This window comes from Elgaria multicarinata, chromosome 22, assembly GCF_023053635.1.
Source record: "Elgaria multicarinata webbii isolate HBS135686 ecotype San Diego chromosome 22, rElgMul1.1.pri, whole genome shotgun sequence".
In the NCBI taxonomy this organism is placed as follows: Eukaryota; Metazoa; Chordata; class Lepidosauria; order Squamata; family Anguidae; genus Elgaria; species Elgaria multicarinata.
In genome coordinates this window covers 5,286,562-5,570,304 of record NC_086192.1, presented here as the reverse complement: position 1 = coordinate 5,570,304, position 283,743 = coordinate 5,286,562, and the positions used below count along the sequence as shown (strand labels likewise).

Sequence of the window (283,743 nt, the reverse complement as noted above, 5' to 3'; positions counted from 1 at the left end):
AAGTCCAGGTTTTTTTCCTGAAAATTGCAGAGGGTTGGACCGGATGATCCTTGAGGTCCCTTCCAACTCCACAATTCAATGAATTCCATGGTGTGTATATAGGATTGTAGCCTTAGTGTTATCCTAAGGCAGGTGTGGGAAACGTCTGAGGGTCAAGGGGTCTTACCCTGGCCCCACGTCAGTGTTGAATTTGCCGCTGAAATTTGGTTGTGTTGCAGTGGCATAAAAGTGCCGCTTTTGCAGGAAGCATTTGCCTTGCTTAGAAACAAGATCCAGACAGTTCCAGTTTGTGCTTCCTGCGAAATTGTTGCCTTTTTTTTTTTTTGCTCACCACTGCAACAGCAAATTCACCAACATGGGTGTGTGGGGTGTGCGTGCAGTTTTTCGGTAAGAAACTGGAAGTAAACAGATGTCACGCTTAATCTAGCACAATGTTAGTCTGCAAAGCCCTACCTTATGGCAAAGATCTTTCAATCACATCTACTCACAAGTCCATCTAACTTAGCAAGGCCCCCCTACCACTTGAATTGCTAGCTTCCTAATGCAAATTCTGCCCCTTTTATTGCTTCCTCCTTTATGAGCATAGCTAGGAAGGATCAGTGATGAATTGCCCATTAATTAGCCAGCTTCTATCTCCTTCCCCTCCAGCCTTCCCTTTAATAAGTAGTTTCCTTTCATATATATATATATATATTTAAAGGTTTGTAGTGAAAAGGAAAATAATTCAAGGAAATGAGTAATTAAAGCCACCCAGAGAACAGTGCGGTAAACTGGCTAGGTTTTTGGATAACGATTGGGGTCACAGGGTCATAATCAGTCAAAAAGAAAAAAGGGTTCAGCTAAAGATAAATTCATTTAATCCCTACAGATTTAAATGCGAAAGGATTTCATTGCAATCCTAAACACATTTGTAAGGGAGGGAGCCCCATTGAACAGAGAGCGGCTGGCATCCAGGTAAACCTGCAGCCAAGGTTTCTTAATCATTCTTAAAATATTTTAATTACACATCAAAAAAAGATTCATGTCATCTGAAAATCATTCACTCAATGCCCACCACAACAAAAACAAATTTGACTTACTGCAACGACATAATTAGGATGTCGTTAATTAGGATTAGGATTAAACAACACGCTTAAACTCTTCTACTGTAATTAGTGGGAGTTTATTTCTGTGGTTCTCCAAGAAATAACGTTGAAACTGAGCATTTAATTTGGTAAAGTTTCAGAAAGATTGCTCTTGACAAAAGAGTGAGGGGGACATAAAGAATTAAAGATTTGGGCATTTTAGAACATATATGTAAAAGACCTAATTATTTTTAAACATCTGGAATAAAATGCTATTCTAAAACATCACGTTTCCACATATGATCCCTATTCACTGTAATCCCTCTCTCTCTCTCTCTCTCTCTCTCTCTCTCTCTCTCTCTCTCACACACACACACACACACACACACACACACACACACACAAGTTCCAGCTATAACTGTGCAATCGAGCACACAGTTACACTTATTTATTTATTTATTTATTTATTTATACATTTATATACTGCCCCACAGCCGAAGCTCTCTGGGCAGTTCACAAAAGTTAAAACAGTAAACATTAAAAAGTATACCAAATTGAAAAACCATCAGAGACATATAAACAGCAGTATAAAAACATCGGTATGTCAGCATTTGCAGTTTCAAGAGAACGAAGTCCGATCCTTGGACAAGACCCGATCAAAATAAGCCGGCAACCCTACGCAGACTTACCTGAGAGTAAGTCCCACTGAACTCAGTGGGAGTTACTTCTGAGTAGATACTCATAGGATTGTGCCGTTAAGGACTTTTAAGACCCTATTGATTTCGACAGACACGTTAAAGCTTTTGATTCCATCCTCCCTCCTGGGGGGGGGGAGTTTAACCTCTGTCGTACTGTGGCCTTTTTATTTGAAATTTCCACAGAATCACCTGTGTGTCAGCATCTGGCATCTGTCTGTCTTAGAGTTGAGAGATCCTTCCGGAGTTACCTGCGCCACAACCCCACCAGATAAGCTGCCAGATGTTGCGTGTTCTATAACCGTCCGTTTAGCATCCTTAATTTCCTCTCTCGGGTCCTCGCTGGCTTTCTTGAAACCCACACGGATACCAAATCCTCCCAGACCAGACTGAGAGGTCAGACTCTCTCAGCTATTTTTCTCGAGACTGCCAGAGCTGGCCTGAAGCCGTCCTTTTGCCCCATCTGGCAGGACGCAGACATCATCTTACCTTGAGTGAATTTTCAACAGCCCCGCAAGAGAAGGTCTTTGCAACCAAAGCGACGTTCTTTCCAGCTCTGAAGTTTGGGCCATCTTCGAAGCGAAGGCATTTTGTACCTTTTTCTTCATATGCAAATCGATGGGGGTGGGTGGGTGGTGGGGTCAGAATATGAATTTTGAAAACCAACTGGGAAAAACCCAGGGTTTGTTGTTGTAGTAGTATTTCAGGCAGATGAGTTGTTACTACTGCATGACTTCCTAATGGGACATGTACCACACCCATTCTCCAAGTGAAGAACACACCTCCCCCTGGAACCTCCACACATCCTGGAGAAAGTAGCCAGGGAATGCTGTCACTGTTTTGGAACTCGTGGCCCTGTGAAATGATGCTCAGTGCTGTGCAGGGCCGGTGCTACCATAGAGGCCACTCAGGCGGCCGCCTAGAGCGCCAATGTAAGGGGGGCGCCGAACGCCGCACCCAGAAGCCGCTCTCCCACAGCGGCTCTGAGAGGGTGGCTTCCGGGCATGCCGTTCCAAAGCCGCCTGCCAGCCCCAGCGTCCTGGATTCTCTTCGGCTGGGTGCCCACCCAGCTGAAGTGAAGCCACGCCCCCCCCCAGCATCCTGGCTTCGCTTTGGCTGGGCACCCACCCAGCCGAAGCGGAGCCAGGACACTGGGGTGGGTGGAGGGCAGCCGAAGCAAAGACAGAACACTGGGGTGGGGGGACGGGCAGGCAGCTTTGGAACGGCGCGCCTGGAAGTCGCACTCCCAGAGCGGCTTCCGGATGGGCGCGCCATTCCAAAGCCCCCACCCCTACCCCAGTGTCCTGGCTTTTCTTCGGCTGGGCGGATGAGATGGCACTCCACGCCCAGGTACGCTGGGGTGGGGGTGGGTGAGTGAAAGCAGCTCACCTGCCTAGGGCGCAAAATAGTCTGGCACCGGCCCTGGCGCTGTGGACGCTTTCTCTCCTTCTAAGAGCGAACCCATGTGGTGAGTGCCGATGGCAGTGGAGCCGGACTGCTAAGAAACAAGAGTGAGATATTCACATGCTTCAGGGAATGGCAGAAATAAAACGACAACACCTTTTTATAAAAGCTTAAGGGACTCGCTGGACCTTTGAACAGAAGCATCCCTGTTAAGGGGGGGGCGAGGTTACACTGCAACATTTTGTTGCAGTACTAAATTGCACTCATCTCCTCCCCAAAAGCCTATCCGGGTTCTGAAATTGGGCATTTGACGAACTGGTTGAAACAGCGCCCGTTGCTGGAAACAGGATACTCGTCCGAATAGCGCTTTACACTGCTTTGGAAAGACAAGCCCCCTTGGTGACTCTCGGCCTTATTTAGACTGTAGTATGTCTATTTTTGGGTGTCTGGGCTTGGGTTGATCCTGCAACGTCTTTCCAACAATAATTGGGAGAGAAGCCAGTTGGCAGAGGGACCAATTTGGACACGCACAAGAAAGGGCCCAGTGATCCACCTCCTAGCCCAAAAGGGGCACAGCAGCTTTCCTCAACCTGGTGCCCTCTAGCTGTGTTGGACTGCAACTCCCATGATCCCCTGGCCAGCATAATGGGAGTTGCAGTCCAACTCACCTGGAGGGTCTTAAGCTAGAGTGGAGCAAGGCTGCAGAACTTCAGGCCAAATCCACCTCTTCAGGGTCCCTCAAACGCCCATGCTCCTCCCCTTCCCCCCAAAACGCCGCTCATTTGGTGTTTCCTGGCTTTTCCCCATTCTCAAAGGCTTAGGATTGAAAGATTTCAGCTACAAGAGGCTGGCATTTGGGGGGGGGGCATCACACCCCTTTTGCCTTTGCCCACCACTGGAATCTGGCCTCCCAAAGCGCCTCCATAATGGAATTGAGCCCTAGGAGTGAAAGAGGTTCCCCACTCCTGGGGTAGAAGGGTACACGAGACGGCTCCGGGCAGCTGCAGCTGGAATCGCCTGAATCAGTTTATATAGGAGATGGAGGCTCCATCCTCCTACCTGACCTTCACTCACACCCTGATCCAGGCAAGCACTTCCATGGCCTTTGCCCTCCTCTGACGTAGTCCCATGCACATCCAACTGGGCTCTTTGCCAGCAGCCTTGGTGCCCCTCCTTTGCTCCCATGACCCGGGGGGGGGATGTTGATGGGGGGGGGTCTGGGAGGCATCCAGGAGCTCACGCCACTGGTATGGAGTCCTCTAGTACCACAGCTGGAATGTGGGGGTCTGAATGCTGATTGTGGGGGCCCTCGGGATTGCTGGCACTGCTGGTCTTTGCTGGTGGGGGTCCAGCTCCCCCTCCTCAGAGGAGACCTCTGGGTATGGCTAGAACTGGGCATGTGAATTTCCCCAGATATTTCGGGGGGGGGGTGTTGTTTGACTTACCTTGCATTATCGATGAGATGGCCAAGAGCTATTTTCCCACCTTTTCTTCCACGGTTTTTTAAAAAGGGCTCACTGGCTACTGACTGCATGGCATAGTGAGTCTCCGCAGCCTCCCAGGTCCCCATGATGGAAACGCTGCACCGTTTTTTCCGAGCTACGGTGCCGCGAAACCTAATCTGGTCTAACCCAGGAATGGCGAAATGATGGTCCTCCAAATGTTGGACTACAGCTCCCATCGGCTTTGACTATTGGGCTTACTGGCTGGAGCAAATGGAAGTTAGAATCCAAGAACACCTGGGGTTAGGGGATTGCAGATCCCCCGCCTCTGGTCTAATTCTAGCCCCAAATGCGTTCCTGAATTCATTGTGGCCTCTCCGTTTTCTCTCTTCTCAGGCTCCCACCAGAGCTGCGCTGTGCTGCAACCTCTTCTCCCCAGGGCAGCGGCGCTGAACTGCACAGACGTTCTGTTAGACTGGTCGCGATCCAAGTAGTCTGATGAAAGATTCCACAATAAGATTGGCAGATATGTCAGTAAGTTAAATAAAAGAGGTAGTGGCGGGGGGGGGGGGGAAATAAACCCAGTTACTAAATTAGAACTAGATCCAAGAGTTTAAAAGGTCAGTTTCAGGGCAAGCCAGAGAAACTGGTCTCACAATGTTCATGTGGTTCTATCCCGTTGTCTGTAGCTGGCTTGGCAATAAATAGCTCTTCACCTAGTCACCTATGGCAAATAAGAACCGGCTCCAGGTGAACAGGAAGAGATGCTTTCTTGTTGCTTCTTTTCTCTAGCGTCCTATTTGGATGTACAGCATCCACAGGAAAGGCGCGTAGGAAGCTTGGCACCCTTCCTGCGCCTGGTGAGACAGATATGGGCAAATCCAATGGAACACACCCAGATTCAGCTGTCGGCACGTGCCATTGGCATTTGCACATGACGTGACATTTATGACCTTTCTGTTCTCTCAGGCATTTAACAGCATTTAACAACATATGCTCAGTTTGTTTGGTTTTTAATGAATCCCAGAGCTGTTGTTGTTTAAATGGATACTGTTTTATACCGTTGTTTTTATATTTTTGATGGTTTTAAATTTTGTATACTTTTTAATGTTCACTGTTTTTAACTTTAGTAAACCACTCAGAGAGCTTCAGCTATGGGGCGGTATATAAATGTAATAAATAAATAAATAAATAAAAATAAGGCACTTGGAGGAAGGCCCCAGATCTTGATCATATTTTCAGGTCCAGAGAGGCAATCCATCAGGTATTGCCGTCCCAAGCCATGTTAGGCTGTACAGGTTAAAATCAGCACTTTGAATCGGGCTTGGAAATGTACAGGCAGCCAATGCAAATGGGCCAGAATTGGTCTTATTTTGCGGTTGCAGGCCTTACTTCAAATGAATGTTCTGGAAATAAATCCCAAATTATACATTATCTATTCATCATCATCATCATCATCATCATCATCATCATCATCAATAATATTTATATGTTGGAAAGGAAACCCCATTGAAATCAACCATATCCCTGAATGTTTAGCATGTTTAGCCTGGAGAAGAGAAGATTGAGGGGAGACATGATAGCACTCTTAAAATACTTAAAAGGTTGTCACACAGAGGAGAACCAGGATGTCTTCTCGATCCTCCCAGACTGCAGGACATGGAATAACGGGCTCAAGATAAAGGAAGCCAGATTCCAGCTGGACATCAGGAAAAACGTCCTGACTGTTAGAGCAGTACGACAATGGAACCACTTCCCTAGGGAGGTTGTGGGCTCTCCCACACTAGAGGCCTTCAAGAGGCAGCTGGACAACCCTCTGTCAGGAATGCTTTAGGGTGGATTCCTGCATTGAGCAGGGGGTTGGACTCGATGGCCTTGTAGGCCCCTTCCAACTCTGCTATTCTATGATTCTATGATTCTATGAATAAAGATCTAGCTTCCTTTGTGATAAGACAGAACATATTTCTAGATGCATCTTTTGATCTCTTTCCTTCTAAACCCAGTAAGGGCAATTTTGTTTGGTTTTCTTTTTCATTTTGTTCCTGAAGACACAAGAAGAGCTTGGCCGGCCGGCCGGCGGTGATTCTGCACTGCTTCCAATTGCGAATGGTTTGCATTCTTTATGAACCAATATCACGGAGAGACAAAACAAAGGGAGTTTTATAAACTGGCTGCATGGGGTCGCCCTACTGAGTGGGCAACCTTGAGATAAAAGTCTGCAGAGATGCCCTTTCCCCCCTGTAAGACAGCTGATGACATGAAATTAAGGACATGTTTGTAACACATCTACTGGCACACCAAGGATTACTGCTTGAATATTTTTGATACTACATTGCTTTCTTCCTTTCAGCCCTTCCTCAAAACACCTCTCCTTTCTTGATGGTGGAACTGCTAGGGATTAAGATGACAATATTTTGGAAACCAAAAAGGAGGATAACTTGACCGGCCCTCGAGGAGGCGTGCCTACTCCAACATGCCCAGCCCCCAAGGCGGGGCCAATCTGACATGACCGGCCCACAATTATTTATTTATTTATTTATTTATTTATTTATTTATTTATCATATTTATACCCCGCTCTTCAGCCAAAAAAGGCTCTCAGAGCGGCTTACACTTAGCAAAAAAGACAGTCCCTGCCCTCAGGCTTACAGTCTAATAAAGACATGACACACAAGGAACAGGAGTTCAGGAGGGAGGGAGGGGGGAGGAGAGAGAGAGAGTCCAACAGGAGCAGGCCATGATGTTTCTTCTGCCTGCTCCTGTCCCCTTGTTCTTTCTTCTTCCCCACAGGGCCAAGATGACTGTTTTCCCTGTGGGGGTGGGGGAAGACTCCAACAGGAGCAGGCCATGATGTTTCTTCTGCCTGCTCCTGTCCCCTTGTTCTTTCTTCTTCCCCACAGGGCCAAGATGACAGTTTACCCTGTGGGGGTGGGGAAAGACTCCAAGGCTGTGTGGCCTTGGTCACATGTCTGATTCTCACATTAAAAATAAATCTGTTCTGCATAATATGTTGATCCCCTGCATCAATCTAGGGATGAAATAGCCTCTTAATGAAAGCGTTAGGAGGCCCGTTCATGATGGGGTTGTCTTTCCCAGATATTTTGAGATAAATTGAAAATCCCCCTGGAACCCCCCTGAGGGTTCAGAAACCTGGAGATATCCAGGCAAAACTGGTCAGTTGGTCACCCTACTTAGGGATGTCGTAAAACCTCACTCAATTCACACACACACACACACACACACACACACACATACACTTCAGTTATTCAATTAAATTTGCACGTCTCTGGATTTTTCAGAGTGTGTTCCAATCAAAATTGCATGTAAAGTGAGTGTTTGGGTGAAAAATAATGTTAAAATGTATTATATTTTTTTAAAAAATTGCTTGCCAAAAGTAATAATATGCATATCGGGTGAAATTGTGTACCCTCCCCCAAAATACACTAAATTAAAGGGTGGGGGTGTCTGCAAAGTTCTGCTTTTCCTGGGCTGGTGTGCTGCCACTCAGAGAACCCGATTTCGCCATTCGTGGTGCCGTGGGAGATTGCAGAGTGATCTGGGCCTCTTTCTGTCTGGCCCTTGCAGTCACCCACTGTTTCCCCTCTGCCTGCTGTGTGATGCTTCTGGAGCACGTGGGGGAAGGAAATGGGCAAAAGTCACAGCAGAGACCCAGGCTGTGTCCTTTTAACGCTAAGAGTTACAACATGGCAACTAAAAATACACAGAGTCTTGTGGCACTTTCAAGACTAATGATTATACAATGTAGAAGGCAGCCGTGGAAATAAACAACGTAAATTGTAGCACCAATTTATGTTACTTTAAAGACTAAGCCATTTGTTTTGGAAGAAGCTTTCATGGGCTTGAGTCCACTTCATCAGATGCAGTGGACAGTGTCCACAAAAGCTTCGGCTGGAATAAATTCCTTTGCCTTTAATAGCCTTTGTTGTTTTCACTGCACCAGATGGACACGGCCAGAAACGTGTCAACTCTATTCCCCTCGCCTGCTGCTGCCTTTTGTCCATGAGCTTATTTGAGGGACTGGTTAGAATGTCAAACTAGGATTGGAGAGGCTTGGGTTCAAATCCCTATTCAGCCTTGAAGCTCTCTGGGTGACTTGGAGGCAGCCAAACCTACCTCACAGGGTTGTTGTTTGTGAGGATAAAAATAGACTTCCATGAGCTCTTGGGAGGAAAGGCAGGATATAAATGTGGATGTCAGAGAAATTCGTAATGGATTCAAATGAATTCGTATTTCTATGAATCCGACCTGTGGATTCTGCGGCTTTTTCCAAGTTGCGTGGACTTGCAGACCAGTTATAAAAAAAATCTGATTCTGTCAACGCGGGGATGACAGACAAAAACGCCTGACGATTTGTGAAACATACGCGGAATGGATTAAACAAAACCCTTATGTCCCTAGATAGAAATCCTGCTGCTGTAGTGCTTTTAAGGGGCAGAGTTAAGGGGGTTCCCTGTACTATTAAATTTGTCACTGAAAACTCACCAAAGGGGAGAGGAAAAGAGGTTCACTTATCAGCCTGGTACAAAACAGCAACCTGCTATTGCATGTCTGCGTTTGTCCTCATGGTCAGACAGCCTTTTTAACTGAGTTCTTCTACATGGTGCCAGTAAAGGCCAGAACTGCTTTTACTCGTATAAGTCATAAATTGGGAACTCAGAACAAGATGCTGAGTGCCAAAGCTCTTGGCACATCAGCTGGGGAAAATGAATTGCTGCGACACCACCCCAAACCTCAAGAAGATGACAGATGCCCAACAGAGTCCAGAAGGCTTTTTTTTTTTAAAGTCAAGCTTTCGTTTTCGCTTTTCAGGTGGCTTTTTATGCTTACTCAGATGCTGCACGTCCTACTTTATGGGTTTCCAGAAAACTGTCAGGGTGGAGTGATGAATCAGCATACTTCCTGCCCAATAAATAAATAAACCCTAGAAATATCATTTCTGTCAAGAAGACTTAGAGGACGAGCATTATGTAAATGTTGGAGAAGGAAGAAAACTCAAAAAGGAAAGTACAGATGTAGAATGGGAATTTCCTTCACAGAGCGGTTGGCTCATCCTTATTGTTAAGTTCCTGGGAGTAAGGGTGGTCTTTACCTGGCACCGAAAAGATGCTAGTGTCGGCGCCAGCCGGGCCTCAGTGGGGAGCTCATTCCAGAGTCAGGGGGCCACCACTGAGAAGGCCCTCTCCCTTGTTGCCACCTTCTGAGCCCCCTTGGAGGTGGCACTGGGAGAGTGGGGGCAGGTGTTGACCTTATTGTCCAGGTATGTTCAGGCAAGGATAGGCAATCTGTCAGGTATTGTGGTCCAGAACCGTTTCAGTCTTTTAGCTCTGTTGTGTTAAATCTGCGATTGTATTTTAAATATCTGCATTGTGGCTAGATTTGATTGCGGTTGGTGCTTTTATACTGTAGTTTTAAACTTTTACATTTTAGATTGCATTTGATGATGTGTTTTATGGTTTCAGTGGTTGTCAACCGCCCAGAAAACTCTGGCTATTCTATGGTAAAGAATCATAGAATCATAGAATAGTAGAGTTGGAAGGGGCCTATAAGGCCATCGAGTCCAACCCCCTGCTCAATGCAGGAATCCACCCTAAAGCATCCCTGACAGATGCTTGTCCAGCTGCCTCTTGAAGGCCTCTAGTGTGGGAGAGCCCACCACCTCCCTAGGTCACTGGTTCCATTGTCATACTGCTCTAACAGTCAGGAAGTTTTTCCAGATGTCCACCAGCCAGCCAAAATCAGAAATCATCTATTGCTGTAATTTTTACTTCATGTTGGTAAACTGCAGAGGAAAAAGTGGTATATCCCTTTAAAGTAAAGACATGTATGAATCTCTGAGGTCACAATCAGGCCTACCCAACAATGCTCTGAATTTCAGCTGAATTGTCAGTTGCTCCTTTTCATTTCAAAATGCTCTCAGTTGGGGAGTGGAGTGGACTACAGAGATCATTGTTAGCTGTCACATATTAACGTTATTCAGGGACCTGGGTAACACCAGGTATATCAGCTACTAGTATATTGATATATTCATCATAGAATCATAGAATAGCAGAGTTGGAAGGGGCCTACAGGCAGCTCTCCGGGACCCCAGGCAAATGTCCTTCCAAATCACTGGCTAGCTGAGATCCCTTTAATTCACTTCATAGAATAGTAGAGTTAGAAGGGGCCTATAAGGCCATCGAGTCCAACCCCCTGCTCAATGCAGGAATCCACCCTAAAGCATCCCTGACTGATGGCTGTCCAGCTGCCTCTTGAAGGCCTCTAGTGTCGGAGAGCCCACCACCTCCCTAGGTGACTGGTTCCATTGTTGTACTGCTCTAACAGTCAGGAAGTGTTTTATTTATTAGAAATCTAATAAATAAATAAATAAGGATCAGGGTGGGAGGAGCCATATCAACAAAGCAGTTCTGGCACTTAACACTTCGGTAAAGCTAATGGGTCAACTGCCCACCTCAAAACATGTTTGTAACACCTCTACTGGCACACCATATATATGTACTATAGTTTATTGTTTTATTTGTTTGTTTCTTTACATTTGTAATCCTCCTAATAGCTGATGTTTTCTGGGCAGATGACAAACAGTGAAAATACTAAATATAAGCGTTAAAAGTATTAAGTACAATGCAAACGTTTGAAAGGAGAAAATATACTACCATGCAAAAACGATAGCACGGGAATTGATAAAACAGCTGAATTTGCATTGTAAAAATTAAAATAGATAATTTAAGTAGAGCTCCAGGACATTTCACCATAGTGTGGAAGGCTGTGGCCAGGTTAGCTGTTGTCATGTCTAACCCTACTGCCCCTGTTTTGGGAGAAGATGTTTCAGGTAATCAATCAGATTCAGAACTAGAAGACGCAGCACCGGACACCAGCCAGCCTGTACCAGTGGGGGAGGAAGCTCTCATGGGCGATTCCCCAGCTGGGAGTCAGCCCTCTCCAGAGCTTATCTCTTCAAGGCCAAATCCTACACACTCAGTGGGAAGTGAGGTTTCTTCCAGAGGTGAGCGTCCCGACAAGCTAGCTGATGCTAGGGTCCGCCGGAAGCTAAAACGCATGGAGTGGAAGGAAGGTGTGAGAAAGTCAGTTCATTTATGCCAGAACCTGCCTCCACACCAGGCTCTCTGAAGTTACGGGCATTTGGGAAGTAGTTTCCTATTCTTCTTGAACAGACAATTGTCTTGCTTAGTTAGGGTGACTCTATGAAAAGAAGGACAGAGCTCCTGTATCTTTAACAATTGTATTGAAAAAGGAATTTCAGCGGGTGTCATTTGTATATATGGAGAACCTGGTGAAATTTCCTCTTCGTCACAACAGTTAAAGCTGCAGGAGCTATACTAGAGTGACCAGATTTAAAAGAGGGCAGGGCACCTGCAGCTTTAACTGTTGTGATAAAGAGGGAATTTCACCAGGTTCCCCAGATATACAAATGACACCTGCAGAAATTCCCTTTTCAATGAAACTGTTAAAGATACAGGAGCCCTGTCTTTCTTTTCATAGGGTCACCCTAGCTGATTTTGCATAGTTTTGCCTAGGGGGATGTTTCCAAGAGGTTAGACTCTCTTCAGGTAGAAGGGATGTTTGTTACTTAATAAAAGCTTTGTGGATGACTTAGCAAGCCTCGCCATTTGCCTCCCATAGAAAGCAGGAGTGTTCTGAGAAAGACGACAGCTGTGGGCCTTGCTCAGTTCACTGTCCAGGTGCTGCTGCTGAGCATGTCTAAAGTCCAGCTCCCCCTTCTGATGGCTCTTTATCTTAAAACAGTCTTTGATGGACAATGTTTCAAACAGAGGACGGTCCCTCTGGAAATCCTTCAAACTGCGGACTGTCATCTGGAAAAGAGAACACATCACCACCCTACTAGAGGGCCCTTGGGACACCCTGCAGTGCAGTTCTGAGGTCTTTTCCAGTTCCACAACTCAAGAGCAGTCTCAGCAGGCGTCACAGCAACCAACATGGGGCCTCATACTGTCAGGATCAGTCTTGTTTCCCTAGTGTGGGGGAAGGGGTTTCAGGAGGTCAACCAGACTCAGAATTAGAATTAGAATTAGAATTAGAATTAGAATTAGAATTAGAATTAGAATAGGAGGAGGAGGAGGAGGAGGAGGAGGACGACGACGACGACGACGACAACGACTAGAAATTTACCAGAAAGGAGAGGAGATCCTCTAAGGCCTTAGCTAGACCTAAGGTTTATCCTGGGGTCATCCCTGCCTGCTCCCGGGATATCCTGTGTGTCATTTACATGAACAGAGATGACCCTGGGATGATCCCAGGATAAACCTTAGCTCTAGCTAAGACTCTTCGGGAGTCAAGGAGGAATCTCCTCAGGAGCTTATCAGAGAGAATGCTAATGACTCAGAGCCCATCCTCCTCCGGTCGGTCGCTGGGAACCCAGCCTCTGTCAGAGGGGGAGGGAACTTTGGACTTGACAGATCCCAGAGTCCACCGCAGGGTCAAGCAGGCGGAGTTGAGAGCAGCTGAGAGGCGATCTACCAGGCTAGCCACTTGCCGACGTCTTCTCCAAAGAGACCCTCCCTGAGCTAAAGTGGCTCTTGGACTGTGTGGGAAACTCTCCCTTTAGTTGAAAGGGCAACTGCCTGGCTTAGCCCGCCTAATTAAGCTTAGAGGGGAGCTCCTCGCATTCTCACTGCCTTCGGGTGTGAAGAGGTGTTTCTTTGCAGAACAAAGCTTTGTGGACTGCACGGCAGACCTCTTTATTGACTCGCATCTCGGCAGGAGGGCTTGGAATCAGGACACATACAGCCAAAGGCAGTCTTTCTTCCCCCCACCCCACCCCACCCACCCATCCCTCCCCAGTGAATGAATTCCAATCTTGAAGGTGGTGAAAACTCTGCCTGGCCTGCTGGCCTCGCATCGCCCGCTTCCTTCTTGACACAGTTTCATCACCACGTTTGGCCAGTCAAAGGAATGTCAGATCCCTCCTCTCTGGAATGCCGAGATGTCTTCGTCTGCCAGGTCAGCTGCTTCCCTTGTGCTCCTTTTCCGGCATTTTGACCGCCAGTGCGGTGTAGCAGCCGGAGTGACTGTGGTTTTCAAGGCAGCAGGCCCCAGGAGGTTTTTAAAATGTTTCTAGGAGGTTTTTTAGGAGGTTTTTAACACTGTTTATTACATTTTAATTGAGTATTATCTATTTTATCATTTATTGTTGTTCCCTGCCTCAATCAAAATGGAGAGGCAGGCAAGAAATACATTTATTATTATTATTATTATTATTATTATTATTATCATCCCCACTGCAAAGACGCTCAGAGCCAAGGCAAAATTGAACTTTACAAGCAGAAGAGACCAGGTCAAGTGTCCCCATCCCCCAGTCAACTGTGTCTGAGACCGTAGCCAGTTTCCTCCGTCAGCACAAAAAAGAAACATAAATGCAACTCCCAAAAAGAACTAAAACAAATAGAAAAAGCAGCATGACGAATGATAAAACTGAGATTCTAAACAAAGCCTGCTCAAATGAAGTCATCTTCATCACGTACCCAAAAGCAGGCAGCGAAGAGCCCAGGTACACAGGAAGCCATTCCACATCCTGGGGCCACCACTAAAAAGCCGCTCTCTTGGGCCATAGCTAGACCTAAGGTTTATCCCTGGATCGTCCAGGGGTCAAACCTGTTCATCTAGGTGACACACAAGGGATCCAGGGCTCAGGCAGGAGCGAACCCGGGATGATCCCAGGATAAAACTTCGGTCTAGCTGTGGCCTAAGTTAAATAGCAACATGCTTGATATCGAGACAGGTCAGTGAACCTCAGGGTTCGAATGAAATGCAAAGTAGATCCTGCAAGACTAAAGTAGGGTTCAAGGCCAACCCAAGATATTTTGCAGCCTGAGGCAAAGAACAAGATGGCGCCCCTTCCCATTTCCTGCACAACAGCTGACTAGGCTGACCATTAAAGCTTAATTCAACACTGGTGATGGGACAGCATCCTCTGCCACACCTGAAGGCACCAGACTAGCTTAGGGGGCACAAGGCAGGCTGCGGGGCATTCAGCTCTCTCCTCCAACCCTTTCCCGCCACCTCCCAGCATCTGCCCTATTATTATTATTATTATTATTATTATTATTATTATTATTATTATTATTTATTTATTTATTTATTTATATAGCACCATCAATGTACATGGTGCTGTACAGAGTAAAACAGTAAATAGCAAGATCCTGCCGCATAGGCTTACAATCTAATAAAATCATAGTAAAACAATAAGGAGGGGAAGAGAATGCAAACAGGTACAGGGTAGGGTAAGCAGGCACAGGGTAGGGAAAAACTAACAGTATAAAGTCTGCACAACATCAAGTTTTAAAAGCTTTAGGAAAAAGAAAAGTTTTTAGTTGAACTTGTAGTTCAAAAGCTGTGATTGAACTTGTAGTTCTCAAATGTTCTGGAAGAGCGTTCCAGGCGTAAGGGGCAGCAGAAGAAAATGGACGAAGCCAAGCAAGGGAAGTAGAGGCCCTTGGGCAGGCGAGAAAGATGGCATCAGAGGAGCGAAGAGCACGAGCGGGGCAATAGTGTGAGATGAGAGAGGAGAGATAGGAAGGAGCTAGACCGTGAAAAGCTTTGAAGGTTAACAGGAGAAGTTTATAGTGGATTCTGAAGTGAATCGGAAGCCAATGAAGAGATTTCAGAAGCGGAGTAACATGGTCAGAGCGGCGAGCCAAGAAGATGATCTTTGCGGCAGAGTGGTGAACAGAAACCAATGGACTGATGTGAGACGAGGGAAGGCCAGAGAGAAGAAGGTTGCAGTAGTCCAACCGTGAAATAACCAGCGCATGAACAAGCGTCTTGGCGGAAGAGACAGACAAAAATGAACGAATCCTGGCAATATTATACAGGAAAAATCGACAAGATTTAGCTACTGCCTCAATATGAGGAATAAAGGAGAGCGAGGAATCAAATATAAAGCCAAGGCTACAAGCTTCCTTGACCGGAGTAAGCGTAACATCATTGACAGTAAGAGAGAATGAGAGATGAGGAGAAGGTTTAGGAGGAAAAACGAGCAATTCAGTCTTTGCCATATTGAGTTTCAAACGACAATGAAGCAGCCAAGCTGAGATATCTGAAAGACATGCCGAGATACGCCGAGATACGACCCTCTGAGTCCACTGCTTCACTCTGCTTAATGGTAGGGCCAGTCCTTCCAAGGTCTCAGCCCCAACTAGAAATACTGCGGATTGAACTTGGGACCTTCTGCATACAAAGTAGGGATGTGCAGAGACCCCCCGATCCACCTCGGAGGCTGATCTGGAGCCCCTGAAGTAGACCCGATCTGCCTCGGGGGTTCCCGACCTGCCTCGGCACCGAAGCCGAGGTGAAATTCAGCCCCTCTGAGGCGACTTAGAGTTTTCCGGGTGCCAGCTGCGCGGCACAGCTGGCACCCAGAAAACTCTCCCCACTTACCTGGTGCTGCCACTGATGGCGGGGGCACCAGGTAAGCCCCCCTCCCCTTCGCCACTTACCTGTGTCTGCCACTGGCTTGCGTCCAGCAGCTTCCTCTGCCGACGACACTGAAGCCTGGAAGTAGTCCGTCTTGGTAAACAAGCTTTCTGCTCATGCTCAGGTTGCTTCTGCCAAACTAGCTAATAAAACCGCTGACAAACGCAGCGAGCCTGAGAGAAGGGTATTCCTTGGCAGAGGTTGATCTTCTCTCCATTGCAATATGAATTCCTTTCTATCAATAAACATGTGTTGGACCATAGGAAGCGTCTTTGTAATGTCTGGGCCACAACATAAGTAAGTGTAAAGGGATGCATGTTGGGGCAAAGAATGATGGTATCTGAGCTAGCAGTGACTGAGAAGATTGAGGGGAGACATGATAACACTCTTTAAATACTTAAAAGGTTGTCCCACAGAGGAGGGCCAGGATCTCTTCTCGATCCTCCCAGAGTGCAGGACACGGAATAACGGGCTCAAGTTAAAGGAAGCCAGATTCCGTCTGGACATCAGGAAAAACTTCCTGACTGTTAGAGCAGGGCGACGGTGGAACCAGGGAGGTTGTGGGCTCTCCCACACTACAGGCCTTCAAGAGGCAGCTGGACAACCATCTGTCAGGTATGCTTTAGGGTGGGTTCCTGTAATGAGCAGGGGGTTGGACTCGATGGCCTTGGAGGCCCCTTCTAACTCTACTATTCTATGAAGTGAATTAAAGGGATCTCAGCTAGCCAGTGATTTGGAAGGACATTTGCCTGGGGTCCTGGAGAGCTGCCTGTCCCAGGCCCTCAGCTAGATGACCCAATAGTTTGACTCAGTATAAGTCAGTTTCCTAGAAGTGAAAGAAAAGGGGAGCCAGGCCCAGCCTAGGACTGGGAAGGAGGACAGCCACACAGCAGTGTAGTCATCAGATCTGAAAGCTCCCCTTGTTCATAGAAAGTGACTTATTCACAACGTTTTATGTAAGAGGTGGAAAATTCCAAGGTGTCTGCTTCAAGAAACAGCAGGTGGTGTTTCTAGCACTTCAGTAGTGCTGTTGGGTAATTTTACACTCTCTGGGCATCATGATGTTATGGGCACCCCGGTCTTTAGATGATAATGTGCAGTAGAGGATGCTTGTGGGCTTCCCGTGGGCAGCTGGTCGGCCTCTGTGTGAACAGAATGCTGGACTAGATGGTTTCTTGGACTGATCCAGCAGGGCTCTTCTGATGTTCTTAAGTTGCCTACAACTGTTGTAGAGGAAAACACCCAAAATGCACATTGATTTATCACCAGAAGTAATACCTAGGATCAGCTGGCTAAAAAGCTGTTTTTCCCCTCCAGTTGCCCATGTTTTCGCAACGATGACTTGTCCTGAGTCCTCTAAGCCCAGGCTTCCTCTTGGGTTTAAAAACGGGCATTTCCCAGTACTCGCAGACGTGAATTAATTCGTGTTATTTGCAGAAGAGTGAGCTAGCCTCCAAGCCTACGCTGACTTGGGGAAAACAAAACTCACTTTCGTCTTGCAATAGCCAGGACAGTACCAAGAGGGGTTTATTATGTTCACTGATGTTGAAGGTTTTTTTTTTTTTAAGGTGACACTGAATGCAGGCCCATAGCTAGGGTGACCCCATGGAAAGGAGGACAGGGCTCCTGTATCTTTAACTGTTGTATAGAAAAGGGATTTTCAGCAAGTGCCATTTGAATGCATGCACCCCCTGGTGAAATTCCCTCTTCATCACAACAGTGAAAGCTGCAGGAGCTCTGCCCTCTTGACCAGATACAAAAGAGGGCAGGGCTCCTGAAGCTTAAACAGTTGTGATGAATTGTTGAATTTTTGTGTTGAATTTTTGTGAACCGCCCAGAGAGCTTCGGCTATTGGGCGGTATAAAAATGTAATAAATAAATAAATAAATTGGGAATTTCACCAGATGCTACACGCATGCGAATAACACCTGCTGAAATTCCCTTTTCTGTACAACTGTTAAAGATACAGGAGCCCAGTCCTCCTTTCCATAGGGTCACCCTATGCCATACCCAGCCTAAACGTTTGGGTGGGTGGGTGGACTAAAAAAAAAGAAAAGTAGGACGGGGTTTATTTGGTCTGCATGCCTTTTTAAGACAAAATTGTAAACCTAGTTGCTGGGGAACATGGGCGGGAGAGTGCTGTTGCACCATATCCTGCTTTTGGGTTCCTGGTCGACAGCTGGTTGGCCACTGTGTGAACAGAGGGCAGGACTAGATGGACCTCTTGTCTGATCCAGGCAGGGCCGGTGCCAGACTATTTTGCGCCCTAGGCAAGGTGAGCTACTTTCACACACACCCGCAAAAAAAATGCCAACTTTGATTTTTAAGAACAGATGTTTCCTGGAAAAAATAAGAAGCACAAAACTTGAAACTGCTAAATTTATTTTAAAGTGCAAGAACTACGTCATGCCAATTAGAGCAAACAAATTGGAAAGGAACGCCTATGGGTCTAAAATGCATTATTTAATAGGAATATCACCTCCAAATCATCCCCCCCCAACTCACACACACACACACTCAGCATCGCTCACTCCAAACAAACACACGCATGAACACATGCATTCACTCAAAGACCCCATGCACCCCATTCACCATCTCTCTCTCTCTCTCTCTCTTCCGGGCGCGTTCTGGAAGTCCGAATGTGGAGCCGCCCCACCCCCACCCCAGCGTCCCTGGCTTTGCTTCGTCTGGACGGGCCCGGGGCGCCATCTTGCCTGCCCAGGCCCAGCTGAATCCTTGGGCCGGCCTTGCTCACAGCCAACGCGCGTGAGTGCTGCGCTGTGCCCGGCGCCCCTCTTAGCTTGGCGCTCTAGGCAGCCGCCTGAGTGGCCTCTATGGTAGCACCAGCCCTAGATCCAGCAGGGCTCTTCTGATATTCTTATATTTCCTTCCTGTTGGGTTTTCCTGCCATAGAATCCTACTTATCAGTGCCCTGAGTGGATTAAAATCACCTTTCCTGAAGTCCAAGGAAGTTTATGAAGACGTCTTGATTCTGCCCCATGGTCAGATAACCCTATTTGCTTGGCTGCTTCAAAACTGTTGTTGAGAACAGTGTCATTCTGCATTTCTTGCAACTGCCTCCCAACACAATCCATTATGTTTCAATTCTGCCCCGATATCCAGATTCTTTTGTGACTGCAGTGGTGTTACAGTTCTGAGCTATCCCAGTGCTTTTAGCATAATTTCGGTAAGAAAGGCAAAAGAAAGACCACTACTTTGATTGAGCCATCCAATTACATGTACCCTTAAGAACCTGTGGGCAAATTCCACTATGGCACCGCCCCAAAACAATAGCATCTGCATCTTTAAGAAGAAGAAAAACATTGGTTGTTGGTTTTCTAAAATGTCCATAATAAATTGAATTATTTGCCTGTGATTATTTGTCTATGAGCCTAATTATCTGCCATGTTGACTCAGCTTGGAAAGCCATGAATGGGGTCATAGCGCCGTCACAGAGCTCCTCCTTTGCATGCAAAAGGTCCCTGAGATCTCCGGTTAAAAAGATCAGGTTATAGCATGTGACTTGGAAGATATTTTCTGGGGAAAAACTGGGCAGGCCCTGACAGCCAGATGGGAGAATACAGGGCTAGAATGAGGCCACCATTACCACAGAACCCACATGCCAGAATTTTGAGCAGTACAGCTAGGTTTGCTTAGGGTGACCCTATGAAAAGGAGGGCAGGGCTCCTGTATCTTTAACAGTTACATAGAAAAGGGAATTTCAGCAGGTGTCATTTGTATGTATGGAGAACCTGGTGAAATCCCCTCTTCGTCACCACAGTTAAAGCTGCAGGAGCTATACTAGAGGGACCAGATTTAAAAGAGGGCAGGGCACCTGCAGCTTTAACTGCTGTGATGAAGAGGAAATTTCACCAGGTTCCCCATATATACAAATGACACCTGCTGAAATTCCCGTTTCAAAACATCTGCTAAAGATACAGGAGTCCTGTCCTCTTTTTCATATGGTCACCCTAGGTTTGCTCACATCTCATCAGCCTTAAAAGAACTGCTAACTATTCGCTTCTGGGTCCAACTGAAGGTGCTGGTACTTTCTTTCATATCCCTACATGGCTTGGGACACAAGTATTTAAAGAACCAGCTTGCTCATGCCGAGGGGGTTGGACTTGATGGCCTTATAGACCCCTTGCAACTCTACTGTTCTAGGATCCTATGGTTATTTATTACATTTATATCCTGCTTTTTCCCCTCCAACAAACTCAAGGCAGCATGCCTAATCTTCCTCCTCTCCATTTTATCCTCACAGCAAGAACCCTGTGAGGTAGGGCAGGCTGAGAGTCTGTGACTGGCTCAAATTCACCACTTCCATGGCCGAGTGGGGACTAGAACCCAGATCTTCCGACACTCTAACCACTACACAACACTGTCTTAATATCTTCTGTCACCAACAAAGAAAAACAGATTTGTGAAACGAAGGTGCGATTTATTTATTTATTACATTTTTTATACCGCCCAATAGCCGAAGCCCTCTGGGCGGTTCACAGAAATAAGCAGACAAACGCCGCAAGAATCACGTAATATCAATAAGAATCTCCCTCATTTCTAGACTGATACAGATCATGATGTTCTGCCTAGTAGAAGAAAACAGAAATCTTCTTACATAAGAATACGGCAGTGTAAGGTATTATTTCGAGATCTACCAGACCGATTTTGCTCATTGTTGTTTTAAATTAAAGCTTGAGCTCTGCTGACATGCAGAACATGTTGAAACGTTGAAAAAGTTCAGAGCTCGAGCTTTGTGCAGTTCAGGAAAGGCAAAGAGGGAGGTTAATAATTGCCTAGGTCTCATGCTGTGCAGGTAATGTAACATGAGACACAGTGTGTGTCTGCACGTGTCATAATGCTTACTCCTGTGAGCTCTTAGAGCACTGGGACAAATTGAAGGACAAGCACAGAAGGTTGTGAAAGGGACTGAAGGAGAGTCAGTTGGTGACAGTTAGAGGAGGAGGAAGAGAAGCGGAAGCGGAAGAGCTGGACAGACACCAGAGGGAGAAGAGAGAGAGAAATTTTACATCACATGTTTTCAACCTCAAACTTCAAGAAATGGTAAACTATCTTTTTAAAAAGAGCATCATTTTTTTCAGCCTGGTAGCAACACAGGATTTGCACTACTCCGTAAAATAGTACTACAAGGAAAGGGAAGGAACCTCTCGTGTTAGCACTTGAGTCATTGCTTTCGCTGACGTTTTCTTGGCAGACTTTGTAGCGGGGTGGTTTGCCATGGCCTTCCCCAGTCGCGGTTACCTTTCCCTCAGCTAGCTGGGGACTCATTTTACCGACCTCGGAAGGATGAGGTCGACCTGAGCCGGCTGCCTGAGAACCAGCTTCCGCTGGGATCGAACTCAGGCCGTGGGGAGAGTTTCGGCTGCAGTGACTGCCGCTTACCACTCTGCACCACACAAACAGCGCCATAAACACTCCAGTGATTTAAGAAGACCAGTAGGTATCCAGACCTGTTTCAAATTATGTTTGCCAACACGTTTTGTCAGAATCACACTAATAGTTTCAGGAGCAATATCCAACTCTCAGAAGGATATTTAGAAAGTGTGTGTGGGGGGGGGGGGACTGCACAAAAGCTGAGAAACTCAGGGGAAAATGGATGTGGCTGTTTGAGGACACACCCACCCTGTGCCTAAGGTTCTACAGCAGCCTTCCTCAACCTGGGGCGCTCCAGATGTGTTGGACTACAACTCCCAGAATGCCCCATTCTGGGAGTTGCAGTCCAACACATCTGGAGCGCCCTAGGTTGAGGAAGGCTGTACAGTGTTATGGTATAGATAAAATTCATTATTTATGCTTTGCTGTACACTCTCCTGAAATCTAAAGTGGAGGAAGGGCATTATAGAAATATTTTAAATTCATGAATTAATTGAATGAGCAGCTTCCTAAAATCGGCTCCATCCAATGGGGCTGGAAACACTTCTGATTGTTTGGACAATGTAATGCGTAAACCAGCCCATTCTTAGATACTGCGATAGGGTAGTCATTTTTTTAATACTCACGACCGGCTATTCATCAGTATTTCTGCTTCTGTACACAACAGGAAGCAATAAAAAGGGTGGAAGCTGCCAAGAGCAAGCTTTTAATTAACAGTGCAAAAGGGTCTCGGTCCCACTACCATGGGAATTCAGAACAGGGTGTTCTTAGTGGGTGCTCCCAGGCTACGGAACTCTCTGCTATGGGTGGGTGGGGGGCTAGGTAGGCCTCTGCATTTTTGTCCTGCTGGCAGGCAAAGACATTTTTTATTGAGACAGGCCTTTGGCACATAAGCTGGCCTGCTAAAGGGGCTAGAATGGATTGGCTGCCATTTATATCTTTTATAGCTGTGACTTTAATTCATTTGCTTTTGTGTTATATTTTTGTTGTTGTTTATTTTGTTTTAACCTCGAACTTGTTTTGCCAGCCACCTTGAGCATCATTTTTGACGGAAAGGTGGGATATAAATTTAATACCTAAAATAAAATAAAATGAAATGAAATGAATTGAATAAATAAACAAATAGGCTGAATGGGATTTTCGTATGAGTCCGCAACACAGAAAGCTGTCGGCCAGAGGGGGGTCAGGCTTTGCCGGATAATCTGTGTGCTATACTAAGTGCTGCTAGGGTGGCCTTGCAACCCCTTTTATAAAGGACAGTCCTCTGCTTGAAGAGTTGCTTGGAAACTATCCTTCCTTTGAAGGGCAACGTGATATAAAAATTGCACAACTCGTCCGGACATGAAGCAGTCACCGTCTCCTTGAAAACGAAATTTGCCTTCTGGGTGAGGAGCTGGGAGGAATTCCCAAGACCCAGACTGGCGTTTAACTCACATTTTCTGGGCAGCAACTCAATAGCCATCTGGCACTGGATCTGCCTCACTTCTCAAAAGTTTCACAATGTGGTTTTTCCATTTAAAAGTGAAAGCAGCGTTCTGGCCAGGGTGGGCCCTGCCATGCCCACAAGCAGTGGTGCGGTGGCGGATTCTGATGGGCGGGCACCAGGGGAGCCTGGTGGCTCTGAGTTCAGTGGGGCTGCGATTCCGTTCTGGGCTTTAGTCAGGACCAACTCTAAACCCCTGTGATGACCCCTGTGGCCCATACAGCACCATGTACATTGATGGTGCTATATAAATAAATAATAATAATAAATAATAATAATAATAATACAGAGGAAAGCCAGGTGACTTTTCATGGCCTTTACGGGATGCTGGCTTTGACATTTTGTCCTCTCCAGTGCGATAGTGTTTTGAGTGTCTGAGGAGTACATCAAGTCCCCCTCAGACAAATGCTATTTTGGGCTGCATTAATAGAAGTACAGTTTCCAAAACGCGTGAGGTACTGGTTCCTCTCTATTCGGCCCTGGTTAGGCCTCATCTAGAGTACCCCCTGCTCAATGCAGGAATCCACCCTAAAGCATCCCTGACAGATGGTTGTCCAGCTGCCTCTAGTGTGGGAGAGCCCACAACCTCCCCAGGTAACTGATTCCATTTTTATACTGCTCTAACAGTCAGGAAGTTTTTCCTGATGTCCAGCTGGAATCAGGCTTCTTCTAACTTGAGCCCGTTATTCCTGTCCTGCACTTTGGGAGGATCAAGAAGAGATCCTGGCCCTCTTCTGTGTGACAACCTTTTAAGTATTTGAAGAGTGCTCTCATGTCTCCCCTCAATCTTCTCTTCTCCAGGCTAAACAGGCCCAGTTCTTTCAGTCTCTCTTCATAGGGCTTTGTTTCCAGACCCCTGATCATCCTGGTTGCCCTCCTCTGAACACGCTTCAGCTTGTCTGCGTCCTTCTTGAATTGTGGAGCCCAGAACTGGACGCAATACTCTAGATGAGGCCTAACCAGGGCCGAATAGAGAGGAACCAGTACCTCACGTGATTTGGAAGCTATACTTCTATTAATGCAGCCCAAAATAGCATTTGCCTTTCTTGCAGCCATATCGCACTGTTGGCTCATATTCAGCTTACAATCTACAAGAACTCCGAGATCCTTCTCTTTTGTAGTATTGCTGTGCCAAGTATCCCCCATTTTGTAACTGTGCATTTGGTTTCTATTTCCTAAATGTAGAATTTGGCATTTATCCCTATTAAATTTCATTCTGACTTCAAAGAGTCAGGCACTTTGGTGCCAGGAAAGGTGCACCATGTTGCCCCCCCCCTTTGGAGTAAATAAAGCAACATGGCAAAGAACGCAGCATTTTGAGTCTTCTGCTGACCTTTCCCAAGCACACAGGGCGCCCTGACACCCTCCCGTTCCTGTTTTAATAAGACGCGGCTCAAAACCAGCGACCTTTAGTGACATCAACCAATGTGTCTCCACCACCCCTGGCTAATTTGCCTGCTGGCGCTCTATTGGCCAGACTGGACAAAGCGGGACACGATGACTCAGGCATCCAAGAATTTTCATTGGCTGATTCGAAACAGGAACATTCCGTGACACGGCGCGATGTGGCAGCTTTAATCCCTGCATTAGTCACACAAGACGGGCGCATCAAACAGTTGCGTTCCAGCGGCACGCGAGAGGGCACTTCAGTCTTTCATGGGCTTTCCCCCCACCCCCACCCCCCCGGGTTTTGCATCAGAAAGCTTTTCAGCTTTCTGGCTGGATTAAATGTTTATCTTACCTGTCCATCGCACAGGTTTTTTTTTAAATGAAACAGCGTTGAGTGATGTGCACCTTGAGTCATCAAAAGCATCCATGAGCTGGTAACTCATCACCACGGACCAAAAGAAATCGACATAAAAATAACCCCCAAACACGGACATACCAATTCTCTCACCCTTCCTTGCACTTTGAGTAAACGGGGTTGTTTTCTTCATGAAGTAGGCTTGTCTTGACAAGCAGAAAGCCCCAGGGTGGATCCACAGCGGTGCTAGGTCATTTATATGACGCAGCGGCCATTGCGGTGCTCAGGGCCGGTGCTACCATAGAGGCCACTCAGGCGGCCACCAAGAGTGCCAAGGTAAGGGGGACGCTGAACGCTGCACCTGGAAGCCGCTGTCCCACAGTGGCTCTGAGAGGGCGGCTTCCGGGTGCGCCGTTCCGAAGCTGCCCGCCCGCCCCGTCCTGGCTTCTCTTCGGCCGGGTGGGTGAGATGGAACCCTGTGCCCAGGTACGCTGGGGGGGGAGGTAGGTGGGTGAAAGCAGTTCACCTGCCTAGGGCCCAAAATAGTCTGGCACCGGCCCTGGCGGTGCTGTCCCAGGGCTTTCCTCTGATGCTCTGGATTTAAAAAGCCGGGGACTTACCCCGACTTTTTTCTCTTGCAGCGAGGCGACGACGGCATCTACCGTCTGTCGCCTTGTGCCAGTGTTGCATTGTAGCCGTGTCCCGACCCTGATTGGTCGCCATCGCCGGGAGGGGAGGAGGGGCGGGCCAGCGAACCGAATGGCCACTGGAATGCCTCCATGCTTCTCCAGCGTGGGCAGAAGGACGCCCATGATGGAGAAGCACGTAAAGGTTTTAAAAAAAAGAGTTAAAAGAAATATATATTTTTAACAATCAAGGGGGACACCCTGCAGCACCCGTACAGTGATTTGCGGTTGTGCGGCGGTGCACGGGCATGGTGGCATGGGGGTGGGGGGGTGGCCGTGGCTCCTTCAGAGGTAAACCCTGTGCTCGCTCCTTGCCATGGAGACAACCGTGGGTGGGATAGCTAATACCCTGGAAAACAGAAACAAACTTCAAAGTGATCTTGATAGGCTGGAGTGCTGGGCTGAAAACAACAGAATGGAATTTAATAGGGATCAATGCCAAGTTCTACACCTAGGAAAAAGAAACCAAAGGCACAGTTACAAGATGGGGGATACTTGGCTCAGTAATACTACAAACGAGAAGAATCTTGGAGTTGTTGTAGATCACAAGCTGAATATGAGCCAACAGTGCGATATGGCTGCAAGAAAGGCAAATGCTATTTTGGGCTGCATTAATAGAAGTATAGCTTCCAAATGGCGTGAGGTCCTGGTTCCCCTCTATTCGGCACTGGTTAGGCCTCATCTAGAGCATTGCGTCCAGTTCTGGGCTCCACAATTCAAGAAGGACGCAGACAAGCTGGAGCGTGTTCAGAGGAGGGAAACCAGGATGATCAGGGGTCTGGAAACAAAGCCCTATGAAGACAGACTGAAAGAACTGGGCCTGTTTAGCCTGGAGAAGAGAAGATTGAGGGGAGACAGGATAGCACTCTTCAAATACTTCAAAGGTTGTCACACAGAGGAGGGCCAGGATCTCTTCTCGATTCTCCCAGAGTGCAGGACACGGAATAACGGGCTCAAGTTAAAGGAAACCAGATTCCAGCTGGACATCAGGAAAAACTTCCTGACTGTTAGAGCAGTACAACAATGGAATCAGTTACCTAGGGAGGTTGTGGGCTCTCCCACACTAGAGGCATTCAAGAGGCAGGTGGACAAGCATCTGTCAGGGATGCTTTAGGGTGGATTCCTGCATTGAGCAGGGGGTTGGACTCGATGGCCTTATAGGCCCCTTCCAACTCTACGATTCTATGATTCTAACTGGCAGGAGCACAACTGTGGGATAGTGGTGGCTCGGGATGCCAATGCAACCTTGTTTAGATACCTCCTCTGTCTCGTGCTTTGATCAAGATGTTCTTAGAGCCGGTAGTAAAAAAGACAACAGAAAAAGGTCCAAATAGCATTTCTGCATTCCACCAACTAATCAACCCAGAGTAAAATCCATCATTATTTCAATTGGGGTTTGAACAGAACCCCATAGATCGAGCTCCGAGAACCCGGGCCCTCCCTTACCCCCTCTGCTTCCCTTATGGCACAATCCTATATATTCAATATTTTCACAGTACATTAAAAATATATATCAATGTATCTTGAAAAAACTGGAACACCCATTGTTTGATGGGCATTCGGCAAAATGATGGGCATTGGGCAAAAGGTGGAATAATAAAATAATAATAATAATAATAATAATAATAATAATAATAATAATAATAATGTACAATATCATGCCGGCTTTGGGTCACAGAAAATGGAGTGCCCACTCCCATATTTTTATTTATTTATTACATTTTTATACTGCCCAATAGCTGGAGCTCTCTGGGCGGTTCACAAAAATTAAAACCATTCAAAGTATAAAACAACAATATAAAACCATAATATAAAATACAATATAAAAGCTCAACCAGATAAAAACAGCAGCAATGCAAAATTACAAATTTAAAACACCAAGTTAAAATGTATTTATAGACTGTTAAAATGCTGGGAGAATAAAAAGGTCTTCACCTGGTGTCTAAAGGCATATAATGTAGGTGCCAAGCGGACCTCCTTAGGGAGCTCGTTCCACAGCCGGGGTGCCACAGCCGAGAACGCCCTGCTCCTGGTAGCCACCTGCCTCACTTCCTTTGGCATCGGCTCACGGAGAAGGGCCCCTGTAGATGACCTTAGGGTCTGGGCAGGTACATTTGGGAGGAGGCGTGAAGCTCATCCGAAGCTTGGCCAAGGGCACTGTTTCTCGGTCTGACCTACCTCACAGGGTTGCTGTGAGCAGGAGCAGGAGGGAGGCCCCACACAGACCGTCCTGAGCACCTAAACGGAAGGGGTGGGCCGCAAACAGGCATACAGGGTTGGAAAAGAATTTGGGGCAAAGTAGAAGGGTAGAAGGCAACGGCCAGCTCTGGGGAAGGCTTTGGCCACGTCTCTCGGCAAGACGTTCCGACGAAGGCCTTCTCCCGCTCCCAAAGAATCCGCGCCAGGTGGGCCAATTTGGAGACGGTCCCTATCGCCTTCGATCTTCGAACGGCTTCTCTCTTTTCCAGTTCCAAGTAACCTGGGGCTGTGCCAAGCTGCCAGCCTCATGCCATTTCCCGTTGCAAAGAGAAATTAAAAGGGAAAACCCATCTGACCTACAGCGCCTTCAGCGGGGTGAGCAAGCGTTCCTCCAGATCAACAAAATCGAACTTGCGGGTGCAGGATGCTTTGAACATAAAAGCAGGAGAGGCGGGAAGGCTCCCACGTCAGTGGGCCACTGAATCTGCTCCACTTTTCAGTCAAAACCTTGAAGGGCCTTTTCAGTGGTGGCCCCCCTCCTGTGGAACTCCCTGCCTCTGGAGGTCAGGCAGGCGCCAACCTTGTACTCCTTTCGGCGCCTCCTGAAAACGTCTTTATTCCAAGAAGCCTTTCTCTAACATGCAGCCTTGGATTACTGTTATTGCTTCTTTAAAAAGTTGTTTTAACTGCTTTTATTCTGTTTTTATTTTCATTTTACCTTGTACACCGCTCCGAAATTTTTCAATGGGGAGCGGAATATAAATATTCTAAATAAATAAATAAATAAATAAATAAATAAATAAATAAATAATACCAGACAGAACTCCAAAGAAGCTATCCCATTGAGTTCAGTACCTTGGACAGCTCTTTTAGAGCTCAGACTGGTTCAGACTGAAACTCTTGTGAACCGCCCAGAGAGCTTCTGCTATTGGGCGGTATAAAAATGTAATAAATAAATAATAAATAAATAAAAATAAACAAATATACAAAATTTAAAACCATAAAAAGCATAAATAAGACAACATTCCAACTATCTAGGGGTCAGTTTAAAAACGCAACATATGCTGTTAAACATCTGGGAGAAGAGAAAAGTCTTGACCTGGCGCCGAAAAGATAGCAATGTTGGCACCAGGTGAGCCTCGTTGGGGGATCGTTCCAGTTGGGGGGCCACCACTGAAAAGGCCCTCTCCCTTGTGCCATAAGCGTCTGCTCTTCGCCCTGCTGTGTGCCGCTTCCTGGCCTTACAAACCTGCAGGGAGTTCCAAGGTCTCCATCAACCTGAGAGTTCCCCAACTGATCTTTCCCCGTTCGGCACACTAGTTATTTTGGTTTGTTTATTTCTTGATTTGACTCCTCCTTTACAGAGAGATTTAAAAAAATGTTTTGTGGGGAGACAGTGTCCAAGAGAGCAATTTAAAACAAGAGAGCTTCGGCTATGGGGCGGCATATAAATGTAACAAATAAATAAATAAAACAAACGAAACAAAATTATTCTTGCAGATTCATACTCAACACATGAAACTGCAACAAAACATTGCAGTACCTCCTTACCTCCTAGCCAATAGTTTTCCTGCTTACGGTTCCAGATAGCTATGCTTTCCTCCAGGATATGCCATTCCAGACATCCCTTTCCTATTTGTCTTCCCCGACTGACAATAAACATCCTGGAGCTACTGAGAAACCTCATCGGGCTGTTTTCTGTTAGTTTTTGCCCCTACACATGCATGCACACGCACACACACACACGTAGTCTCTGTGTCTCTCTGTGTATGTTTTTATACAAATGCTTTTTTTGTACTTTGTGCAATATATTTCAATGTTTGTTTGTTTTTGAACCAGCCAGAGAGCCTCGGCTATGGGAATGTATAGAAATATAATAAATGAAGTAAAAATGAGAAAGAGCTGGAAGGACACCTGAGGGAGAAGAGAAAGAAAAATCTTACATCACCTATTTTCGACCTCAAATTTCAAGAAATGGTAAATGATCTTTCTAGAAAGAACACCCTTTTTTTTTCACCTTTGCCGGTTTATTTGTAGTACATTTATTTTAAAAGTGTAAAGTTGTTCCAGTCACAATGGAAACGGGCAAACATATTTTTATCCAATCATTCTACTAGCCCTCAAGGGAACATGGGATTTGCATTAGCACAGACAGACAGACACACCCACACACACATATAGTACTTCCACAAACCTCAGGTTTTCCCTGAACAGCCCAATATCTTGTTTATCAGTGGCCCTGTTTTGGCTACATAACCATTGGCCCTCACTGCCTGGGGTCGCTATTAGAGGGGGACTGATGAAACTCAAAGGTAAGAGGAGCATGATCATGATTTACCAGTTTACCAAGTGACAAGGAGAACCTTTCCGCTTGCCAACTTCTAATGTGTGGAATGGTCATCTAACTAACTTACATACATACATACATACATACACATACACACACACACACACACACACACACACACACACACACACACACACACACACACAGTGTTTTTGGTGGCTTTAATTCCGATTTCATCCCCACAATTTGAGTTTTGCCCTTGGAAGTGGATTCCGTCATTCATCTGTCAGTGAACTCATCCAGCCACACACCAAAATCGAGAGTTCAAAGCTCACATTTCAAAACTTGACCTGATTTCTCTCTCGTTCAAGCCATGCTGTTGGCAGAGAAGCCTCACATTTCTGAGTGGGGAGGAGGGTTCGCACAAAAACTGGATGCCCCCTCCCTTCGTGCAACCATGAGGGTCACCAATTTATTTTATTTATTATTACATTTATATCCATCCTTTTTTCCTCTCAAAAGGAACCCAATGGTCCTCCTCTCCTCCATTTTATCTTCACAACAACCCTGTGAGGTAGGTGAGGGCGAGAGTCAGTGACTGGCCCAAAGTCACCCAGTGAGCTTCCATGCCCATAGTGGGAGCTAGAACCCAGATCTCCCGAGTCCCAACACTCTAACCACTACACCATACTATTTCTCAACTAGCATCTCAGTGACCTTACCTGAGGGAACTTTTCACACCACCAGGATTTTGCACAACAACCGCTCCCCTGCGGAGTGTGATGTGAGCATTTAGGGCGTCAGTAACTGAAACATGAAGACCTCTTTTCAACCAAGCTGACTGCAATGTGTAATAACCTGACACGCAGGTCCCGAGTTTTAATTTAGCCCATGCATCCCCCTTGGGTAGAGAGAAATGAGAGGAGTCATCTGAGGGTTCCATGATTCAACTGAACAAGGACAACAGAAAGGTAGGATAAATCCATGAGATTATCAGGGTGCAACTGATGCCCAAAGGCATCACTAGGTGACAACTCATTATTCAAAGATGTAGAATTAGGATAGCTGGATTCTTTCCCAGGAGGCAATTTTGGGTGCATAATATTCGGGTTTACCATGGAGCTATTTACTCTCATAGGGAAGACTCCTGTTTTTTTTAAAAAAAACAAGAAGAGATTGTTTTATGATAGTAGGCGGCTGTTTTTGCACCCGTCTTGGGTATTTTAACATCAATTCCTTTTATTGTAAGTTTTAACAAAACAAAACAATCATACCAAAACCAAAAATGCAAGTGTAACTGCATACTTTAAAGGCCTCGGTTGCAAATACTAAATTTTAAAAAACTGAAAAAGCAGTAAATTGGGGAGAAGTCATCAGCCGCATAAACTTTGTGTTGGAAAGCATTTTCATATTTTCTGAGGTCCATATTGTCTTAAATTACGCACCTGCTTCTTGGATGTAAACACATGGTCAGCGTAAAAGGATTTTTCGCATCTTCTTGACTGCTGCAAGATGGATACTACATCATTGGAAAAATAATAGAATAGTAGAGTTGGAAGGGGGCTATAAGGCCATTGAGTCCAAAGCCCTGCTCATTGCAGGAATCGACCTTAAAGCATCCCTGACAGATGGTTGTCCAGCGGCCTCTTGAAGGCCTCTAATGTGGGAAAGCCCACAACCTCCCTAGGTCATTGGTTCCATTGTCGTACTGCTCTGACAGTCAGGAAGTTTTTCCTGATGTCCAGCTGGAATCTGGCTTCCTGTAACTTGAGCCCGTTATTCCGTGTCCTGCACTCTGGGAGGATCGAGAAGAGATCCTGGTCCTCCTCTGTGTGGCAACCTTTTAAGTATTTGAAGAGTGCTATCCTGTCTCCCCTCAATCTTCTCTTCTCCAGGCTAAACATGTCCAGTTCTTTCAGTCTCTCCTCATAGGCCTTTGTTTCCAGACCCCTGATCATCCTGGTTTACCTCCTCTGAACACTCACACAGGCTATAACGCAATGGATTGAAGACCTAGCAACACTTGCAACATTGGTATATGGGCAGTATTCACAAAGGGTCTTATATTTGGTGGCTTTGCTGAACTTTATGTATAATTTACTCCAACTTGAGAATATTAAGTAAAAAATTGGCCATCAGCTACCTGTGACCTTCGCTAGGCCATTCTTGATTCCCACGGGTTGCTCACAAACATTCTACCTGCTGAAAGGGTCAGTCACAGGACATTAAAAATCAATGCTCCTGTTGTGAAAGAAAGGGAAGGTTGAGCTGCCTGGGAGGAAAAGTCTCATACGGAAGGATGGAAGAGTAATGTCAAGTCAGAGCCTATAACATTTCACTGATGAAAATCTCTCTTCTCACACCAGGGCCTGAGCACACCCACCCAAACATCACGTTTTGCTGAAGGACTGCTGTGTCCATTTATTCTGCAACATCAGGTCTGCCATTGATTTAAAACCCACCAGGGTGCTGGTTTTTATTTTAATTGCAGATATGCCAGAAAGAGATGGCCATTGCTGGGAATTCCAGTCCTTTTTTGATTCGATGGGAGTTCTGTTGTGTACACAATTTGCTTTGTGACTTGAGCTGTGGGCTTTTTCCTGAACTCTGAGAACTTTTTTTTTGGGGGGGGGGGCATTTTTTCCCCTGCAGGCTCTGCAACTTGTTCAAATTTCTGAGAAATCTGTGCAAATTTGGCCATAAACTGCGCAAACTGCTCAGACACCTGCACAAATTGCTAAGCACTTCTGCAGTTTGTCAATGTCTTTCTTCAATCCATCAATCTTCATTTGTTTAAAACGAAAGCACATCACAAAATATCCTTCCTAAAATGTGGCTCCTCGGACAAGATGTCTTGTTCCAGGTGCAGCCTGAGCCGTATGCAGTAATTGCTTCGTGTGATCTGCTTCAGCCTAGGATCACATTAGCTTTTTTCGCAGCTGCATCACAGTGTTGGCTAGGGTGACCAACTGTCAGGATTTCCCCGGATTTGTCCTGGTTTTTGTTCTTTCCATGGTGTCAGGGGGGATTTTCTATAATTTTCAATAATGTCCTGGAATGACACACCTTCCCCTTTAAGGCTGCCATTAGCATGGCAGGAGGGAATGACATGCTTTCTTGAGGCACATCATTCCCCCACCCCGAGCTCCAATTGAGGTCTTAAAGGGGAAAGTGGGTCATTCGTGGACATTATAGAAAAGGCCCCAATTGGAGTGGATGGTGGTGGTGCAGAATGAAATCCTTTCCCCTCCTCCACTCCAATCGGGTTCGTTAAGGTGGCGGGGGAATAACGTACTTTCTGCAGGACTCAGAAAGCTGCTTCCCCCCACACACACTAGGTGTCCTCTTTTTTGGTTTCCCAAATATGGTCACCCTAGTGTTGGCTCACATCCAGCTTTTAATACACTCAGGGCGCAATCCCATATTCAAACGGAAAAACGTCCTACAACTCCAACTTTCCGCAGCCAACGTGTCCAAACACCTAGATTTGTTTCTTATTTACTGCTGCTAGGCCAAGTTTCCCTTTTGATCTTATTTTATACCTAAATGCAGGACCTTACATTCATTTCTGATGAATTTCATCTTAAGTTTCGACCCAGTGTTCTATCAATTGGTGGACATTTCCTATTGGAGGAATAAAGTTATCCATCGTACATAGGATTAGACTTGCTTCTATGTCTGTATGCCCATTTTTGCATATTTTCCAAAAGTATACATTTTTTCAGGCCCATTTTTTACAAAATGTGCCCATACTGTTGAACGTGCACCAGATTTTTCTTTCTTTCTTTGGCCCGCGAATCACATTGCAAGTTCGGAAATGCGTCTGAATCCGTGTTTCATCCAGAAGGTAAAACCTGGATAAATTCTGATCAAAAGTGAACCCAAATTCACAAATGAATTCCTTGTACATCCCTAAAGAGGGGACATTGGTGAGAGTGTGCTCTGCTGCCCTCTAAGGGCAGATGGACGCTACTGCACTTAGAACACAGCATTGTATTTCCAAACAACCTTTAAGATTTATTATTTAAATGTTATTTGACACTCTTGTCTGTTGTAACTGGGATGGGTTTGTAAGCCCAGCCTACTCTGAAATAAACATTTAGAATACAGCTGCCAGATTTAAAATGCTAACTTTGTAAACTTCCCAGAGTTTACACTTGCAGAGGGTTTTTGAAATTCGGTCAAAGCCTGCAGTATGGCCACACTGAACTAAACCCCAGTTGTCTATTTCTGGAAGCTACTGAGGTTGTGGAGTGTTATTCCAATAAGAAAGTGGGAAAAGAGCAGAAAAAAGATACGCCTTCAATATTCTAAGAAAGTGCCGTTCCATTTCTTCACACAATCATATACAGCGGTAGCCAAAATTGTGGACATGTTTTGCGACTTTGCAGGCTTATAGAAAATGTTCTGTTTCATGAAATTCAAATGTTTATATATCAATTGAAAGAGAATTTAATGCTGAATTCAATACAAAAAACAGAATGCAAATATCTGCAGTGCAAAAAAGTTATGCTTACTTTAGTCTAAAAGCAAACATGGGTGTGATTGAGAGAAGAAATGGATTGGAATCGCAAACCCTACTGGCCAATCACAGTCCTTGTTCTGGGGACCAATCACGTGGCAGTAGCTGCGATACATCATGATTCAAGGTGGGGAAACTCAGTTTTGCTGTTTGTTCTGTGACTGAAGCGCAATTGGAGATTGTGTGAATATTTGAAGTATTTTTCAAATTAAAAGTGAACGTACATACATCCTAAATAGAGCCATGGCACCAAAGAAAAGAGTTGATTGGACACCCAGGAAAAGAAGCAGGCTGGTTGTCTTTCAATTGATATGTAAACACTTGAATTTCGTGAAACAGAACATTTTCTATAAGCATGTAAAGTTGCAAAACATGAAAATTTCAAAAAGTGTCCATAATTTTGGCCACCACTGTAGACTGCAATTGATTCTAAACTATGTGGTGCATTTCATAGAAAGGCAGAGTATAGATGTTTAAAAATCACAACTTCTGAGAGTGAACTTGGGCGTTGAGTGCCGACAAAGATAGAGTCAAAACGGGGCCACTGAAAAGGGGGAGTCACCATCTTTGAGACACCTCAATGCTTGCAGAAGAATTCCCCCCACCCTAAAAAACAACGCCTAAAGGAATAACCCAATGAAGACTGAGCATGCTCAGTAGCTATGGAAGGTGGCACATCAAATGGAAAAGAGAAATGGAGGGAGTGGAATGGGGGTGGGAAAATTTTCAGGATATATATGCTTCTTTTCTTTCTATTCTAGTCTTAAGTAAAGTATAGGTTCCTTTTCTTCAATTTACTTCTTTGGTTTTCTTGTTAGTCTTGCTGATATCATGATGTTCTCCGAATTCGTTTTATTCTTATTTCTCACTTGAAAAAAAAATTGTATGCGTTTTTCAAACCAAACCTTTGGCATATGGTAATCTGAATTGAAGTGGGGTGGGGTCAGCTGTATTTCGGAGTACATCCCAAAGCAACGGACTCCAAGGCAGGGCTGAAAAGGTGCCAATACACTCCCATCTATGCTGTCCAAGATTCTCCGTGGAAAGGTATGTACATATGCGATAAATAACGAATATATAATAATCTTCCCAGATTTTATTTCCACGGCATGCAGAAGGATGGATCCCTCAACCATGTCAACTATTAATGCAATCCGACAAAATATAATTTGGCACACGTTTCAGAAAATAGCACACGTCTCGTTTGTACAGCTTCAGTTTAAACCAGGAATGGATCCTTGAATCTATGACATGTGGAAGACCCCCCTGATGTCTTCATTGTGGCAGCTAGACAACTGTTTTAAACAAGTCTTCAGCAGCCTCCAACCCAAGGCTTAGCCGTTTCCCCAAAATTCTAGCAAAGACACAGCTACATTCTTTATTAGTTTGAAAGCCAAGTCCTGTAAGTACAACTTGCTGAACTGCAATCTCATAACAATTTCTGAACAAGTACAGAACACTGACTTCTATTCTCATGGAGTTCAACATTCAAATTTGAAGTCGAAGTTGGGTTGCTCTTGGTAACGTAACCACGTGTCCACTAATGGATGTTTGATAATGCTAAAGAACTTCTTAAAACGCAACCTGGTCTCATCAAGGTAAAGTGGATTGCTTTGCATTTTACGATCAGTGAAACAAAGTCATGGGTTCTGGTAACAGTTTGTTGTTCCAAACCGGTTTTCTCAATCCAGTCAAGAAAGAAGGTGTCTCCCCTCCGTCCACATTTCCTCCTCTTACTTCTGTTTCTTATACTAAAAGGGTCAGGGAGAGAAAAACCAAAGCAGTGGATTAACAAAACGAATTATACCATGGATTCAACCCTTATTTTTCATTTATTTTAAAGATTTATATACCGTGCCTTCATTCCAAAGAGGATTGCAGGAGGACTGTACATAAAACTTTCTATACAACAACACAACCAAACGTCTAAATATAAAACAGTAACATCGAGAGGCATTAAAATTATTTCAACCTCCTTTAAAGTTACAAATTCTAAGTGTGGAATTCCTTTTCTTTCTCTTTTAATGCCTGTGCAAATAAAAAAGGATTTAACCCAGCCCTGAAAAGAACACAGTGGCAGCACCAGACATACCTCCAAAGTTGCTCAAAACCTTGTCCTCTCATCCACCGTGTTACAGTTTGCACAAACTAAAGTTCAAAAAGCCACATCCTGAGCAGAGAAAGCGCGCTGTGTAACACAGCAGAACCATCCCAGGTTTTTACTTATAATATTTTTTTGATTCGTAGCAGTTCTTATCTTTTGGTAAGCGCTTTTTATTTTAGAACAGCCATTATTTCTCTTTAAAAAAACGATAAAGAAAAGGTATAAATTAAAAAAAAAAAGGTATCCAGCTGACCTCTTGCAACTTATGGCTTTATGTTATAATTAATTAATATTTATTAATTTATACAGTGCTTATCATGTTTGCGAGCCTCGTGTGGCGCAGAGCGGTAAAGCAGCAGTTTCTGCAGCTGACACTCTCCCCACGGCCTGAGTTCGATCCCAGCGGAAGCTGGTTCGCAGGCAGCCGGCTCGGGTCGACTCAGCCTTCCATCCTCCCGAGGTCGGTAAAATGAGTCCCCAGTTAGCTGGGGGAAAGGTAATCACGGCCGGGGAAGGCAACGGCAAACCACCCCGCTATAAGGCCTGCCAAGAAAACGTCAGCGAAAGCTGGCGTCCCTCCAAGAGTCAGTAATGACTCAGTGCTTGCACGAGAGGTTCCTTTGCTTCCTAAGATCATAAGGACTAAGGGTTGTCACTACCAATATTCTTAAGAATAGGCAGGACTGGAATAGAATTTGAAGGAACTAAGAACTGTAAACAACAATAAACATTCTCTTTATTTCGCTACCATAAAACCACGTGTCAGTTTGGCTGTGTCTCCTGCTCTATTAGTTCATAAATAAACACATTCCATTAAACCTTCAGCCTGTTATATTCACAGAAAAGCCTTTTACAAATCCCCTTACCTTTTCCCTCTGCTATAAGGGAAAGGTTATACTTTTTTTTTCATCCTTTCCTCAGGTATTTAAGTGGTGGTGCTTAGCCTGAGGGAGGTGTGCGCGTCAAAGCCTTGTGTGTGAGGTGGTGGCATTGCACAGACACTTGCTTTTCGCCACGCTAGCGCATTGCAGATGGCACGTTCAAAAAACCTGCCCCTCAGCTAAGCACCCTGAGCGACCGTCCAACCTAAAGCTGACCCTGATGGGACACCATCTGATAGCCGCGCCTGCTGTCAGCATCTTGTGAAGTTTGGGCAAACGTGGCTGCCTGCTGTTACCTTGTTATCCTGTTATGTTGTTGTCCTATAAAGCCCTAAACAACTTGGGACCAGGATACCTTGCAGACCGCCTTCCCTTATATACACCCAGACGACATTTAAGATCTTCAGAGGAGGTCCTGCTAGTCCTTTTGCAACGAACGAAATGTCACCCTGAAGAACCTCGACGGCGGGCCTTCTCTGTAGCGGAAAACTCTTTGGAAAACCCTCCCTCGTACAGTTTGGGAGGCAGAAAATGCAAAATCCTTTAAACGCCCCCAGAAAACATACATACCTTTCACACAGGCTTCCGCTGGGCTGTCATTGATCTTTTCATGTTCTGAATTGATCTCCTAACGTTTTGAATTTATTGAATTCTTATTGTGTTTTATGGTTTTAACGGTGCACCGCCCAGAGAGCCTTGGTTATTGGGCAGTATAAAAATGCAGTAAAATAAATAAATAAGGAACAGTACTCAAGAGAAAGTGAGGGAATACTCACTTTCTCCATCACCCAGTCGGCGTCTTCAATGGCCCTCTTGATAATCTGCTGGATCCTCTCTGGACTGTCTTCGTCCGCATGGACTTGGAAGCTCTGCAAATCGATTGGCCGCCAAAGCAACCCATCCAGTTAGCGCCAACGGCTTGTTCTGATAACCGCGGCAGTAGTCTATTTATTTATTTATTTATTTAGTTAGTTAGTTATTACATTTATATTCCGCCCCATAGCCGAAGCGTTCTGGGCGGTTCACAAAAGTTAAAAACAGTGAACGTTAAAAACAAATATACAAAAATGTAAAAGCATATGAACAGCAATATCGATTAAAACAACTCTTCTGGGGTCTAGAGGCCTGGTACAGGCCTCTAGACCCCAGAAGAGTTGTTTTAAACGACTCTTCGTTTAAAATGGAGTTAAGAGGTGGAGTTAAGAGCCTGGAGTTAAGAGCCTGGACTTAGAGGTGGAGTTAAGAGCCTGGACCAGACCACCTCTTAACTCCGTGGCCTGGTCCAGACATAAAGGTCTTGGTCCGATAAACCAGGTGCCTTTGGATCAAGGACAAGGGTTGTGTGCTCACCTCTTTCCACCTCACACCGTAACGCAAGGGTTCCGTGGTTTTGTTCCGCCAAAATTCCCTCTTAGGTTTGAAATGGGAAACTGGGCTTTAAGCTCAGACAACGATCCTGGCTTCCAAACCAGAATCAAATTGTGATTTGCAATCTGGACTTATAGTCAGAACTGAAACCACGGTTTCCCAGTTCAGACGTAACAGGAAGCTGTGTTTTAACAAAGTCTGGAAGTCTCGTGTGAAGGCACGAGGGAGAAGAGGAGGGGAAAGCGTGTGGGCAGAACCACAATACCTGACGGAACACCTCTCCCGACGTGAATATACCCGGTCACTACGTTCAACATCTAAGGTCCTCCTCTGGGTGCCTACACCGAGAGAGGCTCGGAGTGTGGCAACGAGGGACAGGGCCTTTTCGGTGGTGGCCCCCAGACTGTGGAATGCTCTCTCTGATGAGGCTCGCCTGGCGCCAACGCTGCTATCCTTTTGGCGCCAGGTTAAGACTTTCCTCTTTGCCCAGGCATATGGCGGCACATCCTAATTGCCCACATGTTTAGTTTTTAAATCGGTTTTTAATGTTTTATGTGTGTATGTTCTGTGTTTTAGAGTTTTAAATTTTGTACACTTGTTTTTACCTCAATTTTAGAATTTCTGTAAACTGCCCAGAGAGCCCTGGCTATGGGAGCGGTATATAAGTTTAATAAATAAATAAATAGTTCTTGGTCCAATAAATCATGGTTTATTGGATCAACGTAGTTACACCTGAACTGGGCCAGTGAGGCTAAATTCCAAGTAAATGTGCATAGAATCAGAGCAGGGGTCCCCAAACTTTTGAGGCAGGTGGGCAGATTCAGAATTTTTAGGGAGTGCCGTGGGTGCTCTCACAAAATGGTTGCCATGTGGTATGGCCATCTGGGGAACCCCAGAGGGACAGATTGAGTTTCTGCACCTGTTTCTGAACCCCTGCACTAGCAAAGAGCAGGAACGGCATTACCATCACTTGTTTTCTTGCTTGATCTCTAGCTCTAGCCCAAGGGAGCGGAGGACAAATGGGGGGGGGGGGGGGGCAGCAGCGACAAGTGGTCATTTTGTCCAACCAACCACCCCCCCAAATAAAAACCTGGAATCAGCACCAATCTCAGCTTGCCTGTAAGTTTCCCAACCCCATCTGGCTGTCCATCATTGGGAACAGAACACTGGGCATACGGCGAGTTTGGTCCTGATTCCGCACAGCCCTCTGCATGCAGCGGCTGTCTCCGTACCTGCCGGATCGTGTGCTTGTAGTGGTCTCGGACGTTCTTCCCCGGCAGTTTCTTGCAGCAACGGAGCAAGTAGCGGTAGAGCTGCAACGGCCTCCTCACCAATTCTGCCCCGGGGAGGGGACCCATCGTCCACAATCAACTAGACAGAGAAATAAAGGTGGTGTGATAAAGCACAAGCATGTTTGCGGCCAACCAGACTGCACAAGCAACCCCAACAATGCCTGCATCCTTGAAAATAAAACCATAATATAAAATACAATATAAAAGCTCAACCAGATGAAAACAGCAGCAATGCAAAATTACAAATTTAAAACGCCAAGTTAAAGTTTATTTATAGACTGTTAAAATGCTGGGAGAATAAAAAGGTCTTCACCCGGCGTCTAAAAGCATATAATGTAGGTGCCAAGCGAACCTCCTTAGGGAGCTCATTCCACAGCCGGGGTGCCACAGCCGAGAAGGCCCTCCAGGACTAGCTTTGGCCTGGCTGAGAGTTTAAAATCGTTTTAAACGTTAGCCATTTTTATGTTTTTAAATTTTGTATATTGATTTTTAATATTCAGTCTTTAATCTTTGAAAACCGCCCAGAGAGTTTCGGATATGGGGCGGTATATAAATGTAATAAATAATAATGAAATAATAATGCTTCCCCTTTAAGCCTCTGAAATGGCTTACTGCTGAATTTCAGCAGCAACGCACTCAATGCACCACAACGTTTCAGTGGTGAAGCAGCAGAAACGTGGCCCGCAGGGGTATAAAGTGGCCCATGGAAACCGGCACCCCCCCAAATTGCCCATCCCTGGTCTAGGACCTGGGAAGGTCCAGGTTCAAAGCCCCAGTTGGCCATACATGAAGCACACTGCTTGTTCTATGCCAAGTTCTACATCTAGGAAATAGAAACCAAATGCACAGTTACAAGATGGGGGATACTAGGCTCAGCAATACTACAAACGAGAAGGATCTTGGATCTGTTGTAGATCACAAGTAGAATATGAGCCAACAGTGCGAGATGGCTGCAAGAAAGGCAAATGCTATTTTGGGCTGCATTAGGAGAAGTATAGCTTCCAAATCACATGAAGTACTGCTTCCTCTCTATTCGGCCCTGGTTAGGCCTCATCTAGAGTATTGCGTCCAGTTCTGGGCTCCACAATTCAAGGATACAGACAAGCTGGAGCGTGTTCAGAGGAGGGCAACCAGGATGATCAGGGGTCTGGAAACAAAGCCCTATGAAGGGAGACTGAAAGAACTGGGCATGTTTAGCCGGGAGAAGAGAAGGTTGAAGGGAGACATGATAGCACTCTTCAAATACTTAAAAGGTTGTCACACAGAGGGCCAGGATCTCTTCTCGATCCTCCCAGAGTGCAGGACACGGAATAACAGGCTCAAGTTAAAGGAAGCCAGATTCCAGCTGGACATCAGGAAAAACTTCCTGACTGTTAGAGCAGTACGACAATGGAAGCAGTGACCTAGGGAGGTGGTGGGCTCTCCCACACTAGAGGCCTTCAAGAGGCAGCTGGACAACCACCTGTCAGGGATGCTTTAGGGTGGATTCCTGCATTGAGCAGGGGGTTGGACTCGATGGCCTTGTAGGTCCCTTCCAACTCTGCTATTCTATGATTCTATGACCTTGGGTCTGGTCAATAGGTCTCTCTCGGGCTAACCAACACCACAGGGATGTTGTGGGGCTAAAATGGAGGGCAAAGGGCCATGTATGCTGACCCGAGCCGCTTGGAAGGTGTCTGGGATTAAAATGTAATAAATAAAAGTGGATCGTATGAATGCTGGAAAACAAGACCTCGTTCTGGAGCTCAGCACCAGTCGAAAACAAATTGTGTAAGACGTATCAACTTTTGCTCCCACCTGTAGAAAGCAAACCGAAAGGCATGCCAAGACTTGGGAGGGATTTACCGTCATCTAATCAAGATGTCAATTTAGCACCGATTTCACAGTTGGTTTGCCATCTGTGAAATATCTAAAAATTAACAACCTAGCACGGTTATTACATTTAAGAGTCACTCCACAAAGAAAGCACGGGAGGAAAGGTTTGCCACTGTTAGCACACCTACGCCACAGGCTGACTTATACCTACGCTCTGTCCCGGTTGTTTACTGAGCATTGGTGCGATTCCATGTGCTTTAATGCCCAATTGACTTTCTGTGGTCTCTCTACCGCACGAGGTTTAATCTGTCATGCTAGCTTTAGACAGTTTCACACCTTGAAATCACCTGTTCAAGTGACATGTGCCCCCCCCTCCAGCTCATTTTAATTAATGACTCATAGGGAGTGTAGAAAGGGGGTTTCTGCACTCCAAGGACCCTTGAGAAGCATTGCACGCAACGCACCACAGTAACAGTAAGAAGCAGGAACTTTTTTTGTAGCTGACCTTGCAAGTTTGCTCAGAAATGCTCTGCTAAGTTCAAAGGGGAATGCTTCCAAATAAGTACGTATAGAGCCACGCTGGATCAGACTAAGGGTTCATCTAATACCAGCTGTCAACCAGGGACCCACAAGCAGGACACTGGTGCAACCATACTCTCCCACCAGCAACTGGTGTATACAGGCTTTCTGCCGCCAATACTGGAGGTAGTACGTAGCCATGAGGACTAGTAGCCCTTGAAAGCCTTCTCCTCCAAATAAGTGCACACAGGATTGCCACCTATGCATGCTTACTCAGAAGAGAGTCCCACAGGGTGCAGTTCAGTGGCAGGACATACGCTTTGCACAGAAAAGATCGCAGGTTCAATTCCCGGTGTTTCCAGGTAATGCTGCGTTCTAATGGAACTTTCCTCCAGGTAAGTAGGAAATGACCTTACTAGCTGGAAGCAGCACCATGTACATTGATGGTGCTATATAAATAAATAAATAAATAAATAAATAAATAATAATAATAATAATAATAGACCACAAAGCTACTCTGGCTACCTTTTTGACCTCTTCAAGCCACCATACCGTTGTAGCCACCCGAAGCTGTGCAGTCCTACGGGCAATCTAAGTCATAGCCCTCGAATTCAGGGGTGCAGAACCTCTTCCACGCAACAGCCAAATTCAGTTTCGGAGACGCCGTTGGGGACATTGTTCCAGTGATGGGCTGAAGGAAAGCGGCAGGCTCATAGCGCAGAGGACAGGACAAAGTACCAAAAATATCACATATCTTAGCTTAAAGCTTCTTACCGGAGAGGTATTTCATTCTTTTAGGAAGGGGGGGGGGGAATTGCACAAAAGCCAGAAAACATACTAAATGATAAGTGGTCGCAGAGGGCTAAATTTGGCCCTCGGCCCTGACGCTCCGCTCTAATGGGTCGGTAGGAATTCCGACATGCTCGTTGGCCTATCAGGAGCGCCGTGCATTTCAACGCCCACTGCGCACAGGTATTGCGCACGCTCAGCCATTCCTGCTAGAAGAAGGGGCTCATTCTACTATGGACAAAAGGCAGGCCACATCCTCACCGCATCAGTGTTCAAGTGAAGCCCTTCCAAACGCGACTCACGGGCAGCATCAGGGGGGCGTGGGCCGCCTTCACTCCTGCGAGGCGGCCCTCAAAAGTGACACCAGCAACAGAACGTTGCAGTGCGGATGGCATGTTTGCACAATCCTCCCCATTGTACCCTCATTTTTCCCACTGCAAGGAACCCGGGGGTGCCCCCACTCTCCGTCGTATACTCCCAACAACCCTGTGAGGTTTGGCTAAGAGTTCCAGTGACTGGCCCAAATTCACCCAGCGAGCTTCAAGGATGAGTGAGGACTAGAACACGGATCTCTCGAGGCCCAGTACTGTAACCACTATGCCACACTACACACAGCACCGACAAATTCACGGAGGAGGAGAAGCCTATCAACGGTTAATAGACATGATAACGAAACAGACCTCTGAAAACTACTTGCTTGTCTGCTTTGCAGATGCGTTTGGGACATTAAACAACCTGATGCCCTCCAGATGTGCTAGGGGATTCTGGGAGTTGTAATCCAACACATCTGGAGAGCGTCAGGTTGGGGGAGGCAGCACCAGACGGGCCTTAGGTCTGACCCATCAGGGATTGCACGGTCACATCCATTCTACTGGGCAGCCTACCTTAAACACCACCATTGTCTCAACAGTGAGGCTGTTACCACGACTTTAAATAAAACATTTCTAGAATTGTCACATCGTCAACTCATTTTTAAAAAACGGGAGCGTCACGGCCATTCTTTGAGTGACCAGCCGTAGTTTATCGAAACTCAGTTTGATCAGAACTCTTTTCGGTTTTTGTTTTTAAATCGATTATTTTCACGTGGACGTATTTATTCTGCTGTTCACCGCTCCGAAATCTTTGGCTGTGGAGTATTTTATTCAAATACTGTGAATAAAAATTAAATAAATAAACCACCCGGCATGCAGCTTGCAGAAGCCGGAGTTAAAGCAGGGATTTCCCCAGATGAGGCAGCGCAGGAAAATAAGCTCCCCGCAAAAAAAGACTTCGCAGGGTCATTGTGAGGATAAAATGGGGCCGGGGGGGGGGGGGGAGAGAAACATGCTCCCCACATGAAATTCCTTGGAGGAACAGTGGTAGGGTGACCCTAAGAAAAAGAGGACAGGGCTCCTGTTTCTTTAACAGTTGTATTGAAAAGGGAATTTCAGCAGGTGTCATTTGTATATGTGGAGAACCTGGTGAAATTCCCTCTTCATCACAACAGTTAAAGCTGCAGGAGCTATACTAGAGTGACCAGATACAAAAGAGGGCAGGGCTCCTGCAGCTTTAACTGCTGTGATGAAAAGGGAATTTCAGCAGGTGTCATTTGTATATATGGAGAACGTGGTGACATTTCCTCTTCATCACACCAGTTAAAGCTGCAGGAGACCTGCCCTCTTTTAAATCTGGTCACTCTAGTATAGCTCCTGCAGCTTTAACTGTGGTGATGAAGAGGGGATTTCACCAGGTGCTCCATGCCTACTAATGACACCTGCTGAAATCTCCTTTTCTACGCAACTGTTAAAGAACTGATGGCCCTTAAACACTATCGTGTCTGCTGTAATACAGGAGCCCTGTCCTCCTTTTCATAGGGTCACCCTAAACAGTGGCATATTACTGTACCAAATTATACGCCTTACAGACACTCAATAGCCTCGTTGGCACCCATAGCTTTACCCAGTGCCCCTCACTGCCTTGCAGAGCTCCCTGTACATTCCTGCGTCCACAGCATACAGCCTCCTCCATCTGCATTGCACCCCAAAACTACATACAGCCCACTTCTCCTAATCTCTGCCTTCAAGCCTCTCCCCAATATTCAGCTTCCAACGGACCCGAGTGCACTGCAGTGCATTGAACCACGTTCTACTGTACTGCAGTGCATCCAACCCCACACACGCCCCCCCGCTCTCTCCCGATAGATGCCTGCTAGGCAATCCCCCCTTACCAAGGCACCAGCTTCCTTGTGGCGCATGCGCAGCCAGGCGCTTGCAGGACACCTTGCCAAAGCCTCCGCGGTTGGCTAACTCAGGGAAACTCAGAGCTAGGAAATATAGAGTAACGCTTTACCTTGCCTGGTTAGGTCGTTCCCGGGTTCGCATTTATTTATTTTTTTACGAGTCTGTGCAGAAGTGATGCCATTGATTTCATTGGGGATTACGCACAGAGAAGTGGGTCTAAGAATTTAGCCTCAATCTATGGAAATCAATTTAAAAATCTAGGATTCTGCCATAATTGTTAAGTAATTGGTCGCTTCCTTTCTCCCCCAAAAAGACATCAGCAAAGAGAGGCGCTTTCTAGCTCAGGTTCAATCTCATATGGATTTATTTTCCTTCCCCCTTGGTTTGGTTTTAAGAATTTTAAATATAGTCTCACCAATGCAACTTTGCAATGCAAATACAGTCCATTATCAGTAATACTACAAACGAGAAGGATTTTGGAATTGTTGTAGATCACAAGCTGAATATGAGCCAACAGTGCGATATGGCTGCAAGAAAGGCAAATGCTATTATAGGCTGTATTAATAGAAGTATAGCTTCCAAATGGCGTGAGGTACTGGTTCCCCTCTATTCGGCCCTGGTTAGGCCTCATCTAGAGTATTGCGTCCAGTTCTGGGCTCCACAATTCAACAAGGACGCAGACAAGCTGGAGCGTGTTCAGAGGAGGGCAACCAGGATGATCAGGGGTCTGGAAACAAAGCCCTATGAAGAGAGACTGAAAGAACTGGGCATGTTTAGCCTGGAGAAGAGAAGATTGAGGGGAGACATGAGAGCACTCTTCAAATACTTAAAAGGTTGTCACTCAAAGGAGGGCCAGGATCTCTTCTCGATCCTCCCAGAGTGCAGGATACAGAATAACGGGCTCAAGTTAAAGGAAGCCAGATTCCAGCTGGACATCAGGAAAAACTTCCTGACTGTTAGAGCAGTACGACGATGCAATCCGTTACCTAGGGAGGTTGTGGGCTCTCCCACACTAGAGGCCTTCAAGAGGCAGCTGGACGACCATCTGTCAGGGATGCTTCAGGGTGGATTCCTGCATTGAGGAAGGGGTTGGACTCGATGGCCTTATAGCCCCCTTCCAACTCTATTATTCTATTAACCTACCTGGTGTTGCCCAGGTCCTTGAATAGCAATGATCTCTGTAGTCCACTCTACGCCCCAACTGACCCAAGAGCATTTTGAAATGAAAAGGAGCAACTGGCAATTCAGCTGGAATTCAAAGCATTGTTGTGTAAGCCTGATTGTGACCTCAGAGATTCATACAAGTCTTTATTTTAAAGGGATACACCATTTCCCCCCCTCTGCAGTTTACGAACATGAAATAAAAATCTGTCAGGGATGCTTTAGGGTGGATCCCTGCACTGAGCAGGGGGTTGGACTGGATGGCCTTGGAGACCCCTTCGAACTCTGCTATTCTATGATTCTATCCCCCCATATCGCAGGGTGGGTGCGCTGTGACGGAGAGAAACCGGCTTGCAACAACCCTGCAATGTAGTCCATTTAATATTGCAGGTTGGGGTGGGGGTTCAGGTTGAGCCTGGTTTGAATTCCCCCCTCGGATCCGCTTCCCAGCCCAAATCCGGCACTCAGTTGCATGCAGAAGGAATTCACTTCAGCGACTTGCATGCAGTCTCACAGCAGTTTTAAATGCTGACCCACCATCATCATCTACACTATTCACTTCAAATGAGATCCCAGTTAGAAAAGAGGACAATCTCTCTCTCTCTCTCTCTCTCTTTGTTGCTATCTTTTGTGCTTGTTTTTCCACACCTGCTACCTGATCACTCCTAAAGCAAAACCAGAGATTTCTCAATTGTTTTATACGGGCATTGTTTTACATTCGCCTGGCAGAGGGGAATAGCGATTGCGCCCAGAAGTTTTGACTGTCTGAACTTTTTCTATCTCTACGTTGTGGATAATCAGCCACCGGGAGTCACTCCGACGCAAGCAGCCTTCAGGCGGTGAAAGGGCGCCCCCTGGCGAGCAAATTGCGAAACACAACTCCAAACTTCCCGGGACTGCTATCGCCAGAGAGGAGGCGAATCGGCGTTGCCTCCTGTTGGATCGCTACGGTTTTCTTCCCAGCACCGCTATGTGCCACGCAGAAATTCAACAGGTGTCGATTTTATGGAGAAAGCTTTGCTTGTTGAACTTCTGCCTGCCACACCATTGTGAGAAGGCACAGAGGGAACTTGGTTAAGAAAAAAAAGATGGGTGGTCTTAATCCTAGATGTGCGAGGGTCAGCTGGCACTTTGCACATGCTTGCTTGCAGGCTTCTCTTGGTTCCAGGAGAAAGACTTTGAGATCTGTCATTGGAAGCTGATTCCACTTTACAGGATACATTTTGAAATCTGGGCCTGACTACATAACATATTTTAAACGCCTCCTGAAGACATACCTTTTTACACAGATTTTCCCAGGTTTTTTAAAGATGTAGCTGGTTTTATATTGCCTTTTTAACGTTTTAAATTTATACTTGTTATATTTTATGGTTTTTAATTCTGCACTGCCCAGAGAGCTTCCGCTGATGAGCAGTATAAAAATGTAATAAACAAATAAATAAATTAGGGCAGAGGTGGGCAAGCTGTAGCCCCCCCAGATGTTGTGGGACTACAGTTCCCATCACTCTCAACCATTGGTCATGCGGGTTGGGACTGATGGGAGAGTCATAGGTTCTCCATCCCTGTATTAGAGCTTCTCTGCATGAGCAATTTATTGCACACTCGTAATTGGTCATTCACAGAAGTTTGCAGATCCTTTACATGCAGCTGCCAACCTCCAGGATGTCTCCTGTGCTTTCCCCCAGTAATCTTGCTTTAAAAAAAAGAAGTGGAGATAATGCAGTATTTAAAATAATTGTGAGAGTAATTCCACCATTAGATGGTGCTGTTTCATTTAACGTTATAGAGCATTGCCCAGAGGGGAAGTTTTCAATTACAAACCACATTAGTCACTGTCTAAAGGAGCCCATAGTGAACATGGAAAGACCTAAGGCAAAAAACTAGTAAAAATGTTTCCCACCCAGCCAGATAATAATAATAATAATAATAATAATAATAATAATAATAATAATAATAATAATAATAATAATATTTCTTACCCGCCTCTCTGATTGGATCGAGGCGGGGAAGAACAGCAAGCATAAAATACGTAAAATACTGATTAAAAACATAGTCTACACTGTTAAAAAAAATCCTAAAAACATCCTAAAAGCATCCTAAAATTCCACTGGACAGGCCTGCCAGAAGAGATCAGTCTTGATAGAGATGCCCTTAAGATAATGTATGCATGAACTGGGCCTCCTGTTCTTTTCATGATCAATTTCACTACTGAAATTAAATGTCTTTCCCTGCTCCCCTTCCCTTTCTCCTCCTCCACCTTCGCTGCAACAAAATGCTGCAGTGTATCCTCGCCTCCTAGCAGAAGCGCTCTTGTTCAGGATTACAGCCAGCTATATCCTTCCAAGAAGGCGTTCCCCCCAGCCTTCCACTTTTCTGTCCACGTTTCTTGCCCAATGGATACTGAACATACTGAGTCTTTACTGGGCTGGTTTCATGTGCTTCTACACACTCTGGAGTTCTCCTTACATGTCTGTGTCCCTCTGAAGGAAACTGGGACCCAATCCAGAAAATGACCCTTGTTGGAAGACCTTTTCCTCTCATACATCATAACTCCACAATTAAAGAAGGCATGTTCCAAGTAGGACTCTATCAGATCAGGCCCTGCTCTGGTTGCCACTTGCAGGGCCTTTATAGCAAGGGCTCCCAGGGTGTGAAAGAAGATTGAGGATGCACCCATACCTCCCGGGAAGAACCACATTAGCAAGAGAAGGAACAGTTTCCAGAAAGGCGCTCTGCTCCAACTATCGGTGGTCCTGCAGAGTAGAAATGGGGGATACTCAGGCCCCATGCATGGGCCACAGGACTAAAGGCGTGTGTGCATGTGTCACTTGTGTGTGGCGGGCGTGTTGTTTGTAAACTGCCTTGGGAATCATTTGCTTGAACGGTGGGGAATAAATCTTCAAAATAAATAAAAGTAGCGTGGTGCACTAGAGTGTTGAACTGGGAGCCAGGAGATCCGGGTTCTAGTCCCCACTCTGCCATGGAAGCTCACTGGGTGACTTTGGGCCAGTGACTGACTCTCAGCCCAACCTACCTCACAGGGTTGTTGTTGTGAAGTTAAAATGGAGAGGAGGAGGATTATGTACGCTGCCTTGGGATCCTTAAGGAGGAAAAAAGGCGGGATATAAATGCAATAAATAAACAAACAAACTAATAAATAGAGTTCTGGCTGGGATCTGACTGAAACCCAGAAGGGATCCATCACCGGAATCAGAATCTCCAGCTTCCACTGTCCCTGCCTGATCCTTTCCTACAACTGCTGCCTTCACGTCACCTTGACCCAGGGGTGGGCCACTAGTGTCCTTCCAAATGTTTTGGCCTACAACTCCGATTGGACTTAGCAGGCATAGCCAGTGGTGATGAAGTGTAGGGATTGGGCCCAGCACCTCAGCAGAGGCACCCCTAAAAGAAGTGGGGCCTGATTTGGATTCAGAGTGGGAGAAGGTGGAATCATAGAAACATGAGTTGGAAGGGGCCTATAAGGCATCGAGTCCAACCCCCTGAAGCACCTTGCAGAGCTCCTTTAGAGTTCTGACTGAAACCCAGAGCAGATTCACCACCTCGACACCGGAGCCACCAGCCTCCACTGGGTTGTTGCCAGCTGTGTTCTGAAGGAGTCGCCATTTTAATTTCCCAGAATGCCTCAGAGCAGGCTACAGAGAGCGTTGACTATTGGGCGGTATAGGAATGGAATACATATAGCAGGGTGATCCTATGAAAAGGAGGACAGGGCTCCTGTACCTTTAACAGTTGCATTGAAAAGGGAATTTCAGCAGATCTCAATTGTATATATGGAGAACATGGTGAAATTCCCTCTTCATCACAACAGTTAAAGCTGCAGGTGCCCTGCCCTCTTTTAAATCTGGTCACAGTATAGCTGCAGTATAGCTCCTGCAGCTTTAACTGTAGTGATGAAGAGGATATTTCACCAGGTGTGACATGCATACAAATGACACCTGCTGAAACTCCCTTTTCTATGCAACTGTTAAAGATACAGCAGCCCTGTCCTCCTTTCCATAGGGTCACCCTAGAGTAGTAGCTTTTGGCAAGCCCTAGTGCACCTCCATTATATGTTCCTTTAAATTCAATTTCTTACTAGATGATAGGGTGACCATATGAAAAGGAGGACAGGGCTCCCATATCTTTAACAGTTGCATAGAAAAGGGAATTTCAGCAGGTGTCATTAGTATGCATGCAGCACCTGGTGAAATCCCCTCTTCATCACAACAGTTAAAGCTGCAGGTGCCCTGCCCTCTTTTAAAACTGCTCACTCTAGTATAGCTCCTGCAGCTTTAACTGTGGTGATGAAGAGGGAATTTCACCAGGTTCTCCATATCTACAAATGACACCTGCTGAAATTCTTTTTTCTACACAACTGTTAAAGATACAGGAGCCCTGTCCTCCTTTTCATAGGGTCACCCTAACATACAGACATACATCAGGGAAACTGTGGGAAAATAAAACCACAGCTCTGCAACAGTGCAGCCTAGAACTTCAATGTGAGAAACAGTTAAAGCTCCCCCCGGCTCCCAAGACAGGAATGGGCTTCGCAAAGGCACAAGAATACCACATGTTGACTCTGGAGCCATATGTGCTGTCCGTCAGCTATACCTTGCAATCTAAACATGTGAGGTTGTCTTATAAGGCCCTGGTCCATCTATCTCAGTGCTGTCTGCTGGAATACTTTTAGATAAAGATACCCGGGACTGAACATAAGATTTTCTAATTCAGGCTTTCCCAACCTGGTGCCCTTCATATGTTTGGGACTACAAATCCCAGCATCCCCCAGCCACGCTGGAGAACACCAGAAGGGGAAAGGCAGCCCTAATTATCGCTTTAAAGACTCACTTGGATATAACAGCAGCAAGTTAATAGAGAACCTGCTGCTACAGTTAATATAAACCTAGTGAGTTAATGATCAACAAGGCCTTAGCCGTGCTGGATTCTAAGATTAAAGAGAAATAACTGTTTAATTGAAATAGGACTTCTTAAAAAAAAAATGGAGCAAACCGCCCAGATCTGTTGTGCTTTGCCCAAGACTGGAAATGACTGTTTGATCTCAGAAATCAGAAGAGAACTGTGGTGTGCATGGGAGAGGACTGCCCCAAGGATTGGCATCAGTTTCAGGAGATACCATGGAAAGCGCTTCTTCAAACAACCCATCGGTTGATTCACTGCTACAAAAAGACAAGAGTTCTCACATAACACCAAACCGTAGTTTAGTGTTACGAGGATGAACCACAGTAAACCTTGGGCTCTTGTGTTCCCTCTCCGCTATCTTCTTCTGGCGTGAAGGAAATTAGAAGTTTCCTCTTCTGTTTTAGATTAACCACAGCTTAGCGTTACGCCTGAACCCTAAACTGTGGTTTGTTGAAACAACGACTAGCCAGCTTCATAAATGATGGTTTGAAAATTGCTTGTTGCAACAAACATAGTTAAGTATAACCACAGTTTTAGACCACACAACAAGCTGTGGTTAATCTAAAATAGAAGTGAAAACTTCTGAACATCTCACAGCTGTGGGCTTGTTCTTGTAATGCTAAACTGTGGTCCAAACTATCTCAAGGTGTAGCGATGGCCACCGGCTTTAATGGCATTAAAATTTGACTCATTTAGACCAGCAGCTTTTAGTCATGACAGTGAAATAGATCCCCCCTGTTCAACGGCAGGATATCTCTGAATTCTGGGGACAAATATTGAGATTTAGAGGGGTCTTTTCTTTAATCTATCAAGATTTCCTCGTTTTCAAACGCTACATTAAAAAACGCCGTTCTCTGGAAAGATATAATCTGCCTGCACGCCACGTTCCAGAGGCGCAAGCCTCTTCCCTCCGACTGAAATAGCATTCACAGAGAGCCAACAGAACTTCTTAAACAACGTTCAGCCGACTCAGTAGAAATAAAGAAGAAGGAGGAATCTGCTAATTGTGCCGCTTCTGGAACAGATGACTGTATAATGATGCCTTCATCAGAGAGCTGAGCTCACATTTGCATTTAGATAAAGGGCTTGTGATACTCTCTTTACAGAGGCGAGCATAAAGGAAGCCACACTGTGGCCGCTGTGACATTCCCCGGCCGTCTACAATCGTGCGCGTCCCTGATAAGGAGACGGAGGCGGCGACGCCAGGGCCGGCCGCGTCCAATTAATCTCTGCCCTCGAGTTGGTCAATCGGCCGATTCAGCCCGGGGCAAAACCGATGAGGCTGAGAGATGGCACCGCATGACACCTCGGCTGCCCGAAGCTCTCGGGATCCGTCCTCCCTTGCAGCTGTGTCTGCTTTTGCTGTCAAAGCCACTGCTTCTGAATCCCCTTCAAAACTCCTCTGTCAAAGCGTTTATTTTATTACTAGCTTGACTCACGCAGACCATCTGCGCACTAGTACTTGATTGCTCAGCGTCATAGTTTTCCGGCCTTTCCACGGGTGCCTGGAAAAGCCTGGCGTGAGGCTGACCGGGAATCCATTGAACTGCCCCCCCCGCCCCCGCCCCCGCCATTCCCCCTGCTCTCTCCCAGCCACTCTCCCTCACTCACCTGCCTGCCGACTTACCTGAGGCCTCTGTATGAGCTGCCCAGCTGCCTCTTTGGACTCCGTCCTGCTCCTCACCTGCCTGCTGACCCACAGGACTTACTTGAGGCCTCTGCGTGTGCCAGCGAGCCACCCAGCCTCCTCTCTGGGCTGCCCATTCCCACCTGCTCCACACACCCCAGCTGTGTTTTTATATCCTGTTGCTTAGTAACACAAAGTTCTTGTCATAGCACAAAACCTCCAGTGTACAAAGTTCTTCTCATAGCTTGGAACCTCCAGCATGTCATAGCTCCGAGCCATGCATTGCCACGCATCACCTTAGCGTTTTATATACACATAGTTATTCATTCATTTCTTTAAGAGTATTTTTTATCCTGCTCCTCAGCCAAGCAGGCTCCTGGGACTGCTGACACATCATCCATAAAAGAAGACTCTCCCTGCCTGCAGGGTTACAATCTGAAAAGATGCGACACACAAGGAAAAAGGAATGGGGAGGGAAGAAGAACCAAGGGTTGAAGTTGCAAGGAAGCAGATTTATAGGTCAATGCGGAGGAATTTCCTAATGGTACAAGCTGTTGAGCAGTGGAACAGACTGGTGCAGGATGGGTTGTCCAGAATTCAGTAGTTGCATCCTGCGTTGTGGTTTCTGCATTGAACAGGGGGTTGGAGTAGATGACCTCCAGGCACCTTCCAGTTCTGTGTTCCTGTGGTTGAAATTCTTCCAGAACTCAGGCCCTTCCATTTCACTTGAGATGAAATTTTGGTGACAACTCTTCAAGAAAAAGAGAGGTTGGGTTGCAATTAAAAAAAAAAAATCCATCGGAAATTTCCCTGTACATCTGTGTCACTCAAAGGAAACTGGGAACCCATCCAGCGAATTATCATTGTTGGCAGACCTTCTTTTCTTATAAATCATAATTCCACATTTAAATGTGGCAGGTTCCAAGTAGGGCTTCAAGTCAGCTGAAGTTGACCAAGAAGGAGGAGGAGGAGGAGAAGGAGAAGGAGATCATTTTTGTGCAGGTTCTCGAGGGTTTCAGAATGGCTGGGATAGAATCACCTCTTGCAAAGGTGCCCTGTAAATGAGCCATGCTGGATTTCCTTCGAGACGCAAAAAATGTGGCACGCTTGAAATGTCTTGAAGTCATTTTGGTTTACGCAGACTTTCCCTGGCTTGTAATGGATTATGACACTGCTCCATTGTTTGACTGCCTTGTTGCATTGTTTTAAAGTATTTAACACTGTTTCTTGATATCGGTTTTATACTGTGTGTTTTTATAGATATGTATATTGTGAACCATTTTAGGATATTAAAAGCACAATCCTATGCATGTTTAGATGGGGGGGGGGGAAATCCCATAACTCCCAGCAAATAATGCCCTAAGTAGTATAAAGGTAGTATGTATAAAATAATGAATAGATATTATTTTCACATTGCATGTCCTGTCTCTTCAAGGATGGCGAAGGCACTGAAGGTGATGTACCCCAAGACACCCCAACCTGCAAAACTTCAAGCCCGTGCCATGCCAGTGAATAGAGACGTCTATTGATGCAGCAGACACACCCAACCTTGCCCTTTCTTCGGCCAGATCTACACCAAGCGAGATATTGCACTATGAAAGCAGCATGAAAGCAGTATATAAGAGGCAGGAGCCACACTACTGCTTTATAGCGGTATTGAAGTGCACTGCAGGATCTACACTACTGCCTTATAGCGGTACCGAAGTGCACTGACAACTGTTGGGGCCCAGGACACATCTACACCAAGCAGGATATAACACTTTGAAAGTGGTATGAAAGCGGTATATGGTCTGTGTCAATGGGCCCCAACAGTTGTCAGTGCACTTCGATACCGCTATAAAGCAGCAGTGTGGCTCCTGCCTTTTATATACTGCTTTCATTGCTGGTATTGACATTTAAAGCCCTAAACGGTTTGGGGCCAGGTTATTTGAAGGAACGCCTCCTCCCATATGTACCTACCCGGACCTTAAGATCATCTACAGGGGCCCTTCTCCGTGAGCCCCTGCCAAAGGAAGTGAGGCAGGTGGCTACTAGGAGGAGGGCTTTCTCCGCTGTGGCACCCCGGTTGTGGAATGAGCTCCCCAGAGAGGTCCGCCTGGCGCCTACACTGTACTCCTTTCGTCGCCAGCTGAAGACCTTTTTATTCACTCAGTATTTTAACACTTAATTTTAACTTAAATTTAAATTATACTGTTTTAACTCTGTATTTTAACCTTATATCAATTTTGCTGCGTGGTTTTATCCTGGTTGTGCTTTTTATATTGTATTTTGTATTTGTATTTTTAACTTGTTGGTTGTTTTATGATGATTTTAATTTTTGTGAACTGCCCAGAGAGCTTCGGCTATTGGGCGGTATAAAAATGTAATAAATAAATAAATAAATAAATAAATAATTCATACTACTTTCATAGTGGAATATCTGCTTGGTGTAGATGAACCCACCATCTGGTCAACACAGCGCAACTTCCCCAGGGGTATCTATACAGTCGGTTTCCCGCGTCGTAGCTGCGCAGTTGTTCATATGACACAGCCGCCCACTTTCAGCCATGTTGGGCTTTTGCCGCCAAACTGCACTTTTTCGCAGTGTGGCTTTGCGGCGATATTTTTGGGTAGCTCCGAAATCACATTGTTTCGCCGTCTGAAGGTGGCGGCCTCGGTTCGCGTTGAGCCTAGTGGGAGTTGCTGGGGGTGGATCCAAGCCCAACTGTGAATTCCCCCCAGCGTAAATGCGGGAATGCAGGGCGGAGAGCGGGCTTGATGACCTGAACGGCCGTGGTATTCCGGCCAGATAACCCGCGCTCCCTTCCGCCATCTATATTTATCAGCTCCGCTTTGCAGCAGCGATGCTGCTCTTTTTAAGGGAATCAGCCACAAAGCTGCATCGTAGAGACACGGGGCATGTCTATACGTCTTCTTTATCCCAACATAAACGCGCAGATTTGCATTTCAGGACACATGACGCAGCTGCCCTTTCGCCGCAGCGCCGGGTTTTTAACGTGATAATGCGCATATTCGTAGTTGCGATTTACCGCAACTTTTGGATCAACGTTCGAGTTTGCACCGTATTAGAGTTATGTCTCCTTGCAGGAGTTAAATCGCATTTTGACATGTGGGCGTAACTTTGAGGGCAGGACAATGTGATTGGCTGATTTCCTGCCTTCCCTCCTCTGGCTGCCTCGTTCCTTCCTGTCGTTTCATGTTGATGGAGCTTTAAAATTAAAACAAAGAGGGGGGAACGGGCAGCGAGAGAGAAGAGACGTGTTCAGTTCCCCCTCTGCTGCCTCGTTCCTTTCTGCCCTCGGTTTTCCTCTTCTACGAATCTGTGGAGCTCCGCATATAAAATGTATAGCTTCGCTCGTCTCTACTCCGCGTATGTGCGCATGTGCGCATTAATAACTGCACTACAAAAAAATTCCGGAGATAAATCGCTGTTGCTGCTGCAGTGAGATGCCCTTTGCGTAGATTCGAATCTACGAAAATTTGAGTTTATATTCAGTGAGGAGCAATCCGGTTGTCATATAGATGGGGACATGGTCCAGGTCTTTTGCGCTCTGAGAATCAATTCCAGCCCTCTGCCTTTCACCCTCAATTACCCTTCCCCAACCTGGTGCTTTCCAGGTGTGTTAGACCACAACTACAACATGGCTGGCTGAAGAAGCCTGGGAGTTTTTAGTCCAGCACACCTTTCCAGGTTGGGGAAAGCTGTCCTAGATCCAAGTGGTCCCACCATCACCTGGGAGATCAATTGCAGCGGCTATAGCTGAAAGCCAGAACCAACATCTGCAGGCATCCCAGGGATGACCCAAGACTCGACATGCTCTGAAATATTTTGGGACGGCCCTAATTGCTGAGCAACAGATGGAACTATTTTTTTCCTTTAGGTCTCGGGATGAACGGCCAAGAACGAGAGCAGGTTTTTATGAAACAAGTGGGCCTCCGGCGTTGGCAATATTTAACCATCAATGACTCTCTGCCATTGAGTCTGCTTTGCTCCAGTTTGAAATCCACCATTTAATTCACACCTGCCGTAGCCCCAAGAGACAGGAGAAGCTTTCCAAGCCTTGGCTGCGTTTTCAGTCTCCTCAAGGAAGAGGCAGGCTACTGCCAATCAGAATGGAAGGATGGCTTGAGCTTCTTGTAGGGTGACCCTATGGAAAGGAGGACCGGGCTCCTGTCTCTTTAACAGTTCCATAGAAAAGAGAGTTTCAGCAGGTGTCATTTGTATGCATGCAGCACCTGGTGAAATTCCCTCTTCATCACCACAGTTAGAGCTGCAGGAGCCCTGCCCTTTTGACCAGATAGATACAAAACAGCACCCTGCGAGCGGGTGCATGAGCCCTGCCTAGCGTGACAAGATACAAAAGATGACAGGGCTTGATACAAAAGATGGTTGGGGCCAGGGAGCTCTTTCCCCTCAGCCCTGTAGCCACAGGGTAGGGTGACCATATGGAAAGGAGGACAGTGCTAACGTATCTTTAACAGTAGGGTAGAAAAAGGAATTTCGGCAGGTGTCATTGGTATGCATACAGCCCCTGGTGGAATTCCCTCTTCGTTGCAACAGTTAAAGCTGCAGGAGCCCTGCCCTCTTGGACAGATACAAAAGAAGGCAGGGCTCCTGCAGTTTTAACTGTCCTGATGAAGAGGGAATTTCACCAGGGGCTGCATGCCTACAAATGACACCTGCCGAAATTCCCTTTTCTGTACAACTGTTAAAGATACAGGAGCCCAGTCCTCCTTTCCATAGGGTCACTCTAGCCACAGGGCAACTGAGCATCTGGCGCTACCAGGGCTAGAACCATGACCCCACTGATCTGAAAATGGCTAGGCACTTAAAAGATCTTGGGCCCAGTCCCGTGGAATATAAATCTGCCTAATAAATCTTTAACAGTTGTATTGAAAGAGGAATTTCTGCATGTGTCATTGGTGTGCATGCAGCCCCTAGTGAAATTCCCTCTTCAGCAGGACAGTTAAAGCTGCAGGAGCCCTGCCTTCTTTTGTATCTGGCCAAAAGCAATAAACGTCTCTTCTACCTGAAGAGAGTCTAACCTCTTGGAAACGTCCCCCTAGGCAAAACTATGCAAACTGAGTAAGACAATTGTCCGTTCAAGCAGAATAGGAAGCCACTTCTCAAATGCCCATAACTTCAGAGAGCCTGGTGCGGAGGCAGGTTCTGGCATAATTGAACCGACTTTCTCACGCCTTCCTTCCGCCCTATGTGTTTGAGCTTCCGGCAGACCCTAGCATCAGCTAGCTTGTCGGGATGCTCACCTCTGGAAGAAACCTCACTTCCCACCGAGGGTGTAGGATTTGGCCTTGAGGTGATACGCTCTGGAGAGGGCTGACTCCCAGCTGGGGAATCGCCCGTGAGAGCTTCCTCCCCCACTGGTACAGGCTGGCTGGTGTCTGGAGCTGCGTCTTCTCGTTTGATTCTGATTGATTACCTGAAACATCTTCTCCCAAAACAGGGGCAGTAGGGTTAGACATGACACCTGGAAACAGTACAGTACAGTTGTGGGACGAAAGTAAGGAGAGTACATATGTATAACGCAAAGACTCAGTGAACTGTAGCTGTGTAGGTGCGCAGATTCGTGCTTTCAACGCTCCAAAGTTGTGCAGAGTTGTCAAAGAGATTACTTAGACAGTTCCACTATCGCTTGAACTTTGCGACCCATTAACGCCATTTGACAACGGTGCTGCGAATTTTCCAGGCAGGATAATCCGCATTCAATCCTGCCAAGTATCTTTGTGGTTGCTGCTTCACAGCTGTGATGCTGCAGGTTTGGGGGGTTAGGGCACCGTATAGACGGCCCCCTAGAAATGAGGGCACAATCTCTTCTAGCTTGGTTTCAGGCTTGATGTATAACATTCTCTCCAAATTTAGATTTCTATAACTGCAAAGGGATCCCCAAAACAGTTAATCCGGAGAACTCAGAAGAAAGCTAATCAACTTCAGTAGGATTGAACTAAACGGTATGTCCCTGAACTCTGGTATGGATGGACCAAAACTTCATTCCCTTTGGAAGGTGCACAATTCAGCTGTTAATAGGATGCCTCGTTTGCTTTTGATGGAAGGGGCCTAAACAGGCACAATTGAAAAATAGATCAGAAAGAGAGACAGCCAAGCCTCAGAGAGCAGACGTTCTAATTTCACAGCCAGATATGCAAACACGATGCATAACATTGACTTTACGACTGCAGCAATGTCACCGTACTGCTTCCTTAGAGAGTATTTAAATGAGGAACGCTCCTTCGCACATTCTCCCCTGTTCCTAAGTCACATTTTTACACACGGTGAAGTTAAATGTTATTATAGACAGATATATCATCTTTCTACATTATAAACTCTTTTGCAGAAACGGGAAGTGAAAGAAGATGGTTCTTTGTATAACTTCTAATGGCTCTCAAAGGAAAGAGAAACTATTCCCCCCCCTTTTTTTTTAAACCCTGACATTGCCATGCAGTTTAATTAATTGGAGTTCTCATGGAGCAGCGAACCCCAAAGGAGAACAAAGTGTTGAAATAGGATGGAGATGAAACATCAATGGAGTCTTCCTAGTTTGCAAAGTGGGTGTGAGGAGGGGGCATCTAAGGAGATAAATGACATTGTTTGGGAAGGCACAAACTTCTTTTTGTGCGGCTCCTTTTTTAGGGTGCCCTATATGGGTTTTGATCAGGCCAAGAGGGTGTTAGTGGTGGATTCTTGCATTGAGCAGGTGGTTGGACTCAATGGCCTTATAGGCCCCTTCCAACTCTACTATTCTATGATTCTATGATTCTATGAAATGTGTCCTTTGCCAACTAGGTCATAAAAACATCCATCCCTGCTGGATCAGGCCAAAAGTCAGGGGTGCATAAGCTCAGCTTCCGAGGGCCAAAACTGGCTCTTCTGCGCTTTCTAAATGGCCCCGCCCCTTTCCCCTGGCCCCACCTCTTTCCCTTCACCACCAATCATGTGGTGGCTGCCTGGCTTTTATGAAGATTCTCCTCATTCTAAAGCTTGACAGCTGCTTTGGACACATCTACGTGGGAAAGCGGCGTAAAAGTTCTAATGGTAATGATGAACTAGAACAAGGTGCTGAAACTCTTTCAGCCAATGGGCGAAATCGCATTTCAGATATGTTCCCAGTCGTGTGGGGAGCAAAATACCAAAAATGCCCATGGACACCTCTCTTTGCACCGGCCAGGCCCCCCTGGTTTTATTATTCTATTTAACAATTATATATTAATCAGACGAAAATTGACAATAGCTCTAACTGTCTGATGTTTCATGTTTGATTCATGTTTTTTTCATGGATCTATGGATCGCAATAAAGATGTATGGTATGGTATATTAATTTATATATTATATCATATCACAGCCTAGTCTACAACAAGCAGGATATTGCACTATGAAAGCGGTATGAAATCAGTATATGGTCTGTGTCAATGGGCCCCAACAGTTGTCAGTGCACTTCAATACCACCGTAGGACGCAGACAAGCTGGAGCGTGTTCAGAGGAGGGCAACCAGGATGATCAGGGCTCTGGAAACAAAGCCCTATGAAGAGAGACTGAAAGAACTGGGCCTGTTTAGCCTGGAGAAGAGAAGATTGAGGGGAGACATGATAGCACTCTTCAAATACTTAAAAGGTTGTCACCCAGAGGATCCTCTCAGAGTGCAGGACATGGAATAACGGGCTCAAATTACAGGAAGCCAGATTCCAGCTGAACATCAGGAAAAACTTCCTGACTGTTAGAGCAGTACGACAATGGAATCAGTTACCTATGGAGGTTGTGGGCTCTCCCACACTAGAGGCCTTCAAGAAACAGCTGGACAAGCATCTGTCAGGGACGCTTTAGGGTGGATTCCTGCATTGAGCAGGGGGTTGGACTTGATGGCCTTGTGGACCCCTTCCAACTCTGCTATTCTATGATTCTATGATAAAGCAGCGGTATGGCTCCTGTCTTTTATATACCACTTTCATAGTGAAATATCTTGCTTGGTGTAGGTTAGGCCCCAGCTACTGACAAGGGTGGAAGCTGAAACATTTAGCTCAATGTATATGTATTTTTAAATACTCTATTTTTAAAAAATACTCTGACCCCACGTCTTTCTTGAACACAGTACCTTGGTGAAGTAATGTATCCCTTTGCGTTCTATGGGTGCTGGAGCAGAAAACTGGGTTTGAAGGAGTGGTTTGGGGTAATTAAGTTCTTTTCTTCTAGTCTCACCACTTTGCCTTCTGGGAAATGAGTGCTTTGTCCCTGGCCATGCCCACCATGGCAGCTATTTTATGAATGGGCAAGGCATCCTCATGGCAGCCATTTTGTGAGAGCACCCAGGGCACTCTGTCATCATTCCAATGTGCCCACTGACCCAAAAAGGTCAGGGATGCCTGGTCAGTTCCCTTTTAATGTCGTCATAGCTAGTGGCCATTCTCACATTTTGTGGCAACAAAAGAAGAGGAAGACTAGACCTCACTGATGTCAACTTGGGTCTGGACTGTACCATGTCGAAAAATGTTGCATTTCTATTTAAATGATAGTGATTATCTCTAAATTTGCATCTGAGAGCCATTGTGGTGTAGTGGCTAGAGTGTTTGGTCCAGTGACTGACTCTCAGACCAACCCACCTCACAGGGTTGTTGTTGTGAGGATAAAGTGAAGAGGAGGAGGATTTAATCCCTCAAACTGAAGCACCACAGGCGTAAGGCTAGGGTGTTTTTTTTATTATTATTAAATTCTTTAAAAATATTTAAAATCTTCAAATTTGCATTTTTAGATTTTTCTGGTACATTGTACAGTCAGACCTATCAGCCTGCCAAATTTTAAGTTTCTAACTCATCTGGAAGTGGGTAAACATTTCTGGACATACATCCCACACACATACTTTTAGCTTGGTAGGTAGAAGTGGGCGCCATTTGCATGCCGCCCCGTTACAGAACGTGCTCTGGGTGACTTGCATTAAATAACTTCCACTCAAGAGGTGACGAACAGGTCATTTCATATGAGAATACACAATATTCCTCACGCATAACTCAGCTAAACCATCCAGGTCTTCGGCTGCATGCTTTTGGTTTATATGGATTACTGTATAAATTACAAAGCCAAGAGAGGTCAATTACATCGTCATAATCACTTTATTGTATACATTGTCAGGGGCACCCTGCATTCCACACTACAACATTTTATTGCAGATCCTACTGGCTAGAGCATAAATACAACCTTAGATCTACATAAGCTATATCTGGCTTTGGGCCAGTGGAAATGAATGGCTTAATAGGAATTAACAAATTTGGAGTCTGGCTCTGGGAGCCTGCACATGGCATTGCACGGTTGCCCCAGGTAAACAGGTGCTAGTTGATGCTTTATGACCCATAGAGCAAAAAAATCAGATGTCGCCCGTTCTCACAAAGGAAACTGCTCTGTAACTTACTTGATGAAGGGACATTTGCATGCTTGTTGCAATATCTTGCGATGACTTTTTGTTTCAATCAGTGTTGACTGTATGGAAATCAGTGGCGTTTTTTTAAAAAATAAATAAATCATTATTTATTAATTTGTTTTATACCCTGCCGTTCTACCAAAAAAAATGTTCTTTGAATAACGCTCTTTGAAGAACTTTCTTTAAATCGGAATTACTCTTTTTTCTGACCAAGATCAAAGGACCTATCTGTTTTATGACTGCCTCATTATGGCCTAAACTTCCATGATTTATTAACAAAGTAGTGTGTTTCTACAATATCTCCTACTCTTCTTTTTATATGCTTTCATGTGTAGTTTTTTTAAAAAAACTTCTTTTTGAAAAAGGTATTGTGGAGATAAATGATAGAGATTTCCCATCCTTTATACTCAAAAGAGTGCTTGATCATTTCCCTGATTTGCTGCCTTCCTATATGCTGTTCTGCCACAAACTTGAAAGCCTTGTTATTCCCTCATCCCCTCGCAGGAGTAAGAAAGGACCATCCGTTCCCCTGATGCTCTGGTAGATGACAATTGCTCCTGCTCTTTAAAACATCCCAGATCCACGCTCGCCTTTACTCCCCGTGCGCTGTACCACTGTGTGCTAACGTGGCCGTTCTCTCCATGCATGGTACAGGATTTACAGGGCTCATCTTCTTTGCAGTGTACCACTTCAAAATAAAGTGTTTTTATCTTATGTGAACCGCCCAGAGAGCTTCAGCTATGGGACGTTATACAAATGCAAATAATAATAATAATAATAATAATAATAATAATAATAATAATAATAATAATGTTTCCCTTTATTAAGCTTTCCATGCATATAGAAAAGTAGCTTATCAAGGAGAGTTTGCAATCCTGCCTTTCTTCCTATCCCCGCAGGCCACAATGATCAGCCAAGACCAGAGCTCTGTAGTCCCCTCTCTAGAAAGAGTTAATTTTCATGACCCAAATATGGAGGCCCATTTAAAACTTGCTGGAAATTGCTTTTTAATCCTAGCTCTTGAGGATTGCCTGTGAAACCATCTGCCACGCACCACCGGTAGCGGTGGCAGGATTGTTGTTATTATGGAAGACTATCTGTTGCCCAGCGTAATGTTCTTTAGGACTTTCCTGCAATAAACAAAGACATCAAAGCAAAATTGAAAACCGTAAACTGGTCTGTGGTTTTGTCCATGGCACAAACGGGCACAAACACACAAATAAATAATGGGGGAGATCAACCCAATGTTTTTGCAATCATGGCCAAGGAGCCATCATTTCTTCCTTTCTATCTTCTTAAAAGCGCTGTAAAATTGATGCCAGCCTGTTTCAATTGACAGTTGCCACCTTTTTCCCCCCCTGCTCCCGCGCTTTTTAACAGCGAAAATGCAGAAATAAAAAGAGCGGAAGCTTTCCCGGTCATTTTAGCTCTAGGCTTTCTCCCTTTAACTCTGGTCACTTAGCTTGATCTGGGGTGTGTGTGCGTGTGTAGAAGAAAAGTGGCAACCCTCCATCTGAAAAATTTCTGAACTCGTGACACATCCAAGCAGGCTCCCAGACAAGGGAAGTGCCACACAAGATTCTGCAGGAGCCTTCCCTGAATGTCAAGGGGTGGGGCATTCCCACGCCATTGTCCCCCCTGCCCAAATGTTTCTGCAGAGTGCTCTGCCCATTGCAAGTAGCAGTGTCAGAAAAATCTGCAAAAGAATCAGATGAGTTCCAATTTCTAAGAATCTGATCCATGAATTCTGCAGCAGACCATTCCCCCCCACCCTGAATCTCATGGATTCTGCAGACTTGGGGACTAGTATTTTAATTTTCTGGATTTTTATGCAAATTTAGTTGTAGACAAATGCTTTAAAAAAAAAAAACTGGCCCAAAATGAGCATTTCCCTCATAGGCTAAAGCATGAAAATGTGTGTTTTGAGGACGATTTGCGCATTTGGGGTGTGTGTGTTATGATTTTTGCAAGTGCAAATTTGCGCAAATGCGAATTTTTATAAATGTGGGGAATTGGGTAAAAATCCAATTCCACCAATGGGCACACAATTGGACGAAAGGCAGCTGACAACCCATCAAATGCAGATGGAATGGATTGTAGAAAATCCACACATCCCTAAATTAACAATTAGGTTTATTTATTTATTTATTTATTGCATTTATATCCCACCTTTTTTCCTCCAAGGAAGCCAAGGCGGTCTACATAGTCGTCCTCCTCCTCCTCTCCACTTTATCCTCACAACATCAACCCTGTGAGGTGGGTTGGGCTGAGAGTCTGTGACTGGCCCAAAGTCACCCGGTGGGTTTCCATGGCCGAGCGGGGACTAGAACCCGGATCTCCTGACTCCCAGTCCAACACTTTAGCCACTACACCGCACTGCCACTTCCCCCCACTTCTCCACTCATAACACTCTCAAACTTCCAAATGTGCCCACCGCATGGAAATGGAAGAAAAGCACATTTTCCAACGGTGGGGTTTTTTAAACGTATTTTTCTATGACTAAATTTGCATAAAGTTCCGGAAAGTAAAAGAAACAGTCCACAAGGCTGCAGAATCCATGTAGCTCAGGAAAACTCTGTGAAATCTGTGGGTGGGACCCGTAGAAATCCAAATTCATTTCATTCTGTTGCGGATTTCTCCGGCATTGGACAATTGCTGTGGTGCCTCCTTAGACTATCCCAGCCTTCCTCAACCTGGGGCGCTCCAGATGTGTTGAACTACAACTCCCAGAATGCCCAGCTGGGGCATTCTGGGAAGTGCAGTCCAACACATCTGGAGCGCCCCAGATTGAGGAAGGCTGGACTATCCATTAAAGGTTCAGTCTGTCCATTAAGGAGATTTGATCTTCTACTACCTGGATCTTCTCGTCTCAGAAGGGACTTGATCTATGCAGGAGTCCTTCATCGGTTCATCCCCAGAGAGGGCTTCAAGTCCTCCATGCCACACACCCCCAAGGGCCCTCTCACCCCAAGTCTTTCACATCAATATCTGGGAACTAGAACTTGCTTAGAAAAAAGGCGAATGTGGAGAGAGCTGACAGAGGTGTACAAAGTGATGCCTAGTGTGGAGAAAGCAGATAGGGAGACATTATTCTCCCTCTCTCTTAATACTAGAACCCAGTGGGGTCATCCCATGAAGCTGATGGGTGGGACAGAGAAAAGGAAGGGCTTTTTAACACAGTGTGTGGTTGAAGCTATGGAATTTGCTACCACAAATGTGGAGAATGTGGATAGGGAGACACATCTCGCTGTCTCTCTCTGTCTCTCTGTCTCTCAGAAGACTAGAACCCAGGGGGGGTCATCCGATGAAATAGTGGGAGATTGAGGACAGATAAAAGGAAGGAAGATACCTTTGAAAGGGAATTGGATACATTCCTGGAGGAGAAGGAATCTATTAATGGCTACTAGTCCTGCTTACTACCTCCAGTATCAGAGGCAGTATGCCTATGTTCACCAGTTGCTGGGGAACATGGGTAGGAGGGTGCATGCAGGGCCAGTGCTACCATTAGGCCAACTAGGCAGCTGCCTAGGGTGCAGACCTCAGAGGGGCACACTACTGCCCTTTAAAGGTCACAGTTTTATACAAATTAGCTGTTTTAAGGGGGAAAAACATAATAAAAGGAAAATATAATAGTTCAGAAACTCTTCTTGAACAGCTGAATCGGTTGGCAGGTTTTTTGGTGTGTGTGTGTGTGCAAGTAGCTCACCTTGCCTAGGGCGCAAAATAGTCTGGCCCCGGCCCCGGGTGCACTCATGTCATGCTTGTGGTTTTCCCATGTGCCGCGGATGCAGGGCCACTGTGTGAACACAATGGTGTACTGGATGGGCCCTGAGTCTGATTCAGCATGTGTTCTTTGTTCGGATCACAGCGGTGGCGTAGCGAGGTAATTTTAGACTCTGGCCTTAGCTAGACCTACCGGTTAGCCCGTGACGGAGGGGGGGAAATCTCGCAATGTGTTTATCGCGAGATCTCTCCTCTGTTTACATGCGACTCAGGACAACCTCAGAAGGAGAGGCGTCGCGCCCACCATTTTTTTTAACTTAAAGGGGCAGCAGCGCACGAACGCTCGTGCGCAAACAGTAAGTAATTTTTTCAATTTAAATTACTTTCCCCTCTCCCCCACCCACCCCCGATGGGCGCAGCGCTCCTGAGGAGTGCTGTGCCCCGTGCGCGGTTCCCGGCTCCTTGTGAGGAATCGCACAGAGCCGGGTCAACTCGCGGTGCCCAGCCACACGTTCCGCGGTCTCGGGCTCAGCCCGGGACAGTGGAAAAACCAGGGCCAAAGAATAGGGCTGTATCCTGGAGCAAGGGAGGGATGATCCTCCCCTGATCCTGGGATCCCCTGTGCGGCATGTGGATGCACAGGGAAAATCCCGGGGATCACCCTGGGATAAAGCCCTGTCTAGCTATGGCCACTGTTCTTACGCCCTCTCCACTCTTTTAGACAGCAGTTTCTTCAAAATGTGATAAGCCAGCCCTGCTGTGTTTGAGGGCCCTCCTGTTCATTCTGCTGAGAGGCACCCTGGCCTCCTGCCCTAAAGTCCTGTCCTGATAGCACCAGTGATGCTGACCCCTACCGTATGTCTAAATACAGGCCTGTACTGATTAGGGATTGCTGAGGATTTCCCCTCAGTCCAGTTCTGATTAGATTTACCAAAGTTCGCAAAGTTCGTCGTATTCCAGAGAGAAAGAACTTAAGATTTTAAAGATCTGAACGTGGGGGAAAAAGAAACACAAATTCGTGCATCTTTGGTGCTGATACATAAGCATTGACACCAACGGCTTTTGGTTCCCTGCCAGATGTAACGTTCTAGTGGGGTGGGTGTATGGGAGGGGGTGGGATTGAAACCCAGAAACAGGCATCTCGTAATATGAGAAAGGGCCCGCATTAAAAAAACAAAACTGCTGATTCTTTTCTGCTAATGGTGAAAACAAAACACATGCAAGACGATTATGGAACGACGGAACTGGTATAAAAGCAAAATGATACAGTAGCCTCATTTGGGATGAAAGCTGAAAGGAGTGGTAATTTGCCATTGATTTCCTAGCACATACTTCCTAATGCCTTTTGTGTGTGTGTGTGTGTGTGTGTGTGTGTGTGTGCGTGCTTGCGCACACACATTAAAAAGCAACACATCTGCCGGCAGCTCTCCCCACCCGCATCTGTTATTTGTTGAAACAAAATAATTTGCTTGTAAATTCATCCTGCATTCTCCCAACATCTGCATGGACACGTTTTACATCTCTCTCTCTCTCTCTCTCTCTCTCTCTCTCTCTCTCTCTCTCTCTCTCTCCGTGGGGGTCATTATTTTTCCAGTGCTGATTGCTTTGTGCACTTCTGTGTGGGGGTGCGGGTGAATTCTTTTTTTTAAAAAAAAAAAGCATCGGGGATGTAATTTAGGGCTGCCATTTATTTTGGTAGTTTGATTTAGGCTTCAGCAGGGGAAATGGTGATCTTGCTTCTGTATGGGGCACTGGTGAAACCATTGCTTAATTATCGCGGCTGACCTGAAAGCTCATCTGTCAAAATCTTTCCATCGCAAATCATGGCGCTTAGCCCTAGCACCACTCTTCCAAGTGTTCAAAGCACATTACATACTCGTCGTCCAAACAACAGCCTTGTAAGATAGCCTTTTCCAACCATGGGTCCCAGATGTTTCTTGGACTACAGCTCCCAACATGTGCAACCAGCATGGCCAATGGTCAGGGGTGATGGAAACTGTTGTCTAACAACATCTGAGGACCTTGGTCTAAGGCTCATCTACACCAAGCAGGATATTCCACTATGAAGACAGAAACAAACTTTCAAAGTGATCTTGATAGGCTGGAGTGCTGGGCTGAAAACAACAGGATGAAATTTAATAGGGATAAATGCCAAGTTCTACGTCTAGGAAATAGAAACCAAAGGCACAGTTACAAGATGGGGGATACTTGGCTCAGCAATACTACAAACGAGAAGGATCTTGGAATTGTTGTAGAACACAAGCTGAATGTGAGCCAACAGTGTGATATGGCTGCAAGAAAGGCCAATGCTATTTGGGGCTGCATTAATAGAAGTATAGCTTCCAAATCACATGAGGTACTGGTTCCTCTCTATTCGGCCCTGGTTAGGCCTCATCTAGAGTATTGCGTCCAGTTCTGGGCTCCACAATTCAAGAAGGATGCAGACAAGCTGGAGCGTGTTCAGAGGAGGGCAACCAGGATGATCAGGGGTCTGGAAACAAAGCCCTATGAAGAGAGACTGAAAGAACTGGGCAGGTTTAGCCTGGAGAAGATAAGATGGAGGGGAGACATAATAGCACTCTTCAAATACTTCAAAGGTTGTCACACAGAGGAGGGTCAGGATCTCTTCTCGATCCTCCCAAAGTGCAGGACACGGAATAACGGGCTCAAGTTACAGGAAGATTCCGGCTGGACATCAGGAAAAGCTTCCTCACTGTTAGAGCAGTACGACAATGGAACCAGTTGCCTAGGGAGGTTGTGGGCTCTCCCACACTAGAGTCATTCAAGAGGCAGCTGGACAACCATCTGTCAGGGATGCTTTAAGGTGGATTCCTGCATTGAGCGGGGGGTTGGACTTGATGGCTTTGTGGGCCCCTTCCAACTCTGCTATTCTGTGATTCTGTGTGATTCTGTGAAGTGCAGTGACAACTGTTGGGGCCCATGACACATCTATACTAAGCAAGATATAACACTATGAAAGTGGTATGAAAGTGGTATATGGTACGTGTCAATGGGCCCCAACAGTTGTCAGTGCACGTCAATACCACTATAAAGCAGTCGTGCGGCTCCTGCCTTTTATATACCGCTTTCATAGTGGAATATCCTGCTTGGTGTAGATGAGCCCCTAGAGAATTCATGCACAGCAGAGGCGAGATTCGAACTGGGGACTTTCTGATTCATAGATCAGCCTCTTCGCTTCTATGCTACACCAGTTCGATATCTTTTGACAAAAGAGCCCTTTCTGACCTGCGGCAACCCACGCCAAAGTGATGGTGTCTCCTTAGGAACATGTATTGAGCCATTTGATCCATCTAACCCAGGGGTGTTGAACCTCTGGCCCACGGATCAATCTGGCCCTCCAGCATTCATTCCTCAGACGCAGTGGAGGCTGGTGGCTCCGATGTCAGCGGGGCGCTAAATCTGCTCCGGGTTTCTTTCAGAACCCTAAAGGAGCTATCCAAAGATCCACGGCCCCACTGCAATCGGAGCCACTAGCCTCCACGCTCTAAAATTCTAGGATCTATGATCATAACACTTTGCATTTATACAAAGCGTTCAAAGCGCTTTTACATCCCTTACGGGGCTACCCTCAAAGGCGATCTGGAAGCTGCATATAGCACAGAATGAGAAAGCAAGTTTATTGATTGGAATATAATCACCGGTGTGATAAAGGGTGAAAAGGAATAACCTTTAAAATTTCGGTGACTTCTCAGGTTATTTTCTTTATTGCACTGTGGGCTTCTTGGTTGCTGTTGTTTTAATATTAGTTTCCGGGCAAAATATAAAGGTGTTGTTTATCACCTTTTAAAGCCCTACATGGTTTGGATCCAGGCTACCTGCGGGATCGCCTTCTCCCATACAATCCCCCCCCCCACACACACATACACTTACACACACATTCAGGTCCTCCGGGAAGAATTTACTCCAGCCAACAAAAACAAGGCTGACAACTATTACCCAGAGGATCTTTTCTTCTGCCGCTTCCAGTTTGTGGAATGGCTTGCCCTGGAGAGATTCGTCAACTTAACAGTCTTCCGGGATTTAAGAAAGCCATAAAGACGGATCTCTTCCGGCAGGCCTACCCAGTGGAATTTTAAATTTGCCTTTTAATAATGTGCTGCTTTTAATAATGTATTAGTTTTAAATGTTTTAATTAGTTATATGATGTTTGCATTTGTGTTGTACCCCGCCTCAATCCAGAGGGAGAGGCGGTTAACAAATAAAACTATTATTATTATTATTATTATTATTATTATTATTATTATTATTATATCATTGACATAGCTCTGTGGTGTCAGCCCTTGCTATGCATGCAGAAAGTCCCAGGTTCGATACCCGGCATCTCCTAGTAGGACAGGAAAAAGTCCTGCCTGACACCCTGGAGAGCTATTGCTGCCAGTCAGTAAGCTTCTCTAAGCGAGTTATTTATTGCACACTCATGAATGACCATTCATGGATGTTTACAGGTCCATTACACGACGTTGTCACCAGCCAGGACGTCTCCCGCTCTATCCCTTGGAAATCCCACATTTTAAAAAACCACAGATAATGTGGTATTATCTGGATGTCATGGGATCTCTCTGCCACTAGGTGGCTCTGTCTCATTAAAACACAATGGGACCTTTCCAAAATGGGAACAAATCACATATTCATGTGTAAAGAGGAGCATCACAATGGTGGGAATACTGTGAGAACGAAAGCCCCGGTAAGGCACGGGATATTTCCTGTGTATAGAGAAACTCATAATACTGGGCTTAGAAGGACCGAAAGTCTGACTCACTAGAAAGCAGGTTCCTATCTTTTGAAAGATTAAATTTTCTTTGACTGTAAAATCACTTGAAGTGCTTTTGATATCACAGGAAAATTACCAATCAATCGAGTTCTAAATCGTATAGCTAAAATAAATAGCCTCGTTAATTCTTACAAGAACCCTGTGAGGTAGGTGAATCTGATTTCTGAAAGAGGTTGCATGGTGGTAATTCAGGTGGTCGTGTGTAGCATCTAAGGTAGAAAGAACGTTTCTATTGTGAAAAGTGTTGACAGTGAAATCTTATACATGTCTACTCAGAATCATAGAATAATAGAATAGCAGAGTTGGAAGGGACCTACAAGGCCATCCTGTCCAACCCCCTGCTCAATGCAGGAATCCACCCTAAAGCATCCCTGACAGATGGTGGTCCAGCTGCCTCTTGAAGGCCTCTAGTGTGGGAGAGCCCACAACCTCCCCTAGGTAACTGGTTCCATTGTCGTACTGCTCTAACAGTCAGGAGGTTTTTCCTGATGTCCAGCTGGAATCTAGCTTCCTTTAACTTGAGCCCACTATTTCGTTTCCTGCACTCTGGGAGGATCGAGAAGAGATCCTGGCCCTCCTCTGTGGGACAACCTTTTAAGTATTTGAAGAGTGCTCTCATGTCTCCCCTCCATCTTCTCTTCTCCAGGCTCAACATGCCCAGTTCTTTCAGTCTCTCTTCATAGGGTTTTGTTTCCAGACCCCTGATCACCATCGTTGCCCTCCTCTGAACACGCTCCAGCTTGTCTGCATCCTTCTTGAATTGTGGAGCCCAGAACTGGACGCAATACTCTAGATGAGGCCTAACCAGAGCCGAATAGAAAGGAACCAGTACCTCACGTGACTTGGAAGCTATACTTCCAAATCACATGAAGTAAGTCCCAAGAGAGCAGACACAGCATTGCAGCCTAAAGTTTAATGGGTTTGGTGTTGTTGTGTTTTGCTAAATATGGGGGGGGGGAGTTTTCTCTCTCTGGTTTCCACCTTGAAAACTGCACGCATAAGTTTATCCTGGCTGACTTTGGCATCAGAACTAATATATCAGTGAACTGGTACCACAATAACAGGTGCCGCAAAACCCAGTGCAGTTTTAAAACCTACTTTTCCGGCAGGTGTCTTTTGTTTAGGCCAATTCTTTCCTGTGTACAAAAACAAATCGGAACACAAATGCAAATGAACTGGTTATTTTTGTCGGTCGCTAAAACGACGGCCTCTTCTAAGACGTCGTGTTGATCACTGCTGGATGCAGCTTTCCTTCTGCTCCTCCTTCCAACATCTCCTTTGTCAATTCCATTCAATTCATAAATTTTAAGTAATGTCTGTTTGTTTTTCATGGTTATGTGATTTTTTTGAAATGGTCAGAAGACTTATTCAATAACGGCATTCATTCATTCATTCTGTCGTTCACACGGTTGGAAGTTACCAGAGGCCATCTAGTCCAACCCTTGTGCTAACTCCAGCATTCACTGTTCCCTGGCGCAGTTATGAAATTTTAGATTCTGAACATCATGGTCTGACCAGGGGATGGGGGTGGGGGCTCTTTAGATTATTATGTGTATTATTTCATGAATTTCAAAACATTGTAAGCAAGACTTTCTGCTGTATTTGGGCCGGTTCTGTTGACTTGGAGTCAACAGTAGATTGCAAGCTGAATATGAGCCAACAGTGCGATATGGCTGCAAGAAAGGCAAATGCTATTTTGGGCTGCATTAATAGAAGTATAGCTTCCAAATCACGTGAGGTACTGGTTCCCCTCTATTCGGCACTGGTAAGGCCTCATCTAGAGTATTGCGTCCAGTTCTGGGCTCCACAATTCAAGAAGGACGCAGACAAGCTGGAGTGTGTTCAGAGGACGGCAACCAGGATGATCAGGGGTCTGGAAACAAAGCCCTATGAAGAGAGACTGAAAGAACTGGGCCTGTTTAGCCTGGAGAAGAGAAGATTGAGGGGAGACATGATAGCACTCTTCAAATACTTCAAAGGTTGTCCCACAGAGGAGGGCCACAATCTCTTTTCGATCCTCCCAGAGTGCAGGCCTGAATAACGGGCTCAAGTTACAGGAAGCCAGATTCCAGCTGGACATCAGGAAAAGCTTCCTCACTGTTAGAGCAGTACGACAATGAAACCAGTTACCTAGGGAGGTTGTGGGCTCTCCCACACTAGAGGCCTTCAAGAGGCAGCTGGACAACCATCTGTCAGGGATGCTTTAAGGTGGATTCCTGCATTGAGCGGGGGGTTGGACTTGATGGCCTTGTGGGCCCCTTCCAACTCTACTATTCTGTGATTCTATGACTTCTACCCTAAAGTCCTGCCAATAGAGGCTGGTAGCTCTAGTTTCGGTGCCGCTCTGAATCTCTTCTGGGTTTCATTCCAAACCAGCCAGAACTCTAAAGGAGCTGTCCCAAGGTGCTGAACCTATTTTGGGGTTGGGGTTCCTGCACCTTAGACAATCCCTTTAGTGTCCTGGCTTGTTCTGACTAAAACCCAGAATGGATTCAGAGCCCTGCGGAAATCAGAGACCGCCCTCCACTGAAGCTTTGAAAAGGAAGCTCAAGATAGCTTCAGGAAGAAGCTATCTTGGCTAGAATATGGTCAATTAGAGCAATGGAATAAAAAGTGGATTAAAGATAATAGAATGTGCAGAAAGATGACGAGGTTTGAAGAATTAGTAGTAAGTAAGGAGAAAGGAAAAGGAAGTAGTATAGTTTCAAAAGGATTAATGAGTGAAATATATAAAATATTGTTAGAGAAGGAGTTTAGAGAGAATACAGAGAAAATGGTTTGGGAATCAGATTTGAAGATACAAATAGGGCGACAGAGCTGGGAGGGACTATGGAAACAAAGAGTGTTGAGAAGTTTATCAGTAAGAATAAAGGAGAATTATTTTAAAATCCTATGGAGGTGGTACCTAACCCCGGTTAGATTGAATAAGATAAGTGATCAACATTCAGCAAATTGTTGGAGAGGATGTGGGGAAAAAGGAACGTATTTACATATGTGGTGGCAATGCAAATATGTACAAAGATTATGGAAGATGGTGTTTTCAGAAATTGAAGAAATAGTGGGAATGAAAATAGAACAAACACCAAAAATAGCATTGCTGTCACTATTTGAAGATATAAAGTGTGGAAAAGGAACTATAGAGCTGATATCGAGTTTGTTGGTTGCAGCACGATTGATGATAGCTAGGAACTGGAAGATCCAAGGGGAATATTCTATTGAGGAATGGTATAAAGTAGTATGGGACATAGCCATTAATGATAAACTGACATGCAATATTAAGTGGAGAAAAGGCGTAACTAAAATAAATGAGTTCGAAGGAATCTGGAAACAGTTCCTAGTGTTCGTGTTTACTAAGGGAAGTGGGAAACCACCAGCAGAAGAAATGATTAGATTTTGGACTCAAGAATGATCCCGAGGTGGGGGGTGCACTTTTATGTTAAGAATGAAGATGTTGTAGTGTGATAAGGCATATGTAATAGTTTTTGATATTTGTACTCAACAATTATTCAATATGTATGCAGCAGATATTTGATGTATTTTTTTTCTTATTGTGTTTGTTTCAGTTATATTTTGGAAATGTTTATCTATGTTTATATAGTGTTGAAAATGAATAAAAATTATTATAAAAAAAGAAAAGAAAAGGAAGCTCAAGAACTCTGGGGCCCAGATGGTTTTCTCATCCATCCTCCCAGCCCTAGAAGACACAGATTGAGTTAATCCCATCAAATCGGCACAGACTGTGATTTCCATGGCTGGCACAGTGGGTGGGGGGAGGATTTGAACCTGGGTCTTTCCTGTCCTGCTGTGATACTCTGACCCAGCCTTCCCTAAACTGGTGTTCCCTGAGACGGTTGGCTTCTGTACGCTAATTTATGAACGTCCGCCATTTTATCTTTCGCCTCAGGCGGCAAAGTGTCTTGGGTCGGCTCTAGCTAAGACAGTGGTTCCCAAACTTTTTCAGGTAACCGCCCCCTTGGTTCCACAAACTCATGCCCAGCGCCCCCTACCCTACCCTATAAAAATCATTATTCAGAATAGCTGTTTTCAGTGACCCACTAAGGAAGATAATAACAATAAAATTCAAAACAGTAACAATCAATTGAATATTTATTCAAAATCTGAAGCACCCGCCCCAGGCTTGCCGAGGGAGGGAGGGAGGGAAAAGAGAGCGAACGCCTCTGTTTTGCAGCCGGCGTGGCGGGGCACACCAAGCAGGTATGTCTCTTCATTAGCATTTTTGTGCTTTTGAAACATTTCAATTCACTGTTAAAAGGACTCTTCTTAAACGGTATTAATACATGTGTAGATTCTTCCCCTATATGGCTTGGGACCAAACTACCTTCTCCCCTAAAAATGTCCCTGGGTTTTAAGACCTTCTGGAGAGGCACTTCTCGGAAAAGACCACCTCGAGTGCCCCCCTGCCGCTCCCTTGCCTCTTAACGCCCCCCTATGCAATTCCACAGCCCCCAAGGGGGCAGTACCGCCCACTTTGGGAACCCATAAGCTCAGAGGTTGTTTGGGAGCAGGAGGCTTTGGGGATTCCAGGGAGGCTACTATTGCCTTGGCTACGACTACCAGCGGCTTAGGCCAAGAAGCAAATTGAAAAAAGATGAGGCTTATTCATGGCTGGGGCCCGGTCTCTCAACACTGCCTTTGTGACATTTACAACAGCCTCAGTAGCATTTATGAATAAAATATAAATGAGCGTTTGAATGCCTAAGTGATGCGCTGTTTGAAAAGGGCTGCCTGTTCCCGGGGGTGGGTGGGGGGTGGAAAGTGGGCATCAAAACAGGCATGTGATCCCCCCGCCACCCCCTCTTTCCATCAGCCTTGCTCAGAGCCTCCTTGATGGGTGGCATTCTTGTGTCTCTGCTCCTTCCACAAGGATGTTTTGTTTGCTTGGTGTACGTAGGTTAGACTTTCAGTCACGGGTCAGAAAGAGTTAATCGGCTACGTCAGCAAGTAGCAACCCTAAAAGACGTTTTCTCCTGCGCTGGCCAGAGAAGTCAGCCAACCAGTCCTTTGCTCTGGTGACCAGTTCATCTTGCGGTAAATGCTTTCCTGTGTGCAGGACCGCCCCAGTCGCCTGTTGCTGATGGTTAAAAAGAAAGAAGCCAAAACAAAGAGAGCCAGTGTGGTGTAGAGCTGACAGTGTTGGACTGGGATTCGGGAGACCCGGGTTCAAATTGCCACTTGGCCGTTATGAAGCACACATGGGCCACAGCTAGACCTAAGGTTTATCCTGGGATCATCCCGGGTTCGCCCCGGTCTGAGCACTGGATCCCCTGTGTGGCACTTAGATGAACAGGTTTGACCCCAGGACAATCCTGGGATAAACCTTAGGTCTAGCTACGGCCTTGGTGACTCTCAGCCTAACCTACAACACAGGGTTGTTGTGAGGATAAAATGGAGAGGAGGAGGTTCCTTGCGAGAGGAAGAAAGGCGGGAGATAAATGTCATAAATAAAATTAAAATATAGGCAAATAAGAACATAACAAGAGCTTCAAAGTGATCTTGATAGGCTGGAGTGCTCGTCTGGAAACAACAGGATGAAATTTAATAGGGATAAATGCCAAGTTCTACATTTAGGAAATAGAAACCAAAGGCACAGTTACAAGATGGGGGATACTTGGCTCAGCAATACTACAAACGAGAAGGATCTTGGAATTGTTGTAGATCGCAAGCTGAATATGAGCCAACAGTGCGATATGGCTGCAAGAAAGGCAAATGCTATTTGGGGCTGCATTAATAGAAGTATAGCTTCCAAATCACGTGAGGTACTGGTTCCTCTCTATTCGGACATGGTTAGGCCTCATTTAGAGTATTGCGTCCAGTTCTGGGCTCCACAATTCAAGAAGGACGCAGAAAAGCTGGAGCGTGTTCAGAGGAGGGCAACCAGGATGATCAGGGGTCTGGAAACAAAGCCCTATGAAGAGAGACTGAAAGAACTGGGCATGTTTAGCCTGGAGAAGAGAAGATTGAGGGGAGACATGATAGCACTCTTCAAATACTTAAAAGGTTGTCACACAGAGGAGGGCCAGGATCTTTTCTCGATCCTCCCAGAGTGCAGGACACGGAATAACGGGCTCAAGTTAAAGGAAGCCAGATTCCAGCTGAACATCAGGAAAAACTTCCTGACTGTTAGAGTTGTATGACAATGGAACCAGTTACCTAGGGAGGTGGTGGGCTCTCCCACACTAGAGGCCTTCAAGAGGCAGGTGGACAAGCATCTGTCAGGGATGCTTTAGGGTGGATTCCTGCATTGAGCAGGGGGTTGGACTCGATGGCCTTGTAGGCCCCTTCCAACTCTGCTATTCTATGATTCTATGATTCTATGCTGGACCAGACTTAAGGGTCCATCTAGTCCAGCACACTGTTCACACCGTGGCCGACCCACTGTTGATCAGGACACCGTGCAACAGGACACCGTGCAACAGCACCCTCCCACCCATGTTCCCCAGCAACTGGTGTATATTCGCTTACTGCCTCTGAGGCTGGAGGTAGTACAGAGCCATCAGGACTAGTAGCCATTGATAACCTTCTCCTCCAGGAATTTATCCAACCCCCTTTTAAAGCCATCCAAATTGGTGGCCATCACTACGTCTTGCCGTAGCAAAGCCCATACGTTAACTATGCACTGTGTAATATTTGCCTTCAGTGCAAACGGCAGAGCAGGAGAGGTGCTATTTGTGCTCCCCCCCCCCCATTTTCGCATCATGGTCTTTATTCAACAATATAACTGAATTACGTTTCTAATCTCACCTTTCTTCTGTGGTGGCACCCATGGAAGGACCGTAACACAGTGGTAGAGGCCATGTGGCTGCGGAAAGTCTGACATCTCCATTTAAAAGTGTCAGACAAAAGTTCAGGACTTTCTCTGCTCGAGTCCCCAGAAAGTTGCTGTCAGTCAAAGCAAAGCAGACTGGACTAGATGGACAAATTGTCTGACCTGCTGTACCCAGTGGAAGCTGGTGGCTCCGATGTCAGTGGGGCAGTGAATCGGCTCCGGGTTTCAGTCAGGACTCTAAAGGAGCTATCCACACCTTGGATAGCTCCTTTAGAGTCCTGACTGAAACCCGGAGCTGATTCACCGCCCCAGTGACATCGGAGGCACCAGCCTCCACTGGGTATTACGCAACAACCAGTGTTCTTAGCTGGCGGATCAGGGTTCTGCATCACAGTCCACATGGACTGGCAGCGGTTCTGCAGGATTTCAGCGTAGGTCTTCCCAAGCCTTAGCTGGAGATGTTGGAGACTGAACCTGTGACCATCTGCATTCAAAGCTCATGTGCTCTACCACTGAGCGACAGCCCTTCCCTTAAAGTGAACTTCCAGTCCTCACGGCTCTAAATAAAGGATTGACTTCAACAGCAATGTAGGAAGCTGCCTTTTACCAGGTCAGAACATTGGTCCATGGAGTTCAGTGTCTACACTGATTGGCCGTGGCTTTCATGGGGTTCAGGTAGTGGCTGGTTTGCGGTGTGTGTGTGTGTGTTATCTTCATGGCACTGAATTGGCACTGCTCCGCTGCCAAACCCCGCAGTATCGCTGGTGCGGGCAGGGCCGGTGCCGGACTATTTTGCCCCCTACGCAAGGTGAGCTACTTTCACACACACACACACACACACACACACACACACACACACACCAAAAAATGCCAACTTTGATTTTTAAGAACAGATGTTTCCTGGAAAAAATAAGAAGCACAAAACTTGAAACTGCTAAATTTATTTTAAAGTGCAAGAAATACGTCATGCCAATTAGAGCAAACAAAAGAAACGTCTATGGGTCTAAAATGCATTATTTAATAGGAATATCATCTCCAAATCATTCCCCCAACTCATACGTGTGCACACACTCACTCCAAACAAACACACGCATGAACACATGCATTCACTCAAAGACCCCGTGCACCCCATTTACCCATACATTCTCTCTCTCTCTCTTTCTCTCTCTCTTCTGGGCGCGTTCCAGAAATCCGAATGTGGAGCCGCCCCACCCCCACCCCAGCGTCCCTGGCTTCGCTTTGGCTGGGCGGGCGCAGGGCGCAGTCTCGCCCGCCCAGGCCCAGCTGAATCCTCGGGCCAGGACGGCTCACAGCCAACGCGCGTGAGTGCTGCACTGTGCCTGGCGCCCCTCTTAGCTTGGCGCTCTAGGCAGCCGCCTGAGTGGCCTCTATGGTAGCACCGGCCCTGGGTGCGGGTTGGCAGCAGGTAATACAGATGAACGGAGGCAGCTTTCCAGTGGCTGTTTGGCTCACTGGGCAGCCCTCTGCCCTGGTGGGTGGCGACCCATTAGTGGCCACGCCCCTGCTGCGATTCCAGAGCGAGGCTAGATAGCGGGCGTGCCATACTCGCCTCACTCCAGAGAAAAAAGTCATGGTAAGTCCCCGACTTTTTTCCTCCGCAGCTTCGCCAGAAAGCCCCCGGTTAGGTGTGCGGTGGGTGCTGTCTCGTACATCGACGCAGCGCCACCGCGCAGCGCCACCCCGGGGCTTTCCGTGCATTTAGACTGTGCCCTAGAAAGGTTGGGGACTGAACCCACAACTGTCTGCATTCAAAGCCCACATCTGCTACCCCTGAGCTATGGCCACTTCCCCTGGAATAGAAATGGGAGCATAATCAAGGAAAAGGAAAGGAACCTCTCGTGCAAGCACTGAGTCATTTCCGACTCCTAGAGGGACGCCTGCTTTCGCTGACGTTTTCTTGGCAGACTTTGTAGCGGCGTGGTTTGCCATTGCCTTCCCCAGTCGCGTTTACCTTTCCTCCAGCTAGCTGGGTACTCATTTTACCGACCTCGGAAGGATGGAAGGCTGAGTCGACCTGAGCCGGCTCACTGAAACCAGCTTCCGCTGGGATTGAACTCAGGCCGTGGGGAGAGTTTTGGTTGCAGAAACTGCTGCTTTACCATAATCAAAGGTACATGCAAATACATCATGCTTTCCCCCGGCCCAAGCATCTGTAGATGTGGCTACTAGTGTGGGCAGGAAGGAAGCCACGTTTATTCTCCTGACCGTGCCACTGATTTACTACCTGGCCTTTGCCAAGAGAACGCAGCAATCCCCTTTGCTCAGCTGTGGGATGGAGATAAGGGTGTTTATGGCTCAGAGGGCCTATTTGTGAGCTTGGAGGCTGACGGATAAAAAAAAGCGCAACTGAAAAGCGGGCCATTATCTGCAGGGAATGGAATTTTGTCTTGTAAGCCCTTCATGCTCTCTTTGTGTGGTTATTAGATGCTGTTCTAAATCATACCTCAATGGAGTGAATGGGAAGCCGTTTTGCTGCATTTATCTATGTTGTCCAACAAGGTTGTAACAAGGGCTGACGTGGAAGATGTACACTCTGCTTTATTTTAAAGAATAAACAAAACCTCTTTTGAGCAGATACGTTTTCACCGAATCCCGTCTGTGAAAGATCTTTCCGGATCATTTCCCGCTACAAAAGTTGCCAACTGACCAAAACCGTCTAGTCTGCTTTTCTGCCTTTAACAGTCGCTTGATTTACAGGAATTGGAAGAAGTCCGTAATCCACAGTAGGACGATACTTCAGCTATCGAGCTTCGACTATTGAGCAATATAAGAATGAAATATGCCAACCAAACTGGCAAAAAAAAGCGAACCAGCTTTCGTGTTCTCCAGAACTCTTAATCTAGCTTGATGAAGCGTTCTGGAAAACTCAAAAGCTTGCTCACTAATTTCTGACATTTTGGTTGGCCTGATTAAGGCCACTCTATGAATTTTAGTAATGTCACCATTCTTTGGGTTTCCTTTGAAGCAGTAATTAGAGGTTTGTTAATCTTGGTATCTTCATATGAATATAAAAACTGAAGAGAAATTAGAGAATATATATTATGGAGAATAAATGAAGCAGACAGAGAACATATAAGAAATCAAGCAGAGGACACATGGGGAGATTAATCCTATGGTCCATAGACAGCACCTGGGAGTTGGGGCATAGGATTGTTTGCATTCTTGATCTGAGGTCAGAGACAGCACTCCGATTTCGGATTCAGGAATCCACGCTACCTGCCCCCGCAGAGCCAACACAGAGAGAACTACATCTGCTGCCTCTCAGAGGTCACAAAGGCTTACAAAAAGTTCTCCCACCTACCCACCCTCCTTCTTTCCGCTCTGCAGATCCCCAGCTAGATGGGCGAAAAAGCCCATCTAGCGAAAATCCAGAACGAGAAGTACGCAGACATGAAATTCACTTCTGCACTTCTGCTCTGCATTGGATGCCCGTCGACCTCCAAGTAGACAGGCTGATGGGCATCCATTGGGATTGCCCCCTAACAGCACAATCCTATGCAGGTTAACTCAGAAGTAAGTTCCATTGTATTCAATAGGGCTTACTTCCAGAAAGGTGTAAATAGGTTTACAGCCTAAAGTTGCATAGTTTACACAACTAGCTGGGGATAAATCCAACTGAAGTCAATGGGGTTTACTTCTGAGTGGACACACATTGGATTGCAGTGCAAATCAGTTACTGATTTTCTAAAATCCATTCTGTCTGCATTTCACAGGTGCCTTTTATCCCATCATCCACTCACTGATGGAACTGGGTTTTCTTCCAATCTTCCAAATTTGCACAAATTACCTCTTGCACATATTTGCACTAGCAAAAAAATGCGCAAATCCCCCCAAATGTGCAAATCCCTCAAAATGTGCATTTTCGTATTTTAGCCTGTAGGGGAAATGTGCATTTTTGGCCACTGTTTTTTTGTATTTTATGCTTTTCTTTTACAACTAAATTTGTGTAAAATTCCAGAAAGTAAAAAAAAAGAAAAGAAAAGTTCCATAAGTCCATGGAATCCATGTGACTCAGGAAAAGCCGGTCCACTCCAGAATCCGTGGGTTGGAGTCATAGAAATCCAAACTCATTTGATTCCATTGCAGATTTCTTTGACATCCCTCTGAGAAATGGATACAGGTAAAATAGAGAATTTTAATATGATTTTTATACAATTTTAATATCAATGGAATTTTAATATAAAGGCAGGAAAACTGCTTGTATCTCGGTTGAACAGCAAAGAAATGTAGTATTGGTTGTTGTTGTTTTTTAAAAAAAGGAAAATGAGGAGCTAACAAAATAATGAAGAAATGAAAAAGGGAAATGCCAGTTGTTATTTATTTATTTATTTATTACATTTCTATACCGCCCAATAGCCGGAGCTCTCTGGCCGGTTCAAAAAAATTAAAACCATTCAAGGTATAAAACAACAGTATAAAACCATCATATAAAATACAATATAAAAGCTCAACCAGATGAAAACAGCAGCAATTCAAAATTACAACTTTAAAACACCAAGTTAAAATTTATTTATAACCTGTTAAAATGCTGGGAGAATAAAAAAGTCTTCACCTGGCGTCTAAAGGCATATAATGTAGGTGCCAGGCGAACCTCCTTAGGGAGCTCGTTCCACAGCCGGGGTGCCACAGCAGAGAAGGCCCTGCTCCTGGTAGCCACCTGCCTCACTTCCTTTGGCAGGGGCTCGCGGAGCAGGACCCCTGAGGATGACCTTAGGGTCCGGGCAGGTACATCATTATTATTATTATTATTATTATTATTATTATTATTATTATTATTATTATTATTATTATCGTTTATATACTGCCCCATAGCCGAAGCTCTCTGGGCGGTTTACAAAGAAAACTTTATCAAAATAAGAATCCAGAGGTGCAGGATGTCCAAACCTTTTGAGGGAAAATTAAAGCACCTCACTTTTTGGAGGAAAATAATCTTAAATTCAGAAAAAATGTATCAGGAAGTTGAGAAACAGAGGATTTAAAGCAAAATAAGGCTTCTGAATCACATGGATTGGCAGAGTTTTGTAAACATTATGACTGGATTATTGCAATGTGAGGCTGTCCTTAAGGCTGCTTTGGAAGCTGTGGCGCAGTGGCTAAAGTGTTGGACTGGGAGATCTGGGTTCTAGTCCCCACTCGGCCATGGAAACTCACTGGGTGACTTTGGGCCAGTCGCAGACTCTCAGCCCAACCTACCTCGCAGGGTTGTTACTGTGAGGATAAAATGGAGAGGAGGAGGATTATGTACGCTACCTTGGGTTTCTTGGAGGAAAAAAGGGATATAAATGCAATAAGTAAATAAACAGAATACAGCAGCTTGGCTGGTGTGGGGAGCTGCACCTTTTCAACAAGAAATGCCTTTGCAGAGGGAACTACACTGGTTGCTACTGGGCCAGATTTAAGGTTTATTTATTTATTTATTACATTTATATACCGCCCCACAGCCGAAGCTCTCTGGGCGGTTTACAGTACTAGTATGGTTCTAGTACTAGTGTAGAAAGCCCTAACAATTTGGGACCAGGACACCTGAGAGCGTGCCTTCTCCTTCACCAACCTGCCAGCCTCTGAGATCATGTGAGGTCATGCTCCAGGTGGTTCCACACGGACCTGTGGTCCAATTGGAGTCCACCAGGAGAAGAGCCTTCAGTGTGGTGGCCCCCTTCATCTGGAATGCCCTGCCTTTGGAGGCCAGGCAGGCGGCAATGTTGTATTGCTTCCACGCCTCTTGAAAATATTGTTATTTCAGGAATCCTTCCTTTTATTCCTTTCGGCCATAGTTTTATCAGAATTCAGTTGTATCAGAACTCTGTTTCTTTTTAAAGTAATGATTTTAATATCTTTTTATTCCTTTCTGCTGTTAAGTGAGTTTAGGATTCCATTATAAGGCAGTTAACATATTTTGGAAAAAAATATTTCACCAGAAGCTGAGTTTAAAAGGACAACCCCCCCCCCCACAAATCTTTATCAAATTATCAGATCTTTGAATAAAGCAAATTAATTTTTATTAAATTATGGAAATGAGATGCTAGACTGGACTGGAAATAAATAAAACAGCTGAAATGGCTGAACTGGAAATAAATAAAACGGATAGACAGTTTTCAGTCAGTACATCACTGAAGAAAGCACAATTTATTTATTTATTGCATTTATATACCGCCCCGTAGCCGAAGCTCTCTGGGCGGTTTACAAAAGTTAAATTTAAAATTATATAGAGGGCACATGGCCAGTGAAGAATGAATCAGTTTTCCTGCTTGTTTTTTTCATGACTTGGGTTGATTTTAATTAGTTCTGTATACTGCCCTGTGATTTAAAAATAATTTTCATAAATAAATAAATTTCATAATCTTAAATAAAGTATTATCTTGTAAAGCAAATAGATTTGGGGTTGGAAATGTAGTGGACTAGATGCCAATTGGAACCCTATGTTACGGGATTACCCCAATGTACAAACATTTCGGGATAATCCCCTCAATAAATCTCTCCTCACTGAGGACTTGCACCTCCCAAAACGATTTATGAGGTAACAGGAATTGGTCTGATAAAAATTTCGTTTGAGGGACATTAAAAAAAATAATGTGCATAAAACAATAAATAAACCTGAACAAATAAGATATTATCATTAATAATAATCTTATTTATTCTCCTTAGGTCCCTCAGAGAGGACCCACACGTCCATTTATTGCTTCTCCTCACTGAGGTCCAGCGCCTCCCAAGTTTTGCCCTAGTTCACAGCCTAAGCTCCGCGCATGCGCGTGAAAGAAGCCCTGGAATTGACCCCCGACCCCGCCTTTCCCTCCCTGGCGGCTATGTCCTCGCCTCACCCCGCCTTCCGTCAGTGTGATTGGGTTTCTTCTCTGTTCATCAGAACATAGCCCCGCCCCCACTTGGTCTTCTACCCGAACCCTGATCCCTGCGGAAGGATGTTTCTCTGTGGAACCGCCTTCGCTTTGGAGATTCCCTTCCCATTCGGCGGCACGGCTGTCAATCTTCACGTAGGACTCAATTACTATCGCCCCGCCTTATTTAAACGGCGTAATTAAAAAACACACAACTTCAATGATTGGCTAGTCTCAATTCGGAGAGGAATGACTAACTGATCTTAATTTTATATATATGTTTTAAAAAACCAGAAGTCCTTATCGCGCTCCCCTGCGCGGTCTGATTGGCTAGAAATCTTTAAATCGAGGCGATACCAACCAATCCGTAGCGGCCCGCCCCTTTCGGCGAACTAAATATTTAGGTGAAGGTTGCGTGAGGTGAGAGAGTCTCGCGGGGTCTCATTGGCAAAAAGGACGCGGAAGGCGGAGCCGTGGGAGGGACTTTGATTGGCTGGCGGTTTCCCCACCCGCCCCGTTTGATCTTTTTCCAGAGAGTGAAAGAAGCCAAAGCCGAGTCCCGCTTTTGTGGGCGGGGCCCTTCTCCGCGATTGGGTAGGACACCTCCGGCGTAGTCGTCGAGGAGGCGGATCCTATTGGTTGGAAAGTCAGGAGGCGGAGCGACGGAGAGGAGGAGGTGGCTGCGCGCGCGCGAAAGTGAGTGAGAGAGGGGGGCGCGCGCGCTCTCGCTCTCTCTCTCTGGTGTCTTAGATGTGTGCCTGATTGAGCGCGAGCAGCGATGGCGCGCGCGCCGCCTGACTCTGGGGAGGCGGGGGGAAAAAAGAGCGAAGCGAAGGCAGGCCGGGGAGCGCGCATGCGCGCCTCCGGCCGCTCTTTCGCTCTACGCTCCGCTCTGGGGCTCCCGTGAGGAGAAGAAGGAGGCGGCGGCGGCCGGTCCGGCGGCCTGAGGGGACGACGGCGGAAGGCGAGGCGGCGGCCACGGCTGCCGGTGGAGGAGGAGGAGTGGGGGGGGCACCTCCGCCTTCGACGACGTGGAGCGGCGCTGCGGGGCCTGAGTGACCCCCCCACCCGACCTCTCCCCTCATCCCTCCCGCCCCCCCTCAGGGAGGACCCAGCTGAGGCGCCCCCGCCCCACACCGCCCCCGCCCCACACCCCTCGTCGCCCGCTCCATCCCGCCTGTGGCTTCTCCACAGAGGGGGCCCGGAGCCGGTGGCGGAGGCAAGGCGCCCGAGTGCCGCTGCTGCCGCTACTGCTGCTGCTTCCACCCGCCGCCGCGTCTCTTCGGCTCTCCTCCTCACCGCCCCCCCCCCCCGCCGCCGCCAAGCCCCCCCAAGCTCGCCTCGCCTCGCCTCGCTCCCCGCCAGCGCTGGGTCAGGCTGTCAGGCAGGCGAGGGCGCCCACCTCAGACCCACCCAGGAAGGCAGCCAGGATTTAGAGAAGGCGGGGGGTGGCCGGCCGGCCGGCTGGCTGGCTTGGCTGACGGGACTCATTAGGCTCACTCGCTCTCCTGGGTGCTTCATCCTCCCCACTGCCGCTTCCACGTCCCCGTCTTCTCCTCCCTTCCACCACGTTTGCTTTTCTCCTTTGCCACCTTCCTCAGCCTCTCTTTTTCTTTATTGCCCTTCCGCATTCCCCCTTCCTCTCTCTCCTTTCTGCCAGTTTCCTTAGTGTCTTTTTCTTTATTGCTTTCCACATTCCCCCTTTCGCTCTCTCTCTAGTTTCCTTAGTGTCTTTTTCTTTATTGCTTTCCACATTCCCCCTTTCGCTCTCTCTCCTTTCTACCAGTTTCCTTAGTGTCTTTTTCTTTATTGCCTTCCACATTCCCCCTTTCGCTCTCTCTCCTTTCTACCAGTTTCCTTAGTGTCTTTTTCTTTATTGCCTTCCACATTCCCCCTTTCGCTCTCTCTCTCTCTCTCCTTTCCGCCAGTTTCCTTAGTGTCTTTTTCTTTATTGCCTTCCACATTCCCCCTTTCTCTCTCTCTCTCTCTCCTTTCCGCCAGTTTCCTTAGTGTCTTTTTCTTTATTTCCTTCCACATTCCCCTTTTCTTTCTCTCTCTCTCCTTTCCGCCAGTTTCCTTAGTGTCTTTTTCTTTATTGCCTTCCACATTCCCCCTTTCTCTCTCTCCTTTCTGTCACCTTGCACATTCTCTTATTCTGACCTCTTACCGCCTTCCGTTTTTTCTTCTCATTCCTTCTCTCAATCTTTCCCACTCATTTTTTGTTTTTAGCTTTTACACTCCTCCCCCAACTGTTCAATTATCTCTTAAAAATATAAACTATAACAGTTTTTCCTCCTCTGCTCACTTTCTTTAGCTTCTCAACACCCTTTGCCTTTTTTCTTGCTCCAGGAAAACCCACCTTTTCTTCTACATTCTCTCACTTTGGAACTCTGTCATTCTTAATCTCATCCCCCCTATAACCTATTCATTTGAGGGGTTTCCCTCTTTCCTCCACAGTTATTCTTTATTTAGCTAGTTTTATTCAGTGTCTATTTTTACATATACCCACACATAGACATTTCATTCTCCTTTAAAAAAAACCAAAACTCTTTTTCTTTGCGTACACATACGTACTTCCTTCATCTTTCTAGTGCTCTTCCTACATTTATACTTCTTTTGCTTCCCAAAGTCTGCCTTTTCTTCCCTTGAAGAAATAGTCTGCTTAGATTATCTTCCCTCTTCTCACATTTTTAATGCTTTCTCTTCTTTAAATTTTCCTTTTTCTTAGCTTTCACATTCTACTTCTCCTGTTTGTACTTATTCTTGTCTGTTTTTGCATCTTCCTTGTATTTCCCTACTCACATCCTTTTTTAAAAAAAAGTTGTTCTCATCTTCTGTGGTATTTGGCTTCTTTTATTCCTTCCTTGCTGCTTGATCATATTTTTATTTTTCCTATATTTAAATTAAATTTCTTTCAGTCCTCTCTCTCCTCCATGCTCTTCTTCTTCCTTTCCTTATTCTGTTCTTTTCCCTTACCTGTCTGATTTTTTTTAGGCTTACCTGATTGCTTCTTTTCCAGATTCCCTTTTCCTACCTCATTCTTCTTTTCACAGTACCCGATTTTCTTGTTCCTTCCCCCTTAACACTTCTCCATTCTTTTCTGCACCACCTGATTTCTCATTCACTCCTCTTTATTTATTTTCTCCCTTCTAAAAAAACCTTGCAACTTAGTATTCCTTGTCCTTGATAACTTCTGCTGCTTGACTTCTCACTTCCTACACGTTTGTTAAAAAGTATCTTCTGTCAGCTTTGTTTGTTTTGTTTTACTTCTCCCTCCCTGCTTCATTTTGGTTAATACACCTTTCCATCCATCCATTCCTCCCTCGCTTCCTTTTTTTCATCTCACTTATTAATTCTGGGGCACATACATTTCCCCCTTACTTAATGTTCCTTGATTTATTCAACCACTTTCCCTTCCAGAGGAAGTTGCTCATATCCATCCAGTTTTAATATTAAAGGTGGATGGATGTATACACAGAACAGAGAGTAGAGTTGTAGTAGGCCTTGAAAGGTTTTACGCATTTTGAAGAGATAAATGAAAAGGATGTGGGAATGGAAGGGCTGGGCTTGTCAGTACTCCTAACATTTTCTAGGGGGGTGAATTCACATCCTTTTTCTGGGGGGGAGGGGGACTGACTTAAATTTCTAGACTGGCACTGAAGCAGCAGCGGAAGGATGGCATTCTAGTACCAACTACACCAGCCATCTTGGGGGGGAAGGGAATTTATTGCATGCTCACGCGTACACACAGAAGCCTCCATTTTTCTCGACTTGATGAAGACGTAAAGGCCTGTTGAGCTCCATGTTTTTGAAGGTGGGCAACCTGCTTGTGAAGGTATAGCAAGCTTCATTTTTGTGGCCAAATGACAGATTGAACCAGTTGTTTCCCAACCAGAGGGCATCATCTTGAATGTCTCTTTGTAGTGCCACAGCCAGCGCAAAAATGATGGCGGCTTACAATGGCGGTACATCTGCAGCAGCAGCAGGTCACCACCACCACCACCATCACCACCTTCCTCACCTCCCCCCTCCTCATCTCCATCACCACCACCATCCTCAGCACCACTTGCACCCAGGCTCTGCAGCCGCGGTACATCCTGTACAGCAGCATGCTTCTTCGGCAGCGGCTGCTGCAGCGGCTGCTGCAGCCGCTGCAGCCATGTTAAACCCAGGGCAGCAGCAGCCATATTTTCCATCACCGGCCCCAGGTCAAGCTCCTGGACCAGCAGCAGCAGCCCCAGCTCAGGTACAAGCCGCAGCAGCTGCTGCAGTTAAAGCGCACCATCATCAACACTCGCATCACCCACAACAGCAACTGGATATTGAACCAGACCGGCCTATTGGATATGGAGCCTTTGGTGTTGTCTGGTGAGTATACAGAGCAGGTGGCTTTGGTGGCTTTCAAGCTGCATTGTGGTCTTACTTCCATTTGGGCTGGAGTGCTAGCAGGCTACTTTTCAACAGGTTCCTGTGCAGATCTGTAACAAGTAGCATGCAAGGTGTTTTGTAAAGAGGGCTATGGTAGGAGCGTGTTGTGATCTGGAAGGCTTCAGCTAACGTATGTTTTTAGTGTTGCATAATTAACACAAATGAAGCATTGCCATTTATGTAGCAGATATCAAAAAGCTGGCATTTCTTTTGTAGTATACTTACATTCAGACTGTCATTTGTGTTCCCAAGCCAGTCCCAGAGGAAATGTTAACGTGGACTTAGAAATTCTCAGTTGGCAGCCTTAATGAATTAGATTTGTTGTTTGGCTCTTTGTTTTCAATTCTTTAGGGGTTTTGCATACCTATCTCCAAACTTTTTTGTCCAATTTGGTGGCTGGAAACTTCATAAGAAGTGAACACTGATTTTCTACCTGTCCTTTAGGAAGTTGTGTTGGCTTACTCAAACTTTCTCAGTAACCGCAGACTAACAGTGTAATCCTTTGCATTTCTATTGCGAAGTAAGTCTCACTAAATTCTGAGACTTACTCCTAAGTGTGTATAGGATTCCAGCCTAAAAGGGTTGAATTATGTCTGATGTCATTAACTTGAGACAAATGCAGAATACTCATAGCCTCTCAAAACATTCTGCTGTTCTGTGTTTTTTGTCATCTCTTTAGAGGTTAGCAGCCTGGCTTTACATCAAAAGTTCAATTCTTTGGCTATAATAAATTTTCACCCATGTGTGTCTTAATTGCAAATGAAAAAAGTTGAAGTGATTTCTGAATTTAGTGGCTGGCTCGAGTTGGAAGCAATTTCTTCTGGACTCTGGTTTTGGCAGGTGACTTAGAGTCTGCATTTCCTCTGCAATAGCACATAATGTATTTCCTCAAACAGTGATCTCAGTACTTTACACCTCAAATGGATTTTTCCATTTTGCTTTGGTATGGCATGTTCCTGTCACAAATGAATGACACAAACCTACTAGCCTTGTATAAAAAAAACCTGTTTTAACAACTCCCTGGTTGACCTTTTTAAAGTATGGCTATATGCTTTAAAAAGGGAAGTCATTCTCCATTGTTTTCTCCGTCTCCCAAATACTGGGTTTAAAGCAGAATATTAACCAAAAATCCATTTAGACTTCTATAAAATATGTTTGCAATTTGTCTTTTATAGTCCAAACATTGTAATTTGCTTTCCTGCATTGAGATGTGAAGCCAAATGTGCACAAATAGTTTGGCCCATTGAATGTAAGAGTCACAAAATGAGTAAGAGCTTTTCAGTGGTCCAGGAAATTGATCTAATAAAAAGCTATCCCCTATTGTATAGTATTCTTTGGTGCTACCAGGATAACTATTCTTGATTCAGCAAAAATTCTCTTTTGTCCTTTAAGGATTGCTTTGCTTGCTTCATCTGTCATGTTGTAGTTTTCACTGTGCTGAATTAAAACCATTTTATTATCTGCTATAAATCACTGGATTAATATGTACTGTAATTTAATGCTTTGGAGTAGAGTGCTTTGGAGTAGAATGCTTTGGAGTAGAGTGGTTTTGACAGCTAAGGCACAGTTGGGCTTAGATTGGTAATTGAAAGTATCATGCAAATATGTTGCTTAAACAGGTTTCAGCATAAAAGCATTATTTAATCTGGGAAGAGCCAGGATCCTAGATGAACACTTTGTTTTGTAATTTGTGAATGCTTCCAAGATGTCAAATAGAAAAACAAAGCTGCTGTTCTGGTCGGTGAGAACACCTCCACGCCCCCTCCCCAACCCACAGTTTCTTTATTTGGGCCAACCAAAATGCCAGAAAATAGTGTGCAAGCTTTCAAGTTCTCTAGACCTCTTCATCAGGTTAGATGGTACCAAAAGAGAGGGGGCGGCTCAATCAAAACAGTACCTGGATGAGGCCCGATGTCGTGGCAATAAAGTCTGCATTTTAGACTTATTCACAAGATAGAGTTGGTAGACTGGATGAACTAGTCACTGGTAGGAGATGCAGGCATCAGATTACATTTTGTCAAATGTATTTTTATGCTTGTACCACTCCTGCACTTAAGGGTAGGATTTTAAATTAAGGTTTACAGCTACCCATCCTCTTTCCAGTCAGTAGTTTACAGTCTATTTAATAAATGTTGTCAATGGAACTCTTATTACTTTATGTTTTGGCTTTCCAACCATTTTGTGGCTTCTATCAGTTGAAAGAGATGATTGCATTATTTTTAATGCAGGTGGTTTTGGCAAGACAAAATGTTAGGATAGCTGGCAAGGGATGTGTTCAGAATGACAGCAGCAGAAAGTAAAACGTTTTCTTAAGTCACAAATTGAGCAGCATTTTTTAACAAGGTGGATACAGCCATGTACAAATGACAGCTATTCATTTACAGCGCAATCCTAAGCATGTTTATTCAAGTACTGATTTTTAATAGGACTTTAGATTCCTAGTTAGTTTGCTTGGGGATGCAGCCTTGGTTAAATATTTCAAACAGAGTAGGGTGTCTTCTGCCCCATTTAAGTTTCAAGTTAACTTGGTGGTACTTACTTTCTCAATACAGCCTATGCTGGGAAATAGTTATTTTCTAGGCTTGGTTTGTTACTAAGGTGTTAGGCTTTACTACATCAGATGGGCTGTCATGCTGGAATACATTAGTTCTACACATAAAAAGTAGCATATTGGGGAAAAGGGTATGCTAGAACCCTTCTCCCTGACATTTACATTCAAGTGGTAAAGGCTAGGCACAATTTACCACCTCAGTGAGAACTGAGCTTTGTACTCAGGCTTGGTTTGGAGCAAGTTTTATGTTTCTCATAAGGATGTGTGATGTAACTTTGAAGTAATCCATAGGGGATTGAAAGCTCATAAAATATGTCTGAGTTGCTTTTTTCAAATGTAGCAGATTTTCTTAAACCAAATGTAGATATTGCAAATAAATGAGTTTCCATTTTCACTCTATTAGGCAAGTTATAAAAGTTGCCTATTACTTCACTGAGCATTTGTACAGAGGCACACACATTGGCTATATCTACTTGATGAAGGTGTATATGTGTTGCTGGAAACCTGTGGATAATTGTGATTGAAATACTGCGTAGGTGACTATGCTGAACTCTATTGAGATTTATCATTTAAATTAGATCTGCTGCAGATCTGACTTGGAGAATTTTGTAAAGTTGACTTGTGCATGGAAGTATACCATTTTTACGCTTTTGATGCTGGATATTTTTTTCCCTAGTTGTGGCCTAGCCATGTGGAATGTCTGTAGCTTCTATAAAGAAAGAAAAAAGAAGAAGGGGGGATAGGGAAGGCAGACTTCACTGTAAAACTTATGTTGTAAATTGCCATTTAGAAAAGTAGTTGTTCTAGCCCAGATAAAAGGGCAGATGCCTGATTCCCTTGAAGTCCAGATTTTTTTATTATGCTGAATGCTGATTGTGTTATTAAGGTAGCTCAAAACCACCACTCAGTGATGCAAATTGCATTCTTCCCCCCCCCCTTCTGCTACCTATTGGGTGAAGTGAAGATTGGAAAAAAAATACAATAAACTGGAGACTTGAAATCAACTTTTTTCCGATGCCCAGAATGTTGGGGGGGGGGGGGAATGTATGTAGGAAAATGTTTATTTTGATGAACAGTAAGGAATTTTAGGATAATGTTGAATCCTACTATAGGCTCCCTGGTTAGGAAAGTGTTCTGAGTAGCCTTTGGGGTTGTAATTAAATGGCTGGTGTTTGTAGGATCTTTTGATTCAAGCTGACCTCTATTTTTCCTGTTCACTGAGGTATTTCATCAGTCATAAGCTGTTAAAGCATTTTGTCTTGGCGGATTTTCATACAGAGTCTGCTGCTGTTGGTTGATTGTTCATATGTCCCGGTTGTTCTTTTGCTCTTTCTACTTCATTTTGCAGGATAAGTTCATTATCATTGACAAATATTTCCTCCCTTTTGGCTACATGCTATTTTTGAGGCAGTGGTGATAATTCAGCTGTGTAGTCAGTAAGAGATTCCAATGGAATAATAGTAATATAGTCACTTCTATTTTGTATATTCAGACTAAACTAGCAATCAGGTGCCATAGTAAGATTCCAGTCTTTGTTTTATTAAAGCTTGGTGAAAAATGATGAACTTCCTTAATGTAACAGCAAGAGTTGAACAATACTGTAACTAAAGTCTTCAACAGTTTACCTGACTAGGGCTTTCGTTTAATTGGCTGGAAATTCTAAATCTGAGCCTGTTGCTTAAAATGAAGCAGGGAATTCATGCTTGTGTCTTCAAGTATCACTGGTAACTTTCACTGAATGTTGTGTTCCTATACTTCCTGATATTAAAGCAAGATACCTTGGTGTTGATGACCCTTGGCTTGCGGAGAGTTTTTGAAAAGAAAACATGATTGCCAAAGTGCTCCTATTTACAAAGGTATCCTTAAGAGTTTGGTACAGGAGAAATTCTACCAAGAAACCAGCAAAGAGGAGTTTGTTCTCTGGATTGTTGAAGAACTAGTGTACTTAGGGAGTTTGCAGTAGTGTTTGGAAATGAGCTGTTTCTCTTGAACGAAAAATAGGTTGTAAGCATTGTGTACTAGACAGCGAGTTGTATTGAGAAGCAGACATTCCTTCCCCCTTCTCCCCATGACACTCCATCCAGGCACCTGAAAATACTACCCAGAAGGTCAGGGAACCCTAATGGCTATGGTGAGGAAAGGATGAGGATCCCCCAAAATTGACAGAGGCACTGTCAGCAGGATCTTTCTATCCATGGAAAGCAGATCCTGGATTCAACTCAGCATTCCATGGTGGGTAACAGTAACATATTCTTGGTCAGAGATGCTGCTGCTTACAATACTTGACATTCCACTCGATAATTGCTGTCTGATTTGATTTTAGGGAACATGGGACCCTGCTTTATACTAGATCAGACTATTTGCCTATTGAGCCTAATATTGTATGCTCCTGCTTGCAGCACCTCTCCAAAGTCTTGAGCAGAGGTTCCCATCACCTACTGACTGGAAATGCCAGGGATTGAGCCTTGGACCTTCTGCCTGGAAAGCATGTACTCTATTATTGAGTTAAAAGCCTGGTTTGCACTTAACACTAACCCATGATTTATTTATCCCATGGGGGACCTGTGGTTTGTTACCCTACCCAGGTTTAGTTTTCTCAATACCTGGGTTGTTTTACACCCTCCTTTGCCCTTACCTGTATCCTAGATACCTTGGCAACACTGTAGTACTACAGAGTGGCTGGGTATTGGTGTTTTTTTTAACACCCTTCCCTGCTGCCTTTGTAACGTGATGAAACAGTCATGGTCATGAGTTCAGACATGATAACAATGCATGATTTAAACAACCCATAGTTCACAGCACAACAACAACCATAGGTTTTCTTTCTGGTCTGTTCATAGTTAACAATGATTTTTTTTAGTGCAGCTGGTTTTGCACATCATGACAAACCAGAATTCAACAACCCATGGCTTATTTAACCCATGTGAGTGTTACATGAGAACCAGGTCATTATGTCTCCTGCACTTTTATTTACAAGAAACATGCATGTGCAAAGACAGATAATCAAATATAAGCCTGCATCAGTTGATATGTAAATAGTCTTTGAAAGAAAAACAATTGAAATGTTGCTGCTCTAGTTAAACATAAAGCTAGAGTTAATTTCATTTAAGCACATAATTCCTGTCTCCTGACTGATAACACAGAATTCTTATGTGGTGCCAGTTTGGTGACCCTTAATGGGTACTTGCCTCCTAAAAGTTTGCATTATAAGATTGATTTATGGTTAGCTTTAAAATGTCAGGTAATGTTGACAGTAAAAAGGGGAATATAAAAACCCAGTAACTGAAGTATCCCTACACTGTTTGGCTTTTAAGCTCTACTTTTTATTATTATACTTGTATATTTCCATGTATTTTGCCTTTTATTGTTGTGTGTCTTTCATTATTTCTATGGCCTGTGGGTGGGACACTGACAATAAATTACTGTTCTGCTGAAGATTGCTTAGGTCTGTCACACATCTCAAAAGGGAAGAAAGTCCGAATATTAGGTATTTTCAATTTGGTTGGGATTGCACGCATGGCATGGCGAAGAGAATGTGTGGCTATTACCATCATGCAAAGTGTCATGCAAGTTTGTACGGTTCTAGATGTTGGTTGGTCATGTTTTTCAGTATAGGAAAGCAACTGTTAAAATGGAAGAGGAATTTAAGACGAGATATTTGAGTTAAATCTCACTTTTGACTATTATATAGGCCCCTTCCAACTCTGCTATTCTATGATTCTGTGATTCACACCCCTCCCCGCAAACTTCCATTTTGCTCACCAAGATTAATATTCAGGCTTTAGTAAAGGCAGACAAAGTGTGGCATTTGCCCTTTACGTGTTATGCTACTACAAAGGCAAGCATTCATTGGGTTCTTGCGGGCAGGTTACACAACACAACATGCCTTATTTTTTATTTATTGCTGGCCTGGACTTGATGCTCAAAGCTATAAACCTTGCCTTACTTCTGTGCAAGTGTGGAACATGGGTTCTGGTCCTGCACAGAACATGATTCAGAACATCCTACACCTTAAGCCAACAGATATTTTGGTTGCAGAGTGTGACCCCTGAGCACGCATCCATTGATTGAAGATTCAGTTTGTTGATCCTATTTTGCTCAGCAGTCAGAGCAGAAACATATAGTACAAATATGTTTTGGAAAATGTCGCACTAATCACTTGAGCTGGGATGTTTGAAATAAGCTAATTCTAGCTTAGTAAACTATGGGAACTCAACAGATACTTGAATAGTTAGAGGGACTGTTCATATAAAGTGTTAATAGTAGGTTTGCCAGGCGTGTAATTTTTTTTTTTTTTTTGGCCTAACATTGAGCAATTTTAGATGATGTAATTTTCTACTAGGAATGAGGTGGTAAGTAGAAATAGAGCCGGTCCTAGGATGTTGGTGGCAGCAGTAAAAGTATAGGCAAACCAAGTGTGTGTGAGAGTCTGATTAAAATCCTCCCTTGGAGATTTTAGTGGGGAAAATACTGCCGGCTACTGTGAGCTGAACAATGAGGTGATAGCTCAGTTTGAAGGACCAGGAAGTCCACATGGCATTGGAAAGAGCAACTACTTAAAAGTGTCTGTGTTGCAAAGATCACATTATTTTTACTCAAATGGATTGTGTTTGTTGCAAACACAGAAACAAATCTAAAAGCATCAAAGTTGTTGTTGTTTTTAAATGGTAACAATTCTTCATTCGCTGGCAGGATCTCTCAACCCCAAAAATCTAGCTAGGAGTTAGTGATGCTCCCTATGGATCGTAACATCTATAACATTGTTGAGACGGGGTGAAGAACAGGATGTCAGACTAGTTTTTGCTTGTGTTTAGCTTGTGTCCCTTTTCTGTTTCCATTGACGAAAAATATCGCACATCAGCTGAAACAGATCTCTCTCTCTTTCCTTTCTACTTAGGAGCAGAGTTTCTTAGAAATGTTTTGTGTCATTTTGTATTGGGTGTTGGGAAATATTTTCTATTTTAAATAGCTAATCAGTAGCATATTTTTGTTTATTTCTTGATAAATGAAGATGACAAAACAATGGCCAGAATTAGAGCAAAATTACTTGTTTGCTATTTTGTCTCAAGTTTGACCTGTTTCAGTAAAATAGTTTGAAATAAAATGACAAACTCATAATTAAGTTTATAGTCCTCACATTGCTAGGAGAAAATCATTTGATAGGGTAATGTGTGTTCTATCTTGGTGGTAAAATTAAATTCTGTGCCAGTGGAATCCACATTATTTTGACCTCTACTAATCAAGCAAATTGCTTACTTTGTATAACTCTCCTACAAGCCATGGGAAGGGACAAACACCTATAAACTTCAAGAACATATAAACCACACTGAAGTCCTCCATAGCCCCTGTTTTGGCTGGAAAGGCCACTTACCTGTGTTTGAAGACATACGAGCTGGAAGTTCTATTTAAATCTATCTCTGCCTGAAGAATTCTGTACTTGCATAATGGCAACTGCAGAATATGCATAGTTCAATTTGAAATGTGGCGCACACACAGGCCTGTGTTCCAGCAGAGGGAAATGCCCAAGAGGAGGAATGTAGGAGGGTGTTGCCAAGGTAGGAGTTATGTTATGGATGACATGTGGGGGTGGGAGAAAGCTATTTACATTGCCTTGAGTACCTTGGAGGAAAGATGGGCTATAAGTGTAATAAGTAGCTATAAAAAATTATAGATAGCCACCTGGTGCAGAGATCTCAGTTTGTCTTCCTTGAGTTACATCAACCTGCTTTCTTAATCTCAGAAGGAAAGCTTTCAGCGAAGACGAATCATATAAAGTCAGGAATCATAAAAAATACAGCAAATTTTACTCAACATGTTATATGTAATGTATTTAAAAAACATGAAATTCAAAAACTTTTCAAAAATCAAATACTTATTGTAATGTAGTGGGATGTGCCGAGTGACCCATAGTTTAAATGAACAACTTTCACTTGTCTGGATCTCTTTCTCTGGGCATCACAGATTCCGTAATGCTGTTAAGGAGCAAGGAAGTATTTGTATATACAACCTTGAAGAAAAGATATTTAGAACTTTCACTAGATTCACTGAAGGGAACTAGGTGCAAGTTTGGCAATTCTGGTGAGTCAATTGGGTGGGTGGGTGGAGGCTGTTAACATTTCTCCCTATATCAGTCTTCCTAACCTGGTGCTCTCCAGATGTTAGGACTACAGTTCTTATCATCCTTGACCATTTGCTATTCTGGGCTTGATCGGAGTGGGTTGGTGGTAGATTACCTTCTTTGCATGCAGAAGGTTCGGGGTTCAATCCTTAGCATCTCCAAGTAAAGCAGGAACAACTTGCCTGAAACCCCAAATAGCTGGTTCCTGTTAGGGTGGACAATACTGGCCTAAATTGACCAATTGTCTAAGTTGGCTGACTCAGTATAAGGCAGCTTCCTATGTTGTAGTCCAAAATATCTGGAGGGCACCAAGTTGGAAAAGGCTGCCCTATATCATCATGAGACATTAGATTAGTTTTACAGAAGATTCTATAATAGGCTGGATGAGATTCTGATGGAGAATAAAAACTCTGGCATTTAAAGCTTCCAAATGCTTTTCTCTTATATCATCATTGCTTGACCTGGTGCCATCCAGGTGTGTCAGGATTACAATTTCAAGCATCCCCTCCACACTTGGAGGTCACCAGGTTGGGAAAGTGTGATGGCCTTATAGGCCCCTTCCAACTCTACTATTCTATGATTCTATATTATGAGTTCATTTTGGGGATTTTTTTAAAATGTCATATGGGTACTTGATTCTGTTTGCTTATATCCTTCACACCACGAATTCCTGGAATATTTCCTGTAGCTTGGGATTTCAAAGAATCGTAAATCTTATTGCTGAGTTTCCTGGTGCCAGTAAAAACTAATTTTGAATTCTCATGCCGCTTCAAATATTGGACCTCTGATTTATGTGTTCTAACAGTTTGAGACAAAATAGTGTTATATGTGGAATGTTTTTTGGAATCATCTTTTATAATTTTGGCTACAATCCTACACATAGTTGCATCTGAATAAGTCTCATAAAAATCAGTGAGGTGGACCTCTGAGTTAAATGTACATTAGATTGTTTTGTAAGTATATTTCTTTCTCCTCCATTGACTCATTTATTGTCAAGTTCAAGATAATGGATAAAACTTGATTATTTTATAATCTGATAGCTTATTAAGATGTTTCATTATCTATAACAAATGATACAATGCCATTATAATAATATGTGATAGAAATGAAGAAGAAAAATTAATTTAAATTAGAACAAACCAAAAGTTTTGAAAAACAGCTGTATCATCCCTTTGGGTGCTATTAAAACTATTGGGGGTGGGGGAAAGAAGCGTCTAATAATGAAATTTTGGCCCTCTTACAGTTTTGGGTCTCTGTGGAATTATTTAAAAAATTATCCTTCTGCTTTCGGTCAGATTAGTAGGAAGGTAACAAATGGGATAAAAGTTGAAAAGGAAACAAGAATGGGGAAGGGTGTGTTTGGGTGTACCTTTTTGTGAGTTAGTTAGGCAAGGAATCAGAGTACCAGGACACCGCAGATGCTGTTTTGCAGAAATATTTATTCTGTAATCATTTGTTATAGTTATATTTACACCTTTTCTTGCATAAAAAGCAGTGCCAATACTTTCTAAAAAGAAATATTTTATCTGACAGCCCTATCAAGAACTTTTAGACCTCTTCAGGATGGTACAGATTGAAGACAAATCTTGCAGTGATGCCTCCGCAAGTTCATGTGTTTAGTATAGATGCTACTAAACTTCAAGTCGACACAGGTAACTGTTATTGAAATGCATGCAGACCAGCCCATGGAGTACTACTTCAAAACTAAACGGCTGTGTTGAATATCTGTACGTAGAGCATCCCTGTGTTTGTATGATAATGTAGCGAGCTGTTGTTGTCTGGCACATTTAGTGCCGATGAACAGTGATTTTCTGACTAACTGAGTATGTCAGCTTGATATCTCTGTTGCTTTAAAGGAAACCACCAGCATGCCTGAGGCAAATTGTGCAGCGTCTCAATGAGCACGTGACAAAGCAGTTCATATATTGAACCTAATTCTGAGGGTTACACTTTTTCATGTCACATTCTTATGAGGCTCTTCTGGCATTCCAAAAGGAATGCCCCATTTAAATTCCTTGGGGGTTGTGACTTTCATCAGTATCATGTACAAGGATAGATCAGAAGTCCGTCGACCATAAATGTGACCTAATTGAGATGCAGTAACCCATGTGCAAGGTTTTACGTAATGAAAATTGGAAGCCTAGTTCTAGTACAGCAATTCAGTATGGCCTTCCCCCCTCCCCCAACCTTTGCAGAATAAATCAGGTATTTAATGTCTTCCAGCGTTTAATGAAACAGTTTTGCCAGCAAATTGGGAAGGTTTTCAATGTATGTCTTAATTCTGCATCTTCTTAGGAGTTATCAATTGTTTGGAAGCCAATTTTTAGGCACCAGCCCTGCAGAGACCATAATTTCTAGGGACTTTGACAGCCAGATCCCTAGTACTTTTATTGCATTGATTTGCCATGGAGATCCAGAATGTTCAGTTTGTTTTATATGATCTGGATTTGTCTCAATTTTATTTATGATAACATGTTTTTATATAGAGCAGTGTTCAATGGGGTGTTTTCACCCTGCCATTCTCTTACGCCCTGTGATTTAGCTCTTCTGGGGGCAACCTGAAATGAGGGAACTCCGCTGACCTGCCTCCTTCCAGAAACGAGTGTTTCCACTTTGTTTTGGGGCTTCCCCTACGAAACACTAAATCTCCCTTGCTTAAATGGTGGATCCTCCTTGCACAACGGAATTGGTGGGACCCACCATTTGCAGAAGGGAATTGGTGAGGATGTAAATGCCCCCTTAAATTCTGCCCATAGATATGGAGTTTCCTTTGTCAGGTTCTTTTAAGCCACATACATATAAGCAAATCTAAACCCATCTTGATTAATTGCAAAAGGGGCTTAAGTGCTTAGACAGCCAATATGAAAGTATTTGGATGTTCATGGGAAAAGGCTGTCAGATTAAATGAAGTAACATAACTTGAAGAAATGTCTTCCCCCAATTTTAATGTTATTAACTTTTTCAGTCTAATTATATAGTGAGAAGTTGTTTTAAGAACGGTAATGGTTTTTTGCAAACATTTGCCTCTAGTTGCAAACCTTTAAGAATTAAGAAACATGAACCACATAAAAGATCTCATCTCTTGGTTCAGCTCTCACCTCCCCCCTCCACCCCCAGGCCTGATTTCTTTTCAGGGGTTGTAGGCAAATCTTCTCAGATGAGTCAGTGTTTGGAAATTTTTGTACAGGTCAGTCTCATGACTAACCTGATTGTTTTGTTCTAGTACAGCATTTTCAGGTCTTGATACTGTTTGTGTTTGTGTAATTGCATGTTGGCGGTACACACCGAAGTAAGATAGAATCCAATATTTGTTTCAGCTCTTCTCTGCAAATGTTATAGCTGAACAGCTTGTAACTATATTGGGAACCAAAATTAGCTTTTCAGAGGGTATTTTTATTTCAAATGTGATCCCCCCTCTTTTGAGTTCATACTTGTGCAATCTTTCCCCTCTCTCCTTCCCTCACGCTGAGTGCATTTTCTGATGAAACTGTTTACATTAGCCTCCTTCGTCCATATTTGGGAAAATGTAGATACAGGTAATGTTTTGGAACCCTTGTCAGTAACTGGTTTTAAGAGTCTTTGGGGAGAGATAATAAGAGAATAGTGGGTAAGCACCTCATGAGGCAGTGAATAATCCCAAAATACATTGATAGCAAGTCACATTGCCCACACCACTACTTCTGCCACAAACCTTTTTTGGCTGGGTATTGGCTGGGGCTGATCCCTGTGTTAGTACTTCACGATATAGTGCTGCATCAGAAACATATCAAGTGGCACAGCTGAAATGTTCTAATCCTCAGGCTTGAGGTATGATGACGTCTTTTGAATACAAGAAGAATTTCAAACTGTAACAGCTTCTCTAAGAACCCCTCCCCTCCACCAAACGGCACTGTACCCCAGAAATATAGCCCTGAATATAAAAGGACAGATGGTAACTGCCAGAGGCTTCAATGGGAGCTTCAATATTGGGGTTATTAGGGTGTGCCCAGGAGTAGGAATGTCGTTAGATAGAACATCTGGAGTACTTACATGATATCTCTTCCTTTTTTAAACAAAATCAGTACATTAATTGTTCTTCCATTTTTGCTCAGAATAGGTAAGGAAGTATGTGAAAGTAACTTCAGTGAGATTGGGATGGGGTTATGGGGGGACGGACCCAAGGCACGTTTCTACTAAATTTTCCTTAATGGTGTAGATTTTTTTTTACCTATATTATTAAGAATTCTTGCTTAAATGGTTTGATCTTGATCCATGTTATTTTAAATGAATGCTCTGGGCAAAGTAATTTAGCCCGAAAAGCCAGTCTATTTTAGGGTGTTTTACTACAAAATTGCCTTATAAAATGAAATGGTCAAATAAATTAAACTGTAGCTTTAGAATTAGATATTTATAACTAATAGTGAAGATAGTGTAGGGGATTTAGTTTTGCAATACTCCAGTAGATTTTCTTTTCCCTGCCTAACCTATCTCTCAGGCTGAAAATGTGAGTTAGAGTTTGCTCTGCGGATTAGCCTAAATACACATAAGACAAGAAAATCAATTGGAAGAACACTAGTTCCTAATTTAAAAACTCCACAGTACATGGAAGAGCAAATATAGTAAATATCAGGCTGTGGCATGAGTAAGTCACTTTAAGCTAGCGGGGTTGGGGTTATGTATCACCTAGTACACAGTAATTTCATTGTTAAGCTCATTTTCCATAAATAATCCATTGTTCTAAGCATACACATCACTCGAATCTTTATTACTCAAGACAATGTATCATCCAAAGATATGAATGCCACTTCATTTCAAAATTAGAAACTTTGCATTATTTAAAACTGCTTATTAGGCTACAAATTCACTTTGCAAATTATGACTTAGGGCTTGTGTCATTAACATTTCTGCTGAAATTTATTGGGAAAGTGTTTAGTTGGTTGTAGAAAACATCAATAATTGCAGCTCTCCACAGTATTTTAGACTGTAAGCCACATATTTTGGCCAGCCAGCCAGCCAGGTGCTTTGAAAAGCCTGCTCTTTGGTGAACCCTGGCAGCAAAAACTGGATGTTTCGTGTTCTGGATTTGTTGTAAATAATAATATTGTGTTAGACTAGAACACATGGCTGTTGTGCTGCATCTGACTTGAGTCACAAGTTCCATAGGCCTAAGAAACCATTTGAGTGATGCAGACACTGTTGTTGGAATGGAGATGGCCCGGAAGGAAAAGTGGTGTTGGGGAAAGCTCTTAGAACTACTGTAAATTAGTTCTTGACACTTCTTGTAACAAGGTAGTTTAGAGTCATCTTAATGCAAGTGTGCTATCAATAATTGTTAGGTTCAGTGGGGGAACGTCTTGGCCTGTTTTAACCATTAGTCATCATGGCTGAATTCCGTTCTAGTCTGTTGGCTTAGTTGTGGCAGTATGTATTGGGTCCTGCCATATGCACTACTTACTTATTTATTTAAAATATTTATATCCCACCCTATATCACTAAGATCTCAGGGCGGCGTACACATAAAAACATACAGTATAAAACAATAAATATACACAGATAAAAACAAATTAAACCATAATCCAAGTTAAAACAATATATAATTTAAAAGCAATAGATGCAGTTAAAACAATGTGCCAGTGAGTTTAACCATCAAAGGCATTGTTAAAAAGCCATGTTTTTACTTGGCGTCAAAATGCAATCAATGTTGGCACCAATCGGGCCTCCAAGGGGAGGGCATTCCACTTACCTTGTCCTCAGTATAGAATAGTGCTTAAAATATAGGTAATGCATATTAGCTAGACCGTGCAGTGCTTATTTTTGCATACATATGCTTATTTTTGCATACCAGGCCACTGTTTCATATATTTATATAATCTGATTGTTTCAGGTCTCCCCTTCTGAAAATGTTGTAGTTCACTGCTTTGGATTGACCATAAGTCCTTTGTGTTTTCTGAAGTGGCAATTAGATTCAATTTTGTCAAGTTGGTCCCCTGAGCTTGTACTATAAACACAAGCTGTTTATGTCAAGCAGGTTGAATGCACACAAAGAGTAGACATCTACGGCTATTCATAGAAATATATTATTATTATTATTATTATTATTATTATTATTATTTATTTATTTATTTATATAGCACCATCAATGTACATGGTGCTGTACAGAGTAAAACAGTAAATAGCAAGACCCTGCCGCATAGGCTTACATTCTAATAAAACCATAATAAAACAATAAAGAGGGGAAGAGAAAGCAAACAGGCACAGGGTAGGGTAAACAAGCACTGGGTAGGGTAAAACTAACAGTATAAAGTCAGAACAAAATCAAGTTTTAAAAGCTTTAGGAAAAAGAAAAGTTTTTAGCTGAGCTTTAAAAGCTGCGGTTGAACTTGTAGTTCTCAAATGTTCTGGAAGAGCGTTCCAGGCTTAAGGGGCAGCAGAAGAAAATGGACGAAGCCGAGCAAGGGAAGTAGAGACCCTTGGGCAGGCGAGAAACATGGCATCAGAGGAGCGAAGAGGACGAGCGGGGCAATAGTGTGAGATGAGAGAGGAGAGATAGGAAGGAGCTAGACAGTGAAAAGCTTTGTAGGTCAACAGGAGAAGTTTATATTGGATTCTGAAGTGGATTGGAAGCCAATGAAGAGATTTCAGAAGTGGAGTGACATGGTCAGAGCGGCGAGCCAAGAAGATGATCTTAGCGGCAGAGTGGTGAACAGAGACCAACGGACTGATGTGAGAAGAAGGAAGGCCAGTGAGAAGAAGGTTGCAGTAGTCCAACCGAGTCCAACCGATAACTTCAGCTTATCAAGCAAACAAGAATTAATTAACAGAACAAGTTGTAAAAGTCTGAATAATGTGGATGACCCTCTGTTGCTTTCTGATGGGTCAATGGCAGAAATTTGTGAACTATGCTCTTAAAAAGGGAGAAATAACTAACACTGGTAAGAGTGAAATCAAACTTTGACAAGGGTGGCTCCAGAGAAATGCATGCATCAATTTGCTAACTGCAACTACTTTGTCAGGTGTATATATAATGTATTGCATTTGTTCCAGTGAAATCAGTAACAGTTGACTGACGGAGCTGGTGTGATGCACTCGGAATGTTGAAAGACCAAAGCAATTTCTACTCTATCCTCTCTGAAAGGAAAAGTTGTCAGTTTAGTTGGTATTCTCATAGAGGAACACTGAAGTCTGGGAGAGGTTCCAGAAGGAAGGGAACCTGGCAGAGTAGAGGTAAGAGGGCTGAAGGAACCATACAAAGTAGTTAATGGGGTATATTTGAGTGGGGGGCGCAGGGGGGGGAAGAGAAGGATCAGTGGAGACTTAAGTTCGAGGAAAAGGATTAAGAGAACAGAATGGCATAAAGAGAGGGTCCTTTGGAGAAAAAAAACAGTGTTCAAAAATCTGGAGGAGGGCTTGCTAGAGAGGTTGGTCATGTGACACATTGGCTAAAGGAAGTGGGACAAAGTAGGCTGTACCTTTAAAAACAGAAAACTAAGAAAATAATGGGTATTGGAAACATGATGTTGAAGAAAGGAGGATTCAATGGGAAAGGAGGATGGGATAGAAATAGGAGGGCCTCTGCACTAGTGTCAGGATGCAAGTAGGCAAATAGACATTTGGAGGACTGGACCAAGAAGACAGTGGGGTGGAGGATTACCTAGGGTCTCTAGGGCTGGGTTCAGACATCATGATAACCCACACGCAAGTGTGGCTTGTTTTTGAACCAAGAATTCTTGTTGAAACATAGGTTATCTTGTCTGAACAAGCTGTGATAACAAACCATAATGAACAACCCATGGCTCAAAACCCAGCAACGAACCATGAGTTCTCTTCATGGGTTGTTTGTGGTTATCAAATCATGGCTGGGTTCAGACAATACTGTAATCCACATTTCAACAGGAACCCACAGTTCAACAACCACCCATACTCAACCCTTCACTGTGGCTTATTGAATTATCTGAACCCCTTCTACAACCTGACAGGGGCAATTCTGTCAGTTGTAGTTTCTGTTGATACTGCAGCGTTGTGACCTAGCAACCCTAAGGTTGTAAATTTGTAAATGCAACAGAGTCTTGAAGTTGCCACAAGACTAACAGATTTATTGTGACATAAAATTTCATGTACTAGAGCCCAAACCCTTTCTTTTGACATAATGGAACAGTGTTACTTTTGTCATCTGTGAATCTAAATAAACTTCTCATTATTGGAGAAAACAGGGTGATGTGTTGTTCTGCTTCTAAAGAATAGTGAATTGGTGTAATTTAGTTATCTAACCATTTTATATTTTGATCACAGGAGTTGATTTTACATTTCTCTGTTCCTAGTCCAATATTCTTAAAGGTTAGACTCTAACCACTACACAACACAATGTCATTAGTTTGTCATCATAAATCCCTTCTCTGCCTCTATTTCAGACTTGGGTGTAAATCCTTCATTTTAAATTTAGACACTCTATGATAAAGCTGGCCTGGCCATGACACACCTGAAATTATAATAAGTTCTTCAGTTTCATTTTTACTAACAGTATTGCCTAGCATATATTCCGCACGTTGAGTAGCCTGCCCACACATATCTGTTGATGATTTGTAACTTAAAAGGGAGATAGACAACCAATTTTGTAAAGTTTCGCTTTCTAGTGGTCTTAAGGTGGTTCATAGCCACATGGGTGCTATGTGAATGGCTTTTGAACAATTTGCAGATCAATGGAAAGGCTTATGGTATTGGCGTCTTTATGAATAGTTAGCCCTTAAGCTCCTTCTGCCCTCTTCTCTGGGACAGGAGAGCCAGGAACATGGACTGTTATCATCAATTGCTAGACTCCAGAAGTGTCTGCCTACACATTTCCATGTGTTGGTAATATCTTGTGATAGATTTTAATTTTTCATAACCTGCTTTGGAAGCCAATCTTGACTGAAAGGTGGGGTGTAAAAAGGCTTGTACATGAAACTCATCTGAACTTGATCTCCATGGTTACTGGTCTTAGAGGATCTTGAAATTAAATGCTTCCAGTGTACAGCTAAGGTCTCATATAAGTAGCTGAATGTTGTCACTGGTAAGAGAATAACGTGCAATTCATTTCAGAAGAATGAAGTCAGGGAAGTTACTACTCTGCAAGCACACAGTAGTAACATTGTAATGTTTGTTATACCAATGATAACTGGAGATGCTGGCTGCAGACCTTAAGGAGAGAAACCTAGGGGGTCGTGCAGTTAATAGATGTAGATATTATGCAACAGTTCTTCTACTGCATCACAAGTGGTTTATTGAATAACAGTTGGTTGTAGAGATATTATCCCATGCGTAACAGAAGTTAAAACCACGACTGCTTCTGTATACACTTCAGGGAGGATTCCAAAAAAATTGGTGGTATGCCACCTGTGTTTTAAACCTAATAAAAATATGCATATTGGAGCTATGGCACACAACTGTTGGAGATGGCATTATGGTTTACCTTGGCAAGCTGGATTTATGGGAAGTGTTCTAGTCTATGTTTAATACAGAGATGTTCTTACCTTTTTGCTGTTGGTGTATCAACAGTGACAACTTGGAGCATTTTCATGTCCAATAACCAGTGTGTTTGTCAAATATACAAACCTTGTAGGGCCTTGTGTTGTTCTAAGGTTTTTGCTCTTACTTCATGCAGCCTGCAAAAATCTCTTCATTCCCTTCCTGTTTTTACTTTGACCATTTTTGCTTAAAGAATATGCCAGTAGTCTTGCTGAGTTTAGTCTTAAAATATAATAGCAGCTGCTACCTTGCCCCCAGCCACCCCACATGCACGATGCACATATGGAGCCCCAAGAAATTACTTAGCTGATGACTAAACTGTGTCAGTTTGATACAACTCACTGCTTAGAATAAAGTTGTGACTGTGATTCATGATATCATTTCTCTGTAATGTGGGCAGAACTTCGTTCACAGTGATAGTATGGCTCACCTCACAGCCTCTTCCAGACACAGCTAAAAACATATTAAACCATTAATCAAGCTAAAACCAGTAGAAAATTTAAAAGCAATAAACCAATTAAAACTAGTTTTAAGTAGATTTAGCCCTCAAACACTTCAATAAAAAGCCACATTTTAACTTGGCACCAAACGAAGCCAGTATCAGCGCCAGTAAGGTCTCCAAGGAGAGGGCATTCCACAACCGGGATGCCACCCCAACAAAGCATGTCCTCTCCCATGTCCCAGCATAATGTGCATCTCACGTTGGTGGGACGCAGAGGAGGGCTCCTCCAACAGATCTCAAAAGTCAGGCAGGCATATATAGGGAGAGGCACTCCCTCAAGTATCTAGGTCCCAAGCCATTCAGGGCTTTAATGTCATTGCCAACATCTTGAATTCTGACCGGAAGCATATAGTCAGCTAGTGCAGTTCCTTTAAGATTATTATTATTATTATTATTTATTTATATAGCACCATCAATGTACATGGTGCTGTACAGAGTAAAACAGTAAATAGCAAGACCCTGCCGCATAGGCTTACATTCTAATAAAATCATAATAAAACAATAAGGAGGGGAAGAGAATGCAAACAGGCACAGGGTAGGGTAAACAGGCACTGGGTAGGGTAAAGACTGGTGTTATATGGTCTTAATGTGATGTTCCAGTCAGCAATCTAGCTGCTCCATTTTGCACTAGCTGCAACTTGTGAGTTGTCTTCAAGGGCAGTCCTACATAGAGTGTATTGCAGTAGTTTAATCGAAAAGTTATCAGTGAATACACTACTGTGACTAGGTTGTCCCTGTCCAGGAAAGGCCATAGCTGGTGGATCAGCCAAAGTTGTCCCCAAGTACTCCAGACCACGGAGTCCACCTGGACCTCCAGTAACAAGGTTGGATTTAGGAGTACTCCCAAGCTATGCACCTGCTCCTTCAAAGGCAGTGCAACCCCATCCAGGACAGGTTGCTTACCCAATTCTCATACTCAGGAACCACCAATCCATAGCGCTTTCTTCTTATCAGGATTCAGCTTCAGTTGATTGGCCCTCATCCAGCCCATTACAGCCTCCAGGCACTGGTCAGGCACCTTCACTGCCCCTGGTGATGGCCCCAGGAGGAGAGTCTAGATGCCATGTTATCTTTCTGACAAAAATTACTATTGGCAACAGATATTCCAGTTTAAGAACTTGAAAAATGCATATCTGCCAGATTGCTTGAATGAAATATCCATTCTATAAGAACAACATTATAAACAGCTCCAGAAATGCATAATGCTTAAACATTTAGCAAAGCAGGTCACGTTAATCTGTTAACATGGGAGTCACTTACAGGAATGAGCCGGTGAGTGGAAAACTTCAATGAGGTAAACTGGCTATTGGAATTGCCCTTCGAAAAGCCTCTTACAATAGATAAGGTATATGCATTGCTATGTATACTCTGTGCTAGGAGAAGCTGGATTTTAACCGCTGGGTGTGTGCATATTTGCTTGATTTTGTATAATTTTGCCAATCACTGGTAAGAACAAGGCACTAATCAAAGCTTTGAAGCCTCATACCAGATTACTGGACAGCATATTCAGACTACCATCGTGACTGATTAAGTTTTTTTCTGGCATTGATTATAGTTCAAGCCAACTGTTGATCCATAAGATCTAGAAACTTGCTTTCTCTTTGTTTAAATGAAAACTGCTATTATTCGAAATGCCAAACTTGTACTGCATTTGCATGATATGCTCGCTCTAAGGTCTTTTGCCAAGGACTTCCAACAGGTGCCTCCATTATTGGCGGTAGATAAAAGTGTTTTCTGCAGTGGTGCAGAGAACCAGCATGGTTCCATGATTATGGAATTCCCTCTCTAAAGAGGCTTGCTGGGTACCTGTGTTGCAGCCTTTTTGGAGCCAGGCAAAAACTTAACTTATTTGCCCAGGCATCTAAATTTGTTGTACGCTTTTAAATTCTTAATTGTTGTTAAGGGTTTTTGGTGTTTCTTAAGGTTTTATTTGTGTTTTAAATGTAATTGTTTTGTAATATCATTGTGCACTACCCTGAAATCCTGATAGAATAAAGGGTAGTGTATAAATGTGTTTAAGAAAAAATATAGCCCTGGCATATGGCAAAAAGGCAGAAAGTCTTGTTCGGTTGTTTCGCATAACCTGTTCTGCTGCTCCAATATACTAGAACTCAATATTGTTACAGCATCTCTTTTTGAGTTGGAATGTAGAATCTACTGTCCTTTTTGTTATATCTATTCAAGAACATCACTGGAATGTTTTTCCATTAAGGAAAAACTGTTCCAAATATTGTTTTGCCTTCCAGTGTTCTTGCATTGTGGGTAAAAGGGCTCCCACCTGGTAAAAGTATTATGACTGACATATGAAATGTTGAACAACAGATCACAGCATCCCTCAATTTATTATAGGGGGCTGTGTCTCTGAAGGATTTGAATAATGCGTCATGGGGTTCTAATATGAATTGTAACTCTCCCACTGTTTCCAGGAAGGAAGTTAGGATCTAAGAGCCATAGCTTCAGGTCTTCACTACTGAATTTCTATGCACTTACTTGTAGACTTACAATTCAGTGGATCCCCAACTGTGTCCTCGGAACTGTTTATCGGGAAAGTAGAGCACCATATTTCTGTTTTGCCTTCACAATAACATCTGGCCATTTTATGAGGCACTGTGCTTTAATCTCTTGAATATTGCTGGTGGGCTCGCAGTTGGATTAAATCCCCTGTTTCAATTGTTGGCCATTGTGCTGAAATTGTAAGTAATTGACTGCTTAATTTAATCATGTGCCCTAAAATGTCTGTAAGTCTCAAATTCCTTTCCCAAATAGCATTAAGTTTAAAATTCTGTAACCAAAGCTTAGAAGTACAGAATTTGTTCCATTTTTAATGAGTTAATGTTAATAAGATTTGTTTTATTAGTGAGGTGGTATTGTATTTTACTATTTTAAATTGAATTAAACATAACAAATTTGCTGTTCTGCAACTGAATTGGCAGTTTTTAACGATTGGATTTAATAAGCTGCAAAAAGCCTTGCTGAAACAATCCATCTTGTGGATAGCACAAAACAAGTTGTGTACTGAATCCAACTTGGAAAAAGCTCTACCTATACTTTAATAGTAACTCTGTGATTTTTCCTATCCTGCTCAGTTATAGTTCTTCCATTCTTTTCCCCCCTCCATGCAAAGAACAAAGAAACCTTAGGGCTGTGTGTCTCTGGAGAGGGAAACTTCCTTTCTGGAAGCATTCCTAGTAATTGTAAGGAAAACTAATAAAACTTGGAGTGGGGAAGAGGTGAACCCATGCATCAATATTTACTGTGTATCAGTTTATGCATGCAGCAAAATCAAGCAGTCAAGCTTTTCCTACATCCTACTTTTGGGTTCCCACAGGTGTGAACAGAATGCTGGACTAGATGGACCACTTGATCTGATCCAGCATGACTCTTCTTAGGTTACTGACCTGTCCCACATCAGGACTTGCCCTTGAATATGTGACTGCTCAAAGAAGAAAAGCCTTTTTTCACATACTGTCTTCAGTCTCATGCCTGAATTACCCCCCCCCCCCCAAAATCTTTCTCCTGCTGTATCTAACTATGCTTAATTCCAGTACAGAGATAACATGTAATCATGGTTAAGGCTGGCAAAGGGAGGGCCTGTTCTTGATCCCTCAGTTATAGTCTCTTTATTTAATTCAATGGTTCCCAACTTTGGGTCTCCAATTTTTTGACTACAACTCCCATCATCACCAATAGTCAGGGATGATAGATGTCATAGTCCAAAAACATCTGGGGGATGCAAGGTGGGGAATCACTGTTTTAAGTAATTTATTGACCACCCTAAGAGTGGCTTACAAAATAGAACAAGAGTTAAGTGTACAACCTACTTCATCAGATGCTGTAAGTGGAACTGGAACCTTTGAGTCTAAAAAGATAATTCATCGGGTAGATCTGCAGCAGAGCCTACAGTTCCACTTACAGCATCTGAGGAAGTGTGTTATAGCTCACAAAAGCTTGTGCTAATTTATTGAACTACCTAAACAATAAAAAGTCACTATTTGTGCTACATTTAACCCTTGAATTTGTAAGAGAAGGCTAACATTTTTATACTATTATAAAACAAAACAAGTCAATAAAAGTGCACAGTAAATTCAGTGATACCATTGATGATATGAGGTATTTGATACTAGGATAGACTGTCTAGAAAGGTGATGGGCCCTTCTTCATTAGAGATTTTTAAGCAGTGGCTGGTTGGCTACCTATCAGGGATGCTGTAGCAGCAAATTTCCTGTATTACTAGAGGATTGGACTAGATGATTTCTAAGGTCTCTTGCAATTGATATCCATGCTCTGATAACCTCTCGTCTGGATTACTGCAATGTGTTATATGTGGGGCTGCCTTTGGAAATGGTCCGGAAACTTCAGCTGGTACAAAACAGGGCAGCACGTTTACTAACAGGGACTGGCCAACAATACCACATCACACCAGTCCTTTTCCAGCTTCATTGGCTGCCAGTCCAGGTCCGGGCCCGATTCAAAGTGCTGGTGTTAACATTCAAAGCCCTAAACGGCTTGGGCCCAGGCTATCTGAAGGAATGCCTCCTCCCATATGTGCCTGCCCAAACCCTAAGGTCATCCTCAGGGGTCCTTCTCTGTGAGCCACTGCCAAAGGAAGTGAGGCAGGTGGCTACCAGGAGGAGAGCCTTCTCGGCTGTGGCACCCTGGCTGTGGAATGAGCTCCCTAAAGAGATTCGCCTGGCACCTACACTGTACTTTTTTAGATGCCAGGTGAAGACCTTTTTATTTTCTCAGCATTTTAACAGTCTAGCAACTTGATTTTAACTTTGCTGTTTTAAATTTGTATTTTAAATCTGTATTAATTTCTGCATTGCTGCTTGATTTTATCCTGGCTGTGTTTTTATATTGTATTTTATATTGTGCTTTTATACTGTTTGTTTTATATTTTGAATGGTTTTTATGGTTTTAATTTTTGTAAACCGCCCAGAGAGCTTCGGCTATTGGGCGGTATAAAAAACGCAATAAATAAATAAACTTGAACAATTCTATATTGCAACAGAGTAGAATAAAATGACAGCATAATAAGGCAATACATATACACTTAAAAACAACAATACTAGGAAGGCCGTGGGGTCTCCTACCCTAGAGGCCTACAAGATGCAGCTGGACAGCCATCTGTCAGGGATGCTTCAAGGTGATTCCTGCACTGAGCAGGGGGTTGGACTTGATGACCTTAGAGGCCCCTGCTAACTCGAGTATTCTGTGGTTTTACCCTGGTCAAATAAAAAGATTTCTACTAGGTTAAGGGGCTGATAGTATTACCAGGGGTCATAAACGTGTTAGTGACTGGCAATCACATATTTTTTTAAAATTCTGGTGCTCTTCTTCAGCCCTTTCTCTGAGGCTCAGTATGACAGAGGATAAGCCCCAGCTCCGTTGAGGAGAGCAGGGGAAGCAGATAAGCATGAAAGCCGGGACTCCACCCCTTCCTGACGGAGGTGAAGGGTCAGTGGCAAGCACAAGCTTTGTCTGGCTATCAAGGCCAAAGGCATTATGTTTGCTTTGGCCCTCCGAGACTATTTTAGCAGTCCAAAATACTGGATTAAGGCTGCTTTGTTTGTTGTTCTCCATGTCAGAAAAAAACATGTAACATTATAGTAACATAAGAACATAAGAGCCCTGCTGGATCAAACCAAAAGGCCTATCTAATCTAGCATCCTGTTTCTCACAGTTGCCAGCCACTGTGGGAAACCCACAACCCACAAAGAGTGCAAATGGATGCATGGATCTAAAAGCTAGCTGATGTATATACAAGTGGCAGAACACATTTAGTCTGCATTAATTACTCTATTTATCCCACATGGTGACTTTCGTGTGGGGCAGAATAACTATGAAACAGCCCTGTATGGAAGCCTGCCAAAGGCTTTAAAAAACTCCCAATTTTTGTTACTTGCCTAGAGCTGCAGAAATGGGTCTTTCAAGCATCTGGCAGATAACCGTACATGATGGGCTGGGTTTGGCTTGCTGGATCAAGTTGTGCAGGTCTGCTCTCATGGGTCATTGCAGATAGGTTCCTTTCATTGTCTTGAGTACCTGGAAGATTTTCACAAATCTGATGCTGCTTCTTACCTTGGAAGTGTTTGGTTTGTAATGCTGCATTACATCCACCCTGGAAAACGACACACTCTCCTTTCAGGCTGTTCTGAGCATGAAAAGTGATAGTGTCAAGTCTGAGACATTGTCCTGGTCTTTCAGGCTTTTGACATAATTAATAGGCAGTACCTTTACCCTAGCTATCGGTGCTCATTAGTACTGTGCAGTGTTTGGAAGGTTTGTTCTAAATACAATATACATCTTCTGAAGCTTCTAATAAAGAGATGAAAAGGGATGAAATCTGTTTGCTTGAAGATTAATGCATTTGCTGACCAGTTGTCTCCAACATACTATATCCACAGTTCATCTTTCTTTATCCTAGCAAGCATGCCAGGTAGCTGCTGTCTTTGGTCACTCAGACAGCTCTGTTTTATACAAGAACAAATCTTGAGGTATTTTAAGCTCAAAAGTAGACATTCCAGAGCTTTCTTTGACTGTAGCTGCCAGATCGAGATAGCTTTTGAAAAAACCCACCATGAGAAAAAAGAATGGAAGTGGAAATGGCTGACAAGTGTGCAGTGTTGTTGTTTTTAAAAATCAAATCGCCTTGGTGTCTTGTGCAAAGATAAAATGAGCTACAATTAGACTTATCAACAGGCGAGGGGAGAAGATGATTGGAGCTGTTCATTTAAACTGTTGAAATGGATATGTTCGTTGCCTTGAATTTGCAGCTGGCACCAATAAGTACTGCCGTTCTGCCAACTTTTGGGGTAGTAAGGATGGTAAGGATACAGGTGTCAGGAATTGTAGGTGAGAATTCTTGGATCCTTAAAACTGCTTTGCTTAACAGACAGGATTCATTTCAACAGAGCTTCAAGCAGTCAAATTACATATGGAACGTAGCCTATATCTGGAAAAAGATTAACGTCATGGTTACATTCAAAACTGCTTACCACTTAGGAATTTAAGAAAATAAGGGCTTTGGTCAGAGTAAATTGTGCAGATAAAATATAATCTAGAGCAAGTCAGTCTTCACTGGCTCCATCCGTATTATAGGATATCCCTCCTAAGGTGGTTTTGCCCGTGATACTTCTTTCAAAACTAATAGTGATGTTTATATATTATACTTGCAAACATTTTGTTTGTGCTTTGTTTTATTTATAACTAGCTGATATACCTGCCATTGCTCAGCCCCCCTAAGATATATGTCTGTGAGGTAATCATCTCAAAGTAGTAGGGCAGTGCTAAGCCTGTGAGTTAACTTTTAAATGAATTAAATCCGTTTCTTTTTTTCTCTTTCTCACCCCTGACGCAGGCTGCAGCTTTCCATGTTAGAGTTGGGCTTCTTGTAGGGCGACCCTTTGGAAAGGAGGACAGGGCTCCTGTATCTTTAACAGTTGTATTGAAAAGGGAATTTCAGCAGGTGTCATTTGTATGCATGTAGCACCTGATGAAACTCTCTCTTCATCACAACTGTTAAAGCTGCAGGCGCCCTGCCCTCTTAACCAGATACAAAGAGGGCAGGGCTTCTGCAGCTTTAACCATTGTGATGAAGAGGGAATTTTACCAGGTGCTACGTGCACACAAATGACACCTGCTGAAATTCCCTTGTCTATACAACTGTTAAAGATACAGGAGCCCTGTCCTCCTTCCCATATGGTCACCCTATCCATGGCTCACTTGACCATCTTTTGCTTGAGGCTCTTGGCGGGTGCCTGGGTCAAAGACCTGCGCCTTCCTCGGCCTGTACTTCTCGCCATCCAAGTGCTCCAGCAGGAGGCTGTACCAAAGCAGTGGGGCCTGCCTAGGTACTTGCTCCTCCCCCCTTTGTCGGGCCTACTTAGGCCTGAGGAAGAAGCCACTGTCAAGATTTTCCTTGTCCCCACAGGAAAAACAAACAAACTACAACTCCCAGCATGCTTTTTGTCACTGTGCCCAACGGAACTCCTGCCACCAAGGCTCACGGGAAGTGAAGTCTGGCCGAGCTGGTCCATGCTGCACTGTGCAAGCTGTGTCTGTAGGTAGGCCATAAGAGAGCCTGGCTGTCATTAGCTCAGTTGTTGCTGTTGACGACAAGCCTGGAGCTGCACCCTCCTGCTCCTGATCATGCCTAGCAACCGAGGCAGGCAGCCCCAGGCACTCTCCCTTCACGCACAGGATGGTGAGCCACTTCCACATGATGGCTGCCAAAGCCCAATAAATCTTCCCTCCTGCCCAAGGCATGCTGGGAGTTGTAGGCTTAAGCCTAGGTCCCTGAATAACACGTTAAACTTTGAACACCGTCTGAGGTGTGGTGGAAGACAACTGGAGAGCAGGCCTTCTTAGTTGTGGCACCCTGCTTATGGATTTCTTTTTCCCAGGCAGGCTTGCCTAGTGACTGCATTAATGACTTTCCAGTGCCAAGTGAATTTATTTTAAAATTTATTTTCCAAGGCCTTTTAACTTGATGAGATTTTTTATGCTGCGTTTTCCCCCTTGTTATCACTAAATCACAACTTTCCAAGACAGATGCAAGAATTACTGAATAAAGTTTATGATTTTTATGTAAAAGCCTGACTTTACTATTGAAAAAGAAGAGTGAATGGAGGAATGACTGATAGCTGAGGCTAGAATGGAATGGTGGGCAGGGTTAGTGGCAGTTGGGCAAAGTCAGGTAGAAGGAGAACAAAGACAGCGAGAGGTCAGGAAAGTGGGGGACTGAGTTAGGACTGAGAGATAGTGACGTGGTTTGCACATTCTGACCTGTTTTGCTAACCCATGCTTTATTTAAAGTCAGCTACTCTACATGCCAGTGCTACACCTCCCAGCATGCCTTTGGCAGCCCGCAAGTGCCCACATCCTCTGAGAGGTGCTTCCCTGCTCTCATTGCTGAAGCTGCTCTTTGATAGAGGATTGAGTAGTAGTTTTGCGAAGGAGGGGGAGTAAGTGGCTGTCAGTGGACAGGCCAGCTCTAGCCAAGTCCAGCCAGAACTGCCTTGGCCTGCATTTCTTGCCCACCAAGTGCTCAATCAGGAGCCTGTACTGAAGGGTCAGGGCCTGCCCTACTTGCCCCCCTTTGTTGGGCCTATTTCTGAGCATGCACAGCGTGCTTCCCCTTCCTCACTCCCTCTTAAGGTTGACGGCTGCGTATGCACTAACCCCAGTTTCTGAACTCTGCAGAGCTGCGATGTGAACAAAACCATCCATGTTCATTTCTCATTACAGACTTGATGTCCGAGCCATGCAGGTTGCTTACCTGTAACTGTAGTTCTTTGAGTGATCATCTGTGAATTCATGCAACACACCCACTGTTCCCGCTTCAGTGTTGGCATCTTGATGCTGACATTGGGCATCTTCCTCCTTCAGCTCCGAAGACACATTCAGTGATCTCCGGAACTGAAGGAGAGGTGAGAACCCCAGCCAGACATGCACAGTAGATGGTGGGTGGGTGTGGCTCCCGCCAAAACGATTCTTAGCTTTTGAAGATTCCCGAATCAAGGCTCCGCGCAGATGCAGAACCCAGCCATCTGGAAATTTTCTTTCAAAAATCCAAGACAGCTATGTTGGTCCAACACATGCAGGAATCCCTGCCTTCCCCAGTCCTCTAATCTAAAAATCAGGTGTTGGCTCGTAACAGTTTGACATATAAAATTCCAGCTCTGTATCAGGCTGTAGATACTACAATTCAAACAGCCATCTCCTAAATTTTAGGAGACTGCTTCCTATTTTATTGCTTTTACTTGCAGCATTGCACCTGCGCACTGCTTATATATTTGACGGTAAATCTCAGCATTGTGCCTTCTTGCAAATTATGTGATGTGTTTCGATGCACCACTGCAGAAACTGGTACATCTTACTCTTAACAAGTCCTTATTGGCTTAATAAGCACATTAGGTTCATTATTAAGCTCTCAAAACTGAAATATAGTTGAAAAGATGGTTTCTGTGTATATGTGTTAAAAATGAACTGTTAAGAGAGCAAGTTACTGTGATTTATATATTCTGAGATATTGGGAAGTATCCCATGCTGCCCCTGCGCTAGCAGAACGGACTGCTAGTGGAATAGGAACTAATGGTTCCTGAAACAATGTTTCACAGAAGGGAACTCCACTGATCTGTCCCCTTCCTGAAACAAGAGTTTCTGCTAATTTTGGAGGTTGTTTCACAAATTGCTAGTTTTGTTGTGCTAGCAGTCAATTCCACAACAGAATTAGCAGAAGCGAAGTGGCGGTGTAGGATACTGCCCATTGTGATATGGATATATATATATCAACAAAAATGTGCTCTCAAGACTTCTTGCTTCTTAAAAGATGGAATAATCACTATTCTGTGATTTAAAAAGTTAAAGGATGAAAATTAAAAGAGCTTCCTGAAAGGAGAAATAGAATCTTGATTTAGAAAATTACTTCCCAGAATAAGAGAGAATGAAACATTTAAAGAAGATGCTAGCCACAAGAGTATCATTTTAGTGTCATTGGCTTTCCTTCCAAAAGTCTGGCTGATCCCAATTTGTGGTAGTAATCATTTTTGCTTTTAGCACTGATTTTTAAAAAGAGAGTAACTGGTAATGATGCACGTACTTGAGGGGGTGATTAGAGCACATGCTAAAAAGCTTTTTAATTCTGTCTGCAGTTGAAAAGAAGCTCTGGAGATGTCTGCAGTTGGCAGATGAGTGAGATATGAATGAAGGTTACCTTTGAAGTATGGTGTGCAGTGCAAGTTGCTTAATCCATTTGTATGAGAATGTGTGTTTCCTATTAATGCAGACTTAATACAGGGGGATGTTTTTAAAAATAATAATAATATTCGCATTCATTAGACTCCTTTCAAGCCTGTCAGTCCCAGCAGATTCTGCTCCATGAATGAAATACTGTCAGTAGCGTGCATTCAAAGTAATACCAAGTTTCAGAGGTTTGAGAGCTTGTCAGGTACATGGATATTGTTCAGTTTGGTATTTATAGACAATTTTAAATTTTGTTCTAGAGGCAACATTTAAAATTGTAATGTAATGTTTGTGGTGTATTAATTAGGTCTATTTTCTTTTGGTAAGCATCTTTTAAGGGGGAAAAGGCTTTCTGTAGCTGTTTGTATAGCCACTCTGGTAGTGATCAAACAGAAATCCCTAGATTATAAAATTCACTTCAGCTGCCTCAATGGCAAGGGGAAAAAATATTTAGCTGGGGAAATGGCAGCTTACAGGTCCCAGATGTCTAATTATAACTGTAAGACATGTTTTTGCCTTTGTCTGATAATATATTCATCCAATTTCCAGTCTGCAGGCAGGATATATAAAGAATGTATAAGGACAATTTCATTGTGAACAACCAGCAGCTGCAGTTGAAATTAAGTTGGTCATCTCAGTGACTGAGGTACTTTGATTCAGCATGCTAATAGTGGACAGGGTTAGCTTGGCCATGGTGGTACAGGCATTGGTAACCTCAAGATTGGATTACTGCAGTGCGCTCTATGTGGGGCTGCCCTTAAAGCTGCTCCGGAAGCTGGAGCTAGTGCAGAATGCTGCAGCTCGGCTGTTCAGAGTCTAGCTCCTTCCTATCTTTCCTCTCTCATCTCACACTATTGCCCCGCTCGTGCTCTTCGCTCCTCTGATGCCATGTTTCTCACCTGCCCAAGGGTCTCTCCTTCCCTTGCTCGGCTTTGTCCATTTTCTTCCACTGCCCCTTACGCCTGGAACGCTCTTCCAGAACATTTGAGAACTACAAGTTCAATCGCAGTTTTTAAAGCTCAGCTAAAACCTTTTCTTTTTTCTAAAGCTTTTAAAACTTGATTTTGATCTTACTTTATACTGTTAGTTTACTCTACCCAGTGCCTGTTTGGTGCATTCTCTTCCCCTTCTTATTGTTTTATTATGTTTCGATTAGAATGTAAGCCTATGCGGCAGGGTTTTGCTATTTTATTGTTTTACTCTGTACAGCACCATGTACACTGATGGTGCTATATAAATTATTATTATTATTAATAATAATAATAATTGTCTGGAGCTGCCCCTTTCCAGCATGGAACTCCTCTGCTGAGGGAACTGCACTGGCTGCCTATTCATTATTGGGTCAGGTTCAAGGTTCTTGTACTTGGGACTAGGATACCTGAGAGAGTGCCTTCTCCCCTACCAACCTGTTCAGTCACTGAGATCATCAGAGGGCATGCTCCTGGTGGTTCCACATAGACCCATCCTCCGATTGAAGTCCACCAGGGGAAGAACCTTCAGTGTGGTGGCTCCCCTCCTATGGAATTCCCCGCCTCTGGAGGTCAGGCAGACGCCAACTTTGTATTCCTTTCAGTGCAACCTGATAGTGTCATTGTTCAAAGAAACCTTTCCTTAATGACCAGCCACGGTTCACAGTTCACCTTTCATTTTGTTTTTTAAAATCTATTTTAAGGTGTTTTATTCTGTTTTTATTGAATTTTGTCTTGTACACCACTCCGAAGTTTTGAATGGGGAGCAGTATGTAAATATTGTAAATAAATAAAAAATAATAGTGCTGAATCCAGAGTGCTATGTGTGCCTGTCCCTTTTAAATCAATGCAAGGTAAGCACTTATCTCTGTGTCTGACTGCTTATCTTCCATTGACTTAAAAATGTAACTCAAACACGCTCAATGCCTTCTGGATTGTGCCTACTGCTAAACTTTTACTTTAAACAGTGCCACATGTGGTGTATAGATATTGGAAGGCACTGAAAATGGTCAATAAATTTTAGTATGCCTGAAGTGGTGTCCACATAAATATGTGCACAACCTGGAGGTAATCACCTGGAAAAATAGCCTTGATTTGGCTAGTATTGTATCTATTCCTGTTCCCCAATTTAAATGACTTATGTTCTTTTTTTATTAAATTTATTAAATGCTGCATAAAATACATTTCTCTAGCCATTTTATCATTTATTTTTAAATAGTGCATTTCTAAATATGGAAAAAAATGCTAGAAAAATATAGCAACAGACAATTTTCTATTCCACATTACTGGGCAAGGAAGTGTTGGCTCAATTTCCTCTGCAGCAGGGATGTATTTAGTCTTCCCCTACAGAAATCATACAATTTTGTAAAGGAGCATGAAAAACTGCCAAAAAGGAATGAACAGTTTGCAGTAGATGTAATTGTTTGCCAAACTTTGCCCCCCTTCAGCCCAGCCCTAAATTTTAAAAGCCAAACCAAGCTTGAGTTTCACTTGGTGATCAAAGATGCTAGCTGCATTTTGCTCTCTTTCTAATTATCTCAGTAAGACTTTCATTGCACTTTTTTTAAAATAAATAAATAAAGCACCATTGTTCCCTGCTGGCTTCTGAAATTATCCTTTGACAGCCCCCTTTGTGTCCTCTCCAGGGATCCATTTTATCCAGACTTCTGCTCGGCTGTAAAGAAGTAGAAATTATTATAACTAATAATCTAGTATGTTTCCTTAAGTATTACTTAAAGGGCACAGCCCCTCTGTGGTATCGCTTTGTGTCTTTTAATGATGTAGTTGTTCACTCTTTAAGCCAATCTATAAGGTTGCACCTACCTAGTGTTATTTATTTTCTTTTAAGCAGGATTTGGGAGACGGATTGTTACAACCACCTGAATCTTTCTTTTGAAACAATGTGATGGTCTCTGGGTTTCCACATTAGAATAGCTAGCCATTTTCTTTTTAAAAAAGTGAAACTATGCTCTGAGCCATGGAAAAATAGATTGATAGGCATGACCATAAAAGCATTATATAAGATAGCTGTTGTTTGCATCGCAAAATGAGTGAGAATGAGTGGGTGTGTGTGTGTTTTTTACAGATGTTAAAATGTGCATATTCCATCTTGCCACAAAACATGTAGGAAATTATTTGCAGCGGGAGGGGACAAGGAAGTTTTCATTCAGCTGAGAAGCACTTGTTGTATGGTTGCTTCCAGTCTTGTTCCCAGATGTCAAAAAAGCACATGATGCAAGAAAGACGGAGTGCAAATTGGCTGTCTGTGTCTAGCCAGTGCATCACAAGGAGTCATATGAAAAATCTCTTTCCTTGGCTGTGGCATCCATCTAAAGAGCTTTTACAGAACAAGCAAATTTTATTAAGATAAGAAGGTTGACGTAAAGTGCCGGCTGCTTAACTTTGGGACAAGATTTTCATCGCCTCTTGTCTGCCATAAGATGAGAACTTAGTTTCACAACTCTTAAGAGACCTGTGTCCAAAAGTCTTGATACGCCTTCTGATGTGTACTGTAAGCAAAGTCTCTTACCTGGTTTGCCCATCATGGCAGCATTCCGTTTTGGAAATTTGGGAATTGTCTGCACAACTTTCATGTCCAACACCTGTTCATTTTGCACAATTTCCCCATTCACGCAAAATGAATAGTGATTGCAAACACAAGCACAACTTGAAGAGTGATGGACAGTAAGCTGATGTTCAGAATATCTGGGCTAGCACGAGCGTTTCTCGTTCACCCACCTCTAATCCAAACTAACCTAGTTGCACTGAGCTCCCGTCGAAATCAGTATAGAAAGTTAGTGATAGCTTAAGTCCCATCGATTTCAGTAGTACATAAGTGCAATTGACAGGCTGCAGTCCTATATACAGCTGAGAGTAAATCCCATTGAATTCAAAGGGACTGATTTCTGAGTAACAGCCACCAACTTCCCCTGTTTCACACATGCTGGTTATCTTCTTTAAAGCCCTTAAATGGCTCGAGGCATCCCCATTTATGCTTCTACTTGTCTGCTAAGACAATCCAGCAAGGCATTTCTCCATTTCTTAACACTTTTTGAGGCATGGTTGGCAGGGGTATGGAAAGAGGACTTTTTTTCTGTCAGCATGGAACTTCTTGCCCCAGGAAATTCCTTTGGTCCCTCTTTACCAGAGTTCTATCATCAACTACAGATCCTGCTCTTTCAGCAAGCCTTTGGTCTGTCTGCTGCTTGATCACTTCTTTTATTTGCTCTGCAGCCTCTCTGTTATTAATAACAATGTTTGTTTAAACTCTGTTTGAAGTTTGATGTCTTTGGTTGTGTCAGCAGCAGTGATCATTACTTGTAGTGGAGAGATGGAAAGTTTATTTAGGGCTTCCAGAATTCGTTCACTTTTGGTTAACTGCAGTTTTATACTGTTGTTTTATACTTTGAATAGTTTTAATTTTTGTGAACTGCCCATTGGGCGGTATAAAATGCAATAAATAAATAAATAAATTTGTATCGTCTGGTGCAACTTTTCTGAAGCTGACTTGTAGTTCGTGTTGATCACAATTCCTAGTTCAGTTTACAGAGGAAGCTGCAGTTAACTAAAAGTGAAAGCTTCTGAAATCCTTCTTGCCACGCAGGAGGTGAGGGGAGTGTGTGAGGGGATTCATGGCTCCTTCCTGCTTGTACACTTCCTAGTAAACCATAATTTAGCATGATGTGCAAACACAGCCAATATCTTGAATCAGCCTGCCTGAGCCTGGTGCCCTCCAGTTTTATTTATTTATTTATTTATTATTACATTTTTATACCGCCCAATAGCTGAAGCTCTCTGGGCGGTTCACAAAAATTAAAACCACAATAAAACAACCAACAGTTTAAAAGCACAATTACAAAATACAGTATAAAAAGCACAACCAGGATAAAACCACACAGCAAAGATTAAAATACAGAGTTAAAACAGTAAGATTTAAATTTAAGTTAAAATTAAGTGTTAAAATATTGAGAGAATAAAAAGGTCTTCAGCTGGCGACGAAAGCAGTACAGTGTAGGCGCCAGGCGGACCTCTCTGGGGAGCTCATTCCACAACCGGGGTGCCACAGCAGAGAAAGCCCTCCTTCTAGTAGCCACCTGCCTCACTTCCTTTGGCAGGGGCTCACGGAGAAGGGCTCCTGTAGATGATCTTAAGGTCTGGGCAGGTACATATGGGAGGAGGCGTTCCTTCAAATAACCTGGCCCCAAACCGTTTAGGGCTTTAAATGTCAATGCCAGCACTTTGAATCAGGCCTGCACCCAGTTGTTCTTGGACTACAATTCCTGGCTGGGGCTAGTGGGAGTTAAAGTCCAAAACATCTGGAGAGTGCCAGGTTAGGGAAGACAGTTGTAAATGGACACTGAAGTTTCTGGTATTGGTAGAGCAGCAATAAATGCAGCAAGTTCACATTTTTGCTGAAAGTTAGTTTGCCTACCTCAAGCAAATCATAGCCTGACTTAGCTGCTAGGTGATTCTTCAAGCAAAAGAGCTGCTGCCTGTAACTGCTTTTGTAATTGCTTTTGTATTTTCACAATAGGGTCTCAAGTGGTATGAATGTTCATGGCTCTCACCCCCAGTGGTTGATTAATCTTTTTCTAAACTGCTTGTTGTAGTGATTACACGTTTATCCTTCTGCGTTTCTATCACAAGGACAGACTGGCTATGATGCCTTGCTTCTTGTTTTGTAAAAATTCACATACACACATTTTTTTTAAAAAAAAAAAGAAGTAGGCCAATTCTTGTTTTCAGCTACGTTTCTGACATCTTGTCTTTATCATTTTCCTTATGTTAACTTTGTTTCGCTTGGCTTCTATTTAAAAAAGAGAAAATTAAAAATCTTCTCCTTTATGTTTTTCTCATTATGTGATAAAAAAGAAGGCGGGGTGGCTTTAAAGCTGTACTGTGTCACTAGACACTGCTTCACACATTACAGCTCTGAGACTGTAAGTATGCACCTAAAATGTAAAGTGTAAATGAGGGACCTGTATCTTATCACTACTATCATCAGAGAGCCAAGATTGGCTACACCTCCAAGTTCAGGGGCAAATCAGTTGCTGCCATTGTAATGTGTGAATGGCCCTAAATTGAGTCTTCACCAAACCTGTTTAAAGGTGGAGCCCAGAGAATAGTCTGGGGACACCAGATGCTACAGCGTTATTTGTAACTAAGCAGATGTCAGCCAGATCAGCTGTCTAAATGAGAGACCTTTGGGATCCCTATGAAAGAGCAGGATATGCTTAAAATATTTTAAACTGTTTGATGCTGATTAGAATCAACTTCATCTTGCCTGCGCCCCCCCCCCGCCCTATGGCCACATGCCAAAGGGAAGTGTCTTGCCAGCTGCTGCTGGCCTTACCTTTTGGTACCTAAATCTGTCCACATTTATTTACCATATAACCGGTTCACTAATAAGGGAGTTACACAGCCAAATGGTGTGCACTGGCTCTGGTAGTGACTTTTGTGATTATTTGCATCATATGAGTAATGCTTTTTAAAGGACTGAACTAAAGAACGAGGGGAAATGTATAAAAATAAGTGGATGGTTCCTCTTTATTAGTGGTGCACTGTCAGGTCAAATGGGCTCTCAAGCCCCATGTAGCTCCTAAGGAGTTCAGGAACACAGAAATGTAACTTGAAAAGCACTTTGCTGCTAATTTAGAACAAGGGTGATTTTTTGTTAACATCTGTGGCTAGTTTAGTAAACTCACCAATGAGGATGCTGTTTCATATAACTTCATTGCAACCCAGCAGTACATCCCCTCCCATTGCATATTTGGGTGGCTCATTGAGCAGGTCAGTATGTGAGATCACATCAGATATCATAGTCATGCCTGTCAGTTCCAATAAATGTTGCCCATACTCTGATATAAATGACTTTGGCAGAGCTCTGCACTGTGTAATGGAACAAGCCCTTGCTAAAGGCCTACTGAACTCTGCCCAAGAACTGTCCCAATGCAGACTGATTGGCCTAACACTTGAAACAGGAGCAGAATTTTCAGCCATTGCATAAAGTACTTAAAAGACCACACTCCTGAAAGGCACTGGAATCAAGACAGCAACTTGGATCATGGGATAGCACTGCTGAGCATTGTGGCTGAATTATGTGGAGACTGCAGTCTTTCAGGTAGCCTGGCCCCAAGTTGTATAAGGCTTTATAAGTCATAACCAGCACTTTGAATTGTGACCAGAAATAGACCGTAGCCAGTGAAGCTGCTGTAACAAGGGAATCACATGCTCCCTGTAACTAACCCAGGTCAACACTCTGGCTGCAGCATTCTGGACCAGCTGAAGTTTTGAAACAGTTTTCAGAGCCTTGTAAATGATCACTTCCCTACTAACCGGTAGCTAGTAATAATCTCCTCCAAGCAGAGAAGCTTTCGTAAATGGGAAACAGTTTTTCTTTCAGACCAACGACATACCGGAAATCAGTAACATAGCTATGCTGGTGGTAGCCAGGGCCGGTGCTACCATAGAGGCCACTCAGGCGGCCGCCTAGAGCGCCAAGCTAAGAGGGGCACCGGGCACAGCGCAGCACTCACGCGCATTGGTTGTGAGCCGGCCCGGCCCGAGGATTCAGCTGGGCCTGGGCGGGTGAGATGGTACCCCGTGCCCACCCAACCGAAGCGAAGCCAGGGACACTAGGGTGGAGGTGGGGCGGCTCCACGTTCGGACTTCCGGTACATGCCCGGAAGAGAGAGAGAGAATGTATGGGTGTATGGGGTCTTTGAGTGAATGTACGTGTTCATGTGTGTGTTTGTTTGGAGTGAGTGATGCTGAGTGTATGTGTGAGTTGGGGATGATTTGGAGGTGATATTCCTATTAAATAATGCATTTTAGACCCATCGACGTTCCTTTCCAATTTGTTTGCTATAATTGGCATGACTTATTTCTTGCACTTTAAAATAAATTTAGCAGTTTCAAGTTTTGTGCTTCTTACTTTTTCCAGGAAACATATGTTCTTAAAAATCAAAGTTGGGATTTTTTTGGGGGTGTGTGTGTGTGAAAGTAGCTCACCTTTATTTATTTATTTTATTTAATTACATTTATATACCGCCCCACAGCCGAAGCTCTCTGGGCGGTTTACAACCTAGGGCGCAAAATAGTCTGGCCCTGGTGGTAGGTAGGCTAATTATTACTTTGTGGGCTAGTAAGTTTATTATAGTAGCAAGTAAAAGAAAGCCACTATTATCTTATTGGTGAAGGCTTTTAGGGGGCAAATGTATACAGCAACCTTTGATTAATTTCATGCGACTTTTAACTCTGGGAATTAATTAGAGAAATAATTATAATGTATGCGCAAGGTTCTGTTAAGAACTTTAACCCTATAATCCCTAGTATTTCCTGAGGCAGTGTAGAATATTAGTACTACACACTTGAAGTAGTGGTTAAAGAAAATAATATAAATTTGTTGAGGGTTCAAAAAGCCTTGAAAGCAGTAGAGAATAGGGCCCATTGTCACCTTTCATATACAAGAAAAGTATTTGAGATGATAGCTGAACTACCAGTCTATAAAATATGGAATGGGAGGTTTGTTCTGGCCCTGGCTTATAATTATTTATTTATTTATTACATTTTTATCCTGCCCAATAGCCGAAGCTCTCTGGGCGGTTCACAAAAATTAAAACCCTAATAAAACAACCAACAGTCTAAAAACACAAATACAAAATACAGTATAAAAAGCACAACCAGGATAAAACCACGTAGCAGAAATTGATATAAGATTAAAATACAGAATTAAAACAGCAAAATTTAAATTTAAGTTAAAATTAAGTGTTAAAATACTGAGAGAAAGGTGTTCAGCTGGCGACGAAAGGAGTATAATTATTGCCTATCCCTGATTTAAGGATTGGGAGGTAGGGTGAGAGATGCAGAAAGAATGTTTGATATCAAATTAGCATTTTAAGAGGATCTGGGCTGTGTAACCGGTTAACTATGTTTGTTGTTTGCCAGGCTTGTTTAAGTATGTTTTCGGTATTCTGGTTTCTCAATATTAAATGAATAGGTGTTGCCTATTAAAAAAAACATGAAGGGGCAGGCACTCAATCAAGTTTCCCCCCCTTTTCCACACTCTGAGAACATTCTTCCACTTGTTACACTAATTGCAATGGGGTGGTCGCAAACTTGTTTTTCTACTAATAGGTCAGTGTTTTAAAGTATTAAATGAAGTGGATTAAAAAGGGGGAGGGAAGGAGAACAGCAGTGGCACAGCACTGCGGGGTATAATCACTGGCTTGACATTTTCTCGTCAGCATGGCAGTCACTTGAGCCTCCTGGGAGCCAAATCCCCAATTGTCACCGAAAATAAACATGAGCTCTGAGGGCAGTAGAAGTCTTGGTTAAACCACTGACCCTGTTTTATTCAGCCACACAGTTTTCAATGCAGTTATACATCTCTGAGAAGAATAGCAGTAGATATTTTAAAACAGTAGAATCATAGAATAGTAGAGTCGGAAGGGGCCTATAAGGTCATCAACATCCCCGTCCCCCGCCTGCCCTTTCGGCCAAGTTCAGTCTTGCTTTGCTCTGGACATATTCCTTAGGATAGGACAGGTAGCTAATTTTTGTCAATGTCTGGCCCTTGGATGACAGAACTGTTGGGCAAAGGCAACATAACGCTTTTGTAAAAGGCTTCTAATTCATCCTACAGTGATACTGTTGGGTTACAACAGAGGTGACCCATATTCAAATCCCTGCTCAGCCCTGGAATTCACTTGGCAGTCTTATCCTAATCACGTTCTATATTATTTATTTTATTACAAACATTTGCATATTGCCTCTATGGCAGATTATAATTTAAACAATAATAAAAATTATTCCAATAAAAATCAAGCATCAAAAACACCAGTAAAATTTAGGAAGAGTTCATAATATTCAGGTAAGAACTTAGAAAAATAAATTAGTCTCCACCTGGCACCTAAAAATATAAAAGCATGGATCCCAGGAAGAATTCACTGGGAAGGATTTATTACCCGATGTCTTAATTTGAATGGACATGTGATTCGCATGTATACATGTATAATGACTGGAGCAGGTCTTAGGGAGACTTTAACCTGTGGTGTGGTGTGTATGCACAGTAGATTTGTGCATGATTATTTTACTAAATGGGGAATATCTATTACTCAAATGGGGAAGTTAGTTCAAACATTTGGAGTCCCAAAACATGAATTTAGTTTTACAGCTTTTTGTTCTAAAGACATGCACATGCAGTACAGAAAAAGAGAAAAAATTGCTCGGTTATTATATCCACCCCGTAGCACAGTGATAGGGAACATGTGACCTTCCAGATACTGATGGACTGCAACTCCCAGCTGCCACGACACAGGCTCTGAACAACAGACCTGGCCGCAGCTACTCCCTGCTCAAGCCAAGCACCACCGCTTGATACGCCTGAAGCAAGGGATAAAAACCACCTTCCTCCAAACTATGTGGAGAAACGGGTTTAAATGGAGAAGGATTTTAATATATAAAATAAAACACTGTGAGTTATATGTGCTGAGGTGAATGATTGTCAGAGTGGGTGTTAAATGAGTAAACTTTAGATGATAAATGCCAAACAGACACGTGGGATTTTTGTGGTAGTTTAAAAACAAAACAATCAAAATTTATTTTCAAAAGTACACAAGCTTTGTTTCAAATAAACCGTTTAAAAACCTTTTTGAAACCTTTCATACAATCCTTTCACTCATTCACATACACGCTTTCCTTTTTCTCACACAATCAATCTTGAACTTTCTTTATTATCAGTATTGATTAATATACATCAACTACGTGCACACCACACTCCAAAGACACCAGTCTCTACACTGACCCTCAAATTTCCCAGAACTTAAGTACTCTAAACACAGAGAGCACTAAAGACTCTAAGGGCCTTGCTAGACGAGGCGTTAGCGCGCTTTGAGGCCCGGTTTCCCTGCTGTGCGTCCACATGACGCACAGGGGAATCCGGGCCCAGGCTGCACTAAAGCCTCCCCTAACGCGCCATAAGCGAAGTCACTTATGGCGCGCCTTTTCCGCAGCCCCGGCCTAGCAAGGTCCGTGGCAAGGAACGTCTAGCAAGGTCCGTGGCTTTTTGCGGCTACTCGCTTACTCGCGAGTAGCCGGGAAAAGCCACGGACTGGGCACAGCGCTCAGCGTTGTGCCCATCGGGCCGGGGGGGACATAGGGGGGGGAAGGCCGGACCGGCAGTGGGATGGCGAAGGGCGACACAGGACAGTGAGGGATGGTGAAGGGCGACACGGGACAGGGAGGGATGGCGAAGAGCGACACGGGACAGGGAGGGAGATGGCGAACGGCGACACAGGGGACAGGACAGGGAGGGAGGGCGGGGAAAGAGTGGGCAGGGGGCTTAATTTAAAAAAGGGTGGGGGGCTTAATTTTTTAAAAAAGGCTCCTACCTTGTCCGCAGTCTTCGGGGCGCACGTGGCCCCTTTAACAAAACAAAACAAAATGGCCGACACTGCAGGGCTTCCGTAGTCCCTGCGCGTCGGCTGTCTAGGAGGCGGGGCGGCGCGCGCTAACGTTAGCGCGCCGTTGCCCCGCCTCCCTGCCAGGTCTAGCAAGGCCCTAAGAGTACCTAACAAGTCTCCCACAATCCCCTCAGTCCTTCCCTTATATATCACTCCTCCCCCCTCCCAAGACTTTCTAACTCCGCCCACTCAGGCCAACATTCTAAAAACCGCAGACTTACAAACTGCAGACATACATTTGGGAACTGACTTGTGGGGTGTAACACCTCACCAGCATCCTTCACCAATGGCTATGCTGGCTAGGGCTGATGGGAGTTACAATCCGCTAGCATCAGGAGGGCCAAGTGTTCCCCATGCCTGCCCTACCACATGGATATACCAGTTCTAATGGAGCAAGCTTAGAAGATAGAAAAATAAGAATATTGGGTAAATTTAGAATTTACGAAATAAGGGAATGGTATGGAAATGGGCTGAGCATACAATGTAAATGGGAAATTGGAAGGGCACATGACCCAAAAACTCAAGTGCTGGACATGGAGGTGGAAATAAAAAGGTTTAGAAGAAAAGGAATGGAAATAGACCAGAAGGGGAATCCAAAGGACATCATATCCTGGTTGTTTGCCAAAAATTAGAAAAATGCAGACTGCCTTCAGGGTTCTCAGATTAGTTCCAAATTACAACAGTGTGGCAATACTTTCAATATGCTCTGTACATGTTGACAACAAACTACACCATGTTGTTCACAGACATCCAAAGTAAAGGTTTTTAGTGAGTGAAGATGGGAAGACCAAACAGAAATGTAGCTGTTATTAAGGACCTCAGAGGTACCACAATTTTTGTTAAAATAAGATTTCGGTGGAAAGTTTTGGCACCTAAAAAGTTTTACTACTTCCATTTAAATTCAGGAGTTCAACTTGAGACTTTTTGTTCTTACCCAACCAACCTCTAAAGGTGGGGGGCATCCAAGGTACAGAACATCTGATGAATGATTTAAGTGAATCGTCAGGTTCAGATGGGACAGGGCAGACTTTAAGATACTTTGGCCTGATCCTGGACTCTTTAGAGCTTTTATAAGTCAAAGCCAGAACTTTTAATTGTGCCTGAAAATGTACTGAAAGCCAATATAGATGAAATATTTTCATTGTGGTAGTGGGTCAGGTTAAATGTTTCAGCACTGCATTCTGAACCACTTGAAGTTTGTGAATGTGCTAGTGCAAATCCCATGTCTCCACGGGAGCTAGTAGTCTGAGATTGATTGGATAAAAATGTTTGCCTGTTTGCCTTGCAACTGGGACAATTTTAGACTTTTAAAATGTACTTACAAATAAACCTGCAAATGTGGGGGTGGGAGAGAAAGATGCTCTTTTTAAAAAAGATAGTTTACCATTTCTTGAAGTTTGAGGTCAAAACATGTGATATAAGATTCTTCTCTGTCTTCTCTCTCTGGTGCTCTTTTAGCAGTTTCTCCTCTGCTTCTCTCCTTCCTTCTGTAACCCTCACCAACTGACTCTTCTTCAGTCCCTTTCACAACATTCTGTGCCTGTCGTTTCATTGTCCCAGCACTCTAAGAGCTCACAGGAGTAAGCATTATGACACGTGCAGACACACACTGTGTCTCATGTTACATTACATGCGCAGCGTGAGGCATAAGCAATTAACCTCCCCTTTGCCTCATCCCTGTCCCTTCCCAAGCTGCCTGAAGCTCGAGATCCCAACTTTTTGAAATATCACAATTTTCTGCATGTCTATACTGCTCAAACAAAAATGAGCAAAATTGCTCTAGTAGATTTCTAGTAATAAGCCTTTTACAAAGGTACTCTTATTTAAGATGAGAGTTCAAAGGCATCCCCATGTACATTGCATTATAATAATCTAACCTAGTCTCCATCTAAGCCATCTAGCATGGTTTACTGAAGTAAGGTTATAGCCTGCTTTGTGCCCCTTAGCTGTCGTCAGAAGCACATTTTAAATTAAGCAGTCTGTATTCCCTGTGCTGTTGAATGCACAAGGGCGGTGTGTGTGTGTGTGTGTGTGTCCGTCCTGTGTAGCTTTGTCACTTCCTCTTGGTCTCTTTTTTTCCACATTGTGGAAGCTACTGCTGAATAGGAGGTAAAATTCTGGCCATAGCTGGTATAGGTGGGAGAGACAATAAAGAGCTAGGTGGTACTGTTCTTTGGACTTCAATACACATATGCCCATTTTCCTTGATGTTTCCTTTCTGGCAATAGTGAGTGAGTGATTGGCTTCAGAATAAAGATGTGTGAGACTGAGCTGATTGGTAACTACTTTGCACTGCTTGTGGCCTCTGTGTAGAGGGATCTTGCACTTTTTAAGAGCAAAACAAAAGTGCTTGCGTTTTTAAAGGGCTTCTTCTCATTGCTGTTCCATCTGATTCAGGGAGAATGTGGACCAATGGCAGAGCACACGCTTTAACCTTGGTATGAAATCACCCAGTGTTTAAAGCAGGGAGATTCACATGGGGTTAAATTCCACAAGCTGTGCAAAGTAGTTATCAAAACAACACAATCTCTCACACCCTTATTCTGAAGTCAGCTGTTCGTCAAGTCAAAATGATTCATGTTCACTCTGGGTGAGCTTTGCCCTTGATGCTCATAAGACCTCAACTTTCTGTTAGTTTGCTCAGGAAAAAGCACAGAGGTGTGTTTGTGTGTATGTTTTGTGGCATTCAGAAACAGTGATTGGCAAGCAATTTGAAGGACAGATAAATGGTGGTAGATGCAATATCTATCCTTTAAAAACTTGTGTGCTTTGAGTTTGTATTCTGATGGCCATTGGCTATAAACAATAAAAACTTGACAGAGAGAATATCCTTTAAAATCTTAGCCAATGCATGTTTCTAGGAAGACTTGTTAAAGTACTCTTGTGACCTATGATGCACTGGAGCTAGAATGACAGCAATCCCTGATCTGATAAGAAAAATCCTCATTTGCTCTCAAGGTGAACATACTTCAAATTGGATTGACTATGTGACCATATGTTAACCTGATAGGCCTGGTAAATGTCCTGCAATCTTGAATAGTCTTCTGTCTTGATGCTAACTTTTTGAAAGGTAAACATAATGTTCCTTTCAGTTGTACAAACAAATTGCACCTCACTTTTAGTACAATAGATGGAAGACAAAATCAAATCTAGGACTGGTATCTATATTGCTGAAAATAAATTGATGAACATCAGAACTGTTGGCAAACACTTACATTCGCAGTAATAGTGTTTATCCTTAATGTGTATTTTTAGTTTATTCAGTGTAGTGAAGTGTTTGAAAAGCTGAGAATCAAACCATTCAACATTCTGCTTTGACTCTGATTGAAATTCTTCCAGTTCAGGTCAAAATAGATGCAGTGTACCTGACCTACATCAGTTCCAGTACTCCAGTGGAGCAAGAGAGCAATTCAGTATTTGGAATATCCTCTCTTTCTAGTCAGGAGGCAGGGCCAACTCTTAATTGACTCCTCCATGCTAAAGGTCCCTCCAACTGCCCCAGACCGGCTCTGTCTACCAGTCAGGTGGTAGGGCAAGAGCTTGCTGATCCTAATTAGTTAAATTCGTTCTTTTATTTTATTTTTAAAATGTTTTGCTAAACCTTCTCTGTTCTACAGAGGGATGAGCTATTTCATGGGTTAAGGAAGATTGGCTGGGGTCCTAGTCAGTGATGTGGGTTTTCTGAAAGAAAAAATGAATTGGAAATTTTTCCAATGCAAATTAGGTTAATTTGCATAGAGTCATTTGCATTGGAATATTTTCAGTTTGCATTGCAAAATGTACTGATGCCCTAGAGACTTATCTAATTTAGCATGTTTATTTTACTTGTATTTAGTAAACAGCAAACCTAAAATACTACCCTATTTTAATTTCACAGGAATTGACTTGAAGTATTTGAGGGGGGAAATTAAAGCATACTTACTATGATTTAATTGTTATATTTATTATGTTAAAATATTTATTGGAAAACTTGTAAAATATTTAAATTTATTTATTTATAGCATGTAGCAGATTCTTGAAAAGATAAAAAGAATAAAACACCATATTATTTTGTTTTGTTTTTAAAACAGAGTACCAATAAAAGCCACCAAGGGCATGTCATCTGATAACCTCAGTGACTGGGCAGGTTGATAAGGGAGAAGGAGCTCTCTGGTATCCTGGTCCCAAGTTATTTAGGGCTTTATGTACTAGTAACGTGGCCCAGTAGTGAAGAGGCAGTCAGCGTAGTTTCCTCCCCAAAGGAGTTGAATGCTGAAAAAGGGCAGCTCCTGTCAACAGCCGAATTGCTGCCTTCTGCACTAGCTCCAGCTTCCGGGGCAGCCTTAAGGGCAGCCCCACTTACAGTACATTGCAGTAATCCAGCCTTGACATTACTAGCACCTGCACCACTGTGGCCAAGCTATCCCTGTCCAGGAGAGGCTGTAGCTGGTTAACCAGCCAAAGGTGATAAAAGGCACTCCAAGGCCTTAGCTAGACCTAAGGTTTATCCCGGGGTCATCCCTGTTCATATAAATGACACACAGGATATCCCGGGAGCAGGCAGGGACGACCCCGGGATAAACCTTAGGTCTAGCTAAGGCCCAAGCCACCATGGCCACTTGGGCCTCCAGGAACAGTGATGGATCTAGGAGTACTTCGTGACTTATTTTGGAAACATTGCTTTCTACTCTCTAGTAAGTGAATTACACTGGAAAAGGATGACATAAACACATGTTTTTAAAAATATATATGGTAAACTGTATATAAATGTAACAGCAACAATAACAACAACACTAAACACGAAGAGAGGACTTTGCTTCATAGAGACATTTGTTTTCCTGCTAATTCTAATTCGTCTTTCTTCTGAGGACACAGCAGGAGGTGCAATAGTTTTTGAAGCTGACCGGTTGAATGTGACTTGAAATTTCAGGAGGAAATGTAAATCTGGATGGTGTCTTTCTCCCCCTCCCCTATTCAATAACATATCCTGGTGTAATGGGTTTCCTTGGAAGACCCTTTGCACCAGCATATGCTAGTTGCATTGTGCTAGAGATTGCTTATCCTAATGCTCCATCAATGTGTTGGATGCATATATACGGTTGTTCTTTGTTGTGTGAGTATTTTGTAACATAATGGAATTTCAGTTCTTTTGATCATAGCTGTTGATTTAAGATTAGTGTATTACAAATGTTTGAATTCATCGTTTTTCCTAGGTGGACAAAGTGTTTTCATGGACAGAGAATATTTCTCTTGAGTGGGAGTGATGTGCAGTGTGTTTAATGTGGCATTTAAGGACCTGATACAGTTAGCATTTTTGCAAGCTGTGTATATCTGTTCAAGTGGGATAAATCAGACATGATGTGGCAGTGGTGTGTCTAAAAGGGTGGTGAATCTACTTTTTAAGAACAAAAGGTGAATGTAAGAGAAGGAGGTTTAATGTTTTCTCTCTCCAAATTAAGTCTGTACACCATGTTAGGTAAAGCACTTTTTTCGCTGCCCTTCTCATTCCCAGTATCTGAACTGGGCTGGGAAAAAGGTGCCCAGAGAAGTAGATTCCCCACCACCACCATTTTATATGTTCATGTAAGGAAGGCCACATGAAGAACAAACATGTTTGCTCCACCACACCTAGTTTGGCTTCAAGTTTGCGATGCATGGCAGTAGTGCGGAAGATGATATCAAGACAAGGGGTTCTTGATTTCCTTATCCTTTTGGAAGTTGGGTTCTTTGTGTGAATGTTTTTATAGGAAAACATCCACATTTGTTTGCCTTAGTAGAATATGTTTTAGGGATCTGTTTTACTGATGGGATTCTCATGTTCTCCAGTATTAACAAGGTAAACTTTAAAAGAAGTTCCGTGAGCAAACCCTCCTTCCTTTGCTGTTTGCACATTTCTGTGACAACAATAGCGCTTTGGTTACCATGAAAAGGCCATTACATTTTCAGTTTGCACTGGAATACTTCCCAATGAAAATTAAGTTAATTTGCATTGGATCATTTGCATAGGAAAATTTTCATTGTGCATTAGGATTTTTTTCTGATGCCCTAAAGAGATCTAATTTAGCATGTTTCTTTTACTTGCATTTAGTAAGCAACAAAGTTTTTGTTTTTTAGTTTTACCCTACCCTGTGCCTGCTTACCCTACCCTACCCTGTACCTGTTTGCATTCTCTTCCCCTCCTTATTGTTTTACTATGATTTTATTAGATTGTAAGCCTATGCGGCAGGGTCTTGCTATTTACTGTTTTACTCTGTACAGCACCATGTACACTGATGGTGCTATATAAATAAATAAATAATAATAATAATAATAATAATAACTTTTGTCTCAATACACCACAAGTATTTAACCTGAAAGGTTTGAGGAAAATACATGCAAAAATTTAGGGGAAATCCATAGGATATTTCATTTGTCTGGATCCCAGGTCTGAGCTCTATGACCCTTCCCCTGCCTCTTCAGACCTAGCAGGAAAAGAACTGTGCTGCTTGCCTCTATGAGTTCACAATGCAACATCGTAGGGTAAAAGAGGGCGTGCTGATGGGTGGGGAGGCAAAGAGACTGGGGATACCAGCTATCCCCAGGCATCCCCAGTCTCCTTCCCACTCCCCAAAGCCTCTGCTAGATGGGTGAAAACCCCACCTAGCTAAAATGTAAAGCATTGGATACTTGTAAGCCTCTAAATTCAGAGGCTTACGAGTACCTAGGGCAGATGGAATAGAATTGTTCCCTTAAAGAAGGAAACAAAGGTACTGAAAACCAATGACAGATTAATTAATTTTAGCAACCCAAAAAAGTGTGAAACTTATGCTTACTGCCACTCATCGATTTGAACAAACTCTCTGCTTATTCGTTCCATTTCAACTGAGATATATATTTCAGTGACATCTATGTATTCTCCCACATACTTGCTAGCAATAATCACCTGAAAGACATTAATTACAACTTTGAAACTGCCAAGCCAGCATAATATTCTATTTGCAATTGGCATACATTCTTTTTTCTCTTTTTTTTTTTACAAATGAAATGAACCTTTTCCACAGAAAAATTAAGCACTGGAGATTTTTCTGGAAAATTTCCCATTTTGGAAAATTTCCCCACATCACTGGCAATAGTCTGAAGATAAAATTAGTGGATCTCTGGTGTTATATGTTTTCTCTAGCCAGCACTGCTGAACTGTCTATTTTGGGCAAAAGAGCACATTGATCTCTCTTAATCTTTGTTTAGCAGGCACAAGGCATGTCATCCCGGACCCTGCCGTGCTCTTTGATAAGCACATTTCTGAGGTCTCTAGGGGAGCTTTCTGTCGACTACATCAGCTGGGCAGGCCATGTCCTCTCTTGGAGGACAAGGATCCAGCCACACTGATAATATGCTTTACATGGGGCTGCCCTTGAAGATGACTTGGAAGCTTCAGCCAGTGCAAAATGCTGCAGCCCATTTCCTGTGGAATGTCAGGTGATGGGTGCACACATAGCCATTGCTGTGTCAACAGCACTAGCTGTCGGTGTCCTTCAAGACCTCATTCAAAGCGCTGCTTTTAACATATAAGCCTCGATCATAATATAGAGTTTTTCTCCTTACATTAATCCTCGTGTCATCTTTGGTGTGTCAAGTCAAGCTCTGTTGCAGTTCATATAACATGAACATCTGCTATGGCCCAAGGCTGTGGAATGACTTGCCTCTGGAATTGAAGAGTCGTTTGTTTCATTCTGGAAAGGATTTCTCCTTTGATCGACATATCTGATAGCTAACTTTGCTAATTTATTATATGTTTATTGTGATTTTATATTTCTTTTATTATCTTCTTTCTTTCCCCCCTCCCCCCCACCCCGTAAGCTGCTTTGAATTCATGCTGGAAAAGCACAATACATATATATGAAATAAAATAAATAATACATCTGGGGGGGAAAAGATATGAATAACAGAACATTGTCTTATGTTCTGTTCAGTGTGCCTCTTGTCGCCTTTGTTAGTGTTTCTCCCTTCCACGACCTTCCTAGATGACTGTCAAATATGACAGACTAATGGGATCATTATGCCAATTGATTTACTGTGTGTTTGAGTAGCTGCGGAAGACTGACTTCATTATTTTTCAGCTTTTGCATAGCCCAGAGTAAGAGGTTGAGCGTAGGAACTGGTTCTATACGATTGATTCCCTCATTTTTGAGGACTACGGTGATCACTTTGCTGTTAATATGTTAGACCTGGACTAGGCAACCTGTTTTAGACTACAACTGCCATCAGCCTCAGCCAGGTGTGCAAATGGACAGGATTTATAGGAGCTGTAGACCAAAATATGGAAGACACCAGGTTACCTGTCTCTTATGTTAGGTTGAGCATGTGCTTTTCTTATATTCTTTCTGATGTAAAGGACTAGTGGCCCTTAAGAAAGAAGCCTGACATCTGACCACTTTATATTTGCACTTCAGCTGCACAAGTATTGGAGCATGATCAAGATTTAATCCTGGTTGGTTTAACTAACCACAGTTCCCCATATTTGGATATGAGATGGAACTATGGCCTTAGCTAGACGGGGCTTTATCACGGGGCGAACCCCAGGATTTATTTATTTATTTATTACATTTTTATACTGCCCAATAGCCGAAGCTCTCTGGGCGGTTCACAAAAATTGTGAACATGACGCACAGGGTATCCCGGGGTCAGGGAGGGATCATCCCTCCCTTGCCCCGGGATAGAGCCCTCCACTTTGGGCCCGGTTTTTCTGCGGTCTCAGGCTGAGCCCCAGACCATGGAACGTGTGGCCCATTGCCGTGGCTTGACCCGGCTCCGCGCGATTACTCATGTGGAGCCGGGAGCCACGCACGGGGTACAGCGTTCCTTAGTGCTGCGCCCATCGGGGGTAGGGTGGGGGGAGCAGAAAAATTAATTTAAATTTAAAAAAAGCACGTACCTTTGCGCACGACCGTTCATGCACTCCTGTTTCTTTAAAAATAATATGGCAGGCGTGATGCCTAACTTCCTGAGATTGTCAAGCCTCACATGTAAATGGAGGAGAGATTTATTCCCTTTTCCCATTTTCATGCCTTCCTTGGTACTCCTTCCTGGACCTAGAAGAGGGACTGGATCCCCTGAGTGCAATTATTAATTACCACAAACTACCATGCAGATACTTATTTTCACCCTGCCTGTTCGTCCCTTACCTCCTTGCCCAAACAGTATTTGCTAAAAGGCTTTGAAATACGGTCTTTATAGTCCTGCTGTTGTTTCCTGTCTCCTTTCTCCTGTCTTAACTCTCAAGGAACTCTGGAGAAGGTCTATGATTACTCCTGCATATTGTGCAGTACCTAGCACTCTCTTGTCATTAATCATGTCATAATAGCAATAATCTTGGTGTCTGCTCTCATGCCCTGGAACTCTTTGCCAAGGGCAGCCAGGCTAACTCCATCTTAGATATCCTTCTGCCAGCAGGCAAGGACATTCCTATTTAGACAGGTTTTTTGGCCTTTGAGCTGATGTTTTAGTCACTGAAATAGGTTTCAAGTGGTGGGGGCACTTTATTGCTGTGTTTTTGTTTGGTTTTTAGGCTTCGACTATCATTTTGTATTTCGCCTTGCATGTTATTGTTAGTCACCTTGAGCACCATTTGTAGTGGAAAGGCATGCTATTAATTTAATAAATAAACAAACAAACAAACAAATCAATATATTAGAAGAAATCTAAATGGATGCACATTTCTCAATAAATAAATAAATAATGTGAGGGCTTAGACTGCAGGCTCACATGTGCCAGTTGCACCTACTTTTAAATTCCAGCTCCTACAGAAGCTTCTGAAGATGTCAATGGCAGATTCTAGAGCACGCATAGAGACTGTGTGTTTCTCTCACTTGTTGGATCGCAATCCTCATGATTTATAAATAGGGTCTTACAAAAATTCTTTTTGCGACTATGGATATATTTTAATTTTTATCTCGTGTCTCTTTACAAAGCTTTTTTTTTAAAAAAAAAACCCTCTTAGTTTCTTATCTGTTATCCGCAGCTACAATTGATACTTAATAAATGAAAACCTTTTTCAGGTTTCTGTAGTGGCTTAAAAGAGCATCCCATTGACTCTGAGCTGAGTGATTGATGGGTTCCTTGTTAGCTGCTCACTTTGCTGTCAAAGTCAGCTAGGGTGCAACATAATTCTATGATCCTAACAAAGCTGGGCAGGGAATTGGAGTGCATTTTCCTGAGAACAGCAGTAAGTAAAGTTGCCCCCTGTCAGTTAACTTCCAGGAGACATCCATACTTTCACAAGTTTCTTTTGCTATTTGTGACCTGATAACATAATCATAGAATCATAGAATAGCAGAGTTGGAAGGGGCCTACAAGGCCATCAAGTCCAACCCCCTGCTCAATGCAGGAATCCACCCTAAAGCATCCCTGACAGATGCTTGTCCAGCTGCATCTTGAATGCATCTAGTGTGGGAGAGCCCACAACCTCCCTAGGTCACTGATTCCATTGTCGTACTGCTCTAACAGTCAGGAAGTTTTTCCTGATGTCCAGCTGGAATCTGGCTTCCTTTAACTTGAGCCCGTTATTCCGTGTCCTGCACTGTGGGAGGATCGAGAAGAGATCCTGGCCCTCCTCTGTGTGACAACCTTTTAAGTATTTGAAGAGTGCTATCATGTCTCCCCTCAATCTTCTCTTCTCCAGGCTAAACATGCCCAGTTCTTTCAGTCTCTCTTCATAGGGCTTTGTTTCCAGACCCCTGATCATCCTGGTTGCCCTCCTCTGAACACGCTCCAGCTTATCTGCGTCCTTCTTGAATTGTGGAGCCCAGAACTGCACGCAGTACTCTAGATGAGGCCTAACCAGGGCTGAATAGAGAGGAACCAGTACCTCACGTGATTTAGAAGCTATACTTCTATTAATGCAGCCCAAAATAGCATTTGCCTTTCTTGCAGCCATATCGCACTGTTGGCTCATATTCATCTTGCAGTCTACAACAATTCCAAGAACCTTCCTTCTCTTTTGTAGTATTGCTGAGCCAAGTATCCCCCATCTTGTAACTGTGCATTTGGTTTCTATTTCCTAAATGTAGAACTTGGCATTTATCCCTATTAAATTTCATCCTGTTGTTTTCAGCCCAGCACTCCAGCCTATCAAGATCACTTTGAAGTTTGTTTCTGTCTTCCAGGGTATTAGCTATCCCACCCAATTTTGTGTCAGCTGCAAATTTGATCAGCGTTCCCTGCACCTCCTCATCCAAATCATTAATAAAAATGTTGAAGAGCACTGGGCCCAGGACTGAGCCCTGCGGTACCCCACTCGTTGCCTCTCCCCAGTTTGAGAAGGTTCCATTGATAGGTACTCTTTGAGTCCGATTCTGTAGCCAACCGTGAATCCACCTAATAGTTGTTCCATCTATTCCATTTTTAGCTAGTTTGTTAATCAGAATGTCATGTGGTACTTTGTCAAAAGCTTTGCTGAAGTCAAGATGTATGACGTCCACAGCATTCCCACGGTCCACAAGGGATCAAAAAATGAGATCAAATTTGTCTGACAGGACTTGTTCTTGACAAATCCATGTTGGCTTCTAGTGATCACCGCATTGATTTCAAGGTGTTTACAGATTGACTTCTTTATAATCTGCTCCAGAATTTTCCCAGGGATGGATGTCAGACTGACTGGTCTGTAATGTAATATAATACATTATTTTAATGATATGTATTAATTACAGTCATTACAATAAAGTATGTACTCTATAAAAGGCAAATGTTATCTTCCCCGATCAGAGAACTTAAAAATAGTGGTGCTGGCTTTTTTCTTTTTTAAAGGCAGGTCACCTCCTTTGGACTTCCAAAGTTGAAAACTGTTGGTTCTGACAACCCTCAATCTTTCCAAGTGATGGCAAAGGTGTTGCTTCATTTGCTCACCTATTTTATGTGTATTCTGAACTGTATGTATACCGCTTTGGGGGGCTTTGCCCCAAAATCAGTATAAAATACATTCTAACTAATATGAAACGTCTTTTGGGAATCAGATAATCTTCATGAAGTCCTTTTGACTCTTTTGTCATCCAATCTTTCCCTGTATCAGCAGAAAGCCACCCCGGGTTCTTTCCTTGTATTTACTGTACAAATATAGATACACTATTGATTTTTTCATTAGGCTTTTGTGCAAGTAGTACAATTTTAGTTGCTTCTGTGTTTGTTATAACCGGCACAGTGTCATCTTAAATTTAATAGTATAAATGCATATGTAATTGTGAAACAGAATAACCTCTTAATCTAGGACCCAGTCTGTCAAGTTTTTAATTGGCCAATGACATAGTAGTACAAATGTAGTACTATACATAACAAGAATTTGCATTCTCATGAGCCCTGCACATTGCCATGCACGTGTTCGCCTGTAAGTCTGCCTTCTGTTCATCAGCTTCAGATAAACTAGGATCTGCAAGTTAAGTTTAAAAGGGGAGAGTTTCCCACATGGCGTGTAAACCTCCTGAAAGTCCTGTGGTCCCAGATCTTACTTTTTGAGCCTCATACCTGGCTGATGGTTCCTATGGCTATGGGGTAGGCTGATATCAGAGAGCCAACCGGAGATTGCAAAGGGCCAGATGGAGGGGGCAGTGTACTGAATCTGAAGTCCAAGACTCCTCCCTCCCTGAATTATTCTATCCTTCTGGAAAGTATCATTATCTTTATGGCAATGGCTGTCCACCTGTTCTAGCATGGTTCATTGTATGTGAAGTTTCACAGAGACACACATAAGCGCTCTTGCTCTGTTTTATTGGGGGTGGGGGCAACGTATCTCTTGCCATGGTGGATGGTAAAGCATGCTATGGTGCAGGCAGTATTGTGTATTTCCTTAAGCATGCAGCTTGGCAGCACAGAGACAGAGGACATGCTTTGAAAAAGGACATGAGTCATTAGATATGGGATATGCATCCTTTTGACATATGCAACCTTTTGGTGCCCTTTAGCATATTTGACAATTTGACAAAACAACCTGGGCACCACAACAAAATGGCTGTAATGAGTATTGTAGCTAGTCACCAAGACAGGTAACCTACCCAAAAGACTTGAGTACAAGGCAGAGGTAGATTCTGATCCCCAATGCACAAAACAACACCTTTGAACCCACAGTTTTCTCTGCCCACAGGAACCTATTTCTTAGAAGGCAAGTTCCTTCTCTTTCTCTCGCCCCACCCACACCACTGCCAGCCAACTCATTCTACCATCTCTTTTCCTCTCTCATCTTGGGTCACCATCCTTATGCGCACACGCATGAACTTTCTCCCTCTCACATGGAAGTACCCCATGTGAATACACAGATACACACTGCAAGCACATAAATAACCACTGTCTTTCAGGACCCCTCAAAAAGAAAAAGAAAAACCCTTTCTCTTTCACAAACACACAGTAATGCAGTCCCCATCCATTCAGACATATAAGCGCTCAAACCCCCAAGATGGCTCTCAGTTTGCATAACGGCAGGGGTTAGGTAGAGACCGTGTGCAGGTCATATCTGGTGAGGTTCCCCATCCGTGGTCTACACTTAGTGGCATGATAATGTTTCAGACAGCAGTCTTTCTCAGAAGCCAGGAATTGAACTTGGGACCATATGCATGTGCTCTTATCACAGAGCTATGGCATTTTCCCAACAAGCATGCCTGATGTTTATAGCTGGGAAATGCTGGCCCTGCCCCCATTATATGTGAAGATTTCCACCCAAAGTTGTTGGATCTATGCCTATGACTGGAATCCAAAATCCACAGCCCATATCTGATTGTTTCATTGCACTAATGGTGCATTCTTGACCACAACTTTTGCCAACTCCTTCTCCAGTGCTACATGCCCTTCCCTTGTATCACTTCTTTACTGTTTGTAACTATTTTAGTATGCTGCACTTTTCATGAGTAGCCAGCTGCTTCAGCTGCCCCAAGGCTACTAATGCAGTATGTTGAATTCAGCTTTCCAGGACTAAGGGGAGTATTTTTGATCTTACAGATGGCTTTAAAATGGAATTAGACAGATTCATGGAAGAGGATAGGTCTATCAGTGAGTATTAGCCAAGATGGCTAAATGTTCAGAGGCAGGTCAGATATGTCTGATCTGATCTCATTTTTTGATCAGGTAACCTCCCTTGTGGACTGTGGGAATGCTGTGGGCGTCATATAGCTTGACTTTTGCAAAGCTTTTGACAAAGTGCCCCATGATATTCTGTTTAAAAAACTAGCTAAAAGTGGGCTAGATGGAACAACTATTAGGTACATCCACAGGGCTCCAGAATTGGACTCAGAGAGTGCTTATCAACGTTACCTTCTCAAACTAGGGGGAGGAAATGAGTGGGGTATCACAAGGCTCAGTACTGGGCCCAGTGCTCTTCAGCATTTTTATTAATGATTTGGACAAGGAGGGGCAGGGAACGCTTATCAAATTTACAGATAACACAAAATTGGGTGGGATAGCTAATGCCCTGGAAGACAGAAACAAACTTCAAAGTGATCTTGATAGGCTCAAGCGCTAGGCTGAAAACAACAGAATGAAATTTAATAGGGATAAATGCCAAGTTCTACATCTAGGAAAAAGAAACAAATTGCATGGTTACAAGATGGGGGATTCTTGGTCAACAATACTACGAACGAGAAGGATCTTGGAATTATTGTAGATCACAAGCTGAATATGAGCCAACAGTGTGATGTGGCTGCAATGCTATTTGGGGCTGCATTAATAGAAGTATAGCTTACTGGTTCCCCTCTATTCGGTACTGGTTAGGCCTCATCTTGAGTATTGTGTCCAGTTCTGGGCACCACACTTCAAGAATAATGCAGACAAGCTGGAGCAGGTTCAGAGGAGGGCAACGAGGATGATTAGGGGTCTGGAAACAAAGCCCTATGAGAAGAGACTGAAAGAACTGGGCATGTTTAGTCTAGAGAAGAGAAGAGTGAGGGGAGGCATGATAGCACTCTTCAAATACTTGTAAGGTTGTCACATAGAGGAGGGCCAGGATTTCTTGTTGATCCTCCCAGACTGCAGGCCACAGAATAATAGACCCAAGTTACAGGAAGCCAGATTTCAGCTGGACATCAGGAAAAACTTCCTGACTGTTAGAGCAGTACGACAATGGAACCAATTGCCTAGGGAGGTCATGGGCTCTCCCACACTAGAGGCATTGAAGAGGCAGCTGGACAGCCATCTGTCAGGTATGCTTTAAGTTGGATTCTTGCAATGAGCAGGGGGTTGGACTCGATGGCCTTATAGTACTATTCTATGATCTCAGACATGAAATTGTTGATCTATGTAAAATACGTAACATGTCCCAAGGATCAGCTTCTGTACCAGAGGACTGGAGAATGGCCAATTTTAAAAAAGGGATCCAGCTGGGATCCAGGACATTTCTGGCCGGTTAGTTTAATGTCTGTTCCAGGTAAAGTGGTTGAAACGTTATTAAAGATAAAATTAGTAAGCATATAGAAGGACAACCCCTGCTGAAAAATAATCAATATGGCTAATGCAAAGTTAAACCATACCTCGCTTAACCTTTTAGAGTCCTTTGAGAGTGTCAATAAACATGTGGACAGGAGTGATCCAATAGATATTGTTTACTTGGGCTTTCAAAAGGTTCCTCACCAAAAGCTCCTGAGCAGACTTAGCAGTCATGGAATAAGAGGAGAGGTCCTCTTATGAATCAGTAATTGCTTAAAGCAGTGGTTCCCAACTGGTGGTCCGCGGACCCCCCACCCAGGGGGTCCGTGGCACCATTCACATATTCACCATTCATTTCTGGAGTCCACTGACAACGAATTCCTACCAGAAGTAAAATATAACATCACTGAGCACCTGCATGATTTAGTGACTAGCTTCAGAGATTTATTCCCTGCACCTAATCCTGAAAACCCATGGATAAGGAATCCTTTTGAATGTGGCGATGTACAACTAACAACTCCATCTGTGGAAGAGCAAGATGCACTTGTTGACGTGACTTGTGATGGTTCATTGAAATCATTTTTCAAACAATATAGACTGGATCAATTCTGGGTGAAGGTTTTTCCTGATTATAAGAAGATAGGTGAAAAAGCTTTGAAACATCTAGTTCCCTTTTGTTCCACATATCTTTGTGAACAAACGTTTTTGACATTTTGTTATATGAGGAACAAGTATAGAAATCAGCTCGACGTTGATCCAAATTTGAGATTAAAAGTAGGAAATATTGAACCGGATGTGGAAGAGATTGTTGGGGACAAAAAGAGGCATGATTTCTCCCATCACATTTAGGTTTAGTAGCTGTTAGAAAAGTCATGATTTGGTCAATTGTAAACTAGACATTAGTAAAATTAAATTCGTCTTTATATTCCTAACTAAATCATTGTCATTTTTGTGTGGTAATATCACAAACATCACAAATTTTATGGTCTTTTTTTTAGTATACCTAAAATTCTTTGCTTATTAGGGGTACCCCTTATTTTCTCTAAAAAAAATCCTTTGCACAGGTAACTACCATAGAGATAACAATTTTTTCAAAAGTAGGGGGTCCATGGCTTGGCATTTGAAAAACAAGGGGTCCGCAGTACTTAGCTAATTGGGAACCACTGGCTTAAAGAACAGAGAGTAGGAATAAATGTTAACTTCTCCCAATGGAGGGATGTAAACAGTGGGGTCCCACAGGGATCTGTGTTGGGACCACTGCTTTTCAACTTGGTCATAAATGGTCTGGAATTGCGAGTGAGCACTCAGGTGGCCAAGTTTGCGGATGACATGAAATTATTTAGGGTGGTTAAAACAAAAAAGGATTGCAAATAGCTCCAAAAGGATCTTTCAAAATTGGGAGAATGGGCATCAAAATGGCATATGTGGTTTATTGTAAACAAGTGTAAAGTGATTCATGTTAGGGCAAAAAATCCCAACTTCACATATACTTTGATGGAATCTGAGCTAGTGGTGACTGACCAAAAAAAGAGATCTCAGGGTTGTGGTGGACAGCTCGATGAAAATGTTGACCCGATGTGTAACTGCTGTGAAAAAGGGCAATTTCATGTTAAAATAAAACTGCCAAGATTATGCTCCCATTATACAAATCTGTGGTGCAATTACACCTGAAATACCTGGCCACTGCACCTAAAAAAGGATATTGTAGAGTTAGGGAAAGTACCGAAAAGAGCAACTGAAATGATCAAGGCGCTGAAGGAACTCATTTATGAGGAAAGGTTACCAAATTTGGGACTGTTTAGCTTAAAGAAAAGACGAGTGAGGGGAGACATGATAGAGGTGTACAAAATTATGCATAGTGTGGAGAAAGATGAGAGGGGGACATTTGTCTCTCCCCCTGCCCCACCTCTCTCCGGTTCATTCCATGAAGCTAGTTGGTAGATATTCAGGACAGATCAGGAAAAACTTCCTGACTGTTAGAGCAGTGCGACAATGGAACCAGTTACCTAGGGAGGTCATGTGCTCTCCCATGCTAGAGGCATTCAAGAGGCAGCTGGACAGCCATCTGTCAGGGATGCTTTAGGGTAGATTCTGGCCTTATAGGCCCCTTCCAACTCTACTATTCTATGATTCTATGAAATAAAGTACTTCTTTACCCAGAGGGTAGTTAAAACTATGGAATCTGCTAGCACAAGATGCAGTGAGGGCCACCAATTTGGATGGCTTTAAAAGGGGATTGGACAAATTCACAGAGGAGAAGGCTGTCAATGGCTACCAGTCCTTATGGTTATATATGTTACCTCCAGTATCAGAGGCAGCATGAGTATGTACACCACTTGCAGGGGGACATGGGTGGGAGGGTGTTGTTGCACTCATTTTCTGCTTGTGGGTTTCCTCTGAGCACTTGGTTGGTCACTGTGTCAACAAAATGCTGGACTAGCTGTACCTTGGCCAGCAGTTCTTATAAGTGTGTTCCAGGATAAAGGAGTGTGGAGTGTGATATAAAACCATTTCTACCAGCCCAGTGGACTATTTAGGTGCATATAGCTGTACTCGCATAGGTTCTCTGTAGGCATGGCCCCCTCCAGACATATAATATAGATATCAAGGCTTATGAATAAACAGCCTTTAAATCATTTCACTTCACACAACTCACTAACCCATCATGGGTTAGTGTGTTGTCTGAACGCATATTGTCTGAAGGCAGTGCATTTACTGCAGGGTGGATTATCGTGTTATCTGTAAGCATGTTTTTCCCTTGTTAACTTACAGCGTGGTTTATTTTTCTCAAACAAGCCACCTTGAGAACCCATTGGCTTGTTGTTGGTTTGTTCAAAGCTGTTGACAAGCCACACTGCATGGTTAACAAACAACCCTGTGAAAACTGTGCTGCGTTCAGACAACACGATCACCTACCCTGCAGAAAGCATACTGCATAAAACGACACAGTAATCCACGATTAATTCAGCAATAACCTACACATTAGCATGTTGGGTGAACCCAGCTTTAGAGAAATCTTGCCTAACATTGCTAAAAGTTATAATACATTTTCCATTACATTTAAAAAGTTTTCATTGTTTCGAGGTACCAATTAACTAATCTGTTCTTTGTAATGGTGTGCCTATCAAATCGACAATTAAGGTATCTCTCTGATCAAATCTAATAAAATTATTTATTAAATTCACGATCCTCCCAGAGTGCAGGACACGGAATAATGGGCTCAAGTTACAGGAAGCCAGATTCCAGCTGGACATCAGGAAAAACTTCCTGACTGTTAGAGCAGTGCGACAATGGAACCAGTTGCCTATGGAGGTGGTGGGCTATCCCACACTAGAGGCATTCAAGAGGCAGCTGGACAACCATCTGTCAGAGATGCATTGAGCAGGGGGTTGGACTCAATGGCCTTATAGGCCCCTTCCAACTCTACTGTTCTATGATTCTATGATTTAAATTTTTAAAATGCTTTAAAAATGCTGGTCAAATATTGTCAAATAATGTCTGATATTTGACTAGTTAGTTGAATAAAACTCTTTGGGCCAGACTAGTACTAAAGTCCATATACATCTTGGTTGTGCCCCTTCTTTTATGATTTTCTGAGGCAAATTCCTTATGCATTTTTATGTATACATAAAATATTTTTCTGGATAATTGCACAATTTGCTGTGAACTTGAACCGAGCTGTCATTCCAGTGCACACGGTCAGAAAATCACAATTGATGCTGTTAAAATATTTTTGTTGTGCAGTAGCTACTAAATGTCTCAATAGGAAGGCTTTTTAAAAGCCTCCCAAGTGTACCAGCATGGGAACAGTATGTAAATACTTTCCTCAAATACATTAATGCTTGCAAAACTAGAGATAAAATCTCTATGCTCCAGGCAGAACATAATAGATAGATTGTTCTTGGGACTGGTAATTTTATCAGGCTTTCGTAACTGCATTTCTCCCTGGTTCATATCCAGTAAAAACCCTCCCCTCTTGCAGTCATGTATGCATACATGTGCATGTGCACATGGACCTCAGGCTCATGTTATTTCTGCTAACCCTTATTAAGGCGAGCCAGAGCAAGCACCTAAACCCACTTTGAAAATCTGATTGTAATCAGGGATATTGTACATTGGTCTGTAACTCAACTATGGGCATGTCTAGACGGGACAGGATCCTGGGGATCTCCCAGGGATCATCCCTGTGCATCCACATGACACCCCAGGGATCCCAGAAGCAGGGGACATGTGGACAGCCATCCCGGTTTCGTCCCGGCTCCCCATTGGAGGTGGAGTGGGGGGAGCGGGAGGTTTTTTTTAGAAAAACAAAAACAAAACACCAACCTTTTCGCTGGAGCACTTGAGTGTTCATCTTCAAAAAATAAATAAATGGCAGGCACGACATCCTCCATCCTCCCGGGACGTCGCGCGACGTGTGTAGACTGAAGGGGGGGATCTTGCGATCATCATATCACAAGATCCTCCCCCCTCCGTCAGTAGGTCTAGCCATGCCCTATGAGTAAACCATCTGGTGAAATCAGTCAGTTGTGAGTGCCTACCAATATATATTGCCAATATATATATATATATATTACAAAGGCTTAATTAGTCCCTGTGCCTCACAAGAACTGGGTTCTCTGGCGTATAGAGGGCCTGATAGTTTTGGCTGAATCATTAGGAATCAGGGAGAGCAAATGGGGGAGTTTTGCATGGTCTAAGAGCAGAGAGAAGGACCAAATTTGTGGGGTTTGAACTGAATTTGTGGCTTGCTGTCCCCCAACTTCAAGAAGAGGAAAAAGATGAATTCTAGAATAGATTAAGTGATTGGTCTGTGAGCATCTAGAACAGGGGTGCAGAACATCTTTGAGCCTGAAGGCCAAATTCCATTTTGGAGAAACTCTCTGGGGCCAGATTCCAGTGGTGGGTGGGGCTGAAGGTGTGGCCAAAACTTAAATTTATTAGTGTGCTTTAGGACCCCCGGAGGATAGTATTTGGCCCTTGGGCCTGAGATTTTGCTCTCCCGATCTAGAAAATTATGCATTTTTTTCACTAGGAACCAACACGGGTTGGTCAGGAATAAGTCATTCCAGACCAAACTTACCTATGTTTTTGATAGAGTTACTTATTTGGTGGTTTGTGGGAATGGCATGGATATAGCGTTCTTGTTTTCAGCAAAGCATTTCACAAGGTTTCCTTTGATATTTTTCTTGACAAGATGGTTAAGTGTGAGTTGGAAACTATTACTGTTAGATGGATCTACAGCTGGTTGAGCAACTGTACTCAGTGACCTGGTTCACACGTAATGACAAGCCACCGGGGGATAATTTCCCCACAGGGCTTGTCATGCAGTGCTGGCCACCATGTTTAAAATGCAAGCCATGGCAGGGCTATGCTGCAGCTTGTTGTGACGTGCCAACCAAGTGTGCTATTTTAGAGTTGTGGGTGGTTTCTTAATCACCCCAGCAACTCACCACACCTTGGATTTTAAAAATGTCAGGAAGCGTACAATGACAAGTCCCATGGGGAAATTAACCCACGTTGGTATGTCATTACATACAAACCAGCTCATTAAGTGCTCATTAATGGTTCAACATTCTTCTGGAGGGAGGTCTCTTGGAAGTGCCACAGGGCTCAGCCCTTCGCTGTTCAACATTTTTATAGATGAACTTTGGAGGTTGTAGAGGGGTTGCTTATCAAATTTACAGAAGTCACACAGCTAGGAGGAATAGCTAACCATAGAATTATTATTATTATTATTATTTTAGAAATAGAAGTCAGGATTTATTTAAAAAGATCTTAAGAGGCTGGAATTCTGGGCTGAAATAAACAAGGTGAAGTTCAGCAGAGATAAATGTAAAGTTTTGCATTTAGATACAAAAAAAATGCATGGGTATAGGATGGGGGAGACCTGGCCTTGCATCAGTATATGTGAAAAGTATCTAGATCAGCGGTTCTCAACCTGTGGGGGTCGAATGACCCTTTCACAGGGGTCGCCTAAGACCATCGGAAAACACATATTTCCGATGGTCTTAGGAAACTGTATTGACTGAACTATGTCATGTATCATCTTTTGTATTATTAAAGCTATTGTTATGTATTATTTTCATTAGCAAACCATCCCATGACAATGGATCGTGTAGAGAAGAACGAAAATAATTTTATGGTTGGGGGTCACCACAACATGAGGAACTGTATTAAAGGGCCGCGGCATTAGGAAGGTTGAGAACCACTGATCTAGATGTCTGAGCCAGCAGCGCTCGGTGCTGCTAAAATATATATATTCAATCTTAGGTTGCACTAAAAGAAGCGTAGTGTCCAGATTACAGAAAGTAATTGTGGAAAGTGGAACTTTCCTCTGTGTTGGTCAAGGTCACATTGGGAGTACTGTGTCTACTTCTGGGTGCAACATTTTAAGAAGGACATTGACAAACCAGAAAAGAATGACCAAGATGGTGAAGGGTCTGAACACCAAGTTTTATGAAAGAGCTTCATTTATTATTTAAGCAGCAGCTGGACAGCTGTCAGGGATGCTGTAGTTGCATCCTGCATTGAGCAGGGGGTTGGACTACATGTTCTCCAAGAACCCTTCCTTCTATGATACTATGATTTTAGTGTCATCTGAAACTTGGCGCCTGTGAGCTATTCCTGGGAGTTTACTACTTACTTTGAGTCATTGGCTGTTAAACTACTAAGAAATAAGATAAATTGTTACTCCCAAACGCATGTGCTTATCTCCTGCAAGAAACTTGAACTTTGTACAGTAATTAGACCACACTAACTCTCTTCAACCTTGTATATCTTAGTGAAAGTGAATAGTTTTGTGTGTATTGAAATATGTTAATAGTTTATGGCTAAAGCTTAGAACGGGGATAGCAGTTTTCCCATGAATGATGCTAAATTTCCTGGCCTTGTTCTGAATATTACTTAAAATGAATTATAGTATTTAGGAGTTAAAGAAACACTTTTTAAATATGGTAGTAGGAATGGTTACAGAGATAAAGACCATTAACATTTTTTTTCACTCTTCCAATACTTGTTTTGCTGGTGGCACATGATTGTAAAGGTGGTAGCTTAGTGCATAAGAAAATAAGGAGACCAACCAGAAAAAAGGGTGTGTGTTCTTGTGTTCTAGAACGAGGCAGGCCTGGTTTCATTTCTGTGCTCTCAAAATTTACATTTTATTTATTTATTTATTACATTTTTATACCGCCCAATAGCCGAAGCTCTCTGGGTGGTTCACAAAAATTAAAACCATGAAGCACATAATAAAACAACCAACAATCTAAAAACACAAATACAAAACACAGTATAAAAAGCACAACCAGGATATATGGTGTTTTTATCCTGGTTGTGCTTTTTATACTGTATTTTGTATTTGTGCTTTTAACCTCTTGGTTGTTTTATTATGGTTTTAATTTTTGTGAACCGCCCAGAGAGCTTCTGCTATTGGGCGGCATAAAAATGTAATAAATAAATAAATAAATAAATAAATGTTCTTATATTCAAAGATTGGTCTCAGACTGCAAACGTAATCTTTGAAGTTGCAGTTAAGAACTCCTTGTTCAGTTCTCTCAACCACTGTGTTCCAGCAGCTAGACTGAAAACACTCTGTGTTTCTCACACTGCTTTAGCTTTTCGTATTTGTGTGTCCCTGTTTGGAAGTAACGGCAGCATCTGGTGGTCACTGTGGGGTATGCGCATTGCACGTGAGCTGCTTCTAGTTTCCCGGAACAACGTATGAATGCCTACGTTGTACTGGTAACCTCAGAATTAGATGGCATTTAAGATCTTCAGAGGAGGTCTTGCTGGCCATTCCAAAATGAACAGAATGTCGCCATGAAGAACCTTGGTGGCAGGCCTTCTCTGTAGCGGCACCCAACCTCTGGAAAACCCTCCTGGAACATCCTTTAAACGCCTTCTGAAAGCATACCTTCTCACACAGGCTTTCCCTGGACTGTAATTTATCTGATTTTATATTACATTCCTAAACTTTTAACCTTTTGAATTTATTGCATACTTATTGTATTTTACGGTTCTGATTTTGCATTGCCCAGAGAGCCTCAGCTATTGGGCAGTATAAACATTTAATAAATAAATAAAATATTAAATAAATAAAAACAATAATTTCTTTCCACCCCTTAGAAACCATTTTTTCCACAGTGTTGTAGGCCAAGAGGCAACCTGACTTGGTGATGGGCCAAATATTAAGGAATGGGAGGAATTAAAGATACAGACTTGATTAACAGATGGATGGTGGTGCTGTGATTGGGATTTAGCTTAAAGTGCCACAGCACCTTGCTTTTTCACTATTGCAGACCATTATATTGGTCTTCTGAGATGTGTTTTCAAACTCTCAATGATCCAGGAAGCTTTTGACAACAAAATCCAAGTAACACGAAATTGAACTTGGCATACATACTTGTGCTTGTCCCTTACATACATACTTGTCCCTTTTGTTGTTGTCTTGTCCTCTGTCATAATTAGACACCTCTGAGAAGGACCCTGGGTTTTTGCTTCCGTTACTTTGTAAAATGCTAATTGATGATGTTGCATAAATAGCCATGTAGCCTGAGCTTCCATATGCATTGGTGTGTTATGACAGATATATAAAACATCTGATGCAGCCTCTTGCTTACAAAAGCACATGCCACTGTAAACCAATTAGCCTTTCAGGTGTCATGTTGCTTTTTTGTCCCTTGAGCACTGAGCAAATTAATTTTCCATGCTCATATGTACTATAAAAAGTTAGCACTCATTCTTGTCTCGTTCGCCCATCCCCAAAACTGTAATAAGGATCTCACTCAGGTATTATGAACCTTCTTAGTCCTATTTATGCTGTAGATCTCTTTTAAAAAATCACCCTGTTCAGACTCATTAGAATGGCCTCCTTTAAAACTGAGGCATTGGAAGGTACTGTCTGTTGGCTGTTATCTTTACCGCCTGCAACTCATTAGCCCATACAGACCGGATAACGGGCAGAAGAGCCCAGCACAGCAAGCCTTTTCAGCAACAAAGAAAATAAAAGCATTCCTGTGTAACAGGCTTCAGCACTTATCTCTGTTTTCTGGTACTATTTGTGCTGAACCAAAGCAGCTGCTACCCCGAGTTAAGAGAGAACAAACTCAACATGGCGTGAAATTACCACACCGCCATTCACATTCATTAGGGTTATATTGCTACCAGCTACAAGCATGGCTAGTCTTTGTATGAATAATTAAATGAAATATTGCTTTGTGATTTCGTTTTAAACTGACAATATTGACAAACCACAGCCCAATACTTGGGTGTGTTTGAACAGCAGTCCCATAAAATGCCAGACTTTTATGTCTCTTCAAGACTCAAAAGAAAAAGTAAAACTTTTTTTTAAAAAGAATATATTTTAAATTATTGCAATTAATATTAAACAGCTTGGGAGAAGGGTATGTTTGGTCAGTGTTACATATAGAAATAGTATAGCAAAATATACAGGCATTGGCAGATAAGTTTCTCATAAACATAAATCATCCCAATTTGAGTAGTCTTCATTCTTCCCTGTCTGAAACATCACCTTTTTGTTGTGAAACTTCATTTCCCCCCAAAAAACTGCTTGGTGACCATTTGAAAAGTAGGACAGGACCCCTGTATTTTTAACAGTTGAATAGAAAAGAGAATTTCAGCAGGTGTTATTTGTATACATGCAGCACCTGGTGAAATTCCCTCTTCATCACAACAGTTGAAGCTGCAGGAGCCCTGCCCACTTTGGTATGTGGTCAGTCTAACTATACTCCTGCAGCTTTTAACTGTGGTGATGAAGAGGGAATTTCGCCAGGTGCTGCATGCATACAAATGACACCTGCTGAAATTCCCTTTTCTATACAACTGTTAAAGATATAGGAGCCCTGCCCTACTTTTTGTATGATCACCCTGGTTTAATACGCTGCTTCTACACAGGTGGAGATCTTCAATTGTTTTGGGAAGCTAGCACTCAGTTTTTCAAGAGAAAATTATTTCAAATGTTTAAGAATTAGCATCCAGATGCTTGGATGAACAGGCAACAGAGGTGTTTCTCACCTTGCTTTTGAAACCATTCCCACTACAAAATACATGGACACAGATTCGGTTATGAAGGGTGTCTGGTGCTTGCTGACAAAAGTTGTGTGTGTGTGATGGCTCAGTCTTATTCTTGCTTTATGAATGATGACATATGAGTAAGTTGCTACTGTTCTCAATACTTGTATGTGTACTACTTTTAGATAATGCTATTCTTGTGTACACAGTGCTATTCTTGAGTACAAAACATATCACAGGAAGTCTCTAAGAGTTGTGTTCTTTAGGGGGAAGGACCATAGCTCAGTGGTTGAGCATCTGCTTACATGTAGAAGGTCCCCGGTTCAATCCCCAGCATCTCCAGGTAGGGCTGGGAAATATCCAGGTCCGAAACTTTGGAGAGCTGCTGGCATTGAGTGTAGACGATACTGAGCTAGACAGACAAATGGACTGGCTCTCAGTATAAGGGAGCTTCTTACGTTCCAGTAGTTAGTCAGTGCTTGGTGACAATTTGTATGTGTCTTGGCCACTTGAACAATAAACCAAGATCTGCTGCCATTTTGCTGGATTTTTTTTGTCATTGTTAATAATAAAATAATAATATATTTATTTCTTACCCGCCTCTCCCTTTAGATTGAGGCGGGGAACAACATTAGAACAGGAATCAATACATCTTAAAAAATCATGATTTAACGTTGATCTGGATAGGCCTGCCGGAAAAGGCTAGTTTTTAAAGCTGCCTTAAAATCACACAGAAAGTTAATTTTACGAATATCCTCCAGCAGGCCATTCCACAATCTGGGGGCGACAGAAGAAAAATCCCACCTTTTTCACAGAGGGGGGATAGCTTCCAAGAAGGATTAAGGCGCAGGGACTGGGTTCACAAGATCATGGAGGAAATAAGCCATGATGGTTTATTCCCTGCCCCCTGCAAGATTTCCCTGCTGTGATCATACAAACCGGGCCAGTTTTTTTCCTTCGTCTTCCCCCACGCTACCCCTTCAGTGTAATCCTGAAACCGCATTCAGCACATCCCACCAGAAGATATGCATTATGGTCTAATCTGTTGCAAAAAGAGTAACTTCTTTCAATAGTTCCATACAAAATTAATCTTGTTTTCAAGCAATGTACTCTAGCCATTTAATACTGCCAAGCACAGTTTCGCCTACACTCAGTGGCTTGTAATGGTGAAGGTGTCCTAGAACTAATAGAGTAATTAAAGAGAAGAAAATGAAAATGTAAGTAAACAGATACTTCCATTTATTGATTGCACATCAAATTGCACTGTACTGTTAAAGTGAACAGTTTTACTAATGCATGACCCAAGGTTCTGAGTGCACAGAAATCTCATAGCCAAGTAACATACAGGCTTGTAATGGGCCTGGAATTCACTTAATATTCAGAATGAAATGCAGCAAGACTTGTTCAGGAATTTTGCTTGCCTCTCTAGATTTGCTGCTTTGACTATCCATCTCCAAAATACTTAACCTAGTGGTTCTTTGGAGTGGGAGGATGGAACGTTTAAAACCAGATTCGATACTTAATCTTCTCCTTTTTCTTCTCCAGGTCAGTAACAGATCCGCGAGATGGAAAGAGAGTTGCACTCAAAAAGATGCCCAACGTCTTCCAAAATCTGGTCTCTTGCAAAAGGGTCTTCCGTGAATTGAAGATGTTGTGTTTTTTTAAGCATGACAATGTAAGTGGCCTCCATCTTAATATTGATAAATCCCGCTCTCATTCTGATATAAATAGGGCCAAAGTATTTTTAAGGACTATGGTCATGTTGAATCAGACTTGCATGTTACAACTCATGGATGACAGGTAGTAAATAGCCTTAGGGCAATGTGCAAATGGTAAATTATACTTGAACTTTCCCCTTCCATTTCTAGGAGAGGAATAAAGGCAATGGTCAGAGTGAGCCTCCAGATCGTGTTGTGGTGTAAAATTTCTGGAAATTTTGAAGCCATGGAAAATACTAGGATTTTTTCAGGAAAAAATGGTGTGGGGAGGGGAATAAAAGATATGCAATGCTTATTTTTTTTAGCACTCTTTGTAGTTCTTAAAGTAACAAAGTGACTTTATATATTGTGTATAACTTGGTTTTCTCATAAAATAATCATTAAAATTAGTAATGTTTAAAAGTAAATTCAGTAAATTTGTAATTATTATCTGAATAAACTGTACTTTAATATAGCAAACATGATCATTTTATGAGCCACCCAAGTTATACATAATACATTTTCAGTTCTTATTTTATATCTGACTAGAGGGAACGTCAGCAAGTAGTCAGTCCCTGAAACATCTGAATCATCCTAAAAGCCAGAAGAAACAGGAAGAGCTGGAGGCAGAGGAAGGCTGGTGTACAGCATATGTTCGTTTTTGCAAGGAATTGGTTGCGGTAGAGTTTAGGGAATTCTGGCCTGAAGGAAAAAACTGTTGAGAGGGTTTTTTTTTTTAGCTGGGAAGACTCTCTTACCTATTTGGAATGGTAACCAAGCATATTTAATTTAAGGACCTTTAAGCAATCTCAACCTGTCTTGGGATTCTAGCAAAAAACAAATTAAAACCTGCAAGCCTGACATGTGCCCTCCGCTGATCTAGAGGCATAGCCAGATCTTCTTAAAGCAAACACACAGAAAGATTATGAGGAACTTAGATACATTGTGGGGAGAGCTGTGGTGTGATAGAGTGTCATCTGATAAAGTGGGTTCCAGTCCATGAAAGCTTAAGCCATAGTAAATCTGTTTGTCTTAAAGGTTTACATCCATTAGGTCTGGATTGATTTGTGTTGTGCTTTTAACCAGAATGTTAGTGTACTGCATTAACGTGTTCTGTTTTATCTGAAAGTTACAAATGTTAGCAAAGTTTTTGCTATATTTGAGAAACATTTGCTGGATTCAAAAGCTGAAAATACAAACGGGGTCCACAACGGTGGTAAAAATAAAAGTGACAATTTTCTGATCTTTTAACAGTACTAACTCATCTTACTGAGATAGTAGGACTGGCTTTATATTTTCCCCACACTGACTTCCCTTTTATTCATTTATTTTTTAACCTTCCCCTCCTCGCTCACGTCTATCTCTGATTCTGTTAAAAGATGGTGTCTGAGCTGACATGGATATGAATGATTTTATCTTCAAAATGTCCAGCAAATTGGCCACAGTGGGCTTTTTGAGAACTCAAGCTGTTGCTTTCTAGCACCTACTACAAAAAAGGCCCTTCATCTTGCAATAGAGCCCCTTTGGATGAACCTGAGTGGGCGCAATGGTGCCAGCGAAGTAAGATGTCTTTGCTTCTATCACTGGCACAGAATATGATTGACGAGGGATTCATAACTGTTCAGTCATACTCGTAGCCTTTCCCCATTTGCACTCTAAATTATCGATGCTATAATTTCCTTGTTTTAGGCTCCCCAGAATACCAGGGGGGTCATTTAGCTCAACAGGTGTGTGGAAGAAGTTTGAGAGCCAGCTATGTCTGCAGGAAAATCCCCAAGAGATCTCAGAGAACTGTCCAGCATTCATCAGCAGCACCTGCAGACCAGAGGGGACTGCAGGCAAGCCCCCAGAGTTAGCCTTCAGAGTCTCTGTGCATCACTTACATGGGCTAGCTAAGGATTTTCCATGGGAACCTTCCACCAGCCTCCCAACGCACTTGTCTGTAGCGGGTTCCTGTCTATTTTCTCCGTTCTCTTTTGACTGCCATTTTGGCAGTCTCAGAGAGAATCTTTTCTGTTGGCTTGCTTCTTCCTCAGGGAAATTAGAACTTGCTGAGGTTTAATTATTAGTTTCTTTCTCTCACATCTATATGATAGTTGTTTTTCACACTATCTCATTTGGTTTTGCGTTTTTATTTTCGCTGTTCTTTCTGTCAAGCCTTCACAAAGTGAGCAAGGTGCAATCGAAATCTCAATCACGTTCTCCACCATTGTTGCCTCTCACTACCATAGCACCCTTTAAATTACTTTAAGCTCATACTGAGTAGGGTACCAAACCATCTCGTCACACTTTAGCAGTGGCGATGGTTCCACTAAATATTAAAGCAATGAGGGGAACTTTTCCCCCTAAACACATAGACAAAATGCACCACCTGTTAGTGAAAATAAGCCTCATTTATTAGTGAAAAGGGCACAGGGAACTTAACCTAATGAAAATTCAGTTCACTTAATTTGTCTCAAATAGGAACACTCAACTTAGGCTAGATCTACACCAAGCAGGATATAGCACTATGAAAGTGGTATGGAAGCAGTATATAATTTATTTTATTTTATTTTATTTTATTACATTTATATACCGCCCCACAGCCAAAGCTCTCTGGGCAGTTTACAACATTTAAAAACAGTAAACATTAAAAGTATACAATTTAAAAAAACACACACACACACACACATAAAAACAGTATAAAAACAACAGTATCCATTTAAAAACAACAATTGTGGGGTCCATTAAAAACAAACTTAACGTTGTTAAATGCTGTTAAAATGCTGTTAAAAATGCCTGGGAGAAGAGAAAAGTCTTGACCTGGCGCCGAAAAGATAACAATATAAGAGGTAGGAGCCACACTACTCCTTTGTAGTGGTATTGAAGTGCGCTGACAAATGTTGGGGCCCATTGACACATACCTTATACCGCTTTCATACTGCTATATGCTGCTTGGTGTAGATCTGGCCTTAGAGACTGCTACGGATGTAGTGCTGGCTCCCTGTGAAAAACACTTGACAAATCAAGAGTCAGCCCTAGAAACAAGCACACACACCCATTAACCAGGGCCAACAGCTTGTTGCGTTAGTCGTGACTGGTTACACTCAAACCAGATTCTGAAACCATGGTTTGGTTGTCAATAGACTGCTTAAAGAGAGGGAATTTGCTATTCTGCATAGGTAAATGTATTGTATTTTGCCTGGTTTATTAAAATGGGGGCGTATAGCTTGAAATAGCTTTTTGCAGGCCATCTAAAAGGGGAATCTGGGAATCCCAAACAAATCTCAGAGGCAGTAATGTTAATATATGGATCAACAAACTTCACCATAATAACCATTACCTTCAACTATTACCCCTTTTTCTTTCCCAAACAGAATAACTGCTTCTAGTTTGACAGCTGTCAACATAGAAACAGTTACAGAAAAAGGGGGTGGCATTTTAGGCGCCCTTAAAAGCAATTGCTGGGGACTCATGAACTAGGGGTTGCTAGGAGGGCACCCCCAGGGTTCAGGGCAACGCATTGAACCCTGGGGATACACTTGCTAAGCAGAGATCTCCACCCAGTTTCCCACCTATCAACTGTGCAAGGCTGTCAAAACAGCCTTGCTACAGCGTAGTCTTGACTATTACTTTTTATGTGTGACTTACAAGAGAGAAGCCAGAGGAAGCCCCAGTATTTTGGATACCCGCAGGTCATTTGCACATATAAAAGGGGGTGGGAAAATGCAAAAAAAAAAGAAGAAGAAAAGAAAATCCAGTCCTGATTTTGCACAAAACAAAAAATAAACTGCAGCAGTTGGGATGGTGGTGGGAGTGGGGACTGTGGTCTTGGCAGGAGCTGGGGAGGGCAGCGGCTGCTCTTCTGAAGTGTTACTTAGGCACTTTGGAGGGGCTGCTGCTGGCAGCAGATTGGCCATGATTGTGAAAAGCCATTGTGGCTGTGCTCTTGCCAAGCGGTTCGTTGCCCAATGCCCTTTACCCACAATGGGTTGGCATGTCCAGGTTTGGACAACACTATCATGGGTAAAACAGCCCCTAGTACAGACCGTGGGTTATCGGAGTGTCTCTTTCAAGAAAAAACAACCCACCCTCATAAAACTGGTCTAGGTTCACACAACACGCTAACCTACAATGGGTTGGCCAAGCAAACAGCCCATCACAATTATAGCAATGATGATCCTGAAGGAGACTGAATGATTTTCAGTCAGCCAAATTGATGGCTGATTCCTGCTTGCTGCTGTCTTAGTTGGGTCAGCTGTTCTTTACTGATCAGAAGAGGCAAACCCTAGTGGACATGAAGCATGAATGAGGTCCAGTGAACCAACCTGACACAAGTTGCCTTTGAGGATTCTCCCTTCTGGGAAATGGGCCTGTTTTGGAAGGAGTTGGCTTGGCAAATGTTGCCTCATGTTGGCCAAGTCTATGCTATCAGATGTTTGCAGGGTTCAGTTTAACCAGAAGCTTGCTTTGCTGCACTTCAAGGCATTAAGCGTGGAAGCATTCCGGCATGGCAGTGTGTGCTAATTGCTAGCCGTTGTATTTTTTAATTGCCCATTGAAGTCCAAACCAGAAGCCTCCTTTAATTGATTCTGATTAGGTATCAGTAGTACCCTTTCTTTTTGCAAGTCCCCCCCTCAATTTTGCATCTGCCACCGCCAATAAAGAAGAATGGCTTGGGACATGGCTTGGGACCACAATACCTGAAGGAACGCCTCTCCCGACATGAACCTACCCGTACACTGCGCTCAACATCTAAGGTCCTCCTCCGAGTGCCTACTCCAAGGGAAGCTCGGAGGATGGCAACAAGGGAGAGGGCCTTTTCAGTGGTGGCCCCCCGACTGTGGAATGATCTCCCCGATGAGGCTCGCCTGGCGCCAACATTGTTATCTTTTCGGCGCCAGGTCAAGACTTTTCTCTTCTCCCAGGCATTTTTAACAGCATTTTAACAGCATTTAACAACGTTAAGTTTGTTTTTAATGGACCCCACAATTGTTGTTTTTAAATGGATACTGTTGTTTTTATACTGTTTTTATGTGTGTGTGTGTGTGTGTGTGTGTGTGTGTGTGTGTGTGTTAAATTGTATACTTTTAATGTTTACTATTTTTAAATGTTGTAAACCGCCCAGAGAGCTTCGGCTGTGGGGCGGTATATAAATGTAATTAAATAAATAAAAATAAATAAATAAATAAATAAGAAGAAAAGTCGAAAAGCATAGTTGGGAGTTCAAAAGATCTTTGTTTTTACAGCTGTCTGTGTAACATGAAGATTTTTAGTGTGTTTCAAATAATCTAATCCATCTCCCTCTTATTTCTTAGGTACTCTCTGCTCTCGACATACTCCAGCCACCACACATTGACTACTTTGAAGAAATGTATCCTAAATATTAAATAAACAATCTTAATTAAGGTAGGTGTGATTGACTCAAGCGTATAAGAATGCCTGCTGGGTTGAATCTTTGAGCACTCTGGCATCTGGAAAGGCGGCAGGTAGGCTAGCTGTTATATGTCCATATGGCAGACTGGTTGCTCATCACAGAGGTGTAGAAAGGAAGAGGAGGTGGCACTTGAAGGCGTAGTTTTGTTAGAAAAGATGAGTAAATGAATTCTGTTTCACGAGTAAGGCTTGAGATAACTTTTCATGCTTATATTTTGAAAAAGAGTAGGAAAATGTCCAGAAAACAACTGCAGATAAATTTTGGCTTTGTAATATGGAAATGAGATTTGCATAGTTTGAAACACGTGAATGGTGGATAAGTTTACCAAACGTGCCTCGGCATACATGCACAGGTTCGCTTAATGTGTATTTATTTACCTCTTCATGCGCTTTACAGATCCTATTCTGCTCATTGCAAGGAAAGCAAAAGTGTTACAGATATATATATATATATATATATATATATATATATATATATATATAAATTTATATTTATATCCCGCCTATTTTCCTCCTTAAGGAACTCAAGGCGGAATATACTTAATCTGGCCCAGAGTCACCCAGTGAGCTTCCATGGACCAAGTGGGGACTAGAACCCAGATCTTCCAAGTCTAAGACCAACATTCTAACCACTCTGCCACAACATAATTGATGAACCTGTTCATGTTAGACTCTTTCTGTGTTGTTATTTTGTGGAAATACTTTACACATAGAAATTAAATATTACTAGATTTTTTCTTTGCCCTGCTAATGTTTGTATTTTTTCAGTAAGTTCGATCTTGCTAAGGCAGCCTTCCTCAATCTGGGGCGCTCCAGATGTGTTGGACTACAACTCCCAGAATGCCCCAGCCCTGGCTGGGGCATTCTGGGAGATGCAGTCCAACACATCTGGAGCGCCCCAGGTTGAGAAAGGCTGTGCTAAGGGAACTTTGGGAATTGGGAGTTTTAGAAATGTGATAAATAAATAAATATAATTCCTTTTGGGACTTCAAGGCAGATGTAGGTGGAATCTACTGAGCCAAGGGCACTGATTTTAAATAAGAATTGTTTTCTTCTTCTTGGTTAGGGAGTTTACCAGCTTAAAGATCTTAATGGCAACAGTCTGCCTAGACTCATCCCGCTAATCTATTGCTATATTTAGAGCTAACTTAAAACATTAGAGCAGATAAAAAGATAATTGCAGCAAAACGTTTGGGGTGGGGGAGAGGCTTTGCAAAGTGTGTCTTGAAAAACACACAGCAGTAGGTCGATAGACGATTTTTTAGATAAGAGCACAAATTATATTTCAGACCCAATTTCGAACAAAATGGACAGATTACAAATATTTGAAGCATTAATAACACCAGGTCAGTGACGAAATGCCTCATGTGTGGACTTTAAAGGAGGTGTATTTGAAGCCCCATAGCTTCAGAAGGAACCCTGCTCAAGATGGACTTCCATAAGGTCCAATGCTAGTCAAGCGTGTTGGTGTTCCTGCTCTCCTGAAGCCCTCCAGAGATCAAGGATCTGCCACTTACCACTCTGCGCCACATGAGACTTTTAGAGACCACAAAGGGGAGGTTAAATTACCCAAATGGTTTTTAAGTGCCCCTGCCTCAGCCTAGGAAGGTGGGGTTACTGCAGCCGAAACTCTCCCCACGGCCTGAGTTCGATCCCAGCGGAAGCTGGTTCTCAGGCAGCCGGCTCAGGTCGACTCAGCCTTCCATCCTCCCGAGGCCAGTAAAGTGAGTGCCCAGCTAGCTGGGGGAAAGGTAGCCGCGACTGGGGAAGGCAACAGCAAACCACCCCGCTACAAAGTCTGCCAAGAAAACGTCAGCGAAAGCAGGCGTCCCTCTAGGAGTCAGCAGTGATTCAAGTGCTTGAACGAGAAGTTCCTTTCCTTTTCCTTTTCCTTGTAGTCTCTACTGGTCCCAGCACATGAGCATGATTCGCAGTTTCTCTGTAGCATGAAATGATGAGGAAGGTGCAATCCAGTGGGTCCAAATTAAAGGAGGGGATTAATTTATTAATCTAGTTTGAGGTTACAAAGAGAATTAGGTGAAGCAGACAAACAGCATAACAAATTAAACAGCCATTTAGCATTCTATACGGCATCTTCCGCCCCATCAGGTACATGAGGTGAAGAAAAAAATGTCATTTTTTTCATAGCACACTATTGGACTTAAGAATTCTGTCGGTGGGGTCAGGAGGGTGCTCACCCACCAATCAGGACTGACCACGTGGGCTTGGACACATCTCTGGAGGCAGAGCCTGGTAACTCAGTTGAGCTTTAAAAGCTGCGGTTGAACTTGTAGTTCTCAAATGTTCTGGAAGAGTGTTCCAGGCATAAGGGGCAGCAGAAGAGAATGGACGAAGCCGAGCAAGGGAAGTAGAGGCCCTTGGGCAGGCGAGAAACATGGCATCAGAGGAGCGAAGAGCACGAGCGGGGCAATAGTGTGAGATGAGAGAGGAGAGATAGGAAGGAGCTAGACCGTGAAAAGCTTTGAAGGTTAAACAGGAGAAGTTTATATTGGATTCTGAAGTGAATTGGAAGCCAATGAAGAGATTTCAGAAGCGGAGTAACATGGTCAGAGCGGCGAGCCAAGAAGATGATCTTAGCGGCAGAGTGGTGGACAGAAACCAACGGACTGATGTGAGAAGAAGGAAGGCCAGAGAGAAGAAGGTTGCAGTAGTCTAACCGAGAAATAACCAGTGCATGAACAAGCATTTTGGCAGAAGAGACAGACAAAAATGATCGAATCCTGGCAATATTATAAAGGAAAAAACGACAGGATTTAGCTGCTGTCTCAATATGAGGAATAAAGGAAAGCGAGGAATCAAATATAAAGCCAAGACTACGAGCTTCCTTGACCGGAGTAAGCGTAACATCATTGACAGTAAGAGAGAATGAGAGATGAGGAGAAGGTTTAGGAGGAAAAACAAGCAATTCAGTCTTTGCCATGTTAAGTTTCAAGCGACGATGAAGCAACCAAGCTGAGATATCTGAAAGACATGCCGAGATACGATCGTGGACATCAGGAGAAAGTTCCGGTTCACTCACAATTGAAAGACTGGCTTGGCTCATAATGCCGTCATGATGACAGACAAGTCTCGCAGCATTCAGTAATGGAAAAATTAACCCACCTAGTGAAAAATTTGGCATCTTTTTATGAAATCAATATATTGGTTGTCTCCGTCTGTAGAACCACTCACAGCTAACCTTCTGTTTTGTATTGATGCACAAAAATCATTTTTATATTTGCCATGTGGAGTCACAGCTGGCTTGTTCATAATCCTTTCTTTACCTAGCTTTTTTTATATATAACTGTTTTTATGTATTAATATACCAATACATCCTCTGTGCTGTATTGTTGAAAAGGCCAAAATAAGAATTTGCCCAGAGATCATAGCAGGGCCAATAAATAAATAAAGTACTGCAAGCAGCGGTGGCACCGTTATACACCTTTCAAGTCAATTTGTACATAGCCTCAGTCTCCCTTCTTATTGAGTCTTTAAAGCCACATGCATTTGCGGCTCGAAAATGGATGTGATTAGATTAAGTATTGGCAGGCCTGTCACTTTTTAACATCTTTTGTGTGATAAAACTTTAATTGAGGCAAGTGTAGGTGACTTTGGATATTATGAGAAATACCTGAAAGAGCACGAGTGCATGCTTTTGTCCGTCTACTTTTTGTACTTCCGTTGTAAAGGTGAACTAAAGCAGGAAGGATAATCAGGGCCGATGCACCGACTGAATGTGCCTCTGAAGCTTCTCTCCCTCCCAAGTTTCCCTTCCTTCATGTATTGCCATGGAAGCAAGAAGTACTGGGGCATCTTTTTGTAGTGCTGCATGTAACATCAGATACCGACCTATAGATCAGTTGTTCTGCTTGGCTTGTTAATCGTCCACTTAAAAATATTGTTCTCCCCAAGAAGTGACCTACATCACCCTGGACACTTTGGAATGTGTATTATGGACTGATTTATTTGGTTTGATTTGTACCCTACCAAAACATGGCACTCAAGACGGTTTACACTTAAAACTGATTAAAGCAATGCATTAAAATGCAATAAGATCAGAATAAAAAATAAAATACAGCACCAACTTCAGTAGTCTTCAGCAGTCTGGCACAGGTTGAATCCCTACTCCCTGATCTGCCTTTCGACTGATCAAAAGCACCTTTGTCTTGTCTAGATTAAGTTTGCCCTCATCCTGTCCACCATCAACATCAGGCACCTGTTTAGAACCAGAACAGCTTTCTTGGATTTAGATGGAAAGAAGAGATAGAGCTGGGTGTCATCAGCATACTGGTGGCACTGAAACCCAAAACTCCGGACTATCTTGCCGAGCAGTTTCATGTATATGTTAAATAACACGGGGGATAAGATACCACAATGGCCACAGTGTCAAACAAGAATCCCCCAGCACCACCTTTTGAGAGCACCCATCCAAGAAGGGCAGGAGCCACTACATAACAGCACCTTTCAGTTCCACCTCAGACAGATGCCTCAAAAGGATACCATAGTCGATGGCATCAAAAACCACCTAAAGGTCAAACAGGAACACACTCCCCTTGTCTAGTTTCCAGTATAGAAAACCAAATCCAAAATGTGCTCTGCTGAATGAGCGGGGCCAGATATTAATTGGGAAAGACCCATGGTTGCCATGGAGGCTATGAATTCCTGAGCCACTCCCGACAAAGTGGCCTCAGCGTGTACGTTGACGTCTTCGAGCACAACAAGCCATGGAGACTCCAGCACCAACCCCGAGACCACTTTGGCTAGTTCAGGAAGGGAGACTGTTGAGCAGTGGGGCAGGCGGCACACCAACAGAATTCCTGTTCTTTCTGAAACCCCTGCCTGATAAACACGCTCGAAACAAGAAGACTGTGAGTAGCGATACACCACTGCGACTCCATGCCTGCTGTGTTTCTAAAGGCGAGTCAAACATGCATTTTCTTTTCCCATCCCATCTGACTGTTCTTAGGCACATGAGGGGAGAAAGCTAATGTGTGCACTGGCAGTACCTGGATACACAGCAGCACCTTACATTCCTGACTTCTCATTGTAGAATTTGGCCAGCAATGACATAGGTGTGGGTCTCACCTTTGCACAAGTGCCTGGAAGCCAAGTCCAGTTTTTGATGGTTGTGCGTGGGCTGTATGTATGTTTTAATCCATCACAAGAATTCCAAGAGGTGAATAACTGCAGGCAATAAGGACTACTTTAATCTTTTACTTTTGTGCAATAATATGAAGGATCCTAGCGGTCATCAGCCATGACTTTGAATGTGTTAATAGCCGCCGATTCCATTCCGTTATAAGAAATTGCGATCCTGGAGAGATCTCCATTACCCCTGAAACCTATTTAGTATATACCTTTCTTCATAATGCATTTCCAATTAATGGATTTTTAAATGGTGTAGGTTGTTTTGCATTCTAATATTAACAGTTTTCAATAAACCTTTAAGTGGTTAGGTGCTGCAGTACTTTTGAAAAATGTAGTGGTATTGATCCCACCTTGATTCTAATAATACCATATTCTTTTTTGAATTCTAATTACCCTTTGCACGTTAACCCTTTCTAGGAGAGCTGATTTGCCTGAAAGAAGCCATGTTGACAACAATGAGGTGCTTGATGTCTTTATCATGTGATTTTTAGCTGCTGCTTTAAGGGGCTATCATGCTTAACATGTTTGATCATAATTAGCCTTAACAGGACTGCTTTGAATTTGCAGACAAGCATTTCTAATCACCATAGAACAGCCTTCCTCAACCTGGGGCGCTCCAGATGTGTTGGACTGCATCTCCCAGAATGCCCCAGCCAGCTGGCTGGGGCATTCTGGGAGTTGTAGTCCAACACATCTGGAGCGCCCCAGGTTGAGGAAGGCTGCCATAGAACATGGATAAATTGTTAGTTTAAAAACTAAAAAAAAAAAAATTGATAGTAGTGAAGATATTTGTGGATCAATGTTTAACCATAAACTGATGACATAAACCAAAAATGTTGCTTTCTTTGGTCAGTTGCCTGCTCTAAGCTGCTTCTTTGCATTTTTATGCAACTTGTAAGCTGGAAGCAAAATGTGGCTTTTGGGCTGTACCTTGGTTCACTTCCAGTCCTCCTCTTTGCGCGTACAGTGCCAGGGTTGTGCTAGGAGCCGTGTGGATGTGACAAGGCCAATGCCCAGAGGGCTTAGTCTAGATGGGAAGGAAGGTGGGCAGAGGTTTAGAGGTGGAGATAGGAGGAAGTGTCAAATGGCAAAGAAAAGAATGAAAAGGTGAGGGCCCATACTCCGTGGAAGTGTAGGGGTGGACAGTTTGGGGGCATGTATTATCTTTATTTTTTTTACTAGAGCCATGAGGTTCTAGAATAAAATTATAATTTAAAAATCTTAAGAAATAAAATAAAAGTAAAAATCAGATTAGGGCAAGGAGCCTGGCAGGCAAATGGGTGACCCCAGTCTTCATGGCTTTAGATAACACTGATCATGGCCTCCTGTTGGATTGAATCTATGAGTTGGGGATAGGGGCCACTGTCTTACCAAGCTTCCGCTTCTTCTTACAGGGCTGATTACAGCAAGGAGCACTGGGTGCCACAGAGTACCGCAGGCTACCATCTTGTGCCCAATGTTATTCCATATCTATATGAAGACGTTGGGAGTGGCCATTAGGAGATTTGGAGTTGGATGGAGGTCCTGTGGATGGGTGGACCACAGGTCCAGGAATTAAGCAGTTTGCCTGTTCTGGATGGGATTGCACCATGGATAGCTCCTTTAGACTTCTGGCTGGTTATAAATAAAACCCAGAATGGAATCTCTGCCCTACTAAAATCAGGTCCACCAGCCTCCCCTAGGTTGCACTCCCTCCAATGGAGCAGGCACATAGAAAGTGTTCCCAGACCCATCACTGTGACTTGGAGGCCCATGAGGTTCAGTGACAAGGTGTGTCCTCAACGGTCGTAGGCCGGTGCGCCAGCTGCAGCCTTTCATAGCTGCATATTGCATAGCTGCAATAACCCATGCATTAGTAGCCTCACATCTTGACTACTGTGATGAGCTCTATGTGGGGGCTACCCTTATACTAGCTCTAGAAGTTGCAGCTAGTGCCGCATAGTTTGGTGGTCAGATTTGGGGTTTTTTTATTTGCTTTTTAACAAAAAGCTTCTGTTTGTAAGTACGACCCCCGTCATTACAATCGCTTTCACATTCCACCCACCTTGGCGAAACCCTAATCCCAACACAGTGGCTCTAGCAATTTGCCTTGCACGGTTGCAGAAGTTATTTTTGGATTTTTTTTTATCCCCCCCCCCAAGTTAATCCACTTCTGAGCTGGCATTTGATGGTGCATTCCTCATTACCATAGGCATAGCCAAGCAATACAAAGCGCTTCTGGCGGGATTCCAGCTGGCTACAAATCCCAGCTCCCTAATACTTAAGCTTTGATGTACACTACGGTTTTCTGTGATACTCCTAAACTCATAGCCAACTGTCACGGTGGCCTTTATTTATAAAGCATGTTGCTTTCAGCTTGTCACTGTTGTCACTAGTTTACATGATTAGAGCTACCTGAGGATGTGTGTGATGTTTTTAGAGATGGGTGCTTCTGCTTGCACGTGACAGGAACCCCCAGCACCCACCATTGCTTATTGATGGCTCCAGGGCATTTATCAGAGGCCCAAAGGGGAGTTTGTTTGTTTATTTATTTATTTATTTATTTATTACACTTATATACCGCTCCCATAGCCAGGGCTCTCTGGGCTGTTTACAGAAATTCTAAAATTGAAATAAAAACAAGTATACAAACTTTAAAATTCTAAAACACAGAACATACACACATAAAGCATTAAAAACCGTTTTTAAAAAAACTAAACATGTGGGTGATTAAGATGTGCCGCCATATGCCTGGGCAAAGAGGAAAGTCTTAACCTGGCGCCGGAAAGATAGCAGCGTTGGCGCCAGGCGAGCCTCGTCAGGGAGATCGTTCCACAGTCTGGGAGCCACCACCGAAAAGGCCCTGTCCCTCGTTGCCACACTCCAAGCCTCTCTCGGAGTAGGCACCCGGAGGAGGACCTTAGAGGTTGAACGTAGTGACCGGGTATATTCACGTCGGGAGAGGCGTTCTGTCAGGTATTGTGGTCCCAAGCCGTGTAAGGCTTCATAGGTCAAAACCAGCACCTTGAATTGGGCTCGGAAACATACAGGCAGCCAGTTGAGCTCCAGCAATAAGGCGAATGCCTTCGTTTTGTTTCATTTTCTGCCTGTGTGTGGAGAGAGGAAGCTATATTGAAGGCTCTATGGCGCTATCATAAAATAGCCTCTCCTGACAGGGCTTTATTAACTCCACCCTCTTGCAAGTAAGATAGGACAACACTGTTACTACTTATTAGAAGAGCTGCTAGCATATTCTTCAGCCACGAGTGGGAATACAAATTATGCCTGGTGTGGCGAGTGAGGATGGAGAGACATTTTTCTTCCTCTCTGAAAATACGAGAACCCAATGGGGTCATCCCATGAAGCTGATTGGTCAGAGATTCCGGTCAGATAAAAGGAAGGACTTCATACAGGGCCTAGTTAAACTATGGAATTCACTACCACAAGCTGTAGTGATGGCCACCAATTTAGATGGCTTTAAAACGGGGCTGGATAAATTCCTGGAGGAGAAGCCTATAAATGGCTGGTAGTCCTGATGGCTATGTGCTATCTCCAGTATCAGAGGCAGTAAGCCTGTATACACTAGTTGCTGGGGAATATGGGCAGGAGGGTGCTGTTGCACTCATTTCCTGCTTGTGGGCCACTGTATGAACAGAACGCTGGACTAGATGGACTCCTGGTCTGATCCAGCGTGGTTCTTATGTTCTGAAGTTCTTAATATTACTATGTACAGATAATACTTACAAGGTTAATGTGTTAAACCGTTTTCTAGCTACTTGGAATAAATAGGCATCCTCTGATATGTAAGATTTGGGTCCAGATGACATTCTAGTTGAGCACATTTGAGGGGGTCATCGTCTTACACGGTGGAAGGGAAAGGTGATGAGAATAACTACAAATTGCTCAGTAACCTAACAGAGTAAGTAAAAATAAATGATGAAAGGTATACTTAATTTTCTTTCTAAAAATCAGTTAAGTGACTCTTTTAAAAATAACCAGATTTAAAGTGTTTTAACATAATAAAACATATCACACTTATCTTTAAATTGAATTAAAGATCATCTATCAAACACATTTTTATAACTTTTTCTTATGTAATGTCATGAACCAGGAACAGAAATATGCAACCTGCGAGTGTTAAGCATTATGATTTTGAAAATTTAGACTCTCGCCAGCCGAACAGCATCAACATTTGTGAACCGCCCAGAGAGCTTCAGCTATTGGGTGGTACAAAAATGTAATAAATAAATAAATTTACTTTCCATGCTATGTAGAAACACTGTGCCCACTTAGCACCTTCCAACCCTTACGCCTGAAAAGTTTTGGGTACTTCATATAAGTGATCTTGCTCAGTTTCTTTGCATGTGTGTAGGGACAGTTAAACAGAATTTTCCCCTTGCAACACCACCCCCACCTTGTAGATATAAATTCTGTCCCTCGGGTAAAAAGCATATGAGCTGCTTGACCAGAGGCTTTCAATTATGTTCCAGGGTAGTATTGTTGTAATAACCAATTAGTATCTGTGATGATTCAGTAAATATATGCATTAGAAAGTTGGAAATTTGACTTAAATCACAAAAAAAGAGGGGTGGGGAAGACTGAAATCAATCCACCCTGATGGAGTTGAAAATTTGTGAATTGCCTCCTTGAAATAATATTGTTTGGAGTGACCTAAGGTGTTATGAGAGTTTCTGCTGGTCAATGTCTTCGCACAGAGAAATCCCTTGAAGTTGTTTGATGACCGCATGTGTGAACATATGCTCTAATGCATGGAGATATTATCGCAACAGTGTGGTGGTTCTCAGTGTGTAACCATACAGTCAGTTCGTGTAGTGGTGTCATGTGGTTTGGTTGACTTCTCAACCTTGACCACCCCAGCATGGCTGAAAATTGCCTGAAGTTTAACTCTGTATTTTAATCTTATATCAATTTTGCTGCGTGGTTTTATCCTGGTTGTGCTTTTGATACTGTATTTTGTATTTGTGCTTTTAACCTGTTGGTTGTTTTATGATGGTTTTAATTTTTGTGAACCGCCCAGAGAGCTTCGGCGATTGGGCGGTATAGAAATGTAATAAATAAATAAATAAATAAATGAAGCACATAGGCATCGCACTTCACACAAATTGCACAATTCGACACCCAATATAGTTAAGAAGCCCAGCAGCGGCCACATCACCGGGCTGATACCATAACCAACCCTAAGTCTTCTGCCTATGAAGCAGTGCCCTTAAGCTTCTCTTATTCCTGCAGATTGCTTTGTGCGGCTTTCCTAGAACTCCTCATGTTTTGAAGACTTAAATCTAGAGTGCTGAGAATGTTAGAGGACAGAGCTTGTAAACAGAAGTGCAGACGGAAAGTCTGGTTTTTGTACACTTGGGTCTCCTTGAGCAATGCCGAAACTGACAAAACAAATATCCTAGTGAGGCCATTTCTGCGTTACAAAATAAAATACTTCCCCATATAACAGTTTGAACAAAAATGCAACATGAGACCCAGTCCCAAAGGTCTTGCAATGCCATTTTTAGCACATCCTGTACTAAACAAGAACTGTTTGTCTTCATGGCCGTTTTTGACTGTTGTATCAGAATTAAATCTGTTTCTCTCAGTGAACTTGTTTTTCTGGTCCACACCGCGTATAAATTGTGTTCAAAATGTTGACCCGTAAGGTGAAACGTTAAGAGTACTACAGAGGTGCACCTGCAGCGTCAACTGTGGTAGAAAATACATCAAGAGGAGGCCATTGTGTTCCGTTAGGCAAATCAAATGGTGCCCTTCATGATTTTGTATGGCCTAGTGATTGATGTGGTGCAGTGGTCTCTAACAAGTAGTTGACTGCTGGATTGAGAATTGCCCCCATTCATAGAGAGAGCTGAAATGGTTTTGCTGACTCTGCCAGAGCAAGGGACAGAAGGCAACAATTGGATTTGCCAAGAAAGCTGGTTTAGGATTTTAGGAGACTGGACTGACACTTTTGCGACTCTGGTGCAGTATTTATAAATAAATACGTGCATACATAAATAGCCAGTGTGCTTGTGTCTGCACACCCCTGTGTTTTGTAAATGGCAGGCAATTGCAAAGACGCGACTTTCTCTCGAGGCAATATAATCTGTGAAGGATTTCTCTGAACTTTCCAGTTCTCAGGGAAAGGGAGTGCAAGGCAATACTTTTGTGATGCGTCAAGACTTGTACTATGGGTTCACTTGTCAGGGTGCCATCGCCTGTTAGCTTCAAGTCTCTCAGTCAGCACAAATTAAAGCCCTTCTATTGTCCCCTGCTTTTGTGCCTTGATTATTGTTCTGAAGCAAATTGGTGTGTTTCGTACTTCTAATTTTATGCAGCTCCTTGGCTAATTATTACTGTCAGCAGCATTTTCTATCCAGGAGTGCTGTTCAGTGTGGGGATATCGTAACCAGGGCAACCTCCCATGCCCTCTGGCCATGATATTTATGGATCAAAGTTAAACGTGGAAAGACAGACATCCACAAAAATGTGCTGTCCTTATATATCCTGAATGTAGCTTCATGAGAGGGAAACTTACGGAAAAATTATCAGTGCTAGAAAAGGCAAAGGGGGTTGACCTATTCGGACACCAGCTGCTGAATGAAGACCATCAAGGAAGACCTGCTGTTGTTCTAGCTTAGAGGCCTGTCTTCAGTTAGCCAGAGACAATCATGAGATAGTTGCTGTTCAAGCTAACAGCACCTTTGAGCCCTTGTTGAAAGCTTTTTTTTTTCTTAATACACAGCAGACCTGGAGCAGTGCAGGTGCCATTCCAGGCCCTCGTTTAATTTTAAGCTGCTTTAGTTGGCATGGCAACTAGTTGAGACATCTGGGAGACATTATGCTCAGGATTGAGGCTGAGGAGGATTTAGGTGGGGGAGCTAAACAAGGAAGTTGTTCATACCATAATAAACTGCGGAGTATTGGAATTGTTCTGGAATTGTGTGGGGGGTGAGGGTGAGAGATTTTCAAAAGCTGTGATGGGGGTGGGGATCCATAAAACTTGCAATAGAGGTAAAGAGGTTGCAGAAAATCTGGAGCATGTTCAGAGGAGGGCAACGAGGATGATCAGGGGTCTGGAAACAAAGCCCTATGAGGAGTGACTGAAAGAACTGGGCATGTTTAGCCTGGAGAAGAGAAGACTGTGGGGAGACATGAGAGCACTCTTCAAATACTTAAAAGGTTGTCCCACAGAGGAGGGCCAGGATCTCTTCTCGATCCTCCCAGACTGCAGGACACAGAATAACGGGCTCAAGTGACAGGAAGCCAGATTCTGGCTGGACATCAGAAAAAACTTCCTGACTGTTAGAGCCGTACGACAGTGGAACCAGTTACCTGGGGAGGCTGTGGGCTCTCCCACCCTATAGGCCTCCAAGATGCAGCTGGACAACCATCCATCAGGGATGCTTTAGGGTAGATTCCTGCATTGAGCAGGGGGTTGGACTTGATGGCCTCGTTGGCCCCTTCCAACTCTACTATTCTATGATTCTGTGATTCTAAAATGCAAAGAATGTTAACACATGTGGGACTTTGGCAATAGGGCCATGTTTCCTGAATAAGTTGTGTAAATGCTTCTGAAATCTCTCTGCAAGAGCCCTGCTGGATCAGACTAAAGGCCTATGTAGTCCAACATGCTGTTTCCCCACAGTGACCAACCGGATGCCTCTGGGAAGACCATTAGCAGGAAGGAGAGCAATGGCCCTCGCCTTCCAAATGCAACTAGTATTCAGAAGCATTATTCCTCTAATCCTGGAGGGGAGTGTATAGTCATCATGACCAGCAGCCATCATTGGCATAGCATTTCTAGCTTCGTGCCATAACATAGCAGGACCAACTCTTTGTATTCAAAAATAGCAGGGGGGGTGTGGAGTAACAGCCAGGTAATGCTTTTACGAGGGCCTATGGAAATGTCACGAAGTAGTGATCAAACTCTTATCCTGGCTTGGCATTAAGCAAAAAAGCAAAGGTTTAGGGGTGTGGGAAGGCAAAAATGTTCCTGGACAGGATAGACCTCCCAGCGCCGCCGAAGCCTGCAATTTGTAAGGTGGAATGGACAAGGGGATATGCAGGCTTAATTGGGTTAGATCCTGCCAGAGGAGATTCGTAAAATTAACTCTCTCTGTGATTTTAAGGCAGCTTTAAAGACTAGCCTTTTCCGGCAGGCCTATCCAGATCAATGTAAAACCAAGAATTTTTAAGATGTGTTGATTCCTGTACTAATGTTGTTCCCTGCCTCGATCCAAAGGGAGAGGCGGGTAAGAAATAAATAAAATTATTATTATTATTATTATTATTATGGCGGAGAAAGTGGTCCAACAGGTACCTGGATCCTAAGCCAGTGTAGGGCTCTAAAGGTTAAGACCTTTTACATCCAGTTTTGGTTTATTCCACCTCACTTGCCTTCCAGTACTGTCGCTGCAGGCACAATCTGTTACTTGAAAATCAAGCTTTTGCTTCAGGCTGTACATCTTCCCAGACTCCTGTCAGCAGCCAAGCTTGTACATCAGAGAGCTCGCCTGGCAATTACATTGATGCAGGAGGTGGAACCCTGACACCCTCTTGCTCTGTCTTTCAGTTACGTCGAAGCACTTTATTGCTGACAATGGAAAAATCATTCAGTCAGCTCTGCAAGTATGACTCAGGCAAACAGGCGGCACCTATCGGCAGTTCTCAAGGTGCCTTTTTAAGTCATGTTTCCACCCTAATGATGCGTGAGAAAAGCAGGCGGGCTTTCTCCTCATCTCTCTGCAAAAGTCTGTGGTGTTCCTGGTGCTAATTTGCAACTCCACCTTAAATGTCAGCAGGAAAAGAATGCTGACTTTTCTCATACCAAATTACTGTTTTATATCACCAACAAGCTGTTACGTTTTCTGTGAGTGTTGATCTACCAAATGGCACCTTTTGTCTTGTTTCCTTCATGTGATCCAGCCAATGCAAAAGAAACAAAATTGGAATATGAACAATCTGGGAAAATGTGCTTGGTGTGCACCTAAAATAAGCAAAGATGCTGTACTGCCCTCCAAAGCACAGAGAAATTTCCCATATAGTCTTCTAGGCAGAAAAACTAGCTCAAAGCTGGGGACAAAGAGGTGGTGTTAAAAATGGAAATAATTGTTAGCAACTGCTGAGACCTCTGTTAAAGATTTTAAAAACATGAGAAGAGGCACCTTTTGGGATGTTCCTTGCACCCAGTTGGGGAAGCTATGTAGGAGTTGAAATTATCTGATGTGCTTCCACGCCTGTACTTTCCTTAATGAATGCAATTGAAGATATGTTGTTACAGAATTGATGCAGAGTGACCTCCATAAGATTATTGTCTCTCCTCAACCACTCAGCTCGGATCATGTCAAAGTTTTTCTTTACCAGATTTTAAGAGGTAATTTATTTTTGGTTTTTAATCCAGAATAAATGTGTTCGGTCCCCATTGCAACATGTAAAAGCCATTTCCCCATTGTCAACCACACGTTTCCCTGTAGAAAACACAACACGTTTTCTGCAGGCTGGGTTAACACGTTGTCTGTGTTTGGTGGCTTGTTAACCATGCAGCGTGGTTTATTTTTCTCGAACAAGAATTCATAGCTTGTTGTTGAGTTGTTCAGAGTGGTTAACAACCCACACTGCATGGTTAACGAACAACCCCGCGGAAAACATGCTGCATTTAAACAACACGGCAACCCACCCTTCAGAAAATGTGCTGCATTCAGACCACACATTGACTCCCTGTTCAACAACAACCCTCACTGGGTGGGGTAGCGTGTTGTGTTAACCCAAACTGAGCCTCCCATCACTGACAGCAGAACCCAATTTGGGGACTATCCATAAGAGGTGTGTGTGTGAGAGTGGAATGGAGCAAAGTTGAAAGTGGAGGGATGGAATATTGGTTAAAATGAGGCAATGGGTGACAAAGAGTAGAAGCAAGGACATTTCAAAACCCTCAACAGTTGTGAAGTACTTTGTGGATTGGTCTTGCTGCATTCCTAATGTGTTAGTTCATTCCCTTATGAAGTATCCTCCCAAAACTAAAATGTCACTTAAAATAACACTTGGTTAAAATAAATATGTATGTATATTTCGAATTTCAGTTTAGTTTGGAAGATTTTTCTGAACTCAAACTACACTTGAAAAAACAAACCCAGGCTTTAGTATTCAGAGGAAAAATAATACTGAATCAGTTAACTCCAGGCCTTCTTATTCTGATCAAAAGGTTGCAAAAACCACCACACCTGGACATGCTAAGAATCGGGTGGTTTTGATTTCAGCTTGCAACACTATGTATGTGTCAAAAGCTTTCAAAATATTTAAATAGCTAGAGTTGCTCCAGTGAAGCAGGGTTGGGCAGACTTTGGACTTGTGGGATCTACTTTGTTTTTACTGGAACCCAGAAGGTCACTAATCAGAGTCAGGTGCAAATTGATGAGGCGGCTCAGTGGGGGCAACTAATTGCTACACCCCATAAGCCATACATTATATATATGAAAACAAATCTACATCTGAATAACTGTAGAATAGGGATTCTAATATAAAACACCTGACATGATCAGTAGAGTTGTACAAAGGCCTGATCCAAAGCAAGCAATTAATATTCCCATTTTATGGGTGAGAAACACTGAGGCTAAGTGATAAGCACAAGTCTGGCTATTCAGAGAACTTTTAAAAAATTTCTATTTTACTTGCTATTGTTAAATAATTGGCAATCAGAAACTGTTGTCCATCTTCTGCAATTCCTCCAGAGATCTACTAGTAGATTCTGAACTTCTACCTTTCACTCTCCCCAGCAGTAAGGGACCCTTTTCACCTATGTTTTTATGGTCTATATGTGTCATACAAGCATGACAACTAGGTATTTATCACTGAAAGGCCTTCAGAAAAAAAGTAAGGGGTAGATTCTTTAAAGAAACTAAACTTGACATGAGTAAGAAGTTAATGTGGGGAGCATCAACTGCCTTCCTCAGTAGTTACATTCTCTACAGACCAAAATAGAGTCTTCCAAGCATCTGTGGACGAGAGAGTGTTTGTAAGCTGAAAGGTTACTATTTCCATCACCCCTATTAAAGGTTTCTATATAAGTGCTTTATCAAAAGCTAGTGTGACTGAGAAGTGTATCTTGGCATTCAAACCTTTGTAATAGGTGTCTGTTCTCTGGCTGGGTTACTTTTTACATCATAATGGAAGAATGAAATATGAAGAAAGTGACTGCTCAACAGCCTATGACAAAACACGTAATGCATATAGTTCTAGCTCATACCCCACAGACTTTGGATGTCCTTTCAAGATCAGATTCTATTGTCTCACTCTATGCATAATGTTCCTTTTTTATTTTAAGCTCCTGGTTTTGTTTTGGTTTGTTGCAGGTCTCAAATACCTACATTCGGCTGGTATTTTGCATCGAGACATTAAACCAGGGAACCTTCTTGTGAACAGCAACTGCGTTCTTAAGGTGTCTTTTTCATGCTTATATCAAATATATTGCACATGCAAGAGTCCAAAAATGTTTTGCAGTTTCATAAAGAGAGAAAGCGGGAAAGTTTCTTCTATAATCCTCTTCTCTCCTATATCCCTAAAATGTTTAAAACAAAATCCAGGAACCCTAAAATTTCCTAGAAAATTACTCTAAACGATAAGGGTGAGTTGGTTCTGTTGAAGTAGCTGTGATTTCTTTAAAAAGTATAGTTCATCCCAATGCATTGTTGCCATTATGAATGCAGCATTGAATGTGGTAGTTCCGTTATCCACTCATAATTATGAAGTATTGGCAGATGGCAATGCCTTGATTTGACCCTAGCAACGTCACTTGAACTGAGCAGAAGCAGGGAGAGAACTATGTTTCTCCCCATGTCCTCCCAAAACAAAAAGAAAAAAAGGTGCACAGGAGCCAGGGTCATTCCCTGCCTGTAGATTAACTGTACAGTTCTGTGCATATCTACTCAGAAGTCCCATTGAAAGAACTAGAACGTTTGGGGAGCCCCTCCCCCTTTTAGGGATTTTTTTTGTCCTAGGGAGGGAAATTATTATTAGTAGTAGTAGTAGTAATAGTGATAGTATCTCTCTTTTCTTGCTCATGGCGGTTTTTCTAGATGGACATGACGGGCTTTGCCAAGTCATGCTGCCTTTTACTGATTCAGTGTTGTTATTGTTGTTATTATTATTTTTATATTTAAATACCCATGTGGGTATAGACTTGCAGCCCAGGAGTCTGGTCTTGACAGGGGTCCAGTCTCCTTTTCCTTTCCAATATAAAATCCAAAGTTAACTCCAATAACACTGATTTAATATGATATTTGATTTAAGTTGTACATGATCTCATTTGTAAGATCCATTGTCTACACAATGGGTTACCGTACACATGGGTTTCCTTAAGGCCTCATTCTTAGCAACAGTATACCTGAGTCGGGCTTATATGACTTCACACTGCAGGGGGAGGCTCAAATGGTTGACCATTCCTCCATACAAAACAAAAAAATAAATACCTCTAAACCGTAAAACCTGTGTGTCAGAGTGAAGTTTGGGTTAGAATCCTTCTCCCTGGCATACTTGTCTTCATGGTGGAATTGTATTTATTTATTTATTTATTTGTGTCTAGAAGAGCATAAATTTTGTTGTGGTACAAGGCAGGTGCAGGCTAACCAGTCTGCTGCATGTTAGTAGTCCAGAAAGGCAAAGTCATAAATGGCATAGAATCTTTGACTGTGTCATTTCAAATAACACTGGTTTAGTTAAAGGCATTTACTGAAATATCTTGGATCTTGTGGTGGGTCTGAGAATTGCACCTGCATGCTATTATCAATAGTTCAGGTTTGTTCTGAATTTCAATGCACTCACATGCATACATATTTGACCACATTCTTTCCATCCCCATATTTTATTTATTTATTTATTTATTGCATTTGTATACCGTCCCATAGCCGAAGCTCTCTAGGCGGTTCACATATTAATAAAAACACTTAAAAACAATGTACGAAAATTAAAAACCACAAAAACATGCAAAATGCACATACATTTAAAACCACTATAACAATTTTACAAATGATGAGCCAAAAAACAGACCCATCCTCATTACATACTGCTAAATGCCTAGGAGAAGATAAAAGTCTTGATATGTCCATATGCCTTGCTCACATGTGTGGTGCTGGACACAAATAATCTCAAGACATTGGCCTGAACCACGGTTAATGTAGTCTATTACCAGGAAGGCAACCTGGACCCTGGAACCAACCCCAATATAGCCACTGTTTTTATATCTGTATAAACATACCAATTGTTTTTACCACTTTCCTTTCCCTCTCCTCCCAGATCTGTGATTTTGGCTTGGCCAGGGTCGAAGAATTAGATGAATCTCGTCACATGACTCAGGAAGTTGTCACTCAGTATTATCGAGCTCCCGAAATCCTGATGGGCAGCCGTCACTACAGCAATGCCATCGACATCTGGTCTGTAGGCTGTATATTTGCAGAACTGCTAGGGAGAAGAATATTGTTTCAGGCACAAAGTCCTATTCAGCAGGTATAAAGTTGTTTCACTTTTAATGCTTTCTGAATCTTCCAGTTGATAGAATTCACTGTAACAAATTCTGGTTATTCCAAATGCCTTGGGAGTCCTGTTGGGGGTAGTCCTTTATGTGAATGAGGTTATACTGTTTTAAGGAACGCCTTGAGGTTGTTTATATGCTGTCGCCAGCATTGCTTGTCCACACCAATGAGAAATACCCCATACTTCTTTTTGGACTTTGAAGTGGACAGCTTCAAGCAGCTAGCTACTGCTTAAAGGTCTACACTGACTACAGTTTGTGTCCTGATGCAATTCAAGCACTACCTTTAACTACAAAGCTCTAAACAGAATGAGACCAGAAGATCCAAAGAACTGCTGCTCATGCGCAGACCTTCCTTCAGAGATCAGGGCGTGACTTCTAGCAATACTCTCTTTTGGGGGCCACCAAGACTTGAGAACCCCCTCCCTAGATACCAACAGGTAGAGTGATTTGCTTTGCACACAGTTTCAGTCCCCGGCATCTCCAGATAGGGTTGGAAAAGACCCCTGTCTGAAAACCTGGAGAGCCATTGCTGCCAGTCAGTGTAGACAATACTGAGCTGGATGACCAATGGTTTCACTCCGTTTCCTATGTTCCTAACTACAAACTTTTTTAAAAAATTGCTTAAATTTTTTTGGATGGCATTTTATTTGTGACTTTTTTTTAAAAAAAATGTACAAGATATATATTGGTGGTTTTAATGGTGGCTGCTCCTGTGGTGTTTTTACCTTTGGTTTGTTCTTTGGCTATGTTCAGACAACAATGTTGGGTGAAATAGTTAACTCCACGGTTGATGACATGATTATAATCGAACCGTGGTGTGGATTAAGGGCAGCATCAAGTTGACCATTAGTCAACAGTGTGTTTGATTGACACATTCCCTACCCTTTCTCCCTCCAAGTATCCCATCAGCCATTGTGAGTTCTGCTCTTGCCAGCAGACTCTGTAGTCGCAAAAATAACTATGTGCAATGAAATAGTCAACAATAGTCATGTTGTGTGTTGGTGCCCAACACACAACATGATAACCAACTATTGTTCAAATAATCAACTCTGGACAGTGTTGGTTATTTGCATTGGTTATTTTGGCTGAATAACAAACAGTGGTGTGAAAAGGTCCTGACAAATGATATAATAACCCACCGTTGACTATTTAACCCACCGTTGACTATTTAACCCATCGTTGGTTATCATGTCATCCAAACCTAGTCTATGTTTAACTACTGATTAGAGGCGTACTATCAGTGGAAAGGCAGGATATAAATGTTTTATATAAATAAGAATCCTTGATCCAGTAAGTAAAGTGAAATGCTATTCTATTGAATCATTATTCCAGCCATGTGGACCATAGGATTTTGGGCTGACAGCCTTGAATCTTATGGACCCTTACCTCTTTTTGGAGAATAACAAGCCTTCAGCTTCCTTATCTGATTCATGCTCACAGCAACCTTGTGAGGTAGATTGTCTTCCTTCCTATATGACAGATGGGGAACGGGGGTGGAGAGAGAAGCCTTCCCAAGGCTGCCCATCTTGTCCAGGCGTTGCGAGGACAAATGTGGGTGGGTAATCATTAGCGTGCTTGAGGTGCTTTTTAAAAATGATCCAGTAAGTAAAGTGAAATGCTATTCTGTTCTGGACAGATACTGACAGTATCACAATATTCTGGCGGTTGCTCTTTTAAGTGTGCTTGTTTTCACTAATCCATCATCTCAAGAGCTTAAGTGATGTTGCAACAATTTGCTGGGGATTAAAACAAAGTAAACACAATCTAATCAAGAGCAGTTTTTGCTAAATTAGGGGAAGAAGACCATGCTGCGGCTAGATGGACTTTCAGGTTTAGCAATTTGCTCTCCTGACCGTGCATTTAATGATTAGATTGCTCTAGGATTTCAAAAGGGCGTCAGGACTTCCTGTTTCCAGTCTTCCATTACATCTGGCTTTGCATAGCTGTGACTGCACATGTCTATCCTACTGGTTTTAAATCAGTTCCAAATCTGTTCTAACTACTGTGCCCCCGCCCCCCTGCAACGGATTCTTTGGAATATACCTCTCTGAAGGGAGCTTTGGATACCTAACAGAATTTTCAGCTCCTTCTGAAGGCTACAATTTCCAGGATTCCCTGGGGACATAAAATAAACACAGATGGCTGCAGAACCCTTGGCGTGAAATTACTTGCCAGTTCGATATTCTTCAAAAGGCCTTTCTCCATGATCCCTGCCTTCTAAAGTGAGGCACATGGTTACTGTAAAAAGCCTTTCTCCATGGCAGCGGCCAAGCTATGGAATTGCCTCTCTAGACAAGTTCTCCTGCGGCCAACTCTGTTACCTTTTAGGGACTTGGTGAAGTATGTCCCATTCTCCCATGTTGTTAATACTCTTAGGCCGTAGCTAGACCTAAGGTTTATCCCAGGATTGTCCTGGGGTCAAACTTGTTCATCTAAGTGCCACACAGGGCATCCAGCGCTCAGGCAGGGACAAACCCGGGATGATCCTGGGATAAACGTTAGGTCTAGCTATGGCCCCAGTTGGCTTTTGGCTGCCATTTTTAATCTGCTAGTTTTAATGTTTTTACATTTGTGGGTTTCTTTGTTTGTCGTATTGTGTCGTGTTTATATTGATACTGTCTATTGTAAGCTACCTTGAGATGTTCATGTCAAAAAGTAGGGCATTATACATACATAAATGTGCAAAATTTCCCAGTTTCAAAGAGTACCCAAAAGTGGGAAGTAGGAGTAAAGGAACTATGCAAAGGTGTGTGATCTTAAAATTGGGGATATTCTTTTCCACAGTTGGATTTGATCACAGATCTTTTGGGAACACCGTCACTGGAAGCAATGAGGACGGCTTGTGAAGGCGCCAAGGCACACATACTCAGGGGTCCTCATAAACAGGTAGGATGAGATGGAAGCCCTCCGAATTCTGTAACATGCCCAAGTCTGTAAGCACTTCATGGGGTGCCAGTTCCAACATTTCATGCTTGCTTCAAACAAGTGAAAGGAGAACCAGGTGAGAATACCTGAAGGCCTAAATTTTCATCTTGGCAAACTTGGAGCCAGTTTTCATGTTATCAGTATCAAATCAAAAAAGTCTCCCAATACACAGTGTGGGTGTAGTTTACTTTTTCTTTATTTAAAATTATTTTTAGACTACCTTTACAAGTGAAAGCCTCCCAAGGTTTTTTTTTATTATTATTATTATTATTATTATTATTATTATTATTATTATTATTATTATTTGTATCCCGCCTTTTACCCAATACTGGGCCTCAAGGTGGCCTTACAAAGTTTAAAACATACATTGTAAAACCTAGGAAAAGAAATGTACAAAAAAAAATTAATTTTTTTTAACATTTAAAATACACGACAAAATTATAAGTCATTAACATAGATGGAAGACCAGATTACTCTGGAACAAACAAGTTTTTGCCTGCTTCCGAAAGCCCCTCAAGGAGGGAGCCGGTCTAGCTTCCCCAGGAAGAGAGTTCCAAAGCACCGGAGCAGCCACCGAGAAGGCCCTCTCCCGTGTTCCCACCAAGCGTGCCTGTGAAGATGGTGGGACTGAAAGAAGGGCTTCTCCAGAAGATCTCAAAGCATGGGCAGGCTCATAAGGGAGAATACGGTCTTTCAAATATGGTCTTTATATGAAACAAACAATACAATAAAATTAAATAACAGTGATTATAAGTAAAACCTGCTATTATATTTTGCCTTTCTTCCATGGTCGAATTCAAGTGGCATACATAAGGTTCCAGGTGGTCTCCCATCCAGATCCTGACCAAACCTGTTTAGCATCAGTAAGGTTGCTCTTCAATGTGTCTTCCAACCATGCTCTGGGCATCTTATCTTATTTATTTTATTTATTTATTATCGCACTCTTATCCTGCTCTTTAGCCAAAAAAGGCTCTCAAGGTGGCTTACAAAAATAATTCTTTAAACCGTAATTACCTTACAGAGGGTTTGGCACTTCTCCGATTCAAAGTGTTTGCCAGCAAAAATAGTTTCCGACCTGCAGAATTGGGTCATCTCACAGGTCTTTTCAGTTCTGTGGTTCTGCAGTATCTGGTTCTTTTGAAGGCATGGCCACTTTAGACCAAGGGTAGTGAATTGGGGTGACACAGGAAACAATGGCAAAGCAATTTGCATTAGAAATATAGTATGGGAAGTTTTGTTTCACACTCTATTCGTTCGTTCAGTGTATAGTTACAATTAAGTTCTGTTGGTTAGAACAGGCTTGGCTAGATGGCTTGAGGTGTGGATGTGGCTGGCCGTGTGTAGTATTAGCAAACTGAACAAACATGGAAAAGGTCCTGGGTGCTTGTGCATTAATACTAGCATATGAAGAATAACACTTAGCCTAAATTAGAGTGAATACAATCCAATTACTTAAACAAGCCACTTAACCTTAATTTGTTTTACCATCTGTGTCTTGGATATTACAGCAGAAGATATTAAGAAGTTAAATATAATGCTTGAAGATTGTAAAGTTGGCATGTACAGTATATCTGAATAATATCATCTGCCTTATTTGAGAAGTCATGTTTCTAATACTAGCTTCAGGAGAGAAAGTTACTTGCAGGAGTAATTCTGATAAGTGTGAAACTGAAAATAAACATTCCCAGCTCAGTAACGTCCACTTTTTTTAAAAAAACAACAACACAATTTCACAAGACGATGAAGGGCATTTCCACCAATGGGTTTAGAAACTGTGCTGACAAAGGAATATCCTGTTGGGATTCATTTTGTGCCAAAAGGAAGAATTGCATACCTTTCATTTCTCTGTGAAATCCTGGTGTGACTTGAACTTGTGTGTAGAGCTATGACTTTGTGCACACATAATATAGCTGGGGAATTATAAGCAAATTTTACCAAAACTTTTGAAGAAAGGAGGTGGAAAGCCTGTTAATCCTGCTCGATCTCTCGGCAGCTTTTGATACCATTGACCATGGTATCCTCCTGGATCGACTCTGTGGGATGGGCATTGGAGGCACTGTTTTACAGTGGTTCCGGTCCTACCTACGGGGTCGTTTTCAGAGAGTAGCATTGGGTGACCAGTCCTCGGCCTCCTGGCAATTGAGCTATGGAGTGCCGCAGGGCACCATCTTGTCCCCAATGTTATTTAACATCTATATGAAGCCGTTGGGAGCGGTCATAAGGGGATTTGGAGCTAAATGCCATCAATACGCTGATGACACGCAGCTCTGTCTCCCTGTGACAACTGAATCAGGTGAGGCTGTGCAAGTCCTGGACCAGTGCCTAGACTCAGTAATGGGCTGGATGAGGGCCAATAAACTGAGACTGAATCCTGGCAAGACGGAAGCCCTGTGGGTGAGTGGTTCCTGAGTCCGGGAGACAGGCTCATTGCCTGTTCTGGATGGGGTTGCACTGCCTCTGAAAGAACAGGTTCGTAGTTTGGGGGTACTCTTAGACCCATTTCTGTCATTGGAGGCTCAAGTAGCCGCCACGGCTCGGAGTGCCTTTTACCATCTTCGGTTGGTTTGCCAACTACGGCCTCTCCTGGACAGGGATAGCTTGACCACAGTGGTACAGGCATTGGCAACCTCAAGATTGGATTACTGCAATGCGCTCTATGTGGGGCTGCCCTTGAAGCTGCTCCGGAAGCTGGAGCTAGTGCAGAACGCTGCAGCTCGGCTGTTGTCTGGAGCTGCCCCTTTCCAGCATGCAACTCCTCTGCTGAGGGAACTGCACTGGCTGCCTATTCGCTACCGGGCCAGGTTGAAGGTTCTTGTACTTGTGTACAAAGCCCTAAACAACTTGGGACCAGGATACCTGAGAGAACGTCTTCTCCCCTACCAATCTGCCCGGTCACTGAGGTCATCCGAGGGCCTGCTCCTGGTGGTTCCACCTAGATCCATCCTCCGATTGGAATCCACCAGGGGAAGAGCCTTCAGCGTGGTGGCCCCCCTCCTGTGGAACTCCCTGCCTCTGGAGGTCAGGCAGGCGCCAACCTTGTACTCCTTTCGGCGCCTCCTGAAAACATTTTTATTCCAAGAAGCCTTTCTTTAACATGCAGCCTTGGATTTATGTGTTGTTGTTTTTTGCTTCTTTTTAAATTTTGTTTTAACTGTTTTATTCTGTTTTTATTTTCATTTTACCTTGTACACCGCTCCGAAATTTTTCAATGGGGAGCGGTATATAAATATTCTAAATAAATAAATAAATAAATAAGGCTCAACTTTTCCCCAGGCTTATTAGGACTGAATGATCAGTCCTTGGGTATGGAAATACAGGTAAGGGGGCACAGAAGGGGAGAGCGAAGGAAAGGGAAGCGTGTGGTTTTCCAGAACGCCTTGATATTTAGTACTTGTTCCAAGGTCTCGTTTAACCCCCTCGTACAAGCAGGTCAGATTTTCAGTTCCTGGAATCTGAGACATTCTATCTCAGTGACAGAGCACATTCTTTGCAGGTTCAACTCCTGGCACTTCCAGTTAAAAAGATCCCTAGGAGCAGGCCTAGGAACGTCCTGAAGTGCTAAAGAGGCCTTGGCAGTACTAACCTAGATGGCTCAGTGGTCTGGCTTGGGATATCATAGAATCATAGAATAGCAGAGTTGGAAGGGGCCTACAAGGCCATCAAGTCCAACCCCCTGCTCAGTGCAGGAATCCACCCTAAAGCACACCTGACAGATGCTTGTCCAGCTGCCTCTTGAAGGCTTCTAGTGTGGGAGAGCCCACCACCTCCCTAGGTAACTGATTCCATTGTCGTACTGCTCTAACAGTCAGGAAGTTTTTACTGATGTCCAGCCGAAATCTGGCTTCCTGTAACTTGAGCCTGTTATTCCGTGTGCTGCACTCTGGGAGGATCGAGAAGAGATCCTGGCCCTCCTCTGCTTGACAACCTTTTAAGTATTTGAAGAGTGCTATCCTGTCTCCCCTCAATCTTCTCTTCTCCAGGCTAAACATGCCCAGTTCTTTCAGTCTCTCTTCATAGGGCTTTGTTTCCAGACCCCTGATCATCCTGGACACAATACTCTAGATGAGGCCTAACCAGGGCCGAATAGAGAGGAACCAATAACTCCCGCGATTTGGAAGCTGTACTTCTATTAATGCAGCCCAAAATAGCATTTGCCTTTCTTGCAGGCAAATGAAGTAGGCTCATGAAGTAGGCCTGCTTTAGAACAGCTCAAACATTTCATAGAAAGTGGTAGCCATGCTAGAATCCTTGCAGTGCCTTTATTCTTAGTTTATTTATTTTTCCAAAAAAGAAAGAAGCAAGCTGTGGAAGTTGTAAGAGGACTTGCACAGGAAGCATCCCCTGAAATCTTCCAGACAACTTGCCAGATTATGTAAAGCTATTGTAGAATCTAATCCTTTTTCTATTAATATTGTCCCATAAATAGACATGGTATAAAAGGCTTGATTGCTTAGTTATATTTCAGGCTGGGGATGCGTTAGTCCTTGGTTGGCATATAGCATATTCCTCCCACATATCAATAACAATTAATCATCCACCATTAATAGAAAAATAGTTATATAATCTTCTCTTCCCTGCTCCTAATGGGTTTTCCAAACACCTGCTTTCTGTACTGAGCTTTGTTTTTTGAAATTGCATAGGAAAGCAGATTTGGTTTTTTTCTAAGCGCCATACTAATGAAATGATAGTATAGGAAATGCTGGAGAACAAACACTATTTAATCCCAGAATTTTAGATAGTGTATTTTTCCTATTGAAATGGCAGCCTTTTAGGTTTATTTATTTATTTATTTATTTATTAAATTTTTATACCGCCCAATAGCCGAAGCCCTCTGGGCGGTTCACAAAAATTAAAACCACAATAAAACAACCAACATGTTAAAAGCACAATTACAAAATACAGTATAAAAAGCACAACCAGGATAAAACCATGCAGCAAAATTGATATAAGATTAAAATACAGAGTTAGAACAGTAAACTTTAAATTTAAGTTAAAATTAAGTGTTAAAATACTGAGAGAATAAAAAGGTCTTCAGCTGGCGATGAAAGGAGTACAGTGTAGGCGCCAGGCGGACCTCTCTGGGGAGATCATTGCACAACCGGGGTGCCACAGTGGAGAAGGCCCTCCTCCTAGTAGCCACCTGCCTCACTTCCTTTGGCAGGGGCTCACGGAGAAGGGCCCCTGTTGATGATCTTAAGGTCCGGGCAGGTACATATGGGAGGAGGTTTACATAAAGAGGTCAGGGCTATTTTTATCTGAGGAAATTACTTTTAATTTTGGAGCTCTCTCTCCCCCAGCCACCCCACCTCCGGATTCTAATTTCAGGCTCACATTCCTTTGCATACTTACTCAGGAGTAAACCCTATTGAATTCAGTGGGAACTTAAATGCATGGTGCCTCAGAAAAATGCTGCGAGAGTTGTTGCTTGTCCTTAGAATCATAGAATAGTAGAGTTGGAAGGGGCCTATAAAGCCATCGGGTCCAACCCCTTCTCTGTGCGGGAATCCACCCACAGTCTTGTGGGCAGAGTTGAGGAATGTTACATTCCAAGTAGCAGCCTTTTCTACACCTTTAAAACAGAGAGTGAAGGCCCACGTGGGGCAGGAGCCAGTGCTGTCTGCATGGCGCAACACAAAGCTAGTGGTTCATAAAGCAACTGGAAACAAGCCAAAACACTAGTTTCCAGCATCTGGCAGGTCAGTTGCAGAAGGTTGCTACGCTGACCTTTCCCATTCCAAAAATGAGCATTTGGGTTCATTTCTGGGGTTGCTTTAGGAAACGTTCACTTCCTGATGCACTGGTGGTCGGTCCCTTGGGCACAAGGGAATAAGCAGAAGCGCACGGCAGCGTTAGATACTACTAGCGATGGCGTTAAGCAGTGTAGTGCAAAAAAGAGGTGCTGCTTCCTCACTCTGCAATCTAAATTTAACGTATGTTAGGGGAAAAGGAGACATTAATATGGCACATTATGTATATTTTCTGAAAGCACAGATGTGAGAACAGCAATAATAGCTTTGGAGGAGCCCTTCATCTCAGGAGCTAATACTTAGATCTGTAATAAAAAATAATAACCAAAATCCATTATGAAGAATCTTATGAATGAATAATGTGCTTAGAATTAAAATAAATGAAAACAAAATCAGTTTTCTGGGGCTACATATATTGCATTACGTTTCCCTGGGAATCTTGAGAGAAAGGATTATGCTAAGTAAGAATGGGTGTGGAAGTGATGACTCACTGAAGAATAGTATTGAGAATGAAAGGGGAGAGTGCCTCCAAATGAACAATAATATTTAACATTTATGCAGTGAGTTTGTATTCAATGTGCTTCACATACATTATCTCTCTTATAACACTGCTGTAATGTAAGCCAGGATTCATTCTCTCTCTCTCTCTCTCTCTCTCTCTCTCTCTCTCTCTCTCACACACACACACACACACACACACACACACGTGCAGAGAGAGAATGGATGGCGTAAGGCCACCCAAGAAGTTCATGGCTGAGGCAAGATTTGAATCAGGGACTTCCCTGAATTCAGGGTTAGCTGCTGTGTGACACACAAAGAACAATGTTTTTGATGAGTTATCATTTACTACAGTGTTAAAGCCCAAACACAAGCTGAATATGAGCCAACAGTGTGACACGGCTGCAAAAAAGGCAAATGCTATTTTGGGCTGCATTAATAGAAGTATAGCTTCCAAATCGCATGAGGTCCTGGTTCCTCTCTATTCAGCCCTGGTTAGGCCTCATCTAGAGTATTGCGTCCAGTTCTGGGCTCTACAATTCAAGGAGGACACAGACAAGCTGGAGCGTGTTCAGAGGAGGGCAACCAGGATGATCAGGGGTCTGGAAACAAAGCCCTATGAAGAGAGACTGAAACAACTGGGCATATTTAGCTTGGAGAAGAGAAGATTGAGTGGAGACAGGATAGCCCTCTTCAAATACTTAAAAGGTTGTCCCACAGAGGAGGGCCAGGATCTCTTCTCGATCCTCTCAGAGTGCAGTACATGGAATAACAGGCTCATGTTAAAGGAAGCCAGATTCCGGCTGGACATCAGGAAAAACTTGCTGACTATTAGAGCAGTACGACAATGGAATCAGTGACCTAGGGAGGTTGTGGGCTCTCCCACACTAGAGGCCTTCAAGAGGCAGCTGGACAACCATCTGTCAGGGACGCTTTAGGGTGGATCCCTGCATTGAGCAGGGGGTTGGACTCGATGGCCTTGTAGGCCCCTTCCAACTCTGCTATTCTATGATTCTATGATATCCCAAGCCAGACCACAAGAGCCATCTAGGTCAGTACTGCCAAGGCCTCTTTAGCATCTCAGGACTTTCCTAGGCTTGCTCCTAGGGATCTTTTTAACTGGAGGGAGGTTGTGGGCTCTCCCACACTAGAGGCCTTCAAGAGGCAGCTGGACAACCACCTGTCAGGGATGTTTTAGGGTGGATTCCTGCATTGAGCAGGGGGTTGGACTCGATGGCCTCATAGTCCACTTCCAACTCTACTATTCTATGATTCTGTGACCAGCTGTCCTAACGCAGTCCAGCCATGCACATCCCTTGCAGTGTTCCACGTACTGTGAAACATGTCTTGCAGGAGTGTCCACAATTCTTAAGTATGCAGCGGCCTTTTTGCATACCTCTTCTGAACGTAGCCGCAACTCTTAGTGACAAAGTTGATCTGCAAGCTTTAATCAGGTTCTTGAGCTCCATTGGCTTGCTGGCCTCTTTTTAAGACTGCAATATTGGGAACATGTTGTTGACGAAAGAGTTCTGCTGCATTTGCAACAGGTCTAGTGTGTTGCCTAGCTTTTCCTGTAAGATAAACATCAGCACACTTAGCTAACCTTTTGGAGATTATCTTGCTGATTATATCCTGGAACTGAGGTCTTGGGTGTATCCAAGCCACGTTCGGCAAACTTCAAAAGTCGGGTTGGGTGAACTCAAGTTGGCTTGTAATCCCAGTGCGTGTTGGATCTTTACTGTAACCCAGTTACACGTGGACAGCTGCAGTGAGGTGACTGCAGAGTTCAATTGTATAAATACATTAAAATATTTGTACCTGCAAGAACAAGCTTGCTGCTATCGTGATTGGATGGCCTGGGACTGAACGTTGGGTTTAGTCCACCTCAAACTTCGCTTGCAATAGATTTTGGCTAGTTTCAGACGAGAGTTCGAAGTTTATAAAGCCATGAATGAGTGTCAGGGCTCCCCGCAGACCTCCTTTCTCTCTCCCTTTCCACTTTGGCATAAAATCTTGGCTTGTATTCCTCGTTAGGTCCAAACTGGGGACCTCTGACTTTTTACAATTGAGCACTTATATTCAGGGCTACTGTAGAATCTCAGTGACTTTCAAGACGGGGATGTATCTGAACACTCGTATAGTTTTAATCCTCCTCCCTGGCCAAAAATGCAGGGGGTGATGCCCTGACAGGTTCTGGAACACAAGACTCAATTGACCTTGAATTTGCAGCTGTCTGGAATTATCCTTTCTCCATTCCTTCCTTTCCATCTAACATTTTAGAGCAGCCTTCCTCAACCTGGGGCGCTCCAGATGTGTTGGACTGCATCTCCCAGAATGCCCCAGCCAGCAGAGCTGGCTGGGGCATTCTGGGAGTTGTAGTCCAACACGTCTGGAGCGCCCCAGGTTGAGGAAGGCTGTTTTAGAGAAATAGGATCATTTTTTAGAAGTTGTTTACAAGCCAACCCATCTTCCATTTTTGTTTTAATTCCAGATAATCTCCACGCTTCTGAGAAAAAGCTGTTTTCGTTGCGTTCACTCGGTGTCCTCTGCTCAATCTTAGAAATGCATTCACTCAGAATAGAAAGTTGGAGTTACTGTGAAGTGTCCTTCTGGTCAGCAGAGAGTGGGCCCAACAGCAATGGGTTAACTTCTCCAGCTTGAGAAGGCCAGGCCAATAAAATCTCACTTCCATCCCTGGAGGACCCCCTCTCCCTAGTTACAGAACTTGCTGATAGCAGTACAATGCTTTGAAACAACAAATTAAAAAAACTTAGAAAAGACAAGCAATTCCCACCAACTACGGGGAAAAGTCAGAGAGAATGAGTACTGGATGGGATAGTTTCTCTGCTGACCAGGACACTTCCCAGTAAGACAACTTTCCATTCTTGGTGAGCAGAGCAGTAGAGCCATCAGCAAAGAGATGTCTCACAGCAAAGAGATGTATCCCTCCTTCAGGCGGGCACAGGGACTCACAGCACCTGCAGCAGAACCTGGCAGCCAAAAGGTGCCTGGACTGAAGCATCAAACTTGTAATGCCGGAGGAAGGTAGAAGAATGAGCCTAGTAGCAGCTCTGCAGATATCTTCCAGGGGACTTTGGGTAGCTAATGCAGCACCTTTACTGCTTGTTGGAAGAACAGTAGGCCCAAGTGATGCAGTCTCTGGGCTCATCTACACCAAACAGGATATTCCAGTATGAAAGTGGTATATAAAAGGCAGGAGCCACACTACTGCTTTAAAGCGGTATTGAAGTGCACTGACAACTGTTGGGGCCCATTGGCACATACCATATATCGCTTTCATACCACTTTCATAGTGTTATATCCTGCTTGGTGTAGATGTGTCATGGGCCCCAGCATTTTTCAGTGCACTTCAGTACCACTATAACGCAGTAGTGTAGATCCTGCAGTGCACTTCAATAACGCTTTAAAGCAGTCGTGTGGCTCCTGCCTTTTATATACCACTTTCGTACTGGAATATCCTGCTTGGTGTAGATGAGCCCTCTGACCCCACCAGCTATGAATGCCTCTGGACAGTTATCACCCCTGGAAACAAAAATGGCCTATGTACATCTGATGTCATTTTGTTAGCGCTCTCTATGATGATTACACATGCACAATAACTCCCTCTCCACGCACACACACACACACACAAATCCAAGGAGCCAGGATTCAGGGTCATTTGGACTCCCATCTGAATGGGGTTAGTCCCTTAAGGCCGAAATGCTAGAGAAGAGCTGAACAGAAGAGGAAACACCAGACAGACCATCGCTATGAGGGTGGGCACTCCTACACACATGCTCTCTGATGGTGCTTAGCCCTCCTCTTTTCTTGTGATCCAAACCGGAGGAAGAGGTAGATGAAGAGGAGGACTCCCTCCTCCTCCTCCTTTAATGGCCATACTTGCGCCTCCCTGCCATGTTCCATTCCTTTACCACCCACAAACTTAGTGAGAAAAGCCAGAACGTCTCCTGGAGATGAAGGGTGCCAGGCAAAGCAGGGCTTGCAGCCTTCCCTGGATTCCCTGCTATTGGCTCCACTCCTCCACTGGCCAAAAACCCTACGGCAGGGTTCTTCAGAAGCCTGGCCTATCATTAAATGTATGCTGGCCACACAGCCCTGTTGATCCTGTTTTATTCCTTCACCCTAGTATGACCATTAAACAAACCAGAAATGTTATTTGCTGCCTTTACAAGCTAGGATCGCAAATCAGGGTTCATTGGGTTTATGTGTTCCGGCACAAAGCCAGGATCCCCAGTTCAGACTACAAGCTAAACAAATCGTTCTTGTTTCGTATAGCCATCAAACTAGCAAGCAAAATGAGAAGAAACATGCTTCATGCAACAGCATGTAGATTGTTCATGATAAGCCAGGATTTTTATTGTTCTGTGTGAATGAGGCCTCTCTCTGCTTCTTGTAAAATGTAGCTCCATAAATACAAAAGCTAGAAGTTTGCTTCATGAAATTAAAACCAACCCAAACCGTGAACTTTTAAGAAGCCAAATTCTGTTCCAGACAATCCATATTTTAGAAGAATACACAAGATGAACAGTTCTGTTTGTTATACAATTTTGCAAGCTTTGCCTCCTATATTTATCTCCCTGCCTGGATTCATTTAAGAAAGATGAAATTGAGTCTTCTGGCAACCTTGTGATGATTTCCTTTAGAGGAAACAGCTCAGCTAGTACTTTAACAATATCCTTTTTTTTAAAAAAAAGTTCCAAATATCCCGATGCACAAGTGCTACTTGCTGTGAAGGTGGGGTTGTCCTGATGAATTTTGAAATGGAATTTGGTTTGATCCAGCAAAACCTCTCAGTTGTACTTGGCGGGCACATACACAACTCTGTACTGTACAAGCTAATGAGAAGTTGGTTAACTATGGTTGAGAAACCCAAGACTTGAATTTCTGTATATCTAGTGTACAACCCCTTAAAAAAGCATGTGTGCCTCTTCAATGATTCCATGTGAAGGTTGCATGCCTGCATTTAAGACTGTTCAGATAAGGCTCAATGTTTGTTTGCTTTTTCTCTTCCTCTTCACAGCCATCCCTTCCTGTCCTGTATACATTATCCAGCCAAGCTACACACGAAGCTGTTCATCTCCTTTGTAGGATGTTGGTCTTTGATCCAGTGAGTCAGTGTTTCGTAGTCTGCATTTAAAACGGGGGAAGGGGGTATAGAAGGAAATCAGGGGTGGGGAACCTCTTTTAGCTCAAAGTCAAAATTCCACTTTGGAGAGGCTCTTGGTGGGGGGAATGCATTCCTGTGGTGGGAGGAGCCAAAGGCAGGGCGGGGCCAAAAAAATCCAAGCCTATTTTATTTTTAGTTGAAAGCTCTTATTGCCAAGTAACTAAGCCTTAGGAGAGGCGCTTCAACATTTTAGAATGGGGAAAACTGCATAAAAGCCAGGAAATCACCAAACAATGGTTATCTGGGGGGGAAAGGTTGAGACAAGTAAAAAGGGCCATGGCCATGTGGAGAAACATGGAGGGCTGGAATGAAACCCCAGGAGGGCCAGATGTGGCCTCCTGGGCCAGAGGTTCCTCACACCTGGATTTGCAGTTATGTGTCGGCAAGTCGAGTGCAAGGTCCACTCTAAACTGTGCGGTTGGGCAGGGAAAACGAGGCTTTCTAGCCATGCTGGTCCTCCTACTTCTACAGAAAAACAGTGCGGGGTCAGAATGAGTTTTGTCTTGCAAACCACCCAGAAAACTTCAGCTAATGGGCAGCATAGATTAATTAATTGGAGCCTGATCATTGCTTTCCAAACTACAATTCCAGCAGTAAAAGGAAACAGAAAGGACTGGATTCCTCCTTACTCACCCCCGAAACACCGTAACCTATTAGAATTTGCATTTCCCTGCCTCCTGCTCTCTCACCAGTGAATTTTCGGTAGCCCCACTTGTCCATTTGCATTCCTCAAGCCAGCTCTTCTTTAAAATGATTGTGTGGGCCGAGCACATCTGAGTTTCTTTAAGCTCGCCTCCCCAGCTGTGGGTTCCATCTTCACAGCCAGCCGCCCTCAGAACAGAACCGGGTTCTGTCGTATGAAGGAACTTGGTGATTCACCCCATGCTCAGTTTAGTTGTAGGTAGTTCACCTTTGTTTGGAAGCACGTCACCACTTTCCATTCTGAAGCCAAGTGCTTTTTCTCTTTTGCCACTTTTTTGTGGGAACTCTATGCCTCATTGATGTGGAGCCCTTTACTCTGGGCCTCAGCCTTTTTGCCTACTCCTAAACATCCATCTTGAGAGGTCTCTTACTGGCACGCCTGCGTTTTAGCAATACAGGAATGCCTCGGGCGGAAAAGCTTGCAGGAGATGAGTTGCTCCTTTTCTTCTCCTCCCTCAGAGCGCTGAATCATCAGACCTTCCAGGAAGGGTGAGCGTAATCTGGAAGTCTGTTATTTTCCCTTGGACAGCCCTGCTTGTGGGGAGAAGAATGGATGGCAGAGACTCCCAAAAGAGGCTGTGTTCTGGGAGTCCTCCAAGCTCTTCCTGTCATTGCGAGACACCTGGAAGACCAAGCAAGAGGACCTTCACAGAGCCAATCTCTTCGGACCTCTCTTTCCAGTATTCAGTGGAGTTAATCATTCCATGCATGTGTTTGTGCGCCAGTCTCTCCTCCTGAATCTTCTTCATATCCACCTTAGCCTCTGCTTAAAACGCTACAGGTGATTCAGCCGTCTTGCACAAGCGTCTCCTTCCCATAGCTGCAGGCTTTTCTCAGTCGTATCTTTTGAAACCCACAAAGGTCAGATCCTTGTGCCTGACCCTTCCTTCCCAGAGCTGCTCCCAAGTCACTTGAGCTACAGCTGCTTGCGGTTTCTCTTTTGAGCGCCATCTCTTATATTATTTCTCCACACAACTACCAGGCGATGGCAGGGTCCCCCTCGGCATCGCTCTTCCTCTGTCCCATATTTTTGTGTCCCAGGTGGTAGGTTGAACCCCCCCACACACCTTTACAGAGAGTTTTTCAGACACCACTGTTGAATGAAACATCGCTCAATAGTAGGGCACATGATTTGTGTGCAGAAGGCCCCAGGTTCAATCCCTGACATCTCCAAATCTTTTTAATAGAAGAATTAGGGAGCAGGTGACACAAGAGGCTAAGACCCCGGAGGGCCACTGCCAGACAGTACTGGTCTAGACAGAAAAATAGCCTAGCAGCATCCTGTGTTCTTCAGGTCACAACTTAAAATAGAGGCATTATCCCAGTTTGATTCTGAATATATATTGAATTGAATTGAATGTAAAAGATGGGTGTTGCATGCAGTATATAGGAAAAACTGCAACAGACCTAAGAACAAAATTCCAAAACCACAAATCTACAATTCTTACCAAAATGCTAGAGCAGCCTGTTGAGAGACATTTTAACTCACCTGCACATAGTCTTTCAGGTTTCCAATTGTTTCCGATTGAACAAACAAAGGACCCTGACGTGCTAGACAGAAGGGGGAAATTCTGGATCTACAGACTCAAAACTCCTCATCCGTTTGGCCTTAACCTGCATAAGCTTTATTCCACTCATACCTCTGATTTTCCCCTCCTTATGAATTTTCTTTTCCTAGTGTTCCAGACTGCCACCCTTGGCATCCATTTAACATTACAGGTACTGTTGAGGGTGGAAGCCAAAACATTTAGCTCTAAATATATTTTGAAATTACTCTGATGTTAGCCCATCTATCTTTATATCAACCGGGCTACCTATAATCATTGGTAGAAGTACATTCTCAACATTTCTTTGAAATTCAGGTCAACAATCCTGAAAAATGGATTCTGGGTGGTTGATAGTCGTATTGCCTGATGTGTCCACTGTAGGGATGAGAGAACCAGCCATTTCTGAACTCATCTAAATTCCCTGAAAATTACTTTGAAGCTAGTTTTGGCTCACTCCCATTTTCATTTTCAACCTGTTTTTCAGCTCATTTTCTAAAGTGCACACGTTCCCCTCATTGACTAAAGTATAAAAATGCTTTTTTAAACAAAGAATAGGCAAATTTCAAAGCCCATATTTTTGAATGTTAAAAAAAAAGCACTTGTGTTCAGGATTGTGAATGTGACCTGTTCACACGATTTGTGAACAGAAATGAAATTCTTGTATATCATGATTACACTGCAGTGACTGGGAAATTCAGATAGACTCAAGGACTGATTTTGAATGCATTTTTTAAAATGATAGTAAGATCAAACATTTCTATTATTATTTTTTTAAATAGAGAATCCTATCTTATAGACTTTCAAGGTATGCAGCAGCAATTTACTGATGAAATTAACCTTCTCTCCCCAACCAAGTTCACATTGAAGATAGCCTAGGGAGGAAGGAAAAAACAATTTTTTATTTATTTATTTATTTATTACAAAGCAAGATTAGAAACCCAGGGTGTTTTTAGACGAGGGTTTAAACTGGCATTGCTACTTTTTACAGAGCAGCCATGCAAGGCCATTATGAAGTCATTGACCTGCTGTGTTTCCCCATGTTGCTTCTGTGCTTTTTTAAACCTCCAGAAAATCTGCCTTTTAAAAAATAAAAAAGCACCTGGAGGAGGAATGCAATTCCCACACCTGTAATCAGCCATAGGGCTTCCCTTCTGGTTTTTTAAAGAAGTGTGTTTTGATGTGTGCATTGACACACCAGGCAGGCAATGACTATCCTGACTTTTCACCTCTTTCACTACCCTTTGCTCTAGCACCTCCATCCAGCTTGGTGCTCTTTATTCAAGAGGATCAGGAGAAAAGAAGAATCTATCTCCTGTCTGCCAGTTTTCTCCCTGCAAGATCCTACCCTTAGGAACCCACCTACCCCCAAGATGATGATGATGATTTATTGCATTTGTATACCACCCCATAGCCGAAGCTCTCTGGGCGGTTCGCATAAGATAAAAACACTTAAAAACAATATACAAAGATTAAAAACCACAAAACCAAGCAAAATACACATACATTTAAAACCACTATAACAACTTTAAAAACTATGAGCCAAAAAACCAGACCCACGGTCATTACATATTGCTAAATGCCTGGGAGAAGAGAAAAGTCTTGACCTGGCGCCGAAAAGATGACAATGTCGGCACCAGGCGGGCCTCGTCAGGGAGATCGTTCCGCAGTTGGGGGGCCACCACAGAGAAGGCCCTCTCTCTTGTCGCCACCCTCTGAGCATCCCCCTTTTAATTCAGTGTGGTTGAGGAATTCTTTAATTAAGCCCCTCCCTGGGCTCCTGCCTCTGCTGTTTCCTTTATTCTCTGTCGTCTTCCCCCTAGCTTATTCGCCCAATCTCAAGCCACTTGCTAGCAGAAATCCTGGCTCCTGAAGCAGCAGCTACCCGTATAAATGGTTTTAAAACAGAAGAAATAGATGAAGGATGTAAATAATTGAAGGGGTGGCTGGGTTCTTGGAGGGAAACTAGAAGTAGATTTTTAATTATTTCAATCCAAGATTTTCTGATCATGTTTTTTCTTTTTTCTTTTTCTTTTTTAAAAAAGCTTATTAATAGAGTTTGGAGTGGCACTTGTGTGGGGAGAAAGCATTGCCCCTATGCTTCTTAAAACTTACTAACTATCCCTCACCCTAGTTTTTTTTTCATTTGGGGCATGAGTCAGGGGGAGAAATAGCAGCCACGATGATGTCCTTAAATCTCTGCTTGTTTTGCCATTTGTGCATGCTCCCCTCCACCTTTTCATTTTGCTTCTACTTTTCGATCCCTCTGGGAGCAAAAGGTTTAGCAGCAGCAGCAGCAGCCGCCGCCTTGGGCAGTGTCCAGTGATCAGCTGGGATTTCTGCCAGTGGGTAGCCAGCTTGGCAAATTGGGGGCAGGGTAGCAGCAGAGTGGAGTCTGGAGGCAGCAGAGATGAAAGCGTGATTTTTAAAAAAAAATTAAAAGGGGAAAAAAGAATGAAAGAATGGATGCTGCCCAGGTGAATTCTACTCTCTCTTCTCCTACCTACATGGCTATGTTGGGCTCACTAAATAAATAGTTTAAGTTTTATACTTTAAATTGTACTTTATAGTTTTAACTTTTGTGAGGCGCCCAGAGAGCTTAGGCTATTGGGCGGTATAGAAATGCAATAAATAAATAAAATAATATTTATTTACTGCATTTATAATCTGCCCAATAACAAACATTCTCCTTGAAGGCTACAAAGAGCTAAGGGGGAGATCCTATGCCCCCCAAGCCAGACTGTGTCTGGGAGGGCATAGGATTGTTCTGTTTATGGACTCTGAGGTTGGAAACACACCATGGTCCCCACCCCCTCCCCTTCATAGCCGGTGCGATTCTCTCTGTGCCAGCTACTTCTCTGCATTTGGCAAAAGCATTCCTGGAGGAGGAGAGGAAGTGGGCAGGAATCTTATGACTGCCCTAGCCTCCTTCCATCCCCATCCCCAAAGACTCAGCTAGACGGGCGAAATCGCCCATCTAGCTTAAATGCAGAGTGGCAGAGGATACTCATAAGCCTCTGAATTCGGAGGCTTACGAGTTCCCAGGGCGGATCATATAGGAATGCAACCTAAAAAATAAAATACAGTGCAAAAGACAATTAACACCAAAGGGGGAAATATAAATTAACCAAAATAGCCATAAAATCTAAAATGATTGAGAGAAATGAAAGGTCTTTGCCTGGTAACAAAATGATAACAATGTAGGTGGCCAGATAAGCTGCCTTGCAAAGGGCATTATGAAAATGACGCCTTTCTTTTTTAGCCACCTGCCTAACTTCCTTTGGCAGGGGCACCCAGAGGAGGGCCTCCGAAGATGAGCAGGAATATATATGAGGAGACATTCCTTAGACCCACATTCTTCCTTTAGATTTACACACACAAAGCACAATATCCCCAGACAATTGCAATTCCACATGTAGCTTACACTGGGAGAGCAATGAACAGATAGCATTAGGAATTGCCCATCTGGAAACACTCTAATCCATATAACCCCATGCACTTTGAACCCCTGATCTCATCTCGGTCGCTAAGACGCTGCAGCAGTCCAAAACAAGCACACGTCCATGCCCCAGCCTGCTGCATTCCCACTTCTGGGACCAGTGTCTTCCATCCCATCTACCAATCATGGGGCAGGCCCGGAGAAATAACAAGATAGTGCAAAGAAGAAAAGAAAAAATGGAGTGTCTTTGTGATGCCACCATATCTAGTTCCCTGTTTTCATGGGGAAATTGACCCACCCAGATTATAGTTAAAGGCTTTGCCGAATTAGACTAATGTAATGCAAAATGGTATCCATTTATTTCTTCTGCAAACAAACAACTCTCGGTTCAGTGGTCCCCCTCAAATGTTTTGGGGTTGATCTCGTCATTATCGCAAAGGAAGACCTGAAGGAAGCCAATTATAACTGTCTGCTTTTGAATGGAATAGTTATCAATCAATACTTTATAGAATCCTGTACCTTATCTCTCTTTTTGTTGTTGTGTGGAGCAGAGTGGTAAGCGGCAGTTACTGCAGCTGAAACTCTCCCCACGGCCTGAGTTCAATCCCAGCGGAAGCTGGTTCTCAGGCAGCCGGCTCAGGTCGACTCAGCCTTCCATCCTTCCGAGGTCGGTAAAATGAGTGCCCAGCTAGCTGGGGGAAAGGTAACTGCGACCAGGGAAGGCCATGGCAAACCACCCCGCTACAAAGTCTGCCAAGAAAACGCCAGCGAAAGCAGGCGTCCCTCTAGGAGTCAGCAATGACTCAAGTACTTTGCACGAGAGAGAGGTTCCTTTCCTTTTTTTATTACCTTGTTAAAATGTAAAACATAGCAATCATTTTTTTGACTGTACCAATTTTTTATTGTTTCATAAATATACATGACATAAAAGCATTACATAGAGACATTACATCTAAGGAAAATGAAAAAAAAAGAGAAAGATGAAAGAAAAAAGTTAAGGAAAAGGAAAGAAGAAGGGGAGAAAAGAAAGGGGGGAAAGGCAATCTTTTTTTTAAAAAAATAAAAATAAAAATCCAGAATACCCTCAAGTAGCCAGATCTGTCCTCCAGATTCAGTGATAACAATTTCACGTCCTGGAGGCTGTTTGTACAAACCCTAATTTGCAACAGTACTATTTAATGGTATTGGAAATACAGTTACAGTACGTGTTTGTGATTGGTATGTGTGTGCATGCAAGTGTGTGCGCATAGCAAACCATGTGGGGGGAAAGTGGAGTTATTAGGCATGCTGTCTTTTTCAAGCAAACACTGCCTCCTAGTGGTCAAAATAGAAGGATAATGAAGTTTTAAGAAAGATATGTAATGAGGATTAGCTTAGTAAGTGAAGTAAATACGCGACAAAAGCCTTACTTGATAATCCATAATTCTGTGTTACCTTCTCTCAAATTCCAGTCCAAAAGAATATCCGCTAAGGATGCCTTAGCTCATCCATATCTTGACGAAGGGCGTTTGCGATATCACACCTGCATGTGTAAATGTTGTTTTTCCACTTCTACTGGAAGAGTTTACACCAGTGATTTTGAACCCATCACAAATCCCAAATTCGACGATACTTTTGAAAAGAACCTCAGTTCTGTCCGGCAGGTGAAAGGTCAGTGTTTTGAGTTGGAAAGTTTCCTTGGCCTTGTTTATTGTTGATTACTTGTTTGTTGTCTCACCAAAATAACAAATACAAACTTGGAACAAAATATGTGTGCATTATATTTATGTATATAATGTTATCTATGCTTAATATTTATGTATAAATATGTTCAGAACATGTTTTCTTCGACATCTGTATGGAAAGTACCTTGCTAATACCATATTTCTTCAATTCTAAGACGCCATCGATTGTAAGACGCACACTAATTTCAGTACCACCAACAGGGAAAAAAGCTTTGATTCTAAGAAATAATAATCGCACCCGCGATTCTAAGACGCACCCTGTTTTTAGAGATGTTTATATGGGGAAAAAGTGCGTCTTAGAATTGAAGAAATATGGTATTTGTGGGATCTGAAGTACGTAGCTATAAGGTGGAGGGTTCCCATTGTTTCATGGAATTCCAGCCACCCAAAATCTTGTGTTTTTAAAAAATAAATCTTGTGATTTAAAAAAATAATATTGTCTAACTCAGCCTTCTTCAACCTGGGGCGCTCCAGATGTGTTGAACTGCATCTCCCAGAATGCCCCAGCCAGATGTGTTGGACTGCATCTCCCAGAATGCCCCAGCCAGATGTGTTGGACTGCATCTCCCAGAATGCCCCAGCCAGATGTGTTGGACTGCATCTCCCAGAATGCCCCAGCCAGATGTGTTGGACTGCATCTCCCAGAATGCCCCAGCCAGCAGAGCTGGCTGGGGCATTCTGGGAGTTGTAGTCCAACACATCTGGAGCGCCCCAGGTTGAGGAAGGCTGGAACTCTTTGTTAGACAGCACCCAGGCTCTGCCCCTCTGAAATCGTTTTTAAAACATTTGTATTTCACTGTGCACACTTAGCTGTGATTTAGTTTAGTTTAATAATATGCCACTTTTCCACAACGTGGCTCACAATAAAGATTAAATAAAGGTCAGAATGCAGCATCCTGTTGTATAGGAGAAAGTGGTGCTTCAGCTACTTGGGACTGTAAAGGTTAAAACCAGCCTTTTGAATTGTGCTTGGAAACACACCAAGAGCTGATGCAGTTGGGTTAAATCTGGCAAGGTGCCTTCTCTATGCCCGGCCCCAGTTGGCAACCCGGTCGCCTGTATTGGGAGCCAGCTGCAGTTTCTGAGCAGCTTCCATAGGCGGCATGTTGCATTAATCCATCCCAGATGTTACCAGAGCGCTGCTAGCTGTGGCCAACTACCTCTGTCCAGGGAGGGCCTCATCGGTGGAGGCCTCCCATGGAGGCTTCTTGGGCTTCCCAAAGGCCAGGCTGAATCTAAGAGCAGACTTCAAGTTGTGAACTTCACCCTTCAGAGGAGTGCAAAACCCCATCCAGAACCAGCTGAACTCCACCTCTGAGAACAGATAATTTATTGGCCCTCATCTAGTCCATTATTTAGGGTGACCCTATGAAAAGGAGGACAGGGCTCCTGTATCTTTAACAGTTGCATAGAAAAGGGAATTTCAGCAGGTCTCATTTGTATATGCAGAGAACCTGGTGAAATTCCCTCTTCATCACAACAGTTAAACGTGCAGGAGCTATACTAGAGTGACCAGATTTAAAAGAGGGCAGGGCTCCTGCAGCTTTAACTGTTGTGATGAAGAGGAAATTTCACCAGGTTCCCCATATATACAAATGACACCTGCTGAAATTTCCTTTTCAATACAACTGTTAAAGATACAGGAGCCCTGTCCTCCTTTTCATAGGGTCACCCTACGTTATTGATGCATCATTTAAAAATAAAGTGTGTTGCTTGCTTCAGAATTATATTTTTAGTTATGCAAATTTAACTAATCAGTTAAGATTAGTACATTGATGGTGCTATATAAATAAATAAATAATAATAATAATAATAATAATAATAATAATAATAATAATAATTTCTTTGATCAGGCTCTAAATGCAGATCAGGTAGTTATTAGTGGCCATTTTGAAAACCCAAAATTTGAAAACTTACTTCTGTACATTTTGGGAAAATTCATATGAATAGGTTGGGAGTTGGGGGCCTCCTTCAACTTTTCTGATCTGGTTCAGGGGTGAATATTTTTCACATGCGTTGTCCAAATTCATTGCCGGCATGTTCCCGCTGTATCTGGAGCCTACAGTTTTCATCGGATTGTATGACGCTGGGTTTACTTTTTTCTTCCCCGACCCCTTCTTACTTTTCAGAAATAATTCATCAGTTCATTTTGGAACAGCAGAAAGGAAACAGAGTTCCTCTGTGCATCAACCCTCAGTCTGCTGCTTTTAAGAGCTTTATTAGGTAACTGTATGTAATCACATCTGATATTCATTCACCTTTCTTTAGTGGTACGGCAATTTTTTTTAAAAAAAACTGCCAACAACCTATATTTAAATTAAGTGTTCTGCAACAACTTTAGCTGCATGCCAAATTTATTCTCAAGGGTGCCTTAATTTTTACAAAAATAGGTTTTGTCACCAAGACCTGTTGCCATGCAAAAACCCACTGAAAATGAAACGGGAAGCTTTTGGCAGCTGGCTGCCGTAGAGTTTTCCCCATAGCTGTAATCTGCTTTGGGCTGATTTGGTGCTAAGAGTATTCCAGAACATCGTGGGTGTTTAAGGAGATGGTGGTTGCATGAGCAGCACACACCGGGTGGGGAAAAGTGTCCGAATGTGGACACTGAATAACATACAGTCATCCGTTATGCTATATATATATATGTATGGCTGGCTGGGTCTCTCTTGTCGTTAGAGCAGCCTTCCTCAACCTGGGGCGCTCCAGATGTGTTGGACTGCATCTCCCAGAATGCCCCAGCCAGCAGAGCGCCCCAGGTTGAGGAAGGCTGGAATAGTTGAATTGGGAGGGGCCTATAAGGCCACCGAGTCCAATGGCCATCCATCACCAAGACGGAGGTACCTGTACGAGTCCAGCAACACACACACCCCAAAAAAAATCCTCAGGGGGGAATCCCGAAACCAGCCAAAGGATTGAGCATGTTCAGCTGCCATAAAGCCATGTTGACAACGATGAGGTGCTTGAGTGCAATGTCTTCATCATGTGATTTTTAGCTGCTGCTTTAAGGGGCTCTCATGCTTAACATGTTTGATCATAATTAGCCTTAACAGGACTGCTTTGAATTTGCAGACAAGCATTTCTAATCACCATAGAACAGCCTTCCTCAACCTGGGGCGCTCCAGATGTGTTGGGCTGCATCTCCCAGAATGCCCCAGCTGGGGCATTCTGGGAGATGCAGTCCAACACATCTGGAGCGCCCCAGGTTGAGGAAGGCTGCGTTAGAGCAACCAAAGAACCCCAGAGGGCCTAGAACCGCTCTCCATTATCAGCAGCCCATGGGCCTGCAATCCAGCCAGATCATTGTCATCATCCAATGCCCTTTAGAGCTTACAGTCTGCATGTAGACATCAGAAGAAGGTCCTAGGGGAAAGTGGGGCTAGAGCGCAAATGCAGTTTATTTAGGAACATCAGAAGCTAAAGTCTACTGAGTCAGACTCTTGTTCCATCTAACCCAGTATGGTCAGCACTGACTGGCGGCAGTGGCTCCCGAGGGTTTCAGTTAGGAGTTTTTCCAGCTCTACCTGGAGACGCCAGGGATTGAATTTTGGACTGCCTGTAGGCAGAGCGTGTGCTCTCCTGCTGAGCTATGCCTCCTCTTGTGGTTAAAAGATCTATATCTCACCTATAGATCCAACTGTCTTCGAGACAGTTTGCGACACGTTCTTCTTCGTGGTCTCTGTGCACTCACACACATGGGCTCTGTGCCTTCTATAGCTAATGGAGGTTTTAGGCAGGGACCCTTCCCCCATCATTTACTGTGCATGTCCTAATGGTTCCCACCCAATCCGTCACTTCTGTTTTGACCGCTGTAGGGGCAACCTCATCAGGGAAGCTTCTCTTCAGACTTCACTCGTTGTTCAGATATTGGCATTTTTTCTAAAAAATAACAACAAACCCAATCACGTGAGGTACTGGTTCCTCTCTATTCGGCCCTGGTTAGGTCTCATCTAGAGTACTGCGTCCAGTTCTGGGCTCCACAATTCAAGAAGGACGCAGACAAGCTGGAGCGGGTTCAGAGGAGGGCAACCAGGATGATCAGGGGTCTGGAAACAAAGCCCTATGAAGAGAGACTGAAAGAACTGGGCATGTTTAACCTGGAGAAGAGAAGATTGAGGGGAGACACTCTTCAAATACTTAAAAGGCAATCACACAGAGGAAGGCCAGGATCTCTTCTCGATCCTCCCAGAGTGCAGGACACAGAATAACGGGCTCAACTTAAAGGAAGCCAGATTCCAGCTGGACATCAGGAAAAACTTCCTGACTGTTAGAGCAGTACAACAATGGAATCAGTTACCTAGGGGGGTTGTGGGCTCTCCCACACTAGAGGCCTTCAAGAGGCAGCTGGACAACCATCTGTCAGGGATGCTTTAGGATGGATTCCTGCATTGAGCAGGGGGTTGGACTCGATGGCCTTGTAGGCCCCTTCCAACTCTGCTATTCTATGATTCTTCAGTATTTCATTCTTTCAAGTTTTTTTTTATTTTTCCATTTTTGTTCACAATCTTGGAATCACCTGCAAGGGCGCATGGCCCTCCGGGCCCCTTTTAGAGAATGTGTGCGGTGCAGCAGTAGTCTGCTGCCCTCCGACGGTAACGCATTGTGCCTTTTGTGCTTGGGTGAGGGGCGCGTTGTGGAGTCATGCTCCCATTGCCCAGCATTTTTGAAACAGACGAGGAGGCATCGCTCCGACAGACGTAAAGCCGTTCTTTGGCGAAAGGCTTTGGAGGCAGTTGGCGGAGAAGATGCACGTATGGCTCAGTCACACGCTGTGGCCAAGCCTCAGATCAGCCAACTCACTCAGTAGGGGATAAATATCCTCTGTGCTCCTGGGCGCACAGGAATCGCCTCCCACGCTGGGACAATCCTTAACTTTGATCCTGCCTGAGAAACTGACCCAAAGAGTGAAGGCTCCAAGACCTGCAGTCCTGACTGGTGATTACGTCTTTCCCCCGTTTCTGTTGATCACCAAAGTACTGGACGGAACGGAGTGCCTACTATTCACCCCACGGTGGCCCAGGCAGGTGTGGTTTGCTCCACTGCTGAGGTTGTCAGGGAGGAATTACGTACGGCTCCCATCGATACCGACTCAACTCAAGGGAGAAGGTCGGACTCAACATCCTCTGCATGTTAACCCCCTGCACGAGGATATTTTGCCTCCACCTTTACGGAGAGTGGGAGAAGCTGCCAGAAAACCTGCTACTAAAGTTCCGTATTCTAGGAAACAGAACAAGTTTTCCTGTTTTGAAGCTGAGTGGGGACCCGCCCGGGTGTTTAACGAACCAAATATTGTTGTTTTTATGCGACCTCTTTGAACAAGGTCTTAAATATTGATTGATTAGAGTATACCTTGCTGTATTTTCTTGCTGTCATCAATTTTGTCGTAGGACACCTACCCGCCTCCGGTAAGTGAGCTTGCTAGTCACGCAGAGACCACGAAGAAGAAAGATAGGGGACTTACCTGGAACTGTAGTTCTTCAGGTGGTCATCTGTGCAGTCACACAACCCACTCACCCCACTGTCCCCTTTTCAGTGTCCTAATCAAATGCATTATGGTACCGAGAGGAGGTCCCTCAATATCGAGGCTGCTTTGTTGGTCTCGTCAGAACTGAGGCATAGGGCAGGAACCATTAGGACATGCACAGGAGATATCTGAGGGAAGGGTTCCCGCCTAAAAATGCCATTAGCTATAGAAGTGTCCCAAAACAAGTGTCCCATGTGTATTGAGTGCATAGATGACCTGCAGTTGCAGGTAAGCAACCTGTCTTTATAATGATGCAACAGATACACAAACCCCAACCCGCACAACCTAGCAAGCCCCTGCCAAAGGAAGTGAGGCAGGTGGCTACTAGGAGGAGGGCTTTCTCCGCTGTGGCACCCCGGTTGTGGAATGAGCTCCCCAGAGAGGTCCGCCTGGCGCCTACACTGTACTCCTTTCGTCGCCAGCTGAAGACCTTTTTATTCACTCAGTATTTTAACACTTAATTTTAACTTAAATTTAAATTATACTGTTTTAACTCTGTATTTTAACCTTATATCAATTTTGCTGCGTGGTTTTATCCTGGTTGTGCTTTTTATATTGTATTTTGTATTTGTATTTTTAACTTGTTGGTTGTTTTATGATGATTTTAATTTTTGTGAACCGCCCAGAGAGCTTCGGCTATTGGGCGGTATAAAAATGTAATAAATAAATAAATAAATAAATAGCAGCCCTTAACTTCCCTGGCCAATGCTCAAGGCCAGAGTGTGATTCCGTTCAGTTCTGCCATCCCAGGACAAATGGTAGCTGTAGTTGAGTGTAGCAGATAGTTGTAGCTGCTCCTTGTCTGTCTGATGGACAGGGCCAAGCTGGTCCCCTCCCTTGCTGTACTGCTCTTCCTTGGAGGCAGGGGCGGCAACTTCCCAGGATTCCTTGGTCCCCTGGCCAATAGCAGAGGCCAGAGCGTGCTTCCCTTCAGCTCTGCAGCCCCAGAGCAACAGTTATTTATATGGCTTTGTTTCATTCAGTGATGGGGGTGAAGCCAAATGCTTCACAGAAGAGGTGAGGAATGGGAGAGAGTTGGAAGGGAGGCATATCTAAGTCTGAGGTCAAGGAAATAAGGTGAAGCCGAGGCCGGGGAGACTTTAACGATAAGGAGAAGGAATTTGTGCTGGATGCAGAAGGGGTCAGGAAGTGATGGGTGTTGCATTCTCTGAGCAACAAGAGAGGGGACTGAATGACTCTGGAAGCAGAGTTTTGGACTAAAGTGAGAGGACAAGGGAGGAAGGTGCAGTGATCAAGACGAGAGACGGCTACAGCAAGAACCCAGCGTTTAAGCCAAAAGGAATAAGAGGAGGAGCCTGATTCCGTGTCTTCCTCTCGCTGAACCACCACATTCGCACATCTGAAAGTAGTGTTTTCCTCCAGCAACTGTGGATTCTGGGGCCCAGGGGCCTCTTTCTCTAACTGAGCCCTGCCCCATGGACATGTGGGCATGCGCCTTCTCGATGCATGTGGCGTTAGGCTTCTCTGTTCTGGGATGACCTCTTGCAAGTGAACGCTGATCTTCTCTGTCTGTTGCCTTCCAGTTCCACTGTGGCTCAGCCGTCTGAGATGCCGCCATCTCCACTGGTCTGGGAGTGAACGTGGAAGATATAATGTACTACTGAAGACATAATGTAGCTTTCCACTGGATTCTGGGATTTGCAATTCTGGAGGTTTAATCATTGCTTGTACTGTAATTTTACTAATGAAGTTTTAAATTAACAACCACTATCCTTGTACGATATATGAATAAGAGTTAGGAAAAGTGTTAACTAGGCTTTTGAATCATGTCAAGGGTGGGTTTGTGCTTTTAGAAGAAGAAAAAAATATTTTATCCAGAGTTGCACATGGGTTTTTTAATGAATTGTAGTGCAGCTGTGATCTTGCTTGGCTTGGAACAAACAAAAGATTGAACCAAATTTGTGGGAAAGTTGCTATTTTCTTGGTTTTTTGTTTTGGGTTTTTTTGGGGTGGGTGGTGGTGGTTTTCCTGTACTTTATTTCTCCTCGATTTAAAGTGAGATTGTGTAAAGGGATAAGATGTTTTGATATTGAGCCATTTCTGAAGGTTTTGGATTTTTCTAAAAAAAACAAATTAAAAAAGTTAGGGAATACAAAACTCAACCGCGACCAATCATGAAGCCCCGTCAGGTAGCAGTGGCCAAGCTTCAATGGGCAGTATTGCCTGATGGTCACAACCCTATACATAGCTTCTCACTAGCGCTGTGGTGGTGATTGTATACTGTTTTCCAATCAGATGTTGTAAGTAGAGAGAATGAGTCGTGACTAGGAAAGCTGAGACTTCCTTTTAAACCCCCCGCCCCCGGTATAAATAAATATATATAAATATATATATATATTTAATCTATTTTTATTAGAAGTTTTTCTGCTCTTTTCTTACATAAACCATGCCCCTTTCCCCCTAAGCATGCATCTGCAAATGTGTGTAAATAATTCCATTTCTGGGCTAATATTTCAAAGAATCTTGATATCCATTGCTGTGTATAGACAGAGAGAGAGAGAGAGAGAGAGAGAGAGAGAGAGCGCACGCGTGGAAGATAAAGTAGCTTGCACATTTTTAGGTCTGTGAAACTTTGTGATTTTTTTTTAAACCTGCACTGGACAGTTGGGTGAAAAAGAAATGAAATGCGGGGATGGGAAAGCACATAGGGAATTATGTTAATTGTATTTGTGTCATTAGGCAAAGCCGTGGAAGTCTTGAAATGTCACAGTAGTAAATACTTTTTATTTCTTTGGGGTTAATTCCTTTTTTTGTGTGTGTTCTGTTCAAACACTGAATTATTCTGTGCATATGTATATATATATATGAACACAAACTGAAGGCCTCTACCTCCTGGAGTTATACAACTTGTTTTGTTTACCTCCACATTATTTTTTTTTTTTAAGTTCGGTGTGGAGACTTGAAACTTGAATGTCCCTTCCAACTTTTATATTTAAAAAAAAGGCAAGAAAAATTGAAGACTGTTTTTCACCTGTACAAAGAAATAACAAATGGATGTTCTTAAATTTTGAACATTGGTCTGGGATATTAATAAAAATAAAAAAAACAAGAGAGAGAAACCTTGGTGTTTGTCATGGACAATTAACTGTTAAAGTTATTGTAAGTTATCTGTATTTAGCAGAGTATTTTCAAGAACAGTGATCTGAGCTGGAACTGAATACTATTAGTTAAGTTATGTTTTTTGGAAGTTTTAACTTCAATGAAGTAATTATTTTGCTGTGAAAGAGACAAACGTTGAATTTCTCGAACAAAGATGATGAAATATCTTTGTTTTTTATGTGGCTCCTGAGGAATTTTAAAAGAAGCAAAAACCAGCTGAAGCATTTCAATTCACTTGAATGAGAAACGTGTTTTAACTTAAATGAGCCCAAGAAGACACTGGTATGAAAGGTAAAATCTCAGAGGTTGGTCTGTTAAATGTGGCACACTTGCGGGTCACTTTGTACAATGTAGATTTTGAAGTACAGTGGTGAAAACATTAAATGTGACATTTGAAACAAAAAAACCTGTGACTGTCTCTTATTCTGTTCTCCATCTGGCTGAAGTGACTGTGGCTCCTCTCACTGATTCAGGCCTTAGCAAATGCAGCGCCCAGCATTCCTGGCCAGCAGATCCATACCAGCCGGGGATGATGGGTGTTGCAATTCCACACACCTTGAGGGCACGAGGTTAGGGAAGGCTCTTCCTTCGCGTCTTCTCCAAGGGAGCCATAGAGTAAGGTCAAGTGTAAGTCCTATTTAGAGAAGACCCATTGAAATAAAAGACTAATATAAATCACGGTCATCTCGACGGGTCTACTCTGAGTAGGACTTACAGTTGATCTTACCTGTAAGCTTCAACTGTTCCTCTTAACACTCCATCTCTGTCTCGTCAACTTGTCAAGCTTTTACAACTTGATGCTGTTTGGACTTTATACTGTTAGTTTTACCCTACCCTGCGCCTGTTTACCCTACCCAGTGCCTGTTTGCATTCTCTTCCCCTCCTTATCACTCTACTATGATTTTAATAGAATGTAAGCCTATGCGGCAGGGTTTTGCTATTTACTGTTTTATGCTGTACAGCACCATGTACATAGATGGTGCTATATAAATAAATAAATAATAATAATAATAATAATAATCTTGGATTTGGGGCTTCTACAACATTTACTTCATAGAATCATAGAATAGCAGAGTTGGAAGGGGCCTGCAAGACCATCGAGTCCAACCCCCTGCTCAAGGCAGGGGGTTCATAAAGTTGTCTTTGAAGCAGCTCTTCAGAGAATGCAGATTCACTGCTAGAAGCTCAAATGGTCCAGAAAAGGTGGACCACGAGGGAGCATACATACATACTTCAGAGTTGGAGGTAGCTTCCTATACCTTTCTGGACCCAGATCAAGGGCTGGGATTTCACCCCTGTATCCCTAATTGAGGTGAAAATTGTAAAACTGTGCTGCAGTTCATTCATTCATTAGGACCAATTGGACTGCATCAGTTCAGGTTGTAAAGCGAGGGAGCTGAGTTAGAATGTGGGACGTTGTATTTTTTTTTAAGTGCCTCTATAAACTCCCTGTATGTAGAAAACTAGGATGTTAGGAAAGGTTTTGGCATAATCAGGATGATATTTATGCCATAGGAATGTAGAATTTGGCTACTTGAGTATTTCACAGTTACTTTTTTAAAAGGTTACTAGCCCATATGGTTGCAAAGATATGCTTAATACTGTGTAAGCAATATGTTAAAAAAAAACTGGTTGAAATAGTGGTTGAGCAATAAGGTGTTTTGTCTGTGCAAATGCCTGTGTTTTATATAGGGTGCAAAGTTCAGCTTGCCTTGGCACTGATCTCTAGATAATCGGGCGCAGAATTTTAATTCTTTTAACACAAACTGCCCTGGCATGCTGTTTTTCTGTGTGAAGGGAGTTGTGGGTTTGAGTTCTTTATTTGTGGAGGGGCATTCATAACTTTTCTCCTCATCTTACAGACTGAAGTGGTATAGTCCAGAAAAAAGCTTTACTGCTTGACCTTACTTGAATGTATGAACTGGCGCTGAGCTGCTAGTTCTAATTCTTAAAGCGGCTCATTTTATAGGCACATACTTGGTTCAAATAAGCTACATACTTGCCCTGCTATGAATGAAAGAAGAGTAAAAATACTGTACACGGGATACTTAACAATACTGTAATCAAAATAGACTTGATTGATTGATTGATTATCTAGCATTTTAACAAACTTCTAAAAATACTTTTTAAGTGTTTTCTTTTTATGTGACAGTCATGCAGAACAGCAGTGACTTGTTCAAAGTGCTTCACATGCGTAAATCTTACAACAGCCCTGTATGGTAGACCAGTTGGGGATGGAGACAAAGGGAGTGGTTTGTCTAAGGCTGAGATTTGAGGTGTGGGCTCCCTGCTTGTAGATTCTTCTCTTGGTGACTGTACCCAGCTCCTTAGTTGCACTAGTGGAACTTAAAAGGAAACCCTAAGGATTTTGGTTGAAGCCAAATGATGAATGATACTCCACTTTCTTAAATAGTGGGCTGTACTTTATATGATGTATCCATTTGCCACCACGGTTGGGTTATATTGGAGGTTGTGGGCTGTACTCTGGAGGTAGCATCTCAGAGCTGCCCAGGCCACTTCTATGTGAGGAGCTGGACAGGAGGTTTCCTTAGAATAGTGAGGAATAGTGTATGTAGAATTCCAGCTACACTAACAAACGCCTCTCATGTTGCTTGCAGTGCTTGCAAAGAACTCAGGAATGAAAAGCGGTATGATTGAGTAACGAATAAAATATAAAGTTTAGGGCTGCAAACTTTCATTGATTTAGGCTGCAATCCTGCGACATGCCCTCAACGCTCGTAAGCCTCCTAATTCAGACGCATATGAGCACCCAGTGCAGAGTGGGAAGAGCGGCAGAAGTGATCACCACCTTTGTCGCTCCTCCCACTCTGCATTTTTGCTAGACGGGCTTTTTTGCCCATCTAGCTGGGGCATTTCGGGGAGAGAAGGAAGGAGGCTGGAGAGGCCTTGGGTTACCTCCTGTCCTGGTTTCTCTCTTCACTTCTCCTCCCTGCCCACTGGAATGCCCTCTTTACCCCTCCTCCAAGCGCAGTTCTTTTCATGCTGGCTGTGAGGACAGGGGGCGGAGCACGGATTCCTGGATCCAAGGTCAGAGCGTTGTCCCCAACCTCTGATCCAGGAATCCGAAGTATTTTATGGTACCCCACCCAAATAGTCTCTAGGGGGCATAGAATCGCTCCCTGCATGGGTTAGATGAGTTTAGGTTGGTGTAGTGTCCTAAATAAGGGACTGAGCTATGAAGTGGTAATTGGACAAAGCTCTCTTTCTCTCTCATCACTATATGGGATGATAATACTGACTTTGTTTACAAGGTTGTTGGAAGGATCACACAACTAGATAATGTGTGCAAAGTGCTTTGAAACCCTGAAGATGGTATACGAATGTTTAAGTATTAAATGTTTAAAAGCCATTTTAATAACATGGTTTAAAAATAGTCCCTTTGAAGAATGGTAGGAAATAAATCAAATAAAATGTGAATGAAATGAAAAAGGCAACTCTGATTAATCAGGAAACATAGTTAATATGTTACTTTTAATAATATTTCTGGAAACTAAAAATGGCAAGCACCATCTTGGAAGAGGCATTCCTCCTTCACTCTCAAAACCAGGATGGAATGCATTCTTCTAAGACACACACACAGCACCTTGCTTAAAAACTATAAATTCCTTTTTAAATCAACTCTGTTTTAGTCATATGCAAATATACAAAGTTTGAACTGATCGACCAGAAACTAATTTGTTTCATCAACTAAGGTTCCTTCAGTTGAGTGACAGACCTAATAAAGTTTAATGCTGTAAAAGACAATTGCCATAGGTGCTAAACAGTTCAAATGAAAAATGTGTGTTACTGCTGAAATCCTCTTAATTGTTGGTTAATCTGCGCCATGGGAGCTGCTTTGGGCCCTAATTGCTCACTACCTCCCAGGAGAGACAAGGACTCATCTTGTGTCCAGTTCTGGGCACCACACTTCAAGAAGGATGCAGACAAGCTGGAGCAGGTTCAGAGGAGGGCAACCAGGATGATCAGGGGTCTGGAATCAAAGCCCTATGAAGAGAGACTGAAAGAACTGGGCATGTTTAGCCTGGAGAAGAGAAGGCTGAGGGGAGACATGAGAGCACTCTTCAAATACTTGAAAGGCTGTCACACAGAGGAGGGCCAGGATCTCTTCTCGATCCCCCCAGAGTGCAGCACACGGAATCATGGGCTCAAGTCACAGGAAGCCAGATTCTGGCTGGACATCAGGAAAAACGTCCTGATTGTTAGAGCAGTACGACAATGGAATCAGTTACCTAGGGAGGTTGTGGGCTCTCCCCTACGAGAGGCCTTCAAGAGGCAGCTGGACAGCCATCTCTCAGGGATGCTTTAAGGTGGATGATGACATTATTATTATTATTATTATTATTATTATTATTATTATTATTATTATTATTATTATTAAAGCATACCAGGGATAAAGCATACCAGGGATGCTTTGGGGTGGATTCCTGCATTGAGCAGGGGGTTGGACTTGATGGCCTTGTAGGCCCCTTCCAACTCTGCGATTCTATGATTCTATGATTCAGATGACAGTCCCTGCCATCTCCAGGTACGGCTGGGAAAATTCCTGCCAGCAAACCTGGAAAGCCACTGCCGGTCAGTCGGTGTTGATGGTCTGACCAGTGGAAGCTCCAGTGTCAGTGGGGCGGTGAATCCGCTCCAGGTTTCAGTCAGAACCCTAAAGGAGCTCTCCAAGTTGCGATGCTAGGAGTTGTAGCCCCCTCCAACCGCAAGCAAGAAAAACAAATCGTCACAAAAACTGTTTCAATAAATGTATATATCTTGTTCTCATTGGCAAGTTAAGTTACACTGCCCCAAATCTATAAGTACCTAGGGTGACCCTATGGAAAGGAGGACAGGGCTCCAGTATCTTTAACAGTAATGTAGAAAAGGGGAATTTCAGCAGGTGTCAATTGAAGAGGATGAAATCCCCTCTTCATCATTAAAGCTGCAGAAGCCCTGCCCTCTTTTGTATCTGACCACTCTACTATAGCTAGTGTAGCTTTAACTGTTGTGATGAAGAGGGAATTTCACCCTCTTCAATTGACCCCTGCTGAAATCCCCTTTTCTTGTTGTTTATTCGTTCAATCGCTTCCGACTCTTCGTGACTTCATGGACCAGCCCACGCCAGAGCTTTCTGTCGGCCGTCACCACCCCTAGCTCCCCCAAGGTCGAGTCCGTCACCTCCAGAATATCATCCCTCCATCTTGCCTTTGGTCGGCCCCTCTTCCTTTTGCCTTCCACTTTCCCTAGCATCAGCCTCTTCTCCAGGGTATCCTGTCTTCTCATTACGTGGCCAAAGTACTTCACTTTTGCCTTTAATACCATTCCCTCAAGTGAGCAGTCTGGCTTGATTTCCTGGAGTATGGACTGGTTTGATCTTCTTGCGGTCCAAGGCGCTCTCAGAATTTTCCTCCAACACCACAGTTCAAAAGCATCTATCTTCCTTCGCTCGGCCTTCCTTATGGTCCAGCTCTCGCAGCCATAGGTTACTACGGGGAATACCATTGCTTTAACTATGCGGACCTTTGTTGTCAGTGTGGTGTCTCTGCTCTTAACTATTTTATAAGCTACAGGAGCCCTGTCCTCCTTTTCATATGATCACCCTATAAGTACCGCCTCCTCCTATTTAGGAGTTGTAGCCCCAACACATCTGGCGGGCGCCAGGTTGGGGAAAGCTGACTACTACACCAGCCTGGAATAGGACCTGGGAGTCGCAAGGGATTGTGGGATTTGCAGTCCAGCAAGGAGGAGGCGGAGCTGTTTCGCTTTGTAGAGAAATGGGGGGGGGGAGGAGGCGCCTTGGAAACTTGGGCGTGGAAAGCCGGGGGCGACCCTGCCCGCTTCGGAGTAGCCAATGAGTGCTGGAGAAAAGTGGTCTGTTCCTGGATAAAGCCGGAGGCGACCAGACCTATTGATCTCCGAAGAGGCGATGGCCGCAACGCGGGTCCTGGAGTGGCTCTTTGCCTTTTATTTCCTCGCCCACATCCCGATCACTTTACTGCTCGATCTGCAAGCGCTGCTGCCCGGGATTTACCCGCAGGGAGTGAGTAAAACCATAGCAGCAACAAGCGGAGGAGACCTTGTGGTTGCTTTTACTGCGCTCACTCTATTCACCTTTTGATTTATTTGTGCCCTTTGGGGGAGGGGGACATGCATCGGATTTCCGCTGTCCTTTATGCCATTGCATGTCGATTCGAAGAGAGCCCTGCTGGAAGAGACCCCGGCTCCATCTAACGGAGGAAGATGTCCTAGACTAAACAGGGATGTTTCACCTTTTGGCACAGTATTTTATCCAGCAGCTGGACAGCCCTCCGTCAGGGATGCTTTAGGGTGGATTCCTGCATTGAGCAGGGGGTTGGACTCGATGGCCTTATAGCCCCCTTCCAACTCTACTATTCTATTAACCTACCTTGTGTTGCCCAGGTCCTTGAATAGCAATGATCTCTGTAGTCCACTCTACTCCCCAACTGACCCAAGAGCATTTTGAAATGAAAAGGAGCAACTGGCAATTCAGCTGGAATTCAGAGCATTGTTGTGTAAGCCTGATTGTGACCTCAGAGATTCATACAAGTCTTTATTTTAAAGGGATACACCATTTCCCCCCCCCCCCCCTCTGCAGTTTACCAACATGAAATAAAAATCTGTCAGGGATGCTTTAGGGTGGATTCCTGCATTGAGCAGGGGGTTGGACTCGATGGCCTTGTAGGGGGTTGAGCAGGGGGTTGGACTTGATGGCCTTGTAGGCCCCTTCCAACTCTGCTATGCTATGATTCTATGATACAATACTGGGCTAAGTACTTTTCCTATCACCTGCTGTGGGATGATTTTTTTAAAAAAAGGAAAAGAAAACACCCAGTGGCTTGGAGATGCCAAGAATTCATGCTTCTGCTTGCAAACCGGGGCGTGTATAATTGAGAGATGGTTGGTGTCCCGGTTCTCACGGAGCCTCAACAGATGTTTCCGGCAAGCCCCCACGCATGATGTAAAGGGAACAGCCCCGTTATTCCCCAGTAGTTGCTGTTTAGAGGTAGACTGCCTTTGAACATGAAGGCTCGTGTTTCCTGCAATAGACACGGATAGGCTGCGCCTTCCCCAATGTGATTTGTCTAATCTTTTTTTAAAAGCACCCTAACGCCTTTAGCCGTCAACGATATCAAACCCAGGGCCTGTCTTTTATTTAAAATAATAATACTTCAACATTTTAAACTGCTGCTTAAACTGCCTTTTAAAGTCGTACCTTTCTATGTCTGAGCTTCTTTGGTATTTAAAGCTATTTTAAATTACGGTTGCCGCATTTAAATCATTTTAAGGTGTTTTATCTTGTATTTGGTTTTATGATGTTTGTCTCCCTGAGGGCTTTGGTTAAAAGGAAAATTCCAGCCTGCGCTGGAATTATTTTCTGGGTGTGCCCATTTGTAGAACGTAGTTAGTTGAGTTGCCTTTGACCCAGTGAAGGCTGGTGGCTCCAATGTCAGTGGGACAATAAATCCGCCCCGGGTTTCAGTCAGAACCAGTCAGATAGCTCCTTCTGACTAAAACCTGGAGCGGATTCAGCACCCCACTGAATCAGAGCCTCCACTGCTTTTACCAAGCCCTATGAAGAGAGACTGAAAGAACTGGGCATGTTTAGCCTGGAGAAGAGAAGATTGAGGGGAGACATGGTAGCACTCTTCAAATCCTTGAAAGGTTGTCACACAGAGGAAGGCCAGGATCTCTTCTCGATCCTCCCAGAGTGCAGGACATGGAATAACGGGCTGAAGTGACAGGAAGCCAGATTCCGGCTGGACATCAGGAAAAACTTCCTGATTGTTAGAGCAGTACGACAATGGAACCAATGACCTAGGGAGGTTGTGGGCTCTCCCACACTAGAGGCCTTCAAGAGGCAGTTGGACAACCCTCTGTTAGGGATGCTTTAGGGTGGACTCCTGCATTGAGCAGGGGGTTGGACTCTATGGCCTTATAGGCCCCTTCCGGCTCTGCTATTCTATGATTCTATGAATATTTGTCCATTGACTTTGGAAAATTAGAATCTCACAAAATTCTCCTATTAATGGAAAAGGCGCTGTTTCGGGTTGCATCTGGTAATGCATCTGTTGCATCTGGTAATGCAAACCTGGAAAGCCACTGCCGGTCAGTCGGTGCTGATGGTCTGACCAGTGGAAGGTCCAGTGTCAGTGGGGCGGTGAATCCGCTCCGGGTTTCAGTCAGAACCCTAAAGGAGCTCTCCAAGGTGCAAAGCATACCTGGCTGGCCGATGCTAGGAGTTGTAGCCCCCTCCAAGGTTTGAAGCAAAGAACCAGCCGAACAGCCTGGTTGCCTTCCTTGTTGCTCTTTTGGCGCCGGGCAAAACTCCTTTGATTCCCTCAAGCTCTTTGATTTGCTACGTGTTGAATTATATTTTGCCTTTTGTATCTTGCACTAGGAAGTTGTATTTTGAGCTGTTTGAGATGTCATTCTTCACATTTGACCCATTGCAATGCTTGGGACAAGTCAGTCATGATTAACTTAAGTCCCATGGGTTTTAATGGATCTTCTCTAAGCAACACTACTTCTGGATCCAACCTATTGCATTGACGGTTTTGTTTTTATTGTGTACATCACCCTAAGAGTCAAAGCTACAGGGCAACTGGTGTGTTAAGTGAGTTAGTAAATACCGTATTCCTTCGATTCTAAGACGCACTTTTCCCCCCATATAAACATCTCTAAAAACGGGGTGCGTCTTAGAATCATAGAATAGTAGAGTTGGAAGGGGCCCCCAAGGCCATCAAGTCCAACCCCCTGCTCAATGCAAGAATCCACCCTAAAGCATCCCTGACAGATGGCTGTCCAGCTGCCTCTTGAAGGCCTCTAGGGTGGGAGAGCCCACAACCTCCCTACGTAACTGGTTTCATTGTCGTATTGCTCTAACAGTCAGGAAGTTTTCCCAGCTCACATTTAAGTATTTGGCTCAGTTCAGACAACGCGTTTCTCAACGGTGGTTTTTAGAACTCCACGGTGGAGGTTTTACACCGTTGAGAAATGTTTGGTGTGGCGGGAAAACTCCACGCAACAGTGGAGGGTTTTTTTTTGGAAAACACTCCACTCAGAATATCCACATTGTGCAGAGGAGAGTTCCTGCACAACCGTTGTGTGGCGTGGAGGGCTCCGTTGCGTGGACGTTTCCCACTGGCTATATTATTCTTAGAATCAAAGCTTTTTTTTGTTGATGGTACTGAAATTAGTGTGCGTCTTACAATCGATGGCGTCTTAAAGTCGAAGAAATACAGTAAATAGTGTCCTCTCTCTTTGCCTTCCTCCTCACGCTGAAGTAATTGAACAAGTTGTCATCCATCCATCTAATGGCCATAATATATATATATATGCCTTTTCTGAGAGGTAAAAGATTGAGGGAAAGAAGGGAGTTCATACCAACATTTGACAGCTCATGTCAGCAGCGGCAGGGAACCATAGAAATATCAGCGGATTAAAGAATCCTTACAGTGCAATCGTATGCATGTCAGAAGTCCAGTGGGACTAACTCCCAAGCAAGTACATAGTCCAATGCATCTGGAGGGCACCGTGTTGGGAAAGACTGGCCTATCCCAGTCATACACAGCTGTTTGCTCCTAGGACACACACTGTACTATTTTGGATAGAACATCGGCCTTAGCTAGACCTAAGGATTATCCCAGGCAAATGGAGGGGTCGTCCCTGCCTGCTCCCGGGATCCCCTGTGTGTCATTTGGATGCACAAGGATGATTCCAGAATATAGGCCTGGTCTACCTATGGTCATTGTATAAAATCCTAACTTCCATTAAGCCGGTATGGATATCACCCTAAACCGCAGCTTAGCATTACGAGGCTGAGAGCAAGCCGGAGGGAGTGTGCAAGCACAGTGCTCATTCTATTATTATTATTATTATTATTTATATAGCACCATCAATGTACATGGTGCTGTACAGAGTAAAACAGTAAATAGCAAGACCCTGCCGCATAGGCTTACAATCTAATAAACCATAGTTTAAGATTTCTAATAAACCAGGGTTTAATTAGACCAAGATTCTTATGTCTGACCCAGCCCTGTATCACTTGGGTTGCTCTTAACTGAACTTAAATGTGACATGGCTTCCCCAACCCCCATCGTTTTTCCTGATATTCCTCTTTAAAGCACTGTGTGCACCGATGACATTTTAATAACGGTAATAATAAGGTGACTAAGATGTTATATTTAGGTGCAATTAATTAGCTGTTTCCTTCTCTCCCCTTAAGCTGACAGAATGGTTAACCTGGTACATAGCTACCTTTAAAGACCCCATGATGGCTGATCCCCCAGCCTGGTTCAAGTCGTTCATATACAGTGAAGCCTTCTTACAGCTGCCGTTCTTCCCCGTGGCAGCCTATGCTTTCTGGAAAGGTGAGTGCACCCGTCTGGGGGAGTGGAAGAATCATTCGTGAGTGGGTCTGCCAGCAGCACAGAGGTGTAGCAAAAGAATCATGATTGTGCACTTTGTGATAAAAGCACAAAACTTGGCACGTACGAGTAATATCCAGTGAAGCGCAAAGTTGGGGAGGCCTTCGTCATATCCTCAAAATGTGTTGGGCCTCAAGTCCGTAGGAGCCATGCTTGCTTTGGCTCAGTGAAGAATCTACTTAGAATCATAGAATCATAGAGTTGGAAGGAGACTCTAAGGCCATCGAGTCCAACCCCCCGCTCAATGAAGGAATCCACCCTAAAGCATCCCTGACGGATGGCTGTCCAGTTGCCTCTTGAAGGCCTCTAGTGTGGGAGAGCCCACCATCTCCCTAAATAACTGGTTCCATTTTCGTACTGCTCTAACAGTCAGGAAGTTTTTCCTGATGTCCAGCCGGAATCTGGCTTCCTGTAACTTGAGCCCATTATTCCATGTCCTGCAGTCTGGGAGGATTGAGAAGAGGTCCTGGCCCTCCTCTGTGTGACAACCTTTTAAGTATTTGAAGAGGGCTATCATGTCTCCCCTCAATCTTCTCTTCTCCAGGCTAAACATGCCCAGCTCTTTCAGTCTCTCTTCATAGGGCTTCAGTAAACCAAAACTAGGCTGACGGGTATTACCCAGAGGACCTTCTCTTCTGCTGCTCCCAGACTGTGGAATGGCCTGCCAGAGAAGATCATAGAATCATAAAATAGCAGAGTTGGAAGGGTCCTAAAGGCCATCGAGTCCAACCCCCTGCTCAATGCAGGAATCCACCCTAAAGCATCCCTGACGGATGGCTGTCCAGTTGCCTCTTGAAGGCCTCTAGTGTGGGAGAGCCCACCATCTCCCTAAATAACTGGTTCCATTGTCATACTGCTCTAACAGTCAGGAAGTTTTTCCTGATGTCCAGCCGGAATCTGGCTTCCTGTTACTTGAGCCCATTATTCCATGTCCTGCAGTCTGGGAGGATCGAGAAGAGGTCCTGGCCCTCCTCTGTGTGACAACCTTTTAAGTATTTGAAGAGTGCTATCATGTCCCCCTTCATTCTTCTCTTCCCCAGGCTAAACATGCCCAGTTCTTTCAGTCTCTCTTCAACCTGACAGTCTTTTAGCATTTAAAAAAGCAATAAAGACTGATCTGTTCCGGCAGGCCTATCCAGTGGAATTTTAGAATGTTTTAATCATGTATGCTATGATTTTTAATTAGTTTTTAATGTGTTTTATATTCACTGTTGTTCCCTGCCTCGATCCAAGTGGAGAGGAGTGTAAGATTATTATTATTATTATTATTATTATTATTATTATTATTATTATTATTATTATTATTATTATTATGGTCCTAGCATCAATCCCTAGCATCTCCAGGTATGACTGGGAAAGAAAGACAGACACAGACACACACTTGGAAAACTGGAGAGTTCCTGCCAGTCAGTGTAGTCCAGGGGTGGGCATTGAATGGCATTGAACGCGAAGTTTGTTTTTTAATGGACCCCAGTATTGTTCTTTTAAATGGATGCTGCTGTTTTTATACTGTTTTTATGTCTCTGATGGTTTTTAAATTTTGTATATTTTTAATGTTTACTGTTTTTAGCTTTCGTGAACCGCCCAAAGAGCTTCGGCTGTGGGGCCGTATATAAATAATAATTAAATTATTATTTAATTATTATTAAATAATAATTTAATAATAATTAAATAATAACTTAATTATTATTTATTAATAACAGCACCATGTACATTGATGGTGCTATATAAATAAATAATAATAATAATAATAATTATATAATAATTTAATAATAATTTAATAATAATTTAATTATTATTTATTAATAACAGCACCATGTACATTGATGGTGCTATATAAATAAATAAATAATAATAATAATTATATAATAATTTAATAATAATTTAATAATAATTTAATTATTATTTATTAATAACAGCACCATGTACATTGATGGTGCTATATAAATAAATAAATAATAATAATAATTATATAATAATTTAATAATAATTTAATAATAATTTAATTATTATTTATTAATAACAGCACCATGTACATTGATGGTGCTATATAAATAAATAAATAATAATAATAATTATATAATAATTTAATAATAATTTAATAATAATTTAATTATTATTTATTAATAACAGCACCATGTACATTGATGGTGCTATATAAATAAATAAATTAATAATAATAATAATAATAATAATAATAATAAATAAATAACCCCCGGAGTTTCTGTGCAAGTCCCTGCTGCCCCCTGCTACGACTGCAAAACTTACTATAAAGGCACCCCCTCCCCAATCTTGGTGCACTGACACCAAAATGTGGCAGTGGCAAAAAAGACCCTATTTTTAGCTTTGTAACAGAGCTAAACAAGCCCTTTTTTGGCAGCTGCTGCAGCAAAGGACTGCTCTTTTTCTCTCCCCTCCTGCTGAATTTCAAAACCAAATCGGGGAGCAAGGTTGTTCTCTCCCAGTGAGTCCTGGGATCGGTGGGGGGAGGTCAAAATCGGTTCCGAATTCCCAGATGCTGCAAACCCTTGGTGTGGGCAATGCTGAGCCAGGCAGCTTGAAATCGCGATCCTTCCTTTTTTTAAAAAAACGGTGGACATGTTTTGTAAAAAAAAAAAAATCTGCTTAGAGAACTTGAGTTCCTCTGGCACAGTTTTAAAATTGGGATTGCCAAAGTTTGAGGAACCTTTCCTTTATTTTGCTCCTTGACTCCAGGTCATTGTCAGTGGATCCGGACTCCAGCAATCATCTATGCGGTGCACGTGACTACAACGCTGCTTCCAATCCTGGCTCACATCATGTTTGGTGATTTCGCCAAGTCCAAGCATCCTGGGCCAGACACGCTGCGGGAACGCCTGTCCCTCGTAGCTATCTACATCCCGTATTTCCTGATCCCCCTCCTGATCCTCTTTTCTATGCTCTTCAGCCCCCTGTACAACAAGGTGGAGAAGAGGAAAAAGAAATAATTCAGCTGGAGGCTCCTCCTGGGGTGGGGGTGGGGGGGAGGAACGACGATTTGAAAGTTTGCAAACTGGGTCAACGCAAGAAAAGCTCCTTGTGCGTACCGCGAAAAGCCTCGAGGAGGATGCGGAATTTGGCTCTCTCTTAAAACGGGTCTTGACAAACTTGCTAAAGGGGGTTTTATTTCGTAAACCAACCTGTTCCTCTAGTCCAGTGGTTCCCAAAGTGGGCGGTACTGCGCCCTTGGGGGCGGTGAGATTGCATAGGGGGGTGTTAAGAGGCCAGGGGGCGCTTGAGGTGTTTTTTTCCCTGAAGCGCCTCTCCAGAAGGTCTTAAAACCCAGGGACATTTTTATGGGAGAAGGTAGTTTGATCCCAAGAGTCCTTTTAACGGTGAATTGAAATGTTTCAAAAGCACCAAAACACTAATGAAGAGACATACCCTGCTTGGTGTGCCCTGCCACGCCGGCTGCAAAACAGAGGTGTTCACTCTCTTTTCCCTCCCTCCCTTGGCAAGCCTGCGGCGGGTGCTTCCCATTTAAAGGAGGCATGCGCAGGGGGCACTGGGCATGAGTTTGTGGAACCAAGGGGGCGGTTACCTGAAAAAGTTTGGGAACCACTGCTCTAGTTAAAGAGGTCACTTCACTTCCGCTGGGTCAAAAACGCAGCTGTCGTTGAGATGCTTTTTAGAGCTGTTCAATAAATCTCCTTTTTGCGAGAGACGGTCTCTTCCTGTTATATTTCAACCCAGGAAAAATTCCAGGGGGAAGAGAACAGCTCCTCCTCCCATGGTAAAAATCAGGGTGGGAGCTTGGTGTTAAGGGCAGCGTCCTTGGTTGTCCTTGGTTGCAGGCCGTGTGCGTTGCAAGGGAAATGTAGCATTGTAGACAACCTGACCAACAAAATCTCATGTCTGTCCAGCAGGTAACAGTGCCTGGTATTATTGTATCATCAATGTACATTGTAATTTATGAAGCAGGAGAGAACTGTTCCATGTCCCTGAAGGGCTTACTCTAGAGAAACGCGACACAAGGGAGATGCCAGACGAAAGGAAAGGAAACGCAGGCAGCTGTAAACGGGGGGAGGGTGGAAATATGCCAGGTCGAGGGTTGAGGAACATGTATACTTTCAGACGTCGTTGGACTCCCATCAACTCCAGCCAGCATGGTTAGTGATGATGGGAATTGTAGTCCCATCATTGTAGATCGCAAGCTGAATATGTGCGATATGGCTGCAAGAAAGGCCAATGCTATTTTGGACTGCATTCATAGAAGTATAGCTTCCAAATCACGTGAGGTCCTGGTTCCTCTCTATTCGGCCCTGGTTAGGCCTCATCTAGAGTATGGCGTCCAGTTCTGGGCTCCACAATTCAAGAAGGATGAAGACAAGCTGATCTGTGTTCAGAGGAGGGCAACGAGGATGATCAGGGGGCTGGAAACAAAGCCCTATGAAGAGAGACTGAAGGAACTGGGCATGTTGAGCCTGGAGAAGATTGAGGGGAGACCTGATAGCACTCTTCAAGGACTTGAAAGGTTGTCACACAGAAAAGGGCCAGGATCTCTTCTCGATCCTCCCAGAGTGCAGGACACGGAATAACAGGCTCAAGTTAAAGGAAGCCAGATTCCAGCTAGACATCAGGAAAAACTTCCTGTTAGAGAAGTACGACAATGGAATCAGTTACCTAGGGAGGTTGTGGGCTCTCCCACACTAGAGGCCTTCAAGAGGCAGCTGGACAACCACCTGTCAGGGATGCTTTAGGGTGGATTCCTGCATTGAGCAGGGGGTTGGACTCAATGGCCTTGTAGGACCCTTCCAACTCTGCTATTCTGTGATTCTATGAACAGCATGTAGGAGAGGGGCGGCAGGCTCGCCATCCCTGTGCTAGAATGGGGCTGCCACCATAGGATGCCAGGTACTCATTTTTCCCAGGGTCATGTTCAGCTAAGGTCATGTTCCCTGGGTCATGTGCACTTGTGCCACCCAAGTGATACCAATGGGATCTGCCTTAGCAGATGGCCTTTTGCCGTAAGAAGAGCACAACATTTTATTGTGTGTGGATTCCTTTTCCACACCATGCGTAGTTTTTTTGGAGCCCTTTGGGGTCCCTGTTCCATATCGGCACCAATCAGGTGCAATTTGGAAAGAAACGAGACATTTTAAAAAACCCAATAATTTATTTCCTGATTTCCTTAAAAGTGTATTACAGGTGGGGGTTGTTTTGTTTTTTTAAAAAGAGAACAGTCTGGTGGTTCAAACGTTGGATATAAATGCCTGACCATTAAAAAAAAAAAAGCTTACAAAATACCTTATTATGAACCCTAAAGCAAATCCATAGAGTATTCAAAATGAAGGTCTAAACCAGCCTTCCACAATGGCTTGGACTACAGTATCCCCAGCCAATCAGCATGCTGGCTGGGGATTATGGGTCTTGTAGTCCAACATGTCCGGAGGGCGCCTGGTTTGGGGAAAGCTACTCTAAATTCCTTTTCTTTTTGTCTGCCTCGCAAGACATGCGGTCGGCCACCTTTGCCCGTTCTGGAATTGTTCAGGGGCCGGAACGGTTTGAAGACTTCCCAGGTTGGCCGTCGCTGGTCTGAAATTCTTGCTCTACTTCTGAAAAATGAACTGGTCGATAAATTCGTTCTGGTCCGCTTCTATCTTACATAGTGTTTGATATTCGATCCGATACCTGGAAAGAGGAAAAGGTTAGTTTGGCAGGGCAGAGTACAGTTTAGGGTGTTAACACACGTACGTGCAAAGAGAAGCCGGCCTTTTGGAAAGATGTCTGTGGCTCACACTTGTGCAGCCCGTGGATCAAAAGTCCTGTCTGATGATGAATAATACAAGAACAACATGGAACAAGTTGTGTGTTAAATATTCTTAAGAACATAAGAAGAGCCCAAGGGTCCATCTAGTCCAGCCCTCTGTTCACACAGTGGCAACAGCACCCTCCCGCCCATGTTCCCCAGCAGCTGGTGCACACAGGCTTATTGCCTCGAATACTGGAGACAGCACACAACCATCAGGGCTACTAGCCATGGATAGCCTTCTCCTCCAGGAATTTATCCAACCCCCTTTTGAAGCCATCCAAATTGGTGGCCATCACTACATCTTGTGGTAGTGAGTCCCATAATTTGACTATGCGCTGTGTGAAGAAGTCCTTCCATTTATTTGTCCTGGATCTCCCACCCATCAGCTTCATGGGATGACCCCGGGTTCTAGTGTTTTGAAAGAGGGAGAAACACGTCTCCCCACATTCTCCACACCGGGCATCATTTTGTCCACCAATATCATGTATCCCCTTAGCCTCCTTTTTCCCCAAGTTAAACAGTCCCAGTGGATGTAACTTCCCCTCATAGGGAAATTGCTCCAGCCTCTTATTCTTGTAGAGCCTCATGTGGCGCAGAGCGGTAAAGCAGCAGTTCCTCCAGCCGAAACTCTCCCCACGGCCTGAGTTCGATCCCAGCGGAAGCTGGTTTCAGGCAGCCGGCTCGGGTCGACTCAGCCTTCCATCCTCCCGAGGTCGGTAAAATGAGTACCCAGTTAGCTGGGGGAAAGGTAATCACGGCCGGGGAAGGCAACGGCAAACCACCCCGCTATAAGGCCTGCCGAGAAAACGTCAGCGAAAGCTGGCGTCCCTCCAAGAGTCAGTAATGACTCAGTGCTTGCACGAGAGGTTCCTTTCCTTTCCTTATTCTTGTATTACTTATACGTATATTAATCCTGTTCAGTCCTGCTCCCGGAATATATTTGGCACTTAATTTTTTTAGGGCCTTCATAAAAAAAAAAAAAACGGCCTTCAACTCCCAGTTCCTTTCATCCGCTTCCTGCAACAGACCAAGCGAACTCCGGTCGGTGACAGCATCTGTCGCAACAAAAGCTGTTCGTTCTGAAGGCCGCCCCCAAATCTCTCCTGACCTTTCCAGCTGGGTCTTCTTCTCGGCTATTAAAGCCTGGAGCTGCTGCTGCTGTGCCTCCCTTTGCTTTGCTATCGACTTCAGCAAGTTCCGGGCCCCGATTGCCTGTGGAAAGAGGGGATTTTACGTTTTCAGCAAACTACGTTTCGCTGTATTTTAGCAATCCTAAACGGGGCAACGGATGATTACATGACTTAGTGTCCAATCCTATGCACGTTTCGACCGAAAAAAGCCCTACGACTCTGGGAACTCTAGGGCTTTTTTTCCTCCTAAACACACACAGGATAGCACCCTGAAGAAATCTAGCAAGAATTTATCATCGGAGTTTTCACAGATTCATTAGACTGCTTCTTTAATCTGCACACATTTTGCAGAGGAAGAAGCATCCATTCTAAAGGGAAAAGAGCAGTGCCTTATGCCTGCTGCGATACATCTAAAAAACAGTCTCAGAAGAGGTATTCCCTTCTGCGGGAGAGAGAAGGGTGGGTGGGTGGGTATGCCTCTTCTACTATGATCCCAGCCACGGATTTGTAAATACTTACATTTGTGCCTGGTTAAAGGCATTGCATCCAATTAATTACAGGCGTCCTTCCATTAATCAATCTAGTTTGCAAAAGTCCCCTTTAAAATAATAAAGTTCTACAGTAAAGAAACAACTTATTTTGAGATAATGAATCATAGGGGCCTATAAGGCCATCGAGTCCAACCCCCTGCTCAGTGCGGAGATCCACCTTAAAGCATCCCTGACAGATGGTTGTCCAGCTGCCTCTTGAATGACTTCTAGTGTGGGAGAGCCCACCACCTCCCTAGGTCACTGATTCCATTGTCATACTGCTCTAACAGTCATAGAATCATAGAATAGTAGAGTTGGAAGGGGCCTACAAGGCCATCGAGTCCAACCCCCTGCTCAATGCAGGAATCCACCCTAAAGCATCCCTGACAGATGGTTGTCCAGCTGCCTCTTGAATGACTTCTAGTGTGGGAGAGCCCACCACCTCCCTAGGTCACTGGTTCCATTGTCATACTGCTCTAACAGTCATAGAATCATAGAATAACAGAGTTGGAAGGGTCCTACAAGGCCATCTAGTCCAACCCCCTGCTCAATGCAGGAATCCACCCTAAAGCATCCCTGACAGATGGTTGTCCAGCTACCTCTTGAAGGCCTCTAGGGTGGGAGAGCCCACAACCTCCGTAGGTAACTGGTTCCATTGTCGTACTGCTCTAACAGTCAGGAAGTTTTTCCTGATGTCCATCTGGAATCTGGCTTCCTTTAACTTGAGCCCATTATTCCGTGTCCTGCCCTCTGGGAGGATCGAGAAGAGATCCTGGCCCTCCTCTGTGTGACAACCTTTTAAGGATTTGAAGAGTGCTATCATGTCTCCCCTCAATCTCTTCTTCTCCAGGCTAAACATGCCCAGTTCTTTCAGTCTCTCTTCATAGGGCTTTGTTTCCAGACCCCTGATCATCCTGGTTGCCCTCCTCTGAACACGCTCCATGCTGGTGTGAGAGAAGGTAGCATCTTATGAGGCATACCATTCTCCTTCTCAAAGACAACAGTGCTGTCAAGGCAGGAATTTGGAGCAGCAATCAGGGATTCCATTTAGCAGAATGAGCAAGGGACACTCCAAAATGTAGATTATTTATTTATTTATTTATTTATTACATTTCTATACCGCCCAATAGCCGGAGCTCTCTGGGCGGTTCACAAAAATTCAGGGGCGCTTACCCCATTTTGAAATAAGTGCAATACTACACAAAACCACAGGGAGTCTCCGTGGGCTGCAATCCTAAACCCACTCTAGAATAAGCTCTCAGTGGGACTTATGTCCGAGTAAACATTCATAGGAATGCGCTGTAAATGCTGCACACCCACCCCCAAATAACTTTTGAAAAACCTGTGCTTGGTGATTAACGAAAGGCACTTTGTTTTTCTTTAAAAACGCATACGCTGCCCTTCTGCAAGGCTCCCAGGGCAGTTTGCAAAACAAATGTTTTTAAAACAACACGGCCCCCTCAAAAGCTGCAGTAAATATAATAAAACCACAATTCATCCAAAGGTTTTTAAGCTATTATTTGACGAAGCGTGGATCTAATTGCTCTCCCGCTCTTAGAGAATGCTGGCTGGGGCATTCTGGGAGTTGTAGTCCAACACATCTGGAGCGCCCCAGGTTGAGGAAGGCTGGAATAGTTGAATTGGGAGGGGCCTATAAGGCCACCAAGTCCAATGGCCATCCATCACCAAGACGGAGGTACCTGTACGATTCCAGCAACACACACACACCAAAAAAAATCCTCAAGGGGGAATCCCGAAACCAGCCAAAGGATTGAGCATGTTCAGCTGCCATAAAGTGCCAATTGTCCGTTGCGGGTGGGGATTAAATGTGGGGAGGGGAATGGAATGGCATAGCCTGGGAAAGGACATGGCTGGCTGACTGGAACCCTGGACAGGGACTGCCTTGCACTGCAACATTTTGTTGCAGGTCCCAATAGAGATGTGTATAAAACCAGAAAGACTGTTTGCCCAGTATTGTGAAGGCTGCACCAAAAAAAAAAAAAAAGCTTCGAAAGTGGAGCGGTCATTTTGTAATGGTGGGCAATGAGGTTGCCCACTTACCTTAATCTTCTCATTTTCTGTTGCTTTTGCTAGCTGATCTACAAGTTCAATGAGGCTGCCCACTATTTTTTTAAATTCTGCAATTCCTGCAAAGGAGGAATAAAACAAAAGACATCTATGTCTCTAGCATAGCTGGGAACGGGGGAGGGGGATTCTTTTAAGACAAGAGGTACATTTTTATTAATAGTGCTGTTATAGTTCTCTAACAGTTTTTAAAAGTTGCGCAGATATATATCTGCAATCCATCACAACTGGGGAGCACCACATTGGAGAAAGATGCTATATGGTTTACTCTGGCTGGCAGTCAGAGTAAACCAGCCAGAGTACACCAGTGACTGCCAGCCAGAGTACACCACATAGCATCCAGTGACTGCCAGCCAGAGTACACCACATAGCATCCAGTGACTGCCAGTCAGAGTACACCACATAGCATCCAGTGACTGCCAGCCAGAGTACACCACATAGCATCCAGTGACTGCCAGCCAGAGTACACCACATAGCATCCAGTGACTGCCAGCCAGAGTACACCACATAGCATCCAGTGACTGCCAGCCAGAGTACACCACATAGCATCCAGTGACTGCCAGCCAGAGTACACCACATAGCATCCAGTGACTGCCAGCCAGAGTACACCACACAGCATCCAGTGACTGCCAGCCAGAGTACACCACATAGCATCCAGTGACTGCCAGCCAGAGTACACCACATAGCATCCAGTGACTGCCAGCCAGAGTACACCATATAGCATCCAGTGACTGCCAGCCAGAGTACACCATATAGCATCCAGTGACTGCCAGCCAGAGTACACCATATAGCATCCAGTGACTGCCAGCCAGAGTACACCATATAGCATCCAGTGACTGCCAGCCAGAGTAAACCATATAGCATCCAGTGACTGCCAGCCAGAGTAAACCATATAGCCATTACATAACCCATCATTCCAAGCCATCCTGACCAGTACCTGGATGAAGAAGCCTGGATTATAGTGCTGGAAGGACGGGGCAGACCCGGGTTCAAATCCCCATCCAGCCATGAATCCCAGTAGGCGACCCTGGGATTATCACTCTTTCTCTCTCAGTTTAACCTACCTCACTGGGTTATTGTGAGGATAAAAACGGATTGGGGAGAACCATGTCTGTTAACCTGAGCTCTCTGGAGGAAGAGCAGAATATCGTGGTTAATAAATAACAGGGGAGGCTGTGTTCAGATGACACAGTGAGGGCAAAACCATGGTTAATTGCAGGCGTGGGCAATGTGGCCATGCAGATGTTTTGGCCTACAACTCCCATCAGCCTTTGCCATTGGCTGGGCTTTATTGTGATGGGAATGAGCCTAGACAGGGATTTTGCTCGTGTGTTTCCCTCGAGTAGGAGAGAGTACAAGGAAGGAACTGGAAGCTTTTGCTTCCCATTTCAATTAACCAGGGTTACAATTTCATTTAACTGGGGTTGTGTCCAAACCCTAAACCATGATTAATTTTGTCCTTTATTATTTGTTATTACATTTATATTCTGCCTTTCTTCCTCGGAACCCAAGGCAGTGTACAGGGTCCTCCCCCTCCTCTCCATTTTATCCTCATAACAACCCTGTGAGGTAGGTTAGGTTGAGAGTCAGAAATTGGCCCAAAGCCACCCGGTCCAACACTCTAACCGCTACACCATCCTGGCTCTTAACTGTGGCTTCTTGAAACAAGCCAGATTCATAACCCAGAGTTTGAAGTTGGCTCCTTTCAAACCATAGTTAAGATTAACCACAGTGACCCTGTTCAGACAACACGCTAAGCCGCGGCGGTTCAGCATTCTGAGCTAAACATGATGGCTTAACGTGTTGTGTGAACCATTCCTAACCACGGTGGCTACAGAACCACAGTTTAAACCCGCTCACGAACCCTTTGCTGCAAAAGGGTTAGCGTCCTAATCATGGCTTAGCGCGTTGTCTGAACAGGCCCAGTAGTTTAGGTCTGGATGAAACAATTGGTTGCAGTTCATAAAAAAACCAGAAACTTTTGGCTTCCGAACAGAGGCGGGCGCTGCTTGCCTAGGATCACTCCCACCACAATAAACCATAATTTATCATGATATCTGAACACAGCCAAAGTGTGCACGAAGGCCCTGTGATTGCTCAGTGATTTTTATGGCTAACGGGGCTTGAACTCATTTCTTTGGCCCATTACCCAAATGGAATCCGGGACAGTGCACAGTAATGTCTTTGGGTAGGTCCATGGCTGCAGCATCTATGAATGAGCCATCAGAGAGCAAAGAGCACAATCATACGGCCTCAAAGCCCACGGCTTGCCTGTAGCCCTACGAAAGGGTCTTGGGGACACCTGCAATATTGCTTTTGTGGACAAGAGTCCATTTTTCCTCCGATGCATGAAATGACACCCTCCACATTTCCAAGGCATTTGGACCGGTTCTGCCGGTGAGAAACAAACTCCCCATGTGCTTGTAAATGTCCCTAAAATCCCATCAGCCTCCAATGTAGTAATAGCCCCAACACCCCTGCAGAGTAGAATATTTGCTGCAAGCTTAAACCCTAACAGGTAGTGGTCTGACCATGAAAAGGGAGATAACAAGAACACAACCCACCCCACATGCAAACCACTGTCTTCCTGCCCAGTCAAGAATACAAGGTCATAAACATAGTAGAGTTCAGCATTTTCATGCGCTGTAAGTTCGCCCCTGCTTGAGCACTGGATCCCCTGTGTGTCACCTAGATGAACAGGTTTGACCCCTGGACGATCCAGGGATAAGCCTTAGGTCTAGCTATGGCCTAAGTGCCACACAGGGCATCCAGCACTCAGGCAGGGACAAACCCGGGATGATCCTGGGATAAACCTTAGGTCTAGCTACGGCCTAAGTTTCTCATGACCTCAATGCAAACTAGAAAAATAACACTGCAATCCTTCTGAGAGAAGCAACTCACCGAGCTGTATTTTGTTTATATGTCACTTTTTATCTATCCTTTCAATGTTTTGGTGTTGATTTTGCTGGTCTGCGACCGTAATAAATAACAGTAATACTTAGTTAAAACACCAAAAGCAATAAAAACATAAACGCAATAAAACAGCAATAAACGCAACAGGAAAAAGCAACGATAAAACTAGCAGCAGCAACGGCAGCCGTTACTAAATGACTACAGCAAAGCCAGGCAGATGGTGCTGCTGTTCTTGAGTTCGGAAGTCAAATGCATTGGGCGACAAGTGTGCGAATTAGCGCTTGGACCCAGCATACATGTTACCGGAGGCGTGAGAGAGGCAGCTCTGTGCTCAGTGCAGAACTTACTGTCTACAAACAGCTTGCATTCCTCTTTCAGCTCAATGGTTTGCTGAGACACGTCCGGGTCCAAAACCCTCAGTTTGTTCAGCTCATCGAAGTGAAGGCCAGCTTCCCTTAGGATGTCTTTGGCCATTCCGGATTCTTTTCAGGCTCCTGGGCAAAATAATTCGGCACGAGAAACATCAAACGCAAAGAAAGGAGAATAGAACCCTGAAAATCCAAACGCAAAGGTTCTGAATAGGTTTGCCCCCTGTTCCTGATTTTGAGCCATGGTTCCTTACTTTGTGATACTAAACTTTAATGCTAAATAAGGAACAAGTATAATAATAATAATAATAATGATGATGATAAATATTTCTTACCCGCCTCAATGATAAAATACATAAAATTGAATTAAAACATAATATACATTGTTAAAAACATCCTTAAAAACATCCTAAAAGCATCCTAAAATTCCACTGGATAGGCCTGCCGGAAGAGATCAGTCTTGATAGCTTTCTTGAATGCTAAAAGGCTGTCAAGCTGACAAGGAGACAGCAGGCCATTCCCCAGACTGGGAGCAGCAGAAGAGAGGGTCCTCTGGGAAATACCCGTCAGCCTAATTTTGGCTGACTGAAGTAGATTCTTCCCAGAGGACCGGACTGTATGGGAGAAGGCGATCCCGCAGGTCGCTTGGACCCAACCCATGTAAGCAATCCCGTTCTTATGCTGCTTTGAATGATGCTAAACGTCCCTCTCAATTTATATTATTCATAATAATGTTTACTAATATGTGTGAACTCCATTACAAATGTGCAATAATAAAAAAAACTCTTTTGCTACCTTACAGATCCATCCTACGCATGTTTACTCAAAAGTAAACGTTCAGTGAGGTTTACTGCCCAGTAAATGTGCATAGGATTGCAGCCATAAGCACAAACCTATAGACACTAATCTGGGAATAAATCAAGTTGTTCATGCATTGTTCATGCATTGGTTATTTCTCGGTTGGACTACTGCAACCTTCTTCTCTCTGGCCTGCCTTCTTCTCACATCAGTCCGTTGGTTTCTGTTCACCACTCTGCTGCTAAGATCATCTTCTTGGCTCGCCGCTCTGACCATGTTACTCCACTTCTGAAATCTCTTCATTGGCTTCCAATTCACTTCAGAATCCAATATAAACTTCTCCTGTTGACCTACAAAGCTTTTCACTGTCTAGCTCCTTCCTATCTCTCCTCTCTCATCTCGCACTATTGCCCCGCTCGTGCTCTTCGCTCCTCTGATGCCATTTTTCTCACCTGCCCAAGGGCCTCTACTTCCCTTGCTCGGCTTCGTCCATTTTCTTCCGCTGCCCCTTACGCCTGGAACGCTCTTCCAGAACATTTGAGAACTACAAGTTCAATCGCAGCTTTTAAAGCTCAGCTAAAAACCTTTCTTTTTCCTAAAGCTTTTAAAACTTGATTTTGCTCTGACTTTATACTGTTAGTTTTACCCTACCCTGTGCCTGCTTGGTGCATTCTCTTCCCCTCCTTATTGTTTTATTATGATTTTATTAGAATGCAAGCCTATGCGGCAGGGTCTTGCTATTTACTGTTTTACTCTGTACAGCACCATGTACATTGATGGTGCTATATAAATAAATAATAATAATAATAATAATAATAATAATAATAATAATAAGTTGAACAGAGTGGGATTTAATTCAGGTGGGTTTCCCTGAGTTGGTAGGTCATTTAAAACTTTATTTAATGGCTGTAATGATATATACCCTATTTCTTCGATTCTAAGACGCACTTTTTCCCCCATATAAACATCTCTAAAAATGGGGTGTGTCTTAGAATCGCAGGTGTGTCTTAGGGGTTTTTTTTTCTGTTGGTGGTACTGAAATTAATGTGCGTCTTACAATCGATGGCGTCTTACAATCGAAGAAACACGGTAGAGAGAGAGAGAGAGAGAGAACATTTCATCACCATTCCAGCATTTTTTTGTATTTTGTAGCCCCCCCGCCCCCCAATCTGAGACAGAGAGTGTAGAATAAGGCGAAAACTACATATCAAAATTGGGTTTTATTCATTCAACACATAGTTTGTTTGTTTTTTTAAAAAAAAATACAGGTTCTTGGGGAGGTACAATGTTAAGGACAAAAGAAGAGCCATGCTGGATTAGGTCAAAGGGCTGTGTAGTCCAGCATTCAATTGGCCCCACAGTGGCCAACCAGATTTAACTTTTATTCAATGAAAATCTTTCAGGGCAGAAGCCCTGACAAGGCAGCTTGCAAGGGAGAGCTAATAGCCATTTATAGGCCTATAACCTCTATGAATTGATTCTGCAAGGCTGTCGTTTTCCACCGCTTAACTGAAAAGCTTCGGCTATTGGGCGGTATAAAAATGCAATAAATAAATTAATATATAAAAAATAAAATCGACTTTGTCTCTAGCCTTTATGCCAGGAGTGGACAACTTCTGGCCCTCCAAATGTTTTGGCCTACAACTCCCATGATTCCTCACCACTGGGTAAGGAGGCTAGGGCTGATGGGAAATGTAGGCCAAAACACCTGGAGGGCCACATGTTGCCCAACCCCGGTTTATGTTATAAAGGGACCCCAGCTATACACGCTTTTGTGAAAGCTCACCTTAAAAAGCAGGATATAAATAGCCATGCAAGTCAGAACAGACAAACCAACAATCACGGTGCAGTGAGTTCCATATTGCAGGAAGGAGGACTTTTTGGGGGCGAGGGGACGGGTCAGGACTCTGTCCTGACTCTATTGCTGATAAGTTGTTTTGGGGACAGTTTAACTGTGCCAACGGTTGCTGATCCCCCGTTCAGAGTTGCCTACTGACATGGAGACGCCGTTAAAAGCAGCCACGGCTCATACCTGTTGATACGACATGATCTCATCCTTTCTAAGAAGGCAGCAGGTCAGGCTGTCTGGATCATGGTTGCAGATCCCACCGGAAGGCGCACAAGCAGGACAAGAGCACAACGGCCCTCTCCCAGCGATGCTCCCCAGCAATGACTTTTTGGAGGTACACTGCACCTGAACGGGGAAGGTTCATCTAATCCAACCTTCCCCAACCCAGGTCCCTCCAAATGTTTTGGACTACAACCCATCATTGCTGCCCGCTAGCCATACTGGGTTGGGATGATGGGAGTTGGAGTCCAAAGGTTCGATGATGGGGAAGGTTGAATCCTCTCACAAAAACCCGGTCTCGCACGCCCTCAGTAGCCCTCTCCAGAACTTGGACGCTCTAACCCTAACCCTCTTGGTTAGTGAGCGCTGAAGCCCTGCAGGATCAGACCCAAGGCCTGCTTAGCCTAGCATCCCAGGGCAGAAAGCCACTGTCCTTTCTCATGAATTCTCCCTGTTACGTGGTATTTAGAGGTACAGTGCCCCTGACCAGGGAGGCTCTAGCTCAACCTGGCGCCTTCCAGTCTTTTGGACTACAACTGACATCATCCCTGACTATTGGTCACAGTGACATGGGGCGTAGTCCAAACCCCTTGGAGGTCGCCAGGTTGCCTTCCCCCCAGCTCTATACCATCCTTCCCCAACCTGGTATCTTCCAGATGGTTTGGAATACAGCTCCCAAAATTCTTGACCAGTGGTCCTGCTGCCTGGGGATGATGGGAGTTGGAGTCCAACACATCTGGAGAGCACCTGCTTGGAGAAAGCTGCTATAGCCTCATGGCCCCCTCCCCATAAGTCTATAGTAAGCCCGGCTTACCTGCCCCTGTTTCCCGGCCAGGTGCCTCCGGCGCTCCCCTACCAAAAGCCTTCCTCTTCCTCCTCCTCCTCCTCCTCCTAAGCGGCCTTCCGCTGCCACGGCGACAGCGGCAGCATCAGCAGCCGCCGCTCCCGCCCCGCCCACAAGGAATGTGCCATTACCCTCAGTGGGAGGGGAGAGGAAGGGAGGCGCTTTGCATCATGGGAGATGTAGTTCCTATAGGAAGAACCCAAGGCGGGAGTGTTGCGGGGGGGGGGGAGATGGAACAGCACTGATGGTAAAGCAGGTTTCTGTTGCAGATGCGCGCGCACGCTTACCTGGGAGCAGGTGGCTGTTCTGAGTAGGCATGAAAAGGATTTTAAGTTTTATTCCTATGTGCAGTGGTTCTCAACCTTCCTAATGCCGTGACCCTTTAATACAGTTCCTCATGTTGTGGTGACCCCCCAACCATAAAATTATTTTCGTTGCTACTTCATCACTGTAATTTTGCTACTGTTATGAATCGTCATGTAAATATCTGATATGCAGGATGTATTTTCATTGTTACAAATTGAACATAATTAAAGGATAGTGATCACAAGAACAATATGTAATTATATATTGTGAAATATTTATTTCTAATTACAAATAAATGAAATGTCTCTGTTCCTAAGACCATCGGAAATATGGGTTTTCCAATGATCTTAGGCGACCCCTGTGAAAGGGTCGTTCGACCCCCAAAGGGGTCCCGACCCACAGGCTGAGAACTGCTGTGCTAGGGTGACCCTATGAAAAGGAGGACAGGGCTCCTGTATCTTTAACAGTTGCACTGAAAAGGGTATTTCAACAGGTGTCATTTGTATGTATGGAGAACCTGGTGAAATTCCCTCTTCATCACAACAGTTAAAGGTGCAGGTGCCCTGCCCTCTTTTAAATCTGGTCACTCTAGTATAGCTTCTGCAGCTTTAACTGTGGTGGTGAAGAGGGAATTTCACCAGGTTCTCCATATATACAAATGACACCTGCTGAAATTCCCTTTTCTATGCAACTGTTAAAGATACAGGAGCCCTGTCCTCCTTTTCATAGGGTCACCACACCTTATAGGCCCCTTCCTACTATGCTATGATAGGGTGACCCTATGAAAAGGAGGACTGGGCTCCTGTATCTTTAACAGTTGTATTGAAAAGGGAATTTCAGCAGGTGTCATTTGTATATATGGAGAACCTGGTGAAATTCCCTCTTCATCACAACAGTTCAAGCTGCAGGAGCCCTGCCCTCTTTTGTATCTGGTCACTCTAGCTATCCTCCTGCAGCTTTAACTGTGGTGAGGAAGAGGAAATTTCAACAGGTTCTCCATATATACAAATGACACCTGCTGAAATTCCCTTTTCTATGCAACTGTTAAATAAACAGGAGCCCTGTCCTCCTTTTCATAGGGTCACCCTACATGTGCACCACTCCGGAATCTATTTTAGATATGGAGCGGTATATAAATATTGATCATCATTATCATCATCATGGATCAGGCCAAGGGTCCATCTAGTCCAGCACTCTGTTCACACAATGGCCAACCAGCTGTTGAACAGGGGCCCACAAGGCAGGACACGGTGCAAGAGTGCTGCAAAAATTGCTCTCGTTCCCTGGTGTACCAAGTCCAATTCAGCACTTTCGTTTTATTTCTTCTAAAACAACAGCACCCTCCCACCCATATTCCACAGCAACTGGTGCACACAGGCTGACTGCCTCGAATACTGGAGATAGCACGCAGGGCTGGTGCCAGACTATTTTGCGCCCTAGGCAAGGTGAACTACTTTCACACACACACACACACACCCCAAAAATGCCAACTTTGATTTTTAAGAACATGTGTTTCCTGGGGAAAAAAATAAGCACAAAACTTGAAACTGCTAAATTTATTTTAAAGTGCAAGAAATACGTCATGCCAATTATAGCAAACAAATTGGAAAGGAACGTCTACGGGTCTAAAATGCATTTTTTAATAGGAATATCTCCTCCAAATCATCCCCCTCAACTCACACGCGTGCGCGCACACACACACTCAGCATCACTCACTCCAAACAAACACACGCATGAACGCATGCATTCACTCAAAGACCCCATGCACCCCATTCACCCATACACTCTCTCTCTCTCTCTCTCTTCCGGGCGCGTTCCGGAAGTCCGAATGTGGAGCCGCCCCACCCCCACCCTAGCATCCCTGGCTTCGCTTCGGCTGGGCGGGCGCGGGGCGCCATCTTGCCCGCTCAGGCCCAGAATCCTCCGGCCGGGCCAGCTCACAGCCAATGTGCGTGATTGCTGTGCTGTGCCCGGCGCCCCTCTTAGCTTGGCGCTCTAGGAGGCCACCTGGGTGGCCTCTATGGTAGCACTGGCCCTGATAGCACACAACCATCAGGGCTAGTGGCCATGGATAGGCTTCTCCTCCAGGAAATTATCCAACCGCCTTTTAAAGCCATCCAAATTGGCGGCCGTCACTACATCTTGTGGTAGCGAATTCCATAGTTTAACTCTGTGCTGTGTGAAGAAGTCATTCCTTTTATCTGTCCTGAATTTCCCACCCATTAGCTTTATGGGATGGCCCCGGGGTTCTAGTATTATGTGAAAGGGAGAAAAATGTCTCGCTATCCACATTCTCCACACCATTCATGATTTTGTACACCTCTATCCTGTCTCCCCTTAGCCTCCTTTTTTTCAAGCTAAGACCTCAACTCGATCAAAATCACTGCCCTGCAACAACAGGCAGTGCGTCTAAGACACAGATCCTTGTGGATCCTTATAATTATTAAAAGGAAAATCCCCCCAAACCAGTCAAATGACCAACCTGGCACTCAGGGGCTCTGCCTTGGCACAAAAACATGGATCCAAAGCATGGATCTTCATGGATCCTCATGATTTTTGTGGTCACAAAGCACACATGCCTCCCCAGACTTGACCATAGAAATCACAGATCTGGCACTTACTGGTGCCGCCACGGAACATAAACAACAAAAAAGTAAAAGCTGAATCCATGAAAAAACCCAAAACCCACATCTTGATATCATGTGACTTTTATGCAGAACCCCCCCCCCCCAAAAAAAAACAGCCCCGCAATCAAATCACAGAGCAAAGGTGCTCTTAAGACTGAACCATCAAAATCAGGGATCTACCACTTGTGGGCACCTGCATGGCATAGAAACATGGATCTGAGACACGGATCCTCATGATTTTATAGGGGAAATCCCCCAAAGCACATTCAGATGACAGAGCACATCTGCCTTTGTAGACTGAACCATAAAAAACACGGGTCCAGGACTTGTTGGTGCGGCCATGGCCCCCAAACATGGATCTGGGACCCCGATTCTCATGGATCCTCGCGATTTTAACGGGAAATCCTCCCAAACCACAACCAATTCATAGAGCACATCTGCCGCCACAGACTGAGCCAAGAAAACCACGGATCTGCCATTCATTGGCACCACCCCGGCACAAAAACATGGACCCAAGGCATGGATCCTCATTATTTTAAAAGGAACATTTCTTCCAAATCATGTCTTCCTCCACTGACCGGACCATAAAAATCATGGATCCATCACTCGTGGGCGCCTCCACAGTATAAAAATATGGCTCTGAGGCATGGATCCTCATGTAGCTTTTGCACGGTGTACCTGCACACTACGTTATAAAACATCAAAGCGTCTTGTGGCACCTTAAGGGAAAACATATTTATGTTGATGGCATTGACAGGGAAATCTGAAAAGTCCTGTCATTTTTGTCTAAAGTAAAAAGTCTACAAACATCCCAGAATCAGAATCGCTGACTCGTAGCCCTTCACAGCACTTGTTACTTTCTCCTGAAATTCATATCTGAAAGCCTTGTATTTCTAAGGTCAGTTGCATATTACCCAGAAGAAGAAGACCCCTGATTAGGGCATTTTGGAAAGGTCAGAGCATACTCCGGAGTTGTCATTCGCCCTTGGGGCGCTTATCAGGAATAAGAAGTAACATTTGTAGGCTGCCAAAATGTGGCATTGTTTTAGGTAGAATAGTTTCGGTTATGGAAACATTTATGGGACTTGTGATCAGTCACACGGGAGGGAGGAGGGAAAGTATGATTTCATCAGAGCAACTTTGGAAGGATAAAAGTATGCTGCGTGTGGATAATGGGCAGAGAGTTTAGCCTTCAGCTTGCTGGAGGTGGACTTTCTCCTACACATGTAGTTCTGAATAAAAGCCTTTGAATCTGGACCTGCCTGGACTCCGTTCTCTTCCCTGATGGATCGGGGAATTTCCTTAACAAAATTTAATCATCAGTTATATATTTCATCAGATGCATCAGGAGTTACAACTATATAGACTCATGGTTGCAGAGGGAGGGTGGACGGTAAGCAGTGAGGTCAGAGAGAAATGAAACGCAGAAAGTGTAGACAATAAATGTGTTAGTCTTTAAGTATAGAAAAAGAGGGAGAAACAGGTTTCCAGGATGCAAAAAAATTCTTTATTTCAAAGCCTGATGACTTTCGTCCTGTGTTCTTTCAAAGGCTTTCCTCAGGGGGTTGATAAGAGATGTCTGCACTGCAGACGATCACCTTGCTAGGAGTATTTCTGCAGACATCTCTTAAGTACATCAGAAGTGCCATGCTGCTGGATCAGACCGAGGGTCCATCTAGTCCAGCACTCTGTTCACACAGGGACCAACCAGCCGTCGGCCAGGGAACAACAAAGCAGGACATGGTGCGACAGCACCCTCCCAACCATGTTCCCCAGCAACTGGTGCACACAGGCTTACTGCCTTGAATACTGGAGATAGCACACAACCATCAGGGCTTGTAGTCATTGATAGTCTTCACCTCCAGGAATTTGCCCAACCCCCTTTTAAAGCCATCCAAATTGGTGTCCATCACTACATCTTGTGGTAGTGAGTTCCATAGTAACTATGTGCAGTGTTCTTTCAAAGGAAGGACTTTGAAAGAACTCAGGCCAAAACGTGTCGGGCTTTGAGATAAAGAATTTTTAAGTAGTCATAAGACTCTGTTGTTTTTGCTGAAACAAACTGACACAGCTCCACTCTGGAAAACATTATGACTTCTCTTTTAAAAGGCCCAGGCTTTTTAATTTGTGTTAATTAGGGTGACCCTATGAAAAGGAGGACAGGGCTCCTGTATCTTTAACAGTTGCATAGAAAAGGGAATTTCAGCAGGTGTCGTTTGTATATATATGGAGAACCTGGTGAAATTCCCTCTTCATCACAACAGTTAAAGTGCAGGAGCTATACTAGAGTGACCAGATTTAAAAGAGGGCAGGGCACCTGCAGCTTGAACTGTTGTGATGAAGAGGAAATTTCACCAGGTTCTCCATATATACAAATGAGAGCTGGTGAAATTCCCTTTTTAATACAACTGTTATAGATACAGGAGCCCTGTCCTCCTTTTCATAGGGTCACCCTATGTTAATGTAACATTTTATTTGCATTTTATCTTGTTTTTGTATACTGCCCTGGGAACTCTGCCAAAGGACGGTGTATTTATAATATATATAATTACAAATGTGGTGTATGCATATGCACACTACATTACAAATTCAGTACAAATTGAGATTTTTCTGGCTTTGCTCCCTCCAAAGCTGTCAACTGATCCAGTGAATAAAGCTCTCGGTTAGGCCAATATGCAGGTCCCTGGCTCCTCCTCTGGTTTGCTCCCCACTTATTTAAAATCCATATTAGAGCAATACCTTCATTTCCCTCCCCTGCCCTTCCTTTCAGTGTTGTGTCTTATTTTACTGATTACATATAAGCATTTTTGGTAGAGGAGCAGCATAAAAATAAAATACTTTTAATCAACCAATCAGTGTGCAAGCTTTACAGTTCTTCAAAATTCTGCATCTTTCCCAATAAAGAACACAGGAGAACTACGAAACTTGCATGCTCTTTGTGACATTTTGAACACAGAGTTGTAAATTTATTCTGCCCTAAATTTAAGGTATAAAACTCTTTGTCAGGTTTATTACTGCAGGAGATTTCCACAGTGATCCCTCCGGAAATTGTGACATTTTGGTTGGCCTCCAAATGGCTTTGTTGTCGTAATATGGGGTTGTACCCAACGTTAGTCTTACTTAGAGTAGACCCACTGAAATGAATGGACTTAAGTTGGTCATGACTAACGTAAATGCCATTCATTTTAACATTGACCCTGTTCAGACAAGACGCTAAGCCACGGCGGTTCAGCATTTTGAGCTAAACATGATGGCTTAGCATGTCGTGTGAACCATGGTTTAGTGTGTTGTGAACCATTCCTAAACCATGGTTGCTACATAACCATGCTCACTAACCATTTGCTGCCAAAGCAGCCTAACCATGGCTTAGCATGTTGTCTGGAGAGGCCCACTGGGTACAACCCATGGAGTTTGACCTTTTTCTTCTTCATGTACGGACCGAAAAATCTATCCTGGCTTTTATGTCATGAAACGCTCAAAGCGCTCGATAGCTCTGGCCTCAACACTTTTGCCTTGGGGAGGAGAAAAGGAAACGGCCGTTGCCTGCCGGGAAATGTAGTCCTTCCAAGCCGTGGCTGCGCATCCACGAGGACGCCGGCGCGCGCTGCATGCTGGGATCTGTAGGCCGAGGCGCTCCACTGGAAAAGGCCGCCTGTTGCCGGAGGCCAGCCTGGAGCTCCGCCCTTCTGCCGGGCTTGGGAAGCGTAGGGCGACGCCGACTCGCTCGCTCGGGACGGAGCCGGTTCACTTCAGTGGTCCGGCCGCCGTTCGTGAGGGAGTTTCGCGGTGCGAGGCCGCGGCCTAGTTCGGCAGCGGCGCTGCTCTCGGAGTCGGGTGAGTAAACAGCCGGGGGTTGGGCGGGCAAATAACGAGGCGGGAGGGCCCGCTTGAAAGAAGGAAAAAGAAAGGGGGGGGAATCTGGGTTCGGGTTTGTGTTTCTGGGGCAAGAGCCAAGGAAGGAAGTGGGGCGGGGGGCGTGAAAAATGAGACTTCATAGGTTGAGTTGGGTCAGTGTCGCACACTCAGGTAAATATTTGGGAGGGGGCGGAGATATTGTGGCCACCCCCCCTTCCTGTGTTAATGTTGCTTTAACAACAGGGCTAGGTGGAAGTCCCGCAGGTGGAGCTTCGGCCCCAGCATTGGGAGAGGGTGATATGGGGGGAAGCGACACCTGTTGAATTTCTGCCAGCTGTTAAAAACAACCCAGGAGTGCCAGGTAAATGTGGGGGAGGTACTGAGTAGAAATCCCACAGGTGGAGCTTGAATGATGGGGGTGGGATAAGTTACACCTTCTGTTGTTGCTGTTTTTTTAAAAAATTAAAACTTTGTTTAAAAACCTGTATGAGGGTTTGGCAAATATAGAGGGGTGTGTGTGTGAAAAGGGGGACTTGCTGCCACTCCCACCACCCCTTTTAGGGCTTCTAAGCAACTATAGGTAAAACTCCTACAAGTAAAACTTTCTCCAGCAGGAAAGCTCCACCTGTTGAACTTCTACAAGCTATTTAAAAACCTTCAAAAGCGTCATGTAAATACTTTGCTGTGTTTGGGGGGGGGGGCGGAGAAGCTTTCTACTCCCCTCCCCAACCGGTGTGCATTTATTTGACAGGTAGAAATCCCACAGGTGAGCTTTCCTCCAGTATAGCGATGTGGGAAGTTGTACCAGTTGAATTTCTGCCAGGTGTTAAGCCTAATCAACTGGGAGGCTCCTCCCAGGTGGAGGAGAAAACCATAGCAATCCAAAATGGAGGAAGTCATAGGAGAAGAGGAAGAAAGTTGGATACTAGGGGACTTGGGTGAAATATACCAGAGTCGATTTATAATTGTGAATGACCATGAGTGGGGGAGAGGAAAAATGAGGTGTGTGATAACTGGGTACCAGGTTGGACAGGAAAAGGTGATCTAGTTGAGCATCTATCAGGGTTGCACGGCACATTATGCGCAGCATGTGCCAGAGTGATAACATGTGGTGAAAGACCCGTGTTGGCTGTGCCGTCATGGTTCGTTGTTTCGGGTGTATGTTAATTGTGTTGACCGTTTTAGAAAAGAAAAATAATGTGTGAAGCACCCCTTGGGTCGTTGGGAAAGGAGGGAAATACCCTGGAAGAGGAGCAATGGAATCCCTCGATCTCTGTCCTATAGTGCATGAGTAGGAAGAGTGAAGAATCAGGCTATGTGATTTGAAGAACTGGGCTCAAAAGGAGGAAAAAATCCTGGTTGAAATGGGCCATTCTCTTTCATAGAAAACTCAGGTGGTGGTGAGTGCTGAAGGTTATGTAGCCATGCTCGGGAGACGTCTGAGATTTGCAGAAGTGCAAAAATAAATAAATCATTAAAACGAAAAAGAAATCATAACGGAGGGTGGAAATCTAACAGCCCATTGACAACTGAGCATGCTGAATAGCCAGAGAATATAGAGTGAGAGTTGGAAAAGAAGGACAGGACAGAGAAGGGGGAGTAGAGGAGTGGAATAGCCTGGCTGGAACCCTGAACAAGAGCAGGAGTTGGAAGGGAGGATACCGTGCAGGTCCCAACACTAAAAAAAAACACCCCAACTTCAAGTATAACCTAATGGGATCTGAGCTGGCGGTGACCGAATAAGAAAGAGACCTTGGGGTTGTGGTGCAAAAGCTCGATGAAAATGTCCAACCAGTGCGCGGCCACTGTAAAGAAGGCAAACTCCGTGTTCGGCATAATTAGAAAAGGAATTGAAAATAAAATGGCCAGGATCGTACTGCCCTTATACAAATCGATGGTGCGACCACACTTAGAATATTGTGTACAGTTCTGGTCACCACACCTAAAGAAGGATATTATAGAACTGGGAAAAGTGCAGAAAAGGGCATCTAAAATGATCGAGGGGCTGGAGCATCTCCCCTATGAGGGAAGGTTACATCAACTGGGATTGCTTAGCTTGGAGAAAAGGAAGCTAAAGGGAGACATGATAGAGGTGTGCAAAATTATGCATGGTGTGGAGAATGTGGACAGGGCGACATTTTTCTCCCTCAAAGTACTAGAACTTGGGGTCATCTTGAAACTGGTGGGAGATCCAGGACAAATAAAAGGAAGTCCTTCTTCACACAGTGCATAGTTAAATTATGGAACTCACTACCACAAGATGTAGCGATGGCCACCAACCTGGATGGCTTTAAAAGAGGGTTGGATACTAGCCTTGATGGTTGTGTGCTGTCTCCAGTATTCAAGGCAATAAGCTTGTGTGTACAAGTTGCTGGGGAACATGGGTGGGAGGGTGCTGTTGCACCATGTCCTGCTTGTCCATCCCTGGCCGATGGCTGGTTGGCCCCTGTGTGAACAGAGTCCTGGACTGGATGGACCCTTGGGCTGATCCAGCATGGCTCTTCTTATGTTTTGGACTCCAACTCCCATAAGCCCTTGCCAGCATGGCCAATGGTTTGGAATCCTGGGAGTGGAAGTCCAAAACACCTGGAAATCTACATTCTGTTCTCCCCGGGGTTACAGATCCTCTTTCACCGCATGGTCCAAAGTGCTTTTTAAAGAAGCTCTCGGGGGGGGGGGGCACATTTCCGTGGTGGGTTCCAAAAATGCCGCCGTATTTTATCTGACAGCTCTCACTGCCAGTAAGTAATCCTTTGGGGAGGCATGTCAGCCTGTTAGAATACCGGGAAAAACGGCACAAGGATCCAGGGGAAGGCAGAGGCTCTGATAGGCCTGGATTTGGCCCCAGGCCTGAGCGTCTGCCCCACTGGCCGAAATGTGGTCATGCAGCCTTCCCCTGCCCTCCAGTTGTGCTGGACTACCTTTCCCATCACCCCCAGCTACCATGGCCATGCTTCTTACGGTGACCTTGCACCAGCTGCAGCGTCTCAGCTAGGCTGCTGTAGATGTACGACAGAAACCACGTATACTGCGAAAGCTCAGGCAGGGTAAATAAATAATAAAATTAAAGAAGTAGTGAGTTTCCAATACGCCCCCCCCCCCTCCCCCAGTATGGGCCAGGTCCAGAGCTGCTAAGCAGTTAAGTCAGTACCTGGTTTTACAAGAAGGCCCAGAACAAATTATTCCCCACAAATGCTGCTCATGTTGCCATCCGGGCTCCTTGCAGAGCTGCACAGGCGTGGCCTAAGCAACCGCTTTTCGATGGGGCCCAGGGACAGCTTGCCTGGGAGCATGCAGGAACCTGCACCCCGGGAGGGCTGCAGTCCTCCAACAAGTGGCTTCCCAGCAAGGAAGAGGCCCCAGTGATCTGCCAGTGGTCCTGTTTATCTACAGCATCTCCATCCAAAAGAGGCTCCCAGAAGGTTATTAATAAGAGAGTCCCTATTCCCAGGCGTACAGTCTAAAAGACACGACACAAAAGGAAAAGGGGTGGGGAGGGAGGAGGAAAAACAGCAGAATGCAAGCACCCGTTTTTGGTTTCAGTATTCTTATAGGTGTTCTTTCTGGCAGGGCAGGGCGAAACAAGCTCTTTGAAGCTGTTCCTTCTCTGGCCGATGTATGGAGATAGGTTGGTCTCCCACTTGCCATGATACGCTTTTATCCTGGGAGGCAGGGGGGCAGGTGCAGCCAGCCAGCCAGCCAGCGGCGTTCGGGTCTGTTTGGAATGCCCCCACAGATGATACAGGTTGTTAACTACACCGCCTGGCCTTTCAAAGATCGTCTCTCTCTGCATTTCCACGTGGTCGGGTATTCCCACGGCTGCTCTTCGCTCGGCCCACCTTTCCCCTGCTACCAGCAGCGGGCTGGCTTAGGATATCGGTGTGGTGCTGTTGGAAACAGCCGCTCGGTAAGCCTTACGGCATTTCCTGGCTTATGTTTTACCAACACAACAAAAATGCACAAACGTAACACCAGCGGAGAGGAAGCAGAGGAAATGCTCCCATTGTGTGGGACCGTCTGAGTCATCTGGAGGGCTGGGAAGGGCCCCCGGGTTCCTGCTGCGGTTCAGAGATGCTGCGATTGCCTTGTGGACTTTAGTCTCATCTGGAGGTCAGTTTACTGTTCTGGCAGACAACGTGCCGCACTGCTCAGTTACGGCTTGGAAAAAGCAGGTATTTCTCTTCCAGTTTCTCCTTCCCCCACCTCTTCCGTTGGCCTTTATGTCAGGGCTGCAGTGTTTAGAATCATAGAGTTATTAGAGTATCTATATCACAGTGTTTAGAATCATAGAATAGTAGAGTTGGAAGGGGTGTATAAGGCCATTGAGTCCAACCCCCTGCTTAATGCAGGAATCCACCCTAAAGCATCCCTGACAGATGGTTGTCCAGCTGCCTCTTGAAGGCCTCTAGTGTGGGAGAGCCCACCACCTCCCTAGGTCATCGGTTCCATTGTCGTACTGCTCTAACGGTCAGGACATTTTTCCTGCTGTCCAGCCGGAATCTGCTGTCCATAGGGTAGGGTGACCCTATGGAAAGGAGGACAGGCCTCCTGTGTCTTTAACAGTTGCATAGAAAAGGGAATTTCAGCAGGTGTCATTTGTATATATGGAGAACCTGTTGAAATTTCCTCTTCATCACCACAGTTAAAGCTGCAGGAGCTATACTAGAGTGACCAGATTCAAAAGAGGGCAGGGCTCCTGCAGCTTTAACAGGTGTGATGAAGAGGGAATTTCACCAAGTGCTGCATGCATGCAAATGACACCTGCTGAAACCCCCTTTTCTCTACGACTGTTAAAGATACAGGAGCCCGGTCCTCCTTTTCATGTAGTCACCTAGAAGGTACTGGGTTTTTTTTCTTGAGTCCTCCTAGGGCTTCTTAATCTGTGCTGTTGTTTCTCACTTGTTGCATAAAGCCCAGTTGTCTTTCCCCAAAGTAGCTCTTGTGTTTTGGGGTCAGAGTCGGAGTGGCGTGGTACCACCCTTTCCCAGCAGTACATGGCGCCTAGTGAAAATGCAACTCTTCCTTTTCCGGGTCCGTGTGCTCATTTGCCGACTTTGCAGTCATAGGGACTAGCAGCTTGGTTTTGGAAGTGTTGTTTGAAATGTGGCTTGAGGAAGTGCCAGGGACAACTCTGGATAATGCCTGTAAAGGACATCTTTATGAGCCTCACTCTGGCTTTGGAGAGCTCGTCTGGTGTGGCCCACAATCTTTCAAGTCCAACATTGGCAATCAGAAAAGGGCTATTTTTGCAAGGGCTGTGTGAAACGCGGCCGGGCCGGTGTCATAGGCAGCTGTAGGACCGTGCCTGTGATTAACGCCGTGCCTTCGAGAGCACAGGGGTGGATTTATTTTCCCTCCTCGCAAACAAAACAGCTTCATTTTCCTATGCAGTCCCTGTGTTTGCTGAATCCTAAAATGGGATCTCTCTTGTTTTGTTCTTGCTCACGCGTTGAATCTGGTCCCCAGGATAGAAACGGGCACATCCAGAGAACCTTTGTTGGTTGTTTTGACTGTTGGTTGTAAAACAAGTGTCTAGTCCTCATGGCTGTCAAACTGCAGCTTGGTCCGCTATGACCAGTGCCTGAAAGTTTGAGGGCGTGGAGAGAGGCCGGAGGGGCCTGGCCGGATGGAAAAAGAGACTCCTGCAACCTTTCTGAAACCTGAATAAGGAGATTATTATTATTATTGCATTTTTATACTGCCCAATAGCCGAAGCTCTCTGGGCGGTTCACAAAAACTAAAACAATTCAAAGTATAAAACAAACAGTATAAAAACATATAAAATACACATTAAAACGGATTAAAACATACCATACATGATTAAAACATCCTGAAAACATCCTGAAATTTCACTGGATAGGCCTGCCGGAATAGATCAGTCTTTATTGCTTTTTTTAAATTCTAAAAGACTGTCAAGTTGACGAATCTCCTCCGGCAGGCCATTCCATAGTCTGGGAGCAGTGGAAGAAAAGGTCCTCTGGGTAACAGTTGTCAGCCTTGTTTTCATTGGCTGGAGTAAATTCTTCCCAGAGGACCTGAGTGTGCGGGGCGGATTGTACGGGAGAAGGCGATCCCGCAGGTAGCCTGGACCCAACCCATGTAGGGCTTTAAAGGGAATAACCAACGCTTTATTAGATGGGTTTCCTAATCCAAGGGTGGGGAACCTGCAGCCCTCCCATGTTGTTGGACTACAACTCCCATGATGCCTGACTTTGCTCATCCTGAAGGGTGGCGTCTTAACATAGGGAGGACCACAGTTCCCCAGCTCTGCCCTAACCTCTTCAGTAAGGGGGTTCCGTCTTAAACTTTGGGGCCACCGCCATTAATCTCCTCCTCCATCCACCATTATTTTCCTGACCTGCCGTGAAGATGGGCCAGTGAGCACAGCCTACTGCCCAGATACCCCAACTGCAAGGTAGGCTCATACCTGAACGATCAAAGTCTTGCTCCTGTCATCGTTTCGAAAGGGAGCCTCTGGTTCTTCCGCTGACCTCGTGGCCGTCCCACTTTTGGGTCTGTCTTGTCGTTTCTAGTTTCAAGCCTCCCGGGGCCGGAGCTTCCAAGAATCCCTTCGTATCCCCTCGTCTGGTCGGTGACCCCGCAACTCCCCCCCCAACCACGGCGGAGTCGCTCAAGCCCACCCTCTGCAGAGTTGTCATCTACTTGCAGAAGGAGATGTCCGGGGACACCTGCCTGGCGGCCCTCTGCCCCACCCCGGGCGCCAAGCCCAAGAGCTGCGGGGGCTACAAGGCGGGCGGCTTCGGCAACAAGTACGTGCGGCTCAACGTGGGCGGCTCCTTGTACTACACCACGGTGCAGGTGCTGACGCGGCACGACACCATGCTCAAGGCCATGTTCAGCGGCCGGATGGAGGTGCTCTCGGACAAGGAAGGTAAGGGCCAGCCAGGCAGAAGGGTGCCTGCATGTGCTTATTGTTTATTTGCTTTATGGCTCTGCTCCCCGCCCCCCCCTTTCAGCTAAAAGAGACTCCCTGGAGGCTCACAAAGATGAAGAATGTCCACCTTGCGCTCAGGCTTACAATCTAAAAGACATGACACAAAAGGAAAGGGGATTGGGAAGGAGGAGGAGCAGAGCGAAATGCTTAAGGGTGGGTGAGGTGGTCAGGGAGGGAGGGAGGGCACCTGTCGTGTTTCTCAGAACTCTCCTGCTTTCGATGGGAGGCAAATGACGAGGCTTGCTAAGTAATCCACAAAGCTTTTATTAAGCAACAAACGTCTCTTCTATCAGAAGAGAGTCTAACCTCTTGGAAACGTCCCCCTAGGCAAAACTATGCAAACTAAGTGAGACAATTGTCCGTGCGAGAAGAATAGGAAGCCACTTCTCAAACAGAAGTGACTTCAGAGCACCTGGTGCGGAGGCAGATTCGGGTGTAATCAAACTGACTTTCTCACACCTTCCTTCCGCCCCATGCGTTTGAGCTTCCGGCGGACCCTAGCATCTGCTAGCTTGTCGGGATGCTCACCTCTGGAAGAAACCTCACTTCCCACTGAGGGTGTAGGATTTGGCCTTGAGGAGATAAGCTCTGGAGAGGGCTGACTCCCAGCTGGGGAATCGCCCGTGAGAGCTTCCTCCCCCACTGGTCCAGGCTGGCTGGTGTCTGGCGCTGCGTCTTCTAGTTCTGAATCTGATTCTGATCGATTACCTGAAACCTGTTCTCCCAAAACAGGGGCAGTTGGGTTAGACGTGACAGCACCGTTTGGCCTCAGCCAGACAGAAGGCGGTTGCTCACACCCTAGTTTCTGCCTCCCTCTTTCCCCCCCAACATCTCAAGATCAGCCTTCCTTCCAAGCTGGGGCCCTCCAGGTGTGTTGGACTGCAGCTCCCATCATTCCCAGGTTGGAAGGAAGGCTGATCTTGAGAGAGCGGTGGGCTCCCTTCGGCCGTCCCCTTTTCTCCACCTTGCCACCTACAGCTTTGCTGCTTCTCGGCTGGGCCGTCGCTCCCTCCTTTAGGGCGTTGGCGTTGCATACGCCCTGCGTGGAGGAGGTCCCGGGTTCCCCCCTCCTGGGGCAGGGGAAGATCCATGTCTGGAGCCATGGAGAGCGGCTGCCCGTAGACCGGGAGGGGGCGGGGCAGCCTGTAGCATAAGTACAAAAGCCCCTCCCCCTTGCAGGCAATCTACTCAGATCTTTGGCAAAAGAGATCTCTTCCTCCCACAGCGGCCTGCTGGGCCAGGTGGAAGAGCAGGGTGAAGAATCATAGAATAGTAGAGTTGGAAGGGGCCTCTTAAGGCCATCGAGTCCAACCCCGTGCTCAATGCAAGAATCCACCCTAAAGCATCCCTGACAGATGGCTCTCCAGCTGCCTCTTGAAGGCCTCTAGTGTGGGAGAGCCCACCACCTCCCTAGGTCACTGATTCCACTGTCGTACTGCTCTAACAGTCAGGAAGTTTTTCCTGATGTCCAGCTGGAATCTGGCTTCCTTTAACTTGAGCCCGTTATTCCGTGTCCTGCACTCTGGGAGGATCGAGAAGAGATCCTGGCCCTCCTCTGTGTGACAACCTTTTAAGTATTTGAAGAGTGCTATCATGTCTCCCCTCAATCTTCTCTTCTCCAGGCTAAACAGGCCCAGTTCTTTCAGTCTCTCTTCATAGGGCTTTGTTTCTAGATCCCTGATCATCCTGGTTGCCCTCCTCTGAACACGCTCCAGCTTGTCTGGGTCCTTCTTGAATTGTGGAGCCCAGAACTGGATGCAATAGAGAGGAGAGGGGGTGTTGGAAAGGAAGAGAGAAGGGGTGCCCCCACCCACCCACCTTTGGCTCTGACTCCCACCCACTGCTGTCCTTGGCTCCGCCCACCGCTTTATCCTTGAGGGTGCGTAACCCTCGGCAGGAAGAGAGAAAAAAGTCGCCCACCTTTGGCGCAAATGGAAATGTGAACCTCCAAGCCATTGCATGTCTCCCTCGTCTCCTCCTCCACAGCGCTCTGTCCCCTTTTTCCCTCCGATTTGGATCTCGCTGCCTTGTCGGACTGCAGCCTGTTACAGATTGTTCCTTCACATTAGCAGGGGAGCCTTCGTTCCCTGTTGAAGCCTGATCCTGGTGGGGGTAAACCCCTCCCGGCCTGCCTCCTTGTGTGGGTGTGACACCGACTCCGGTTGAGTGCCCCCCCCAATCTTCTCTTCCGCTGCCAGGCTGGATCCTCATCGATCGTTGCGGGAAACATTTTGGGACCGTCTTGAATTACCTGCGGGACAACATGGTCGCCCTTCCGAAGAACCGGCAAGAGGTCAAGGAGCTGATGGCCGAAGCCAAATATTACCTCATCCAGGGTTTGGTCGACCTCTGTCAGGCTTCCCTGCAGGTAAGGGTGGAATCCACACAGAATTAGAAGGGCCCGGCGGATCAGGCCCAGCCCAAGGTATGTTGCTGCCTCCCTCTGCCTGCGTGCTGCGAGTCCTGGCTTTCAAGCCTGGGTTCATTTTAACGGCGGAGGAAGAGGCGGGCTTGGTGTTGGGTCCGTCTTCACCTGTGCGCCCGCGTGGTTCTCTCCCGCAGGACAAGAAGGAACCCTACAAGCCCGTCTGCAACATCCCTGTCATCACGTCCCCCAAAGAAGAGGAACGACTCATCGAATCAGCCATGAAAGTGCGCGCTTTCCTTTTAAAACAAGCTAACAACTTGAATCTTCTTCCACGGGGCCTCTGGGGGCGGGAATTTGGTGGTTGGGGAGGGGGCCCTGCATAGGGTGTGGAAGCAGGAGGGGGCCGGCATCACTACCTTTTGAGCTCCGGCCCTCCTCTGTCGTCAGGATCTCACACCGCAGGTGAAGCCACTAAGTGGCACGGGCCTCTTCTCCCTCTTCAGGGACCCCCCTCTCAGGGGTGGGGAACTTATTTTCTGTCTTCTCTCAGGAACAAAAAATAAAATAGAAGGCTGTGGTTGAAAATAACCATGGTACAATAAGAGTGATAACACTCAACCACAAAGGTACTAAGAAATATTTATAGATGAATAGTTCAGAAGATATCTCTAATGTACAAAAGACAGGCATATAGATAATGTTTACAAGGTGTTCATCAAACATTCATAATGAAATCTACAATAAGTTGGCATCCATATATACTCTGTTTTCTTGTATTGAATGTAGTATATGACAACGTATGTGATTGGTTACAAATGCTGGGTAAGTTGTTTTTGTATCAGCGTCCTACTGATGAAGAATTCTCGAAACAGGACTTGTACCGGACTACTGTTTATTAGACGCTTTATGAAATTATTTATTAGACGCATATATTATGAGGTTTTTTATTCTTATCACGAATGTTTAATGGATGCCAACTTATTGTAGGCTTCATTATGAATGTTTGATGAACACCTTGTAAATGTTACCTATATGCCTGTCTTTTGTACATTAGTGATATCTTCTGAACTATTCGTCTATAAATATTTCTTAGTACCTTTGTGGTTGAGTGTTATCACTCTTATTGTACCATTCTCTCAGGGGTGGGAACGGGATGTCAGTGGAGGGAATGGCCAGAGCCCAGAGGGAGTGGGGTCACCTCCGTTCTCCTTCCTCCTCCCCCCCACCCCCCGCCATCTACCAGGCTGCCAGGAGAGGGACAACGTGTACTTCCAGGGGTCTTTTGCAGTTATACCTGCCTGGTTATGTCCTGCTCAACTCTTCATTAATTAATTAATTACATTTATATACCGCCCCACAGCCGAAGCTCTCAGGGTGGTTTACAGAAGTTAAAACACTAGAAACATATAGACAATATAAAAACAACGTTATCCATTTAAAAACAACAGTTCTGGGGTCCGTTAAAAACAAACTTAGCGTGGTTAAATGCTGTTAAATGCCTGGGAGAAGAGAAAAGTCTTGACCTGGCGCCTGAAAGATAACAATGTTGGCGCCAGGCGAGCCTCATCGGGGAGATCATTCCACAGTCGGGGGGCCACCACCGAAAAGGCCCTTTCCCTTGTTGCCATCCTCCAAGCTTCCCTCGGAGTAGGCACTCGGAGGAGGACCTTAGATGTTGAGTGCAGTGTACGGGTAGGTTCATGTCGGGAGAGGCGTTCTGTCAGGTATTGTGGTCCCAAACTCTTTAGCACTTCTCCTGTCCAGAGAGGAACAGCACGCTGGACTGACTCCTCCTTCCCGGTGTCCTGATTCTTGTCTGCAAGAGAGAGAGCATCTGAACGGAGAAGTCCCTTCTCTTTCCCCCTCTCCTCCGTCCCACATCCAGAAATGGTTCAATCCGAGAAAGCTGCACTGTGTAATTGAGCAGAATGGATAGACTGACCCAAAGAGAACGTACCTGCTGCCCTTTGGATATTTTGGACTACATGTCCCATAACCCCCCAGTCAGCATGGCCAGTGGTCAGAGCTTGTGGGCACCACGTTGCCTATCCTTAACATAAGGATGACCTGGCTGGATCAGACCAAGGAGTATAGAATCATAGAATAGCAGAGTTGGAAGGGGCCTACAAGGTCATCGAGTCCAACCCTCTGCTCAATGCAGGAATCCAGTATGCCAGGGCTGAGGAACCTGGGGAATCTCCAGATGTTGATGGACTACAGCTCCTATCATCTCCGACCTCCCATATCAGAGGCAGTAAGCCTGTGTGTACCAGTTGCTGGGGAACATGGGCGGGAGGGTGCTGTTGCACAATGTCCTGCTTGCTCATCCCTGGTCGATGGCTGGTTGGCCACTGTGTGAACAGAGTGCTGGACTAGATGGACTTTCGGTCTGACACCGCAGGGCTCTTCTGGTGTTCTTATGACCATTTGCCCTACTGGCTGGGTCTGATTGGAGTCCTACAACATCTAGAGGGGCCCAGACACCCCAGCCGTGATGCCCACTGGAGAGCCCCAGGCTGCTTGCAAGCAGGGCATGACGCCGGTCACTGTGGTTGGTCCTTGGTACCAGGAACTCAGAAGTATGTCGCCTCTAAGGCAGGCTCAGCGTTGGCCTGTGCAGTCCTAGGACGGCCGCGCCCCACCGCAGCGCCCTGCCCTTCCTCCCATCCATGCCAGGCAGCCGTGCCCACAAGCAGCCATCTTAGGTTCCCACAATGCCCTGCAGAAGTGTTGGCACCCTGGGGCATTGTGGGAAACAGCCATGCTCTTGAAATGCTGTTAACAAAGCAAAGGACCCACCAGAGAGCGTCCCCCCCCCCGCCCCGAAACATGGAGTCACTCCTGCTTCGGGAGGAGCCATAGATCGGCCTGATAGGTTCGATCTCTGGCTTCTCCAGATGGGGCAAGGAAAGGAATCCCACCGGAAACCGTGGAGAGCCATCGCTGCCAGCCAGCGTCGACAATCCTGGGCAGCTTCCTGTGTACCTAAGTTAGATGTAACTTTCTTGTCGCCCTGAACTGACACGTGTCCCTTTTTCTCTCTCTTTCCAGCCTGTGGTGAAGCTGCTTTACAACAGAAGTAACAACAAATACTCCTACACAAGGTAAATCCTCTGTGTGCCCCCACTCACTCACCCCCATTGCCATTAACCGTGAGAAAGGCCCAGACCACGAGCCCTTCTACGCCAGCGTCCTGCTTCCCGCAGTGGCCAACCGGGCTGAAGTGACAGGAAGCCAGATTCCAGCTGGACATCAGGAAAAACTTCCTGACTGTTAGAGCAGTATGACAATAGAATTAGTTACGTAGGGAGGTTTTGGGCTCTCCCACACTAGAGGCCTTCAAGAGGCAGCTGGACAGCCACCTGTCAGGGATGCTTTATGGTGGATTCCTGCATTGAGCAGGGGGTTGGACTTGATGGCCTTATAGGCCCCTTCTAACTCTGCTATTCTATGATTCTATAAGCCCACAAGCAGAACAGGAGAGTGGCAGCAAAGCCCCTCCGGCTCGTGTCCTCCCAACAACTAGCGTACGGAGACCATGTTGTTTCTGGCATTCCGGCTTCCAAGGATCCTTCTTTGTGTGGCTGTAGCCCAGGGAAGGGCTCCTGCTTTGCATGCAGAAGGTTCCTGGTTCAATCGGCCGAGTTGTTCTTCTGCTTGCCACGCAGCTCTTCGCAGGAGCCAGGAGGCCCAGCTTCCCAGCGGCCCTTGAACCCCTGACCGATGGCACAGGGGAGCCCGCAGCGTCTGCCTCTTCTGCTCGCCAGTCCCAGGGCATCTCTTGGTTGGCACCAAGTTTCTTTCTGCTCCCCCCTCCCCAAACTCTGAATTAGATGGCTGAAAAAGATCCCTTGTGGGGAGAACAGGAGCGATTTCGGTGTGACCTTGCTTCTGGGTCTGATCGCACATTCCCAGGCTGAGCCACGTGCTCGGAGGCATCCGGTCGCGTATTTCTTCGCGTATCTCTGCCAGCGGAGCAACAATTTTGCATCTCGGGTCTCAGAAGTCGAGGTGCAAACCAAAGCAAATCCCTCGGCTTGGCTTCGCCTCTGGCCGTTTCTACACCTGCCTTTTTTCCAGGCACCGTCCCAGGATCGACAGTAAATAGTAAATAAGTCTGGAGAAGTCACATTCAGAATTTTTAGAAGATGTAGTTTGCGTTCGGTTTGTGTAAGTAGACCAGTAGGTTTAGGATAATTTAACATCACCCATTTTTGGCGGTTTAATACTAACGACCACTTTTTGTTATTTGGGGAGTTCTTTTGCTTTTGTTTAGATTGCATACGTACGCTGTCCCATGGGTCCAATCGTTCTGATGCCTCGACTCGTGTTTGGGCAGTAACTAGAGGCGAAACAGCTGCCTCTTTCAAGAGAGATTTGGCCTTAATATCGTTAGATTCCTTTGATGATGATCCCTGTTTAGTTTGCTTCTTGGTCCTTATTTTCATTTTTTTACTTGGAGGAGAGTCCAATAATTTGCATAACCTTTCAAGGTCCTTTTTATTATAACGTTGTATCTTTGGGGTCTTTTTATTTTTACTTTTCTTTGCTTGAACTACATTTGTCTTCTTTTCTACTTTCTTCTGTTTCTCACCCCTCTTCAGTGTGAGGTGACTTTTCAGTGCGAAGTTTTTATTACAGACTTTCCCTAAACCCACATCTTCTAGTTTTAGGTCTGTTTTTATGTACATTTCCACAAGGGTGGTTAAAAGATTGTTGCACTCAGATATGAAATTTTTCATTAATTCTCTCTCTCTCACCATTATATAAAGCCCACCTTCAATTGTTCGGCTGTCTTTTCTTATCTGTTCTTGTGCAGCAAACCAACTTAGCGGTATTTATTTCCCCCTCTAAAGTCACTGATTTCATTTTAATTTTTAACTTTTCCATTTGATCTTTCATCGACTCATTTAATTCCTTTAACTCTGGATCTTCTAGCTCAGCAACCTCAGGGGAATATATTGGATTTTGCAGGGTCAAATTTTCGATCCTAAAGTGCTCTTGTGCAAGACCTTTAGGAAGCGGCTCCATAATGGGTGTTTCATGTTCTCCCTCTAATCCATTTATTTCTACTGTACAATCAGGTAAAGAGTTCAAAGACTCAGTCATTTCTTCTCTTGTCTCCTTATATTTGTTCTTCGTCCCACTAGGGATACCAAACTGCGTGATTTTCATTTGTTCATTCGTCTGATGCTGCTTTTCCTAATGCCATACACAGGATCCCGGGAGTAGGCAGGGACGATCCCTCCATTTTCCTGGGATAATCCTTAGGTGTAGAAAGGGCTGAAGACTTCTGTTGGGCCAGTCACCACCCTGTCAGCCAAATCTACCTCGTAGGGTTGTGAGGATAACATGGTGGGCACACACCCACACCCACACACCATGTGCATCCCCTTGAGCAATTGAGAGGAAACATGAGATCCAGCTGTGAACAATTAAAATGCACTGTTCCCCAAGCGTTACTTTTTCTTCTCCTACTCCCGTGGTTTCAGCAACTCCGATGACAACTTACTGAAGAACATAGAACTGTTTGATAAGCTCTCCCTCCGCTTCAACGGAAGGGTCCTCTTCATCAAAGATGTGATTGGGGATGAGATCTGCTGTTGGTCCTTCTACGGGCAGAGCCGGAAGCTGGCTGAAGTCTGCTGCACGTCCATCGTTTATGCCACGGAGAAGAAGCAAACCAAGGTATTGGGGGCGTTGATCTTTTCGGTTCTGGTGGGGAGAGACTCCGATGCTGATGCAAATTTCAGGGGTTGCAGGTGAGGATTTTGCGGGGGCTCAGTACCTAAGGCGAAGGGTGACAATTAAATGGGCTTTATTTATTTTTTATTTATTTAAGCATTTTTATGCCGCCATTCAGCCAAAAAAGGCTCTCACTGCGGCTTGCAAAAGTATTTCTTGACAGCCCCTGCCCACAGGCTTACAATCTAAAAGACATGACACAAAAGGAAAGAGGATTGGGAGGGAGGAGGAGGAGGAGGGGGGAAAGGAAAGCAAATTCAGGCACTACAATCTTAGTTGCAAAGTTCAGCAGTTAGTTGGCAGTTGGCAGCAGGAGGGAGGGAGCTCTCAGCTGGAGCTGGACCCAGGCACGATGGAGAGGTGCCTGGCTGCTGCTTCCTCCTTCATTGGAGGCCTCTGCAATGTCAGTTGGTAGGAGGAGGGAGGGGGCTCTCAGCTTCTTTGGCTTGAAGTTGATTTAAAGGACCAGAAGCAATTGCTGTAAGAGAGGCAGTGACCCCGTTCAGACAACACACTGAGCCAACGGTGGTTCAGCATTCTGAACTTAGCGTGTCGTGTGAACCATTCCTAACCATGGTGGCTGCAGACCCACGGTTTGAACGCGCTCACTAACCATTTGCTGCAAAAGGGTTAGCGGCCTAACTGTGGTTTGGCGTGTATTTGGAACAGGCCCAGTGATCTCAATAAGCAAGCTGTCCCCTGAGCGACAGCACATTCCGTGTCATCACAGCAGCTCAGCCAATTGGAGCCAGAGGCTTCACCGCTAATACAGTTCACCACAAGCGTGATACGGTACCTTAATTTCTGTAGCTTATATGGGTCGTCTGATGCTGCTTTTCTTAATGCAGAATTTTGAAGGGTTAAAAAGCCTGTGAGAATTGGCCGGCCGGCGTGTACTGTAGCTGCTCCAGCTTCCTCTGGGAGATGAATGAGAAAAAGTGCTAGGCAATTTACAAGGTTCTATTTCAAGCAATAAACACTTCTGTAACACAAACTAGGCGCCTTTTGTGACACTCTCCTTTAGGCAAAAACTATGCAAACTAAGCAAGTCAGATGTCCGTTCAAAGAAAAGGCTTTTCAAAAGTTTATAACTTCAAGGTGGTTGATGCGTGGATGATTTCTTATGCAATCTGTCCGCCTGTCTCTTTGCCTCTAACCTCGCTGAACGTTTTAGTTTCCGGCGATTCTTAGCATCAAGTAAGGTCTTTGAATGCTCACCCCTGGAAGTTGACTCCCTGTCTCCTGAAAGCATAGAATTTGGCCTTGAAGAGATAGACTCTGGAGGGGGAAGATTTCCAGCTGGAGTCTCTCCTGTGTGAACCTCCTCCACTGGCTCTAACTGCCTGGTGTCTGGCTCGGTGTCTTCTGAGCCTGAATCTGTTTCTGATTGATATTTGCTTCACTTATTCTCAATACAGGAGCGGTAGGGTTATACATGACACCGTCCACTTGTCTTTTCCAGGGTTGCTTTGCTCAAGACCCAGGACCAGATGTTGTTTCGGGGGAATGGTGAAAGATGACTCCTATAAGGGTTTTTTTGTGTGTGTGGGGGTTAGCTGTGAATCAAATCTTGGAACCTGGAACCTGACTTAAATCTTGCTTATGCCTGGAGTCTCATTGAAAGACGCTGGGCACATTCCCCGCCCCTCCAATCCTGCCCACTTCCCCAGATTGTAAAGATTGTATTTATTTAAAGTGCAGGACTATGTTTGCTGCTTTTTAAAATTTAAGCCTCCCCCCCTCCCCCCCCGGCAAAAAAACTCTCCAGCCCTCTGCACTATGAGAATTTAATTGGATGATTTGTATAAATTGTGTAACTTAAGAAAACTGTATTGTATTGCCCTTGTGGCGGTGAAGCCTCTGAGTTAGCGCAGGAAGCTGAGTTGCTTGGAGATAAAGCCCTTGGCAACGAAAAGGGTTCACGGCTCAGATTCTCTGAGAAGGGATCGTTCTCATTCTGGCTGGGATTTAAAGCCCCAGCAGAAGGAAGAGAGCTGTGGGGAAAGTTAAGGCCCAGGAACCTGACTGGGATGGGCTTGGAGCCCCCAAATGCTAAAGGGTAGAGCCGGCCCAGCTGAGGAGGCTGAAAACACCACCCGAGTCTTCGTCTTCAGGGCTTCAGGTTCAACATCTTTTTATTTCCCCTTCACATAATTCTGCTCTTGCCAGTTATGGGGCTGGTGCAAGGAGTTATGCCAGAGGCCCATGCCACAAAAACCCTTAAAATTCTGCTCCGCTTATAGAATCATAGAATCGTAGAGTTGGAAGGGGCCTATAAGGCCATGGAGCCCAGCCCCCTGCTCAATGCAGGATCCACCTTAAAGCACCCCTGACAGGTGGTTGTCCAGATGCCTCTTGAATGCCTCTAGAGTGGGAGAGCCCACAACCTCCCTAGGTCACTGGTTCCATTGGCGTACTGCTCTAACAGTCAGGAAGTTTTTCCTGATGTCCAGTTGGAATCTGGCTTATCATAGAATCATAGAATAGCAGAGTTGGAAGGGGCCTATAAGGCCATCGAGTCCAACCCCCTGCTCAATGCAGGAATCCACCCTAAAGCACCCCTGACAGATGGCTGTCCAGCTGCCTCTTGAAGGCCTCTAGTGTGGGAGAGCCCACAACCTCCCTAGGTAACTGGTTCCATTGTCATACTGCTCTAACAGTCAGGAAGTTTTTCCTGATGTCCAGCCGGAATCTGGCTTCCTGTAACTTGAGCCCATTATTCTGTGTCCTGCACTCTGGGAGGATCGAGAAGAGATCCTGGCCCTCCTCTGTGTGACATCCTTTTAAGTATTTGAAGAGTGCTATCATGTCTCCCCTCAATCTTCTCTTCTCCAGGCTAAACACACCCAGTTCTTTCAGTCTCTCTTCATAGGGCTTTGTTTCCAGAGCCCTGATCATCCTGGTTGCCCTCCTCTGAACATGCTCCAGCTTGTCTGCGTCCTTCTTGAATTGTGGAGCCCAGAACTGGACGCAATACTCTAGATGAGGCCTAACCAGGGCCGAATAGAGAGGAACCAGTACCTCACGTGATTTGGAAGCTATACTCCCCTGGTGCCGTGGGGAGAAATTTATTTATTTATATTTATTTTTTTATTTATTTATTTATATACCGCCCCATAGCCGAAGCTCTCTGGGTGGTTTACAAAAGCTAAAAACAGTGGATGTAGAAAGGATGCAGAGCAGAGATGCTGAACATAAATAAACAGCCAGATCCTTGGCGGCTGGTCTCTACTGCAAGTGGACTCTGGGAAGCGGCGGGAGAGATTATTCCCTCAGGCCCACATGCCAGTAAACGAGAGTTATTTTGGGGACATGTGCTTCCTTCATGCACGCAGGCCTGTACACTCTTGTCCCTCTTCTCTCTCCAGGTTGAATTCCCCGAGGCCCGCATCTACGAGGAGACGCTGAACGTCTTGCTGTACGAGACCCCCAGGGTGCCCGACAACTCCCTGCTGGAAGCGACGAGCCGGAGCCGAAGTCAGGCTTCCCGGAGCGACGACGACGACGGCAGCTTCGAGCTGCGTGACCGGGTCCGGCGCATCCATGTGAAACGCTACAGCACGTACGACGACCGGCAGATGGGACACTAGGCACCCTGGCGGAGCGGCTCGGAAGGGCCGTCTTTCTTCCCGAGAGTTTGTCCGGCTTCGATAGGCGGGCTGGCGGGGCGCCCTGGGTGCGCAGCACCACCGTTCCTGATGCAAGCCGAAAGCCAGGGCCGAAGGGCGACTTGGCTTGGATTCCAGCAAGGCCGCGAACGGCCTGCATCCCCTGAGTGCCAGCTGAATGAAACCTTGTTATTTCTCTCTGTCTTTTTTTTTAAAAAAAATTAGCATCTCTTCTAGAAACTTTCAGGAACCTTTTTCTGCCTTGAGAAAGAGGTAATGAATTTCCGTTCTTTCTTTTCTCTTCAGATTTGGGAGTGGTTCTTGTCGAGGGATCTTCCTCAGACTCTGCTTGGAGAACACTCCCTTTCCCCCCCCCCCCCTTTTTCTTTGGCAATTTTTAAAACCCAGATGCCGAGGACAGCGAATGAAGCCCAAACACTAGTTTATGTAGATCAAACACTACAACTTCGTAGCTGCGTGTCCCCTTCCGTTGCCTCTGAAGCGGCGATCCGCCTCCCCGCGAAGTGGAACCTGGTTCTGTGTCATCTTAACTCGGAGCGGTCAGAGCTTCAAATGTCAGGAACGTATTTGTACCTTGACGCTGGGGGACACCTGGAAAGCAACTTTCCTCTTCCCTCTGGGTTTAACTGCTGTGTGTCCAAGGGGAAATTAGGGCTGAGAAGGAACGGAGACACGGACAACCCCCCCCCCCCGCCCGCACCGTCTGGATCTTTTCACACAACCGGTTGAGGACGTGGTCGTTTCTAGTATTGTGAACTTGCCACGCGGTCGTCTGATATCAAGCTGCTCTCCCGGGCCGTTTGTTTTTACCGTGTGAGCTTAAGGCTCAGAAATAAAGGTTAAACAAGTCAAGGAGAGTTGGTGAAATCCTGAGGCCTGCAGACAGGGGCGTCTGGTAGTTAATGGCGCCTGGCAGGTAGTGAGAGGTTGAGTCCAGAACACAACGAATCATCCGGAAGAGTGTATTTCTGATTTGTTTTCTCGCAGATAAGGAATTTGTGCACAGAGTTCAATGGATTTGCTTCCCGGGGTGAGGTGTCCTCAACACCGCTGTGAGTGTGTGTGTGGGGGGGGGGGGGGGGAGAATTGCTTGTCAGCCCCACGCCAAAGAGAGCTTCTGGGGAATATCCAGTCCTTGCCAGCCATGGGTTCCAGGGGCCCTTTCTGAGTTTAGAGCTGACTTCGCAGTACTCTGCAGGGATCTGGGGCGCCTCTGAAGCTCTGTGTAATAATTGCCCCACGTACTGTTTGGGGGCTGCCCCATATATTTTTCTGGCTACCAAGTCCAGCAACAATGTAAGGAGACACACACACCCCAGTCGTGTAATACCTGAAGCTTTTTTCACGTGAAAATTTAATTTGCCCCCAAAGTGCTGGCTGCGTCGACATCCAGGAATCATTTCCTTCCGTGCCGCTTGTGCATGTCCGTTGTCAACGGTTCTGCTTCTAGTTTCAGCTGGCAGGTTCTTCTTGCTAAGGACTCTAGATGAACCCTCTCAATCGGCGTTCCTCAACCTGGTGCTCCCTAGATGCTTTGGACTACAGCCCCCAGAATTCCTGGCTGTTGGCTGGAGCTGATTTATAGGGCATCTAGTTGGGGGACGGGTGATCTCATTAGAAAAGGGCTGCTTGATCCCTGGCCTAGTAGGTGCATTTTGGGGGAAAGATTTCCCTCTAGTGACCGACTGTGTGAATGCCAGCCTTTTTAGGCCGTGGATTGTACAAATTCAGCCTTTGGCAAGCAATTCTGGTGGGATTGGGGAGACCCACTAATCTTGGGCTCCAAGCCAGCGGAGGGAGAACCGTGGTGACCTGACCGCTGTAAGTGCTGGCATGACGTCTCTGCGGCAGGTCGGTATCGACAGCTCTTCGCCGCGGTGCCTAAGCGAAGCCTCCCTGTTCAGCAGCAGCATCGCTCACACTACTAGGTGCTACGAACAGAAACGCAGGGTGGGCCATTTCCTTCGTGTCAAGGGCCACTCTAGCTGGCCCTTGTAAGGACTAAGATCCTGGATTCCGTGACCTTGGGCCTTTTCTTATTTACCGGGTTGAGAAGAAAACTGTGATGCTTAAGAGGGTTACCTCTACTTCTTGTGGAAAAAATTGGGACAGGAAGATCCAATGGTAGGAAGGGAAAAGGAGGGGACAGATGCCGTCCTCATTGAGGTGGTACCATTTGACGCTACTGATGTGGGCTCCTGTGATTTGGATGTTCCTTCCTCAACCGCCAAATTCCTTGCAGATAGAAACCTAGCAAGTCAAGGCGAAGACACGGCCGCAAGCTTTTTGACATGCTAGGTTTTGATGTGAAGGGGATTTTTTTTTTCTTGCGGGTGCGTGGAGAGGGAAGCCTTCGAATCGACGAAGCCCTTGCTGCAGTCTCGAGCGGTCCGTCCTGCCCTTAGGGTGACCGCCTCCATGGGAATCTGGCTGAAGTCTTATAGCTTGTCCCTCCTCTGATAGATACACAGTGCACATCTCTCTCACTGCGAGGAGCAGGCAACGCCACCCACCCCACGGTGTTGAATGACCTGAAATGTTCCCATTTTTACGATGCACATCAAGGTTTCATTGTTAAAATGCTGTTGCTGTGAGAATGAAACAATGGGTGATCGTAAATAAGACAGCTAGATGTGCTGTAGCCTAGCATTTTTTTTGGCGGTCTATTATATAAGCTCTGCTTTACAAAGCCTGAAAAAGACCCCACTCCAGCAAAGTTTTGCTTTCAGGGAAACACACACACACACCCAATTCCCCTCCCTTTTAGCTGATGTACAATCTTGGTCTGGAGGGTGCAGCTTGGTGTTACATCCTTCGAAGCCAGGGGGCAATGCCGTAGTGATCACAGCTGGGAACGCTGGAATGACATCCCTGCAGTGGAATATGATAGAGTGGCACCCTCCCGTTGCGCTGAAATCCTGTCTCTTCGGGAGAGGCGGTGGTGGTCAAAAATGAATGCTCCTCCGATTTCTGTTGATTAAAGTGTATGCCGTTCTCGAAGACAGAACCATAACATTGGAAGGGTTGTTTTTTTGTGTGAGAACATCCAATCCAATCTGTCCGATCGCTGCCTCTCCCACGGATCCGTCAACCTTATCTCTAGATAAAGGAGCATGCAGAAACTGCCTGCAGAAAAGCAATCATTGTTCCAGAAGACATGAGTAAAAGGAGCGAAAGCCTAGAGGAGGGGAAATTGGGATGGGTCTGTCCCAGTTTACTCAGGCAGTTCAGCCAAGAAAATTCACTACAGGAGAAGGGAGAGGGGAACTCCGTTCTGGTCTGGCTAGTCAGTCTGTTTTCAGGACGTTGACCGTTTTGGATTGTCTTGTGGTTGTGGCAGTGAAGCCTTCCGTGCATTGGGGAGAAGCGAGCGAGAATTGGACCTGGGCAGGAGGCAAAGCCCTGGTTCAGACACTGTTCCTCTTTGTCCTCTCCAAGGGCAATTTCAGTTTGGGCTCTCCAGCACGACACCCGGTGGGGCAGAAAAGACCAGCTGGGGATGTAGCCCCTTCCACAATCAGGCCCTGTTGTGGACTTCCTAGCTTGCGCTCTCTTTGAGGTGAGCGGCGGGGGCAAAGTCTTCTTCCATACCGCTGTTCCATTACCAGAACCAAAGTATGAACTGGGTTTGGGGTTACTGGCAGCGGCCTTCTGTGGATGATGGGGTGGTTAGCTTTCACCCGGGATAAATAGCTGCCCTTGGTAACCCTGTTCGGTATACATGCACTGAGTTCTGCATTTTGGTAATTCAGATGGGGATTTCTGTGTGTACCTGGCATTAAACCAATAAAATATTTGGTATCGAGCAAAGCTAGTTTCTGTAATCTGAATAAATTATACCATGAGGCAAATATTTTAGTTTTGTCTGGGGGTGGGTGGGAAAGCAACAAGGTACAAATCATGGCCCTAAAACGTCATTTCCGGCAAACTGAAGGTATTGGCTTCTAGTGTCTCTTGGAGTTGGCTATTAGGTTAGTGGAACTGGGAGAGCAAAGAGGCCTTCAAAGGTGTTCCTCATACCTGTTAGGGTTATTTTGGAATTATTATTTTTAAAACCAAACCCCTGATTCTAAAAAAGTCTGAAGATTCTCTGCCCATGTAGCAATCTTGTGATTCTCATATATATTTGTATACATTTGGGAGAGTCATAGAATCATAGAATAACAGAGTTGGAAGGGGCCTATAAGGCCATTGAGTCCAACCCCCTGCTCAATGCAGGAATCCACCCTAAAGCTTCCCTGACAGATGGTTGTCCAGCTGCCTCTTGAAGGCCTCTAGTGTAGGAGAGCCCACAACCTCCCTAGGTCACTGGTTCCATTGTCGTACTGCTCTAACAGTCAGGAAGTTTTTCCTGATGTCCAGCTGTAATCTGGCTTCCTTTAACTTGAGCCCACTATTTCGTGTCCTGCACTCTGGGAGGATCGAGAAGAGATCCTGGCCCTCCTCTGTGTGACAACCTTTCAAGTATTTGAAGAGTGCTATCTCCTCTTCTCCAGGCTAAACATGCCCAATTCTTTCAGTCTCCGCTATGGGGCGGTATATAAATCATTGAATTATAGAATAGTAGAGTTGGAAGGGGCCTATAAGGCCATGGAGTCCAACCCCCTGCTCAATGCAGGAATCCACCCTAAAGCATCCCTGACAGATAGTTGTCCAGCTGCCTCTTGAAGGCCTCTAGTGTGGGAGAGCCCACAACCTCCCTAGGTAACTGGTTCCATTGTCGTACTGCTCTAACAGTGAGGAAGTTTTTCCTGATGTCCAGCCAGAGTCCAAGACTTCACTGGTATCACTTCTAATGCTTATAAAAATGGCTTTACTGCAATGTGACGCTGCCTCTTCCTTCTTTTAAAGTGGAGATTCTAATAGCGCTAGGTGCGATGTGAAATCTTGCATTTGCACTGAATCGTGGATGCTGTTCAGCCTTCAACTTTAAAACAAACACCCGGTTCCAACAGGCTCATTTTTAGTCTTTTTAAAATCTTATAAAATTACTTCGTCTCTGGCAAATTCCACATCTGTCATTCTGCCTGTGTGTTTCCCCCCTCCCCTTTCTTTTTGCATCGTCATTTAATCTGAGAACACGCAGTGCCAGAATAGAACTTGAAACGCACCTGGGCTCACTGTAATCTCCGCTTACTCATAGTTCAAAAAGTATTGGGTGTGTGTGTGTTCTCAGAAGTGACTTCTTCAAGGGTGGAGGTGGGGAGATCACGTCATGCGCATTGACTCTTCCTATGAAAACAATGTCAACTTTCAGGAGAGATGTCTTATTCGTCTGTGTTCATGTGGTCTAATAACTTACCTAGAAGATGGTTCAAAGTTATACATATACATTTACAGTGGCTTTTGAAAGGGTATAAAAACCATAGAATTGTTAAGTTGCAAGGGCCCACAAGGGTCATCTAGTTCAACCCTCTGCAATATACAGGAAAACCAATTAAACCATCCATGAGAGGTGGCTGTCCAGCCTCTTTTTTTTAAAAAAAAAAAAAACCTCCAGAAATGGAGAACCTACAACTTCCGTAGGTAGACTGTTCCATTATGTACATTGATGGTGCTATATAAATAAATATTATTATTATTATTATTATTATTATTATTATTAATTTATTTATATAGCACCATCAATGTACATGGTGCTGTACAGAGTAAAACAGTAAATAGCAAGACCCTGCCGCATAGGCTTACAATCTAATAAAATCATAGTAAAACAATAAGGAGGGGAAGAGAATGCAAACAGGCACAGGGTAGGGTAAGCAGGCACAGGGTAGGGTAAAACTAACAGTATAAAGTCTTCACAACATCAAGTTTTAAAAGCTTTAGGAAAAAGAAAAGTTTTTAGTTGAGCTTTAAAAGCTGCGATTGAACTTGTAGTTCTCAAATGTTCTGGAAGAGTGTTCCAAGCGTAAGGGGCAGCAGACGAAAATGGACGGAGCCGAGCAAGGGAAGTAGAGGTCCTTGGGCAGGCGAGAAACATGGCATCAGACGAGCGAAGAGCACGAGCGGGGCAATAGTGTGAGATACAGATCTTACCATCAGGAAGTTTTCCCTTATGTTTAATCGGAATCTAGGTAGCTGTAACTTATACCCATTATTTCGGGCCCTAATTTCTGTGGCCGTGGAAAATAGTTCTTGACCATCTTCCGTGTGGCCCCCTTTGATGTACCTGAACACTGCTAACGTGTCTCCCCTCAGTCTCCTTTTCTCCAGACTGAACATCCCAAGTTCCTTCAGCGTGTCCTCATAGGGCATGTGCCTGTATCATCTTTGTTGCCCTCCTCTGAACCTGATCCAACCTGTCTGTCCTGGAAATGTGCCCAGAATCGTACGCAATACTCCACGTGTGGTCTCACTAATGCCAAGCAGAGGAGAATCAGGACTTCGAATCATAGAATAGTAGAGTTGGAAGGGGCCTCTGAGGCCATCGAGTCCAACCCCCTGCTCAATGCAGGAATCCACCCTAAAGCATCCCTGACAGATGGTTGTCCAGCTGCCTCTTGAAGGCCTCTAGTGTGGGAGAGCCCACAACCTCCCTAGGTAACTTGGTTCCATTGTTGTACTGCTCTAACAGGAAGTTTTTCCTGATGTCCAGCCGAAACTGGGTGAAATTCTAATTATCAGAGTTTATTTCTGTAAACTGCCCAGAGAGCCCTGGCTATGGGAGCAGTATATAAGTGTAATAAATAAATAAATAAATAAATATTTATTTTTAAAGATTTGGGACTTGGCCAGTTGAATGTCCACCGTACAGTGATCATTGAGATCCCTTAATAGATTTGATGCTCCAAATTCTTCAGAGGAACGCTGGCAGGATTAGCAGATAACACGAGTGAATTCTTACTTGATTCTCCAACCTCTAGATGGAATCCATCCCATCCTTGATCTTTCTTCAAGTTCAGGGCCTTGTTCCCCTGTCCCAATAGCATTCCCCCCCCCCCAATTCAGCCATTGAACCTCATAGAATCATAGAGAAGGAAGGGATCTCTAAAGGTCATGCAGTCCATACTTCCAATGATGCAGGAAACCTGCTGCCGCCACATCCCTAAAAGGTGGCCGGCCAGCTTTTTTAAAAATCTAACAACGGAGAGTCCCCCCCCGCCCCGTACCATCCGAAACAGTCTGTTCTACTGCCAAACCGCTTATGCTGTTTGGAAGTTCTTCCTAATGTGTAGTTGAAATCCATTTTCTTGTAATTTGATCCAGTTGGGCCTGCCCCTTCGGAGCAAAAGAAAACAAATCCGCTCCATTGTCTACGTGATGGGCCAAAGGCAAAACAGATCGGGGCCAAAATACCGGCATATCTAAATTTAAAGCTTGGACTGCCAGAAACAGCCTTAGGAGGGGCGTTTTGACCTTTTAGAGTAGTGGGAGGGGGACTGTACCATGAAATGATAGTGTTTTTATTTGTGTTGTACCCTGCCTCAATCCAGGGGGAAAGGTGGGTAACAAATTATTATTATTATTATTATTATTATTATTATTATTATTATTATTATTATTATTATTATTATTATTTTAGGTGGAAGGCAGCGTGGACAGCTGTACCCCCAGCAGGCTGGGTTGACCCCCCAGGGCTGAGCTTCTCCACCTCTGTCATGACAAATGAATATTTTCACAGCATTCCTCAGTAAAGGTTCTCAGGACAGCTGGTGTTTGTGTGTTTTAGAACACAACACCCTTGCTGAAAATTCAGAGCCAGCCGCTAACAGGATGCAATCTCATTTTCAGCAAAGGAGGGGCAGCGGTCAACATCTTGTAAGCTTGGGCTGATAATATCAACTAGGCCCTTATCCAGACAGAGACCGCCTAGCTGCAGTGACCCACGCTCTGGATTGCTGCAACGCGTTATACGTGGGGCTGCCTTTGGAAATGGTTTGAAAACTTCCGCTGGTCCAAAACAGGGCAGTGAGATTGTTAACGTGGATTGGCCAAGAAGTCCACGTTATGCCAGTGTTTTTCCCGCTGCACTGTGGGAAAGTGGCTTGTTAATCCTGCAGTGTGGCTTGTTTGCCACCCTGAACAAACCATGGGTTCTCAAGGTGGCTTGTTTGAGAAAAAATAAACCACACTGCATGGTTAACAAGCCACCCTGAGGAAAATGTCCTGGGTTCAGTCAGCACGTTAACCCATAGTTCAACGAACAACCCATGGTTCATCAACAACTCACGCTAACCTACACTCCGTGGTTGAGTGTGTTGTGTGAACCCAGTCTCAGTCTGATGAGGCGCGGCTTCAGGGAGTCTGGGCTGCTGTGCTCTCTCACACACAAGTACTCCACAGGCTTCCATGGTGGCTGCTTGAGGTTGCCATGTGATGTCCTTGTCTTCCTTTGTGACATTTTAATTTGGTCCTGATAAAAGTATTCCCATCTGTTTAGATCCCCCCACCCCCCACTGGATGGATAGAATTTAATAGAATTGCTATTAATAGAATTGCAAGTCGCAATCGTATTAAAGAAAATGCCAGATGTTGCCCTGGGGTTGCAGAATCGAAGGGAAGCGAATTCTCAACCCCCACCCCACCCCCCGCAAGCCTGCTGGGTCAGCTGCAGCATCTTTCTCCAAACCAGAACCACCAGCAAAGGAAGATCAGCCAGGTCCCAAATGGATATTGACGAGTCTGCCCATAAAGGCAGACCCAAAAGTCATTTTAAAATAAAGTAAATCATAGAATCATAGAATAGTAGAGTTGGAAGGGGCCTACAAGGCCATCGAGTCCAACCCCCTGCTCAACCCCCTACAAGGCCATCGAGTCCAACCCCCTGCTCAGTGCAGGAATCCACCCTAAAGCATCCCTGACAGATTTTTATTTAATGTTGGCAAACTGCAGAGGGGGGAAAATGGTGTATCCCTTTAAAATAAAGACATGTATGAATCTCTGAGGTCACAATCAGGCTTACACAACAATGCTCTGAATTCCAGCTGAATTGCCAGTTGCTCCTTTTCATTTCAAAATGCTCTTGGGTCAGTTGGGGAGTGGAGTGGACTACAGAGATCATTGCTATTCAAGGACCTGGGCAACACCAGGTAGGTTAATAGAATAGTAGAGTTGGAAAGGGGCTATAAGGCCATCGAGTCCAACCACTTGCTCAATGCAGGAATCTACCCTAAAGTATCCCTGAAAGATGGCTGTCCAGCTGCCTCTTGAAGGCCTCTATGCTGGGAGAGCCCACGACCTCCCTAGGTAACTGGTTCCATAGTCTTACTGCTCTAACAGTCAGGAAGTTTTTCCTGATGTCCAGCTGGAATCTGGCTTCCTGTAACTTGAGCCCGTTATTCCGTGTCCTGCACTCTGGGAGGATCGAGAAGAGATCCTGGCCCTCCTCTGTGTGACAGCCTTTCAAGTCTTTGAAGAGTGCTATCCTGTCTCCCCTCAATCCTCTCTTCTCCAGGCTAAATAAATGGTGGTTTACAATTCACCACTTTTTGTTTTGTTCTGGCCTTGTCAAACTCCTCCCCTTCAAGAGTAGGATTAAAATTGAGTTTTTAATTCATGGGTTCAGGACTGTTGTTAGTACAGCCCTCTGGGCTGAGTGCCAGGTGCGTTTGGCCAACAGCATGATCAATGGTGAGGGAGGCATGACAGGACTCTTCAAATACTTAAAAGGTTGGCACACACAGGAGGGCCAGGATCTCTTCCCAATCCTCCCAGAGTGCAGGACACGGAATAACGGGCTCAAGTGACAGGAAGCCAGATTCCGGCTGGATAGCAGGAAAAACTTCCTGACGGTTAGAGCGGTATGACAATGGAACCAGTAACCTAGGGAGGTGGTGGGCTTTCCCACACTTAAGGCATTCAAGAGGCAGCTGGACAACCATCTGTCAGGGATGCTTTAGGGGGGATTCCTGCACTTAGCAGGGGGTTGGACTAGATGGCCTTATAGGTCCTTCCAACTCTACTATCGTATGATTCTACGATGGCAGGAGTTGTAAACCGAAACATCTGGTGGGCCAAATGTTGTCCACCCCTCGCATCATGCAAACGAACTCCAGCCTTGCCATGTGCTGTGAGCAACCATTGGTTCTAAGAATTCATCCTGTGTTGTTGTCAGGTTTGGCATTTCCTCGGAGAAAGAAGTACGTCGTTCCCAGACCGGCAGCATCTAGATCTTGTTTTTCAGGAAGGAGATGGCATGCAAAACCAGGTAGCCTTGCAGGATCGCCATCTTCAGCTGCTTGATAAACACTGAGCTGAAACCAGAATGTTTAACCTTCACCCTGACATTTAAGTTTCTCAGCGGAGATATTTATCCATCAGTAACATTCTGTTCTCCTGGCATTTTTTTAATTTTTTTTTTTACAAATCTCCTTGTACCATAATGATAGCGATTAATTAAATTAAAGCAGGGGGAAATAATCGTTGGCTGGTGTCTGGACTTCAGCAGATCAGTGTTAATGCTGTGATATGACTAGAAAATGCATTGCGTTTTTCTTTAAAACAGAACATAGTAAAGGCTGCTTGATATATTCGGAATTTGGATTGCTGATTTGGTCATACAAGCCTGCCTATAGGTTGAGATCATCATCAAAGTCCCTGTTACACGCCCCGCCTCAAACAAGATTCAGTTGGTGGGAAGGCGAAACAGGGCCTTTTCTGTGGCAGCACCCCAGTTCTGGAATTCCACTCCAAAGAAGGTGACGCTTGCCCAATCCCTGATGGTGGGTTTAGGCAGGCGGTGAAAAAGCACCCTTATTGTGTGTGGCTTTTATCATTTTTTGATGTATAATTGAATGTTTTAACTCTGCTCCTTTTTGGATTTAAGGATTTGATCTTATTTCAGTTTGAAGACTTAAATAGAGTTCTCCTGCTGTTGTTCTTTCCCTTCAGAACTCATATTCAGAGGTATATTACATTTGATTCATGTTGGGGCAAAAAAAATCCCAACTTCAAGTACAACTTGATGAGATCTGACAAGACCATGCAGGGCCGGTGCTACCATAGAGGCCACTCAGGCAGCTGCCTAGAGCGCCAAGCTAAGAGGGGCACTGGGCACAGAGCAGCATTCACGCGCATTGGCTGTGAGCCGGCCCGGCCTGAGGATTCAGCTGGGCCTGGGTGGGCGAGATGGTGCCCTGCGCCAGCCCAGCTGAAGCGAAGCCAGGGACTCGGGTGGGGGTGGGGTGGCTCCACATTCGGACTTCCGGAACGCGCCCGGAAGAGAGAGAGAGAGAGAGAATGTATGGGTGAATGGGGTGCATGGGGTCTTTGAGTGAATGCATGTGTTTGTTTGGAGTGAGTGATGCTGAGTGTGTGTGTGCCCGCATGTGTGAGTTGGGTGTGTGTGATTTGGAGGTGATATTCCTATTAAATAATTCATTTTAGACCCATAGACGTCCCTTTCCAATTTGTTTGCTCTAATTGGCATGACGTAGTTCTTGCACTTTAAAATAAACTTAGCAGTTTCAAGTTTTGTGCTTCTTATTTTTTTCCAGGAAACACATGTTCTTAAAAATCAAAGTTGGCATTTTTGGGGTGTGTGTGTGTGAAAGTAGCTCACCTTGCCTAGGGCGCAAAATAGACTGGCACCGGCCCTGAGACCGAGAAAGAGATCTTGGGGTTGTGGTGGACAGCTTGATGAAAATGTCGATCCAGTGTGCGGTTGCTGTAAGAAAGGCAAAGTCCGTGTTAGGCATAATTAGGAAAAGGAATTGGGAATAAAACTACCAAGATTATATACAAATCTATGGTGTGACCACACTTAGAATACTGGGTACAGTTCTGGTCACCACACCTAAAAAAGGATATTATAGAGCTGGAAAAAGTGCAGAAAAAGGCAACTAAAATGATTAAGGGGCTGGAGCATCTCCCCTACGAGGGAAGGTTGCAACAGCTGGGATTATTCATCTTGGAAAAAAGGCCAGCAAGGGGAGACATATTGGGGTGTACAAAATGATGCATGGAATGCAGAATATGGCTTGGGAAACAGTTCTCTCTTCCCCGCCCCCTCTCTCTCAAAAAATACTAGATCCTGGGGATGCTGATTGGTGGGAGATTCAGGGCAGATCAAAGGAAAGACTATTTCTCCCAGCACAGAGTTAAACTATGGAATTCCCTACCACAAGATGTTGTGACGGCCACCCATTTGGATGGCTCCAAAAGAAGGTTAGACAAATTCCTGGAGGGAAAGGCTATCAATAGCTACTGTTAGGGAAATGTCCCCAAGCCCAGTAGGGAAGGAACGACTCCAGACCGGTCCAGATGCAGAGGCTTTCTTTTACTACGTATGTAGGAGAAAAGCTCACCTCCAGTGAGCCGAAGGCTGAACTCTCTGTCCATCATCCACATCAGCATACTTTTATAACATTCCAAGTCCCTCCAATGAAATCATAAGATTCCTTTCTCCCATCTTTTATTGATTACAAGTTTTCTACACCATGTGTTAATTTCCAAGAAGCCGGCAAGTAATTTAGGAAGACATGCACATTGTTGCATATTATAGATTGTTTCAATACAAAGTTTATCCTTATTATAACCTCCTCCCCAAAAGGGGCGACTACGGGACATTGCCAAAGCATATGAGTTAAGGAAGCAGTAGATGTACCACATCGCCAACAATTGTGCGATTTAGACAGACCCTTATTGAAAAGAAGGTGTGGAGTCCAATAAACCTGAATTTTATTTTATTTTTTGCTGAATAAGATGTAGCCAAAGGTCCATAGAAGCTTCAGATACGGATGCTAGAACAACAGTCCATTGATTAGGCAAAATGGACCATAGCAGGTAAATTATAATTAACACAAAGGTCTGAAAAGGATGAAACTCATCGTTTGAGCCTATTAATTGATCCAAAGTAAAAACAATCAAAGGTGAAAGAAGAAAGTGCAAAAGCTGGGTTGCAGTTAAACCTCAAAAAAACCAAGATTATGGCAACCAGCTTGATTGATAACTGGCAAATAGAGGGAGAAAACGTGGAGGCAGTGACAGACTTTGTATTTCTGGGCGCAAAGATTAATGCAGATGCTGACTGCAGCCAGGAAATCAGAAGACATTTACTTCTTGGGAGGAGAGCAATGACAAATCTCGATAAAATAGTTAAGAGCAGAGACACCACACTGACAACAAAGGTCCGCATAGTTAAAGCAATGGTATTCCCCGTAGTAACCTATGGCTGCGAGATCTGGACCATAAGGAAAGCTGAGCGAAGGAAGATAGATGCTTTTGAACTGTGGTGTTGGAGGACAATTCTGAGAGTGCCTTGGACTGCAAGAAGATCAAACCAATCCATACTCCAGGAAATAAAGCCAGACTGCTCACTTGAGGGAATAGTATTAAAGGCAAAACTGAAGTACTTTGGCCACATAATGAGAAGACAGGACACCCTGGAGAAGAGGCTGATGCTAGGGAAAGTGGAAGGCAAAAGGAAGAGGGGCCGACCAAGGGCAAGATGGAGGGATGATATTCTGGAGGTGACAGACTCGACCTTGGGGGAGCTAGGGGTGGCGACAGCCGACAGAAAGCTCTGGCGTGGGCTGGTCCATGAAGTCACGAAGAGTCGGAAGCGACTGAACGAATAAACAACAACAAAAACCATCTTATCCGTCCATGTCCTCCGCAGAAATGCTTTCTTTCTAATTCTTAAATCTGGGTTTCCCCATAGGGTCAAATGCATTATAGAATGGATCAAACTGTAATTGACGTGATGGATTGCCGAAAAAGAATACTGGTGGGTGAGGCTGGATGGACAACCAGGCATCGTTTTCGGTGTGAAAGAGTTTGAGAGCTTGGTTCTGGCACGCAGCACAAATTCCTGGGCTGGACATGTGTTGAGAGATACCCTGACCCTTCATTCTGAACATTTTCCTGCCCCTTTGAGCCACTGTTTTGGTTTAGTTGATGAACCTCAGAGGTTCTAGTAGAAGTAAAGAAGTTCCAAGAATTCAATAACCCTCAGCTTGCTGGATTCCCTACGATGAGACGCCTTCAAAAGTGGGTTGGGGCAGTCTTCCTGCCCCAACCCACTTTTGAAGGCATGTCGTCATAGGGAATCCAGCAAGCTGAAGGTTATTGAATTCTTTGCTTTCCTGTCCGTAGCTCTCAGCCTTCTGCTGGCATTTCTGACGACAGGAATTGTTTTAAATATCTCCTTGGTTATGGGATTTGGGGCAGCTGTTGACAGGAAATGTAATTTATTTGTTAACGCAAGGGACCAATGGAAACACAGTTGCCTCATTCCCTGCCCTTGACCAAATTGCATTTTGCTCATTTAAGGGAGTTTACTCACTAGTAGGCTGGGGGCTAGCATCCCCAGTGTACTTTCGCATGATTTATTGCAGAATCCAGTACTGGCAGCAAGACCCTCCTGGACTTGTGGCTCCTCTTTACCATTGCAACCTGCTTGTTCCTCTGCCTCTTGCTCGGACACAGACCATGGTGGTGTGGAAGAGGAAGAGCTGGAGATGCATTAAAACACAGACACACCGTAAAGATTATTGGCTATCCGCAGCCTAGTGGTCATCCAAAGTACAACACTCTGGAAACAAAAGGGAAATTATGCACAAATTTCAAGGAAAGCAGACCAAATATCCATATATTTATTTATTCTTGAGTGGTGCCTATATACCACCCATTCAAATGTTGACAGCATTGTTAAGTTCTCAATCCATTGCATTATGGGAGGTGAACTTTTATTTATCCTTCTAATATTTAATATCAGTCTTTTTGCTGTCACAAGGGCTACATTTATTATTAGGGTGACCCTATGAAAAGGAGGACAGGGCTCCTGTATCTTTAACAGTTGCATAGAAAAGGGAATTTCAGCAGGTGTCATTTGTACATACGGGGAACCTGGTGAAATTCCCTCTTCATCACAACAGTTAAAGCTGCAGGAGCTATACTAGACTGACCAGATTTAAAAGAGGGCAGGGCACCTGCAGCTTTAACTGGTGTGATGAAGAGGGAATTTCACCAGTTTCTTCATATATACAAATGAGACCTGCTGAAATTCCCTTTTCAATACAACTGTTAAAGATACAGGAGCCCTGTCCTCTTTTACATAGGGTCACCCTATTTATTATGGCATATACTTCTGCAGATTAGAATCTACTTCATCAGATGCATGAATTGTTATCTTCAGTTGGCAGATGGGGCCAAATGGTCATAAAACGCACAGCCATGAAACTTACATAGAAGAGAAGCACAATGACCATTCACAGCACCAGTCACAATAGCAGTAACAGGTGATCAAATACTAGCTTTTTAATTCTAAATTAACACCCGTAGTGGGAGACAAAACCATGGTTGTGATTGAATCCCAAGCAAATGGAATCAAACTTACAGATGCATTCTAGAACCACCTTTGGAAGCCATTGCTCTTGAAACTTTTTTTTTAAAGCTACTACTTTTTCCATATAACCCCACAAAAATGGTAGGTTGCAGGCTTTTCCCTGCTTTGAAGATCATTCAGCGTTTACTTGATGTTTCAGAAAGCAATTTATATTGGAGTCTTTTTCTTTTCCTCCCCAGTTAACGATATTTTAGTAAAGATTTCTAACTAGTAAATATTTGTCTCTTTTCTGAGGCAGCATGAAGAAGCTTGAAGTCTATTTGCTTGCTTCCCCTTGGATGCTTTTCTGTTTTAAAGCTAGCAGTTAGTTAGCAATAATGTTGGCAGAAAAAGAAGTGTCAAATTGCTTCTTCAAGTATTCCAATTTCCCTGGTTTGTTTTCAAACTGTAAAGAAAGTTTATGGCAAACAGATGGCACAGAAGAGGAGGTTCAAGCACACAGCAGACAAAAGAAACCACACCTGATTTCCATAAAAGGCGTTAATGGAACCAAGGGAGACACTTTGCATGGTTGTGGCATGTAGGTCCATGAATTCCAGCTTTCTTTGGTAATGGAACCGCTGTGCATTGGAAAGCATTTCCCTGAAGTCTCCAAATTTTGTGTTTTAAATCTTTAGGTAGCAAATTGTTGTGGCAGCCCAGCTTTAAGCCAAAAAAATATAACTTAAAGGACCTGATGAGATGGGTGTGGTTTTGAACTGTGTGCAACAGCTCCTTTAGGGTGACCATATGAAAAGGAGGACAGGGCTCCTGTATCTTTAACAGTTGTATAGAAAAGGGAATTTCAGCAAGTGTCATCTGAATGCATGTAACACCTGGTGAAATTTTGTCTTCATTATAACAGTTAAAGCTGCAGGAGACCTGCCCTCTTGACCAGATACAAAAGAGAGGAGGGCACCTGCAGCTTTAACTATTGTGATGAAGAGGGAATTTCACCAGAAACTGTATGCATACAAATGACACCTGCTGAAAATTCCATTTCTCTACAACTGTTAAAGATACAGGAGCCCTGTCCTCCTTTTCATATGGTCACCTTACTTTTGCCTGCATTGCATCCCTTAAGAACAGGAGGGAGCCAGGGTGAAAACACACATTCCTCTGCCTTGTCAATTTCACCCTGGAGTGTTCAGGTGAAAAATAATCGGTTGCCACAGTTACCAATGGAACACACATCACCTGAGCATTCCATCCCGGTGGCAACATTCCGCCTTCATCTTTATGTATGACATAAAGCTGGTATATCCCAGTGGGAACTGGACGATGAAAGTAATTTTGATTTGGGTCTCACTTCCCTGAGTTTAAGGTCCACAGCAAGCGAGATGGTTCTGTTCCAAAGGAACACCGCTTAATTTCTTTCTAAATCTTTATTTGTTTCTTCCTATCTTCATTTGTCTGGATCCTGAAGGCCCTCAGGCAGGTTGTAACCTATTAAAAATTTGTACAGCAGCCAGCTGAGGAAGGAAAACAAATGGCATGAACTGGGGTCATCACCCACTTAAAGAAATAGTTGGTTCACGGTATGGGTTTTAGCTGACTGATCAAACGTGAAACCTTGTATGGGAGGGAAATCACAATTGTGTGTGTGTGTGTGTGTGTGTGTGTGAGAGAGAGAGAGAGAGAGAGAGAGAGAGAGAGAGAGAGAGAGACTTTCATAATAAAGGCATTGCTGATGAAACCTGCAGATGTTCAAATTGGGCTCTGCAGGTCATGCTGGAGCGTGTTCAGAGGAGGGCAACCAGGATGATCAGGGGTCTGGAAACAAAGCCCTATGAAGAGAGACTGAAAGAACTGGGCATGTTTAGCCTGGAGAAGAGAAGATTGAGGGGAGACATGAGAGCACTCTTCAAATACTTAAAAGGTTGTCCCACAGAGGAGGGCCAGGATCTCTTCTCGATCCTCCCAGAGTGCAGGACATGGAATAACAGGCTCAAGTTAAAGGAAGCCAGATTCCAGCTGGACAGCAGGAAAAACTTCCTGACTGTTAGAGCAGTATGACAATGGAACCACTTCCCTAGGGAGGTTGTGGGCTCTCCCACACTAGAAGCCTTCAAGAGGCAGCTGGACAACCATCTGTCAGGGATGCTTTAAGGTGGATTCCTGCCTTGAGCAGGGGGTTGGACTCGATGGCCTTGTAGGCACCTTCCAACTCTGCTATTCTATGATTCTATGATTCTATGTGATGGTTTGCTGATTGGACCCGCAGCTGTCCCTAGGATCAGAAAAGGAAATGAGTTGGACACACACACCCCATTTTGGAAATATAAAGTCTCACTGTTATTCAGATATATGTTTCTATGCTGGGCAAAGTGCAGGAGCCCCTTCCACCAGTGGATCACAGAAAGAAGCTAGGTTGGCAAAAGGAGCCAGTGTGCTTCGCCCGGAAAACCATATTCAGAGATAGACTGCCTTGGAAGGCCGAAGCTCTACATAGTCACCATAGCAAAGAGCTTGTGCTAGGTTTACCCCATGAGTTTTGTCTAACCCCTTTAAAGCCACCTGGGCTCATCCTTCCCAGATGTAAATTCCATGATGTTTTGTTCTCTGCTTCAGTGCAGGCAGAAATTAAACAGGTCTAGTTTTTTCTGGCATGCTGAAGATTTGGATTTTTGTCAGGAAAAGGAAACACAGAAAGCAGTGCCCTTGTGCTGGTGGATAATGGGGGCGGGGTGGGGCTGCATTGGATCAGGAGGTCAGAGTCCTTTACCCTCCTTAAACTTACACCTTCTGCAAGCTCCTGTTCTTCTTCAATTGTTTTCAGCAAACGTAAAATAAAAGCAGGCGCTGAGATGAAAATGATCAGGCTAGGCCTGCAGTGTTAAGCAAGGTTAAACATTTATTAGGGAATTGCCCTATTGAACTCACTGGGATTTAATTTCAAGTAAAAAAAAGCACAGGATTATGCATATTTAGGAGGAAAACTTTTTAATTATTATTTTGCAGTACCTTTCATCTGTTTTAATATCCTGTTGTGACAATGTAATTTGAAACAGACTCAGTTATTGTATGCCTTTCTTGTAGGCTGTTTCAATGGTTTAATTGATGAACTGTATCTCATTTTAATTGTGTTTTTAACTGGGACGCTGCCTTGGGGTACCTTTTGGGGAGTCAAAAGGTGGAGATGAAATGTCCTATAATCAAAATACATTTTTTTTTTAAAAAAAGGATTGTGCTCTAAGGATGCAATTTTAAATGCAACGGCTGGGGTGTCATTCCCATTGGACTTATTGGGACTTACTTCTGGAGCTACTGCCAGGGAGAGGTGATCATAAACCAATAAGCCAGATGGATCAATAGTCATACAAGGCAGTTTTCAGTGTCCCTACATTGGCTGCAGTGTGATACCCATCAGAGGAGGCTGGTGATTCCAATGAGAGTGGGCAGTGAATCCACTCCGGGTTTCAGTCAGAACTGGTCAGAACCCTTAATGAACTATCCCAGGTGTTCTGCAATCAGAACCAGCTCTGCACCTTGGACCACTCTTTTAATGTTCTGACTGAAATCCGGAGCGGATTTACCACCCCACTCCCAGTGACCTAGGGAGGTTGTAGCCTCTCCCACACTAGAGGCCTTCAAGAGGCAGCTGGACAACCATCTGTCAGGGATGCTTTAGGGTGGATTCCTGCATTGAGCAGGGGGTTGGACTCGATGGCCTTGTAGGCCCCTTCCAACTCTGCGATTCTATGATTCTATGAGATCTGGGTTTTGGCCCCACTCTGCCATGGAAACCCACTGAGTGACTTTGGGCCAGTCACACAGACTCTCAGCCCAACCTACCTCACAGGGTTGTTGTTGCAAGGATAACATAGAGATGAGGAGGAGGATTATGTCCGCCACCTTGGGAAAAAAGGCGGGATATAAATGTAATAAATAAATAAAAAATAAAATGATGATGATGATGAAATCAATAACTACCTCGACGTTAAAAATCAACACCAATCGTCTGAAAGGCACTCTGCCCATGCCCAGAAACCCCCTGCCCTTCTTCAAACGTAACCCCTTCCAGGAACCACTTTTCTCCCCAGGCCCATTTCCCCCTCTTTGCAAGCCAGCCCCACCTCTCTCTAGGGTGACCATATGAAAAGGAGGACAGGGCTCTTGTATCTTTAACAGTTGTATTGAAAAGGGAATTTCAGCAGGTGTCATTTGTATATATGGAGAACCTGGTGAAATTTCCACTTCATCACCACAGTTAAAGCTGCAGGTGCCTTGCCCTCTTTTAAATCTGGTCACTTTAGTATAGCTCCTGCACCTTTGTTGTGATGAAGAGGGAATTTCCCCAGGTTCTCCATATATACCAATGACACCTGCTGAAATTCCCTTTTCTATGCAACTGTTAAAGATACAGGAGCCCTGTCCTCCTTTTCATAGGGTCACCCTACTCTTTACCTCCCATCACAAAAGCACATTGTTACCCAATAATCTCCCCCTCCCCTCCGGGCTGCCCCCTCCCTCCCGGGGAAAAACAGGCCGGCCCAGGTGGGCTGACGTCAATGCGGGGGCGGGCTCAGAAGATGGCTGCAGGAGCGGCGGCGGCAGCAGGGGCG

At 44.3% G+C, this 283,743-nt stretch overlaps 5 protein-coding genes across 9 annotated transcripts; 3 read left to right on the top strand and 2 right to left on the bottom strand.

The window, feature by feature from the left end:
* Positions 1-35,468: 35,468 nt before the first annotated feature.
* Positions 35,469-45,406, bottom strand: LYRM9 (LYR motif containing 9). 2 transcript variants are annotated; one of them, XM_063146513.1, is made up of 4 exons: positions 45,362-45,406; positions 39,973-40,111; positions 38,149-38,241; positions 35,469-36,138 (listed from the first exon to the last, which is right to left on the bottom strand). In XM_063146513.1, the coding sequence occupies exons 2-4, from the start codon at positions 40,096-40,098 to the stop codon at positions 36,121-36,123; spliced, it is 237 nt and encodes a 78-aa protein (XP_063002583.1). In that variant the 5' UTR covers positions 40,099-40,111; positions 45,362-45,406; the 3' UTR covers positions 35,469-36,120. The 2 variants fall into 2 exon arrangements, with proteins under 2 accessions (XP_063002583.1, XP_063002584.1); XM_063146514.1 differs by lacking the exon at positions 45,362-45,406 and adding an exon at positions 40,346-40,368.
* Positions 45,407-85,989: 40,583 nt separating this feature from the next.
* NLK (nemo like kinase) lies at positions 85,990-211,880 on the top strand. Of its 4 annotated transcripts, none has more exons than XM_063146699.1 (12): positions 85,991-88,474; positions 88,585-89,028; positions 156,845-156,974; positions 162,294-162,349; positions 176,808-176,914; positions 178,890-178,975; positions 180,829-181,038; positions 183,851-183,952; positions 195,278-195,364; positions 202,561-202,759; positions 204,963-205,056; positions 209,899-211,880. In XM_063146699.1, the coding sequence occupies exons 2-12, from the start codon at positions 88,604-88,606 to the stop codon at positions 209,951-209,953; spliced, it is 1,551 nt and encodes a 516-aa protein (XP_063002769.1). In that variant the 5' UTR covers positions 85,991-88,474; positions 88,585-88,603; the 3' UTR covers positions 209,954-211,880. The 4 variants fall into 4 exon arrangements, with proteins under 4 accessions (XP_063002770.1, XP_063002769.1, XP_063002768.1 ...); XM_063146698.1 differs by having other exon boundaries at positions 85,991-88,495; XM_063146697.1 differs by having other exon boundaries at positions 85,991-89,028.
* Positions 211,881-217,358: 5,478 nt separating this feature from the next.
* Positions 217,359-225,613, top strand: TMEM97 (transmembrane protein 97). The gene is made up of 3 exons (XM_063146701.1): positions 217,359-217,517; positions 221,724-221,868; positions 224,641-225,613. The coding sequence occupies exons 1-3, from the start codon at positions 217,404-217,406 to the stop codon at positions 224,889-224,891; spliced, it is 510 nt and encodes a 169-aa protein (XP_063002771.1). The 5' UTR covers positions 217,359-217,403; the 3' UTR covers positions 224,892-225,613.
* A 1,426-nt stretch (positions 225,614-227,039) lies between these two features.
* IFT20 (intraflagellar transport 20) lies at positions 227,040-238,520 on the bottom strand. Its single transcript, XM_063146460.1, has 5 exons — positions 238,402-238,520; positions 234,701-234,847; positions 231,417-231,502; positions 228,804-228,907; positions 227,040-227,574 (listed from the first exon to the last, which is right to left on the bottom strand). Exons 2-5 carry the CDS (start codon positions 234,825-234,827, stop codon positions 227,493-227,495), a joined length of 399 nt encoding a protein of 132 aa, XP_063002530.1. The 5' UTR covers positions 234,828-234,847; positions 238,402-238,520; the 3' UTR covers positions 227,040-227,492.
* Positions 238,521-245,070: 6,550 nt separating this feature from the next.
* Positions 245,071-264,768, top strand: TNFAIP1 (TNF alpha induced protein 1). The gene is made up of 7 exons (XM_063146461.1): positions 245,071-245,198; positions 251,753-252,111; positions 254,373-254,542; positions 254,737-254,826; positions 257,594-257,646; positions 260,035-260,230; positions 263,656-264,768. Exons 2-7 carry the CDS (start codon positions 251,895-251,897, stop codon positions 263,875-263,877), a joined length of 948 nt encoding a protein of 315 aa, XP_063002531.1. The 5' UTR covers positions 245,071-245,198; positions 251,753-251,894; the 3' UTR covers positions 263,878-264,768.
* Positions 264,769-283,743: the final 18,975 nt, after the last annotated feature.

Excerpts from the sequence above, each read along its gene's own strand:
- TNFAIP1 (XM_063146461.1), top strand. The coding sequence starts at position 251,895 with ATGTCCGGGGACACCTGCCTGGCGGCCCTCTGCCCCACCCCGGGCGCC. Across the intron at positions 257,647-260,034 it reads AACAAATACTCCTACACAAG|CAACTCCGATGACAACTTAC; the intron begins GTAAATCCTCTG and ends CCGTGGTTTCAG. Across the intron at positions 260,231-263,655 it reads CGGAGAAGAAGCAAACCAAG|GTTGAATTCCCCGAGGCCCG; the intron begins GTATTGGGGGCG and ends TTCTCTCTCCAG.
- LYRM9 (XM_063146513.1), bottom strand. The coding sequence starts at position 40,098 with ATGGGTCCCCTCCCCGGGGCAGAATTGGTGAGGAGGCCGTTGCAGCTC. Across the intron at positions 38,242-39,972 it reads ACAAGCACACGATCCGGCAG|AGCTTCCAAGTCCATGCGGA; the intron begins GTACGGAGACAG and ends ATCGATTTGCAG.
- IFT20 (XM_063146460.1), bottom strand. The coding sequence starts at position 234,827 with ATGGCCAAAGACATCCTAAGGGAAGCTGGCCTTCACTTCGATGAGCTG. Across the intron at positions 228,908-231,416 it reads CAGAAAATGAGAAGATTAAG|GCAATCGGGGCCCGGAACTT; the intron begins GTAAGTGGGCAA and ends CTCTTTCCACAG. Across the intron at positions 227,575-228,803 it reads AAGAAGACCCAGCTGGAAAG|GTATCGGATCGAATATCAAA; the intron begins GTCAGGAGAGAT and ends TCCTCTTTCCAG.
- TMEM97 (XM_063146701.1), top strand. The coding sequence starts at position 217,404 with ATGGCCGCAACGCGGGTCCTGGAGTGGCTCTTTGCCTTTTATTTCCTC. Across the intron at positions 217,518-221,723 it reads CCGGGATTTACCCGCAGGGA|CTGACAGAATGGTTAACCTG; the intron begins GTGAGTAAAACC and ends TCTCCCCTTAAG. Across the intron at positions 221,869-224,640 it reads AGCCTATGCTTTCTGGAAAG|GTCATTGTCAGTGGATCCGG; the intron begins GTGAGTGCACCC and ends CCTTGACTCCAG.
- NLK (XM_063146697.1), top strand. The coding sequence starts at position 88,571 with ATGTCTCTTTGTAGTGCCACAGCCAGCGCAAAAATGATGGCGGCTTAC. Across the intron at positions 162,350-176,807 it reads ATTGACTACTTTGAAGAAAT|ATATGTTGTTACAGAATTGA; the intron begins GTATCCTAAATA and ends ATGCAATTGAAG. Across the intron at positions 178,976-180,828 it reads ACAGCAACTGCGTTCTTAAG|ATCTGTGATTTTGGCTTGGC; the intron begins GTGTCTTTTTCA and ends CTCTCCTCCCAG.